Below are 280,948 nucleotides of genomic sequence, written 5' to 3'. Positions count from 1 at the left end.
GTGAGTAAAGTTGCTTTCAGACGGGGGATCTTAGCAATAGTTTTTAACGTGGAGGACTTCTGGTAGAAAATCAAAGGGATGAAAAAATGATGCTGTCGTTTGGTGTTGGTGTTGTATTTTTAGTTTTACTGGGGCAGCTGCTTCAGCAGTTTCCATGGAAACAGGAGTCCCTTCTTTCTTCATGGGGCTGCTGTAGAGATGATGATGATGATGATGATGATGATAATGACTTGTACCACAGCATCTACATGGATGCCTCTCATTTCAACTTTGCCTTCCTCATACATTTCCAAACAAGAACGCTCATGAATCATCAATCTATCACACCCAACATAATCCTCTACTCGAGTCTAGCCTAGTCCAGCCTCGTCTTCCCTAGTCTGCTCCAGTCTGCCCTAGTCTGCTCTGCTCTGGCTGGGAAATGACTGTAATGTGCTGCTTTCTGCTCTTCCAAAGCCAGCAGTTAGTACAACAGGACTTCTTACTAGGACGCCTAAGGAACTGCTTCCTGAGCTAGTCAGCCCTCGGAGGCTATTTTGTGGTTAAGGACTACATGGATCAACTTGACCTGCCAGTGCTTTTGGTCTTGGAACGTTCTCCTGGTGGAGTCATGAACACTGACCCTAACTGAGGCAAGGGAGGCCTGCACTGCTTTGTTGTTGTGGGGTCTTTTGTGACCTCTCAGATCTGAGTCGGGGCTGCGCTCTTGGCGTCTTTCTGGTTGTCCCGCCACTCTGAGCAAGATCTTTATTTTATAAATAGAAAGATACTAGATGGACAGATAGATGGATAGAAAATCCATGAGAAGTTATCATTGTGATGGCGAAAGATTTCCTCCTCCTCCTCCTCCGGCTGCTGTAAATGTGTGTGGGTGATGTTGCCATGGCAACACAAATCCATCATCTGTGTGTTGGTGTGTTGCTGTTACACAATTAAATCATTTATCATCACACTCAAGGACCACTCCCGTTTTACCGTGAGCAGGATACACGCCTTGTACTAAAGTACCACAGTATGTGGTACAAGACTATCATACTATCATAGGCCAGGGTAGTAGTACATACACATGACTTCTACTGGTAGAGAGACGGGGCAGTACGAGCCACACAGCGGCAGAGAGAGCGAGAGATAGAGTTGGATAGAGAGAGCGAGAGAGAGTTGGATAGAGAGAGAGAGAGAGTTGGAGAGAGAGAGAGAGAGAGAGAGAGAGAGAGAGGTGTGGAGGTGTTGGAGTGTTCCTATGAATGTTGGCCAGTGTGTAAGGTGCAGGCATAGAGCATAGCTAATAGAGCATAGCTAATAGAGCATAGCTAATAGAGCATAGCTAATAGAGCATAGCTAATAGAGCATAGCTAATAGAGCATAGAGTGTGTAGTGTGTAGTGTGTGTCGTCATGTAGTGCATCGCCTTCACGGCGGATATTGAGGAAGAGTTTTTGGTGATCTGCCATCGTCCAATCAAAGGCCGGGTAAGTCAATGGTTGATTACTACATCGATTACTACAGTACGTCTGACTGCATACGTGACACATTCATCACGTACATCATGTCTGTCTCCAATGTGCGGCCCAGGGGCCCTGGGTCACCCCCAGCTACATTTGTATTGGCTGGAAGAGCAAACAGTAGAATCCTGAATGCGCTCTATGCAGCACTTCCTACATACGCTAATACGGTACTATGTGTCCTGTACAGCTTCATACCTCAACATTTAGGAATGCTGGTCATGTGGCTGTCATGTGACTGTCAATTGACTATGCCAGGACATGCCCCCCCCAAATAAACCCATGTCACTACTGTAATACTTGGCTAGCCTGTCATATGTTACGCTTCTATTCTTCTTCATATGCTTCCTGCATGGATGTATGAAAGGAAGCTGGTAGAATATGACTAGTACTATGTTTCCTGCATGGACGTACGAAAGGAAGCTGGTAGAATATGACTAGTACTATGTTTCCTGCATGGACGTACGAAAGGAAGCTGGTAGAATATGACTAGTACTATGTTTCCTGCATGGACGTAAGAAAGGAAGCTGGTAGAATATGACTAGTACTATGTTTCCTGCATGGACGTATGAAAGGAAGCTGGTAGAATATGACTAGTACTATGTTTCCTGCATGGACGTACGAAAGGAAGCTGGTAGAATATGACTAGTACTATGTTTCCTGCATGGACGTACGAAAGGAAGCTGGTAGAATATGACTAGTACTATGTTTCCTGCATGGACGTACGAAAGGAAGCTGGTAGAATATGACTAGTACTATGTTTCCTGCATGGACGTACGAAAGGAAGCTGGTAGAATATGACTAGTACTATGTTTCCTGCATGGACGTACGAAAGGAAGCTGGTAGAATATGACTAGTACTATGTTTCCTGCATGGACGTACGAAAGGAAGCTGGTAGAATATGACTAGTACTATGTTTCCTGCATGGACGTAAGAAAGGAAGCTGGTAGAATATGACTAGTACTATGTTTCCTGCATGGACGTACGAAAGGAAGCTGGTAGAATATGACTAGTACTATGTTTCCTGCATGGACGTACGAAAGGAAGCTGGTAGAATATGACTAGTACTATGTTTCCTGCATGGACGTACGAAAGGAAGCTGGTAGAATATGACTAGTACTATGTTTCCTGCAAGGACGTACGAAAGGAAGCTGGTAGAATATGACTAGTACTATGTTTCCTGCATGGACGTACGAAAGGAAGCTGGTAGAATATGACTAGTACTATGTTTCCTGCATGGACGTACGAAAGGAAGCTGGTAGAATATGACTAGTACTATGTTTCCTGCATGGACGTACGAAAGGAAGCTGGTAGAATATGACTAGTACTAGTACGAGTGACGAGTGCTTTCCAGTTCTCAGTGAGCAGTTAATCCATCACAGATCAGATTAAGGAGGGAAAGCAGGGATTAGACACGAGGGAGCAGACAAGGAAGTCTGCTAGGGGTCATGGGTGGGTGGGGGTGGGGGGGTGTCCTGATACACCTTTTTCTCTGCAGTATGATACCGATGCCATACCTGATATCAGCAGGACTCCATCCCTTTATGAGGTATGTAGTATTGGGGAATGTCAGACAAGGCTTCACCAGTCATATTAGTCAACACAAGAATACTCTTCTACAACACGTATGACAAATGAACGTCTTTATGCGTGTGCAGGATCTTTACTATACGTGCCTGATATGTATGTAGTATGTATGTGGGGTATACATACTCTACTTACTGTATCTATACTATACATACCTGTTATGTACAGTATGTGGGGTGTACATTGTGTACTTCCTGTATCTGTATACTGTATGTACGCTGTTTGTGTATGTGAGGTGTACTTTGATGGACGATCCAGTCTAGCGGTGGCTCGGCATCATGTAGTGAGGATCCGGGTTGCCTTTCGCAAGTGTGCGAGTCGGAGTATGACGGATTTAGACGGAGTCTTCCATGGTGTCATTGTCAGCGTAGACCATCAGGAGCTCCATGCTATTTTTAGCAGCAGGGATCAAACCGCCATGGTGTGAACAGGTGGAGAGCAAAGCAGCAGGATGACCTTTCCTTGCCAACTGCCTTTCATTCCTTTTTCATTCCTCCAGGCCACCTAGCTAGCAGCTTCCTAGCCATGCGTCCATATCGGGGCTCCAAAGTCGAGCTACGTGAGGGCTGCTGGAGCTAGCATCTGGGGAGGCTTCAGAGTCACCTCCCATCGAGTCCTACAGGTCCAGTGTAACGCAATCATCATAAACATCATAAAGATGTGGATGAAAATGATGTCAGCTTGTGAAAGGTGATGATGATCCAGCAGGTGCTAAAGTTGCTATTTACTTTGTAGACATTGGTCTCTGTAAGTTTGCCTTGTTACGTCACCACATCCGCTCGATACGGGCTGCACTCTACCTGCTGTACGTGCACACCACCAACATCATCATCATGGACGCGCTTGACAACATGTGTCGTCCTGGGTGATCTGCATTCGCTCTGTCACTACATTAGCTGGCCACACCTGGCCACACCTGGCAACACCTGGCCACACCTGGCAACCAGGTACACACAATCACTGGAGATCATCGCTGTAGAGGAACCTGCCTACCTCAGCCTACATGTCTTCTTCGTGACCTCCTTGTTGGTTTTTCATTAGTTCCGCAGTAACTACTTAACTCATTAGGTCCTCATTAGTTCCTGATCAGGTCCTCATTAACCACTCTCCATGTTACTTCATTAGTTCTGCAGTAACTACTTAACTCATGAGGTCCTGATGAGGTCCTCGGTAACTCCTGTATTTCTGGGTAGAACCAGACCCATTGGCGTCCTTCATTTCTTCTTTGTGTCCAGGATGGAATGGTTATTTCTTCTTCTTGTTCTAGTTTTGGATAGAATTGTTCTAGTTGGGGTTGTTGAATTCAGAAGTTCAGCATGGGGACTGGTTTGTGGGGCGACAGTGTCGGGGGAGCGATGCTAGCAGTATTTACGGGATGGTGATGCTGAGGCGTGTATTCTGTTTGAGATCATTTCCCCCATGAGAGATGTGAACGACACGTATCTTGCAGGTACTACGGTTTGGAAGGCCAGCATGGAAGAAGCCGACCTGCTGAAGGAACGCCTCCAGGCCATCACGGTAAAGTCCTGCTGAGTCAGGTGTATTCTTTGTAGCTCCGCCACCGTGCAGATGAATCCAGCTTCTACTGGGGCACGCTTCAACAGCAGAGTACTGCAATGCAATGATGGAGAGTACAAACACATAGTTCTACATCTCCATCATTGCATCGTCACATTTGCTCAGTGGTACATGTCGAATACAGGAAGTGAAGAACTGTATTAGCAGATGATGGGGCTTCTAGCTCCTCCTGTACGTCCCCCATAAATGAAAGCAAAGCAAACAGTGTCAGGCGGGTCTAGGAAGACCAGCAGACGTAATTAAAGATCCCTCATTTCACCGCCGCTTAGTGCCTCACTGATCCAGGATCTGAGGGCTAATTTCAGGCCGTGTTATCCCACCAACACCGGAAAGCGGTACACACCCTAGAAGTGAAAAACAGGCGCTTTGTTGCTGGATGCTTCCTCCTTGTCAAGGACACGTTTGTCTTTGCTCCACAGGACAAAAGGAGGATCCAGGAGGACATTGCCAAGAAGAGAAGACAGATAGAGGAAGAAAAACTCAAACTGCAGTACATAAAGGTAACCGTTACAAGGCTGAGAAGGCCAGTGTGAATACACCGTAGCGCTACATGCTAACCATGCCAGACCAGAATATGTCTCCATTGACTGCTATTAAACATTATTCGTCCTTAAGGGGTGGAAGCATGCGTTAGTAGGAAGGTGCTTGTCCCTGCCGTCCTTCCATAGAGAGGAAAAACCATATTGAACAGCAGCAGTGAGGTTGATATGGCTTTCATTCACGCCTTAGTACCAATCTCATTCCACATCACAAGCCTAGAGCGCCCTCTGGTGGCTGCCTTCCTGGCGCCATGTCCGTGACTGTGGATGAACATTGAATACATCTTGGCTCACTTACCAATCCTCTAGTGTCAACACACATCAGCACTTCATCTGCTTCCACCGACTTGTGCCGCTTTGGCGACATCTGCTGGACGCAAACATCATCGCAGGCTGCCTGGAATGACACCAACTCCAAGCTTCTTATGTGGCCTCGGAGTTGAGATGAGCAAAAAAACCCATGGTGTACATCATCATACGGACAGGAGCACAGAGCCTTCCTACCAGCGTACTGTATGTCTCCAAAGGTAGTGGCGCTTCCTCCAGGTGTAATGTCCTCTTCCATGTGTGCCCAATGAACAGAAGAAGACCCTCAGGGAGCAATGGCTGATGGATGGTTTGAGCCAGCAGTCAGGGGAGGAGCAGGAGGCCATGAGGCTTCAGGCCCAGGATGAACAGCAACAAAGTGATCATCTGCAGACCAACATCGACAGGTTGGTACGGCCCCGCGTTCATCAACCCAGGCCTTGTCCTCGCCCTCGCCTAAATGGGAACGGAAAATACATTTCATGTGGTGTACACGGAGAAAACAATGTCAAACATTAGAACTCAGGAATGGATGGTGGAGACTTTCCATCCGTCCATCCTTGCCACATGAAATCTTGATCCCCTACTACTGACTCCCTGCTGATCTAGGTTTTAGAATGAGCATAAAGACGGTCGATGGGAGAGGAAGTTGTCAAGAAGCAAAGCGGATAGAATAATGTGTTTTTTGCCTGCTGTTTTATTTTGATAGGATAGAAAAGGAAATTGGGGCCTTAGAAATGGAGGAGCTCAACATCTCAGCCAATGAGGAATTTGTTCTGAAGCGATTGAAAGAAGTGGAGAGGACTGCTGAGGACATCATCAAGGTAGGGTGAAACAACATGTCATTGCTTGCTTTCCTCAATCAAACCTTTCTGCTAAACATCCTAAAGAAAGAAGAAAAGCATATTTAGAATTGGCTTTGGTCAAATTCAACACCAACACGACACGTTTAATGCAGAAAGGCCAGATATGTGATATTAATATCTCACCGTAGCTCACACGACAACAGGCCAATAGGTGATACTCATCAACACCGATTCAGCTACACCATAGCATCACCAGCATACCCGGGAGGCTGAATAGGCGTCTGCTATGTTAAGCTAACACATCAACACCTGTTCATCTGAATAGGCCACATCAACATCAGCACCAAACTCTCAATCTCATTCCAGGCTAGAGTGCCCTCTGGTGGCTGCTATTCCTGGCTGTATGTGGGCCACTATGAATTCATATTTCATGTTGACATGTTGCGTATATACAGTGCATGTGTCATGTTCGACCTGATTATTCTCAACGAGAGTCACTATTTCATGTCTACCTCAAATGTAAGAAAAGGATGTAAATGTGATAAAAGTGGACTAATAAACCATGAAAATATATCATGTATGACATACCTGACCTGAGATGGCAGCAGAATAAAGAAATGTCTGGCCTTGGTGTTTGCCAACAAGAAGCAACCACCATACGTAGTATATGTACATATGTATGCTATATATACCGTATACACGGTATACACGTGTGCTGTATACACGGTATACACGCTATATACTCTATCCACCTGTTATGCTTGAATGGGAGTCACCATCATAAGCCCGTGTTGTAGAGACGGGAAATGCAGTCATCGATGTCAGCAGCATTGAGTCATGGTAACCATGGGAACGTCATGGATTTTAGCAAAGTCAACATTAATATCCCAACTTGTATGAAGGAATATGACTTAGATTTCCATCCCCATGTTTCTTCAACGCAATCTTTGTTTAGCAGCACACGGGAACCTGACGTGCATCATTTGAAACAGGAAGTGCGGCATTACAATCAGGATGTGCATCATAATGTGTGGTGGTATAGTGGGTATAGTGGGTACAGTTGGTATGGTGGATACGGTGGCTATAGTGGGTATGGTGTGTGTGGCGTGTGAAGACTAATTGCTGCACGTTTAGCTTTGTGCTTGCCGTGGGTGTGGCGTTCAGGGAAGGAAGTGAATGTCAAGGCGGCACTGACTCGCTTCCCCACTCAAGATGGTTGATGATGGACTTTTTCTACTAAATTGTGAGATTCCTTTGATATTCAACATCTGTGTCTTTGACATGTAGGCCTTCAGTGCAGAATCCCACCAAGGTAATTATCTTCCCATCCCTCTCCGTAGCTTGTATGCTAATTGATTCATTTAACACGTGTGACATTTCATAAGTCGCCATTTGTAATACAATAACATTTGCTGGATCTAATAGACAGTAAATATTCATTAAATCATCTAATGTTTGTCGTTCATAATTGTTTGGAAGACTAACAGCACGATGGTGCTGATTTATCATATCGTTGATATCGTTGATATCGTTGTCATATTCAGCAGTTCATGTGATTTCTTTTCAGATACAAGCCAAGCTTGTTCCTTAGCGCTCCCAGACGCTCTGTTAGCATCACAGCCTCCAGCACAAAGTCCAAAGCCTGATAGAGCAGCCAAGCTAGGTAACAGCTAACAGTCACGTACAGTGCAACCTTGGCTAGCATCTGGAGCGTATAGATGTGAGTCCTACTCTATTCTTAATCGCAAAACATCCCTGTTAGCATCGCGCTAGCATGGAGCCTGGAAGCGGTGTGCTACTTTACTACGTAAAACGAGTCTCTGCTTTTCTTATTTGTCATGGCCGCAAAGTAAGCCTCCATGGGGCCAAAGGAAGGGTTTGGAATGAAGAAGGTGAGAAAGGCGACCTGGTTGAAGAAATAACTCCCAGCATCTTAGTGCCGCAGTAGTCACCTCCTCCATCAGTAAGAGTAGCCTCAAACCTGGACTAATGTATGCCTGTCATGCCTCGAGTACAGGATAATGGTACAAGTACAGGAGAGGTTTTGTGTGGATATCATTGGAAGACTGGATTTGGTTGGAGATGGACGTTCCGGAATGGATTAACGATGCTGACCAAGGTTCCACTGGACAGTTTTCCGGGGCTTACTACGTCCCTCACCGTGTGTCAGGATACAGGCTTTGCAACTACTGGTACAACTGTAGTAATACTAATCACAGGAATAGTAATATCCAGTAGTCAAGATATCGATCCATGAAGATTAACGCTCGCCTATCATTTTTATCCGGCTGTCCGGGATTAACCACACTTGAGCCTGAAGGCCCCCCCCCCCTCTGCTTTGCATTTCAGCTAGCTTTGCAATGAAGATCAGTGTGGAGCGTGATAGGAGGACGGGGGCATGTCAGGTGGTGTCCACAGCCACCGTCAGCACAGAAGACATCAAGCAGAGGGGATTCAAGGTCTACGACGATGGCCGCAAATCTATATATGCTATCAACCCCGACGGAGGCCAAGTCCAGGCTGACGTTGATGCTCACATGACGAGCGAGCAGGCTGAAGAGCTTCTACGTCAGGCCACAGATGAGAAGGTACCCAGCGAGGTGCAGTACCACCATCCAGTCTACTCGTCTGCAAGACCAAAGACGTGTATCTCCCAAGCTAACCGACAGCATGTGGACCTCAACATCCATGGCAAGACCCTCAATGGCGAGGAAGTGGAACAGTCCAAACCTCGAGAACCTAACCACACAGTTCTTGTCCCAATCCAAGCCAGGTCCCAAGAGAAGCCAAAAGCCTTCCAGCCTGTCAGTGCGGGCATGGATGGGGGTGGACCTTCACCGCTTGAAGGCGATTGTTTGACCGAGAGCTTCCACAACGTTACCTCAGCAAAGCTGGTCAACACCCTGCCGCAGGAAGCCGACTCCACACCGGTCACCATGATCTTCATGGGCTATGAGACCGCCCTGGGTGACCCGGGGGAAGACTTCCAGGCAGAACTGGTCATTGTAGGAAACAGCGATGATGATGATGATGATGATGATGATGGTGAAGACAAAGAGGAGTTGCTCTCCTACCATCCTGAGGGATACAAGAGCAAAGTGTTCCAGCCTGAAGACTGCTTGAAAACGTCCGTCAGCCCAAACCGGAACCCTTCAGGTCTCCACAGGCCGACGTTCAGCTGCAAGTCCCACAAGGAAAACACGGGACCGCCGTGACGGGACGGGTGAGCGGTCGGTCCACAGGCAACACGGAGCCCCTCCCACTTCAACATCATTCACCAGAGGCCACCGCCGACGACCTCCATGATGCATTCACATCTCAGCTCTTCACCGCCTCCGCCTTGCCGTCATCCACCCGGATCGCCTGCTGCCCGGATTATTTGCTTCCCTGTCTTCCAATTCAAAAAAACAATTCCGAGCTTCTTTTCACGGAGGAATGCATGACAGCCAACTCCGGCATTACAATGATTCCGATCAATTTGCATATCCTGGCTTGGTCACATGACCGTCACGTGACCAGCACTCCTCAATGCTTCCTGCACGTCTTCAAGTCAAGTGCAAAGGTTTTCTTTCCACGCTTGATGATGGATGGAGTCTTGTAAGGACCTGAGGAGAGACACACGAAGGCAAACACTGGAGAAATAAAACCAGACAGTGGAACCTCTGTTGTCCTTGGTCGTCCTTCCCAAAGCTCACACCAAAACACCAACTGGAGGAACCGAAGGAAATCATGGAAGACCAATGAATCCGTTTCATGTAGAAAATCCTTCCTGGGATGGATGACATGTTGCTGATGTGGCGCTGATGCTGGGAACTCTGGTTTCCTTCCACAAAGATGGAAAGCTGTCTTTCTATCGGGTTTCTAGTGTTAGCGTCACACATCCTGTCAACATCATTTAGCACGCCGTATCTCCATCCGGGTTTAGCACGCCGTATCTTGGATCCTGTTGTAGCACGCTGTATCTTGATACTGGTTTAGCACGCCGTATCTTGGATCCTGTTGTAGCACACCGTATCTTGATACTGGTTTAGCACGCCGTATCTTGGATCCTGTTGTAGCACGCTGTATCTTGATACTGGTTTAGCACGCCGTATCTTGGATCCTGTTGTAGCACACCGTATCTTGATACTGGTTTAGCACGCCGTATCTCCATCCGGGTTTAGCATGCCGTATCTTGGATCCTGTTGTAGCACACCGTATCTTGATACTGGTTTAGCACGCCGTATCTTGGATCCTGTTGTAGCACGCTGTATCTTGATACTGGTTTAGCACGCCGTATCTTGGATCCTGGTGTAGCATGTCGTATCTTGATACTGGTTTAGCACGCCGTATCTTGGATCCTGGTTTAGCACACCGTGTCTCCATCATGGTTTAGCACGCCGTATCTTGGATCCTGGTGTAGCATGTCGTATCTCGATCATGGTTTAGCACGCCGTATCTCCATCCGGGTTCAGCACGCCGTATCTTGGATCCTGTTGTAGCACGCCGTATCTCGGGATCCTGGTTTAGCACGCCGTGTCTCCATCATGGTTCAGCACGCCGTATCTTGGATCCTGTTGTAGCACACTGTATCTCGATCCTGGTTTAGCACGCCGTGTCTCCATCATGGTTTAGCACGCTGTATCTTGGATCCTGTTGTAGCACACTGTATCTCGATCCTGGTTTAGCACGCCGTGTCTCCATCATGGTTTAGCACGCCGTATCTTGGATCCTGTTGTAGCACACCGTATCTCGATCCTGGTTTAGCACGCCGTGTCTCCATCATGGTTCAGCACGCCGTATCTTGGATCCTGTCGTAGCACGCCATATCTCGGGATCCCTGTTTAGCACGCCAGATCCTGTTTTAGCACGCCATGTCTCCATCCTGGTTTAGCACGCCATATCTTGGGTTCCTATTTTAGCACGCCGCATGTTGGCGCCATATCATTCGGGTCACCAAATGTTTGGTGAGCAGGAAAGCGGTGGTGGTGTTGAGATGAAAAGAGGCATGTGGAATAGGATTTGTGTCATCGTCACTTCCTGGCGTGCATCAATGGAAGCCCCCGTATTGGTTGCCTTCATTTCACCTCCTCCCATCCCCGTCCAATCAGAGACTGCAGGAGCCAGGCAGAAGTGTGAGTTCTGGACCGCTCTTAGAAACAGAGCAGACTCTTGTGCCTTTTCCTGCTGGTCTGATCAGGTAGGCGCATCGCCACACGCACACACTGCAAACTTGATTTTATGCATCAGATGGGGGGAGGGGGGTGCAGATGATGGGATGCGATGGCGTTCCGTGTGGCAGTCTGCACCCGGCAGCATGTGTGATTCCATGTCTGCCGATGCATGCTGTGGAATATTTGCTGTGGAGGTATGATTGTGATCTATACTTGATCCACTTGGGATTTTCTCCCGTTTGTTGATGGATGCCAGATTCATCGGCATTCAACTTGCATGTGCACTTTTATGTTCATTTGGTCTGCACATAATGCTGGTGTGTCCGTGAAGGCACCTCGCCGTCCGGTCGTGAGAGTGAGGACAAACGGACGTGGAAGCGTGCTCGACTTGGAGATACGCTGTAGGAACGCAATCACCTTGCTGACCACGGTGCTTGTATGTTGACCACATGTTGACTCCAAGGCTTCAGATGAGGAATGACATGAGCCAGTTAACACGTATGATCACGTATGATTGCGTGGAGTAGAGGTACATGCAGTCCAACAATGGAGAATACAATCCCTCATTTATTGCTTCCAGACTCCAAGTGAATTTCCATAAAGCAGGATTCCTTCTGAATATTCTTTATGGAATATTTTGGTGGTTAGAACATAGAAAACCAGTTTAGCACCTTCTAAATAACATGATTAGAGCCCTCCAGACATGGAATAACACCCCTATAGTCACCTTTACACTCCTCTTAGCCAGTGTAGAATATAATATAAGAGAATATAAGACATAAATGTTCGACTCATTCCTTGGTCTTATTCCTCTTATTGTACAGAACTTGCTGTGGTAACATGAGCGGCACCTAGTGGCCAGTGTAGAACGCTTCATCGCGTCTTGTTCGTATTTATTTCATGTAGACATCTGTATGCTTGAAGCGCAGGCATGCATCCAGTACTGTCCTGTGCTGCGTTCGGGATATTTCAGAGTGACTGGGAATTGCGACGCGCTTGTGCTTTGCGTGTAGCATGTCTAGCATGAGCATCGGAGCCGCTTTGGACGAAAAGAATGGTGGAGAGTGTTGATGTGATGACTCCTCAGTCGCCGTCCACCGATGAGTTGGCGAGTGGGCGGCGGACCAAGCGGCAGCTGAGAAGTGTCACCGCTCACGGTTGCCATGGCGACCGATCTGTTGCATGCACTTGTCCTTGGAGGTGTTGCATACGCGCACGTGCTCGTGCATGTGCCACTCAAAGCTCCCCATTGGAAACGGTCAAATCTTTGTGGCATATTCAGCTTTTCAAAGCGACGCAACCCAGCATGCTGCATTTGTGTTGCCATGGTAACCGCCACACCACACCCGTATCAATACACACATAGTTGAAGAAAGATGAATCAGACAATCAATGGAAATCAAGCGGCTGATCGATATATGGCCAAGTGCATGGTGCCAGGCAGGACGAGGGTTCACTCTGTGCATTGCTTTCATCACCTCGGCGCTTTGGTCCATAGACAACAAATGGCACCTCCCTCTCGCCTCATCATACACCCCCACACACGCACAAACAAGCGTCCATCTCGTCTTCGTCTGCTGGCGGAGAAATTCATGCATTGAAGGAGCATCTTCACTCTCTTAGCGAAAGGGTGTGGGGGTGTGTGGATGTGGGGGGGTCATTCTACATTGGTTTGGGCTTGGACGCCGGACAAACATGGCGTGCAAATGCTTTGCAACTTAAGCTTGTCGGTCTTCCATGATGGACCATGGGACCAATCCCCGTTGCCACCGTTTTTCATGTCATTTCCTGTCGCCACTGGTCGCTCCCTAGAGGTGAGACAAGTCAGAGCCCAAATTTTAGTCAGAAACCAAAATAGTTTTGGAACATGGGTTCTTGAGACTGTTTGGCGTGTACAGTCATGATGGACGTCTGTGGCAGGAAGTCAGTATCGTTGACTGGACTTCCGAAATCTGAAACGTTTTGCCTGAACTGACACCCATTCACATATTGTGGCGTTTTTGTGCATGTTAAGGCCGTCACCAATGGGAGTGTATCATCATGTGAACATCATAGCGACGCTGCCAGACGTTGCCAGACGTTGCCAGACGTTGCCCTTTCAAGGGGTCTTTGCCTCGCCACGGCTGAGTATTCGGGCCCTGACAACTGGATATTTGTAAATGGTAGTGAATCACCTTCTTTACAAACGCCCACGTTCTCTGTTCTCTTCTTTTCTGCATTATCTCAGAAAGCTACTTCAGAGAAGGAAGAAGCAGATGGACATGAACTAAAAGCTTTCAGCACTTCTGAGAATAACAAGTTGGAATTTGTCACCATGGAAACCAGCGATCCCGCAGAACTGGGAGCGGGGACCGAGGTGGAGGTGGAGGTCCCTGTGACTGATTTACCTGAGAAGGAGATCAGCTTCAACGTGGACATAGAAGAAGGTTGCATGAATACAGACCCGTCTAGTTTCCATGATGAACCAAGTTCTGGCAAATCCTCGACTGACCCGACCAGCGCCACCGGCAGCCCCGAGACCCGTGATGGCAGTGATGAACAGGAAGCCACAGCGTTTGAAGAAGGACACTCGGAGCTCCAAAGGAACGAGTCGATGGCTTCTTCAGTGTCCGATACGCTGTCCAGTGCTGAAAGTGTTTATGAAAATGAAGCTCGGTGTAAGACGCAGGCAACAGCAGAAGAAGAACCCGAGGAGGACTTGGAGCACCTGGAGCCACAGGAACACTCCAACCCAGACGGTCTGCAGGAAACTCAGGAACAACCCGAGGAGGAGCAAGACACTCAGACGGAGCGGTACCCAGATCTACACCTATTCCCGGATGAGGATTATCATCCTAATGATAGCTTCCAGAATTTGGAAGTAGATGCAGAGGGGGACGCTGAAGACCCTGAAATCCTTTGTGAAAGCCCCATCCCGGAGGAATTGATGCTGGTGCAGAACATGAGAGAAGATGTCATGTCCGACGTCTCCAGTGAGTCTTGTCCATGTCCTGACCCCGATGAGGTCACCGACTGTCTGAGGGTTGAAATTGCAGCAGCATCGTCGGATAGTGAGACGGATGAAAAATGGAGAACGATATTTTCCTCCTCTATAAACAAAGAAGATGACGACTCCTACTTGGACAGTCTTCAGCTGAGTGCCCAGGAGCTCTTTGTACAGAAGGTGGAGGTGATTGACTTTGACGAACCAGATGACGACCACTACGAGGAAGTCCAATTTAGCGTTCCACAAGTTGAAGAACTGCTGGAACAACCAGATGCTGCTTCCTTACCCACCCCATCGCAAGACGTGAAATGTATCTCTTTAGGCCCGCAAAGTCTCTTCAAAATCTCCGAAGATGAAAATGAAAATGGGAAAGACGACAGTGGCGCTCAGGGACAACTCTCCCAGACCGCCACGGCGGATCCCAAAAGGAGACTGCCCAAAGACTTCTGCGTGATCCAAGAAACCAAGAGCGTGAACGTCAGCACCGAGCACGTGGACTTCCAACTGGCTCGTCAGCAGTGGCGAGCCATGGAAGAGCAAACCAAGAACAAAGTGTTGGCGCCCGCCACCAAGCAGAGCAGCTTCCATTGCAGCCACAGCTGCATGTACACACCAGTCCGAAACATCCAGAGAACCAATAGAAGATCCCAGGAGCTGGACAACCTGACCCTGGTCGGGGATTATACGCTCACCCAATTCAGCCCGTGCTCCGAAGACTCAGGCTTGGGAGATTCCAGCTACAGATCTCCCAACGAAGACCTGGAAACGCCAGTGGAAAAAGAGATTCGCCTGTCCATGGCAAGAGAGGAGAGTTTCAGGAAGGAGCGGGGTCTGTCCAGGATGGGCAGGTCAGCAGATACTCCATCTGCGGGTATCCCAAGATCCGCCAGCACGCCATTGACCCCGTCGTTTATCATCACCTCCTCGCCCACAAAGGAGCCGGCGAAACATGAAGCATCCCCCACAAATATTGTGGTTCTGGACCCGAGCAGCGAGGTCGGCTCCGGCCCCGGCCCCGGTTGTGCCGAATGGTGCGCTGAGGACGGCGGCTCTAATCTCATCATTTTGGAGACGTCCAACCTGATAATCCGCAGTGCTTCAGAGTTCTCCCTCAACAAAGCCTGTGAGCCCCAGGAAAAAATGTTCACCAGCAACCCCTTTTTCAAGTTACGCTCCAGAAGCACCATGTCTCTGGTGGACGAGGAGATCAGGGTGGTCAAGCAGAGGGAGGAGGAGCTCAGGAAGGAGAGGGCTCATCTCTACACCAAAGGGAGGATGCTGTCTTTGGATTATTCAGGTACTCCGTCGCGTCTGAAAAATGATGGCGACGCCTCGCATTGACCGATGGACCTTTCATTTTCTTAGCTGCTCTGCCGGTCAAATGCAAGTCCTCTCCGTCGTCGCCGATGAAAACCGCCAAGATGGATCGTTCCGCTTTATCCTGCGATCATCGGGTAAGCTCCAAATGCACGTTAAACAGGTTGTGGCGCCCCCCTGTGGGTTTGGAAGAAATGCTGCCTTTATTTCTTTCTTTCGGCTTTTTCTTCATCATTGAATATAGCCAGATCTAAGCTAACACATCAACACCTATTCAGCTAACATTCAGCTACACCGTAGCATCACCAGCATACCCGGGAGGCTGAATAGGCGTCTGCTATGCTAAGCTAACACATCAACACCTACTGCATCTTCCCTACTCAGCAAATATGGCCCATTTCCTGTGTCTTGTGCATGTTGTTGTTTTGCAAAAGAGGCCCAAATGCTTTGTCTTTGTCAGTTTTTAGACGGCTACACGGGCGGAAGACGCAAGAGTGCCATGGCTCTGCGCTGGGAGGCAGGCGAGTTCACTAAAAAGGACTAGGAATGACCAAGAATGCCATGAATGTTCATCGGTGTTAAACGCTGTGCTGCCAATGCTCATCCACGTTTGTGGTGAATATCCAATCAGTGTTTGATTCTTGCTTTCATGTTTGCATCGTCGTTCAAATGTTTGTGGCAGAGAGGGAGGGTGTGCAATGTTTACAAAAAAAGACTTTCACTTTCATATATCCTCTTGCAAAAAGCTGTACTGGCACACGTCAGGCTTTTGCTTTTGTACGTGTCGATGTCGAAAAAGAAGCTGGCAAGATGTGGCGTTGCATTATTGCCCCCCCCCCCCCCCCCCCACACACACACACACGCTGACCCACACAAGGAATCAACTTTTCAGTAAGGAACAAAAGCCAGAGCCTTGCATAGAGCTAAGCTAACAAATAATGCAAATAAGGGGGGTGAAAAATCAAAGAATGTGGGGGGGGGGCAACTTGCTAATTTTGTAAGAGCAAATGTTTTTCTTAAACGCTGGAATAGATTGACTTTGATGTGTTTTTATGATGTGTATTACTTATTTTTCTTTTGTCCTGGTCGCAGTCCAAACATGTCATCATCCCTAAAATATCAAAAGCGTAAGCTATGTACATATGCTAAAGTATATATAAGATATGATAACATATATTTCAAGAAAAAAAACAGCCTGCACGTCAACTTTGTGTTTCGGTGACAATTCTGCTATTAACTTTTTACTACATTACTACTACATTACTACTACATTACTACTACATATTACATTATGCCTTTTTGCTTTTTTCAACTCTTGTTTTCTTGGATTGTATTTTCAGAATAAAGCTTAAGAGACGGATGCTTAAGAGACGGGCCAAATGAATGTTGTTGCTTGGTGTGACTAGGAAGTGGAGTATCATGGATGTTGGCGGGGGCAACTAGGAAGTGGAGTATCATGGATGTCGGCGGGGGCAACTAGGAAGTGGAGTATCGTGGATGTTGGCGGGGGCAACTAGGAAGTGGAGTATCATGGATGTTGGCGGGGGCAACTAGGAAGTGGAGTATCATGGATGTTGGTGGGGGCAACTAGGAAGTGGAGTATCGTGGATGTCGGCGGGGGCAACTAGGAAGTGGAGTATCATGGATGTTGGCGGGGGCAACTAGGAAGTGGAGTATCGTGGATGTTGGCGGGGGCAACTAGGAAGTGGAGTATCATGGATGTTGGCGGGGGCAACTAGGAAGTGGAGTATCGTGGATGTCGGCGGGGGCAACTAGGAAGTGGAGTATCATGGATGTTGGCGGGGGCAACTAGGAAGTGGAGTATCGTGGATGTCGGCGGGGGCAACTAGGAAGTGGAGTATCGTGGATGTCGGCGGGGGCAACTAGGAGTCAGCGGTCTTGTTGTCCTTACTTTATCTTTTGTTACCGCAGAGACTCGGGCTTGGGTCCCGTGACAAAAAGAGCAGCAAAAGCAACATGCATTCAATGTGGAGATGGGGGGGGGGGGGGGGGGGGTATCAAGTGTTGGCCCACAGCCTTAGCACACAAAAGAGAAGTTGTGATGCTAATTATGGGCCTGCAAAGGAAAGCACAGTCGCCTAGTATCGATTGTGAGTCATAGACACGATACACAGGACAAACCTTTTTACAATAATAATAATAATAATAATAATCATACATATTCTTTCTAATGTCTTTTTATCCAAAGATCTCCAAGGGCTACGGGCTACAAAGGGGAACTATAACAGGGCTAAAAACCAAAAGGTTTACAGAACATCTAAGAGGGGACAGAAAACTTTTGAAAACAGTCAGTGGTGCCCCAAATAATACTCTTGTCCTGAGGTATCTCCAATGGTCCAAAGGTACCCCCCCCCCCCGGTCCCGAGGTATCCCCATGGTCCAAAGGTATCCCTGTCTAGGTCTAGTCTGTGCTTCCCTGCTTAGACTGCCTCCCCCGTGAACCATGGATGGATGGATGGATGGATGGATGGATGGATGGATGGATGGATGGATGGAGTTTTTCTACTGTGCCGTTTGCTAAAGCTGACCAAGCACCAACTGTGACTGGAGTCCATCCGTACTGAAAGATAAAGAAAAAGCAAAGTTTGAATGGATGAGATGAGTTCTTGTATATTCCACCTGAAGGACACATGCTGCTTGCATATGTCGTAACATTCTGTGAACGCTAATCTGTCCGTTCTTCTTATTACCCGTGCAAGTGAGACAACAGCAACAATAAAAGTACGATGATGCCTGAAACCGACTTGGTGTCTTTGATGCGCGGCGTACACGATGTGCAGTACGAGTAGAAATATACGCTCGTCTTTCATGTCCTGCTCAGGAGGACTGTCCTCGTCCACAAAGTACAAAAACACAAACAACACGGACTCCCTGCTGACGTGATCCTGGATATGGATTATGGATCCAAAGCGTCCACTTTGGGGGCCTTAGGTTCTCATCTCTGCTATCTGCTGCTGATGGGGTCCTGCTAAATGAGGTAAAATACTCATCATATGTCGTATGCTCCACTGGTGACGAGATGTCAGTCGTGTTCTATATCATGTACAGGAAGTACTTTCATCAGGAACAACTCCCAGTGCTGGCGTATATTTATTTTGCTCCTTATGGTGACTAGATTGGGTAATAGGAATGTAACATTGACTCCAGGGGGCATTTCCTGCCTGGGGTGCTCCAATGAAGTTCTAAAGTGTAGCCTATGAGCACCCGAGGCCGATGGCCCCCCCAGGCTCAGGGCGTGTCATGTGGTATCTACGCAGCAAAGGAAAGCTCTCACCTTTCCTTCTGCCCTCCATTGTCTCCGAGCACACCTGAGCCGCTAAAAGGGCCGTCCTGTTTGGAGGTGGACTTGACAATGGACTACCTTGTGTTCCTGCTGGGGTGTCTGGCCCCCGCGGTCAGCTGCTACCCGTCTGGCCAAGTGGCAGCCAGCTGTGAGAGCCTAGAGCCCCGGCACTCTGGATTGCCCCCGCAAGGTCACCCCGCACCCTTCAGGATCACCGCGCTCCGGAGAAAGCACAACTTGGGAGAGGAGGTCACAGGTGAGAAGATGGCTTCCATTGCATTTGGCACTACGGAATGCCGCGGCGGTTGTTGTCTTCGAGTCTTCATTTCTTTTTTTCTTGCAGTTTTTTCACGCGATGCCCTAAATCCTTTATCCTTTCATCTTCTTCCTCCAGTTGACCTCCAGGCTCCAGGTTCCAACGCCTTCGTGGGCTTCCTGTTGCAAGCGCGGGTGTCGGGGGGGTCGGATCCTGTGGGTTCCTTCCGGCTGACGACAAACGATGCTCAGCTCCTCAACTGCAGCCGCAAACCTGTGGGTTGGGTGGTTCTTCATTTTCTGTCATGCTGGGCTCCCCTTTTTTGAAATAGGCTCCTGTATTCATTCATCTGACAGCCATTTGAGTTGGCTCTGGCATCTCTGGGAACACCTTGGTGGCCTCCCGGTGGGGCTGGAGGAGGTGCCCCCAGGGGGCGCAGCCCCACCATTTGAGGAGCACCACTACATGTATTTTTTCTTTTTCAGAACTCTGCAGTATCCCATACTTCGGCATCTCCAAAGACTTCCATCCAAGTGATATGGACATCAGGATCTTCCCAGGAACCAATTGAGTTCCGGTAAGGAGTCCTCTGTCAGGCAGCAGTACTGCCGAGTGCAGTATGTAGTACCTAGTAGGTGTGTACTCCTGGATAGTCATGCCGTGTCTCTGCAGTGCTGCTTTTGTACGGAATTACTGGACCTTCTGGGTTGATGTCGTCAGTCCAACCCTGACTTTGGCTGAACGGTCTACGTTTTCCAGCACGGCGGCAGAAAGGAGGCCAACAGTCAAATGTCGGTCTCCTCCAGAGAGTGTAAGTTGGAGTAAAACCGGCAATGACCGTCCATCAGTTAGCAGTGATGAATGCATGAGGTGATATCTTCAAAGCACTTGTTAATATCTGAGTATACTTTCAGAGGTTGTGGTATTTCTCTACCATGTTTTGATGTTTCCTTTCAATCCACCATTGAGCTTCTGCAGAGTATTTCCAGTGACGACTGCGGCGTCACCAAGGTGTGTTTCCGGCACCCTTCGCACTGTGACCCTCGGGTCGGCGCCGGCTGCTACTTCATGTCCGCCACCATGTTGTCTGGCCGCCACACGGCCGTCCGATATGAGATGACAGGAACCTCCGATGGATACATCGCCTTTGGCTTCTCGGATGACCTGACGATGGTGAGGTGGGGGGGTCGGGCTCAGCATCACCTTAAACATTCACGTACTGTATATACATGTACTATACAGTACTATACAGTACACCGTGTACTGTATAGAGTACACAGAGATGATGTCAAAGATGGAAAATATTGATGTGGGATGTTTCTCCCAGGGAAATGATGACATTTACGTGTGCGGCAAAGCCAGCGATGGTCTGCTGCGATTGCAACACGCCTTCTCGACGGGACGGGAACGCCCACTAATTCTTCCTCTGGTACGCCACTTTCCTTTTCTCTCTTCCGTGGAAGCCCTCATGAGCCATCTTCTACAGTTCATGTGTGAAAGGCAGTAGGAAGAAGCAGAACCACACATCCGACCCGCTTTCACTTCCTGAAAGCCAAGCCGGCATCGCCGGCATCTCGCTTGCGTGGTTGATGCTTTGGAATCGGGGGCGGAAATGGGGGCAGACGTCTTGGCGAGTCAGAGCAGGATGCTGCCGAGTCTTCCGCGCTTTAGCGACACCGTGACGCCATTAGCGATGCAAGTGGGTGACTCTAACGTGGAACTTGACTCTCCATCAGGGAAACATTTCCGATGTGAGAACGTCCATGCGGGACGGAGTGATCAGCTGCTCCTTCATCTCCTTCAACCCCGTTTCCACGCTGAGGAACACGGCCTTCAACACATCCTACCATCTCATGTTCGCCTACGGACCCAGCAGCAACGGTGAGCAACCTTTCCGTTGATGGCGGGATGGGATGGCGTTGGACCAGCAACCCTTGAGAAGCCGCGGGTTGGCTGGCGGGGGCATGGGATGATTCAGTCCAATGTTGTGCCTGTCGTCCACCAGGACAAATGGGCTTCCACACCAGCACGTTGACCAGCGCCAACAAGGTCCATATCGCCGTACCTCAGATGGTCACCATCGCTGGATGGCCTCACATCATCAAGGCTCACGGTGAGATGTTTCCTCACGCCAGTAGCGGGAGTAGCTCGGGAAAGTAGACGTGGGAATGATGAAAAATCAACTCGCCCACGGAATCCTATTTCAGGAGCACTGATGGTGATGGCCTGGATGAGCTCGGGATGGCTGGGAATGCTGGTGGCCAGGTACCTGAGGGGCGTGGCCAAGGGACATCACGTGCTGGGCAAACAAGTCTGGTTTCTGGTAGGTACCTTCAGTACTGCAGTACTTCCTTCTCATAGAAGAAAGCGTTTTCCCCAAGAAGCACGCATGCTGTTTGTGATTGCGTGATTAGCAACGCGAGGCTCCGACTAGCCAAAAAGGCTAAAGGCTAAAGGCTAAAAAGCTCATGTTTCTCTTCAACCAGAAGAGTCCAGATGGATCCGACTTGGGTCTTCCTGGATGGCGGTGACTCAGAATATTCAGCCAATAGAACGTTTACTTGAGCCTTCCAATGGAATGTGCCCATCTATCTTTACGTTTCGATTCACTTCCTGGGCCAAAGCGTCCGTTTTCTATGCCGCTTATCCTCCCTAGGGGATGCTGGAGCCTATCCCGGCCAGGTCCCAAACTATTACTCAACCAGCTGTTCTACTCACATCAAATACTCTCGCCTCCGTCTGCCGCTTTCACTTCTAAAGGTGATTTCAGGTTTTTTCCCTCCATCAGTGTTGATGGTGTGTGACCTTGACCTTGACCTTGACCCTGACCTTGACATGGTTGCATTCTTTGCAGGTACACGTTGCAGTGATGGCTGTCACAGTCGTATCTACGGCGACTGCCTTCATTCTTCCCTTCATCCACGCCAGGACCTGGTCTGGGGTTAGTGATCAAAACGTGATGAGTCTATGTAGTATGACGTGTATACTGTACGTACTGTACGCTGTTAAGGTACTACAGTTCTAGGTCAGAATGCTTTAACACCACAATACTACATTTGGACTACATTTGTGGGTCCCCTTTAAAGTCTAATCTATGTATTAAGTATTAGAACTCCTGGTGAAGGAAAAAACCGTGAAGGCTGAATGTGTGTGTGTAGTATATGGGAAGTACATGGGAAGTACATGGGAAGTACATGGGAAGTACATATGAAGTACTTGGGAAGTATATATGAAGTACATGGGAAGTATATATGAAGTACATGGGAAGTATATATGAAGTACATGGGAAGTACATGGGAAGTACATGGAAAGTACATGGGAAGTATATATGAAGTACATGGGAAGTATATGTGAAGTACATGGGAAGTATATGTGAAGTACATGGGAAGTATATGTGAAGTACATGGGAAGTATATGTGAAGTATATATGAAGTACATGGGAAGTATATATGAAGTACATGGGAACTATATATGAAGTACATGGGAAGTACATGGGAAGTACATGGGAAGTATATGTGAAGTACATGGGAAGTACATATGAAGTACATGGGAAGTATATATGAAGTACATGGGAAGTACATGGGAAGTACATGGAAAGTACATGGGAAGTATATATGAGGTACATGGGAAGTACATGGGAAGTATATATGAAGTACATGGGAAGTATATATGAAGTACATGGGAAGTATATATGAAGTACATGGGAAGTACATGGGAAGTATATATGAAGTACATGGGAAGTATATATGAAGTACATGGGAAGTATATATGAAGTACATTGGAAGTACATGGGAAGTACATGGGAAGTACATGGGAAGTACATGGGAAGTATATATGAAGTACATGTGAAGTACATGGGAAGTATATATGAAGTACATGGGAAGTATATATGAAGTACATGGGAAGTATATATGAAGTACATGGGAAGTATATATGAAGTACATGGGAAGTATATATGAAGTACATGGGAAGTATATATGAGGTACATGGGAAGTACATGGGAAGTATATATGAAGTACATGGGAAGTATATATGAGGTACATGGGAAGTATATATGAGGTACATGGGAAGTACATGGGAAGTATATATGAAGTACATGGGAAGTATATATGAAGTACATGGGAAGGACATGGGAAGTATATATGAATTACATGGGAAGTATGTATGAGGTACATGGGAAGTACATGGGAAGTACATGGGAAGTATATATGAAGTACATGGGAAGTACATGTGACACGGCCACCAACCATGAAACCACTCCATCATTTGGAACATTTTCTCCAAGAAAACAAGATCTCACACACGCCTGAAAAGGAGAAGGAAGAAGCAGAGTTTATTCATCTCCACCATTGTCCAGATATCTCCTATCCTTTGTAGGGCGTCCATCCTGTGCTGGGCTGCCTGCTCATGGCTTTATGTTTGCTGCAGCTCACGCTGGCTTTGCTACGCTGTGGACCACATCATGCTCTGTAAGTCCAGGTCTTAAAGGACCACATCATGCTCTGTAAGTCCAGGTCTTAAAGGACCCCTCATGCTCTGTAAGTCCAGGTCTTAAAGGACCACATCATGCTCTGTAAGTCCAGGTCTTAAAGGACCCCTCATGCTCTGTAAGTCCAGGTCTTAAAGGACCCCTCATGCTCTGTAAGTCCAGGTCTTAAAGGACCCCTCATGCTCTGTAAGTCCAGGTCTTAAAGGACCCCTCATGCTCTGTAAGTCCAGGTCTTAAAGGACCCCTCATGCTCTGTAAGTCCAGGTCTTAAAGGACCCCTCATGCTCTGTAAGTCCGCTAGCCGGCTCGTGGCGAGGTGCCGCTACACCAGTGACGTAGTTCTCGGACCGTGGATGATGCTCATATGCTTCAGAAAGACATGCTAACGCTAACTGGTGACTACCAGGACCTCCCAGCATGCCTTGAAACATCTCATCTCATGTACGTTGTCATCAGGAAGCAAACGGAGCGCTGACATGTCTCCTTTTCTTGGCAGGAGGTTTCTGTTCAACTGCTGCCACGCTTTGCTTGCAGCGGTGATGAAAGTCCTGGCAGGTAAGTCCTGACGCATCGCTGGTCCACAAACAGGAAGTGGCTTTGTCTATGAAGACTCAAGGAGCACATCTCAAGCCGTCGCTCCTCATGCATGAAAGCTACTAGAAGAAATGGTCATATTTAAAAAATGGCTTTTTCTCTCCGTATTTGCTGATTGACAGTTGCCGCCATATTCACTGGCCTCAAGCTGATTGACAGCACCGAGAGCCAATGGCTGCTCAAGGTGATGGGCGGTCTCCTCGGCTGGGAGCTTCTGTGTTACGTGGTCCTGGACGTCAACCTGAAATGCAAACTTCCCAGATCAGGTAAATCTACAGCCAATCTTTCGTCTTCATGTTTTAGACGTGATGAGCAGAAGTGATGGTCTTTTAGTCATTTCCCGTCTTTGTCTGACCTTCTGGATGGATGGATGACTTTCTACATCATTCACCATCTCACCTCCGTAAACCAGGCAGGGCATTCCTCATAGCATTCCTTCCTGCTTTCCTGCTCCCGATAATAAAGGAATGAGACGCCCACATCCGTAGTAACGTCTGCATTGATTCCGTTTAAGAACCAGAGGAGGAAGTATGGAAGCTTGCACGAGTTCGTTCCTGGGATGTCTGATAGCTGGAGTTCTCCTTCTTGGGTTTCTGTGCTGTGACGTATTTGTCTTTGGATTTCAGATGCTGCAAAGGTGAGACTCCACCGCGATAAGATCCTACATCCATGAAAGGTCACCTTGACTGGCGTATGTCACCACAGATGAAAGCTGATGTTCTGCTGGTGGTCCTGGCCTTCACAGGAGGTCTCGTCTTTGTGCTCGCACTCTTGTGTGGAATCGGGATGTCATGAACGCCTTCAGACACCAAAACTGGCCGAGCGTTGACTCATAAGTTGTTCTGGAATAAAAGTCTCTCACTTGTCTGGTTTCCTGTTTGTTCACCAGCAACGTGGCTTCCAGAAGTATCATCTCACGCCAGTCCCAACATCAAAAGATGAAGCTGGACAGAACATTTCCGCCTTTCTCTGCAGCTATCTTCACACAACCTGGTCACAACCTGGGGAACAACCTGGGGAACAACCTGGTCACAACCTGGGGAACAACCTGGTCACAACCTGGGGAACAACCTGGTCACAACCTGGGGAACAACCTGGTCACAACCTGGTCACAACCTGGGGAACAACCTGGTCACAACCTGGTCACAACCTGGGGAACAACCTGGTCACAACCTGGGGAACAACCTGGGGAACAACCTGGGGAACAACCTGGGGAACAACCTGGGGAACAACCTGGGGAACAACCTGGTCACAACCTGGGGAACAACCTGGTGACAACCTGGTGACAACCTGGTGACAACCTGGGGAACAACCTGGGGAACAACCTGGGGAACAACCTGGTCACAACCTGGTCACAACCTGGTGAACAACCTGGTGAACAACCTGGTGAACAACCTGGTGAACAACCTGGTCACAACCTGGTGACAACTTGGTGACAACCTGGTCACAACCTGGTCACAACCTGGGGAACAACCTGGTCACAACCTGGGGAACAACCTGGGGAACAACCTGGTCACAACCTGGTCACAACCTGGTCACAACCTGGGGAACAACCTGGTGACAACCTGGTGACAACCTGGTCACAACCTGGGGAACAACCTGGGGAACAACCTGGTCACAACGTGGTGACAACCTGGTCACAACCTGGTCACAACCTGAGGAACAACCTGGTGAACAACCTGGTCACAACCTGGTCACAACCTGGGGAACAACCTGGTCACAACCTGGTCACAACCTGGGGAACAACCTGGTCACAACCTGGGGAACAACCTGGTCACAACCTGGGGAACAACCTGGGAACAACCTGGCGAACAACCTGGGAACAACCTGGGGAACAACCTGGGGAACAGCGAGGCAGGAAGGGCCTGCTGAGTGAGGCTCCTCTGGTCCTTTTGGCTGGTTACTGGAGGTTACAGCCCCCGTGCCCTCTTTGCCCCCTTTGCCCCCTTTGCCCCCTTTTGCCCCCCTTGCCCCTTCACACGCCTTGACTTCCTCCTCCCCCACGTCCAGCGCCGTCTTGTGGCGTTTATCCAGCAGCAGCGGTGGAGGCCGAGCCTTGCAAGTCTTGGTTAGCGCGAGTTAGTAGCTTAGTCGGTCGGTCACTGCGGTTGACGGTACGACTACAAAGCAGCCAGACATGATGGGATCACACATAAGGCAACTCTCATAACATCCACTTTGACCTGTTGTCATCAAACATGTTTCCCAGACACACATTGGTAGCACTGGGCCGGCTGTCGTCGGTCACATGACTTTGAAGCCTCTGCTTTGCGCTCTTTGAAATAACAGTTGCTGGACTGAGGCTCCTGTCCAAAGCGGGACCGGGTGATGCTGCTGTAAATTGCTGTGAGCGGCTGCCACTTGTCAAAGTCGCGGCGTACAGCGATGGACGTGAGTATCCCACAGCGGGACATTCTTAGCGCTTTACCTTCCACCACGGACAGATTTGGGTTTTCTTTGACGTCAGGCTGCCGCTGGCTGGACGCCATTGTTGTGTGTATTCATCTATGGCTGTCCTGTTTGTTTTCTTTGGAAGTCTCCCCCATCTCACGGTTTATCCATCGAGGCGAGCCAAGCGCTGTCCTCCATGACCATCAACTCTCAGCCGCTTCCTTCCGAGTCCAACGCCTCGGAGTACTATGCCAACATGTGGAGTTACCCCAGCAACTATTTCCCAGCAGTGCAAGGTAAAGCAGTCGCTTGTTCTGTCCTCATGTCGTATCCAACATGACAGTCGACGGCGTGCCATCGTGGTGACCACTTGGAAGCAAACGGACTCAGACGTTCCGTCTGGCTTTGTTGGCTTACAATTTGGGACGCTTGATGTCTTGGCGGGGGGGTGGACGTTTGCTTTGCCCCACGCTACTTCTCTCAAGTCAAGCAGTGTCTGGGTGACTTTTTCAGGCGGGCCATTCTGCTACCAGAATGAGGGAGCACAGATTGTCCCGATTGCCATGTCGACGACGCCAGCAGGTAGCGCCACTCCATCCGTTTCTCTACTGTCTAAATAGGAGCAGCAGTCCGTCGGGGAAAAATGGCTTGACTCCTTCATGAGTCAAATATTTCCATTTTCCCCTTCGCCTTTTTAACAACATGCAATTTGTGTTTATTTGGATTATTGGATTTGTCTTGATGCTTTCTATCGTCTTCATCTGCTTTGCCTTCCAAACGGCCTCTTGGCACGGATGACCACTGCTTGATCCCGGGGGGCTCTTTTCACTGGAATTCTGTCACAACAAAACAATCATTGGGACCCCAAATGGATGGGGGGGGTTGTACATACTACATGGTGTATTCGTACCGCGTGCTGACATAGTACATAGTACACAGTGTATTGGTAGTGCGTGTTGACATAGTACATAGTGTTACTGGTAGTAGGCCTACCTGGTGTCTAACATGTTCTCTCTGCTGGCTCCCCCAGGTGACATGACGGCCCCCCAGCTCCAATACACCAGCTCCTTTTTCCCAAAGGGTGTGGTACAGGGACACCCCCCCCGGAAACAGTCAGAACGCAGCTTGAAGAAAAACCGGTAAGAGGAAACGTGGTTCTAGTGGGTCTAAAGCGGGTGTGTCTGAATCTGGTCCACTCGGGCTCCTTTTCTTGTTGAGAGATATTTTTAGACCAGGCTGAGAGCCAATCAAACACCAGCTGCAGGCGGCGGCCCCAACGTCCCCGGGCCCGGGGCCCCAGCTGTCCTCAGAACAATCTATTGATTGCAAATGAGTCTTCTGAGCATGTCTGCTGTTGGTCAATCCATGTTTGTCTGTAGGGAAGCTGCACGGGAATACAGGAAAAGGAGAAAGGTCTACGTTCGAGACCTTGAGAAACGAGCGGAACAGCTTGAAAATGAAAACTTGGCCCTCAAGGAGGAACTTAAAAGCTGGAAAATATGCCCAGAGAAAGTCAAGTAGTTTGTCGGGAAGCCCTCAGGATATGAATTTACGTCTTTCTGTGGATCACGATGAAAAAGGCAAAATGCGGCTCAAGCGGGAATTGTCAGCCCCTAACCGACTTACCAAATCTCTCAGATAAGACAATGATGGCGTCTACACGTCGAACGGCAGAGAAGGAGCCACGGCTGAAAGGAAGGAATCTTCATCCTGGAACTTGAATGAGACCACCAAAGCAGCGTCTAACCGCCGATGGCCAACCGCCGATGGCCAACCGCCGATGGCCAACCGCCGATGGCCAACCGCCGATGGCCAACCGCCGATGGCCAACCGCCGATGGCCAACCGCCGATGGCCAACCGCCGATGGCCAACCGCCGATGGCCAACCGCCGCTTTTCCACACATGACATTGGAGCGTCGCTTTGGAGGTCAATCATGCAATTGGTCTTTCTTCACACTGGAACTTGACAAAGTATTGCAGCATAGCATTTATGTCATCAGATGGTCATATTCAAACCCCAGGAACGCCTTCATATTCATATTCATATTCATATTCACATTCCCATTGGATCCAATTCTAGTTGAACTTGTCTTGGAGAGGAATAAAGTATCATTTACCAGGATTACTACGAATAAAACATTCTTGATCCCACTTGACTTTGTCTGAGTCTTTAGTAATGTATAACATTTGAAATATTAGTATAATGTACCCTCATCAAAGTGGCAAGTATGCTAGCACAAAGACTGTAGGACCGCCTGAGACTGCCGCCGCCGCCGCCGCCACCGCCGCCGCTTGTGGACGTCAGTAGGCCGTACAGTTGGCAGAGGAGCGTTGGGTACATAGAAAGTCGCTGGTCATCTCCATGTAACCCCTGACCTCCGTGAGACGGCTTCCTGGTAACAAAGAACAGCAGTTGAGTACATCCACGTGTTGTCCATCCCAGAAGAAGGCCCAGGATGGGGCGTCACGGCCATCACGCCCCAGATTGGACTAACTTTCATCGGTAGGACAGATGACGGATGTTCAGGAGGAAGGATACTTCCACCAGTGGCCAGCCTTACCTTCCATGAGGTTGTACAGGTTGCAGTAGTTGCTCCCGTGGTCTTTCACCACATACCAGCGCTCAGAGATGGACATGGCCTACGGGACAGCCGAAGGACACAAAACGGCACACATTGAATTCTGGCGTGACGGGGGCAGCAAGTATACGCGTGGTATTTCCCAGGTGGGTGTGAGGGGGGGTTACCTACCCAAACACTACAGCAAGTGAAGAAATGGTAGGGGACGAGGCGGAAGTTGATGATGGAGACATCTGTCTTCAAGGGCGTGCTGTGTTTGGCAGATATGAAGTGGACCGTGGCGGACTGCAGCTGCAAGACACCCAAACAGGTACGGGTCACCCCGTCGGCCCTACACCCCTACACCTGCATACGCTGGCACCTGTGTATGTAGTACCTGGCTACACTAGCACCTATGTAGTACCTGGCTACACTAGCATCTATGTATGTAGTACCTGGCTACACTAGCACCGATGTATGTAGTACCTGGCTACACTAGCATCTATGTATGTAGTACCTGGCTACACTAGCATCTATGTATGTAGTACCTGGCTACACTAGCATCTATGTATGTAGTACCTGGCTACACTAGCATCTATGTATGTAGTACCTGGCTACACTAGCATCTATGTATGTAGTACCTGGCTACACTAGCATCTATGTATGTAGTACCTGGCTACACTAGCATCTATGTATGTAGTACCTGGCTACACTAGCATCTATGTATGTAGTACCTGGCTACACTAGCATCTATGTATATAGTACCTGGCTACACTAGCATCTATGTATGTAGTACCTGGCTACACTAGCATCTATGTATGTAGTACCTGGCTACACTAGCATCTATGTATGTAGTACCTGGCTACACTAGCATCTATGTATGTAGTACCTGGCTACACTAGCATCTATGTATGTAGTACCTGGCTACACTAGCATCTATGTATGTAGTACCTGGCTACACTAGCATCTGTGTATGTAGTACCTGGCTACACTAGCATCTATGTATGTAGTACCTGGCTACACTAGCATCTATGTATGTAGTACCTGGCTACACTAGCACCTATGTATGTAGTACCTGGCTACACTAGCACCTATGTATGTAGTACCTGGCTACACTAGCATCTATGTATGTAGTACCTGGCTACACTAGCATCTATGTATGTAGTACCTGGCTACACTAGCATCTATGTATGTAGTACCTGGCTACACTAGCATCTATGTATGTAGTACCTGGCTACACTAGCATCTATGTATGTAGTACCTGGCTACACTAGCATCTATGTATGTAGTACCTGGCTACACTAGCATCTATGTATGTAGTACCTGGCTACACTAGCACCTATGTATGTAGTACCTGGCTACACTAGCATCTATGTATGTAGTACCTGGCTACACTAGCATCTATGTATGTAGTACCTGGCTACACTAGCATCTATGTATGTAGTACCTGGCTACACTAGCATCTATGTATGTAGTACCTGGCTACACTAGCATCTATGTATGTAGTACCTGGCTACACTAGCATCTATGTATGTAGTACCTGGCTACACTAGCATCTATGTATGTAGTACCTGGCTACACTAGCATCTATGTATGTAGTACCTGGCTACACTAGCATCTATGTATGTAGTACCTGGCTACACTAGCATCTATGTATGTAGTACCTGGCTACACTAGCATCTATGTATATAGTACCTGGCTACACTAGCATCTATGTATGTAGTACCTGGCTACACTAGCATCTATGTATGTAGTACCTGGCTACACTAGCATCTATGTATGTAGTACCTGGCTACACTAGCATCTATGTATGTAGTACCTGGCTACACTAGCATCTATGTATGTAGTACCTGGCTACACTAGCATCTGTGTATGTAGTACCTGGCTACACTAGCATCTATGTATGTAGTACCTGGCTACACTAGCATCTATGTATGTAGTACCTGGCTACACTAGCACCTATGTATGTAGTACCTGGCTACACTAGCACCTATGTATGTAGTACCTGGCTACACTAGCATCTATGTATGTAGTACCTGGCTACACTAGCATCTATGTATGTAGTACCTGGCTACACTAGCATCTATGTATGTAGTACCTGGCTACACTAGCATCTATGTATGTAGTACCTGGCTACACTAGCATCTATGTATGTAGTACCTGGCTACACTAGCATCTATGTATGTAGTACCTGGCTACACTAGCATCTATGTATGTAGTACCTGGCTACACTAGCATCTATGTATGTAGTACCTGGCTACACTAGCATCTGTGTATGTAGTACCTGGCTACACTAGCATCTATGTATGTAGTACCTGGCTACACTAGCACCTATGTAGTACCTGGCTACACTAGCACCTATGTAGTACCTGGCTCCACTAGCACCTATGTATGTAGTACCTGGCTACACTAGCATCTATGTATGTAGTACCTGGCTACACTAGCACCTGTGTATGTAGTACCTGGCTACTCTAGCACCTGTGTATGTAGTACCTGGCTACACTAGCACCTATGTAGTACCTGGCTACTATGTAGTACCTGACTACAGTATCAACTATGTAGTACTGTATGTTTCCCCCCACAGGCTAAGTAAGTTATTTTAGTCGGTATAAAAAGCTAATTTTTCACACAAAAAATACAATTTAAATAATATTAATAATATTAATGAATATGGACCATATGTGGGAGCGTGCGGCTCATGTTTGACACTAAAAAGGCATTTAGTCATCGTGGCGTTTCTGATCATAAGCGTGTGATCTCTATGATTGACGTGTCCTTGCAAAGTTCACAGCCAATAGAAAGCGGACCCGCCTCCACGAGTTCAGTTGTCCAATCGGCCAATCAGAATCACTTGGGAGACGTCGGACCTTTTGTGTATGATCGAGAAAGCGTCCTTGTCTGAGGTGGGAATCATTTCCTTGTAACGCCAAACAATGGCTGGACATTCCTTCATTGATATGAAACCCAGTTTTGAAGCAAAGGTAAGACAACATTCATCATCATAAACTCCTTTTTGTGCCGCTGGTGAGAAGCTAAACCGAATTCCGTCCCACCAGGATGTCCGGGAGGTCGGCATCAACACTTAGTCGGCTGTTCAGAAAGAAAGAGTTGTAGATGGGATCATAGAATCCATAGAAACCTTGTAGGAGCAGCGCTGTCCTCCCTGCCTGCAGCCAGACGTGCTTTCCCACTTCTTTATCTGCGAAAGCAGGGATTCATAAACCGCTTGACACGGTATCCCCAAGTACCTGCATGGCATCAAACACACGTCGTTAGTGGACGAGCAATCACCCCACTCGGGTACTCGAACTATTGTTTTTTATTAGTAGCCATTCGCTTACTCAAGTGTTAGCATGTTAGCCATTTGCCTCAGTTCGTATCATCAACACAATTTCATCTTTCATGGATCTCAGATCTCACTTGGACTTGTAGCAAGAAACCTTCCTCTGACTGAAGATAATCCTGCTAAAGGCTGGACTCCTGAAGGAGTCGGCTCTTTTGGCTCGTCTCGCTTCGTATAAAGAGTCGGATCTTTCGGCTCTTTTGGCTCGTCTCGCTTCGTATAAAGAGTCGGATCTTTCGGCTTTTTGGGCTCGTCTCGTTACGTATAAATAGTCGGATTTTCGGCTCTTTGGGCTCGTCTCGCTACGTATAAAGAATCGGATCTTTTCGCTCTTTGGGTCTTTGGGCCTGTCTCACTGCGTAAAAAGAGTTGGATCTTTCGGCTCTTTTGACTCTTCTCACTCGGTATAAAGTTTTGGCTGGTCTGATTAGTCCCCATCTATCATGCAACATCAACAAACTCATCCATCCATTTTCTACTGCTTAACCTTATGAGGATTGCTGGTACGCTGGAGCCTATCCCAGCAGAGTTTGGGCGAGAGAAATATTTAAAGGTGGACACGTGGTCATGTGACACAAGACACATGTTACGGTGAACTGAAGAATTGAAATCGTGAAGTCAATTGAATGAAATTGAATCGAAAAGACACATCCTGGAGATACGGTAAAGTGTGGGAATGACTCCAGCTGTGACACCTCCTCCATTTGCTATCATAAGCATGATGCCACCTATCAAGGTCTAACAAGCACGATGTAGAAAGCCAACCCAGCCTACCATTGGACTTTGCATTGGGCGTGGAGAGGTCCAGCCAGACCAAGGTCCGACACGCCAGCTGCCAAAAACACCATCTTCAGCCAGAGGACACACTTCATGATGCCAACCACAACGTACGGCGAAATACTGTGACAAACCCTAGTCGGGACTGGAATAGGAACCAGGCGGGCATCACAGGAAGATCATGTGCTTTTCTACTGACCACAGGAAATAACATCATTCAATTAACAATTAACATCGTTAGTGGCAACAACAGCTTCACAAGACACTGGCTTTTCATATGCGGTGACAGCTAGCGGTGGCCTTTGCTATTGCTGCTGCACTGTGTGTTAGTCTTATATATAATACTTATATATAAAACACTACTAAGCTACACCAATGTAAGCTGTGCAATGCTGTAGCAAAAGTCCTTCAAATAACACAAACTGCACAAAATACCTACATAGGCCTACCTTGGATATTAGATTAGATTCTATTTTAAAATAGAATTGCATGATAAACATACACAGATGTATAGATGTACATCTATGTACATCATGTCAGAGTGGAGCGTCATTTCCCCTCAGGAGGTGGATCCTGTCTTCATCCCACATGCAAAGGGAGATGGAAGTGGCCGTGGTCGGCGGTGGGAGTATGTCTCCAGATGCCGGGGGGTGGGGGTGGGGGAGGGGGGGTAATGAGGAGTGTCACTGGGCCGACACGAGCACCAAAGGAGCAGGAAGGAGAAGCTCCGCTTTGGCAGCCATGTTAAGAAAGCAAGCTTTTAAAAAGTGTAGGAGTGCAACGTTCAGCATCGATGGCGTTAGCTTCACCATCGGTAAGACGCCGTTTCTCTTGCTCTTCATCATCTCTCGCAGCTCATCTAGGCAAGAACGTGTTATCAACAGTATATGACTGTACTGTACTATACTGTACTATACTGCACTGTACTGTGCTATGTTGTTCTTGTACCGTAGTGTACTGTACTATATAGTACTGTACATACATGCAGACGTTTCTTTCTTACGGGCTGATGGCACTTGTAAAAAGCACTTGTAATGCTGGATGCTGTCTCTATGGAAACCAGGAGTCATGGGAATTGACTGTGTGTGTGTGTAGTTAGGACTGTGAGCTTAGGGAGTGATTGGTACAAATGAAGTGAGCAATCTTGCCTTGGTGGTTTTGGAGCCTGTAAACCCTCTAAATGATTTTAATCCCCATTGTCCGTCCATGTGGACCAGTCACCAAATCAAAGCCAGACCATGTAGGGTGCTAATATTCAGGGTGGCTAGCAAACATAGCAGGGGGGACCTGCTTGTGTGGATGGACTCATCAAGTCCATGTCTCTACCTTCCCTTCTTATGACTAAAAAGGCACCTCAGGGATTTGTGCTTGTAGAGCGGAAGAGTAGTTTTCTGTGAACACATGAATAGATCTGTTGTTGCTGTTGCTTGTCAGGTATTCCAAGGGGGAGCAGACTCAAAGGGGTCGGACTGTGCTGTACTGTACTGTGTGTACTGTGTGTACTGTAAGATGTGACGTGTCCATGAAAATGCATTGATGACTGCCAGGCCAGGGTAGGTTGGTTCTGTTGCGTTTGTTGAAGAGCACGTGAAAGGTTCATCCCTAACGATCAGAGCAGCGTAGTCAAAGGAAGCTCATCATGGTATCTTCTAACTTCATCTTCTTCTTCATTTCAGTTGCCAACGAAACTGGAGACAACAATTTCCACCCACTGGTTCGCTTTGCACGTACGTTATTGGTTTCCCAGCGTGGTGCCAGTCCTAGCAGGGTACTCGTAGGACGAGTCGGGTTAACTGACCTGATTGGACCGAGGCTAGCAGCTTCCTCCAGAACTCATTTCCTGTTCCCATTTCTATGTGTATCCTAGCGGATGAGACATTGAAGTACAGTAGTTTGCATGCAGAAATATGCAGGGAGAAATCACATGGCATCCCTGGTCCAAACCAACATGGAGCTTGACACGTGGACGTACTGTCACTCATTGACGTTAGCATAGCCCCTCAGGCAAACAAAGCTCTCCTTCAAGGATCTCATGCTCAGAATCAAACATCTGATTTCTCCCTGTCCCGGTCTTGCTCATAGCAGGGACCACAAAGACAGCCTTCATGTTGCTAAACCTTCTCCCTGCAGCTGCATGCTGACTTATTGTCTTCTCTTTCCTCATTGGACAGGGTCATGGTCCCAGAATGCACTGTGCACGGCCGATGCGTCCACCACAGACGCACGGGACCAGAAGAGCCTGCTGGGGACGAATCTTAGCAACTTTGAAGAAATCTTAGCAGATGAACTTCCTATTCCTCAAGCACCAGATGCAATGGAAAGAACTGCTATCAGGTCTCGCCCACGTGCACGCACACACACACACGTGCACGCTCACACACAGTAAATGTCAGCCGCTTTCTCGGCCGCTGATCCATGTCAAACTATCTTGTGTACTTTTTGTGGAAAGAAATGTTTGGAGAAACCAAGCACACTGATAACGTCATCTTCTTATTACGCAACATTATGCTGATGGTTTGAGTCCATCAATGAGTCAAGTAGGCCGACACTCAAAAAGTAGTCAGTGTGCAGCTTGGATAACGGTGTCCATGCTGTGTGAGTCCGCACACCATGAACGTCTCAACCTCTGAATCCAGCCTGTGTGGCTAGCTTTATTTTCCAACAGTGCTTTCATCTCCATCTCCATCTCCATCTCCCCGGCATGGACTTGACCAGAACATCAGGTCTCCATGACAACATGGTGGAGGACAGGACCTAGCCTGTTCACTTGGCTCCTCACAGCGTTGCCACAATACGTAGTGAGGGAGGACCCTGTGAGGCTCCCAAGTCACATGGAGGCCCCACCGAGTTCTTTAACCCGGGGCTGCTGCCAGTGGTTGGGGCGTGGAGGGCTGACACGGTGGCCGAGCTGCACACAGACCACTTGACACACTTGACGTGGCAGCCAAGCGGCTGCTGTCCTGGTAGATGGGTGACTTCCAGGGTGTCTTGCAGGTTGCGATGTCTGGTAAAGCAGCTTGAGCGAGGGGGGGCGTCCCTGGTGGACCTGAAGAAAAACCTGGAGAACGCCGCATCGGTCCTTGAAACCTTGTACTTCCAGGAAACCAGGCAGGTTCTTCTCACCAAAAACATTCAATTATTGTTTGTTCCATAAATATCCAGCAGTTTGAGCTAGAGATGAACACACAGGGTGCTCCTCGCCCGAGATGGAAATGTCACTGGGGCCATGCGCTGATTTCCTGTAACCTAACGACAGCATCTGACAGGTGGAGGCCTTCACTAGACTTTCATTACCCAGAAAGTCCAGAAAGTCTTACTAACAGACTGGTAGCGACCCTGGTCAGAAACATGTCAGCACACCGGCAGGTTTTGGTACTGTAGCACCTAGCCAGCACTTTAGCCTTAGCCACTTTAGCGCTCACGTACTTGAACGCTTCCTTGGAGACCGGATGTTCTCAGTGCTCGCTCTCTTCCTTCAGACGTCTGTCGGACCAAGAAGACGAGCTGAGTGAAATTCATTCCGAGACGGTGCCATCGGAGGTCCGGGACTGGCTGGCGTCCACATTTACCCGCCAGAAGCGCCACATGATGCGGCGCTTTGAAGACAAACCTCGCTTCCGCAGCATCGTCTACGCGCTGCAGGCTGGCATCTTCGTGGAAAGGTTTCAAGCTGCCGCTCGCTTCCTCCTCTCGGGGCAGATGCTGGCTGTACCGTGCAGGCCGTTGGTGTCGACGCCCCTCAGGCTGGCTGGCACATGTCAACATAAGCGGCCATACTTCCAATAGGGACGTTCCTGCAGTCAAAATAAGGGATAGCGTATGGATATTGTTGTGATCATGAAAAAACTACTATGTGAAGTACTACTGCTGCTACGATGCGATACTGATACTTACTACTGACTACTCAGACTGTAGCTGCTGTGTGCCTGACTTGTGTTTCTTTGCCAGAATGTACAGGAGAGCCTCCACCATGCCGGACCTCAGCTACCCCCCAGATGTTATCAGTGTACTTAAGGTACAGTATCCTTCTACGCTGCTAATCCCTGACAAAATAGCAGATAGAAACTGAAACCGAGGCAAATGTGACATGCAGGAAACAATGTGAAATAAATGCAAACGAGGAAAGACAAGATTGAACTCAATAGTGTTTACCTTCTGGCTCAAACTGCTGCCACTCACAACTTTCTGTGGCCCCATGGCGGGTTATTTAGTAGGCGAGGGCTATAGAAATGGCGTAGGGTGAAGGATACAGCTCAGGCCAAACAAAGCCGTTTGTCGATGAAAGAATACTGCTGATGTGTTGCAGGATGTGGACACGTGGTCCTTCGATGTGTTTGCACTGAACCATGCCAGCGGAGACCATGCTCTGAAATTCATCTTCTACGAACTTCTCACCAGATATGACTTGATCAACCGCTTCAAGGTATCAACAATCTCAGTAGTATCTTACAGTAGCAGCATCAGCAGTATCAGCATCAGCAGTAGGATTTAGCAGCAGGATGGCGCGTCCTTCATGACACCAGGAGGGAGAAAGTGATTGGGCATTTAAAGTAGTTCAGTCCTCCAGTGCCCATATGAATATGTACTGTATTCATCCGTACGACATTAGACCCTGAGTAGGGTGACGGGGAGGCTGGATGGTGACGTCATTGGGTTCCTATTTATCCTGCCGGTGTCCTGCAGGTCCCTGTCTCGGCGCTGATATCCTTTGCTGAGTCGCTGGAGGTGGGATACAGCAAAAACAAGAACCCATACCACAATTTGACTCATGCCGCTGATGTTACACAGACCATCCACTATCTCGTCCTCAAGACCGGCATGGTGGTGAGTACTGGCTCAGCATTCCGTGGAAGTCACACAGCGGAATGTGTTTGTGAAATGATGTGAACATGAGCGAAGCGTGGAGAAGCTACAGGCCTGTAGCTGACCTGTATGCTGTCCCAGCATCCACCAGCACACCCACAATGAACATGCCGACCGCGTGTGATGGCCGGGCTTGGAGAAGGTGTGATTTCTGTCATGTTTGTGTTTCAGCACTGGCTAACTGAGCTGGAGATATTTTCTATACTTTTTGCAGCAGCTATCCATGACTACGAACATACAGGAACTACCAACAACTTTCATATTCAGACCAGGTAGGTTCCAGGCAGGCTGGGAATCGGGTGCTGGGAATAGTAAGGAGTGAACATTAGCGTGGACGCCATGGGGGGGCGCTCTCGGCTTGTGGCAACTGTATGATAGCCAACAGGCCACACAAACACAACATGTGGCCTCCCAGGCGGGTTGTTGTTCTTCTTCTTCTGTCCAAGAAGAATGTCCAAATAAAAGCATAGTGTAGCGCTAGAGTCCAGGGCCACTTGGGCTCCAGGGGACCTGCAGTACATCCCATATACACAGACACCAGTACACGGTGTGTTGGAGTATTATTCCTGTTGAGCTATGAAGTTGGTTCAGTGCTTCGTATTTATGAACGACTCATTTATGAACAACAACATTAGTCCGCTGACCGCGTCCAGCTGAGCGAGTCTTACCTGGGGTTGATGTCCTCCATCTTTGCCATGTTGCTGATGTGCTTTTCCTGCAGGTCAGACACCGCCATGTTGTACAATGACAGAGCCGTGCTGGAGAATCACCACGTCAGCGCCGCCTACCGCCTGCTGCAGGATAACGATGACATGAACATCCTGGTCCACTTTTCCAAGGACGACTGGAGGTCACCACAAAGAACAGGCTTGCTAATAAATAACAACCATTTGCACTTTTTCATCTCAGTTTTATGGAATTAGGATTTGGATGTTCAGGCTCCTGGCTCCTACTTTTCAAGCTAAATGAGGAGCTCTCCACGGCTTCCTGACCACCAGTGACTGGAAGTGTGACTCTTTCAGGGAATTGCGCAATCTGGTGGTGGAGATGGTGTTGGCGACCGACATGTCTTGCCATTTCCAGCAAATTAAGGCCATGAAGAACGTACTCCAGCAGTCTGAGGAGTAAGTATGGATGAAGTCTCTTCTACTTCCACGCAAACCCTCACCTAAGTAGAGAAGAAGCTTTTGGAAAGCTCACACACGCTGGGATGGTCACATGACGGCCACGCCCAGATGGTTCTTGTGCGTCACTCAGGGACTTGATGAGTTGACGTCCAGCACGAAGCTCTTTAGCACGTCGAGTCTTCTCATGGGGTCAAATACGGTATAGCCACACTTCATTCCTAGTGCCGTCCTTGCTAACATGTGGCGTCGGGAAACTGGGAAAATGTGGGGGCGGAGATGCCGGATTTGCACAATGCTGTCATGGAAAGCATGAAGTGGGGGTCAAACAGGAACCTCCTTGAGGAGACTGATGGTCCTGTCTTTCCAGGATCGACAAGCCAAAGGCTCTATCTCTGCTGCTGCACACGGCTGATATCAGCCACCCTGCCAAGCGCTGGGATCTCCACCACCGCTGGACCACATCCCTCCTGGAGGAGTTCTTCATTCAAGTACTCACATTTGCTTTGCATGAGGCTGCTACTAAAAACAGCACTGGCCTGGGAAGAGTGCTAGAAAGGGACAAGGTCTGCTAGGACTGGATAGTCACACACTTTCAGGTCTCGCACCTAAAAGCCACGCATTGCCACGAGCCAGAGGCCAATAGGCCCAGAGGCCAGAGGTCAGAGGTCAGAGGCCAGTGCTGTGTGTAGGATGAAAGCAACCGGTGAAGCCATACTTCCTGGAGGTCCGGTCCCGTCCTGGTCCGGGTTGTTGCTGTGTGTCCAATCTCTGCTTGCTTTGTTTTTAGGGGGATAAAGAAGCAGACTTGGGTCTTCCTTTCTCTCCTCTGTGTGACCGAAAATCCACCATGGTGGCTCAATCCCAGATTGGTAATTTTTACCCTTGACAAGTACAGACGTTGAATATGGCGAGATATTCTCCAAGACCGAAGCACACGTTGGCGCGTGGAAACGTCTTCCCATCCCTTCTATACGTGACTGGCTGGCAGCCAGTCCAGCTGGGATAGGCTCCAGCGTACCCCCGTCACATCAGCTTCCATCCTTTTCTGCAGGGTTCATCGACTTCATTGTGGAGCCAACATTCTCCGTCCTCAGCGACATGATCGAGGTGATTGTCACACCGCTCAGTGGAGATGGGGCTCACGCGGGATTGGCTGGCGTCAGGCGCTACAGGTGAAGCATTTATTCATTGGTGCTGCTGCTGACCCCGGCTGCCACTTCCTCTTCCTGTTCCATGAGCTGCCGCTTGTGTGTTTTTTGCCACTTGGCTTTTGGGTGATGTTTGATGGTTCCTGGTGGATCTTTGGCATGATGAACATTGGCAAGATAAAAGAGCAACAACCTGGCAAGGTCTGCTAGGCTTCGTGTACCTGGACTCCACACTGAGCACCCTTCCCAAGACGCAGCTCGCCATCCACCGTGCCTCAGTTGTCACCATCCGTTCTGTCAGCAGCACGGCTGGTGCCGATGGACAGTCCTCCAGCGTGAAGACCGTGGGCTCAGACAGCAGCTGTTGTCTCACTGCCGTGGACTTCAGGAGGTTCAAGGTCACGTGGAACCTGGAGATCCACCGCAACAGGGAGACGTGGAAGACGCAGGCAGACACAGGTATTCACCTTCACCTCTCCTCACCTTGATCTGCTGTCAGGACGCTCGGCCTGCTTGATTCGACCTTTTCAAAATAAAAGTTGCAGCCACATCCTAGCGCCTGATATCGCTCGATTTCGCTTGATATCAGGCTGGGCTCTCGCTGCTTTTGGATTTCCTTCCGATGATTGCTTTTCTTCTTTATGTTTTGAGGGTTACATCTTCATCCATGCACGCGCACGCACGCGCACACACGCGCACACACGCACACACACTACGCTAGTACGAATAGGCAGATACTTCAAATGTCATCTCCCTGATCAGATGATGTCTCCACAGATGATCCAGCCCACTGTCTCCCCATACCTTGCTGCCAAGGACCCAGCTACTGCAGCGGGTACTATAGGCTGCCAAGGTCAAAGGTCACAAAGACCCAGCTCAGCGATGCCAGAGCAAAAGCCAGAAGACTGCATAGCATCTCTCTGCGCTATCGAAAGTCTTCTTAGCCGTATGGAAGGTATGTGAAGCCTTCAAATACTCAAATACCAGAGCATGTGAGTACATGAGAATATGAATGGTGTGAATGATGGTGCCACCCTGACAGCTACCCCGCTACTTCTAATACTTATACTTCTAATACTACCACTTTTTTTACCATACTTTTATGGGTGTCCTAGCCTGCTCTACTGTACTCTACTGTATGTTCCTCCTAGATGTAAAAGCATCATCACCTAGTTCAACATGTGCTTGATCTTTCCCAGGTACACTAGGATATATGGTAATACTAGGATACACCGTAATGTCAACCTGTCTACTTCAAACATGATTGACAGCTAGCTTCTACTAGCAGACTTTGTTCATCAGCGCACACAATGCACCTCTGCTGTGTACGCTAAGTGACATATATTGTAAGAAGAGAAGTGCGTCCAATGTCTTCCTGTGATTTCTCCCACGTATATCCACCATCTTGGATAGCACGCCCAGCCTTGGCCATCTCCCCCAACCAATGTCTTCCTGTGATTTCTCCCACGTATATCCACCATCTTGGATAGCACACCCAGCCTTGGCCATCTCCCCCAACCAATGTCTTCCTGTGATTTCTCCCACCTATGTCCACCATCTTGGATAGCACGCCCAGCCTTGGCCATCTCCTCCAACCAATGTCTTCCTGTGATTTCTCCCACCTATATCCACCATCTTGGATAGCACGCCCAGCCTTGGCCATCTCCTCCAACCAATGTCTTCCTGTGATTTCTCCCACGTATATCCACCATCTTGGATAGCACGCCCAGCCTTGGCCATCTCCTCCAACCAATGTCTTCCTGTGATTTCTCCCACCTATGTCCACCATCTTGGATAGCACGCCCAGCCTTGGCCATCTCCTCCAACCAATGTCTTCCTGTGATTTCTCCCACCTATGTCCACCATCTTGGATAGCACGCCCAGCCTTGGCCATCTCCCCCAACCAATGTCTTCCTGTGATTTCTCCCACCTATGTCCACCATCTTGGATAGCACACCCAGCCTTCGCAAGGTCTTCGCTACGTGTCGTGTTGGACTGGATGGATTATTTACAGTCTGTTAAGTCCCTCATCCCTCATCCCTTTCCCTCCACTGTTTGTTTTGTGAGTGGTGTAATGTCCTGCTTTACATGGGTCCACAACACTTCATGAGCTAATGTTGGCTCGCGCCACAAGGGGCCAAGTGAAAGACCAGGAAGGACATGGAAGAGGTTCCCTTGGTTGGCCGAGGGTGGTGGAAAGGGTAAATGTCCTGCATGCCAGAGATGCCGTGAACAAACCAAACATGGTCACGTAGGTGTGGAGTCACGTAGGCTTCAGCACCAGAAGGCGGGATGGCAACTGAGCAGCAACAAAGACCTTCTCTTTCTTTTTCCAGGAAACAAAGCATTCTTTGTCGATTGCAACAACGTCCGTCCACTGGATGAGGGAGGAACTCCAACGTGTGGGATTCATTCCAACATCTGCTCCAAATGATCTCTACTTTCTCAGCGCTCCGACTTTGTCTGCCATTCTGCTGTGTCCCGCCTAAACACATCACCTTGGAGACCGTCCCTCAGGGCCAGTCCTCACCACACGGGACGGAGCGCTGCTGTTCAGTAGCTAACCTTTGCCAAACGGCGATGAGCTGACAAGAAGTGTTGTGTGTCCGTGTGTCATGTTGGGTGCAGACGGCGTGTGATGCTAGCAGGACCATTAAGAGGACTCTGCATTGAAATTTTAAATAAAAACACTATAATCAGTCATCGAAAGGGTAATGAAGGTGTTTTACTCACTGGCATGGACTATTGGGAAGCTGATAGAATGCAACCACTTACTGCATCTTTTTAGGAAACGTGTCTTCATTACGTCATGTTTTGCATGTTCAGCTACAGTATATAAAGTTGGGTTGAAATATTAGCAGTGGTAAATAATTATAAACTCTCCCAGAAAGCGCTAAGTGAGGCTAAAATATGAGCCCGAGACTCCAAATGACACGAAATGAAAAGAACCGAACGGTCTGACTCCTCCTCGGGACGGGAACCGAGCTAAAAGAGCCGATTGTCAGACAAGATCTCTACTTTCCATCATCGTTCGATTCCTGAAGTGGAACCCGATCCCACAGTCAAGTTAGCATCTATGAATCAAATACTGTTATTCTTTATTCAAATTAAAGGGCTAAAAAAATACCATTTACTATTAAAATACTATTATTTGACCGAATGGCGTCCTTACATTGTTACAGCAAACGGAGCGTGTGTTTCTTTGCAGGTCCAAAGAGTAAGAGTCTCCGAGATGCCAAATAGACGATCACGGTCCCAAGCTTTTATTTTAAAGTGCCCTACCGGAAGTATGCGATTTCATCCCCGGTGGCTTGACCAAAGTGCCGAATGAGACAGCAGGCGTCGTTGGCAGCAACTGACAGCGGCGTGTGCGTGTGAAAGTGTGCGTGGGCCAGCGGGATGTCCCAGAAGTGACTTTTCGGATGTTCGATGCCCGGACAGGCTACGTCCTGACGTTCCCGACGGAACCGGTGAGTATCTACCCGTTTTCCTCACGAACAGGCTCCAGTGGTTGTTTGCACGCAGCTGGGAAAGTTCATATAATGGAGGGACTTTACGCTGACAACTAGAAGCCGTTGGTCTTTAATTAGGATTCGATCACACCATCAAGTGTGGAAGGACGAGCCAGGCTACCATTTCATCAACTCAACGTCGACTTGAAAGTTTGCCCGCCTGCAGGGAAGCTCTTAGGGTTCGAGCTTCCACCAACCCGAACGCCATTGAAGAATCCTCCACTTGGAAGTTGCTTGCTTCCTCTTGGAATATCAACATCATTGTCAATATCATTGTCAATATCAATATCATTGTCAATATCAACATCATTGTCAATATCAACATCATTGTCAATATCATTGTCAATATCAATATCATTGTCAATATCAACATCATTGTCAATATCAACATCATTGTCAATATCAACATCATTGTCAATATCATTGTCAATATCAACATCATTGTCAATATCAACATCATTGTCAATATCATTGTCAATATCAACATCATTGTCAATATCATTGTCAATATCAATATCATTGTCAATATCAACATCATTGTCAATATCAACATCATTGTCAATATCAACATCATTGTCAATATCATTGTCAATATCAACATCATTGTCAATATCAACATCATTGTCAATATCATTGTCAATATCAACATCATTGTCAATATCAACATCATTGTCAATATCATTGTCAATATCAACATCATTGTCAATATCATATATTATATATTATATTATTACAATATTCTCCTTCCCTTTGGGTGCATCCATGCCGTTTGCTGTTGGCGCTGGGCTTGTACTTTAGGACGGCTGTTTATTTTTTGGCTGTTGCTGCAATGCTTCAGGTATACCACAAGCTAGTACGGTTGTACTTCATGACGGCTGTTTATTTGTTGGCTGTTGCTGCAATGCTTCAGGTTTACCACAAGCTAGTACGGTTGTACTTTAGGACGGCTGTTTATTTGTTGGCTGTTGCTGCAATGCTTCAGGTATACCACAAGCTAGTACGGTTGTACTTTAGGACGGCTGTTTATTTGTTGGCTGTTGCTGCAATGCTTCAGGTTTACCACAAGCTAGTACGGTTGTACTTCATGACGGCTGTTTATTTGTTGGCTGTTGCTGCAATGCTTCAGGTTTACCACAAGCTAGTACGGTTGTACTTCATGACGGCTGTTTATTTGTTGGCTGTTGCTGCAATGCTTCAGGTATACCACAAGCTAGTACGGTTGTACTTCATGACGGCTGTTTATTTGTTGGCTGTTGCTGCAATGCTTCAGGTATACCACAAGCTAGTACGGTTGTACTTTAGGACGGCTGTTTATTTGTTGGCTGTTGCTGCAATGCTTCAGGTTTACCACAAGCTAGTACGACTACAAGCATCCAGGATGCTAACAATAGCCTCTCAAGTTGGGGGCCACATCATGTGCTTGGGGCGGAGGTTTGAGAGCCCTGGTCTAGTGTGTGTGTGTGAGTGTGTGTGTGCTGCTTTTAAAAAAATTGTATAGAGTATTTTCTTGTGAGGAATGCAAGCAAAGAGAGACACATTGGATGTCCTGAGAAAGTACCAGAAGGGCGTTGTTACATAAGTCTGCAGGCTGTTGCATCATTGTTTGGGGGCCCTGGTCCATAAAGCTGGGTGTCTGGCCCAGACGAGGAGGGAGGCGGGCGGTGAAGCGATTGGAAGCAGATGCTCTGGAGAAGACATGGAGCTCCACCTGCGGTCCAGCGTTTTCCAAACAGCCTTCCAATCTTCCAACCAAGCGCCCCTCTTTTCCTGTCCGCCTTAATCCCCACAAACAGACGCCAATAAAGGCACCCGTGGTTGCCATGGTTAAGGATGACCACCTGGAAGGAAGGCACCCGTGGTTGCCATGGTTAAGGAAGGCACCCGTGGTTGCCATGGTTAAGGATGACCACCTGGAAGGACGGCACCCATGGTTGCCATGGTTAAGGAAGGCACCCGTGGTTGCCATGGTTAAGGATGACCACCTGGAAGGACGGCACCCATGGTTGCCATGGTTAAGGAAGGCACCCGTGGTTGTCGCCTGTCCGTCAGCCTCTTGTGACCAGCACCTGTCACTGGTGTCAGCCCATTGATCCCAGTCTGTATTGATGAAATGGGAACGCAGCGCTGTAAATTTAGCTCAGCCCCCACCTGATGTATCCACAACACATGCCCCCCACTACAAGAGGCTGGGGGATGGAAAGTGGGTGGGGGTAGTCCAAGGTTTCAGAGGTGTGGCTCTCCAAGAAGAAGCTGGAGTGTTTTTGTCCATTGCAGGAATCCGCTAACGGCTAAAAGACACGAACACCTCGGCTCACCAGTACAACTCTTTCCCCAACTCGCAGTCCCAGTTCACCTTTACTGGGTCACCAATTGGCAACGTCAACTATTTCTTGTGTGTACAGTATATACATGTACAGTGTGTACAAATACAGTGTGTACATACATACGTACGTACCAGCAGGCAAAAGAAGGAATGCTGACTATTGTGTGTTGATCTTCTACGTCTACGTCAGCTGCTGACCTGTTGGCTGATTGCTGCCTTGTAGAGGCTGTGGACGCTCATGACAGGGGACTTCTTCCAAGTGGGGGGCCGGGGGTGGGGGTCCAGTTGTCCATTGTGCTGCACCTGCTGTCAGCTTGTCAGAACCCAGACAGAAATAGAAGGCTGCCAAGCGCTGCGACACAAAGCCAACATTCCCCAGCAGGATTCTGTCCATTCGGGTTCCAGTCTGTCACCCGACCAAAGCTGACCCCCCTGGGTCAGCGTTCTAAAGACCGGGTCAAGCCGCTGTGGTTCTTACATCTTGAGTTTGGAGTTCTGTTTTAGAACCTGACCCAAATATACGCCAGTCCTGATTCCTGGACTGCAGCGTGTGGGTGGGCGGTGCTGCACCATGGTCTTCCTCTGCAGCGGCCATCTTGATGATATTTAGGCTTGGCCATGGGACCTCCTCAACTCACACCCTCAACACCCTTCCGGCCTTCAAAATAAGAGCGCTGTGGGCTGTATATTCTGTCTAAAAGCATCTTTGGTGAACGAGTAAAGAAAGCCAAGTAAGAGTTCTAGCTAGCGTTGCGTATTGTTTATATTCCGCAGGCGTGAGGATTGATCTTGAAGCCCTGATTGGAAGTCGGTGATGTTCTTCTTGCTGAAATGGCCTCGGTGTTGTTGAGGGAACATGTTGGGGGGGGGGATCCTAGCAGCCCATACGGTATATCTCCTCCCCTTCTACACGCGATGCTGATGGTGCAGCCTCCTCGGTCCTGCTGTTGAAGCCCCCCTGGAAGAGGACTGGACTTTGTCTTTGGGCTGAGCGTCATTTTTCCTCCCCTTCTTCCCTCCAGCTGAGCACAGGCTCTTGGGCAAGCTGGCTGGTCTTTGTCCAAGCATGTCACGTGGGCGCCAGCTCATTTGCATGCCTGGCTTAATGAGCTTAGCATGCGCTGCTCCGCTTCTCCGTGTTGTTGTTGTGCTCGTTAGTTCGTGGTGAGCAAGAGAACAAACGTCAGGACAGGACCTCCTCTGCTTTGCTGGACCCTCTAGCGGTCTCTCCTCCCTCACTTCAACGCCCACTCGCCCCCCTGCCCCCTTGCCCCCTTGCCCCCCAGTCTCTCTATCGCTGTGTCCCAAAGCTTTGACCAGCCTGCTTTGGCGCTGGATCAGCTCTCACGTGGCTTCCTTTCTCCAGCGGGGACTTTGCTTTATCCCAAAATGCACCAGAAGTCCTGGACTTGCAGTCACCTGACCCATGTCAGGTTCTGCAGCCAAGGTAAGGATTTTGGACTCTGGGGTGCTAAGCTTGAGGTGCGGTTTTGTGAGCTGATGACGGGAGGAGATTGGCATAAAGTGGTTGGGTTGTCCAAGCAGCCGTCCTGCAGAGGGAGGCTCAGGAGATAAAGGACTCTGAAGGGGGCACCGGTCTTTTTAGGAAGTCTGCTATTTCCGGGCTGGGCATTGACCTGCTCTCCAACTTGCAGGGGAATGCAGTACATTATAGTACAGCCCAGTACATGATAGTACAGTACAGCATGCTTGATTTGCTATGGAGTAGTCTGTCACATGCAGCATGGGAGGAGAAGCTTTGCATCGTTTTCACCAAAAACCAGCCTAGTCCGGCCTTGGCTGGGTCCGGTTGTTAGCTTGAAGGCCTAATTGGCTTATTGTTGGTCTTTGTTAAATCTCTGTTTGCAGGGTCGGCCTCACGTTCTTGCTGCTTCCCATCTGCTTCCTAACGCTCCGCCCCATAAGCCTCTACCACCGCTCACACTGGAGCGCTGGCGCTGTGATGGACTCCTTTACCTCCTCCCTTACCTCCTCCTTTACCTCCTCCTTTTTCCTCCTCCCTCTCCAGCCAGGGACAGGATCCAGGGGGGAGTTTGTGGTCTTGCTTGAAGTGGCGGATGCCACCTTGCACCCTGCCAGTGAGAAGGTTGAAAGCACGCCATGGATCCTGTTCAGCTTGCTGGGATGCCAAGCAGCTAAGCTTTCCAGAGTCGACACCCGTGTGGTGGTTTGTTGTACACGACGACCCTTCCTTTACGTCAGATGGCCCAGTCAAGCTCCGGGGGGGTCGTCTGAGATCTTTTATCTTTGGGTCTGGACCGTACCATGTGGATCTAATGGCAAAAGGTCAATGTCAATGTACAGCTTGTACAGTTTGAGAAGCTCCAACCTTAGCATGCTTACCACACTGCGGCGTGACATCACAGACACACTGATGACTTGATGCTTGTCATGGCCGCGTCCTGAGCTCATCCAGCCATCGTCGTCCATGTTGGTTTGCAACGTTGCTGTCCTTCATGTCTTTTTCTAACTCTCTATTTAGTGTCCCAGTTGAGGAAGCGATTCGAAGGTCTGCCCAGGAGCACCAGTGACTGGGAAATGAACAGGTGGGAAGACGGTAGACCTGCTTTCACCGTGGCGACCTCACCGCAACATCCCTCTTGTTATCCCTCTAGAAAGGAGCGCAATGCTCGCCGATTGGAGGGCATCGAGGGGGAGGTGCATCCATCCGTCCTGCCCACCCTGGTGGCCAAGCGACTTTGGGAAGAGGATACACCACCATACACCCGAGCGTCTGATCCCAGTCAACCTTGTGTTGGTGAGGAGTGAGCAAGGCACCAGTCTTTGCTATGCACTTGTTCGCCAACACCTGACTCCTCCCCCTTCACCTCGCTAGGTCCAGTACACAGGTACGGCACAGAGGGATTTGGAAGGCCAGACATGCAGACCATGGCTCCAGAGCAGTCCCAAGCCGCCCATCACACCGGGCACGTCTGCGCTTCATCTTCCACCAAAGCCGCTCCAGAGTTAGAGTCCAAAGCTGAACGCATCGCTCGCTACAAGGCGGAGAGGCGGCGGCAGCTAGCGGAGCGCTACGGCATCACTTTGGACCAGGAGCCAGAGGTGGACCATCCGTCCCGCTACAGTCGTCCTCCGAAGGAGTCGGAGGACTCAGAGAGGCTTAAGAAAGAGAAGCTTGTTGGGGAAGAAGATGGGCACGAAGTCTCTATGGATTCACACGCCCTGACCGACAGCCCGCGCAGGGGGCGGACTGTGCCCCAGCCGGGCCATGACCCCGAAATGGGTCGAACCAGAGCGGCCTCGTTCTCAGAGAGGGAGCGACTCATGAACCTGGAGAATCGACGCAGGCTCACGGCTCACGGCTCGTCCTCTTCCGCCTACATGGACGCCGTGGCGCCTGCCAAGCCGCCGAGCTCACCCAAGCAGAGCAAACGCCCGTCTGTGGCCGCACCGAAACACGCTTCCTCCCCTGGCGACCTCCTCATGGGGCAGCAGGCCCACAACATCCTCAGCAGACACGGGTGATCTTCTTTTCACTTCCTACATCCTACGAGATGACGTTCAACTTCATTCATCCCTCGGATGGATGAAGTTCAGGCTGGTCCAATTCCATACTGTCTGCTTCCGTGTATACTTTTATGAATAGTACTTGGTATACTCTTATCAATGGTACTGGGTGTACTTGTATCAATGGTACTGGGTGTACTTGTATCAATGGAATTTGGTAATATATTAGACTATTAGATTATTAGATTACCGTGATCCAGTGATATCATGATCCAGTGATATCATGATCTAGTGATATCATGATGCAGTGATAGCGATATTAGCCATGATTACCACGATCCAGCGATATCAGCTATGAAACATTGATATCAGATATCCCTGAGATATCCACATGACATCATCATGGTGTCCCCCTCCTGCTTCTACAGTATCGTGTTGTGCTGATATTCTTCTAATCCTTGGATTGATCATAATTATTAGATCTTTAATGTGGAATTCCCGGTTATGAAGGTGGAATGTTTCCAGAGGCGGGTTGCACCTGTCATTTTTCTGACTTGTGTGAAAAGAAACTTCAAATAACTTGACTCCGCCCCCCCCCCAATCTAATCTTGGGCCAAATAGGACATGTGATACCTGCTTCCCCATCAACATAAGGAATGATGATGGCGTCATGCAATGTATGCCTATTGACCACACCTCTTTCTCCCTGAAGAAGCAGAGTTAGGGAGAAGCTTGCGAAGGAAGGAGGACCCCAGAGGCGCTCAGATCTAGGAAGTGCCGCTGAGGCTATGGTGTACCACAGACCGTTTCTTCACTACGCAGATCCAGCAGTTCCTCAGCAGGCCCATCGTCAGCCTCGTGCTCCGCACACGTATGGCAGGCATCCGGGAGGACAGGATGGGGGTGCTTCTCCCAGTTATCTGTCCATGACCTCTGCCGTCGCATCCAGAGCAGAGCAGCTCCCAGATGAAGAAAGCAAGGAGTCGGGCGCTATTGAGACAGAGGGTCTCCTGAGGAGTAGGAAAGCGGTGCTGCCCTCAGAGGTCCGCCGCAGGGAGAGGAGCACGGAGGACCCACACAGAGGAAAAGGAGAAGATGAGATGTCTGCTGAAACAGAAGACCCAGCAAGGAGAAGTCAGAGAGGCGGAAGGCAAACAGCTGAGCCATCCAAACACATCCACAGCCGCCAGCGAGCAGGCCCCGGCGGGCCCAGAGAGACGGACGATGTCGTTGATGTCCACAAAGGCGCGTCTGTCGGCCACATCCGACGCAAAGCGCCACCCAGCCAGTCCGCGTGGGAATCTGGTGATCAAGAAGGCCTCCATGAACACGTTGAAGATCCCCGGCAGCTGAAGAAAAGGAAGGAAGACGTTCCTCGGGACGGCCTCGTGTCTGTGGCCCAGCTCCGACATTCTTACATGGAAAGCACCACCACGCCGCCGAGCACGTGCAAAGCCGAGCTGTAGGTGGAAAATGCTAAGCTAGCCTTGCTGGCGCTCATGCTAGCGCTCGTCGCTTAACAATTAGCCAACGCTGTTGTCATGCCGTACACTCACCAACGCTACCTTTTCTTTCTGGACCAAATATAGTCCACTGCTACATGCTAAATATGCAGTACTAAAGTACTAAATATTTAGTAAATATGCAGTACTCCAACACTAACACGCGTGCAAGGGCTCTGGGCTGCATCCTAGCCTGCTTTTTAACGTCCTAGCCTGCTTTTTAACGTCCTAGCCTGCTTTTTAATGTCCTAGCCTGCTTTTTAACGTCCTAGCCTGCTTTTTAACGTCCTAGCCTGCTTTTTAACGTCCTATACTGCTTTTTAACGTCCTAGCCTGCTTTTTAACGTCCTAGCCTGCTTTTTAACGTCCTAGCCTTCTTTTTAACGTCCTAGCCTGCTTTTTAACGTCCTAGCCTGCTTTTTAACGTCCTAGCCTGCTTTTTAACGTCCTAGCCTGCTTTTTAACGTCCTAGCCTGCTTTTTAACGTCCTAGCCTGCTTTTTAACGTCCTATACTGCTTTTTAACGTCCTAGCCTGCTTTTTAACGTCCTATACTGCTTTTTAACGTCCTAGCCTGCTTTTTAACGTCCTAGCCGGCTTTTTAACGTCCTAGCCTGCTTTTTAACGTCCTAGCCTGCTTTTTAACGTCCTAGCCGGCTTTTTAACGTCCTAGCCTGCTTTTTAACGTCCTAGCCTGCTTTTTAACGTCCTAGCCGGCTTTTTAACGTCCTAGCCTGCTTTTTAACGTCCTATACTGCTTTTTAACGTCCTAGCCTGCTTTTTAACGTCCTAGCCTGCTTTTTAACGTCCTAGCCTGCTTTTTAACGTCCTAGCCTGCTTTTTAACGTCCTAGCCTGCTTTTTAACGTCCTAGCCTGCTTTTTAACCTCCTAGCCTTCTTTTTAACCTCCTAGCCTTCTTTTTAACCTCCTAGCCTTCTTTTTAACCTCCTAGCCTGCTTTTTAACGTCCTAGCCTGCTTTTTAACGTCCTAGCCTGCTTTTTAACGTCCTAGCCTGCTTTTTAACGTCCTAGCCTGCTTTTTAACGTCCTAGCCTGCTTTTTAACGTCCTAGCCTGCTTTTTAACGTCCTAGCCTGCTTTTTAAACGTCCTATACTGCTCCCCGCCTCCCTCCAAATATCCACATCATGGACGCAAGCAGCAGGGTGGGGGGGCTGGATCCACCATTATTAACATATGGGGATTGATAACATCGAGTACGAGAATGCTAACATGTTTCCACAACTCGTCTACTCAGTCCGCTCTGGTCCACGCTGACTGGGATGCCAAACACTCTCTCACGCGGTATAAAGAGGTGCTAACCTGGCCTTAGCAGCATTAGCAAAGCTCAGCAAAGGCCAAAGGTTGTTCTGATGGGACGTGAGGGCTGCGGTGCTGACGTGATCGCAGCAGGAAAGTATGATTTGTTCTTTGTGGAAGTCAATTCACTTCTGTAATGATGCTTCATTCTGCAGCTTATTTTGCTTTACCCAAACCCCAACGCCACGCCACGCCGCTCCGCTCCTCCTCCGCGCACGACCTTCCTAACCAGCCGTCACACCCGCCTTTCCTCTCATCTTCTTGCTGGTAACTCTTTCCCTTTTTGCCCCCCCCCCCCCCCCTTTAGGTCCCGTCTGAGGTCAGCATTCGCTTCCAGTGAAGGTAAGCCAAACCTTTACTACAGGATGGTAGTATTCTACAATGTACATACAGTATCTTGTACAGTATAAAGGATTGATTGATTGGTTGATGCTATAATGAGTTTGGTCCTCATTACCAATCCTTCCTTCCTTCCTTCCCTCCTTCCCTTGTGTCTGCGTAGCTGAGGAGGAAAAGCTGGATGAGCGGGCCAAGCTGAGCGTGGCGGCCAAGCGCTCACTCTTCAGGGTAAGTTTCCAGACGCCCTTAGGCTTAGAGGTTTTGCACCCGCTGCATTCTCATGCTAACTGTTGTCACCATCGTCATTGTCCGTGGCTTAGAACGCTGGAAATCCACATTTGCCTTCTTCTGGAGGACATGCTGGAAAGTTGCCTGCCAACAAGGATTCATGTTGGCATGAGCGTCCCAAGTCTGGGCTCACCTGTATCTTATCTTAGCAGTGACACGGTCCCTGATTGGTTGCTTTGTTGAAGACTATCCTGGGTGCATGCCACCTCTTTTACTCCGATTTTGGATCAACATTTGCTGTAAAGACAAATGAGCTCACTGTTTAGGCACTAAGCTTACAAGCTACATAGTTTGTCACGTCAGAGCTATGAAAGCAGTGGTGTGCAAAGCGTGGCCCAGGGGCCTTTTTTGTCCGTGGCTCTTTTTTTATTCATAATAAAAACACTTGAACCTTTGACAAATGTACCTATCAATATATATACAGTAAGATCCAGTAATATGTACTCACGGAACACCAGATTGCAGTGGTTGATCCCAACATCTCCACGTTCTTATCAATGGTCTTCAACCCAACGTTGTCCTCAGGAGTTGGAGAAAAATATGGTGGGAGCTGCTAAGCCGCGCTCCAGGAACGCTGCAGTGGAGCGCCGGCTAAGACGGACACAAGACCGATCCAGAACTCAACCCGTCACCACTGAGGAGGTGGTCATCGCCGCCACGTGAGTCAGTGTGTGGAAGTGATTGACAAGGTCTTTGTTGATGCAGGTTCTATTCCGCATGTCCACCATTCCCCTGGCCCACATGGTGACCATTCCAATCATTGAGTCGACAAATAAAAAGACCATGGACATGAGAAGTTTGTCTTCTCGGGGACAAAGCATGATATCAAATATATTTCATATACGTAGAAATGAATGAAGTCCGTAAGAGGCAAACTCCAAGCTAAGAGGAGGACCGTGACTTAGTAATACTTCAAAATAATCCTGGTTGGTGTAAATGAATGCTTGGATGCGTTCATGTTTACTGACGGATGACTTGATGGTCCAACGCCACATCCAGGCTGGAATGTGGTGGTGGTGGAGGAAACGTGTCCCTCGTAGAAGAAGTGGCCTTCAGCCAGAAGAAGTCATCTTTCTTTGTCTCTCGGTGTAGCCTGCAAGCGTCATCGCATCACAAGGGCGCCGCACAGGAGCCCCCGGACACCCACATGGAAACGAGAGAGGAGGGCGGGGGCCAAGGGGAGCCCGACCACTGCACGCTCAGCCTGGCCGAGAAGATGGCGCTGTTTGACCGACTGGCTCAGCCCCCGACCGGGGCCACGCGCTCCAGGGGGGGCACACGCCAGCGCAGGAGCAACACCCGCTACCAGACTCAACCCATCACGTTGTGTGACATGGAGCAGGTCGGACACGGACGCCGGCGTGGTTCAGTGCTCATGCTTGTCCTTATCTTTTTAGTCTTTCATTTATTCTTGTCATATATACGTAGTACATTATACGTAGTATTTTTCTACATACAATATTCCATTGGAAGTTATTTCACGTATTCAATGGACTTTTCTGATTGTTGAATGTCTTCCATGGCGTCCGGCTGTGTAGCTGGAAGGTCAACACCTCCCCTCCCCCTCGGCTCGTGTGCCGAGAGAAGGCGACACGGTGTCCGCTGACCACGCAGGAGACGCCCACGTGAGCAGCCCCGACGGCACGACCCGGACCCCCCTGGACGCGGCGGAGCGCCACAGGCAGCCTCATCGCGTGTCGCCACAGGAAGAGGACGCAACAGAGGTGTCGGGGAGGAAGAGGAGGCTGCTGTCTCCCGAGGACGACGGCAGGCGAGCGGAGGATGAGAGCCTGGTGGCGCTGGAAGGGAGGAAGAAGATTTCTCCGAGGCAGGAAGTGCGGCACGCTGCCAGCCCCACGAGCCAAACGTTGAATGGCGGTGAGAAGAATCCACAGTTCTCTTTGCCTTTCTGGCTCCTTGTAAGATTGAATTGGTCCAAGAAGATGTAGCAGGAGGGATCGGCATTGCCATGCTTGGCAGGAAATCAGACCCTCTCGATACTCTTTCAAAACAAAAGCATAGAGAATTGAGGCATGAAATCACGCCGCTCTTCTCAACGAGCAGCGGGTGCCGCTGTGGGCCCCTCCCCCATCTCGAAGCAGTTTTTGGACGTACGGTACATTTGACGTTTTACTTTCCATGTTTTGGTCCTGCCGTGCGTCGTGGCCTGTGATGCACACCTTCTGATGCCGTCAGGTTTTCCACATGGTTACCGGGAGGTGTGGCCCGGGTTTAGCCACGCTGGGGGGGGGGTGGGCATGCCTGCCCAGCTGCTTACTGATTGGACGGCTGTGCTTTTTCTGCTGCAGAGCTGGCCGAGCCCCCCGGGGAGCGGCCCAGGGCGGCATCCGTGTCATCCAAAGGCGTTTACCGGCCGCCACCGGCAGACACGCACTCGGCGTGCGGTGAACTAGCAGGCGACATGTGTGACGCCATGACGGCCAAACACATGTCTGTCAAAGAGAGGTGAGTTTTTTTATCTTATCTTATTGTATCTTATCTTATCTTATCTTAGCACCAACACACCCTGACTTTCTCGTTCTATTTTTGCCTACATTTGGCTTGAGTAGTTTTACGAAAGGATTGGGTTTTTTGTTCGCCCAGAAATTAAATACTTGATGTTCTTTCGTATCTCTGTGTTGGGTTTTGCTTTCTTATGTTTGTTGGTCCCATCCTACCCTAGTCCTACCCTAGTCCTACCCTAGTCCTACCCTAGTCCTACCCTAGTCCTACCCTAGTCCTACCCTAGTCCTACCCTAGTCCTACCCTAGTCCTACCCTAGTCCTACCCTAGTCCTACCCTAGTCCTACCCTAGTCCTACCCTAGTCCTACCCTAGTCCTACCCTAGTCCTACCCTAGTCCTACCCTAGTCCTACCCTAGACACCTTTGGGACGTAACGTGTTCCAAAACCTGAGAAAAAGTATTTGTTTCCTCTCTTGGCGTGTTGTACATGTTTGGGCTTTGTTGAGGAGGATCTGGAGTACATCCATCTGGGATGTAAAATCTGGAGTACATCCATCCGGGATGTAAAATCTGGAGTACATCCATCCGGGATGTAAAATCTGGAGTACATCCATCCGGGATGTAAAATCTGGAGTACATCCATCCGGGATGTAATCTGGAGTACATCCATCCGGGATGTAAAATCTGGAGTACATCCATCCGGGATGTAAAATCTGGAGTACATCCATCCGGGATGTAAAATCTGGAGTACATCCATCCGGGATGTAAAATCTGGAGTACATCCATCCGGGATGTAAAATCTGGAGTACATCCATCCGGGATGTAAAATCTGGAGTACATCCATCCGGGATGTAAAATCTGGAGTACATCCATCCGGGATGTAAAATCTGGAGTACATCCATCCGGGATGTAAAATCTGGAGTACATCCATCCGGGATGTAAAATCTGGAGTACATCCATCTGGGATGTAATCTGGAGTACATCCATCCGGGATGCAATGACTCCTTGAGGGGACTTGAGTGAAACTTGGCGTGGTTCTGTCAGGGTGGCGCTGCTGAAGAAGAGTGGCGAGGAGGACTGGAGGAACCGGATCAATAAGAAGCAGGATGCGGTCAAGGCGGCTGTAGGTGACCCCTACGCTCACCCGTGGGAGGTGGAACAGAGCTTCAACAAAAAGGTAAGCAGCCACAGGTTCCTCCTATGAAATAAGATACCACATTTAAAGAGAAGTGACCTGACATTTTTCCATATGAATGCTGCCATCGTTGCTTTTTAATGAACTTCTGAGATTGTTTTCTTTCTCCCACTTTCAACTTGCTGGGGGGGGGGGGGGTTGATGCCTGCTCCTGTTCTCCAGACAATCACAGAGCCTGGCATGGAGTCGCAGTTGAGGGCTCAGATGTCCATCCAGGAGAGGAAGGAGCACATGGAAGCTCAAGAAGACGCCTGGAGGTCCAAAGGCCAAGGAGCCGCCAACGACTCCACCCAGTTCACCGTGGCTGCACGCATGCTGCAGAAAGGTTAGATGGCGCCGCGGTGTCTCCATTCCACGGATGGACTCTTCCTCGCTGGATTTGGAATTCTCTCTTCTTTTTTGTGTCATGTGTCAGGGTCGGGCTCCCCGTCCGCCCCACGGTCCTCCATGAGGTCCTCCAAACCCAAGAGCAGCAGCCCTGCCGTCTCCAAACCACAAGAAGGTCTGTCTGCCATGTGCCACACTTGGGGGGCGCTGGGGGGCGTTCGGGGGGGGGGGGCACGGGTACGCCTGGATCAGCTGTGCCTTGCTGTGCAGACCTCACCGCCACGCCACATCTCAAGATGGAGTCAGACAGGAAGTTGGATAAGCTGGAGTCGTTCCTCAGCAAGATCAACAGTAAAGGTCAGCCAACTTTGGCACATGTTTGCTCACTTGGGGGGGGGGGGTTCCCAGGGGTCCCAGGGGTCCCAGCCGTAAAGCATGGAGAAGCTGACGTTGTGGTCTAAAAGCTGAATATGGGCACGCCCGCTGCGTTCCACGGCACACGTGAGCTTGCTGCAGGTATGAAATCCCTCAGTACTTTTCCACGTCGCAGCTCCGCCAGACACCAGCGTCACGGTCACGGAGAAGAAGATAAAGGAAGTGATGGCCCTGGAAGATGAGATCTTTTCCAACTTCTACCGCCAAGTGGAGGAGCTGCCGTCCACCACCAGCAAGGTGGCGCTGGTGGACGACTTTGACGCCATCTTTGGGCCACAGCTTCCAAAGTAAGCGACTGCTGGAGGTGTCATGTCATGATCATATCTATCATATCATCACATCATATTTACTTTGACATGCATGCTCATCTTTCAGCATCTCTAAATATTCCACCCTTCTTCTTTGGTGCCTCCTCATGTTTTCTCCTCCTCCTTTGGTGGTCTTTGAACGCACCGTAGTTGTGTGCTGTCACCGTGATGCCATGTGAGGATGGATCATGTTCCATTATTGTTTAGTGATGAGGAGACAGATGTTTCATGGGGGGGGGACTAGACCTGATCTAATAGTTTGAATGGGGGGGACTTGTGGGATCTGGTGCGTGTGTGTCCACGTATGAATCCCCTTCCCGTGTGTCCAAATGAACTCTGGCTTCCCGTAGGTTGACATCGGAGATGGTGCGGCACAAGAGAGCTGTGAGGCCCACACGGAACGTAGCGCCGTCGAAGAACCCACTGAAGACGCTCGCTGCCAGAGAGGACATCCGACATGGATACACGGAACGCCGCCTCAATGTCGGCCTGCTGGAAAGCAGGAGGATGAAAGCGGAAAAAGGTCAGCATTCCTTTATTGGATTGTTCCACCTTTGTTGGATCATACCACCTTTGATGGATCATACCTATATCACCTTTATTGGATCATACCACCTTTGTTGGATCATACCACCTTTGATGGATCATACCATATATCACCTTTATTGGATCATACCACCTTTGTTGGATCATACTGTATATCACCTTTATTAGATCATACCAACTTTATTGGATCATACTGTATATCACCTTTATTGGATCATTCCATATATCACCTTTATTGGCTCATACCACCTTTATTGGATCATACCTTATACCACCTTTATTAAATCATACCACCTTTGTTGGATCATACCACTTTTATTGGATCATACCCTATACCACCTTTATTGGATCATACCACTTTTATTAGTTGTCTCCAGGCTTTTAAATGTCCAGCGTGGAACTTGTGGTATTTTTTTGTGATGCTGGGATAAATGTTTGGCATTGGTAGATGTTTGGTAGATGTTGGTAGATGTTTGGTAGATGTCAGTAGATATTGTTTGACATGAGTGACTTTGGTGCTGCTGGTGTGGAATCGATTCTGCGTGTACTTGAGGGTAACGCTCCAGCCCTGTGCGTTTGAGGTGGGGTAGATTTTGGGCTGGACAAAGGGAAGACAATGACAACATAAAAGTGCTGAAGTTCTTTTGGAGATGCAGATGAAGTTGAGACTGCGCTCTCCTCTGTGGTTGCTCCCCAACGTAGAGGTCCTGGCTGTAGAAACGCTGCTGAGTTTGGGCTGAAGTGGTTTGTGTCTGAGCTAAAACGCTCAGATGTTTTATAACTGGAGAAAATCCAAGCAGCTGCGTTCGAGACCACCGCGCTCCGCCCCCTCTTTCGTCTGACGGACAGCGATGACTCCATTGGCTTGAGTGGGAACGTTTATTTCCTTCTTGCTTCTACCCGACCTGTGCTGTGGAAGGTCGTCGGTGATGAAGCTCGTGCAGGGTATGTCCGCTTTCTACTCCGCTTCTACCCGTTTTCATTTCGCTTGTTCTTTCCACCACAGCCAACAAGAACTGCACCTTATCTGACGCGGCCTTGGCTGGTCTCGCCAGCAGCGAGAACTTTGGCAGCGTCAGCCTACGCAGCGTCGACATCTCTGAGCAGACGTCCAACAGCAGCGCCGTGCCCTACAAGAAAGTCATGCTGCTGCATGTCAAAGGTCAGTGGCTCCGATGGGACCGTCCCTCGATCATCACCAACCTGAGACTCTACCACCCACCTCGTCCACCCACCTCTACCAACCACCCCGACCACTCACCTCTACCAACCACCCCGACCACCCACCTCTACCAACCACCCCGACCACCCACCTCTACCACCCACCTCTACCAACCACCCCGACCACCCACCTCTACCAACCACCCCAACCACCCACCTCTACCAACCACCCCGACCAACCACCCCGACCACTCACCTCTACCATCCACCTCTACCACCACCCCGACCACCCACCTCTACCAACCACCCCGACCACCCACCTCTACCAACCACCCCGACCACCCACCTCTACCAACCACCCCGACCACTCACCTCTACCAACCACCCCGACCACCCACCTCTACCAACCACCCCGACCACCCACCTCTACCACCCACCTCTACCAACCACCCCGACCACCCACCTCTACCAACCACCCCGACCACCCACCTCTACCAACCACCCCGACCAACCACCCCGACCACTCACCTCTACCACCCACCCTGACCATCCACCTCTACCACCACCCCGACCACCCACCTCTACCAACCACCCCGACCACCCACCTCTACCAACCACCCCGACCACCCACCTCTACCAACCACCCCGACCACCCACCTCTACCACCCACCCCGACCACCCACCTCTACCAACCACCCCGACCACCCACCTCTACCAACCACCCCGACCACCCACCTCTACCAACCACCCCGACCACCCACCTCTACCAACCACCCCGACCAACCACCTCTACCAACCACCCCGACCAACCACCTCTACCAACCACCCCGACCAACCACCTCTACCAACCACCCCGACCACCCACCTCTACCAACCACCCCGACCACCCACCTCTACCAACCACCCCGACCACCCACCTCTACCAACCACCCCGACCACCCACCTCTACCAACCACCTCGACCACCCACCTCTACCAACCACCCCTACCACCCACCCCGACCACCCACCTCTACCAACCCACACATGTATACGTCCTTCCACGGCAGCCACGCGATTGCGCTGCGGCGGGCAGGTAGCGCCAGGCCACGTCCCATCACGATGCGTTCATGAGCAGAGGTGGCGTGTGTCGGGGCGGTCATGTGACTGGTCAGGCTGTGCTTGAATGCGTGCGTTCGTTGGCCCTCGGGACGAAGCGCGAGAGAGAAACACGGTGTGTGCTTTGTGTGTCGGACGGCAGGTCGACGGCACATCCAGACCAGGCTAGTGGAGCCCAGAGCGTCGTCCTTGAACAGTGGCGACTGCTTCCTGCTCATCACGCCGCAGCACTGCTTCGTCTGGATGGGAGAGTTTGCCAACGTGATCGAGAAGAACAAGGTGGGACTGGCAGCACCTTGTTGGTGTTGGGTGCACCCAATGTGCGTCCGGTATGGGACACGGCGGGACAGCCCTCCTGAGCACCTGAGGAACCAGGAGTTCTGCAGTCAATCTTTTTATCTTTTTATTATCTTGGTTCTCCTGCTGTCAGGCTTCAGAGTTGGCCAACTTCATCCAGAACAAGAAAGATCTGGGTTGCCGTGCCGACTGCGTGCAGGTCCTTGAAGAGGGCGTTGACCCTCAAAGCCACGCTGCCGAGGAGTTCTGGAAGATCCTGGGAGGCCATGCCACTTACCAGCGTAAGGGAGAGAAGTGTGTGTGTGCGTGTCCAGCAATGAAAGGCTGGTTTTTGTGTGTTTAGCGGCAGGAACGGCGGATGAAGACGAGCTTTACGAGGGTGCCATCATTGAGACCAACTGTGTTTACCGACTGGCGGACAACAAACTGGTGCCAGACGACGACTTTTGGGCCAAGATACCTCGCTGTTGTTTACTGACTGCAAAGGAGGTCAGGCGTCCCGAGTGGGCGAGCGCAGGGCCGCGAGGCGTCATCGTCCCGCTGTGGTGTGTGCAGGTTCTGGTGTTTGATTTTGGGAGCGAGATGTACATCTGGCACGGGAAGGAAGTCACGCTGGCTCAGAGGAAGGTGGCCTTCCAGCTGGCCAAGCACCTGTGGAATGGAACCTTCGACTACACCAACTGTGATATCAACCCCCTGGATCCCGGAGAGTGCAACCCGCTCATTCCCAAGTAGGCAAACTACATGTGGCACATTTGCACATCTAGATAGAGGGTACATTAGGGTGTATACTACATCTAGATATATTGTGTGTGTACATCTATATAGAGGGTACATTAGGGTGTATACTACATCTAGATATATTGTGTGTATACATCTATATAGAGGGTACATTAGGGTGTATACTACATCTAGATATATTGTGTGTATACATCTATATAGAGGGTACATTAGGGCGTATACTACATCTAGATATATTGTGTGTATACATCTATATAGAGGGTACATTAGGGCGTATGCATGTCCAGCACATGGAAGGTACATTAGGGTGTATACTACATCTAGATATATTGTGTGTATACATCTATATAGAAGGTACATTAGGGCGTATGCATGTCCAGCACATGGAGGGTACATTAGGGTGTATACTACATCTAGATATATTGTGTGTATACATCTATATAGAGGGTACATTAGGGCGTATGCGTGTCCAGCACATGGAGGGTACATTAGGGTGTATACTACATCTAGATATATTGTGTGTATACATCTACATAGAGGGTACATTAGGGTGTATACTACATCTAGATATATTGTGTGTATACATCTATATAGAGGGTACATTAGGGTGTATGCATGTCCAGCACATGGAGGGTACATTAGGGTGTATACTACATCTAGATATATTGTGTGTATACATCTACATAGAGGGTACATTAGGGTGTATACTACATCTAGATATATTGTGTGTATACATCTATAGAGAGGGTACATTAGGGTGTATACTACATCTAGATATATTGTGTGTATACATCTACATAGAGGGTACATTAGGGCGTATACTACATCTAGATATATTGTGTGTATACATCTACATAGAGGGTACATTAGGGCGTATACTACATCTAGATATATTGTGTGTATACATCTACATAGAGGGTACATTAGGGCGTATACTACATCTAGATATATTGTGTGTATACATCTATAGAGAGGGTACATTAGGGTGTATACTACATCTAGATATATTGTGTGTATACATCTACATAGCGGGTACATTAGGGTGTATACTACATCTAGATATATTGTGTGTATACATCTATAGAGAGGGTACATTAGGGTGTATACTACATCTAGATATATTGTGTGTACATCTACATAGAGGGTACATTAGGGCGTATACTACATCTAGATATATTGTGTGTATACATCTACATAGAGGGTACATTAGGGTGTATACTACATCTAGATATATTGTGTGTATACATCTACATAGAGGGTACATTAGGGTGTATACTACATCTAGATATATTGTGTGTATACATCTACATAGAGGGTACATTAGGGCGTATGCATGTCCAGCACATGGAGGGTACATTAGGGTGTATACTACATCTAGATATATTGTGTGTATACATCTACATAGAGGGTACATTAGGGCGTATGCATGTCCAGCACATGGAGGGTACATTAGGGTGTATACTACATCTAGATATATTGTGTGTATACATCTACATAGAGGGTACATTAGGGCGTATGCATGTCCAGCACATGGAGGGTACATTAGGGTGTATACTACATCTAGATATATTGTGTGTATACATCTACATAGAGGGTACATTAGGGCGTATGCATGTCCAGCACATGCAGGGTACGTTAGGGTGTATACTACATTTAGATATATTGTGTGTATACATCTACATAGAGGGTACATTAGGGCGTATGCATGTCCAGCACATTGAGGGTACATTAGGGTGTATACTACATCTAGATATATTGTGTGTATACATCTATAGAGAGGGTACATTAGGGTGTATACTACATTTAGATATATTGTGTGTATACATCTACATAGAGGGTACATTAGGGCGTATGCATGTCCAGCACATGGAGGGTACATTAGGGTGTATACTACATCTAGATATATTGTGTGTATACATCTACATAGAGGGTACATTAGGGTGTATACTACATCTAGATATATTGTGTGTATACATCTACATAGAGGGTACATTAGGGTGTATACTACATCTAGATATATTGTGTGTATACATCTACATAGAGGGTACATTAGGGTGTATACTACATCTAGATATATTGTGTGTATACATCTACATAGAGGGTACATTAGGGCGTATACTACATCTAGATATATTGTGTGTATACATCTACATAGAGGGTACATTAGGGCGTATACTACATCTAGATATATTGTGTGTATACATCTACATAGAGGGTACATTAGGGTGTATACTACATCTAGATATATTGTGTGTATACATCTACATAGAGGGTACATTAGGGCGTATACTACATCTAGATATATTGTGTGTATACATCTACATAGAGGGTACATTAGGGCGTCGCGGTGGCAGGACCAGACCAGACCAGGCCATACCAAAAGTCACCCATCAAGGTGGTGTCTTGTAGGAAAGGACGGGGCCGTCCTGACTGGGCGGTGTTTGGCAGACTGAGCCATCACAACGAAACCAGCTTGTTTAAGGAGAAGTTCTTGGACTGGAGCGAATGCAGGAGAACATCCGGGCCCGCCAAGACCAGCAGCAACGCCAAGGTGTGCTGGAGTCCCAGGTGGGGTAAGAGAGACGCGCTCGGCCCACATCTTCATTCCATCCATCCATCCATCCATCCCAGGGGCGTCCCACCTCGGATCAGCCCCGTGCGTACGACGCCGCCCTCATGATGCCCCTCCCCCAGCTGTCCGCCTGCACCGTCGTGGACGGCCTGAACGTGGGTCGGGGGTACGGGCTGGTGGACGGGGAGGACGGGCGGTGCTACGAGGTCCGCACGCTGGTCGTGGAGGTCTGGCACATCCTGGAGTTCGACTACAGCCGCCTACCGCGCCAGAGCGTGGGCCAGTTCCACGAGGGCGACGCCTACGTGGTGAAGTGGAAGTACGCGGTCAGCACCGCAGGTGGGCACCACGCACACGCCGACTTCCTGTCAGGTCTGCCGTGTTTTTCATTCTTCACCTTCCTGCCAGTCGGGAAGCGGCAGAACCCGGATCAGCTCAAGACAGCGGGGCCCGGGAAAGAGAAGTGCTGCTACTTCTTCTGGCAGGGACGCAATTCCACGGTCAGCGAGAAGGGAACGTCGGCGCTCATGACCGTGGAACTGGACGAGGAGCGAGGGGCTCAGGTGACCTTCGGCCCCTTGCGTGGTTGTTCTGTGGAGATGTTCTGCTGACTCGCTGCTCCCGTAGATTCAAGTCCTGCAGGGAAAGGAGCCTCCGTGTTTCCTGCAGTGCTTCCAAGGAGGCATGATCATCCACGCAGGGAAGAGGGAAGAAGACCAGGAGAACTCGCAGAGTAAATTCCCACAAACACTTCATTATCCACTTCATATCCGGATTCAGCCTTCCCGGGTAGACAGCCTTCCCATCCGTGCCTGCAGGCGACTGGCGGCTGTACTGCGTGCGGGGGGAGGCTGAGCCGGAGAGCCACCTGGTGGAGGTGGTGTGCCACTGCAGCAGCCTGCGCTCCAGGGTCTGCTTGGTGCTGCTGAGCGTCGCCCGGGCCCTCATCTACCTGTGGCACGGCTGCAAGGCGCTGGAGCACACACGGAGGGTGGCGCGCGCCGCCGCCAGCTGGATCCAACACCAGTGGGTGCAAGCGGCGGGCGGGAGGGGGCTCGTCACGGCAGTCCGTCACGCCGCTTCTCTTTGCAGTTGTCCTCTAGAAGCAGGTCTTCACAGCAGCAGCAAGGTGAGCGTTCGGGAATGCGATGAGGGAGCAGAGCCTTTGGAATTCTGGGAAGCCCTCGGCAGGAGAGACAGGAAAGCGTACGACTGCATGCTGCAAGGTGGGTGGAACCCCCCCACCCCAAAGCTGTTGGTTTGTGTGACCTGGCAAGATGACGTCATCCTTACCTTCCGACCCTCAGACCCTGGCAAGTTCAACTTCACGCCTCGTCTCTACCAGCTGAGCAGCATTTCAGGGGACTTTGTGGCCGTGGAGTTCCTCTACCCCGCCCGGGACCCCAAGGGGGTCAACCCCATGCCCTTCCTGCAGGAAGACCTGTACTCTGCATCCCAGCCCGGTACACGCTCCATAGCATTCACTCGCATCTTCTACCCACAGTGGGTCAGTTCTACGTGTGTCCCCTTTAAGGCCAGTTCTACGTGTGTCCCCTTTAAGGCCAGTTCTACGTGTGTCCCCTTTAAGGCCAGTTCTACGTGTGTCCCCTTTAAGGCCAGTTCTACGTGTGTCCCCTTTAAGGCCAGTTCTACGTGTGTCCCCTTTAAGGCCAGTTCTATGTGTGCCCCCCCCTTTAAGGCCAGTTCTACGTGTGTCCCCTTTAAGGCCAGTTCTACGTGTGTCCCCCCCTTTAAGGCCAGTTGTACGTGTGTCCCCTTTAAGGCCAGTTCTATGTGTGCCCCCCCCTTTAAGGCCAGTTCTACGTGTGTCCCCTTTAAGGCCTGTTCTACGTGTGTCCCCTTTAAGGCCAGTTCTACGTGTGTCCCCTTTAAGGCCAGTTCTACGTGTGTCCCCTTTAAGGCCAGTTCTACGTGTGCCCCCCCCTTTAAGGCCAGTTCTATGTGTGCCCCCCCCTTTAAGGCCAGTTCTACGTGTGTCCCCCCCTTTAAGGCCAGTTCTACGTGTGTCCCCCCCTTTAAGGCCAGTTCTACGTGTGTCCCTTTAAGGCCAGTTCTACGTGTGTCCCCTTTAAGGCCAGTTCTACGTGTGTCCCCCCCTTTAAGGCCAGTTCTACGTGTGTCCCCCCCTTTAAGGCCAGTTCTACGTGTGTCCCCCCCTTTAAGGCCAGTTCTACGTGTGTCCCCCCCTTTAAGGCCAGTTCTATGTGTGTCCCCCCCTTTAAGGCCAGTTCTACATGTGTCCCTTTAAGGCCAGTTCTACGTGTGTCCCCTTTAAGGCCAGTTCTACGTGTGTCCCCTTTAAGGCCAGTTCTACGTGTGTCCCCTTTAAGGCCAGTTCTACGTGTGTCCCCCCCTTTAAGGCCAGTGCTACGTGTGTCCCCCCCTTTAAGGCCAGTGCTACGTGTGTCCCCTTTAAGGCCAGTTCTACGTGTGTCCCTTTAAGGCCAGTTCTACGTGTGTCCCCTTTAAGGCCAGTTCTACGTGTGTCCCCTTTAAGGCCAGTTCTACGTGTGTCCCCTTTAAGGCCAGTTCTACGTGTGTCCCCTTTAAGGCCAGTTCTACGTGTGTCCCCTTTAAGGCCAGTTGTATGACTTGTGGCCAGGATCTGTTGAGTCCCTTGGGGTGCCACCATGAGCAATACTCCAGTTGTTCTGACACATTTTGGGACTGATGTGACCTGCTGTGGAGAAGGCAGTATCGCCATGTGACCGTATGATCCCGTGTCCAACCCCCGCCCCCCCACAGCATTGTTCCTGGTAGATAACCACCACGAGGTCTACCTGTGGCAGGGCTGGTGGCCTCGGGACAGCGAAGGTACCGGTTCGGCCCGAATACGCTGGGACTTGGACAGGAAGTGTGCCATGGAGACGGTGCTGCAGTACTCTAAAGGTATTCCCCTTCAAATACTACTACTACTACTACTACTACTAATAATAATAATAATAATGTACTGTTGGTGTTGTTTACATTCCACAGAAAAGAATGGAAAAAAGCCCCCAAAGGCGTATCTGATCCACGCCGGGCTGGAGCCGCTCACCTTCACCAACATGTTCCCCAGCTGGGAGCACCGAGAGGACATCGCCAACATCACCGAGGGGGTGTGTATGCACGTGCACACGCACACGCACGTGCACACGCACACACATGCACACAAGTGTACAAAAGAACACATCCAAAGTGCAGCACAGCCCATCAGGCAGCCATTAGCCTTATTGATTTCTCTCTCATTCCATTTGTTGGACACGCTTGTGCTTTTGTAGCCTTTCACCTTCAAGTGGGTGTGTGTGTGTGCACGTGTGTGTGTACGTGTGTGTGTGTGTGTACGTGTGTGTACGTGTGTGCGCGCGTGTCAGGAGGCAGAGGTGTGTAACCAGATCATCCTGGTGGAAGACGTGTTGGCCAGACTGTGTCAGACCACATACCCACTGGATGATCTCCTCGCCCGGCCGCTGCCGGAAGGCGTGGACCCCCTCTGTCTGGAGGTCTACCTGTCGGACCAGGACTTTCAGGTGTGTCTTTTGGCCTGCCTGCTGGCAAACAGCTTTCTTACTGGCTGCTCTGCCTGGAATGACACAGTCTTTGGGGGGAGATGTTATATATAGTACATATAGTAGATCTACATTGGGTATACGTACTACATCTAGTATATGTACATCTACATCTACGTCCAGTAGTTTCCCTGTGTGTATTTTCTGCCGTGCTAGCATGCTGCTACCATCTTAGCTTGTGTGTTGTGTAGGACGCGGGGGCTGAAGGGAAGGTGGGTGGTCGATGATGATGATGATGAAGCATCCCGGGTAACCTTGATCATCTTTGTTAGCACATCGTGTTGGCCACGTCGTCTTAGCGATGCATACGTCTGCACTTGAGTACTTCCAAAGTACTTCCAAAGAATGCAGTACAATCGGTACCAGGTGGTCGGACCCGACACGCCCCAAATGAGGAGTGCAGTGATGGACACGTGGCACCCTCACTAGGCGCCATCTTGGCTAAGGAGGTAAAGTGGGGGGGGGGGGCTGATTAGGCAGATATTGCAAACATCACGAGTTGACATCTCACACCGTGGTGTGTTCAAGGACAGGTGAGATGATTAGAATTCCATCTGACGGGATGTATGGGAAGTCACTTGGAATGCTTTCATCGTTTCCTTCTTTTTGGGTGTTGATGGATGAATCGAGGGGGGGGGGGGATTCACACAGTATACAGATAGAAGTATTCCATATGAGCTCAGGTTTTGCCGCTGCTGTGTGTTCCACAGAAAGGCCTGGAGATGACCAGGGAGGAGTACGAGCGTCTGCCAGCATGGAAGCAAACCAACGTGAAGAAAAGCAAAGGACTTTTCTAGTTTCTTGGATTCAGGACTTGGCTCTCCGAGGATGGAAGCTGTGGCAGATGTTGGTGGTCTGAAGATCCTTTCCAGTCAGCATATACGTATATGCGTACATACGTATATGCGTACATACGTATGTGCGTACATACGTATATGCCTACATACGTATATGCCTACATACGTATATGCATACGTTGTTGCAAAAGGTCACCATGGAAGAGCCGCAGGTTTTGGACGTGATGACCAACACCATGGAGGTGATTTCCACTTTGTGTACAGTTTCTACTCTATATACTTATACACTTTTGGCCTAGACAAATAAACCCGAAAAGAAGTTCCCCTGCTTCTGTTGTCATTTTCAACCATCTGGGAATGTCATCAAGAACGTCAATGGTGCACCTTCACACTGACAACATGATGGTCCACGACTTGGCTGCAGCACAGCATGGAGGACGGGGGACCGTGTGGTCAAACCCTTGGTTGTAGTGACACCTAGTGGCCGCATCAAGTCATCTATTGGGCTTCGGAGAGATGAAGATGAGTAGAATAGGTTAACCGGGGACTGACAACGAAGGACCGGTGTCACGTATAAAAGTGTCCTCCATTTTAGAAAGTGGCTTTTATTGGATCCATAAAGTCAAAATTGTGTCACTTTAGTTTGTGTTTTTGTTTGCGTCGGCATTGGCCCCTCCCTCTGGCAGCATGGTGAAGGTGAAGGTGAAGGTGAAGGTGATGCCAGACAGGCTAACGAGGTGCCAGCAGGAATGCTGCATTTCTCCGTGTGACCACTGGAGGTCAGTATTGTGTAGGTTTGTGGAATTTGGGTGTCTTTTGGTCATGTGATGTTCCGTCTTATTTTCACTCCGTACACCGCAAATAGCTCCCTCTAATGCACGACCCCCACCCCCGGACCACTGAGACTTTGTGGGCGCATGCGCTGACCCTTTGGTCCCAAAAGTTTTTGAAAGTTCCTGGTAGGTTTTTATTTTTCTCAAGCTGCTGCACCGGAAGTCCCCCGTGGACTGCGATGTGTTCCGACCGTTTCTCCCGTTTGCTGGCTGTTGAGTGTTGCAGAGCGACGCTTTCAATCTTCACGCGAGTCCATCCAAACGAGCGTGCAGCGTGCGATGCTGGCGCTCCCGCTCAACGCGAGATAACGCGAGAGGACGTGAGCCACGAGGCCGTGCTCCACATCCACCTTGGCGGCTTCATCATCACAGCCAGCTTAAGAGCCCTGCGGGGCACCGGAGAAGAAACGCTAACAAGTATTCTTCCTCCAAATTAATTTCCCATAAGCCATCTGGGCTGCTTTGAAGTGTCTTTCTCCCACTTTGGACAGGAAGTCTGCAGCTTAGAGCGCTGCCAACCTTAAGACGGAGAAAGGAAAGCGGAGCGCCATTGTGACGCCGCGAGCTAGTGATAATCCAGGCACAAATAGGAAGTGGGAAGACAACATGCGGAATAATATGCGCTAAGCCTGACTTGGACGCTCTTCCCTCCTGACGTGTCCTCCTGGGTGCAGCAGAGGCTTCGCCAGGCGCTAATACCGCCAAAGCGACCAGGCTCCAGCGCGGCGTGCCGCTTTGTGCTCAGCTAACACCGTTATCGCAAACAAAACCTCCCTTTACCGCCAGGACGCATGCTAAAGCGCTTGAAAGCTGCCAAGGGGCGCCGCTTGCCGCTCATGGACAAAACATGCATTTAAATATTCCATCATCCTAATATCACCTTCTCACCACCCGCCACAGCTCTGATATGACCACCCCATGACCGTGGGGGGGGGGGGGGGGCATCCACATGTCATCTCTGCTTAGACGCACCTTGGACAGCGTGACCTCCTTCCGACAAGCCTGGCCTGGCATGAGGTCGGGCCGCAGACTGCAGGACGCGTGCGAGGCGTGAGTCACCGCATGCTTGCTTCTGGCGTGTCCAGGAGAGCTAGCTCTACGCCGACTCACCAATCTAGAACGATACGACAAGACCACAGAAGGGACCTTGGAGTGGGCGTGTCCACGCGTCTCCAACCCAAGTCAGCAGAGGGCAGCTGGGGGTGGAGTCTTTTCTCGGTCCAGGTTTGCCAGAGACCTCCGTGGCCACGGCGGCTGCTCGGAGCGTGTGTCTGAATACAGTGCACCTTGCTGGGCCACAGCAGTAGTAGTAGTACTCGTGCTAGTAGTCGTGTCATGGTATTTCATGATGTATGTACAGTACATATGCGTGTGTACATATAGGGCCGCCCCCTGGAAATGGAAACATGTTGCCCAAATGTCTTTGGTGAAATACCTGCGGGGGAAGCGTGCCTCAATTACCCTCGACTCAGCCGGATTTGACGTGGCGGCTCGGCGGCTCGGAGGGCGCTCGGGTTGGCCTGAGGCGCGTGGAGGACAGTGAGAAAGGCATCCACCTGTGTGAAAGGGGATAAGGAAGCACAGACACAGCACAAATCCTCCTTCCTGCCATTTGGCCTCCAGGCTGGGGGCTAACTCAATTACAGTAGCAACAAAGAGCTCATCTCGCTTCCTCTGGGGGGGTCACCGTGTGTGCATGCATGCGTGTGTGTGTGTGTGTGTGTGTGTGTGTGCATGCATGTGTGTGTGTGTGTGAGGCCATTAGTTCAGGCTCGGCGTGGATTTTGGAGCGCATGTTGTCCAGACAGTGAGAGTTTATGTTTACAAGATAAAAATGAAAGTACTTATGTGAGCCATCCTGCTGTGACTGTGTGTGTGTGTGTGTGTGTGTGTGTGTGTGTGTGTGCGTGTGTGTATGTGCAGCTTGTTTCCATATTGAGTGCACATGTCGTCACGTGTTGCCTGGCCTGTCACTCAACTTGATAAGCTGTCATCTGAAAAGAGTCAGCTGGCAGTTGAAAAAAGCTCCACAGATTGTGTGAAAAAGCAGATGGACAACCTGCTACAAATATGTCACAAGTACATGACAAAAGTTCCCGCTTTTGTTGATGGAAATGCTTTTTCTCCCATCCATGACCTCCGACCGCCGACCGCCATAAACGGCACGCCACAGCATGTTGTTCCATCAATCCATATGAAGTGGCGCTGCAGAGGAAGTGTCTGTTACACCACGTGAAGCAATAGTGACGTGTTGGTGACGTGATGGTGACGTTGTCCAACATGAGTGCTGCTGAAGGCCCGTCGGACACGGGCTGATTTCCATGCAGTCCCAGATGACACCGCTGGGCGTCAGTGTTCCGTTCGTGGCGTCTTTAAGGAGCGAAGAAGTCAGAGTTAGCCTGGGTTAGCCTGGGTTAGCCTGAGTGTTCCGGGAGTTAATGTGGTGGGGGGGGGCAAGCGTGACTCTTGCACTTCTTCTTCAGAAGGTTTCAGTCATAGTTTTGGTTTGGACGTCTAAAAACGTAGAGTATTCAAGGCAGCACTTAGAACCAAGTCGAAAACGGAGCCGATTTCACTTTAGACCGCCCACGAGCTCAACGATTGGCTCTGCTCTGGTGTTGCTGCGGTGTGATTGGCCATCCTTGCTGTCAGTCCATGGGCGCCGGGCAATTGCATACAGGTGTAGTGTTCCTGTTTACCGTTGTTTAACTTGTTTGATATCACATTATAATATACCGAAACATTAATGTGACCCACTATGGCGGTGTGTAAGATGGCTTTTCCGGTTTTCTTTTTGGGCATGTATGCTCATTAAATCAACTTTTCTTACTGCATTTTTTCAGTGAATCCGTGGAAAAGAATGTCGGACAACACCACCGTAGTCGGGCCGTATTGTGTCAAACGGATTACTAAGGTAAGAAGTACAGTACATGATACTAAACGTGTACACGTACACGCTTGGGTGTCTTTTAAACACAGAGGTGGTCGAGTTTAGAGTGCAAATGTTGGCCACTGTACATGCATTGTGTGTTTAAACAGCATGCAGACTGTCGTGGGTGATTGACAGCCAACGGAGGTACCCTCGTTGGCTTGTTCTCGAGCCACTCCAGGATCTTCATGTGCTTGGTCCAATGTTTTGGGTGGCAGTCGCCGAGGAAGAGGCCGCCCTCGTGTGATCTGCAGTCAGCGACTTCCAAGATGATCCCAAATCCAATGAGAGCAGGCTGCAAGGGGAGCCGCGCAAATCCTGTTAAACGGGTCTAATCTAATTTCATCTAATCTAATGTCAATGAGGAATGAGTCACCTCTGAACCCAGAGTGGAGGTGCTGACCCGGAACGTCCATGTGGCTCCTTGGGAAGGATCCAAGCACAAGTCGGGAATTGTGTGCTAGATCCCGTAGCGGAACATCTGTCTCCCGCAGCTCTCCGGGGAACGGCTGTTTGCTTTCACAGTCAACAGATGCAATTGTGCTCATCAGTCTCCTCCGATCACGCTTGGCTGACTAAACATCAATCTGCCGGGACCTTGAACGCATCCTAACGTGCTTTCTCTCTGGGACGGCCTGAAGGCCGAGCCATTAGCATAACGCCGTCGCTGGCGGGATGGAACCTGCAGGAGAAACACCTCAACAGCGTCTTCAGACCAGATGCCTGGATTCATTGATGGCGTACTTTGAAACGTCTTTCTAGCAAGTCAGGAAGGAATATGCTAGTATTTGACACCCCGGTACTACTAGTACTACTAGTACTACTAGTACTACTACTCCGTCATGTTCAGTGACGTGTTGTAGCTGGCAGCAAGATGCCCTTGGGATCCATGCGAGGAAAAGGAGAAGCGGGATGGATCCACGGTTTGAGAAATGGGATCTGCTAGGAAACAGGTGTGCCCTCAAGTTCTTCTGTTCAGGCCTTGAACCTTCATCCAGCACCTGCTACCGTTCCTCAGTGCTGGTGACATGGACCCCCCCCCCACCTCCATGGTGACGCCCTCGTGTGAGGTCCCACGGTCTTCCTAATGTATTTTTTTAAATCACCAAATGTTGTTGTTAGCAGCCTGGTAGCGTGCTAACACAGTACATGGAAACAGGAAGCTATGATGTCATCAGCGGTTGACGCTGTCTCTGCTCCCAACGGTGTGTGTGTGGGGGGTGGGGTGGGGGGGGGGTCTAATGGATCCATGCCCAGAGGAACAGCTGAATGATGTCATACGTCTAAAATGACGCCCTCCAATTCAGGCCCACCCTGACAAGGTTTTGAAGCACCACCCTCTGCACCGGGGGGGGGTAAGTCAGCCTGTCCACTTCCTTGTTATTGATCATGCGCTTCATTGATATGTTGATGATGGTGATGGTGATGAAGACGTTGCATTGGTTGGTGTGTTGAATCCAAGAAGTGCTTCCCCACATCTTTACATCTTTGTGTTTGTAAGCTGAACAGGTAGGGATGGGAATGGGGTGGGAATGGGATAGGAATGGGGTAGGGATTGGGATGCTCTGTAATTGTAAGGGGATGTGGGGTGTGCTAACAAGGGCCTGGTGGATTTCTGGAGGGGGGGTGAGGAGAGGTGCTGTGGAGCAGATGGATGAAAGATGGAGGTGGGTGGTTTCAGGAGCTTCTCGGTTTGCCGGTAAGATGACCTGGGGGGGCGCATGGTGTGCCACTTCCGTGTGTGTGTGTGTGTGTGTGTGCAAATCAATGCTCACGTAAGGAGCGTGTTCCAGCTTCTCCTTCACAACAGAGTCTAAATACGGAAACGGTGATTGGAAATTGTTTAGACAAGCCGAACGCTTCATCCTGAGGCTCCCACATCAAAGCGGAGGAGATGTGAACGTTCCCGTACGGAAGCAAGGCCTTGTTGGCTTTGAGTGGCGCTCCACGGCGGGACAATGTTAAGCAAAACAAAGACAGACCATGGTAGTAGATTTGTACTCCGGATCAGGGGGCTCGTCTCCCATCACCGCATCTCGTGTGACATCAGGAACGTCGGCATTCCTTCTTTCCCTGAAACGCCTCACCTCTTTGTCTTCCTCGTCTTCTCGTCTCTCCAGGGGGCTAGCGTGGATTGCAGAGTATGCATCCTCTGCTTGGTGATGACTTCTCCACTGTCTGGAGGTCCTCCTTCCTGGGATGGAACAGGACACGAGTACACGCAGCACGATGCTCCTCGCCGGCAAAGCTGGACCTCAGCGACCTGGTGTTTGTCCCACCTCGACCTGATGAGAGGCCAAACATCTGGTAAGACAACCTGAAGAGTCCAGTTGCCAATGTCCCGGCGATACAGTCGCCTGAATGAATGATATTCATATTCATATTCATATTCAATGTCCTGACAATTTCTCTGACCTTTCTAATGATTTCTTGTGTGCGTCCTGTGGAACAAAAGGTTGTAGTATCATACCAAATAACACCAGCTTGAAGTCTTTTGGAACTTTGCAAATGTCATTGATGTACAAGTTGAACAGTTTTGGTCCCGGTATTGACCCCTGGGGTACTCCACACGTAATATTTCAACTTGCAGATGCTTATTCTCCTCGCTTTAAGTAGCTTTTGGTCCAGTTCAGAACTAATCCTCTTACTCCGCCCCTTTCTGATGTAGCTATTAGGATGTTTTTTTTAATTAGGATTGATTGCATCAAAGGCTTTTGTCAGATCAATCAATACTTCCTGTGATCTACAGCAGTAGCGATTGATAAACGACTGATGTACGTCAGCCGTTCTACGATGTCGTTGATTACCCTTTTGTTGATGTTTTGGCTTGACGGTTCCTGACAATATGAAGGATTTCCTTTTTTGTTTCCAAGAGTTTTGTGCTGGACAGCAGCCAATAGGAGACCAAACACGCGTACGGAATAATAAGTCGTACAGAGCACTAATAAAAACAGTAAACCAATACATGAATTAAAAAAACCAAAACCAACGCTGAGCGAGCAGACAATGGGGGGGGAGTGGGTGTTAGCTCCAGCATGAAAGCGTGTGCTCCCAAAAAGACACAGGAGGAGGAGAAATGGCGGAATGTTTTTATAGGAACGTGAATAGTGACTTTAATCCATTTAGGTGCATTCCTCCTGGAGAAAAGGTCCCTGAATGTAAAAGCGGTAATAAAGCAAAAGCAAAGCGCCTGCTTTCCCTTAATCCCACACACTCTGGTTTTTATGACTAATCTGACAGATTAACAGCCTTTTATTGCCCGAATATGCCGCCTTCAGCGTCTTTTACCTCTTGGAGAATCCGCTTTAGAAGAGTTGGAAGCGTTTCTGAGAAGACAAATAGGTGGTGTGGGGACTAGGTCAGATGTCCCCTCATGGCACCTTCCTACTTCCAAGTCCAAAGCCAATCCGCTTGGAAGAAAGGAAAACTTTTAAAGCCACGTACTTCAGAAGGGATCACGAGTAGCAAGTAGCCGGGATGACGGGGAAAAGCTGCACAAGTAGGAAAGCTCCTGGTTCGCCAACTTGTTCAGCGTACATCCACACAACTTGGGCTCTTCCATGGCGTCCAGCCGCTGGCGTCCTTCTGTCGCCTGTCGCCGCACGGCCCAAATTCCTGATCACATCCATGGGGTCACACCATGTGACCCATCCCGAAGTTTAGGATTCAACATGAATAAATGGATTCTGGAGTTCCAGCATAGACAAGCTGCTTATGACTTTCTAAATAGGGTTTTAATACGATTACAGCCCTGTAGACATGGACTAGCACCCCTATAGTCACCTTTCCACTCCTATTACTCCTGGCTGGGGGATCCCTGCAGAGACATGACGGCAAGCTAGCCAGATACGTGGGGGGTGGAAGGACAAAAAGGCCACAAATGTACCACTTCCACACCGATGGCATGTCTCTCAGTGTGAAAGGTAATGTAATTTATGAATGAATTGATGTTTCATGTTCAGACATATATTTCCATATCTTTGCTCTAATAATAAGTCGTCGTCCGCCATGAGACGGCCATCCTTTCCTTCTTTGGTTATGATATGGTGGGAGAGTGATATTCCAAGCGAGATACAACAAGGAATGACTGTAATAAGAAAAAGGAGTTTACTGGTTTGGGTGGGCGCAAGGCCCGATATCGTGCCCCCTACATCAGACCTCTCTCCATGGACAGGAAGTCCCGTGACGTTTAGGAGCGGATGGTACAGCTTGTTGCCGTAGCTTTAAGAAAGCCGTAAGAAATACCCGCCGCTGACCTCCAAGTCAAACGTGGCCACACAAGCGTCGCTCTGGTGGGTTTATGCAGGATCAGGATGAAATATGTCTGGTGGATTGAGAAACGGCAAAGTAAAGACTGGAGGCCAACGAGCGTTTGGAGCTGAGACACGATTCTTTCCGCATTTGGTCCAATGAGTTCGGAGAAAGCGGCCAGAAAATCTCCACGCTTGGACCGAGTGGGTGGAGGCGACTTTTGGCCAAACAACTGTGGGAGATGTTCTCCTTTCCCACAAGTCCCGAGGGATTCCTCCTGCGCTGTAGAAGCAGCGCTGATGGACGTCTGTGTTTGGCAGGTGTTCACGCGCTCGCATGGCGCCTACTGTTGCCCGCGGCGGCGAGGCCGTCGGTGCATTCCAACATTAGCGTTCTCATCATCCCACTACTCCGCTATTTGCTGCTCGCTGCCATCCCCTGAGGCTCATCAGTGATGCCCAGCTCCAGGAAGAGGGAGCGCTTGGAATGTTCATGGGGCGGAGGATGGGGCGGAGGATGGAGCGGGTGGTTTTAGAGTGGGTGGAAGCTGCCACTCCGTGAGGTTGATTCAGGGTTGCGAGTAAAACCAAAGTGCAATCATCGCTCATCATGAAAAATGGAAGAGGTTTCATCTTGTGGGAAAACTTCTCTTCAAGCAACGGAGCAGCAATGCATTGTGGGTACTGGCTTCTACTGGGGGGGGGGGGGGGGGGGGCAGGTCAGGCAGAGCCTCCAATGATGCTAACATAACTAAAACTCTCAATATTGGGCTTGAACTGTATTGTACAGGAAATGTATTTTCCATAGGAATCCACCAGGGGCGCCATAAGCGCTCATGAGGTTAAAACGGAAAACAACGATGTCATTGGAGCGTAATAAATCTGGGAATAATGAAGCCCACAATCAGTGGGAATGAAGGACTAACGACATATTGCCATATTCCCTCCAAACGGGCGGGAAGAGAGTTGAGCCTGACCCGTGCATCCGTAGAACAACGGCAGATGCGGAACGGAGTGAGCCTTTTTGTCAGCCATACGGTGTCTTTGTCTGGGTGGGGGGAGGCGGGGCTGCATTCCCACAGGCTGTGAAGTAGTAGACATGATATCAGCCACGCCGACTGTAAGGTACTTTGTATTCCATAGTACTTGCTACCATAATCTCATGTTCGCACCCCCTCGTTTCCAGGCATCCTGCTTGTTGGCGGCTTAGTGGAGAAGACCATCGCCATCACAACATCACGCATGTTTGCCAGCTGCTAGCTTTGGTAGTGCCACGAGATGGGGGCCAAAGGGATGGGGGCCAAAGGGATGGGGACGGTGCATATATCATTTCACCTGGACTCTTACAGGACGGCTTCTTCTGGGGAGAGCTCAAACTCGTCAGGATGGTTCCCTTCATGGGCGTCATGTTCCTCTTCCAGCAGATGGATGCATTCAGACAAGACAACTTGTCCGCATTTGAACAATAACGATATTCCTTTTGATGGCTTCATGTTAAATAGATGATTTGTCATGAATTCATCTGGAACAACATGGAACTCTACTCTTTCTAATCCCTCAAGACGACGACGGGGGGGGGGGGGGGGGGCTTGTATGGATGGAAGATGCAGGTCACCTCTGGCAACGCACCATAGAAGACGGATGGGTGGACGGACTGGGTGGCCTCCGCCAGGCGTTCCGCATGTCGACATAAAACTTGTGGGTCTCGTGTGCTGCCGCCAGGAAGAAGACGGTTTTAAATGAGCGACTTCAGGCGCTCGCCGAAGCTGCGACACGAGTTTCACGTGGCGCAGATGAAAAGGAAGCTGGCATACATTGATGCATATTTCCTTTTAATCAGCGTTAACGCGCACACCTCAGCGTGGCTCTCCAGGGGGACACGACTGATCAAAGCCTTCCCCTCCACACCTCCATCATCCGTGCGAAAGAAGAAGAAGAAGAAGAAGAGATCTTTGTTGGGTCGGAGTCTGTGTGCTTCCTACTAGTGCTAGTTCCTACACCTTGTAGGAGGACTTTTACTTCTGTCAGCAGCAAAGCCCGCCAACACTCGCCGTAGAAAAGCTGGCATGACCGCAGAGAGAAGGTGGAGATTTATGGGCCCATAAAATGTGATCCACCGACCATGGAGAAGATCTGAAGAAGTAGCGGTGCAATGCGATGCTACAAAGACTTCTTGGTGGAACATGATCTCCACTCCTCTCATCCGCTAACACGTGTGACCACTCTGTGGGCACACGCGACGTGCTGCTGAGGTGTGGTACTTCCCCAAGTCCTTCTATGCTACCATGAAAGGCTGAGGAGCAAACGTCTCAATATGAAGACACGGAGCACCATCTCATCCCTGCTACGTCTGTGCTGCTCTCAGGTTTCTCTGCGGTTCCCCTGAGATTAGTCATCTAATGAGCAGCAGGCCCGATCGGGTGAATAATTGATGACGGGAGGCTGGAGAAAGCCATCGATCTGCTGGAAGAAGATTCCTCAAGAGGACGGGCAGCTTGACATCACCGAGGTCCTAAAAACCTCATCCTTGTTCGTGTGAATGCTCCAACCATTCCCACATGAAAAGGCTCTGCTCAGTTCGGACACGGCGTCCTCCCCCCTTTGACCTAATTCTACCTTCACGTAGATCAACGTCCCATAGAAGATGGACGGCAGCTTCCTGGAACTCCTTCATGGTTCTTCATGGAGATGGTGTGGTTGCTCATCAAGTATAAAGACGTTAAGGTAGTAGATGGCGACTGCCTGCAGAAGGATGATGATGTTGCGCAACCAAACGTCACGTCTTCCACGACAGTCCACCTTTTGGACTCGGCGGTGAGAGCCAAAGAAAAAGCCAAGTCAATGACCGTCCAATGAAGGAGCTGGCAGGAGTTCTTTGGCAGATAAACTGTCCTTCTCCATGAGGATCCTTGGTGGGATGCTGCTCCTGGCCTTCCTGTCCAGATGGTCAAGAACTCCCAGTGTTCAGCGAGGCAGACGCCGTTTGGCCTCGGGGAACTCCGACCATCTGTTCCTATCTTGCATCGCGTCTCATCCGACCCCAAAGTCTGCCGTTCCGCTAAAGACTTGGACCTGACGCATACGCCATCTCGCCATCTATGTCTGCTTCCGTCATGCCATTCCTGCTTTCTGTCCCAAAACATCTGCACAGCTGGGAATGTCTGCCAATATTCTCGTTGAGCACATCTGGACTCACGTGGTCTTACAAGATGTTAGGCCTCATCGGGTCATGGTCAAGACTAGATAGGACGGCTCTCAGACATCTCCCACATTCCTTGTATACCTTGGGGGAGGTCTTTGTTGGTCTTTGGCTGATGGCCGCCTGAGCGTGACGAGCTATCAGATCAGAGATGAAGTCCGTCGTGGTGGATCTGCACAAGATCTGCTCAGACCAGCGTGTGATTCTTGTTTACCTGTCCTGGCCCCAACACATCCTGTTCCTGGTGTGTGTGTGTGTGTGTGTGTGTTGGACAATGCTTTAAAGGGAGGGGGGCCTGCTGGTGGAGTCATGTGATCTGCGGGGGATCTGCCAGGATAACAGGATGCTAATGCTGCACTTGGCCTCTGGGGAACGACTGAGTGCTAACCTACATTCACTCATTTGTCTCCTTCATGAGGTTCATCAAACACGCTCTCCGCACACGTACACACGTGTACACACACACACACACACACGCGGCTAATAACCCTCATCAATATGATGGCGCTAGACGCAGCTCACACAACAAGGATGTCCGTGTTTGCTGTTGCGGCAAAGCTAACAAGGTTAGCAAGTCAGAAGCCATCTGAAGGTCTAATTCAGTTACAGCGTCTGGCTCCTAGCACACGCGTGAGTCAGTCCGACAATAGTAAGGGGGGGGGGGGGTGAAAAGTCAACTGTATGGACTTGGGCAGCTGATGAGGAACTTTTTTAGATATAACAAAAATACCATGGAGTACGTCCATCTGCACATATTTCCTAGTATGCCGTCACGTACTGCTACTACTACTGCAGTAGTCGCTCATGAAGAAGTGATGGCTGTTGCTGCCAGACTTTGCTCTATTCTTGGTCCAAACGTATGGAAATACAGGTTCCAGTAGATATGCAGTATTGTGGTCACCAGGCGGCAGTGATGACGTACGCGTGCATCACATGACCTTGACACTGCACCACGGCAACCATGGCATGGCAGGTCCCACATGATGGAGTGGAAAAGGTTCTTCACTCCGTGTGGATGTTTGGAGGTTTTTGGCTTCTTAAGTTGAGAAGAAATTAAGTCGAATAAAGTGGGAATCATCTAAAATTTCTGAGGGACCCTGACCGGGGGGTTCAATTCCTGGTCAGGGCCCATTCAAAGTTTGGTTGTCTAGCTATTTCCTACCTCGCATGTTTACCTGGTGGCTAGCTCGGGTCATAGAAGCAGTGGGTCAGAGTCTCAGGGTCCAATCCCAAGACGGGGCAGATTTGTTATTCGGTCATGTTGCTACGTGATAGCATCATGTATGTTTGCCTGCTAGCTAGACAAGAGACGGTAGTGGTGAACAAAGCATCTCTTTATTGTCACAAACACTCGCCTGTCAGAGTACACAAACATGCAAACACTTTGACTTTTGGATTTCAGTTGAGATATTCCAGAAGGTTTCACGTGCACGCACGTAGCGCCACGCTTGATCTCCAAGACAATCTTTCACCATGAGTTTCGTGTCTTTCTTCTGTTTGCCTTTCGTCCTCGCCACCAAGCAGTAGATTGATCTATGTAAAATATATATGGTTTGACAATATAGCTATGTATACAGTACATCTACAGTATATAGGCCTACTTTTGGTAGGATTTGTCAGGTACATTCATGTGACCCTGCCATTTTTTTTCTTCCTATGAAAGACAAAGTACAACCACGTGGCTCTCAAGCCAGAAAAATACTTTGAACAAATGCAACCAACAAAGCACCACAAGCGTGTTCATCTAGTCAAAAATAGATAGTTCTGGACAACACTACCACGGCATCGACCCCACGGGAGTTCCACCAGGGCGCACGGCAGCTGGCAACGCGTACGAGCAACCGCAGTCCTTTGGGGGAGTGGCTAGGCTGCTTCAACATACGGTACGGTACATGTACTAACGTACTAGGTGTACTAGGTGTACATCACACACACAGAAGGATAATGCACCCCCCCCCACACACACAGAGTCAAATACTTAAAATACTTCACGGCTGCGTCTCAATTGCGTACTTGTACTTAGTGCACTCAATGCTTGCAGTGCTGATGTGCGTAGACGCCGGGGGGGGGGGCTCGAGTGGTTGCAAATCAGCGCCAGGAGGAGAGAAGAAAGAAAATCTTGGCTGAATAGAATACACGCAGTACACACTGATGCAAGTATTTCATTTGAGACACAGACGCAGTATTTTAAAGGCCACAAGGCAGTCACACGGTTAGGTCACATGGTTAGGTCACACGGTTAGGTCACACGGTCAGCTGTGTTGTTGAGTGACACCCTGGAAAGGTGGGGGCATCAAAGCGATATGGACAAGATGGTTGACTTGGATATGAAGTATATGAAGTGGCCGAAGTCAGTCAATTGTAGGATCCAAGTATCCAAAACTCCAGTACAGGAAAGAAGTTGAACTGGTCAAGTACTGGAAGCTCAGTCTTCTTTGTTGGCATATTTATCTTTAAGGTTTTTACTCTACAGATGAAATGAGCAAAAATACACACAGGTGTACATACTGTATGTACGTGTACTGTATAAAGACCTTATTTCAAATATTGCAACTTGATTCTCCTAATATTCTCCTAATATTTTCCTAATATTCTTGGCAGTGTGAGCCAAGCGTCCGTGGATCCTTCCTGGCGTGACGGTGGCGTTCTGCGGGATGGTGGGATCTTTCGAGTGGAGCGCCATCAGAGGTGCCAGGCGTGCGGGCGTGATGCTCGCCCACATGAACCCGAGGCCGGGAGACGCAATGATGCATGCCGCCAGGTATGTTTCCTCGTTTGCATGTACTTGTACTTCATGAAGGGAGACTGTCACGGTGATGGATGGACAGTAGTAGGGGGTGCACGGGGGCGGGGGGGGGGGGGGGGGTGTATATATTTCAGCACGTATCCTCATCACATAGGGTTTACGTTTGAGAAAATGACAGAATTCTTTGGAGCGTGTGTGTTCCACTGTGTACTACTTGCTGTAGCATTGGTACACGTTGGGCTGATGCCATGTGGGACTTGGGGTCTGGGAAATGGACAATAGTAGAATTTTGTACTGTCCCCACTGGAAAAACCCAACGGAAGGATACTGAAGTTAGGACATTCCGCGACAAAGCCAGAAGAGGAGAGGAACGCTGCAGTGGATTCTCCTGAACTCTTTCAAATCCATTTAGCTGGACTTTCCTTCCTTGAGGTTTTTGGCACAAACGTTGACGAGATGAGAGAAAGCAACCTAAAAATCCCTGCGTGGTTGACAGTTAGAGCTCAGTGACTACGGGGGCCACACCCAGTCCTGGACTCCACGGCCGGTCTGAGCACGGGGAAGGTTAATGTGGACTTTGAACAGAGTCCAGATCCCGGTAGGCGTCCCGGTCCTCCAGGTCCTCCAGGCTGGAGTAAGAGCTGAGAGCCATCCACAGCACGTCGGGCCGCTCGCAGCGATGGTGACCCCTCCAGTGGTCCAGGACCTGCTCTTTGGTGTCCAACACCTGGCTGCAAAGCACACAGTTGAAGGCCGAACCTCCTGCAAGCGAGCCCGGGCCTTGCACGCCATCTGACGGCGGGAAGGTGTGGCCGTGCTCCCCTTCACTTCCGCAGCGGCGGAACATGACGTGCCGCTTGAGTTTAGCGAGGGAGAAGAACTCCTCATCGCAGCTGCCGCATTTCAGCAGATGACTCTTCTTCTCGTTGAGCTGCTGCCAGTAGTGGGCGGCACGCTTGACCAGCTCCTTCTCCGCTTGGAAGCCGCCCTGCCGGCTCGCACCCCCTTGAATTCGGACCGGGACCACCTCCCCGTGAACGTACACCAGGTGCATCTTCATGTCGGCAAAAGTGGCGGTGACCACCTGGCAGCGACCGCATTTAATCTGCAGCTCCACAGCTTCGTCATCGTGCCGCTCCTCTGACGTCTCCCACGCGTCCCTGCAGGGGGACACGGCGGTCAGGACGCTCAGATTTGCATCAATCTTCAATTGCATCAATTCCTACTTTGACAAATGATTCACCAATGAAACCCAGCCATTGTTTTGTGTATGTAAAAGTACTTCCTGCCCATTTGAAGATGACTTACATTTACGGCGTACGGGAAAAACATTTCAGTCTCACAACAAAAGCTGAGGTACTGGTCCCCGCCTCATTGGTTCCGCACCCATGAATGCATGGACTATTTTCATAGTTGGAGCATAGAGAAGCGGTTATGACCTTTGAAATGATTAGAGCCCTCTAGACATGAAATAACAGCCCTATAGTCACCTTTCCACTGCCGCCACCCAATGTAGTAGACATAATGAGACATTTAAGGCATGAATAAGTCTCGTGCTCGTGTGTGGTTCCTTAAATATCTACGTATGTGTGGACAGGAAGTGACATTGGGGATTCTGGGCCAGGTTAGGTGGAGCATGAGCACAAAAGTTGGCCTGGTGTGTGTTGCTTGTGACGCCTCGTGGCCAGTTCAAGGTGTTGCATTATCTTTTACTTTTACAACATTTTAATTGGTACCACGCTAGTACCACACTCGTACCACGCCAGTGTGGACTAGCCTTGTCAAAGCTACAGCAGGTGTTCCACTCGAAGAACAATCATCTCACCCCTCAGCAGCCACGTTGTCCTCATGATGGCTGACAGACGGCTCCACCGTGAGGAGGACCTTGTGGACCTCTCGCAGATGACTGAAGTACACGCCCACGTACCCAAAGGCCTTCTCGCAGAACTCGCAGCACAGAGAGCGGCGAGGTCGGGCCTCGGCGTGGTGGAGCTTCATGTGGGTGCTCAGGCTGCCGGAGTGGGCGTACGCTTTGCGACACGCGGGGCAGCCGTACGGTCGGGCGCGGCCGTGGCTCTTCATGTGGCTCTGCAGGTGATGCTTGAACTGGAAGCAGCGGCTGCACGTGGGGCAGCGATGGAGCGACCGACCGGTGAGAAGAACTCTGGGATGGTAGGCTCCCTTCAGGTGGAGGCTGACTGGAGGTTGCTGAGGAGGACAAGCTGGTGTCCGCACGAGCTCAACTTCTTGAGGGTCTGAAGAACGAGCAGGCAAGCTAACGAGCTGGGGTAGCGTCTCCATCACCAAAATCGGCTTGGGTCGAATGCTACGGTACTTCTTTGATATCTCAACTTCTTCTCTGGAACCCGAAACCACATTTGATGGCTTTTCAGGTGCCCTCCTACAGAAGAAGGACAACGACCTCCTCTTCCGCGCCTCATATGCCAGGTTATCTTCTGCTGTCTTTCTCTTCCTTCCTCTCTTCTTCCCTGGCAGCTTCTCCAGTGTTTCCGCCAACGGGGCAAGCAAGCTCTTCATTTGGCGCTGCAGAGTGGAGTTGGGCACCGGGCTGCTCCCCCGGGCCTCAAACGATTTGAGGTTGGTGGATGCAGGAGCTCTGGGGCTCACGGGACCGGCCTGGCCTAATAAGTCCTTCTGGTCTTGGGGCAGGTGGAGCTTGCCTGCCGGAACGAGGGTGGTCTTGACTTTGGAGTAGGGTAGAATGGGCACCTTGCCTTTGGGAGGGGACGGGATGATGTGCACGGCTTTGCTGAAGATGGCCGGAGACACGAGGGCAATGCTGTTTGCCGGAGCCTTGGACTGACACGTCGGTGTTGCAGTCCCACCTTGGTCCCGGGGTTTGTCTGGGGAGACTTTGAGTGGAGTTGCCGGGGGGCCGGGACTTTGAAGAACTGTTGCTGTGGCAGGATGTTCCGCATTATCTGGCACCTGCTCCAACTGAGACCCCGGGGACAGCACAGCGTTGTCAGCTAGCAGGGCCGTGACGGAGATGTGGGAGCGGGCGGCATCTCGGAAAATCATCTCCGACGGCTCCTCCTTTGGCTTCTGAGCGCCCCTGCACTCCTGTTTCTTCCTCTTCATCAGCGACGACATTCCACTCATCACTGCCGCGGCCACCCTGGAGGCGGCTTTCACCCGTGTGGCCGTCGGGGGCGACCTGACCTTGTCTGTCCCAGCTCTCCTCACCGGCTTGTACCTGGGAATGGGCAGCTTGAGATTCCTGTGTTGCGGTGCCTGAGGAGGGACGGAAGGGGGCAGTGCCACCAGGGAGAATGTGCCATCCTGACCGGCTATTTGCATCAGGGCATAGTTCTGGGCAGGCACCACGATGGACTTGGGGCTGGATCCACTGGTGGCTTCGGGAAGGGCGGGGGGAGGCTGGCAGGAAAGGACGGCAGAGGACGGGGAAGGCACGATGACGGAGGCCTTGGGGGCGATGCTACGGAACTGAAGGCTCTTCATTTGCGGGGCTGGGTTGACTCCCGGCTACCAGCTGAAAGATACAACACAACAACGCTGTTAATCGTCACCAGGGACTAACGAGGTACAGAGTATTACCTATATTCATATATTACTATAGTAGCCTGGGCAGCCACCACAGGGCCCTCTCGGCTTGTGACAGCAACAGTGATGTGGGATGAGATCGGGAGTTCGGTGAACTTGCTTAGTGCTTACTTGCTTATGTTGATGTAGCCTAGTCAGCGTTTCAGGTATGAGGCTCAGGTAGGTTGAGGCTATTGTGTCGCTGATTAAGTGTTAAGCACAAAGGGGAATCAACCTCTTGTCCTGACGTGAGACGAGACAACCGCTGCTTTAAAAATAGCTATACTGCCGACTAGCTAGACTCCCATTTATTCATCCTAAACATAACGACGGCTTTGAAACCGAGCGAGGAAGGAGACAAAGATGGACCACTTCCACACTGAATTTTCTGCAGTTTCATGAGCTCGTTGGTTCACCCAAATGAAGCAGCAATGTTTCAGGTCCGTTCATCACATGGGGTATATGTTCCTGTGCTTCCAACCATTGGACCGTCCCCGCGGGTACCACCTATTTCCACCACACGTGTAGGGGGGGGTTCAAAAGCGTAACAGACGGAGGTCACAGATTCCTCTCAAGCTGCCATTAGAAACGCCATCAGGCCTAATCTGCCTGAGGTCAGAGGTCAGGCCAGGATGATGCAGAAAAAGCATTTTTTGTGGAGAAGGCGGAGCACGGAGGGAAAGACGAGACGGATTATCAGGTGGAGCCACAAGGTGAGAGGTGAGGAGCGTATGTTTATGCATGGAAGAGGTCAGGGTTGACCAGGAGGGCAGCGTGTGTGTGTGTGCGTGTGTGTGTGTGTGTGAGAGCGAGAGAGAGCGAGAGAGAGAGCATATAAAAATCCAAAGGGAGCGCATGTCGGAAGGCAGTCCGTGCAGACGAGGCGCCACGAAGGACTTGGCCAGTGGGGTTGGAGTCCCAATGCCAACGGAGGATCTGCCATGAAGGTTGTCAAGGTGCCAGCCTGGTATTGACACGATGAATGGCGCCAAGTTCTTTAGCATCTATTGATGTATTATTACTCCCGTGAGCAGTGAGCCACTACGTGGTGTTACACTCAAATGATTCCCAACACAAACAATGACGCTTCCGCTATGGAAGACCCATTCACTTCCTGGTGTATATCTCATCCACCGATTGGCTCGTTTGGTGTTACGTTTACGTTCATGATGACAAATATCTTCTTTGGTGTCAAACGTGTCGACGCGTGTAGACTGCATACAGAGCTGATGCCGACCATGAAGACGTTTGCTCTGACATGTTACAGAAAAGGCGCTAGTTCCACGCCTGTGTAGCCAGTGCCCTCGTGTTCTGAGAAAAGGTTGTGAGGTTTGTTATCAGGCTGCCGGGGGAGTCATCTGGGGAGCAAAGATAGGCTCTGGAGATGAAGCTGCATGTTCTGCCATGAACTACGCCTCCATGTTTGTGGGAGGGAGGGGTAAAACACAGCGGAGGCCAAACTCCCCCAGGTTTTGGCACAGATGAAAGGCCAGGATCTAGGCTAGATAAGGGGGGGGGATCACAGGGGGTCGGGGCCAGCCGGCTGTGAGGAGTGCAGCGACCATCCTTCCCCATCCTCCAAACAGCGGAACCTTTGCCAAGCAGTCAAACCCCGCTTCTCGTACCATTTGGTTTTTGTCAAACTTGTTGGGTAAAATTGGCTCGTCCACACGGGGAACACTCCACACCCTGGGGTTGGGGGATCAGTTGTATCCAGACGGGAAGGGATGACGATGATGTAAAACTGATCGCCTCCACCCACCTAGATAAAGACCGCATGATTGACTCACTCCATTCATGCCGTTGTTCTATGCTTCTACGGAAGCACAGTGTGAAGCTTTTCTTGAAGTATTTATTGATATGTATTTGTTCTTCACTGTCCCAGGCCTGCTGCCTGAAGGAGAAATCTCCTCACTCCTCCTCCTCGTCAAGTCTCGTGGCACCCCGAGTAAAAAGTGTTTTTCCCTGCAAGAATAGCGAAAAGGACAATTGAAGCCAGGTAAGCGGAGTGTGTGAGTGTGAGGCGACGTGCAAACAAACACAAGCATCTGTCATCCACTGTCACCTGAGCCAATCAATGCAGGGGAGGAATCCATTCCAATTAGGCTCCTGCCGATTTGGCCTGCATGAATTGGATGAAAATAATCGATGGAGAAGCCCCGCTGCTAAGCCACTACGCACGAGAGCCGCCCGTTGAAGGCAGGATGCCGTAAGCCCCCAGTGAACACCCACCCTAACTTGTCTAGCCAAGTAGCGCTCATAAAGAAAACAACATGGCGCACGCATCAATATTCCTTGATAGTAAAAGCATGTGATATCAAGATGGGCATCAAACTGCCACCACTCGCTAAACGCACAAAGTCAAGCAGTCTGTCTGTTTGCTGTAAATGACATCACGAGCACCAACACGATGGGGAGGCATGACTATTCCTCCGGCTGGACATTGAGAGCAGCGAGCGGGAGAGCATGTCTACAAATGTGTGATGATGGTCTCAAATGTCCCCACACCCGATCCCTCCCCAGGCAGCCCCAGCGTCTTAGTCATCCAGACGTTGCAACACTAAACCTTTACCTGACCTTTCCCTTCTGCCGTGACATTTGCACCCACCGCAGTAGGTCAAACGGCACTAAAGAGTGTGCACGAGGATGAAAAAGTACTAAAAGCCCACTAGAGTGCTGTGGAGCCACACGGCAGCACGGAGATGCAAATGCTTCACAGATGGGAATGACCGTCTGTCCCGTGCATCATTCATTGGTGCCGATATGCCAAAAATAGATTTGGCACGACCCCTTTCTCCTGGCTCATACACACACGCCGTCTGTCGGAGAATAAGAACACGTAGCAGGAGGCTCCTTTCCATCAAGAACGACTGGCATCTCCCCGCCCCCTCCCAAAATATGTCGAAGCGGCCACCTGGAACTCCAGCAAACATTCCAGCTCTACTTGCAGACGAGCGCTGCTGACCTCCCATTGAGGTAGCACGAGGAGCATCAAACAAACTGGAGGGTAGCACGAGGAGCATCAAACAAACTGGAATGTAGCATGAGGAGCATCAGACGGACCGGAGGGTAGCACGAGGAGCATCAGACGGACTGGAGGGTAGCACGAGGAGCATCAAACAAACTGGAGTGTAGCACGAGGAGCATCAGACGGACCGGAGGGTAGCACGAGGAGCATCAGACGGACCGGAGGGTAGCACGAGGAGCATCAGAAGGACCGGAGGGTAGCACGAGGAGCATCAGACGGACCGGAGGGTAGCACGAGGAGCATCAGACGGACCAGAGGGTAGCACGAGGAGCATCAGACGGACCGGAGGGTAGCACGAGGAGCATCAGACGGACCGGAGGGTAGCACGAGGAGCATCAGACGGACCGGAGGGTAGCACGAGGAGCATCAGACGGACCGGAGGGTAGCACGAGGAGCATCAGACGGACCGGAGGGTAGCACGAGGAGCATCAGACGGACCGGAGGGTAGCACGAGGAGCATCAGACGGACCGGAGGGTAGCACGAGGAGCATCAGACGGATCCATTTGTTGGTGTGGAATCCATGTTTCAGACACTGAAACACAATCTGAAAGCTGCCAATAGTGAGACAGTGCCAAGCCGTGCCAAGCCGTGCCAAGCCATGCCAAGCCAAAGCCAGGCAAGTCGTACCCCGGGCGTGTCCAAGGGTTCAAACGTGTGCAAAAGGCGTCCATGTTGGCAGGTGAGAAGTTGAGCGTGTTCCTGGTGTCTTGCCAGTGGCAGAGAAGAAATGCTGTGGATTAGCAAGAACGTGGGCGCCAACGATGGCGTTTTAGTGGCTCGGGGCGAAGATGTGCGGCACGGCAGGCACGGCACGAACACACACGGCCCGTGAGGTACGTTCCCGTGCTTTGCTGATGAAAAGGTCCCAGATTAGGACGAGATTGAGGATGACAGTTGCAGGAGAAACCTTCATGTTACAAAGACTTGCGTAAGCTTTTAATCTTGACTTCAATCCACAGCAAACAAAGTACAAAGAGGAAGGCAGAGAGGATCACAACGTATCAGGGATTGCCCACAGGGAAAATTGGAAAAAAGTGATGGGTGGCTAGAAGAGCTATTTTCATAATGAGGTCAGCGTGAGCTGTGGGATTTCTTCCTCCTGGGGAATACGCCTCCACAAGTTCTATCCTGCCGTGTGGGGGCCACCTCAACCCACAGCAGGAAGCCCCCACCGCAGCGTGGTTGCTACGGTGACAGCGACACCGCCCTCCGATTATGGCGGTGCCTCGTTTTTCCATCCGTGTACAGCAGATGGCATCCTCACTCTGCTTCTTAACACGGCCGAGAAGAAGAAGACGTGGCACGAGGGATGGGTGCTGCCGCTACACAGTGGTAGCACTTCCACCCCTGACCATCTTCATACTTGGAACGCGCCTCGATGTGATGACCAATCGTTTTCATTCTTAGCGTATTCATTGTTTATTTCAATGCTTTTGCTGCTCTTGGAGACTCAAGACTTCCTGCTACCCCCCCCAAAAGCAAGCTCAGGTTGCCGTGACGACGCCATCTCCAAGCCGCAATCGCAGGCAGTCCCGTTATAATGTGTTGGTGAGGCGGAGACAGTGTGTGTGTGTGTAAAATTGCTGAAGCATAACTTGATGGCAGCAATGAGGACAAAAAGGTAGCGAGTAAGGAGTCCATGATTCATGCATGGATTAGCGGCATCGGGCGCATGCACACACACAGAGACGCACTCCATTTAAGAAAAGGAGCGCTGCTATAACCAAGAATGTCTCGGCAGGCGGGGGGACAGGCTACCCACTGAGTCATATCCAGCCGTATGAAATAAATAAGGAGCGCTCCTGCGTGTAAATGATTCATTTAACACGCCTCATCCTCTTCCAACAACCTTGTTAGAGTGGAAAGGGGGGGGGGGGGTGAGGTGAGGCAGACACCCTGGCTCATGGGCGACTCAGCAGAACCTGTGATGCATCTCCCAGCTCTTTGGCCATTCAGTCGGGGGGGGGGGTCTAATTCAGGCCGACACCTCCTTTGTTTCAAGCAGGAAGGAGGCATGGCAACACGCATGTGCACGTTGGCATGCACACACTGGAAGGAGAAATGAAGTTTTACTGCATATTCACAAAATATTCCTGCTTTTGGGGCGGGGGGGGGGCACACGTGGCGCTGGAACAAGCAAAAACACAGCAACGCCTCCAAGGAGCCACGACGGAAACAGCGATCTGAAGATACTAAACAGCTCACGTGCACGCCTCCAACCCACCAACCCAGCGTGTGGCCTTCACTCAACGACAAGCAGCTTCAGCGGGGGTGTCCAAAGTGTGGCCCAGGGGCCACTTGCAGCTCGCGGCACCCACGTGGCTAAAATATCTTTTATTGCCAAAATACAGGAAGATAAAGGACACAATGGAATCATTCATTTTCCATAGCGCTTATCCTCACGAGATCCACAATGGAAACATCTGCAGTCATTTTACCAGAAGAAAGTCAAAGTATTAAAACAAAAACGGCCATCCAAAACACAGGTGCAAGCGGGGGATGGGGGGCCACACTTCTCAGAAAGTGGAACACAGTTTTTCCTTAAGCCAAGCCCCGGAACAAACTTTGAGAAGGGGTGGCTTTGGAGAGGAGAGGCTGAGATGAAAAGCCTGCAAGTTCCCGGAGAGCGGACTCGAGCACCCGAGAGGGCGTGAGACGAGTCTGGAGGAGGCTGGTGGGGTCCACGCATGGTGCTGGTCCCTCCAAGGACCAAGCTATCGCAACCACCCAGAGACTCTGCAGCCTGCCCAGCTCACGGCACCATGAAGGAGTCTTGTACGGTCGAAGGGGGAGGAGTCATGTGATGCCAAATGGCCAATAGGAACCCTGGTAATCCTGTCCAGAAGTGAAGGTGAGAAGGCATCTTGTACCAAGCTATTATAGCAGTACGGGCTAGGAAAGAACAGGACTGTTGGCTAACAGCATCATTTGACTCCTGCAGCGATGGCGGCCAGACAAAAAGGAAACGCTGACTGGTTGTCAGCCTCGCATTGGCGGCATCGGTGCTGCGTTTGTTTCATCCAGCAGACTCCGGCATCGGAGGAAGCAAGAGCGGGGCGTCCTAATCACGCCTTGTCAAGCCTCCGTTAAAGCTCACGCAGTTGGCAGCAATTTGGGTTCTTTGATGAGCTAGCGTGGTAGCTAGCAGACGACGTAGCTGACATTTACGGCCTACAATGAAGCAACCGAGCCGTGATGGATCGCCAGCACTCTGCATGAATAATTCACAGCCAATAAATAAGCAGATCTGCACTAATATCATTAAAACGCCTCCGCTCCGACACGCCCCCTTGGCCCTGATAACCATCTGGGCCAGCCCCACCCCCACCCCCATGCTGTGGAATCACATGACTAATCAAGTTCTACAATGTGACGCTTCATTCAGCCGGCCGTCCCGATGGAGCCATCCTGAGGGAGAAAGGGGTTATCTTGCCATTAAAGAATCCATCTTCACCCCCCCCCCCCCCCCCCCAAGAAGCAAGAAGATGACTCCTCCCTTAGCCACACCAGACACACCAGAGGTTGCGAGGAGACATCACTCTTATGACAAGATGGAGTGAAACCTCCTCCTGCCAGACATATGGATTATTATACGCGTATATGGATGTTCGTGTATTTGCTACTTCATTTGGCCAGACACCCCCGTAGTGGGCATGCATGTCCCAAGTAAAGACCGTGCTTCACAACGTTACAGGGGGATGACAATGAACATGAACTGTTGAAATATGAAATATGCATGAAAAGCATATGGGTGACGGCGGCAGCTGACCGCTAGGTAGGCTGACGGCACGGCTCGTCCACACGGGCAGGGATGCAGCGGCCTCATTTGTCTGGTCTGTGGAGAACATTGACAGAAGCATTGATGCCGACATCTTGAACACGAGCTGGGGGGGGGGGGTTTGGCCTCCCCTTCAGTCGCCGGCGAGCTGCGGAGCCTGGAAATGATTAGGCCTGGGAGGGCAATTAGCCCGAGCACGGCTGGGCTAAATATAGCACCGCTTGGCCCAGCTCCGCTCCTGGGTCGCGTCCACGCTGCAGCCTCCACGCACGTTAGCGCAATATGGACGCTTTCATGACCGATGCCAAGGCTGCGCTGACTCAGACCAGGTAACACAAGTCAGCTGACCATCAGGTGGGAAGGAAGCACCAAGGAAACGCTGCCCTCCCCTCCCCTTCCCGACCCATCCCGTCCCTCCAGATCCTCCGTCTCGGCTTTCTTTCATCACACCGTCACCCTTCCTGGACAATTTCTTCTCCAGAATGCCACAGTTGGAAAAGGACGCTTTCCCACAGTCTGGCGGCCACTTAGCAAAGTTCCAAGAAAGAATGCTCCCCGTCTCACAGCCCCCCCTACCCCCCGCCCCTGCAGCCCTCCTATCTCCTGCCCCTGTGAGAAAACCATTGAGATGTGATGCTTCCCAACAGCAGGCTGGCCTCCACACTCACCTGGGAGAGGCAAACCAGAAGGTTAGGAGAGCCTGGGAATGTTTAACATCTAGAAAGCGGTGCGAACACAGCCGCTGCTCTGGGAATTGGACAGGAAATACGGAGCGTAACCCTTCCCTGCCGGAAAGGAAAGCCTACACGTGATTTAGGCTGGGAAGAACCCACAAAAGATCATCCATTTGGACCAATTCAGGATCAAGCATTTCACATCCTGACCTTTTGACCCGCTGCGGTCCTTCCCTTCAACCGCCATGATGATACGGCGCCCTCCTTCTGCTCGCCTGGGACTGACATCACAGCTTGATGGCTACGCTTTTACGCTTTTCCAACATCCTGTAGGAGCTCCTCTCAGCGGGCTCCCTCGCCTCACTGATGGATGGAAAAGGTTTTCATTTGCCTTCAAACCAGAGATATGTTCCTGTACGCCATCCCTGGTCGCCAGCCCAGATCCTCCAGAAACAGGTTGCGTGGAAGATGGAGGAAGTGGGCGTCCTGGCACCCAGAAGAGCAGGCTGAGAGCGAGGGAAGGCCGGGTCCAGCTGAGGCAGCTGCTTGCTATTACTCACCCCCCCCCCACTCCACCCCCCCAGGCAGGAAATGAGCAATCATTTAGCAGTGACAGGTACACGCTGAACCACGGCTATCTCTGCTCTCAAAGCAAGCTAATCATGGATTACACCACTAACCTGAAGCATCTCAGTCAGGCTGCCAAGCTCACTCGCTTCATGTCTTTGTCGGGGGCGGGGGCCACTGGCTATTTTCCCAGCAGGGCCGAAGGTGAAACGTTTCACAGAGGAGCACCTTCTGACATCGGCAGCTTCAGCAGCCTCCACAACTTCCTTGGGCTCGGAGACTGAAAAGATGTTTGGAGATGTTTACATGGGATCGGGTGTGTTGGCGTGCCAGGCGGGTGCAGGGCCGCCCCACCACACCAATAGCAGTGGTGTCCCGGTGGGGCCCTGGCAGCGTGGCCCCAGAGGGTTCTAAAGTCACAGCTTACCATGCTTTCTTCAGCCGTGCCTCTGGTGTTCTCTGCTGCAGCCGAGTGGGGGGGGGGCAGGAAGAGGAGTGTGAGGGAGGGGCCAGGTACTCTGTCGGGGAGCAGCACAGAGAGACGCATGAAGGGGGGACAGAACCTACGTAATAAAACGCTGTGAGGCGTTCAGGTGCACTCGTCATTGTTTTCTATTTTAGCCCACTTTGGATACCCAGGTTCTAGGCTGTGGGTGGGGTCCAGATGTCAAAGCTGAAATCTCATCATGTCCACTGCAACAAAAGGCGCGCTATTAGCCCCCCCCAGGTGACAAAAGTACGACGACAGGAGGAGAAATGTGATCAGACAGGAAGTACCGTATGGTAACATGGACGCTCTTTAACGGAGGCCTACGTAGGCAGCGTACCCGCCTGCTTTTTCCAACGTCCACCCAAACACGAGGTGCTTTTCTGCTTGTGAAAGCTGAGATTTAGGGGCTCCCTGGTGGGCCGCCTTACAGGCCTTAGCGGCTCCAGCTGGATCTGGAGCGCGGCACGGACCCGCTTTCATGCCAAGCCAACTTCCAAGGCCAGTTGGGTTTCAGGAATAGGATGGCCGTAAAAACAGAACGCTAAGAAAAGATACTGGCCAAGTATACGGGCATGTACAGTAATACTTCCACTCATACTGCGCTGCGCTACTCCAGCCCACCGTCATCCCTCCCAGCATCCCTGGCCCCTCCCTCGGAGGTCTGGGAGGACAGGAGGAGCTTATCCTTCCAGACCAGCATGGGACGGGATGAAAAAAGGTGTCTGCCCATCCATCCTGTCTTGGGTGACTTTAGAGGTCATCCAGCTATGATTCAGGTCTACGTATGTTCCAGCTTACAGTACAGCTCCGATAGTCTAGAACTCCATGGAACCCCGAGGACCACCTGAAGCCTGGAGGCGGACTATAAATCTATGCTGACACAGGATAGACCTGACACATGATCAGCTTGTTGTGCGCCAACCAAGGATGGAAATAGAAAGTCCAGCACGCCTCCTGCCACTAACTTGTCTGCATAACTGGACATGGCGGGGGCCGGGGGGGGGGGCATTGTGCTAGTCTACAGTCCGGAGGAGGCAGGCCAACTCCTGCCAGGGAGCACCCTTGCAGGGAAGGTCTGAGTAACGGCGAGGTAACGTGATCCCGGCTGGAAGGGGAGCAACCCTGATGCCTAAATCCTAGCTGTGGGACGGAGATGGGGGACGGGGGGACGGGGAGACGGGGAGGGACAGAAAATGTATTTGCAAGATGGACGTGTAGGCCGGTGAGGCTGGGACATAAAGGGCGGGGTGAGGAAAGGAATGGGGTGAAGTATATTTGGGAAACAACCACACCACGTTGGAACGGGAGAGGTTGGCTTTCGGTGCGTCTCAGACAGCTTTTATTTGCCCCCCCCCCCCACCTTCCAGGGATAACCTACCCATATCCTGTGGCGTCCAGCATAAATAATCCCAATCCAATCCCCATCCCAACGGTACATGCTCGGAATGACAAGAACATCGTACAGTCATGAGCACGCTGCATGAATGCTGTGGAACATTCCTGTGTGCTCATCCCAGCTGTTGCCATGGTTGTACACCTTGCTCAAAGGCACCTGGGAAGCTAGTGAAAGAACCTACTACGCCCTGACCAACTCAAATGTACTGTGTAAGTCACCGGACATTTGCAGCGTCAATAATGTTGTGAAAGATCCCTCCAAGCCAACACAGGAGGACGACACGCCAAAGCTTGCTGATTTGGTTCCATCCTCTGTTGGCTCCAAGGAGGCGCGAGTTTGAAAGCCAAGAGCTTTGAAATGAAGGTTGACCAGACTATTACTCATTCTTCCATCCACCATATGGTCTGCATTCATTATTCAGGCTGGAGATGTGCTTTCCTTGTTCTCCAGCCTTCTGCACATCTTTGGGCGCCACTTAACCACCAGGACTCGCTTTAGGAGACCACCTTCCGCCCTTCGCCCAATTAGCTTGGAGAGTGATGGGCACGCACTCTTCATGCTACCAAACTTGCTAAAGGAGGAGTTTGTCTCCAAATGAAAATTTGATCGACTTTTCTCATGCCACGTCGTGGACGTATTGAAAGTCCTTGTGGGCAACAGGAGTACTTTGCTGAGTAAATACTACTTAGGGTGTACTGCATGACTTCTTCTGCGCAAGCTAGCGGCTGTCATGAATGCCTTGCCAGGGGAGCGATCGCTCTCGTTACTTAACACTTTTTATTACGCACACGCACACAGACGTCCGTGAGCGAGGATGGATTGGTCTGGGTTCTTTGGAGGCCTTTGGAGGCATTCCATTCTATTAGCAAGTGTAGCGGTTAGCATTAGCAACGTGTGAGGAGCGATTGCATTCCAGGGCCACACGAGGAGAAGTGATCCGGCGCTCACCACCCTCCACCAAAACTGAAGCCACATCATGACTGGAACATCAGCCACTTTGACGCTGCTTGATGCTTGACAAGCTTGACAAGGAGAAGGCGGGGATTTAAAAATGGCGGTGAGCAGGCGTGGAACAACAGGAAAGGCCACATACCGGAAATGATGCACTAAAAAAAGCCCACCAATCATAGCTTGTGGTCTTTGTTGCCGTGAGGTTAGTGAGGTGCTGGTCACACAGTGGGGGGGGGGTGCGCTGTGGCATAAGTCAACTTCTCTAAGGTGGTTTCTCCAAGCATGGCGGCGAGCGGCGCCCGAGCAGAAGGGTGAATGTGTTTTGGTAACATGATCACGCTTAAGGCTGAGCGGAAACGCTAGACAAGCATCTAAGTTTCCTTCGCCTGCTTCCACCCGCCTCATCTGGCCGCAGGAGAAACCACAGTGGAACCGCCCGGCAGCCAAAGTCAACATCACAGGCAGCTGCACGCCACGGATTCCGTTTACGCTCCGTGCCGTGTTTACATGCCAAGCCCTCACTCGTGTTCAGGGGATGAGAACTATGACGCCGTTACTCTTCCTTGCAAGCGTGAGCGCTTTGCCGCGCCGAGCGTCATGAAGGAGGCGGTCACGGTCGGGCTGGGACCGCCTCCAAAGAGCTCAGAGCTGCTCCTGGCCTGCAGGAACTCCTCAAACGTGGCAGCTGACCAAGACCCCAAGTCGGCAGGCATCAGGACTTGACAGCTGGACTTATCTAATCCTAAAAAGGAGAAAAGTCCAAACTCCGTCGGCACACAAACCGAGGAGCATGACAAACAACGTGAGGATTCACGCTGAGCTGTCGTTCTCCTAACTCTCCCCGTCCCTCAGAATACTGTCTACCTGGAAAGGAAAGGCCAAGCCCCCGCTGGAATCCACAGCACTGTGAAGGCCATGTCTAGTTCAGGATGTTGTCTCAGCTGAAGGACATGTGGCCGTCATCCACCATCCTTAGATGACAGGCGGCTTTCCAAGCACAGAAGAGAGAAAGATGCACTTTTCCTTTACGATCTCTGACAGCTTCCCAGGAAATAAACAGGAGCTGGAAAGTGCTAGCTTGGCGTGCTCCGTCAACGTGAGACACGCTGACGTGATCCAAGGTGAGCGTTGCCCACCAAGGCTGATCAAGCAGAAAGGTTCCAGTCAGCCATCGATTGGGAAACTGATACAGCAGATGGCTTGTTTCACAAAATAACATGTTCACATTTCTGCCAAAGCGTCTGCTTTTCAGCCCCCCCGGGGGGGGGGGGGGGGGGTCGTGCACACCCAGCCATTCCACAGCTCATGTCAGCACCTTTTGGCTAGCGTCGTAGCGCCGCCGCTCTCATCCACGCTCACATCCTTACAGCCGGGAGAAGGAAACACATCCATTTCAGGATGGGGACTCTAATGGTGGACGGGCTTGGGTGAGGAACGTCAACAATGCACTAGGACGAGCCAACTCAAGACGCAAGACAAGCATTAGCTCTTTGCTAAATACCAGGAGGTCAGGAGGAAGACTCTTGTTGGCTTTATTTTCATATTATGTGTCACCATTTTGATTGTTGATTTATTTATTATGGTTGTGAAAAAGCACCATCCCATCACTATGGTTACCTGACCTTACACATCCCACCTGGAACACAGGAAGTGACTAAATGGGGTCCCTGCTCCTTTTGGACATATGGAACTGTGAATGGAATGATGCCGCGTATTCCATAGGAACTGGATACATGTTCTAATCCAATGAAAGCAATAAAGAATAACTATGTATACAAAATGAATCAAATGTATAACTTTTTTCCCTTCTTATTCGTGTTTGAATCACAATTACATGCCAACTGGAAAGGACCACATATTTGAAAATACTTGAATCATTTGTACAGAAGGTTGGTCTACTAATGTCTATTCTCTATTGTTATACTAGTGTCATTAAATGCAGCTCCCATTGACCACGCCAGATGGGCACCTGAATGCACCAGGACGGCCGAGCAGGTGTCAGAGTTTGATGTCCAACTACCAATGTGGCTTCTAAACGTGAGTAACCTGGTTATTGGTCATTCCTTCAATGCTAGGCGCTGCTTGTAGCGTCATATTGGAGTGTTAGCCGGTCGCTAACTGCTGAGCTACGTTAGCCATGCTGTTGTTAGCATGCTAACAGTGTGTTTGGTGGACTGCTTCCAGCTGAGATGTGTCTCATGTAGTCCAGGGGCTGTTTTGCAGACGATGACAGTCAAAGTCGGCCCCAGAAACAAAGTTGAACTTAACCGAGGTTTAACATGACCCTGAAGGCTGCACGGTGCGTGACTGTTTAGTGGCAGGCCACACAGCTAGGAGACCTGAGTTCGATTCCACCCTGGGCCATCTCCGTGAGGAATTTGCATGTTCTCCCCATGCATGGGCCCCCCCCCATTCCATAAACATGTTAGCTTCATTGCCCCCCCCCCCCCCAAATTGTCCATAGGTATGAATGTGAGTGTGAATGGTTGTTTGTCTATATGTGCCCTGGGATAGGCTGGCCACCAGTCCAGGGTGGACCCCGCCTCTCCCCCAAGACAGCTGGGATAGGCTCCAGCACGCCCGCGACCCTCGTGAGGTTAAGCGGTAGAAAATGAACGAAGGCCACTTCGATGACGTCACATCTTGCAGGTTTGCGAGAGCTTGATGACGCAAGTCTACGTCGCATCGCCGTAGGTTCGCCACAGGCCCGCACTAAACGCACAGACGCTCGGCAACGTTGAGCGACGCGAAGGTTGCGGCGTGTTCATATTCGGGTGGATCTCAAACCGGAAACGAAGGCTCCAGGCAGATACCGAAGCGACGTGTATCGGCTAAACAACATTGCACATTAGCCCAGCTCGGCTCTAAAGCAAGGGGCGCCATTAAAATGTCGCATGATGTCTCACCTGGTGCTCTAGAGAACCGGAGGGTTGCACCGTCACTCTTTTGGCCGCCTCATTTTCCAATAAACTTGCAAAAATCCTCCATTCTCATGTCTGTTTGGCTCCAGCATCATTTTTGGGCCAAACCTTTAACGCGATCATTCGGGGCTTTCCACTGTGGTACAGATATCCGCATTTCAGTATCTTATGATAAAACGGACTCGTTTGCTCTCTATACATCAAAATATAAGTCAGTACATTTTTCATGAAGTCCCCTATGAGCTCACACGGGTCAAGGAGCGATACTTTGGACGCGTCTGTGGTGAAACACACCCATGGGACGAAATGGTACGGCCGATCTACTCTAAGGCTGTTGTCATTCAGCCAATGAGCTGCGGCGTGGGGCTGTCACGTGCTGTTCACGGAAGAGCTCAGGGTTGCATTTACGTGTAATAAACAGACGATGACGTAGTGCAGTATGACATAGCACTGTAACAAGCAGGTTAACGTTCTTTCTACATACAGCACAACGACTACACGCTAACTTGGCAGATATTTACCGACATTCACCGTTCGGGTTCCATTTCAAGCCCTTTATTATGAAAGTGAAACGGTGATATACTGCGATATTACACATGTGTTACATCGTTACATGGAACAATATTCCTCATTTGAAAAGAACTCAACTTGAAATGTTTTTCTGTCACACAATTGCACACAAAATGAAAGGCTGCCATTTTTGATTTTGTAAGCAAGTGTCAATATACTAATAAGTTTGATATAATTCATGAAATAAACAGGCTGCATCCCAGACCAACGTTGCAACTGCTTTCACCTTTTGCTGTAGTGTTGTGTTTGGAATGTGTCACATGTCAATAGGAAGCGGTTGTGGACATTACGTGTTGCTGGCGTGTGCTTCGTATGCGGCGGTCATAAATGGATGATTATTCGGGTGTCAAATGATGGAAGAAATGAATCAGCGCTGCAAATGAAACAATCATCATTAGGTCACCAAACTGCCCATTTTGACTGGGCGTCAACATCTGCTTTTGTCATGCGTGATGATGATAGCTTTATGCAGTAAATATCCGGTATATACGTAACTCCGAAACCCCAACCTGGATGGGGTCCACCCCCCCCCCCTTGTGCAAGTGTTCACACGGCGTTGTTGGCTCAGTCAAGCATGGTGTTGTTAGTTTTGCAGTTGTAGTCACCTGAGGCTAGGCACGTCGTCTCGTGTTAAGCGCCGTCACAGCCTACAGACGATCGTCTGTGACAGGGGCTCTCTGACTGTCGCTTTGTTTAGTGCGTGTGGCTGACAAAACAGCCAGAAAAAATGCATTTATGCAACTTAAGGGGTCTTCTTTCCGACTTTTTCAGATCTACCGTACATCTGCTCTCGTACAAGCAGGCTGTGGAAGGTTGGAGAAGAAAGAGCTCATCTCGATATTGTTCTATTGGCCTTGATGAGAGCCGGATCTGCTGTCTGTAATGCTAACTAATGCTAATGCTAACATGATAGATGTTAGCTAGATGTTTAGTTGTGTCGGAAGAAGCCATGGGTGGTGCACGGTTCCACAGAGCGCTTTGTCCTCCTTGCTGATGGATTAGTGGATCTTTAGCATCAAATCAAGGATTCCTTTAGAATGGTGACCTCCGCCAACATTCACTCGAAGCTTTCAAGCTGTGTTAAATGGCCCGCGGGCTGCACTTTGGACACCACTGATTCTTATCATTTGTCTTAAGTTGTAGTGAAATGGCTTTGGCTGAGCATCTAGCCGCCGTTGTCGTGGTTACGTGTGTATTGATGTCATGTTCAACAAGACGTACGGTACGCCGTGCCAACACTTGGGGGAATCGTCTTCCAGGGTTCCCATGAAGGCTGACGGGAGGAGCGGCGTGGGTGCTTGCCTCATGTTTGATTACGCTGTGACACCGGATGGGGATACCACACCATATATCGCAGTATAATCTTCTCTGATCATACAATTATACAAAGGATACTATACTATGATGCCCCCCCCCCCACCCCCGTAGACGGCAGCGTGTGTCAAAGTTCTGATCCATAGCGATAGCGCTGGCTTTGTTGCTCAGACATTGCGGGTGACGAGCCGGCAAGACTAGCAAGACACGCTAATGCTTATTCATGGTGTCCGCTGGGCCGTGTAGCCTCTTCATTGGATGTTTCCATGAGGTTGCATCCCACGGCGCTAATAAGGAGCTAATGCATTCTGTGCCAATGGCAAAAAGGTACGCTTGAAACCTCCTTCACATGAGCGGCCCCTTCCAAGTCGACAGTGCACACATACATAATTAAGCCAAGCAAAGAAATGAATTTTTCATCCCAAAGCATTTTCATCTCCAAACATCAAAGCAGCTCAATGTCTCTCGTAATGAGCAACGTACGTCACTTTTACTCGCAGGCGTGGGGGCCAGCGCCGTGCCGGGCTCGGCACAGAAAAACAACACAGCGAGCACGCCTGCACCTCACCCTTCGGCGGAACTCAACCCTCAACCCTCCACCATCCAGCAGCTTTCAGTTCACAGGTGGGTGGGATGCACGTTTGCTGGGTGGGGCTGGGGGCGGCTGGGGTCAAATATGACATGTCAATAATTTACACAAAACACAATCTAAGCACCTTTTAGCAAGTCAATCACATTCGCCTGTGGCTGGTCTACAGGAAATAGGCTGATTTCTACCATGGGAACCTACAGGAACCCGTGGGAACCTATGGCTATTCCCATGTCTTTACTAATTAGCAGGACTTTGGTAAATTGGTAAATCCTGGTAATGTTGGTCTAAAATGGCCGTGGTGCTAAAGTGTGAGTAGCGTGTCCCAGCCAGAAGAAGTCTGTTTTGCAGACGGGCAGCACTAGCTTGCGGACGCAAGGCTGGTACAGTGTGTACTTTGTAGGCCTTGGGATTTGTTTGGGGCGGGGCTGTCTCCATCCTTTGTGTCAGAGACTTCCTGTCTTGAGGAAAGCAAATCCACGAGGAAGGCGGAAGTGTTCTGCTAATGCGGCGGCCGCTTGAGGAAAGATAGTTTAGTTGGATTTTCCGTTCTTTCCTGTGAATATTGACATTTACTTCCTCCTCAACAATCTTTGTCATATGTCGGACCATCTCCTCGGCTTGAAGACGTGACATCATTGGTGCTCCTACGTGAACGTGCCAAGGGTGGCTATGCTAGCTGTGTTAGCCCTCCAGTCTAGTCTTTGCGGGTCAGAAGAAGAAGAAATCAGATGTGTGACGTATTACGGTGGAACCTTGCTAACGTGCACGAGTGCCTTCAGCTGCAGAGGATACTTGAGTTGATGTTTGTTTTAAGAGTTTCCCCCGAGGACCCGTGTGCCCCCCCGGGGAGAGATATATGAGCAAATTCTCAGGCCTGCAAGAGGATGTGTTTATTTGCTGCAAGTCAGGTCATTAGATTTGCGGTCGGAGGAGAAGGTCTCATTCTGGCACCGCAGCAGAGGAAGGCTAAATGGATGCTTCTTCTGGTCTGGCTTGCAAAGTAGACCCCACTCATGCACTTAGCAGTTAGCACATGCACTTCCTAGTGCCACGATGTGTGTTTGCGTGGAGGGGGGTGGGGGTGTCGGTGGTCCGTGTGAAGGAGAAGAGGAGAAGCTGGCGTTTCTCCATCTTTGGGCCAGATGAAGCCGTATGAAGCAGTGACGTTATCACGGCGAGGAGCAGAGGAGCAGCTCTTCTGGCGTCCTTTTTGGGACTTTCGCTTCCTCTTTCCTACTCTGGTTTCCTCCGTGGCTTCCTTGGCTGCCTTTCATTCCATCCTACCTTTCCTCTTACCTTGCTGACATCCAGCTGATGCTCTTAGCTGATAGCCCAGATGGTACTACTTTAGTCAGCTTGGATGGACCCCCCGCCCCCCACCCACTCTGCACTATTGCACCTCTGCCGCCATTGGCTGTGTGGCCCCCACAAAGCTGATCCTCTGGTCCAAGTGGGGCAGCATGGAGCTCAACCACTTCTCACATTAATCTCCTAAACGATCCTGCACCTAAGAGGATCAATACTCATTTTCAGGGAGCAGCATGATCCCTTAATGTAGTGGAGGATGGCTGCTTAACCCCCCCCAACCCCCCCTCCTTTCACTTGCCCCTGCAGGAAGAGCACAATGTTTTCATTTCATGACCTGCTTAGTAAAGACCAGGTCTGTATTTTACGTCCCACAAAATAGTCTTAGCTTGCTACCATCCTCAATTCTACATGGAACATTCATATTCATATTCATAAACACAGCCATCCCTCCTTTACAGCAGCTAATTGTTTCCACCCCCCCCCCCCATGACAAGGATTCCATATGAATTCATTGAATGTTTTGCTAGTATAGAAATACATGCTGTAGATAGAAACCCTGATTTTGAAACAAGAGAAAAATACAATTTATTGCAGTCTCTACTCTTCTGCACTCTCTGTGTGTATGCCAGCGGCCCCGCCTCCCCCCACCCTGACTCCTCTAGTTGGTAATTAGTCGGCTTTTATTGATTGGAAAAGTCTGCATGGATGACTTGGAGTTGCAAATGCGGACCAGATGCCGGCCTCTCAGCGCTTTAAAAAGATGAAGTTGCTTCCTGGGACCACTGATCCGCTACCGTGTACGCTCGGGAGCGTGACCGGGATGGAAGCGGCGCTTCATGGTTAGCATGATGGCTTCCCTGCAAGTGTCAAACCGCACCTTCAAAGCTCCCCCAGTTCAAAGTGCGGGAATGATGTTGGCCAGGCAGGACGCCATCCGGTTCTTCTAAAAGCCATGGGCTGGTCTACATTACCAGTAGTGGCACAATTGTTATTCTTTGTTTTCCACGGCTGCTGTCTTCATGTTAGCGCTTCCAAGGAAAATGGGAAAAGATGTGACTTTCCGTTGGAGCAGCAAGCATCTTATTTTCCATGCTCAGCGTGCGGGGAGAGGACTTCTATAGCGGGGACTCCCACCATCCTTCTTTGCTGATGCACACGCACCCCCCCCCCCCCCCCCCCTGCCAGACAGTTAAAGGGACGCTGCAAGTTTGGAGGTGTTGTTTATGCTGAAGCTATTACTCTCTGTCTGGTCAGCCTGTCCTGAGAGCCGACCCACTGCTCCTGAATTATTCACAGCCAAGCGCTGCCGATGGTCTGCAGTCCATGCGGCTGATTGACGACGGAGACGCATCCAAACCCGCGGGCTGCACATTGGACATGACGTCCCGTCAAATATCACGAGCCCTGAACAAACCTGTGGAAATAATCTCTCCATATAACCATATAAATCATATAAATAATCAATCTATTCACCCAGTTGTAGAGGTGTCTGAATACTGACCAAGTACAGCCACCTAGTGGCAAAGTCCCTCATGCTACGTCTTCTTCTTCTCCTCTGGCAGAGCAGGTGTGTATGAGGTTAGGACGCCATCTACTGTACGTACGGCTTGTTACATCCACAGACAGTCGTGTTATAATGAGCAAGGGTGAAAGGCTAGCAGCACATCTCTCGATGGCATTGGTGGTGGGCCGCCATGAGTAACGTACGTACGCTTCCACTGTCAGGGAAGGACTGATGTGGGAAGTATGCTGATGTCTTCCATCCAGGCTGGAAGAGGTTAAATATTGTTGACGTGTGCTAGCTAAAGGATGCGGTCATGAGACACTGATTTAATCCTCCGCGTAAAGAAAGACTCCGCTGTTCTCCTGATGAGCGCTTCCAGCAGATGAGGAGGCCCGAAATGCGAGCACAACACACAAGGCTTAGCACTGCAAGCTAGGCGCAGCGTGACAAACGGTCACATGGTTGAGGTGGATCCTTGCCTTGAAGGTAGGCTGGACCCGACCGCCAAACTCACCCAAATCCTCAGCCAAACATTCCGTAGTACTTGCTCCGCTCTGCGGGGGGCGACAGTGGAGCAGCAGCACCGGAACAAGATGGTCCACATTCCAACAAATATGCTAATGTAGACGCCAACAATCAAAACATACATTTCCATCTTTGACATGCCATGGCTGACACTGAATGGAAACAAGTTTTCTTCCCCACTCCATTGAAACTAAGCTAACTAGTTAGCTTGGTAGCTAGTTATGCTAGCGCTGGCTGTCTGTTATGTCCCTGCAGTTGTCCTGCAGCCTGGACAAAGTGATGTAAACAAAGAATAAAAAAGACTGTAAAAGTGACTATAGGGGTGCTATTTGGTGTACACAAGGCTCTAATAATGCTGGAAGCCATACTTGGACAGTTCCAAACAGGTTTTCTATGCTATACCTACCAAAATGTTCCACTTATTAACAGTGAATCATGTACTTTAAAATTCATGTCTCCTCATCACCACCGTAAAGATGATTGCTTCGTGCGTGTGCGTGTGCGTGTGCGTGCGTGTGCGTGCGTTGCAACGGCGCTGTGGCCGTAAACACATGCTTTATTCACCACTAAGATGCTAAAAGCAACGGGATGTATGCTAAGTGTGCTCGCGTTGTCCAGGCTAGTCAGTTTCATACAGTATCTGATCCTTTGACTGCTGGCCCCCTGGACTAACGACCCCCTCGTTTGTGGTACCAATAGTCGCTTCTTATTCCCCACAAAGGAAGAACATTTCTCATCACGTGAAATCATTTGTCAAGTTGTGGAACTCCAACGCTTGGAACGTCATTTGGACATTCCAAGTGAAATGACGGCGGATGTACCACATGACCAAATACTGTTGATGGATGTGTGATGTACTTTTAGGTGTAGTACGCATGTACTTTGGATTGTTTGCTAATAGCCATGTTTCTTATCTCTGACGATGTACAGTCAGAAGACTGGAATGGAAATATCGGACACCCTATTCACACAAGCCATGCGCCGCCATTTTGGGCCTGGGATGGTCACATGGCTGTCACATGACTAGCACTCCTAAATGTTTCCTTGGGTCACTCGGGGGCGCCATGAGTTCAAGTCAAGTGTAAAGTTGTCTAGGACGCCTTAGAACACTTGAAGAGCGCTTGAACAATGCAAATCAAATGTCATGTTTACCAGAATATTGTAATATTGGAATTGGACCTCCACAGCTGTGTGAGTGTGTGTGAGAAGTCATGCACATCACGTGACACGGATGCTTTATGACGTCGCCATGATCCAAACTTTCATGTTTATCTTTGAAGAAGAGGAAAGGAGGGCAGACATGAAGGAGGTGGCGGACGGACGGCAAGGAAGGTGCGGCACGGCGCCCAGGTAGCACCCGTGCTGTCCTCCCGCCGGAGCGGACGGTGATGTCGTAAAGCGTGATTGTCGTAAACCAGGTGGATAGGGGAGGTGAAGGGGAGGGAGGACATGGAGGACAGGGAGGACAGGGAGGACAGGGAGGGGATGAAAGAGGAGGTGACTCCAGCATTTCGTCTCCACCGAAGGATCATGGCGGATGGCCCCAGGTGTAAGCGCAGAAAGCAGGCGAACCCGAGGAGGAATAACGGTGAGTAAAAGTACTTTTTCCCTCCGGGGGACACCGGAAGGTCCGCTTAGTCCTCGTGTCGTCCGACCCAAAACTTTGCGGTGCTTTTGCGAAGTGGAAGTCCGGGGCTTGCGTGCCGTGTGCTGTGCACCGTTATATTCTACCTGCCTATGGCCAAGCGGCGCTCCGCTCCGCTCCGCTCCGCGCACCGTTATTTCACATTCCCACCCCGCCGTCGCCCCACGCCGCTTTATGTGGCATTCCGCTTTCATTTTGCCACACTTTGACGCTGCTCCGCGCACACGGAGCAAGTTTGGAGGAGATTATGTCGAGTTGGAAGGCTTGTGTGTGTCCGCCGCAGCCGAGACCGTTACTCGCACCTCACCCCCTTCAAAAGCTTGATTTGATGGAACACCTTGGGTCGGCTCTCCTTTGGCCGGACGTCAACACACTTTATACTTTTAGACTTTATACACTTTATACTCCTTCCCTTGACTGCGATCATGTCGGATTCTACCTGCTTCTTATCGATAACGTTTGTTGACGGCTTGTTTATTGATCGGCGAGCGTGGTTGCGCTTGTGTGGACTTTAGTTTGCTTTTCCTTCAAATGTTTTTTTGTGTTTGATGAATGTTACGACATTTACGTGTTGCCTCATCTGAGCTAATCGGCTATGCTAACGTTAACTTTATTGTGTTTGACACAATTTACGCTCATGAAAGAGATCGGCGAAGTGGCGCTTTTGTGGCCGCTTCCTTTCCCTCCGCCGTTGGCCGTGGGACGGCGTTGGAAGTTATCACACGGAAACACGTTGGGAAAAAAAACACCGAATGGCGAAAAAGAGCAGAAAGATGTCAAGGATTGTCTCTTCCGGTGCGCTCTGTTTATGTGAACGACTCGAGGCGAGCGGACCATATAAGGGCAGGGGCTCTCGCTCGCGCTGGGATCCTTGATTGTGCTCATTTGACTCGGCATCGTTTCGATACATGTCTTCGTATGCTACACACGCTTCTTACTCTGTTGCTCTGACGCGGACACGCGTGTTTTTGTTGAATATTTGCTCTTAATACTTTCTGTAACTCTTCCTGCTCTGATTGGAAATGTTGTTTTCCATCACGACTGCGAATGTGCCCCCTGGTGTAGCCCACAGGAAGTGTGCTCATGCAATTCCGGGCATCATCGGTTCCCCACACAGTCAATGTATTTGTGGTGGCTCGCCACAACTCAATTTGGACCGCCACTGAAACATTTGGCATTCTCTTTTTCTTAAACACATTATCATGGGACTGCCAGCGTAGCTTGATGTGCCAACTCCGTACAGTGGATGGCATCGTCCCTAAGCTTTTTAAAGGAAAAGTGCACTTTAAAAAAAAATGTCCATCATCCACAGTCACCTCCAAAAAGCCAAGCCGTACATGATCCACATTGTTATTGTTGTTGTGAATGTTGTTAGGCCCAAGAACTATGTTACTAAGACTCCTAGCCACACCATGGCGGCTAGCTACTAGCTGGCTAGCAACTAGCGGGAGCACACACTGCCAGACAGAATGCCACAGATACATCACAGTCCTTTGGGAAAGCCCGCATGATTGATCCTTAAGGAATAGTATAAGGCAAAGTGTGTTAGAATGCTCTTCATTGGAGATGCTTGTGCGTCCGTGGCGATGATGCAGGACATGAAGATGGCGTTTCTTGGTGGAGGGTGATTGATGTGTGCGTCCGTGGACATAAAGATGGCGTTTCTTGGTGGAGGGTGATTGCTGATGTGTGCGGTGCGGGAGGGAACCAAAGTGTGTTTATCTGCGTCTTTCCGTTGGTCAGTTGTCAGAGCACGGTGTTGTTTTTGCGGCGTGCTTGTCGTGGGGCGTGTTGGCTTGGCTGTTGCGTCTCTGGAGCTTGGGTGTAAATATGTGGACACGCCTTAGATAACGGCGCTGCTGTGGAGGTTTGTGGACCCGCTGTGTACCTGTCCCCTTTCGAAGGTTCCACAGGGTTATTGATACTTCATTGCTCATTTGCATTTGACTGAACGTCCACACTTTAGTCCACAGTTTAGCTGGTGAGCTGTCATGCACACTCAGCACAATGGAGTTCCTGTGAAAAGTTCACTGGTGCAACATGTCAACACTTTTCTATTCTTAGGACACCATGGTATGAGGACCTTCTGCTTTCTTGTAAATCTGCACATTTCCAAAGGCAACCTTGCTTGTACTCGTATAATTAGATAAGTGCTGGAGCCGTGTGCAGCGCTTTATGATGGTCTGGCGTAGCCGGTCGCTCCCTATGATTAGTAGCGGAGATGAAGGGCTGCTTCAATAAGTATACTGTGTATTTTGAGCATGCAGCGCTGCCCCGAAGCCATTAGTGAAATGACCATTGGACTATTTGGCCCTTCTTCTTCTCTGTTTTGTATCTTAGCCCCTCCCTTTCTGCTACATAGCCAAGATGGCCACTGTGGGGGGCGGAGTGTCCCTCGCTGCACACTCAGCATTTGGAGTGTGCAAGAGTGCAACTACTAGCATTGTACTGCATTTTGTCGTACTCCACGTCTCTACTCGAAAGAAGGTTTGCTCAAGGAGCAAGAAACGATTCCACGATGCAACTGGAAGCTCACCACGATTGGACGTGATGATTGGCGTGATGATTTACCTTGCTGTAAGCTTTGGGGTTGGTATGATGGTGCGTTCAGGAACCGTTAAGCAAACTGCAAAATATGAAAATGCTAAGTGAAGCGAGTTTTTTCAACAGTGGTACGTGTATGTTGTAATATTACTCTAGTATATTACGGCTAGTTGGTTCCTGACCTGATCACTTTATTGTTTAACTTGTTAAAAATACCATTATTAGAGACCCGCAGACATGACATAACACCCCTATAGTCACATTTGCACTCCTGTATCACTCTTTGTTTAATGTGCAGGCTTTTTATCACAGCAGGGACTAGCATGGCAAGCTAACTACTTAGCCTCTCTTATTACCCACTTGAATTGGAGGGCAAAGAAAGAAGCCAAAACATTACCACTTCCACACAAACTTGGAGGAAAAGCATGTTACGCTACGACTGACGGAGTACCACGCTACTTGTCAATGTTTTTTGACTGATAATAGTCCGTTGTCAGCCCCCCCCCCCCCAACAAGCATGATGGCGAGGAGCGTAGTCTTTCTAAACCATGAACGCTGAATGATGTGTTGTGTGGGAAAAGGGCCTGCTTTGGGAGCTAAAACCAAGACGTGATGATGCGAGGGACTTTGCGTGTCTGCGGCCGCCGGCGGTGACGTGTGTGACGGAAGCGTGGAGGTTGCATCCACGTGTGCAAGTGGGACGAACGCGGCGTAGCGCACGTGAAGGTAGCGAGTGAGCCATTGAGGCCCAGCCAAGGTGAGCTGCATTCCCCGCTGTAAACAGAGAGGTGCTAACAGACGACAGGTGTTTGCAATTGCTGGTGGACTCGAACGCACCTTTTGTCGCTTCTCCCCAGTGGGGAATAGCTCCCATCCCCGCAATGGTAATTTAACACAGCAATTTGGGAATAAAGGAATGCAGCCGGTATTAACATTCTTGGCAAAAATAAACAAGGCGTCACTCGTGACTCTTTCTCTCGTAAGGGTAACACCCTTGCTTTCTTCCTGCTTTTCTCTGCACTCCTTTTTTCACGCTGATGAATCATCCGTCAAACTCGGGAGATGAGGTGGACGCTTGGCAAAGATCTGCGATGTGGAGCACTTTATGGGCTGGATGACAGCGCACTGAGCGTGCTGGCCGCATGTGGCTTTGCAGCAGAAGACCGGCTAGCAAGCCAAGCCGTGGATGGGTGTGGATTGGCCACCTTGGTGTTTACATTTAAAAGCTTCACCCCTGTTGTGTGAAAACTTGAGAGGCAGAGGAAACGTTTCATTTCTCCCCAGCGCCTTCATTTGAAAGTGGCAAGGAAGGAGAACCCTCCTCCTACCTCGCAGGCATCTGTGGGGGTGAGGACACGGTAGCCAGGGGTGCTGTTGATTGCCCCCTGACCTAGGCACCCAGCGTCCCCGGAGTATGACTTCACCCCCCCACCCCCACCCTCCCCCCGTGCCATTGTGAGCCTCCCAGTGTGTCCAATTGTGTTTGTGTTGAAGTCTGTTCAATGAAAAGGAAAGAGTGGGGAGGAGAGGGAGGGACCGTCGGAGCCCTCGGCCCTTTCTCCTCTCGCTCCTTCCCTCTGTCCATTCTTCCTGACCCCTTGGACTGCGGACCATGCCTTCCTGGCGGCTTGGAAGGTGGGGGATGGACGGAGGCGGCGAGAAGAACAGGTGACAGCTGAAGGCCTTGGCGATGGCAGATGAAACGCTCCACACATGGCATGACCATGTGGAACAACACCTTGGGGGGGGGCAGTCGTAATACATTCCTTTCTATGTTGCTGGGTGATATCAATGCACCCATCACCAATGTACCTGTTACTGCATAGTCACGGTGTCTTTTTACCTCTTTGTATATCTTTAGAAGGCAAAGAGAAGGTGGTGCATGTGGTGCACTTTGCTTTTCCTTTAAGTGTGGCCAGATCTGCATCTTTATGAAAAATATGTGAAGTACTGCATGAGAACTGAAAAGTATTTGCATGCATATGAATATGAAGGATGCACGTTGTCACCCCTGGAAAAGCCGCCCCACGGAGGCGGCCAGCATTAGCCTATAAAAAGGTGCTCTTCCTCCATAAAGGATGCGTTTTAAAGCCAGAGTCAGTTTCAGTAACCCCCTTAACTGTGCTGCTCGGATGTGCTTTATTGTGGTCGGCGTGGTTGAATGTGTAAATGAAGCATTGTGTGTGGAGGCTTTAGTGAGAAAGCCTGAGGAGAAAGAGCCTAGTTACCTTTGCAGTTTGCCTGCTCTACCTCATTCACTTTCAGCGGCAGAAGAAAAGGCCCATTCAGCGGGCCTGGCATGGGGAGGGAGAGGCTTTTTCACACCGAGCTTGTGGGAAACTTCTCCTCCATACTGTGCATGCCATTTGCATATGACCCATTCTTTTCCCTGAAGGTCCCGGCGAGGGAGGAATCCGTGGAACGCTAGCAGAATGCATCCAATCCTTCCCACACGGCCTCCGGCCCTGAAGGAGCCGCATTGTAGCACGCCGCCATGTTTGTCTTGTAGATGGAGCTTCGGTCCGCGTCGCCCTTGTTGTCTATAATTGCTGCTTACCTTTCTAGCCTGCGTACTTTGGCCGCCGCCTTGCTGCTGTTTTTAGCGCCGGGCCCAAGCTTAATACGGCTCAGTCAGCAGGAGTTTCCCTGAATCCGAAACATGAGCCGGGAGGACAATGTGACGGGGAGGGGGCCGCACACATTGGCACCCCCCCAAGTGAGGATGGCGTAGACGTTATCTCTGAAAGGATAGTAATGTCCAGGGTCGGCGGTGGGGGTGCTGGGTTTCACCAGCTGCCAAGGTGCTGGAAGCAATGCACAGAGTGAACCCTCCTCCTGCCTGATACCGTGCACATGGCCCCTGTTGGCCCCCGTTGGCCCCCGTCCTCTTCATTTGCACTTATCGTGTCATTCGTTGGTTCATTATCGGCCCATCGCAGCGTGCACTTACATGACACGGCTTTGGTTCTTTTGGGCGGGTGTATGAACGCTGAAGGCTGGGTGTGACGGGACGACGTAGTGCCGGTTGGAGAACTTGATGCAACTGAGGGTGCAGCGTCGTGTAGTAGAGTATCATGGCATCACAAGGGGACCCACCCAACATCAGCATTGCCGTCCTCCGTCCTCGGCGGCCCTGCTGGCGGTGTCTGCGTAGGTGCCGGGCCTCGCTAGTGTCTGCGGTCCACCCCCTCGGCCCCCATCCCCCTCATGGCTACCACCACCCGTCCATCCGTCCATCCCCTCCCTCCCGCTTGCGGTCCTCAGTGGAGCGGTTAATGAAAAAGAGCGCACGGACACAATGGGCAGAAGGCGGGCCCAAGGAGCTCAACGCCAGCGTGCAAAAAGCTGTGCTATCGCCTCACTTCAGGGCCCCCGACTTGTCAGTTTGTCAACTTTTTTCTGCTTGTGGCCGAGTCCCCTCTCAACGCGGTGGACATGGAATTGGATGACATCAGATGAGAAGTCATCCGTTGCAGCGTATTGTTTTGAACGCAGCCTGGCGGTTGGCTCTCTGCCAGGCCATTATGATGACCGTATTGATTTTCCTCTCCATAGCACACACACCCGATAATGGCCCTCCTGAGGGGGCGCCATTCATATTCACACACTGATTCCAGTCGCCCGGCCCGACTGCCGTGTCCCCGGGGTCACAATGAGTAACAAATGGAGAGCACTCCCGGGTCCCCCCGTGCGCTTGTACACTGAAGCGGGCGGGCGGGCGAGGCCGGCCCTATGACAGCTCAAGCAAAGAAAACCTGAGTCACCCTGTTTGTTAGTCAGAAAGAGGCCGTCTGCCATGCTGACTGTCAGCATGGATAAACATCCACAGCGGATTAATGAGAGGAGAATGGCCGCCTCAAGAGGGAGGGCGTAATGGAGGGAGGCATGGAGCCACGGCATCGCCCCATTTAACCCCCCCAACCGAAGGAGGCTCTTGCTGTATGAAATCCACAAAAGGCCGTCTCATGCTCCCGAAACGACGACAGCGGACTGATTGAGCCATTTCCACCCGCCGGTGTGTTCCTGGCGCCCCCGACGAAGCCCTTGAAACATTAGTTGACTTTTAAAAGGAGATTGACGATGTCAGGACTGCAATCTATATGCGGCGCCGGGGGGGGGGCACGTAATGACATCATAGCAACCCCAAGTGAGCTTGATTGTGTCGTATTGTTTGTTGATTCTTTGAGAAGTCGGCCATCTTGAGAAGGCATATATAGTCAACTGTAGTAACAACTTCCTGCCTCCTGTCTTTGGTGGGGCTGATCCACAAAGCCAGGTCAGCCGTGTTGTTAGACAAGGGTGACGTTACGTGACGTCGCGTTAGGCTAAAAGCTCCGTGCGACCCGTGCGCACGCCATCCTGTCCAAGCGAGAGCCCCACCCTGGAGTGGCGTACACGTACACGTAGCAGGTGGGCTTGGATGGCAGCTATTGTACATCTGTCTTTTTACTCATGCTGACAGCCCCCGCCCCCCAACCCCCTCTCTTGTTACTCTGGCGCCAGCGCCTGCGCCTGCGAGTCAATGAAGCGTGGCCTTTAATTGATTGCATCATGAGTTGTACAACACTATTAATTAGCGCTACAGCGTCACTTGTTTGTTTTGTCCTCCTGTTGCCATCATCAGCGCTCTCATACGTTAGCGCTCTCATACGTTAGCGCTCTCATACGTTAGCGCTCCCATACGTTAGCGCTCTCATACGTTAGCGCTCCCATACGTTAGCGCTCCCATACGTTAGCGCTCTCATACGTTAGCGCTCTCATACGTTAGCGCTCCCATACGTTAGCGCTCCCATACGTTAGCGCTCCGATACGTTAGCGTTCTCATACGTTAGCGCTCTCATACGTTAGCGCTCCCATACGTTGGCGCTCTCATACGTTAGCGCTCTCATACGTTAGCGCTCTCATACGTTAGCGCTCTCATACGTTAGCGCTCTCATACGTTAGCGCTCTCATACGTTAGCGCTCTCATACGTTAGCGCTCTCATACGTTAGCGCTCTCATACGTTGGCGCTCTCATACGTTGGCGCTCTCATACGTTGGCGCTCTCATACGTTAGCGCTCTCATACGTTAGCGCTCTCATACGTTAGCGCTCTCATACGTTAGCGCTCTCATACGTTAGCGCTCTCATACGTTAGCGCTCTCATACGTTAGCGCTCTCATACGGTAGCGCTCATACGTTGGCGCTCTCATACGTTGGCGCTCTCATACGTTGGCGCTCTCATACGTTGGCGCTCTCATACGTTGGCGCTCTCATACGTTAGCGCTCCCATACGTTAGCGCTCTCATACGTTAGCGCTCTCATACGTTAGCGCTCTCATACGTTAGCGCTCTCATACGGTAGCGCTCATACATTGGCGCTCTCATACGTTAGCGCTCTCATACGTTGGTGCTCTCATACGTTGGCGCTCTCATACGTTAGCGCTCTCATACGTTAGCGCTCTCATACGGTAGCGCTCATACATTGGCGCTCTCATACGTTAGCGCTCTCATACGTTGGTGCTCTCATACGTTGGCGCTCTCATACGTTAGCGCTCTCATACGTTAGCGCTCTCATACGTTAGCGCTCTCATACGTTAGCGCGCCCATACGTTAGCGCTCTCATACGTTAGCGCTCTCATACGTTAGCGCTCTCATACGTTAGCGCTCTCATACGTTAGCGCTCTCATTCGTTAGCGCTCTCATACGTTAGCGCTCTCATACGTTAGCGCTCTCATTCGTTAGCGCTCTCATTCGTTAGCGCAGCAACCATGATCTGCTTTCACGCCGTGCCTCCTCCCTCTGGGGCTGCTTGGCTGGTTGGGGGCCTTTTCTTTCCGACCCTCTTGTCTCTTCTTCTCTTCTTCTGTTCTTCTCGTCTCTGGCAGCTGCCTTGGCTGGGATCCTCCAACACCAGCAGGTGCTGCCGGCATGCAGCTCCTCGGCTGTACGGCGCTCGTAAATAACGCCCGACAAAAGTAGCAGAGAGGCAGAGATTGAAAGTTTCCTCTGGCGGCAGGACGGGGTGTGGCTCACCCAGCAAAGATGGCCGTCTCCAGGCAGGCGTCTTGCCCGGTGAACTACCCATGTGACGTCATAGGTTGGAGTCAAAGACCAGGCAGGGTGGGTTCGATGCTGGCTTTGACTCCACTTGGAATTCACTCAGCCATAGTCCACCTCTGGCTGGGACTCTTGACAATTATGCAGCACGGTCGTTAGTTGCTCATCTTCCTCGTCTTCCTCAGTGCTACGCATTCATTACACAGTTACTAGCGAAACATCAGATTGTATTTAGTGGCAGTTTGCTATTTCTTTTCTTCTTCTGCTTTGTAATTCCGTGTATTGATGTTTTGATGGAGGCCCATTTGAAGTGTTTAGCTGACATGTGACAGGATGTGACTGTGGACAGTCATTGATGAATCTGATACGTTTGGGACGTATAGCCCACCAAGACGTCACAGGAAGGCTACAAAGGTCGCCGGCGGAATAGCCGTGGCGGATGAAGCAGCAGTCAGCGCTTTTGATCGCTCACGTCAGCGTCCCACCGTTCCCGGTTCCCGTTCCCAGTCCACACCCACGCTCCCGGGAACAGACCGCCAAAAGCTTATTTCTTCCGCCGCCGTGCCAAATCGTTAGCTTAAAAGAAGGTTGACTGGTTGCCACAGATGGGTCAGGACGGAGGAATTGGGGCCATGTTGACGTCACACACAAACAGCCAAGTTGTTTGTCATGCGAAGGACGGCGAATGTGGCGAATGTGGCCTGCGATCCTCCGCTCATGTGAGCCACGCTGGCCTTCAAGGGAGCGTTTCCTGCAAACGAGATGAAGTCAATGCATCTCTTTAAGCACAAGGCCTCTCAAGCTCTGTTCTTTAATTAGGACGTAAGATGCTCACAACGATGTTAATTATGCCTGAAAGAGAGGTCAGACAAAAAGTACATGCGCACACTTTTATCACCCCCATCGCTAATGAAGCAGCACTCTGAATAAATGAATCCATAAATCTCAAATCCCGAGCCTCTCTTGTCATTGTGTGCTCGTCAAAGCCACAAATGCCAGACACACATCCGGCCTAATCACAAGTTATTGATCAGCCTCTCATGGCGAAGGTTACTCTGTCATTTTGGCTCCCCTGCCTGAACAAAACCAGGAAGTGTGTGGGAGATTACGGCCCAGGATGCAACCCGAAAGCCCTTTATCTCTGTGAAAACAAGAGGCTTCCTGCGGCCTCGCGTGCATCCAGACGACCCCCCCTCCCCCCGCGTGCACCCGGGCCCCAGCACCTGTGCCAGACTATTCTGAGGCTCCTCGTCGGGGGGGGCTGCAAGGAGCGCACCCGGGAAGAAAAGAAATGCTGGGTATGCTTCAGTACCTAAAACCAAAAAGGAACGAAATGAAACCAAAACGGACCAATACCAAGGCGACATCTTCACAGGAAACCTCGTCAAGCCAACGTACACGATCCAATGTACACACAATACCAACACAAAGTCCATTTCATGGGGAAGAATTGGACTTTTACACGGGACAGCAATGCCAATGATTGGATGGAAGTTATTGTTTACAGTGGACTTCCTATCCATCCTGGTGGCATGGAATGGAAAAGAAAAGACATTTCTATGACTTCTGCCATCAAAGCCAACCAACCACAACCTCCTCCACTCCTCTACTTGTTTTTGCTGGAAACATGAGAGCCAAAGCCTAGCTTACAGCGTATTAGCTGGCATAGCTAGCCCGAGTATTAGCGTCCAAAACTCCACAGTATCAACCTGACCGTGTTGGCATGGTGATGATGATTCATAATGATCACATCGATAGTCAGTGTGTCGATATCATGGAAACATAGCGATACATCTGATATTAAAAATAGCTCCAATAATAATAAAAATGCTCCAGTGAGGCCAGATGACCTGTCCGGTGCGGTGAGCAAATCGAGCGCTCCTGTCATAGCTTCCCATGAACAAACATTCCCTTTGGGGCGTTGTACCAAATGCTCTGCCGTAAGGGGAACAAACATGGAGCACACAGAAAACCTTATCAGCCGCGTGAAACATCAGCACCGCAGTTTGAAAAGTGCAAAAGGTTTACCAGACACATCCATGCTGGCACACCACCTGCTCGGGGCCCGTGTCCGAATACAGTGCACCTTGCAGGGCCACAGCAAGTGGTTCCTCCCCCTCTGTATCCTGGTTCTCCGGATAGTACTCATGTGCTCGTAGTAATGTCATGATATTTCATGGTACTCTGATTCTGGTGCTAGTACTAATGTCATGGTATTTCATGGTACTCTGGTTCTTGTGGTAGTACTCATGTGCTCGTAGTAATGTCATGGTATTTCCTGGTACTCTGGTTCTCGTGGTAATACTCATGTGCTAGTACTAATGTCATGGTATTTCATGGTACTCTGCTTCCTGTAGTAGTACTCATGTGCTAGTACTAATGTCATGGTATTTCATGGTACTCTGCTTCCTGTAGTAGTACTCATGTGCTAGTACTAATGTCATGGTATTTCTTTAGGACTAATCCACAAGTTGTAATTTGTTGCAGGCCTCCTTAGCTCCAGGTAACTCCATTTTCTGATCGTCATTTAGGGTCATGGTGGTATGCTGGAGTCTATCCCAGCTGACTTTGGGCGAGAGGCGGGATATCATTCCGGTCTGGAGAAGAAGAAAGTTATCTGAATTGGATAGAAAGATGGATGTCTATTACTAATGGGGCCAATGTCGCCCCTGCCAGGGGCTCCTATCATGACAGGACACATGAAGAAGAACGTGAAAGGGGACGTCGGCCATGTTGGGGGAGAAGATGACGGCCATTAGACGGGGGTGGGTTTGATGTCGAGCAGCAGCACCCCTGGCGACGCAGGAAATATTCCCCAGCAGAATAGCAACGTCAGCCTCGTTACAAAGATGTGTCTGTTAGGACTGATGGCCAACCCTGGAGGTCACGTGACCTTTAAACGGGGGCCACGGAAGGCTGCCGCTGCGGGGTTGCCGTGGCGTCCTCACAGAGCTCGGAGCGTCCGCAGCGTCTGCAGCGTCTGCAGCGTCTGACACTCACGCCTAGAGAAGAAATAGCCTGGCACTCTCGGCCTGTCATGTCAGCGTCATCCTCCCGAGGCTGGCTCAGTGAGTCACGTGACTGGATGGGCCCGGCCGGTCCGGTTTCACTTCTCTTTTCTGTCTTTCCGTTCCGAGCGCAGACCTTCTTTTCCATGAGCAAGCAATGCCACGACACATTTCCTCTTATGGTTCCAGCGCAGTATTTTGTGATCCCTAACCTGATCCATGTAGAACACCCCCACGCTCCACCGAGTCGCTGCTACAGCTGGCCAAGGTGCGCTTGGTCTCGACAGGAGCCTGCCCGGAATTTCAATGACCCCCCGTCCCGTCCCCGCAGCTTATTATGCCATCCCCGCTAACTGGTTCCTATTCACTGCTGTGTCCTGACTTCCCAAAGGGACCTAGACAAACAAGGGCTATTGAGCCACTAAATAGCATGCCCCCCGCCCCCACCCGACTCGGCCCCTCCGTGTTTCAGTGCCAGGCTGCAGCGCATCTATGCTCAGCGCAGACGCCAGCAGCAACGGGCACCGTGCCATGGATTCTTCTGCTCCTCACAGTCTTCTTTTAAAGGGATTAAACGTAGACTTAGCTGAGAAATGGCCGCCGTTAATGTAACACGTGAATGATGGGAAGGCTGGGACACTCCTTCTGGTATGGGCCTTTTCTACTGGGAAAGGCAAAGGCTGCGTGTGTGTGTGTGTGTGTGTGCGTGTGCAAGGCAGAGCTGACTTATCTGTAGGTGTGGTGTGAGTTGCAGGCCCGTTGCAGGCTGACTTCCTGTTGTTACAGTCCCATCGGCAGGATCGGGGGTGGGGGATGCTCCCGTGAGATTACCCCGTGAGAGTCACATGGTTTGGCTCTAATGTAGTTCCAGCCAGGGCTTTTTGCACGTGTGTTTACTTACGAGTGATATTAGCTAGGTGCATGTGGACCCCCCCCCCTTACGAGTGATATTAGCTAGGTGCATGTGGACCCCCCCCCCCTTAGGAGTGATATTAGCTTGGTGGATGTGGACCCCCCCCCTTAGGAGTGATATTAGCTAGGTGCATGTGGACCCCCCCCCCCTTAGGAGTGATATTAGCTAGGTGGATGTGGACCCCCCCCCCCCTTAGGAGTGATATTAGCTAGGTGGATGTGCCCCCCCCCCCCCCCCCCCCAGGAGTGAGGAGTGATTTTAGCTAGGTGGATGTGGACCCCCCCCAGTAGTGATATTAGCTAGGTGGATGTGGACCCCCCCCAGTAGTGATATTATCCAGGTGGATGTGGACCCCCCCCTCCAGGAGTGATTTTAGCCAGGTGGATGTGGACCCCTGCCCTGACAGCGAGGGGCGACGGCGCCACCTGTGGCTTCGTTAAGCACGGGGCTGCGCATGAAGGCATCTCTGTGGATTGCAGGCGGGAGAAGGCTGTTGGTAGGCCAGCCCGCTTCCGTCGTTGACTGGCACGCCGCCGCCCTTCCAACCAAGCGTCTGGGTGATAAATGTGCGAGCGAGGGCGTGGCAGCGATGCAGCGTCTAGACGGTTTGGGAGGCGAGCGGACGGCTCCAACGTGATTGAGATCTTAAGGAATCTGGCCCCGTTAACCCGATCTGCTTCTGTGGACCACGTAAGGCTGAGCGCTTGGGCGTCTCTATGGACGCGACTATGGATGCTCACAATGAATCTTAAGTGCCCCCTCGGAAATAACATTGGAGATGACTGAAGCGGAGGGCAGGGTTTCTATTTGGGTCAGGCTTTATCTGGCCCTCTTCAGAGGAAAGGGCGCAGGCTCAAGGCGGGATTCCGCACAATAATTGTATTGCGCCATGACAGATAACATGGATGTAAAGCTGTTTATTGTTGGCGATGAGTCTATTCAACCCGGCCGCGCTCTTTCCCTCGTCCTCGGGGAGCTTAGCCCCCAGGCTGCGCTGACTGTTTTTATTCAAGCCCGGCTTTAAATGGACCAGATCCTCCGATGGACAAGCAGATTACCCAACTAATAAAACATACATCACAATCACGTGCGGTGGACGCTCCCCCGAGACCCTCGCTGGCTATTAATACACAAATATGGAGGATTACTGTCCGCTTGTCTCCGTGGCGGAGGGGAGGGGGATTAAGGTCCTGGTCCAGACAGATTGGATGTAATGTGTGGAAGACTAAATGATTGGTGTAGTACAAAGCCCTGGTGGATGTCCGGGTCTGATCTCTGCTGTCATAACACCCGGCAATCCTCCTGATCGCTTTCATTCATCATCCTCTGATTTTCATCCGCAGTAATCACCTCATTGGCCCGCGTATTTGTCCCAAGGAGCTCACGGCCCTCGGAAAGCCGCAAAACATCAGGATGCCTGGCACGTCAGGTCCACAGCATTCCCTCCTGATTGACACCGTCGGATATTCAGCTCCGTTGCTTCCGGTGATGCGCTCCACGCGGCAGATAGCGTGCTAGCTCGGCTAGCATGAGTTTGGTGTTTGGATTGTAAATATGTGTAACCTTTGTGTTTGTCTGCTGATTGCATGTTGCGCTGTTGGCCTTGGCGGGGGTGGGGGGGGGGCACCAACAGGAGCCACCACCCTCCATCCACGGCAGGTCCAACGTCACAAGATGTCCTCCAGATAGCGTGAGATGTACAATGCGTCCTTTAGCGCTTTTAACATGCCCACCGCACACGCGGCAGAAGGCAACACCCCCTTGGCTATTTATCCCCAAGGGCGGCCGGCTAAAGGAGAGCGGGCCCCTTCATCATGTCCCTGTCCCACGTCCTCGTTATCAGCCAGGATTAATGAGCTCTCCATTAATGAAAAAACAGGGGAGGATGGAGACGCGGGATGTGTGATAGTGGAAGTTCCTCAGGTGCAATGACATCACCCTCCGAGGTGGATGTGACGGCGTGCCATGCTTGGCGATAACGCCGTGTGTGTGTGTGTGTGTGTGTGTGTGTGTGTGTGTGTGTGTGTGTTATGATTGGTCCAGATCAACCTCTTGGGTCTAATCCGTTATGCCTTTGTGTATCTGTCCTCTTCTTTTGTGTGTGGGGAGGCAGGGGGGAGAGTGAGGGATGGGGAGCGCTTGATGATGATGAGCACGAGGAGGAGGAGGAGGAGGAGGAGGAGGAGAGGGCGGCAGGTGCAATGGACACCCGGTGCAATCACCGGCACTCGGCAAAAACGGTGACAGGAAATCAAGGTTGTCTTGGCAACCTGGCACTATCGATTAAGAGAGGGCCATCTCCGAGCTCCCATCAGAGTCCCGGTGGGAGCCGGGTTGGCGCTCAGGGAAGTAAGAAGATGACGGAGGACAATTAGCCCGCCCGGCTTGGCCGTTTGAGGCCGACGGTCCCGGTCGCCATTAGGACCATGGCGCACAGACCTCCACGTCCACAGCCTGTACTCCCCCACCATCAGCGTCCTGTAGAACCCTGGGCAGCCCCCCCCCCCCCAATACGCCAGCAGCCGGCAGATGCCTTCAGGGTCATTCCAATCAATCCTTTCCATCCTATTGATTGAATATGCCATGACTTGAAAGCTTAACTGGAGCTGGCCTTCTAGCGTTACATCAGCACGCCAACACGCAGGCGCCTACTGAGCATGCTCACTGCTCACCTGGCAAAGGATTGTGGGATGTGTCCAACATTGGAAGCAAATGTAGTGATACTTATCATATCCTCAAATACTTGTTATGGAGTACATCTGGGGTAGGTATGCTGAAATACTTGTTATGGAGTACATCTGGGGTAGCTATGCTGAAATACTTGTTATGGAGTACATCTGGGGTAGATAGTGATAGTACTAGTGGTATTTCCCTCCTGGTATGTGTAAGGTGTGAAGGACTGCGTATGAACGTATACTCCATGACGTATACAAAAACAGCTTTCATCAGCAGCGTGTTGCAGCGCTGTGACAGGATGAGCAGAAGTATTGGGACAGTGACAGGACCGACGCGTGCGGGTCGATATGAAGACGGATGTGTGCGTGGAAAGGTGCTGGTTGTGATCCAGTGGCGTGTGGAGAGGTGATCAATAGGTGCTATTGACGTGTGAGGACGTGTACTTTGGGCCGATGCTGGTGTGTTTTCCACGGGGCTGCTTTCCTGACTCACGAGGTGAAAGGTCGTCCCCTCGGTGTCCTTCATACACACGCAGGTGTCCATCTTGGATGTCCCTCCCCCCCGGTCACGTGAGCGCGGGCGGTTGGCCCCCGACGTGTGAGTCAGGCCATGTTGTCACGCCGTGCCTCACATGGCCGAAGGTGTGACATCACCGCCGTGGCGGCACAATGGCGCTCTTGTTGGCTTCTCGGCGTGTTGCATCATCTCTGAGGACAGGACATGATCAATGTATGCGTCCATCTTTCCCAACAATGGTTGAGTCAGGAGGACATGTCAGCGTATTTTGTACTTTTTGTAGCCTGACTAGCCGATGCCTGCGTGGCGTCCTGAGCAGGACGTGTGAAGGACAGGAGAACATGGAGAATTTATCCTCTGACACGCTGGACGAGTATTTGGAGAGCTGCTGCCATGTGACACTCACGCCCGCCGTGAGAGCACTTATTTTAGACTGATGGATGGAGGTGGAAGAAGGTGTGCGGGGGAGGGGGGGTCCTGTCCTGTCCTGTCCCATCCCGTCCCTCCCACTGCATGCTCATCTTCCCCATTGGAGGCGCGTGGCCAGACCTTCATGATGGTATCCCATAGCAAGGCTGCTCCAGGATGACGTCCAACCTAACGTTAGAAGGGAAACTTCTAGCTAGCTCAGCAGGCACATAACAGCTTCTCAGTAACCACCTCCATGCCAGGACTTTTACTTTGAAGCCCTGGAGCACATACATCAACATACAGAAACATGGCATGGCAATCCGAACTCCAAACTCCTGAAAGGCGCTAGCTATTAGCATGATCCATGTCACCCCATGCCTTTTCACACCTCCAAATAGGAAGTAGATGAAGGAGATGAGGTAGATGAAGGAGATGAGGTAGATGAAGTAGATGAAGTAGATGAGGTAGATGAAGTAGATGAGGTAGATGAGGTAGATGAAGTAGATGAAGTAGATGAGGTAGATGAGGTAGATGAGGTAGATGAGGTAGATGAAGTAAATGAGGTAGATGAAGTAGATGAAGTAGATGAGGTAGATGAAGTAGATGAGGTAGATGAGGTAGATGAGGTAGATGAAGTAGATGAAGTAGATGAGGTAGATGAAGTAGATGAGGTAGATGAGGTAGATGAGGTAGATGAAGTAGATGAGGTAGATGAGGTAGATGAAGTAGATGAAGTAGATGAGGTAGATGAAGTAGATGAAGTAAATGAGGTTGATGAAGTAGATGAAGTAGATGAGGCAGATGAAGTAGATGAGGTAGATGAGGTAGATGAGGTAGATGAGGTAGATGAAGTAGATGAGGTAGATGAAGTAGATGAGGTAGATGAGGTAGATGAGGTAGATGAGGTAGATGAAGTAGATGAGGTAGATGAAGTAGATGAGGTAGATGAGGTAGATGAAGTAGATGAGGTAGATGAGGTAGATGAAGTAGATGAGGTAGATGAAGTAGATGAGGTAGATGAGGTAGATGAGGTAGATGAGGTAGATGAGGTAGATGAAGTAGATGAAGTAGATGAAGTAGATGAAGTAGATGAAGTAGATGAAGTAGATGAGGTAGATGAGGTAGATGAAGTAGATGAAGTAGATGAAGTAAATGAGGTAGATGAAGTAGATGAGGTAGATGAAGTAGATGAGGTAGATGAAGTAGATGAGGTAGATGAAGTAGATGAGGTAGATGAGGTAGATGAGGTAGATGAGGTAGATGAAGTAGATGAGGTAGATGAGGTAGATGAAGTAGATGAAGTAGATGAGGTAGATGAGGTAGATGAGGTAGATGCACGTAAACACTGGCTAGGGATCAGCAAGGGACCGGAGCGGCACATTCAACATCTTACAAATGCTGGTCCTCTTCGAGGACAGAACCAGGACTAGAGTCAGACTAGGGGTATGGTATGGGCAAAACTACTACCATCCCTTCAGAATAAAAGTGCAGACGCTGTGAAAAGCCAGCAACCAGTTGAGACTGTTTCCATTGGAACGTCTTTCATCCTGCACCTCATTTGTGGTCATCTGGCGGCCTTGCTGAGATAGGAGTCCACTTCACACAACACCTTGTTGTCTTTGAGCCTCTCTGGCGCTTACAGCTGTTTATTTAGCTGCCATGTTTACATTCCAGTTCACACAACCTCTCTGGGGGAGGACACGCACACGCACGCACACACACGCGCACACACACACACACACACACACACACACACACACATGAGGCATCTATCCCATAGAGCTTACCAGTACTAAAGCGTATGTATGTCCTCCAGCGCCTGTCCTCTTAGGGCCATAGATGCGCTGGAGCCTACCCCAGCTGACTCTGGGTGAAGGGGCTGCTCTGGACAGTGTAGAATCTCCACTTAAGCTGAATGTTTTTAAGACATGGGAAGTCGAAGACCCCCACGTGAGGCCCACATGCATGATGTACAACCTACCAAGTCCTGATGGCTGGGGACCCTGGACCGACACCAGCCAGGGTGCCGTCTGCATGCCCGTTCAGCCCCACCTTGGTTCCTCGGTTCCTCTGTCTTTTTAAGCGCTTGTGGCTTCAAGTGGCTTCTGTTGTCTTCAAACCAGTTCAGTTGATTCTTGGGGTTACGTGTCTGCATAGCCTGGGTATGATGGTAGTTACCATAGCAACGCAAATGCACTTTTACAGTAACAAAACCACTGCGCTCCCACTAATCCTCCCATCCTGGTTGTGATGTGCTGACGGGACAGTTGAGCACAGGTGCTGCCAGCTGCTTTCCCGAGCCGGCGTATTTGCCGTAGCGGAGGGCAGGTGGCAGCCATTACGACGCCGTCCAAGGCGGCAGGCTGGCAGCTTCAGTCGTCAGCGTGCCAGATTCTGTTCTCGATCACCTCTCAACGCAACGATCGGCATGGCTGTGAATGTCGGCCAGATTCCCGGGACCGCCAGGACGTTCCCAGAGGTGCTGCTTCAGGTCTCCCTGCTTGGAATGCGTGCCCCTTCCTTGGCTTCGTTTCTCATGGCGGCCCAAACAGGAAAGGGCAGTGGAGGTGGGTGGAGCCAGATGCAACGCTAGCAAGTAGCTGTTAAATGGCCACAGCCCGTTTGGATCGCCCATCCTGCTGCAATGAGTAAAATGACACACTTCGTTTGGAAAACCCTGGCCGGGAAATCCTGCCTTCTAGGCTCGCAAAAAACCCGTGCAGAAGTAGGATCTTCTTAACTGTGCATTCATTAGCTGCCATTCTTTACCATTTTTATTCATTAGCTGCCATTCTTTACCATTTTTATTCATTAGCTGCCATTCTTTACCATTTTTATTCATTAGCTGCCATTCTTTACCATTTTTATTCATTAGCTGCCATTCTTTACCATTTTTATTCATTAGCTGCCATTCTTTACCATTTTTATTCATTAGCTGCCATTCTTTACCATTTTTATATCTTTCAAAGGCAGAGGAAAGAGAAAGACGTGTTTATGTCGGACGTTGGCAAAAAGTGCAGGTGTCCTTTAAGATGGTCTAAAGGGGCGTGACCGCTCGCTAAATATAAGTTGACCTGAGCCCTCTTGCTACATCTTATTTCTAGCAGACGAGCCAGGGCCAACGGGTGAGGCTGGCCCAGTAGGGCCGTGCTGTGAGAGCGATGCTAGGACTTGATAGTCGTTTATGGATTCATCATTCATGGTTGGCCAGCCCCTCCATCCATCTTCATCCTCCACCTTCTGCTGATGTCTTGTTGTCGGTCCATGTCGTCGCAGCCGCGCCCCCAGCGCCTTGGCGCCGAGCCCGAGGTGCTAAGCGGCGTCTTAAACTGGTGTCTGAGCCTGCTCTCATCCTTTATTCATCGCCATTAAAGTAGCATGAGGCTTGTTGCTGCCCCCCCCCCCCTACAAAGACAAACGGCCACGGTGTGAGTTTCCCTCACTGCTTTGCTGTGCATGACTAATGATTGACATACGCAGGCTGTCCCGCCCCCGATACCTGCATGCACCTGACGGGACCAAGATGATGCTGACACTCACCCGCTTCTTTCCAGCCACATAGACAGGAAGAAGGCTTGATGATGTGCGATGGCGAACGCCACCTGTGCCGTAATCCAGCTTTGGAGGAGCTCTTTAAAACGAGCAGAGCCATTTAAGAGAGGTGTTGGGGGGGGTCAGGATTTTCCCTTAATCCTCACACTGCTGCCCGCACAGGAGAGTGACGGGGGCAGACGGGCGGTAAACTTGACCGCTGTGACTGTTTAGAGAGGAGGGTCGGGCTGGCGCTGTGCCACGCCAGGCCTGGCGTGGTTCAGCACGGCTTTGGCTTCATGAGACGCACAAGCATCAGGGGGCTTCACGCTCTCCCACCACCCCGCTGTTCCATGGAGAGCCCTCTCATCAATGAACACGTCTAACACACACACACACACACATGTCACATAGCATTGATGTCCGTGGGGGCTGGTTGGCACGGGCCGCTATCAGATATGACAACCTTGGGAGAAAATATCTCATATGCTTTGACGCTTTCACGCTATTCTAATTACAGCTGTAAAACATCTTCTTGGGGAAAAAACATGTAACACGCACACGTGCACACGTGTACATGAGCGGAAGTACACACTGCTACACTACCTCTTCACTCTTGGTCTGCTACTTGTATGGGTACACGGGTACACAGGTACACGTGTGTACGGGTACATGGGTACACGTCTATAGATGAATGGGGACACGTGTATAGGTGGGTGCACGGGTACATGGGTGCATGGGTGCATGGGTACATGGGATACAGATGGCCAGAAGTGACATAATGGAGGTCATGAGCCACTCGTCTTGTGAGAGTCATGTGACTTCTGAACACTGACATCAATTGTTGGTGTGACAGAAAAGAAGGTTAGAAATCCCCCATGGAACATGGAAGTCCCCCTCCTGTTTTAGGATGAGCGTATTGGAAGCTGAAGTCCAGCAGGCTGAGTAATGATGGAGGGAAAGGGGCTGGCATGAATGAAACCTGGAAGGGGGGGGGGGGGCTGGTCAGAGGAACATTGCTTCATCACAAAAATGCTTTGGAAGAAATGTTTTCCCGTTGCAGTAAAAGTGCTGCCATGGCGTGATCTTTGAGCCTGGTATTGTTTGCACTCTTCAGCTAGCATGTCCTTCCTTTTTGGGTGGACCGTCATTGTCTGCTCCAACTATCTTGTTGGGGACCCTGCAAAATGGATTTGTGGGTTTACTCTTGCAACATGTCACGTAAGAAAGGCAGGGCCCAGTTGGCCAACACACCTATGGATGAGTGGATGTTGTGCAATTTGTGTAGTGGCGATATAGCTGGATGGATGGGTGGAAGGACAACTGGGATGGATGGGTGGACGGATACATGGGATGGATGGGTGGACGGATACATGGGATGGATGGGTGGAAGGACAACTGGGATGGATGGGTGGACGGATACATGGGATGGATGGGTGGAAGGACAACTGGGATGGATGGGTGGACGGATACATGGGATGGATGGGTGGAAGGACACATGGGATGGATGGGTGGAAGGACAACTGGGATGGATGGGTGGAAGGACAACTGGGATGGATGGGTGGACGGATACATGGGATGGATGGGTGGAAGGACACATGGGATGGATGGGTGGAAGGACAACTGGGATGGATGGGTGGACGGATACATGGGATGGATGGGTGGACGGATACATGGGATGGATGGGTGGAAGGACAACTGGGATGGATGGGTGGACGGATACATGGGATGGATGGGTGGAAGGACAACTGGGATGGATGGGTGGACGGATACATGGGATGGATGGGTGGAAGGACACATGGGATGGATGGGTGGAAGGACAACTGGGATGGATGGGTGGAAGGACAACTGGGATGGATGGGTGGACGGATACATGGGATGGATGGGTGGAAGGACACATGGGATGGATGGGTGGAAGGACAACTGGGATGGATGGGTGGACGGATACATGGGAATGTGTGTTTTGCTGACAGGACAGCAGCATGAGAGGAATCTTTAGTCATTTGGGGCCAGGCTAGCCGAGGGCGCGAACGGGCCTCATTGGTCCCCTTGGACGTCACAAGACGTCCAAGGGGATGAAGAGCGAGGCCGGCTTCCTCTACGAGTAGAGGCCGTGCCACGCCGTCTCCTCGGGCAGGCGGTGGAAGCGTGGTGTCAGCTCTCTCGACGGCCCCTTCAACTTCCTCCTGCTGCAAAGATAACCCCCCAGCCCCCCCCGGCCCCCAGCCTGGAGGTTTGTCAGCAGAAGTGTTGTTGATGACTGGCTTTGACAGCACAGCCGCTTCATGCGAATGAAGACGACGTGCCGGTACCTCTCCTCTTCTGGAGCACTGCTGCCGATTGTGGAGAAGCGTTATTTCTGTCTTCCTTGTTGGTGTCCAGCACCTGGGAGGAAGCAGATGGAGGTGGTGATTACCGTTCCCTGACCCCAAAATAACTTCCCCTCCGCCCTCGCTGGCCTACGCGCTCTTTGCAGGTCTTCCACGGATCACACACACACACACACACGTTTGTTTGGATTCTAGTAAATAATGTGTCACCATCATAAAACTTTATTCACCTTTGAAAAGCGCCTTTGTGTTGCTATGGTAACCACTATGTGACTCTCGTATGCCTCTCTGAACATTTCTACATCACTAGCTTGAGTTGTAAGAAAGTTAGATGAGTGTAAAAAAAGCTATGAAGGGTACCAAATCCCAGTCCGGTGTGTGTGTGTGTGTGTGTGTGTTGCATGTGTGCTGTCCGTGTACAGGGCAAGCATCAACCAATGGCACGGCGGGGCCTCAGCTTATGAAAGCCGCCGTGTGCAGCATGGCGTACGTTGCCGTGTGGATGTCACGCTGACGTTCGGCCAAGGAGGTGTGCCTCCAGAGCAGCTGCTGCTCGTGGATGATGTGTAGAATGTTCGAGTCCGTGTCAGATGACAGACTTGGCTGGCTTTGTCTTTCCTTTTGCAGCAGGAAGGCCAGATGCGGTGGAATTCCCCATCATGACCCATTTCACCCAGCGCAGCAAAGCGCTCCCGCACGCCCCCCCCCCGCCCGCCTCATCTGGCCCGCAAAGTCCACCCCCACTTCTAAGCGTGACTGATCACGTCAGCAGTGTCAGTCAGGGAAGGTGTCGTGATGGGTGGGGGTGTCCTGGCGGTGGTGTTCCAGGTTGACTGAAGGCATTGCTTGGTGCTCCTGGTGAAAGAGAGAACATCTGGATGTTCCCTGCCTAATTACCGTACGCCACTCATGACATCACATGAGAGCACTGGGCTCCACCCTGTTGGCCGGGGCGTCTTGGAAAACAAACATCTGCATCTGGCCACAAAGGCATGGACTCGGCGATACGGGAGAGCGTGGTGTGATCACATTATCTGAAACCTGATTTGCATTTGTAGGAGTACGAGTCCCAGTATTACATTCTTCTTCCCTCAGCAGCTCCAAAGCAGCATGCCGCTGGGGACTAACCTCTGGTTGCGGGGCCACTATGGTGTACTATGGTGTACTATGGTGTATGGCATACCTGGACTAGCTTCTGGCTGTAGGACCACTATGGCGCTGAAGGTGACAGAAGAGTGTAACATAGTAGAAATAGGTTGCAATGTATTCTCTTGGACGTGTAGTATTTGTTCAGTGTACCTCACCCAAGTGAATAAAGACCCAAGTCAAGTGGCGTAACATAGATCATGGATGCCTCTTGTGGGACAGAGAGAGAGAGATCTGTGCCAATCAATCGCCCCAGTGTGATGGTCAATACGCCCGTCAAATTCCCATGTGGTGGACTAATGGTCTCCCGGGCCGCTGGCTGCCACGTGCACGCCCGCACCGACCAACCGAATCCATACATCGGTCAATACGGCGGCACCTGGACCTGGACCTGCCGTCTGTCTGGTCACTTTCTGCCGTGGCATGAGGCCACGTTGCCCATGCCCACGTGCACGCCCACATGCACGCCGTAACAATAGCAACAATAGGTGCTAATGGTGTTGATGTCGTGGCCACAATAAATGAATTTTTGGGGACATCTGCCCCCCTCCCCCAAATACTGTACAGTTAGTGGCCTTTGCCGGAGCTGAGTGGAGTGTCGGAATGTTGGTAGATGGTTCATCAAGTAAAACATAATGAATAGAATAATATGCCGTGTTTACTGTTGGAATTCTATAGCTGCTCTGGCGGGCGGATGGGGGCGGGGGGTCGGGGGGGTGTCGCTCAGCCCTCCCTGATCACATGGGCGAAGGAGAGAGGTGACAAAAGATCTTTTGTGGGTGCAAGTTGAGGCCATTAACCCTGTGTCTCCAGCATCACATGTCCAACAAGACTCCAGTGTGACAGCTAGCGTTGGCCCGGGGCGGACGCTTTTATTATGCACTGCGTGTGTCAGGGGGTGTCCGGGATGTTTGCCCTCGGGAGTCTTGGGACTGAGTTGACATTGTGTGGTCATCTGTTGTCAAAAATGTTGCAAAGGAGAGGAATTGCTGCAAAAAAGGGAAGAGCTGCACTTTTTTGGCATGCCAGTGTCACAATTAGTGAGGACACGGCCGGTTGTCATCCGTGACGTCAGACATGAACCTACGTCTTTGTCTTTCCTCTGCCTTCGAACGGGAGGAACAGGTGAAAAGCGGCAGTCGTGAATGCACGTCATGGGACACGCCCACTGGACCCACAGCTCCACCTTCCTGTAGAGTAGGATGACATCATCACGTGTTGGCGCGGTTGGAGATGGGATGTGTTCAACAACAGCATCAGTAGCTGACCTTTAGCGTGTGACTCCATATTTCTATTCTTGGTTCCTCACCTGTCCCTCCACCGCAGACTGGTGCTGTGGGATTCTTGAGAAGCATCGGGTGCCGCCCTTCCCAACGCTCCATCTTTACGTGTCTGCTGCTGACATTGTGTGACACGCCCTCCCCGAGGCGCCCATCACTTCAGATGAGCATCGTGGGTGACAGGCCAGCTTTGTCTTTTTAAGCCATTAGCACTTCCTCCTCCCACCCTGCCCCCCGTCCCCCACCCCCACGTTCTGCCCTCATTTTTGTTAGTGTGCGCACATCATTCACCTCCGAACTGACACCTTGATGGCCGAACGCAAGGCCTTCGCCAGCATGACACTGCTTAGTGAGTCCTTCCTAGTCCTTAGTCCTTAGTCCTTAGTCCTTCCTTAGTAAGGTCTGACCCACACTGGCTGGTAAGTCCTTCCTAAAGGTCTGAGCCACACTGGCTGGTAAGTCCTTCCTAAAGGTCTGACCCACACTGGCTGGTAAGTCCTTCCTAAAGGTCTGACCCACACTGGCTAGTGAGTCCTTCCTAAAGGTCTGACCCACACTGGCTGGTAAGTCCTTCCTAAAGGTCTGACCCACACTGGCTAGTGAGTCCTTCCTAAAGGTCTGACCCACACTGGCTGGTGAGTCCTTCCTAAAGGTCTGACCCACACTGGCTGGTGAGTCCTTCCTAAAGGTCTGACCCACACTGGCTAGTGAGTCCTTCCTAAAGGTCTGACCCACACTGGCTAGTGAGTCCTTCCTAAAGGTCTGACCCACACTGGCTAGTGAGTCCTTCCTAAAGGTCTGACCCACACTGGCTGGTAAGTCCTTCCTAAAGGTCTGACCCACACTGGCTGGTAAGTCCTTCCTAAAGGTCTGACCCACACTGGCTAGTGAGTCCTTCCTAAAGGTCTGACCCACACTGGCTAGTGAGTCCTTCCTAAAGGTCTGACCCACACTGGCTAGTAAGTCCTTCCTATAGGTCTCCTTTCCAGGGCTCATGTAGACGTAGGACAAAGGGGGTCCACTTGTATCGCCGCAATGGCCAACGTTGGCCAATAGCGGAGGCGCCAGGAGGTCGGAGCACGTTGCCTCCATCAGATGTTTATGAAGTGCAGACAGGTCCTTATGTACAAAGGAAGGAATCTGTGTCATTTATTTATTAGTGCCAATTAAGATGACATATTTTGAGCGCGGCCCTCGTGGGGACACGGAGTGTTGAGTTTGAATTCCCTGACAGCCGTGACAAACGTGCTTAAGTTGCAGGTAAAAAGTAATGAGATGTTCCAGCTGGAGAGTTATTTGGCAGCGTTAGCCCCCCTCCCTCTTGTAATTCTCCTTGCTCGGCACTCCCCCACAGTGAAGTGTCAGGCCTAATACAGGAAGGAATGTCCAGTCACCTGCTCCTAGAATGCAACAGCCCTGCGCTACAGCAACCTAATATAGACCTGCACCACGGCGGCAGGGTGGATATTTAAACACCACCCCGCCCCCGCCCCCGCCCACGGACACGGCGGAAGGGAGAAAGACGAGGCATCGTTAGCAGCAAAGGTATTTTGGCGGCCTTGGCAGGGCCAATGATGATTGGTTAAGAACGGGACTCGGCAGGTCGGGCGACTACAAAAGGCCGTCGAGCCCTTCCCGAACAATCAGCACCATGCAGATGAAGACATTAGCGTTGCTCTTATCATGGAGGTGCTCCTTGACAGCAGAGATGAGCGACCCGCTGAGGCCAATTAGCTGCTGTGTAAGACCTTGATCTGCATCATTAGAAACACAAGAGCACTCGCCTTTGGACTCCGAGAGCTCTGCTTAACCGCTGGCCGCTAAGTCTTCCTCACAGACTGCTAGGAGTAAGATGGACGGGAAACCTTCTCCATGCTCTACCACGGCGCCACCAGGATGTGAGGAGTTATCAATCCCATAACATACAAAATAATTATGAAAAGGTGGCTGAGCTGAGCAAATCAAGCGCTCCTTTTCTCCTCTGAGCTAAAAGGTAAACAATGTGGCCTGTCCTTGGAGGCCAAGGTGGTCTTCCAGCCAGGAAGTCCATGTATAGATGCACCATATCCAGCAGATCTACCGTCAGGGATGTATGGCCACGTCTCCAGCTGACTTCCCAAAGCCAAACGCTCTACACAAAGTAGAAAACGGCCAAGCATAAAAACCCCAATTCCTTTTATCAAGGCTTGCCTTGACCTTCTGCCCGCGTGGAAGGAAGGCTGTTGTTTTAACAGAATAGCGGCGTTTACCTCGGCGCTGAATGAGGCGCCTCACCTTGAGACCACATGCTAGTGGTTTGGATGGAAGCGCTTTGTTTGACTTCGCTTGGCGTTGGGCTTTTTGTCGTGGTCGGCTTCCCTGAGAAAATAGCATTGTGGACTTGCAAGGGCAGACTTTGTGACGGCAGGGTCTGTACTCTGGGAGAGCGCCTGCCCCCGCCCCTGCCCCCCCTCCCCATACCGAGTGGAAATACACACACAACTTCATCCGTGTTAGCATAAGCTAAGTAGCAGAACATCTAGTACTGCATATCACCACAACAGCCAACGGAAGCCGGCCTTTAGCTTCCCCCAGCGAGGCAGCGCTACACTTGGATGCTTTGAGAAAGGCAAGAAGATCAAAGCTTTCTTCACACGCTTGCTACAGGAAATGATGATGATGATGCTGTGCTGATCACCCGCTCACACGCAGTCCCGGTGTGAGGCCTTCATCAACAAGAAGCACCAGATCTATTTGTGGTCTTGTAAATGTATCTGTGGCGGGCTAAATCTACAATACTTGTGTTGGTCTAAATGTATCTGTGGCGGTCCAAGTCTCCATCAGATGTCAGGGTCCAGGGTATGAACGTGGAGAAGGAGGCTACGCTACCAAGTATCAGAATCTGCACAGCTGTGGCCAAACTGCGGCCCGGTGACCATTTGTGGCCGGTGGATGTTATTTCCAGCGGCCCACGGCATGTTGTAAAAAAGGCAAAAGCAGAAAAATCCAAGTATTTTTGAATAAAAGAAGGCATGGGAAGAAAGCAGGAAGTGGAGGCCTCCAGCAGATGTCAGGGCGCAGGGTCATTTCCTGGCAAAGAAGCTTGAGTCAGGCCAGGCGTTGCTACAAAGCATGAAGAGGATCTTCTCGTGGGTGGTTGGGGGTGGGGGGGGTGCAGGTAATTGGGATATCTGTACTGCAGTCATGTCTGGTGGAGGTTATTTAGCCGCCATTGATCGCGGCGCATTAGCAAAATCAATGGAATGTTTGAGCCCAGGAGTAATGTGTGATCTGCGGCCAGAGGTCACGGACTAGCCACGCACGCCGTGCTTTCACGCTTTCTTCTCCTGAAGGTAAAAGTCGGCGTGGAGGAGCGGGCGGGGCGCGTCGCCTCCTCCACCTGGCCATGAGTCGTCTGTGGCGTGCGTAGGAGCGGTCCTGCTGTCGTGCGTTAGCATGCTAGCGCTAATAAAGGCAGCTGTCCAAACAGCCGGCCTGCTCGGCCAGAAGGGTCTACCAGGCTTTGTTCATGCTAGGTGCGACATTGCTTGTTGGAACACACGCACACGCGCTCGCCTCGCAAGACTGCCAACCATTTGCCGCCCCCGCCCCCGCGCAGGGACACCAAACACCTCCCACCAAAGCTTTCTTCCTCTCACCCCCACCCTGCGTGTTTTTCCACAGTGTAAAACGCTGCTGCTGCTGCTCATTGATTTCCTCTCCTCGGCCTGATAGTTGATCATTTAGCGGTGATGGAGCGAGCGGAGCTGGAATTGCTTACCTGAGTATCTGGTGTCCGGCCACCGATGGTCACTGCCCCACAGCCCGGCATTGGTTCCAAAGTTGGCCAATTTGGAACAGCTGGCCCACTTGGCATATTTGGCCGTGGCGCACCGGAACGAAGAGCGGCAAACACCAGGAGGTTGAAAATACAAGTCAACTTTCTCTTCATGTCACTAACAAGACTGAGCCGCCCGGGGGAGGGGCCGCAGCAGCGCCCCCTGATAACAGCCATGCGTGCTGTCATGTGGGGGGCACCACAGGTCTCTTCTGGTGATTTGTTGCCAGGTGCTTTTAGAAAAAGAGTATCTATTAGTTGGTAAATGTGGCAACCATGACTCTTCCTCCATCACCTGTTTGTTTATAACTTGTAAACATAGCGTAGCTACGTATGTAAGCTAGTAGCATGTATTTGTAGCGCTTCCACACGTTTTTGCAGTCGCACTTTTGGTCCTTTAACATTCATTTGCTACGTTTGGGAATGACGGCGCCGTTAAAGCAGTCGGACTTTTCCCAAACGACATGGTCACACGGTCTTCCTGTCCCCCCCCCCCACAGTGATCGGCTACAACAATGCGGTGGAGGCCGGCACAGACTCGGACGACGAGGACAAGTTGCACATCGTGGAGGAGGAGGGCAGCCTGGCGGACTGCGACAGCACCCCGCCAGACGAAGAGCACCCCGGGGAGCCCTGGGACCGAGGTGAGACCAGCTGCACCGTCGTGGGCTGCGTGATCGCACCATCCTGGCCGCCATCCGCCTGGCAACATGTTAGCCAGTGTGGACGTGTGGAAAGGCGTCCTTGGGTGGGTTCTTCTTTTATGACTCAACCAACTGCTTGTCTTCACTTTTGGATTGGATTCCTTTTGTACTGCTTGTCATGCATGCAGTACACGCAGTACACGCAGTACACGCAGTACACGCTGCAGCTTTCCAAGTGAGACAGGAAGCGTGATAGTAAAGCGAGACAATGCCAGCAGTGAGAGACCTTCAAGCACAGGAAAGTCCAGCACAGAGCAGCTTGACACTGGTGGGCATTGTCACATGCTGTCCACCCGCTTGGGGGTGACGTCAGAGCAGGCTTGCCCCCAAAGGAAGGACAGATGTCCCCCCGCCCCCCAATAACAATGATGAGGGTGTTTGAAGCTTGGTGAAGAGAATAGGAAGATCTAGATTCAAGCAAATGTCCCATGTGAAACTATGGAAGTCTGGAAGTAGAACGTGTTCCGGACTATGCATGTGGACGGAATACGTGAAGCCAGTAATGGCACGGCTTCACGTCGAATGTGGCGGTCCACATGTATCGGTGGCGGGCCGCCAGAAATATGTCTGTCCGGGAACCACAGGCTGACATTTAGCAGGGGGGGGTGTGTTGGACTCTGTGCCAGCGTGCGTGGTAATGGGGTCTCTCTATCTCACGTGCGCCACGTTTCCCTCCGACGCCAACATCAGGCAGCATCTTTTGCTCCGGCTGATGAAATTCCAGGAAAGCTGCCGTCCTTAAAGCAAACATCTCCTCTTCTTTTTTGTTGCTTCAGGATCCTGCTGGTTTTCACTCCTCAGCGCAGCCTTGAAACGTGTCAGCCACCCACTAATCTTCTCCTCGGTGTAACCCAGTTTGCTTCGTTCTCGCGGGGCCGTGGCACTGCTACGTGTTTTTATTTTACAATCCCTGCCGTCTTTTCCCTCGCTGTTGTGAATCATTCCTCTCCATTATATAGCATCACGGCCCCTCGCTAGCTGGCATTACTCATTCCCTCCTTCCACGCTGCTGTGCTGGAGATGCATTCAAGTGCAGCTGGAGATCAGGCTGACTAATTCAGGGGAGGAAAAGGTAGAGCGAGTGTCAGCCATGGAGGGTTCTCTCTTTCGGAGAGCATGATTCCACCTCAGAGAACCACCATGGTGGATCAGAGAGGCTTCTCCACGTTGATGCATGATCATTCATCTAGGCTGACACGGCCATGGCATGGCGTGACGTAGCCATGTCGTCTCATGCAGGCGTTCCTGCATGCGTGATGTCGTGGTGGGACGTAAAGGCGAGCCCCCCCCCCCTCTGCAACAGGAAGGCAACAATCTCCTGAGAGCTGACGAAACAGGCCGGCAACAGGCCAGCCAATGGAGAGCCACGTCCTGGGGCATCATGATGAGTCTTGGATTCATCAGGACGTAGACTGGAGAATCTACATCCAGAACCTAGAATCTAGGTCTAGAACGTAGGATGATACAGGAGGTCCTCTATGACTTGTACTCCACTGGACCTTCTGCCTTCATGTGAGGGAAACGAAGGGAATTGATCCAGCAGCTTGGTGTCATCTAGTCATAGTCCTGTAGGTGGCGACAAGGTGTCATCTAGTCATAGTCCTGTAGGTGGCGACAAGGTGTCATCTAGTCATAGTCCTGTAGGTGGCGACAAGGTGTCATCTAGTCATAGTCCTGTAGGTGGCGACAAGGTGTCATCTAGTCATAGTCCTGTAGGTGGCGACAAGGTGTCATCTAGTCATAGTCCTGTAGGTGGCGACAACACGCCTAGTTAAGTCGTGCGGTGTCGCCTTGTTGCGAGCGAGTCGTGTGAGCGAGTCGTGCGTCGTGGCCAAGTTAAGCGGTGCGGCGTGGCCAAGTTAAGCGGTGCGGCGTGGCCAAGTTAAGTCGTGCGGTGTCGCCTAGTTGCGAGTGAGTCGTGCGAGTGAGTCGTACGAGCGAGTCGTGCGGCGTGGCCAAGTTAAGCGGTGCGGCGTGGCCAAGTTAAGCGGTGCGGCGTGGCCAAGTTAAGCGGTGCGGCGTGGCCAAGTTAAGTCGTGCGGTGTCGCCAAGTTAAGTCGTGCGGTGTCGCCTAGTTGCGAGCGAGTCGTGCGAGCGAGTCGTGCGGCGTGGCCAAGTTAAGTGGTGCGGCGTGGCCAAGTTAAGTCGTGCGCCGTGGCCAAGTTAAGCGGTGCGGCGTGGCCAAGTTAAGTCGTGCGGTCTCGCCTAGTTGCGAGTGAGTCGTGTGAGCGAGTCGTGCGGCGTGGCCAAGTTAAGCGGTGCGGCGTGGCCAAGTTAAGTCGTGCGGCGTGGCCAAGTTAAGTCGTGCGGCGTGGCCAAGTTAAGTCGTGCGGTGTCGCCTAGTTGCGAGTGAGTCGTGCGAGCGAGTCGTGCGCCGTGGCCAAGTTAAGCGGTGCGGCGTGGCCAAGTTAAGCGGTGCGGCGTGGCCAAGTTAAGCGGTGCGGCGTGGCCAAGTTAAGCGGTGCGGCGTGGCCAAGTTAAGTCGTGCGGTCTCGCCTAGTTGCGAGTGAGTCGTGCGAGTGAGTCGTGTGAGCGAGTCGTGCGGCGTGGCCAAGTTAAGCGGTGCGGCGTGGCCAAGTTATGCGGTGCGGCGTGGCCAAGTTAAGTCGTGCGGTGTCGCCTAGTTGCGAGTGAGTCGTGCGAGCGAGTCGTGCGGCGTGGCCAAGTTCAGCGGTACGGCGTGGCCAAGTTCAGCGGTGCGGCGTGGCCAAGTTCAGCGGTGCGGCGTGGCCAAGTTCAGCGGTGCGGCGTGGCCAAGTTAAGCGGTGCGGCGTGGCCAAGTTAAGCGGTGCGGCGTGGCCAAGTTCAGCGGTGCGGCGTGGCCCCTCCAAGCTCCGTGGGCATGAAAAGGCAAGCCAGCATGTTTGTAGTAGATAGTTTTGTGCTGCAGTGCATTTCCATTTCTGTGTCAGCACATAAACGGGCCGCGTCACGTCAGGGGAGGCGGCCTTGATAACGCGGAGCCGCCCCAGCGTGGCCGCCAAGCCCCCCCGGCCTTGCTCCCCGCTCGGCATAGAGGAGCCAAAACAAGAGCTCATCGTACCTTTTCCCCCGCACCCCCTGCTGGGACAGCACTTCACACACAAGCGCAACATTTTGGGAGCCTGGAGGTGTGTGTGTGTGTGGGGGGGGGGGGTGGATTCAGCAGCAACACACAACATCCATGCAGGTTTATCCACTTTCTTTTTTTAGCACAGAAGGTCCATGCGGTGGAGCTGCAGACGTGCAACAAGAACCATGTGGACCAAGATGGAAACCACCAGGGTAGACAGGAGACGAATAAGACATGACATGAAAAATACTACCTTTAAAATGTACATCAACATCTACACTAGCTTTTCTCATGTTGTTGTGTTGTTGGGCTTTTGCAGATGTTGTTCGTGACGTCCATGACTGTCATCATGTCAAGAATAACGAATAAAGAATAATAAGGATAGTTTTTGGAGAGATTAGAGCTGTTGAAGCAGTGCAACTATGCTCACTGACGAAGAAGAAGGAAAACTGTAGTGGAGGTGATGGGATGGGATGGGATGGATGGGATGGGATGGGATGGACTGTACGTACACACTGAGCTTGTGTCTAGTCTTCACTTCCTGGGGGTAATGCCTGGTGGGGGGTGGGAGGTGCCGCGCTCCTAATAACCCGGCAACAAATCAGCGCTGGCTCGTATTGTTCGATGGCTTTGTTGTGGCGCACCATGAGATATGAGAATATGAAATATGAGAAGAAGAAGAAGCAGCAAGAGGAAGTTCTATTGGCGTCTAAGCAGCGTGTGTTTGCTTTCTAGTGAAGGAAGATTGCGCATCAGACGGCGAGGACGATGCCAGCACAGACGCCCTGGTGGAGGAGATGCTTCAGCAAGGCGACACGGCCGTCATTTACCCCGAGGCCCCGGAGGACGAGCTGCAACGCCACGGCACTCCCGACGCCAGCGTTCACGATGAAAACGGTACGCCGCCATCATGCTTTCATACCGCGATGCTCTTTCTTTTATTCTTACGGCGCTTGGGTCCAAGTCCACACGGGCACATCATCGCCCACACTGACCACCTGTACCTGTGACCACGCGGGGGGGGGGTCAGCAACACCTGAACAAATTTGTAAGGTCAGTGCGAGCTGACTCACTGCTACCTGCGAGATAAGGTGTGGATATTCCCAGCCCCAGGCCCTCACCTGTTCCGCAGGGAAACTTAATCCATGACCTGTTAAGTAATGTTTCACCTGTGTGGGAGTTGGACCAGCGCCAGCTTCAACAGGCTGATGGAGATCACTCCTACTTCTCCTGCTCCTACTATCAATGTGGGGGTGTAGTGGGAATGGTAGCGTACGGCACCAGCGCCCGCCAGTGAATGGTGGAAAAATGTCTTTTTCATACGTGGCTGGCTCCGCCCACCCTTCCTACTTGGGATCCGTGTCCACGAGTGTTGGAATGAAAGATTGGGAAGGTGACAAAGTCATCAAGTGGGCGGTGCTTACCCGTTGGCCTGCCAGCGCCATGTCATGACAGACCTGTTGTCCTTGATCGCGTCCAGGAACGCCCGACTCCTTCTCGCAGCTGCTCACCTGTCCCTACTGCGCACGCGGCTACAAGCGCTACAGCTCCCTGAAGGAGCACATCAAGTACCGGCACGAGAAGACGGAGGAGTGCTTCAGCTGCCCCGAGTGCAGCTACACCTTTGCACATCGCGCACAACTGGAGAGACACATGACGGCCCACAAGCCGGGAAGGGATCAGGTAACGCTAACTGCTATCTGCTGACCTTCCCAAGATGAATAAATCTTTGCATCTTTGGTTATGATTAGGATATGTCGTCATGATGTGTTGGATGTTTCTCTGGAATAAGGATAAGGATAATGAATAGAAAGGTCATCCTGAAGGAGATGGGCTCTACGGTCATCCCCAACATGATACATGAACTTTTGCCCTGGATGGATTGATGACATGAATTAGTGGCGGTTGAAAGGTCGTGTAGTAGTGAAAGTTTGTTTCGCCTGCTCCAACAGCGCCACATCACGCAGACGGGAGGCAATCGCAAGTTCAAGTGCACCGAATGCGGCAAAGCCTTTAAGTACAAGCACCATCTGAAGGAGCACCTACGCATCCACAGCGGTGAGTGGACCGACCTCAGTCGCCATGGCAGTGTGTGTGTGTGTGTGTGTGTCTATAATTGGCCATAATTGTGCGTCATGTTTTTAGTGCAGGCTGCACGTGGTTAATGTGCCATAACCGTTCCTCTTAGCATGATGGCCGAGCAATTAAAGACGGGCATTTCCCAACTCCGTCATCACAGCGTCAGCCAAACGCATGAGTTTTTCCGTGGTGGCGCTCGGAGCCTCGCTCGCCGCCTCGCTCGCCGCCTCGCCCGCCGCTTGACACCCACTGACGTTTGCCTTCTCCCGTCTTTGTCCGTGCAGGGGAGAAACCCTACGAGTGCTCCAACTGCAAGAAGCGCTTCTCCCACTCGGGCTCGTACAGCTCGCACATCAGCAGCAAGAAGTGCATCAGTCTCATCTCGGTCAACGGCAGACCGCGTCTGAGCAACAGCAAAGGCCAGGCCCAGGCTCCGCCCCCCATCCTTCCCACCTCGCCGTCCGTCCTCCGCGCCCAAATCCGCGAGAAGCTGGAACACAGCAAGCCGCTGCAGGAGCAGCTGCCCCTCAACCAGATCAAGAGCGAGCCGCCCGACTACGAGTACAAGGCGGCGGTGATGACGTCCCCCGCCGTGGCTGCCGTGAACGGCGGGATGTACAACGGGGGGGCCGGCGCCCCCCTGCAAGGCACCGTGCAGGCCGTGGTCCTGCCCACCGTGGGGCTGATGTCTCCCATCAGCATCAACATCGCCGACCTGCAGAACGCCCTCAAAGTGGCCGTGGACGGAAACGTGATTCGCCAGGTCCTGGAGAGCAACGCCAAAGGCCAGCCGGGTCAGGCCGGCCTGGGGCTAACCACTGGAACCATCCACCCTTCCCAGCAGCAGCTCATCTCGGCCATCAGCTTGCCCATCGTGGGTCAGGATGGGAATGCCAAAATCATCATCAACTACAACTTGGAGCCCAACCAGGGCCAGCTCACAGCCCAAAACCTGAAGAAGGAGTCTGAGCCGTTCTCCGGTCAGCCGAGCACCGAGGCCTTCAAGTGTCAGAAGCTCCCTGAAGATCTGACCTTCAAGGGCGTGAGGGCCGCTGAAATGAAAGAAGAGGATAAAACCACTAAGACTTGTCTCCTATGCGACAGCTGTCCCGCCGGAGACGTGGCGCTGGAGGCGCTCCATGCCCTCAAGCACTGCAAGAAGGAGGCGCTCAGGCTGAATGGAGGCGAGTCTGCCGTCGCTGCCCTGCTGTCAGAGGGGGGCTTTTGCGACCAGCCCAAGAACCTCCTGTCCCTGCTGAAGGCCTACTTTGCCCTCAACGCCGAGCCCACCAAGGACGAGCTGGCCAAGATCTCCGACTCGGTCAGCCTGCCCGTCCACGTGGTCAAAAGGTGGTTTGACAAAATGCAGGAGGGTCAGATATCGCTCGGCGCACCGACGCCTCCTTCAGAGGAAGACGAAGCCTATGATACCGGCCGTGTGGTGTCTCCGGTCCAGGGGAAAGGTCTGAACTCGGCGAGTCCTTCTGCGACTCGTGACAGTCCCACTGAAGCTTCCCCGGCGGAGCTCAACGGCCCCCACGGCGCCCCGGCCTCCCCTTTGCCACTAAGCCTGAAAGGCCTTGAAGACCGGCCCCCTCAGATCCTTGACGCGCCCCTGGACCTGTCGCTGCCAAAGCCCGACAAGGAGGAAACGGAGACCGCGGTTGTCAAAGCCGGCACCCACCCCCCCCTTTTCTCTGTCCGCACCAATCAGGAGGAACCTCTGAACTTAACTTGCACAAAGAAAGACGCATCGCCACTCTCATCCTTGGGCGCCAGCCCTGTTGCACTGTACGCCGGCCCCCCGAGTGCCAACCCCCTCAATATCGTGACCGCTCAGCTCCCCGCCCTGGTGGCCATCGCCGACCAGAGCCGTATGCAATGTCTGAGGGCCCTGACCGCCGCCAACAAGCAGACCATCCTCATCCCTCAGCTGGCGTATACCTACACCACTGGCGCCGGCAGTCCCGCCGGGGCCGACGCCCACGAGACCATCCACCTCAACGGTATCAAGGTCAGTATCACATGGGCCTCCGGGCTGGGTGTGGCTTAATCATCTTTCCGATCTCGGAGGTTGGACGCGCTCTGCTAGCATATTTTAGCAGGTCACACGTTGTTCACCCAAGGAAGGTTCATCCCATTTTCCAGCATGAAGTTTTTCCAGGGAAGTCCAGGTAGACGTGATGATATGTGGTGTCTGTAATGTTGCCTGAGACACACAAGCACCAGACACACAGATACTGGAACACACTCCAAGCTAAAACGTGCTTTCTGTCTGCCCTCATCTAGCTGGAGGTCTTTGAGTCCTCTTTCTGTCTTGTGTTGTGGTCATGTCTACTAAAACACTCCCATGGTCGAGCTGAACTTTCACATTGGAGCACGTCACATGATACAGGCGGCACAGCTGACTATAGGGGTGTTATTTTAAGCCGAGAGGGCTCTAATAAATGTTAAAGATGGTGCATTCAGGTGCATTCACATTCTGCTTTTCCTTTGGTGATGTGTCCCTTTCACGCCATCCCAGGAAGAGAAGCAGGACGCCGGCTCGGAGGGCATGGAGGTCATGGAGGGCACGGAGGAGCACAACGACTCGGACTCGGGCCCTCTGAGGAAGAAGATGAAGAAGACGGAGGGCGGCTTGTACGCCTGCGACCTCTGTGACAAGATCTTCCAGAAGAGCAGCTCGCTGCTCAGACACAAATACGAACACACAGGTACGGGGGGGGGGGGGGGGCAGGGGCACCACAATATACAATATACAATACACAATATCTTTAGGATTTCTAGCTAGGTTTAGCAATATCTTTGTGACTTGAGTCGGCGTGTTCCGTGCATCGCCGGGTCGTGATGGGCCGTGAGCTAATCATGTTGTGTTTTTGCGGACAGGGAAGCGACCACACGAGTGCAGCATCTGCACCAAGGCGTTCAAACACAAGCACCACCTCATCGAACACATGCGCCTCCACTCGGGGGAGAAGCCCTACCAGTGCGACAAGTGCGGGAAACGCTTCTCCCACTCGGGCTCCTACTCGCAGCACATGAACCACCGCTACTCCTACTGCAAGAAGGAGTCTCCCAGCCAAGGGCGGGGCCGAGACAGTCCCGAGGGGGACATCCCGGGCCCGCCGCCGGACTCCCGCCTGGTGGCCTTCCAGGTGGACTCGGACGAGCGAGGGAGCAGCGCGAGGGAGGACGAAGAAAGCGAGGAGTTTGAGGAGGAGTTTGAGGAGGAGGAGGAGGACGGGGCGGTCGACGTGAAGGACATCCAGGTGGTGCAGGTGGGGGAGGAAGACGAGGCGGAGAACACGGGAGACGCGGAGGAGGAAGACGGGAGACGGGAGGAGACGGAGGTGACGGGAGGCGCCGCGGGAGAAAGAAAGACGTGCGAAGACGAGGACGAAGGAGACTAAAGGAGGGGCGGACCCCGACGCGTAGAAACCCAGGTGTGCCTGAAAAACGCTTTTCCGCAGGAAAGGCGTGTGTACAAAGGAGAAGGCGAGGAGGAAGGAAGGAAAGTTTATTTTCTGACTAAAAGGCTTTGTTTTTATCAGTGTTACTAATTTGACCACTCTTGTTTGAACCCGGACGCTGAAGACGCTTTTATTGCCAAGCCACCCAAGCAGTATTGATGAACAAATGATGAACAAATGATGAACAAGTGATGAACAAACCATGAAGAAAAGATGAAGAAATGCACTAGAAGAATCCAACTTTTCTACCCTTCAGTATTGTTCTTCTCTGCTGCGCTGGTGTCGATTGGCAGCCTTAGGAATCAAAACATCGGAGAGATGACGGGTCTTTGCAGCCATTTCCTCTTTGCCTTTGACATTTCAGGACGGATGCTCATTGGCTAGCTTGCTGTTTAGCTGATTAGCATGAGGAAGGAACCAAAATCAGAAAACACTTTTATTCTCTTCTCTCTCAAACTATTTTCTCTACTCGGAATTTGAAACTTTTTACAGTTTTTTCTCGCATTTTACACTTTTATTCATGCAATGTTGCTTTTCTGTGGCAGGAAGAGTTTTATTGTAACAATGGAAGGAAAGTAGTGACATATTTGCTTAGCATGCACGTGCTTGGCCAGGGAAGGTACTTTGGTGGGACCTTACTGGCTGGCGCTTCAACCGATGGAGTCTTCGTTCATGAACAAATCATAAACTCGCACATGCACACGCACGCACACACACCGCAGCGACACATTCAATAGCAAAAAGCATCCAAAATAAAGAGGAAGGCTAGGCGGCACAGCCATCCTTCTTCCGCTTATCTGAGGTCGGGGGTCGCGGGGGAAGCAGCCTAAGCACCTGATCCCGAGGAGTTCTCAGGCCAGGGTCCTGGGTCTTCCCCGAGGCCTCCTACCGAGGCAGCACCCACAAGGCAGATCTACAGGTCCCCGTGGGAGGTGGAAGCAGGAACATGCATGGACCCCAAAAGCTGCACACAAAATGCTTGTGAACTCATGAATGGCCGCTCCAAGGCCGGCATGACCAACTTTACAAAATAAAAGCACCCAACAGAATAGGAATAAAGCAGACCACTTCTAGCGCTCCCGACCCAAGCCTGCGGTCTCCATCGTATCGTCATGACGATGATGATGTGTGGCTCTCATCACAGCTTGACGGTGTGTTCGAGGTCGCTGTGTGGCTTTTCTCCAAAGCGGCCGATAGAGCGAATGGGCATCTTCCACAAATGTCAAAGAATTAGATTTTTATTCTTCTATAGAGGAACCCCCCCCCCTCCCCCCGGCCCCCGCCTTCCGAGCCTTATGCAAAAAAGGAGAGAAAAAGTGCCATTGAATATAGCTGTGCAGCGCTAGCAGCCAGGATCCCAGGTCAGCCAGTCACCAGTAGAATCTAGTAGAGCATATTCTATGCTGGACTTAACGTTGTACGTACGACTCTTGGAAGGTGGTTGTGTTGCTTTTTACACAATCAGTCATGTGTCTTCAGGTAACAACACAACCTGTCAGTGTTATCTTGTATTGCTCTCTTCCTGTGTGTGTGTGCGCGCGCGCGTGTGTGTACTGTATGTTATGCATCAGTTGCAGTATTACCCCCACCCCCCAAAAGAGATGGGTATGTCTGTTAGGTCATCGACAACTTTTCTATTTATGTGTCTTATTTTTTACATTTCTTGATGCTTTATTTATTTCATGGTGTAGTGTACAAGACTGTAGTTTGTATTAATACGATAATATATTTTAGTATGGGGAAAAGATTTTTCTAAACAAAAGCACCCATGCAAGCGTGACAATTAGGAAGCTGTGACTTGTTTGCATCCACCCTCACCTTGCTGGAGTTTCCCGTGTAGGAAGAAGCCACTGAAGCAACCTGATGTCTGCTCATGAAATAACATGTTAAGCATGAATGTGTCGTATTCCAGGTCAGCCCTAACCACCCAAAGACAGGAGGAGAGTCCATTCCTTTTCTTTCCGCGTCCTTGCCAAGACCACGCCCACTTTTATATCTTAACACCGTTAGCTCTTTCTTTGCCTTTTTCTTGTTTTTTTATGCCCCCCCCCCCATCTCACAATAAAAGACACCAAATACCAGCCTCTGCCTTTGTGGTGATGTCACTGCTAGTCTGACCTTTTACGGAAGTGTCACACCGTCTGTGGAAAAAGGTTTTCCCATGGAAATTGTCGCCATCATAAAAATATTGTCAAATGATTCAAAGCCTTTTTAGGTCGACCGGAAAACAAAAGTTGAGGAAAAGCAAATTTGGGAACATTGAAAGGACAAGAGTGAAAACACTTAAGCAGCAAGAGGATGTCGTCCATCAAAGACCTTCCGCCTAGCCTGAAGCTAACGTTAGCCAGCGTTAAGTATATCTGGACATGGAGACCACAATGTATGTTTGTTGTTTGGTGTTACAGAGAAAAGATTCCCACCGCAAACAGTGACACCTTCTCTAAAATAGACCATTTTTGAAGTTAACTCCTGTCTATAAGATGAGAGGAATGAACTTGTAGAAAGGCGCTTTATGAAAGTATGTACATTGACTATTCATTTACAGCAGCCTTGACCCATCCAAGATGGCGGCGACGTTGACGTATCGCAGTAGTGGACAAACCCACTGTACGCCCATAAAGTGACTTCCTGTCGTTTCTGCTTTCACACGTGGTGGCTGGATCTACTTTCTGTTGGCTGAACACCATTTTTAGCGACTTTTCAATCATAAGAGCTCAGATTTATTCAGAGCACAGCCATCCACACGCACACGTTTATGATGTGGAATTATCACTTTTATCACGATAAAATATTTGATGTAGCTTTGTAGTGTTAACGGGTTACGACATAGTTCACCCCGGAACTATTAACGTAGAGTGTGTTTCTACCCGGAGTGGTGCGTCAAGTTGGAAGTTTCTTCCCGCCCAGTTGGCCCTTCGTTCGACGCCCCGCCCCCCCCCGACTCGTAACTCAGGTGTGTACACATATGTTACAAGTTGTATTATTTTGTTCACTTACGACATAAAACGTTGACTCTCACCAAGGAATAGCGTTTTTTGCCGGCCGTGTGAGTTGATGTAAAGTTGATTTAAATTGACTGTCGTTGTTAGGAGGCCACAGAGAATCAGTACCGTGAATGATTTCAGCTTTGTACGCCGGAAGTGCTTCCTGCCCAGGCAATGACGCCCTGCTCAGGCTGTTGCTGTTCTCCAGGTACAGGTAAGCTCATTCAGGACTATTTTATCTTTAGCGGCAGGGATAGATTTTTATAAAATGCAAATAATAATTAGGGCTAAATTGACCAATGTGTAAGTATAAAATAATACCAGCCATGACGTGATGGATGGCGGAACCAAAAAGGAATCCTATTGTAGCGTTGTGTATATTGTGTTGTATTGTTGTGGCAGATGTTGTGTATTGTTGTTCCAAGCTGCACTTCCATGTGTAAGCTGTAGAGGGCAGTCGGGTTCAGTATGCTGGTTGGAGCAAGTGTTTGGAGGAAGTAGGCTAGAATAAGAGATGGAGGAAGTGTCGGCGTGCAGGACAGGAAGTGCTGCTGTTACAATAAGTGGCCAACTGGATACAGCCAGCCTGACCTGTAGTATCATTGCATCATCAACGTGTGACAGGCTGCTCTGTGTCGCTCTGTCCCCGCCCCCGACTGCTGACCACCAGTCACTCATTGGCTGACCGGGCATGCATTGCGTGTCACCAAGAAACGCAGCTTTCTGATTGGATATTTTAAGTGTTCCCCAATAACCCAATTATTCGTGCTGTTCCGAATACCGTATAGGGGTTGGGCTCCATCCCCAGTAGCAACTAAGCGGTGATGATATTATGGGCTGATACGGGCCGGTGGTCCTGGCTGGTCCAGCAACATTTGAAAGCACCACAAGAGGCCATCCCGGCTCCTGCTATTCCAATGCTGAGACCCGAAGATGCAATTCCAAGCCGGTGTTGCTTTCAACGCTTGGGATGGTTTTCTTCCCGGTAGTGTCCCTGTTAGCACTCCAAGGTCAAACCTATTGATCCGGATTTGGTTACCAGTGGGGGTCAAAACCCCCTCCCCCACTCCCAGCCTGTTTGCCAGCATGAATTAGTAATGGAATTGAGCCAAAAAATCTATAGTCTTTGAGAAGTGGAAAATGATACAATAGTGGGTGGTCATATTTGATGGGGGGGGGGCTGCATGTCAGCAGCCAAAAACCACAAGTCAGGCAAGTGGTATTCATTTCCAAATCATTTTACAAATATTTAAGGCTCAACAGGCTGAATAGGCGTCTGCTATGTTAAGCTAACACATCAACACCTATTCAGCTAACATTCAGCTACACCATAGCATCACCAGCATAACTGGGAGGCTGAATAGGCGTCTGCTATGTTAAGCTAACACATCAACACCTTCAGCTAACATTCAGCTACACCATAGCATCACCAGCATAACTGGGAGGCTGAATAGGCGTCTGCTATGTTAAGCTAACACATCAACACCTTCAGCTAACATTCAGCTACACCATAGCATCACCAGCATACCTGGTCTAAGCAGGTTCACCAAACTCCTGATCTCATCACTGCTGTTGTCCCAAGCCTAGAGCGCCCTCTGGTGGCTAGCCATGCTAATGTCCAGTCACGCTTCATGTGGCTAAGAAGGAAGATATGAAAATGGAAAGACTGTAGTGTATGTTATATTTGGAAATATAAGTCAGACCTTTTCTTTCATAAAAGTACGAAAGGAAAGAGAGACGTCACCCCAAAGAGGATCTGGTCATCCAGTCCCGCCCAAAGCCAACATGGCCGTTCATGGTGGCAAAGGTCGGCGTGTGTAGCCTGCCGCTGCGTGTCCAGGATGAGAGCGGTCCGTGGAGATATTGCCGTCTCTTCTGCTGGCCTCAGCATTTCAAAGGAAAATTGAACGGAGGAAATGGAGCACTCTCGCCAATGATGGCGCAGATGAAGGATCGCCGCTGCTGGGACTCTGACACCGAGCCAAGCCCAGGAGAACCGCGCTCCCCGGGGAAATTTACCCAAGAGCCGGGGGGGCTGGGGGGAGGCATCGCAGACACTTGTAGTCATGTTCATTCTAGACATTCACCGTGTACCTCCCAAAGCTATCATGCTACATGCTAGCATGCTACACAAAGCTGTTCCCTTGCTAGACGCTGATGTCAGTGCAGTGGGAACTAAAGTGGGAACTAACTTTCCTTTTCTTTGGCGCACGGTCGCTTGGGAGACGTAACCTAGTGCAACAAGACAACTCGTATTACATAAGTGAGGCTGGTATCCTTCCGCCCAGCATGAGACACGCTCTACATTCTGCTAGCGTATCCTTCCACCAGAGCGCTGGGACCAGTTCCAGTTCTCCCGTGGAAAAGGACCACTTTCATTCATTTATGGGAGTGGAACCTACGACCACCTGTTCTTACAGGACACGCTCTAATGTGGTGTAGTATGTACACGGGGTGTGTGTGTGTTTGTGTGTGTGTGTGTGTGTGTGTGTGCAGGTAGGAGCGGGCCTCCCACACTGCTGGGAAGACTTGGAACAGCTTTCATTCCTGACTGGAATAACAAGGAGCTGAAAAGAATTCAATTAAATAGTCCCCTCTTTGAAAAGCTACCGCCCACCTGCCTGCACACACACACACACACACACACACACACACACATACACACTCCTCCCACCAAAATGCTTGCCATTGCCCCCCCCCACATGATCATTTGTGTGTGAGTTGCCCCTCCCCCTTCCACTCTTCCATCATCGGCTGCAGGTCATGTGATAACCCCACCAAGTGTCCTTACGCTGCTCAGGTCTGCCCCTCCCACCCGGCAGACCCGACACGCGGTGGCGATGTAGCGCATGGCGAGCGTGATGTGAGGATGAGGCGGTGTGTACGCGTAGATTGCTACTTCCTGCTTGATGGTGGAAGCCATGCTGGTCTTCTCCTCGAGTGTGCAGCTTGTGGCAGATGTTGGCGTCGTCTTCTCCAGCCGCCATGTTGTCTTTTAGTGCCAGTGATGGAATGGAGTCATGAGGTGGCCAGCATGTCCACGTCCATCCACGAGTGGAAGCTCTAAGAAGACCCTGAAGAAGTGGGGGCGTGTCCTCCTCGTCTTTCCATGGACACACCAGAGGTCTCCATCAGCACCCCTGACCTTGTCACGGCCAGTCACCCCCCCCCCCCCCCCCCCCCCAGAAGAATGAAGTCAGCAATTTGTTAGCATGAAGATGCTAAGTGTCTTTACTTCTTCTGCCATGAAAGATCTGAGAAGAAGACAGAGAAATGAAAGGAGGGGCTGGCATTGTCGTGTGGAAAACCACAACCAAGAGAAGATGAGAAGGGGGGGGGGGGGGGGATGGAGGGTTGAGGCCATTTGCCCTGCAGGAGGTCATCCTGAGCACACAGGCGGTCTTCCCAGCCTGATGGATTCAGCTCCATGTTGGTGTTCCGGTCGGGATAAGGAAGGAGGAAAGCATCTCCTGGAGACGGCTGATGGCATATTTGATGATGTTCTTCTCCCCTGGTAGACGAGCAGGCCCGCAGCAGAAGGTGGGAGGCGGTTAGCAGGATGCGTGGGTGCCCTCCTGGCTGGCCTCCATCCTCCGTCCTTTTCCTGGCGCTCTGGGGGCAGCAACCAGGGAGAAGGCGGGAGCTGGCGCTGAGACGCCCGGGGAGAGATTAGCGCTGACAGCACAACAAAGAAGAACCGTGCCAGCGGGCCTCCGAGCTCCTTCTGCAAATTCCCACGTAATGTACGCTTTACGGCGCCAAGGAGGATCAACATAATATCATCCACCCACTTTACCGCATCGCGTCCAACAGTCGCATGCGGCCTCATTACCTGCCGTCCTGGCACGCCCCTAATCCCATCAGCTCACGTGGGACACGCCGCAGTCCACCTTCTCCAACCACCGCACCGCCTGCACCCTCATACCCCCTTTCTACTGCTAAGGCTAGCATAAAGGTCAGCATGGGAGGTGGAAACTGGAGTGTCCAAGAAGGAGAATAACGCCAATCATCTAAACGGAAGTCTGATTCCACGTGAAGGACAGGTGTCTCCCCAGCTCCCCCCAAGAGGAAAGGAAGTAGAGGTGACCTTGAAAGGAAGCTTGAAGGCATGGAGCGCTTCATCACCATGCAAAGATGGCAGGATGTGGAATCTTTCATGCGCCGTAATGGCCCCCCCACTCCACTCCTATGTATGTCTTAAATGGACATAGTACATAGTGGTGGTTATGTTTATATACTTATATATACTATATGTCTTAAATGGACATAGTATGTAGTACATAGTACATAGTGGTGGTTATGTTTATATACTTATATATATACCATATGTCTTAAATGGACATAGTATGTAGTACATAGTGGTGGTTATGTTTGTATACTATATATGGACATAGTACATAGTGGTGGTTATGTTTATATACTTATATATACTATATGTCTTAAATGGACATAGTATGTAGTACATAGTACATAGTGGTGGTTATGTTTATATACTATATGTCTTAAATGGACATAGTATGTAGTACATAGTGGTGGTTATGTTTGTATACTATATATGGACATAGTACATAGTGGTGGTTATGTTTATATACTTATATATACTATATGTCTTAAATGGACATAGTATGTAGTACATCGTACATAGTGGTGGTTATGTTTATATACTATATGTCTTAAATGGACATAGTATGTAGTATATAGTACATAGTGGTGGTTATGTCTGTATACTATATATGGACATAGTACATAGTGGTGGTTATGTTTGTATACTATATATGGACATAGTACATAGTGGTGGTTATGTTTGTATACTATATATGGACATAGTACATAGTGGTGGTTATGTTTGTATACTATATATGGACATAGTACATAGTGGTGGTTATGTTTGTATACTATATATGGACATAGTACGTAGTGGTGGTTATGTTTGTATACTATATATGGACATAGTACGTAGTGGTGGTTATGTTTGTATACTATATATGGACATAGTACATAGTGGTGGTTATGTTTGTATACTATATATGGACATAGTACATAGTGGTGGTTATGTTTGTATACTATATATGGACATAGTACATAGTGGTGGTTATGTTTGTATACTATATATGGACATAGTACATAGTGGTGGTTATGTTTGTATACTATATATGGACATAGTACATAGTGGTGGTTATGTTTGTATACTATATATGGACATAGTACATAGTGGTGGTTATGTTTGTATACTATATATGGACATAGTACATAGTGGTGGTTATGTTTGTATACTATATATGGACATAGTACATAGTGGTGGTTATGTTTGTATACTATATATGGACATAGTACATAGTGGTGGTTATGTTTGTATACTATATATGGACATAGTACATAGTGGTGGTTATGTTTGTATACTATATATGGACATAGTACATAGTGGTGGTTATGTTTGTATACTATATATGGACATAGTACATAGTGGTGGTTATGTTTGTATACTATATATGGACATAGTACATAGTGGTGGTTATGTTTGTATACTATATATGGACATAGTACATAGTGGTGGTTATGTTTGTATACTATATATGGACATAGTACATAGTGGTGGTTATGTTTGTATACTATATATGGACATAGTACATAGTGGTGGTTATGTTTGTATACTATATATGGACATAGTACATAGTGGTGGTTATGTTTGTATACTATATATGGACATAGTACATAGTGGTGGTTATGTTTGTATACTATATATGGACATAGTACATAGTGGTGGTTATGTTTGTATACTATATATGGACATAGTACATAGTGGTGGTTATGTTTGTATACTATATATGGACATAGTACATAGTGGTGGTTATGTTTGTATACTATATATGGACATAGTACATAGTGGTGGTTATGTTTGTATACTATATATGGACATAGTACATAGTGGTGGTTATGTTTGTATACTATATATGGACATAGTACATAATAGAGATACCAAGTAAATGATGATGCATTTCCATCCACCCATCCATTTTCTATCCCGCTTAATAGGGTCAGAGGGGTGTGCTGGAGCCTATCCCAGCGGCTGAACTGGTCGATGCTTATCCCTTCATGCCAAATGCACTGAAAGGAATCCTTTTGGTTGAAATATATATATTATCCATATTATGGAAGCAAATCCGAGGTATCCATGCGTGTCGGCCTGTGATGATTAGGAGTAGTGGAACTCTGTCATGTGATCAGCGACAGCTCGCAGGATAATAAACGGAAAGCTAAGTGAAGCTTTCCTTTGCTCAGCACTTTCACCGCCGGGCGCTTCTTAATCAAAGTTGGCACCCTGGCAATTACCTAATTAGACATCAATTAATTGGCAACCTTCAGGTCGGCTGCCGCGTATGACCTGCAGAGTCAGGACTAGACCAGAGATTGATGGGAGGCCAGGCTGCAGAGCGTCTGAAAACCATGAAGAAATATACTAGAGTGCTTTTCATAATTAACAGCTAGCAAAATAATTGATTGAGACAAGGAAGCTTAATCACTGCACTCAATAAGCATCTAGCAGGCCACAGGAGAAGCATTCATCAAAGGCTTTACGCTTGATGGAAGTAGAACAGAAGATACGCGCCTCGCTTCCTGTCATTATGCCGCTGCTTTGATCACGCTCCTATGCCGTACATACGTGCCCAGAGTGAACCCTCTTCCTGCCTGCTTGGAGGCCAGCTAACAATAAAAGCTAACTTTGGTGTTTGCCATTCTCTGACGTCCACAAGAAGCAAAACGTTTGGACGGACTCCACCCGTGGACGATGCTGCAGCGTGTGGAATAAAGCTGCTATTGTGGGAAGACGTGACCGGGAGCTGAGTGGAGGTTCATCGGCGCTGGAAGGACTCCCTGCGGGGCCCCAGAGGTGCTCGGCCCCCCCACAGCGGCCAGCACAGACAAACACGATGTTGGACAAAGAGAGCAGAAGATGCTTGTGTGCAGGTTTTAATTCAGTCCCAACAACAGACATGGGTTTTTCTCCCCTCCGTGGGGGTCAACACATAGGGGTGCGGGGGTGGGGTGACGGGAACACAATGTGAACACTGCTCCAGTTAGACCATCCATGTGCAAAACAAAACAAGACTACAAATACTTCCCACCTGAAGCACCAGGTGGCGTCACAGACACGGAAGACCACCACAGCTGAGAGTCCGGAGCAGCAGCCTTCAGGACCGGAGGATCCCGGAGGATCCCAGAGGATCCCAAAGGATTCAGTGACCGGAAACAAAAACCCTCAAATCCACCAAATGGCAACACGGTTCACGTGAAGATGCAAAAACTCATCTCGGTCGCTTGGAAGCGCCCACGCCGCTCCTTTCCTTCCGGGCTCGCCGGCGACACGCCCACTTCAGCAAAAAAGCAAAAGGTCTGAGGCGGGCCGCCGTCTACCTGCCGAAGATGCTTTCATACTCCAGCAGGATGAGCTCCACTATCTGGTTCTGGTAGACCATGTGGACCGCTATGTTGCCCGTCTCCGTCTCCGGCCGCAGCAGCGTGGGTCCGAACACGATGGCCACGCTTTGGGTGGTCATGCGGTTCGCTTCTCCGTGTTCGATCACCCTGTGGGGACACATGCAAGGCACGTGCGTCACATGTACTGTACACGCGTCACATACTATAAGGCACACGTTACATGAGTATACATTCTTCCTTCATTGGAGATGACATCCCTTTTCCCAACCAATCCAATGTCTCCAACATGATTCCCGTCCAAGTGAGTCCCATGTCCCATGCATGCAAATATGAGAATATGAAATCCAGACTGAAGCAAGAAACAAAGGAAAGCAAAAGGCTCCCTTTCACTCTTGGGCTGCGTCTTCCTCCTGGGGGGGAAAGATGAGCGAGGAAATGGGATTCCTCTTGGCTCACCTGCGCAGGTGTTTGAAGAGGACTTGCATGGTGTCCTGGTTGGCCTTTGGCAACTTCTTGATCAAGTCTTTGATGGAAGTCAATCGCTGCATGTAGTCGCAACATTCTGAGGCAGAGACACCATTGTCAGGCAAACAGCACCACCTTGTGGACGAATGCTGGACTTGGTTTAGTGGTGACCACTAAGGTGTGTTTCTTACAGTCCACACTCGTCCAATACATAGATATCATGCATGATGATCATCTGGCTGCTCATACAGTACTCTATATGGACTGTAGTGTTACTGGAAATGTACTGTAGTAGTAGTGTATGGCTACTATATATGTACTGTAGTGTTACTGGAAATGTACTGTAGTGGCAGTGTATGGCTGCTGTATGAAGGAAGCGTGTACGTAGGCGAGTGGCGTGATGAAGCGACGTACTGATGGCATGAACAAAGTCGTTGAAGGATCCATAAGTGAAGAGCGGTTCAGGAAGTTCCCGGAAGAACATCTTGAGTGCTCCCGTGGTGACGTGGATGTCCTCCCACTTACTGTCCTCCAGCTGCACCTTCTCGTCTGGAGGACACACAAGAAGTATTTCTAGCTGATAGGGATAGTACTGCAGTATTTCTAAGAAGATTAATGTATTCCACATCCTCCAACAGCAACTATGTCAGCATGGAAGCGTCTCTGACAGACGCCCTCTGCTTGACGTGGTCGGAATTGCACCCTGATCAGACCCCATGCCAAAGACAATAGATTAGAATAGATTAGGTTAGCCCCTCCCCAACATGGATGCTAAGTGCATTCCTCACACCCCATTTTCATGTTCAATTCCATAACATGCTGGGAGCCTGGCCCCACATGGAGAGCTAATGAAATATGTACCGTGATTGACAGCAAAGCGCAGCTTCTGAATCACCGCCAGGTTCCCGCTCACTCGGTACAAGCCGTCGATGCTCAGACCTGCACACAGCGTCAATGTACACGCTGGATCATAACATATCATAAACATATACACATCAGCATCAACATACACGCTGGATCATAACATATCATAAACATATACACATCAGCATCAACATACACACTGGATCATAACATATCATAAACATATACACACCAGCATCAACATACACACTGGATCATAACATATCATAAACATATACACATATCAGCATCAACATACACACTGGATCATAACATATCATAAACATATCCACGCTGTCATTTGATCATACTGTGCTATCGCTAGGCAAGCTAATAATGAGGGACGAGGCAGGCAGGTGATGTCCATCCTACCCGTGTTCTCCACGTGTTCGATACATGTTCTGACAAAGGTGGGCACGGACGTGTTCTCCCGTTGGCACAGGCTGCTCAGTCCGCATCCAAAAACCTGATCTGATCACAAAGCAGAGAGAACCTAATTAGCGAGGGCTGTTTGGCGGACACGACGTCGGCGTGGTCTTCCTGCGGCCACCTTTGATGTAGCCTTTGTCTCGCACCGCCTGGTACGTGGGTCGACGGGTCAGAAACTTCTTCAGCTTCATGCGAGTTTTCTTCTGGTCTGACGTGTCCATACTCACGGAGGTCTTCATCACCACTGTAACAAAACAGCAGATGGAGAAGATGGGTGCATGGTTACCGATAATAACATCTCAACCCTGATGTCAGCAGCCCGCACCATGCATGAGACAATAATAGCAGCGGGACGGTGACTATAGGGGTGTTATTTCATGTCTGCAGGGCTCTAATGTTAAAAATCGTACTTAGATGTTCCGTTTATGAATAATGAATCCTAGTTCATGGGAATTGGGTAATGTTCGCCACCATCAAGATGGATGAGGATAGTGCCCACCTCTGTTCTTCTTGGAGTCCCGCTGGTCTTTCTCCTTGTCCTGTTTTTCCGCTCCTGGAGATTCTGGCATGTCCTCCTCCATGGCCTCCTCCCACTCCCACGCCTGGACACACGTACGGTTAGACGCCGACTCAGAGCCACCAGTCCCAGCAAGTCCTCTCACGTGTGCGCTCATGGTCTCAGTCAGGGCCCGGTACCAGTCGCTGATGACGCTGTCAATCTCCGACTGGATCAGCAGCTCCGTCCCCTGGCGCGTCTTCAGCTGAGGAATAAGAGGCCGCAGGTGAGAGGAGCGTGATGCGCGGCTTGGTCCCGACGCCGTCGGTACCTCAATGACGTGCTTCTTGCTGGACTTGTCCTTGGGGGCCCAGTCCACTGACCCACCGCGCAGGTCCACGGTGAACTCTGGCTTGGATTGGGTGCTGCCAAACTTCTGAAAGGCAACGATGCAGAATGAGTGGCAAGGTCGCTCGCAGGTCAAGTCGGAAGAGTGACTACATTAAGTAGTCATTAAGTACATTAAGCCGCCACGGCAATAGGACTTGAGGAATGAGGAAAGGAGAAAGTATTGAACAGGAAGACCGGCGTATGCCGACATCCACACGTACCCAGCTGGTGCTGCCGCCTTGACCTTTGGCGAAGAGGAGGGACGACCCCTGCAAGACCGTCCATGAGGACGCCCAGTTCTTCCTGCGGGTCACACCAAAGTGTCATTTGGAATCAAACATCGTCAGAGAGGCAGAGACCGCCCAACACCCCTCCTGCCACACCCCCCCGCCCGTGCACCCCAGCTTCCTACCTGACTTTCTTGCCATTTTCTGTAATTTTGGTGACATTGAGGACCCCGCACTTCTCTGACGGCTGTGGAGGAACACAGCAGCCAATCACAAGCTGGCAGACACTGATGCTATGGCCAAGTCCCACCAGCAGGGGGCGGCCTTTCTTTTCACATTTTGGACTGCCGTATTCATCTTTAAAAAACAACTTATGGAGTGAAACATGTCAAATGGAAACAAAGGTACCAATTAGTATATTACACTATTACATTCTTTTCAAAACTACACCTTCTTTTTCAGTTCAGTGTATTCATTTTAATACACTTTCAATTACAGTACCTCACCTGGATGTACAGGTGGTATATTACGTGGATGTACAGGCGGTATATTATCTGTCCCTGTCGTGTACGTGTGATGATGTATGAGGGACGTGATGCCATGCTTCCTCTTCACGTATGAAGTTATGGTGGTATGGTATGGATGCTACGTTACTGCTGACACGCAGGATTAACACAGCTGACGTCTAATGTACGATGACGAAGGCCTACATATGATGGTCGACTTTGCCATGCGGATGCTAGGCTAGTGTTAGCATGCACACAGCTCCATGTTTAGCCTCTATGGTTATCGTCATGTGTGCTGACAGGTGGCATGGCATCACGTGTGGACGTCATCCGGAATGACGGCCGGCCAGGGGCCACATGTGCGTTGGCGACACTATGAATGTAGAGGATGTGGTCGGGTGGCGCGGCAGGAGATGAGACTGAAAGAGGATGAGCGGAAAGACGACGGTGATGATGGTGGTGGGGTACTAACAGTTGAGGGGTGCTTAGGAGACGACGGGCAGGAGTCGGAGTCGGGACAGCTGTGCTTGGGGGCCGGAGCACATTCCTAGCGGGAAAAGCAGCACATGATGAGTTCCTACTGTTCCCAAGATGAGCAGAAGTGTGCGGTGGAAGCACAACATGGACTGGCGGAAGAAAATGGTGTGTTAGTCCTGGAAGACGAGGCGGAATAGCCACAGGTGTCCAGTAAGGATGCGTGTTCGCCACGGGAAAAGTGAAAAGCTGGAACATTTAAAAGAACATTTCCTTTGACAACAGGGCATACGATCACCCTCTCTGGATAGGAAGTAAAAGTACACCTGTAAAAGTCTACGGCTGAATAGAAATGCTTTCTAAACATCTGCCACCAGGGGTCGCCAAACACCGGGCCGTTGGAGGGCCAAAGTTTAAGGCTCAATGACAAAAAAAAAACATTTAAAAATGCATTTGGACATAACGTCAAACATCAAATTAGGAAATACGGGCCATACTTTTATTTAAAAAAATCATCTCCAGCCAGAAATGTTCATGTCCTTTGTTGCGAGCAAGGACCATTCAACACACCATTGTGTGCACGCTAACCCCCCCCATGAAGAGCAGGGTGAAGCCTATAACGATGGTCATCAATAGCTGCGGTCGCAAACGTCCTACCTTGTCGTTGTGATCGAGGACGTACGTGCTGTGTCTCCACTTGGTGAGGACGATGGGGTCCGGCTGTTTCCTCTCCAAGCTGCGACTCTTGGGGGCCTCGCCGGAGTGGGGGGAGACGTTGTACTGCGTGGAAAGAGGAGGAGAGCTTCAAAGCTTTTCACTCGGCCGAGCTGAGCCTCCCCTTGAGCCCTACCTCTCCTTTGGCTGTCCACAGCAGCATCAGAGAGACGCCCCTCTCCCAGCCCTCCAGCGCCACACCCGTGAGGGGCCTCTAAACGTGTCTGCCTAGTCGCTAATCACTCAGGGAATGCCATGCGCTCCAAAGCCTCCAGATTAGTCATGTCATGAGCTGTTAATAGTGTCTCCTGTCGGCTTGCCAGGCCCTCACCACTTACATAATCAGGGCTGAAGGGGAGGCCTTCTATTAAAGGTGAGCATCTCAGGTAAATGGCGTGGGAATCCTACCTTTGGTAATTCCCATTCAGACCTGGATCCGTCAGCGTTGTAGTAGTACGGCCGGCCTTGTTCATCCACGTGCTTTATCCACTGAAAACACATGAAATTTACATTCATGCCATTTCTAAGTCAGACTTTTTCATAGTTTGTCTGTCAGTCAGGTGTGCCTTGTGTATCTATGACGTTAGAGTGGGCTGGTTCCTGGTTTTTGGCGACACCTGGTGGTCGCATTAATTCATTGCGTTGAGCTTGTTGTGACGCCATGCTTTGGTTTGGCGGTGAGATGTGTTTGGAAAAGGAAGGTATGATGTTCAACAGCCTATCCCGGATGTTGTTGATAATAACTGGATGGCACCACATCAAAATAAACAAATATATATGCTTTTTCCTTTTCATTGGATTCAATGACATTGGACATAGGATTCAATGTTCATAAATGATAGTTGGGCATTGACAATGGGATTTGAACACTATTATAGCCCTGTAAACACGTAATAACATCCCTATAGTCACCTTGACTCAACTACCACAACACATTGCTCAACTTGAAACAGCTGCCAGCAAGCAGGTTAGTGAGCTAGCGAGCTAACAAGTTATCATGCTAACCAGTTAACATTGATTTGATTTCTTCTAAACATAAGAAGCCAAGAACTTAGCACCTCCACGCAGGATGGAGGAGATCTGATTTTCACTCTATGATGAGACATGCGTGGCTGACTTGGGTGATGTCACGTCAGCTAACGTTGCGATGGCTTCATTACTGCCACCTGGTGGCCATGTCGATATATGACTAATAATAATAATTATTTCCTTTCTGAGGAAAACCAGCGATGTAGTGAGGGAGCAATAATGGATGACCGTATTTGCATTTCATCAAATCCCCTTTTCGCTTTCTGGGGTGTTCCAGTGGTTGGGGGTTCAACGCCAGGAACAGACTGCACGTACTGTACCTTCTCTTGGGTGTATTCCGAGACGTAGAGCGTGTGTCCGTGCTCGTCCAGCTCCTCAGACCAGCCTCTAGGGGGCGAGCCGTACTGGCTGTCGGACTGACTGGAGTGGGTGCTGTGGGTACTGTGGGTGCTGTGGGAGCTGTGGCAGTTTTCTTCTGACGAAAGCAGCTGTTGACACAAGAAGCAAAAGACGCACGTTACGACTACTATTTCCTCTCCATGTACAAGTGGAATGTTCTGCCAGTTCGTGAAGGCCAACCTAGCAGACAAAAGACACCAAATGTTCAGGAACCTTTAGTACCTGGGACTAACGGATACCTGTGGGAACCTAAAAGCCACCTGCCAGCCTCGCCAACTACCAACCCACAGCACCTACCAGGTAGGCCAACAGCCCCACAAAGCCATATGGGCCAGCACTCACCTCGCTCTCCGCTGTGCCTTGACTCTCTCCTCGGAAGCTGCTGGTGCTGGCGGTGTCACGGGTGCGTGGCGGCTTCCACGTGCGCTCCCCCGTGGCCCGGTTGTAGTAGAAATGTCTGCCGCTCAGGTCTTTGTGGGTCTCCCAGTCACCGTGGATGTGGAGAGGAGAGCCGGACGGCACGGGCGGCAGGCTGGACTGGGAGATCTTCAGCTCCTGGAGGTTCGTGTAGACCGGCGAGTCCGAGCTGCCCTGGCCCGTCGGCGATGTCGTCTGGGAACGGAAAGAAGCAGACAGAGGCTCAGATTTGATCTTTACTTCAATAAATAAATAAATGTCAGCCACTTTTAAACTTCAGTGACCATGATCAGACACGACACAAACATCAGAACGTCTGCAAAAATGCTCTCTTTATTCTTGGCAGGCCGCAGATGACCCCCCCGATTTAAGATGCACCATATGGTAGGACCTTGGTAAGTCCGCCTTTCCTGGCAGGTCACTATCTGCTACTTCCTCCAGGTTCATGCTCATTTCACGCTTCCTGGCATTTCATACATGACATGTAAGCTGCTAAAACCACCACACGTTTACTTACAGATGGATGTGACTTTCAAGAACAATCCAATAACCATGAAAGTCTCTTCTCTCATCCCAGTAGTATCCATGTACATCTTAAAAACCATAAGAGCTGTGTTCCAATCACTCGTACACTGACTTGCACCAAATAAGCACATTTGCCAAGATTGCATCACTTGGTCTTTTCCCCGCAGGTCACCTTGTGTCTGCAGATCCTCACAAACACCCCATCCTCATCCTCAGCAGCTCTGCCATAACCTCTGAACGAGCGCTGCATCGTGACGCCGGGTGGGCGAGGGGGGCGGGAAACGGCCGTCGCGTGCAAGATGGACGCAGCGACAGCGCCGGAAGCAAAGAGGAAGAGGCGCTTTCTATCTCTCCAGCAGCAGTGGCCCAACAGGAAGTGGTGGTGAAACATGAAGATCTTCTCTGTAAGATGAGGTAGGTCCGTACGTTGGGTAATGTCTTGTGGCCCAAATGGATGCCCCGCAATTATACTCAATAATCGTCACATGTTGCCCTCACACGGGAGGTCATGGTGGCCATTTAAGGGCGCAGGCTCGGTAGAGCTGGCTGACCGGTGGAGACAGCCAGCCAATGGCAGCGTCAAGAGGGGCTTGAGGATGGGATGCGAGGCCCCTGCCAAGCCGATACAGCAATCCACTTGGCTCCCTCTCTTCCTTTGTCCTACGTGCCCCCGTCCCCCCTTTCCCAATGCATGGTATGGTCATCCAATGTTGGTCATGTTCTTCGGTGTCCCTTTGCCCCCAGACGACACCCCACTGCCTCCTCTTTCTCCCGCTGCTCCAGAAGCCATGATGCTGCTGCTGACAGCCGTGTCGATATGACCCCATTAACCTACATTTCCACCTCAGCGATCATCAGCCACGTCTGCCCCCCCTCCAGCACCACCATGAGGGTGAACATTCTGCTCACGTCAAACCAGGCTGCAGCGTGGACGTCATACGCAGCTCAGGAAGCCGTAGACGAGGCGTGAGAACAAGACGCACACAGTGAGTCGCCGTCTTTGCAGTCAGCCTCGCTAGACAAGGCCGGACCGCCGTGCACAATTGACCTTTGACTCGACCCGACAGCAACAAAATGGCAGCTGAGTTAAAGCAACTTCCCTTGCCAACAGGCAGAGGCTGCTATACTTCTACTATAACACCGATGCATCATGGGTATTACTTTCTGTTAACTTGTTCACTTAGTCACCATGCTATCGCTAGTTAAAATCAAAAAGGAAAACAGCTCATTCCTTGCCTCAAATCTTCTTGGCACTTCCTGCCTGAGATGCATCATGGGTGCTCCACAAAGACGGACTCCCGAGTGTCTGACAAAGATGCGTGTTTCACAGACTCCCGGGTGACTCCAGTAAATCAAATACCCGATTCATTACAGTGAGTGACTCATACGAAGCAGGGTCGGTAAAAGGAAGGGCCCGAGCACTCTCTGTATACTCTCTCTATACTGTAAGCTTGTGGTACCCGGATGCTCGCATCCTGGTACTATACCTTGGACCATCCACGTAGTGCTTGCTGTAAAAACGATTTGTCTGGTTGGTGGCAGGCATTGCAAAGCCTTAGCAGCCTTAGCAGCGCCCCCCCATCCCTGACAGCTGACAGTTAAGCCTCCAGTTAATGACTAATCCTGACCTAATGCCTCCAGCGTGATTGGTTTGAGCCAATTACACAAGGCCGCCTTTCGACGTGCTGATTGGCCGGCTGGTTCCAAGCAGAGATGGAAGTAGTAGAAAAGTAGCCTTTTGGCAACAAGCAAGAGAATATGACAGCAGCAGGTATTTCTCCAGCTTGTCAGCTCGTAGTTTCCCTGTGAGAGGACTTGAAGATGGCCCATAGTCTCCCAGCGTTGGTGCTGGATCAATTCCCAATCAAGTTGCAACTAGAAAGCAAAGAAATCCCTAAAAGCCAGCAGGACGTGAGGGACAGCATCACTGCTACAGTCGGTACAGCTTCTGGATCAGTGGCATGGAAAAACAAACACCATAGAAGACCCTTCTGCTAGCTTGATGTTGATGTTCTCCTCTGATGTCCGATTATTGGGGTTTCCAGTTTGCAATGCTAAGATTAGATTGAGCTCCATCTCTCCCCAATGGCCACCGTTCACACCCTCAATATGGAGGATGACGATGCAAGATGATCCATGAACACATGGACTGGGAGTCACCTTGGAACCTTCAGCCTGGCGTCAGGCTAGAGAAGGAGTTTCCAGGCTGCGTGTTGCACCTATGAGAGGCGCGGGGGCGCAACAAGAAATCATTTGGCAGCAGACGTTGACCTGCATCAATATTGCTTTTGAACGTGGCTTTACCGCTCTCAGTCATGACCACAGGATGAACCCGGAGCCACTTCCTCTCAGGAACATTCATTATGTTGGTAGCCTCAGGTTATTTCAGGCTGTGTTGTTGCGACACAACACTTTCACTACTTTCAGCAAATCCCAGCTGCAAGGGAAGGGACACAACATGGATAGGGATTCTAACAGCAATGCTTTGCTTGGCTGGCATTGTTTGCTTTGTGGTCCCCTATCTTGCTGCCTAACAGTGAAGAGGAGCATCTAGCAAGAGGAGTTCTCTGGCTGTGCTAATGGCTATCACTGCAAAGCACCAGTAGTAACGTCCCTGGGCACGGTCCCAAGACCAAACACCTGGTCTACTTTTTCCTCAGCCAAGCAGCCTAAGCTTGACGAGCATTGGCCGAGCTGGCCGTGGGTCAAGACAGAAATGTTGGCTACTCACGAGGTAGTTGGGGCTCCTCAGGTAGGAAAACATGGTCCAAAACAGCCGGCCCTGCCAGGACTGAGGACATCCAAACAGGTGAGAAAGGACAGACGTGGCTTCTACATCAGCCTCGCGGCATTCAGACACCCGTCCCGGTGATTAAAGGATCTTAAGAGATCTATCCGGCGCTTAAACGGGAGCGCTCTGGCAGAGAGACACAAAGACTTCAGCGTCAGATGGAGGAGTGGTGCGAGTGGAAAAGGACCAGCGTGGATTGCTTGATGGGCTCGGCCATGCTCAAAGCTCCCAAAAAGCCCAAAGTCGGTCACATTTTGTGACCCGCAGTCACCAGGCTAAAGTGAAATGTGAGCTGGAAGACTTAGACTCAAAGCAAAGGATTTCAAACCAAAGCCAAAAGATCAGGTCGGTGACTGACAGCAGATAGCCGACTGCTTCCCCTCAGACGAGGTCTTACTGCTTGGCCGTTCCATCCCAAGTACGGCGTGAGTCCGAGATAAGACCTGGTCCAAGATAAGACCAAGACTCCATGGACTCCCCCATGCAGATCTTGACTAGTCCAATGCTACACGTACAGTACATGTGACAATATGGTTGCTTGTCAATGCACTGCGGTCATTTCTTCATGGAGGACCAACACTACTTAACACATTACTATTTTCTAGTAACAGGTAATCTCATGAAGTACTATTTCAAACGTCACATTGATTTATTACAGACTGCTATGGAAACCTCTGTGATCCACGCTCATAGAGATGGGACCTTCCTGAATGAGTCGAGTGTTTTCAACGGCTCTTTGAAGTGGCCAATAAGAACCAAGACCAGGAGTCGGCAACCTTTACTATCCGCTGTGGCGACCCCGTAAGGAAAAAGCCGAAAGAAAACAAACAAACAAAGTAGTTGAGATGAGAAAAGATGAGCTGATGGAGTACTCTTGCCTAGTATTGGAGATAAACCTACGTGTCAATGATTTTCCGTGCCGCTGTTTTGAAACCATCTCTCATTTATTTTTTAGAAACGTGCAATAGCTCTACGAAAGCATGACTTTGCCTCCATGTTTACCTGGTGACAGAGACCTGAACAGCATCCCGTCTGCTCATCCAGCAAGGACCTCTTCAAGTCGCAGATGGCTGGCGTGATGCCAGCAGCACATGTTGACCCCCCTGAGTCAGGTTGACAACGGAGGGCTTCCATCCAACACGACCAATCAGGTGAAAGCCATGAAAGGTGTTTTGCCTCCACCGGTGTTCTTGTCATTTGATATTTGGAGTCATGCATATGCTAGCAGTCTCTCTTCTCATGTTGCCGATTTCTAATGTTTCATATTCATTCCTCCTCATGCGTGCAGGATGTGACCCACATGGCCGCCACCCTCCTCCCCCACGGCAGCACCCAGAGGTCCTGGAGCTCAGTCGCTCAGTCGCTCAGACGCCGGTGAGTCTTTGGCATAGTTGGACATCCAGTATTCAACGTACATGGATACAACATGGATACATCCATTGGGAAGGCACAACACGGATACATCCATTGGGAAGGCACCAAAACGCATCGTAGTCAAACGTTTACGTCCCACTTTAAGCGTGTTGCGTTCAAAGACCCCACATCCTTCAAGTAGAAGTCACATCCTTTCAGTGGATTTGTGGGGCATGGTTCTGACCTTGGCCGCATGGTGCACAAGTGTTTAGCATGCAGGCGATGGGCATCTCTGAGTGGAGTTTGTATGTTCTCCCCATGCGTGGCTTTTCTCCGCTTTCCAGCAGCTGCGGGTGGAAAGCAACCATTGTGGTGGTCCATGCCAGAGAGAAGGCTTAGTGTCTACACCGTCCATCACGTGTTCACGGCATCAGCAGCCCACCCGCCCACCAGTTATCCAATTAGCGCTCGCTATGTCTGGAGCCAGGACTGAGAACGGAAACCACATTTTGGACATCTATTTCTGTGACAGCCAGAGCATATTTTTACGGCCGTGTAAAGCAAGCGTGGTCTCCAGACTCATCCACAGTGTTGTCATTGTTTGGTGACAGCAGCCGGTGGAAGGTTCCGAGCCTGAAAACAGAGGCTTTGATTGAATGGAACGCTCAGTATAGAGTGTGAAAATAAGTGTGAGTCACGGGTTCACCACCTTACAAAGATACAAACGGCCCATCATCCGTGTGGTGGCACCACAACAAATCTAGAAACATCACTTATACATTGAAGTACTTCATCCCCTAGCAGAACAAAAGCACCCCAAATCTCAACTCATTATGTGGACCCTCTCCACCATCACGGGCAAGACCAAAGAGCTGACATCAGGGCTGTAGACCTGCTTAAGACCCCCAACATGAAGCTTGGTGAGAAAATCCATCACTGGTGGGTGGAGCTGCGTAATGATGTCAAGAGAGTTGGGAGCAAGGTTAGCAAGAGAGGCCCGCGCAACAGACGCCACCGTGACAGCGTCATGAGGCAAGTGCGGCAAAGGCAGCGTGTTGGAGGACAGCTGTGAAAACATCCAGCAGCGCTTGCGTACCCGAGCTCCAGCAGCGAGGTCTTGGTCGTCCCTAACGCCAGATGAACTGGCACGGCATAAGAAAAGGTGCCGGCAGCTACTTCACTATGGATGGGACCAGGCGTGGCGCCCAAGACATCCAGGCACCAGGATGTCGGAGCTTGGTGGCAAGGAGGGCAGCAGGAGGAGGATGGGGGCGCTTTGGGAAGATAAATCACTGCTCCCAATGAAAAGCAGAGCAGTGGGCTCTTCTTACCTTCTCAGCACGTTGCATCGCCAGGCGGGCCCGCAGAGATGCACAGTGGCTGACGGGAGAGGCAGGGACCGACCTACATCCACCAGAGGAGGGAGTGATGCTTCCCCAAATCAATGCTTGATGGACAGCATCATCACAAATAGCAAGGCCAGGATCAAGAAGTCCACGTTAATATGCATATTCCATCCTTTAGAAAGGGAGCGCTATGGTTTGGGAGCAGCCCATACACCGTGTGGAACTGGTTGCTGATAAATCTGTGTGTGTGCACGTGTGTGTGTGCACGTGTGCACGTGTGCGTGCACCAAGGCAAGAATGTCAAGTATGCAGTGAAAAACAAGGCCAGACCTCTTTTTCAGCTGCTCCACTGGCACCAGAGTTGACGGCCACGGACCCACACTGGACATTTTTAACCCGGCTTTCGTGTACATCGTTCACATCATTGACAATCAAAGACTGCTAATCTCTTCTACAACATGTCAGACATCTGGCCCGGGGGGGTCTGTGAAACCACCACAAAGACTAAGTCACTAATGTTAGCCATGGTTACGGAAGGAAGGGTTAGGAAGGTTAGCTTCTGTAGAGTATGTGTGGAGAGCTTCCATTCACCTTCAATCTTCTCCTTGGGAGAAGAACAATAAAGTTCCTCACTATTCATGATCCCATTCACTGCTTCACAATGACTGCAGTCAATTGTTGTACTAGCAGCAGTAGTAATAGTAGTAGCAGTACCAGTACTCGTGGTAGTGGCTGAGCGAGTGCCCGGCCGAGCGCTGGCTCCACCATGGCCAGCACAGAGCGCCATCACATCTTCCACTTGATGACACGCCATTGAGAGAGCAAGTCGACCGTTTGGTCCCTGGCACGTTACCACGGGGGAACAGTGTGCCCATTCATGATGTCACCACGCTTTGCCAGCACACCATTCAAGTCCCACATCCACTTTGTCTTCTGTGGAAACAAGATCCCGATGCTCAGGAGCGCCACGTGAAGCCACTAAATGGCAAGAAAGGACAAATGGGAAGCACACCTGGAGAGCACGGCCACGTCCAGGACATTTATTTAGCTAACAATTCACCTTGCTAGACTGAACATCTTAATACTTGCAGGCAGCAAAGGGAAACACTAAATATCTTTAGTAAGATGATGACATGGGATACACGCCTACTGTCGCCCTATTCCTTAATGGCGTCCCTGGAAATCAGAAACATAAGACCTATTAGTCATAAGACGTCACATTGCGCCATGCAGCTACTTGTTGTTGACTTCCTGTGTTGTATAGCACAGCTAGTTAAAAAGAAAAAGAAAATCATCCTGGATTATTATTTTCAATGTGTTTGTAAACTTGATGGTGTAGCTAGCATATTAGTATATTTAATCTATAGCTTATTTCATGTACATTTCTAGACGGTAATTGTACTTTCTGTATGTTGCAGTTACCACAGCCATAGATGCACGACAAGGAAGCCGCACTGAAGCAAGAAAAGTCAGCCTCACGAGTTGACTTCCTCGGTTGGCTGTCAGGCGTTGGAGAGGCCAGTGTTCTCGTCTAAGTGTAACGCTACTGACACCTGGTGAGCACTGTACAGTACTACACCACAACATACTTCAATGAGTCTTCTGAATGTCTTGTAAGATCATTGTTACATTTATTTGACTTCATTTGGCCATTTCTACATATGCTTCACTTAGAAAAGTGACATAGCTTCAATACGCATATTTTTCACCCAGAATTCAACCATGAATTATTGCTCCAACTTAATCACAGTGGACCGCCACAAGTAAATGGCAGTATGGGTAACCCTGCACTGACCAATTTCTAATCAGGAGGATCATGTGGTGATGAATAACGAGCTGCTCAGCAAATCAAGCGCTCCCTTTTCCTCCAGCCTGTGACATCAACATTAGCCAGTGGTAACTTCCCCTGAGCGCCCTTGGAAACAAGCATCCGCCTTCCCAGGACGACAATTCACGTTCCGGGTGTACCAAATGCTCAGCAAGGAGGGGAACACTAAAAACATCATCAAAAAGTGTCAAATGTTAGCCAAATACCTCCGTGGCGGCACGCCGGCTGCTCAGGGCGTGTGCCCCAGTACAGTGCACCTTGCTGGGCCACCCCCCCCCCCCCCCCCCATATGGCCATACTACTTCTATGCTCCTCCCGGCAGTAGTGACATGTTGGTAGCCATGTCATGATATGTCAGTAGGGCTAACCAACAAATCCTCATTTGTTCCAGTCCTCCTTACCCCCCCCCCCCCCCCAAGTGTGCACATACTCCACCTCCATCTGCATTTCAAACAGTAGACATGATGCTATATTGCTAGCATATCCGCCTTGGGAAGCACAAAGTTAAAAAGGGATGGTGCGGTGTGGTCTCGTGTTTTGGGTGGCTTCACATGGCATTCCCAGTGTTTGACGGGGTGGGGTGACGGGGGCTCCTCCATGTGACCTACTTTCCATTCAAGGCCGGCTGTCTTTGTTGGCGGCACGATGGAGGAGGATTCTGTGCAACAAAGACCCCGCGCTTCAAACAAGCTGACCCCGCCTCCAATACGCCACCCCAAAATTGGGGGGGTTGCCTGCCTCGTTTCCACAAAGACGCAGCACATGAAAGCCCCCCCCCTCGTCTACCAAGTCAAAGAAAGCAGTACCTCACCTGCATGTGTTCTGTTGAGCTGCTGCTGAGCTCATCCCCCGACTCGCCGTCGTTGTGCAGCTTGCCGAGCCCATTTCCTGTCTGCTGACACTGTGGGGGGGTCTTGTTCCGGTCTGGACTCTGGTTGTGGTCGCCCCCGTCTTTGAGCGGAGGCGAGTCGGCTCGCGTGCGTGGCAAAGTGGAGTTGCTGGCGTGGTGATGGTTGTTGTTGTTGTTGTGAAGCAGCACCAGCTCGGCCACCACCTTGCAGTGATGGGGGCTCCCCAAGTTCTGGTTGGCGTCCTTGACCGGAGCCGGCGGCGTGATGCTGTCTGAAGGCGACGGCGTGGAGGAGGGCGAGGAGCGGCCAAAGCTGGACATCTCCGGCTGAGGCCGGTTGATGTTCTCATTAGATGCCCTGCAGATATCCAGGACGGTGGGCTTGGCCCTCAGGGTGGGCTTCTGGGGGGGCATCAGGGCTCGGCGCACCTCCCTGACGTACTGGGCTGGCACGTAGAAGGCCTTGGTGCCCTCCTCCTTCCTCACCTGCCACCAGTCCTCGTTGGTCTTCTTCACCAACATGTAGGACTCCCCCTGCCGGATGCTCACCATTTTGTCCTTGGCCTTGTACTCGTAGTCGTACTCCACCTGGACGTAGACCTGACCCGGGGCTGTGGGGGGTCCATCTCTGTCAGCCATGGCTGCCAGGCAAGCGTCCTTCACTCCGACGTGCGCCGCTCAACCGTCCAGGCCCAGGGGGCTCTTCATGTCCGACCGGGGCGGGCTGGGGGGGGTAAGGCGGAAAAACATCAACAGCTGTGGTATCATAAACGTAAACAAACATAACACAGGAAGCTGCAGAAACATCAATACGCTGATCCTTCAGCAACGTGGATATGCTGCCTTCATGGACCTAAACAAACGTGAGCAGCAAACGGGTGTCCAAACGTTCCCATCAAGGTTTTCCATCGTACGTACAGAAATATCAAAAAATGTAGACGTGCTAACGAGTAGTGTATCTGTACTAGGGTGGCAGGTATGCTGGAGCCAATATATATGATTATATATGACATATTTTATTCCATTCCAAAAACATGCTAGGTTAATTGGCCACTCCAAATTGTCCATAGGTATGAATGTGGGGGGGGTTGTTTGTCTATATGTGCCCTGGGATTGGCTGGCCACCAGTCCAGGGTGGGACAGCTGGGATAGGCTCCAGCACCACCCCAACCCTTGTGAGGATAAGCGGTATAGAAATAGATGGATGGATAATACAGCATCTTGCATATCTGTTTATCATTTATTTTTGAAATCATGGAATATTTTTCCTCATCTTGTAAAAAACTTTTCCTTTCAATATTGTGACTTTATTCTTCTGTTTCAACTTTACTCTTGTAAAATGATTTTCTTCTTGAATTGTATTTTTATGTGCCGTGGGCTGCCCTGGGCCACACTTTGGACACCCCTGCTTTACAAATCCGAATGAACTTTTTCCACTTTTGTCTTTTTTTTATGTTGTAGAACAAAGGAGAAAAGAAGCGCTTGATTTGCTCATGCGAACCCACCTTCTGCGTACCTACGGCACCCCCCAATGAGGGCGGGCGGCTGGTAAGCGATACGGCGGCCTGATAAAGGATCCCCCTGGGTGCAGCACAACCTGACCCGACACAGGGGTTCCCATGACGACAGACACTCTTTGGAGCTGGCATTCCTACATCCTGCATCCCAAATACCGGCCTCATCATTGGCCATGGTGACTCGTGAATGAAAAGACTTGTATTTGAGATGATACCCGTGTCTTCCGTCCACCTGAAGTCCACTCCGGGACCCCCCTGCTGAAGGGCAGCCCCCGGGTTCAGATGCTGCTTCCGCCTGCCCAAAATAGCAGCCAGCAAGGATCCTGCATGAGCAGGAGCTTTTAGCGAGGCGGAAGAAGCTGCCGCTCGCTCTTAGAGGCCCAACCTCCTGCAGCGGCTCAGACTGACAGCCTGGCACCCAGAATAGATCTACGCTGGGGGAGAAACCTCATTCAGCACCAGGAAGAACATGCGGTGTTACGTCATAAGCAGGCCTCCTTTCAAGGAACGCTGCTGAACAATGACCCGCACAGCGTAACCTCTCCTGGACATCAACACGTCTAGACGCAGGTCACTTCCATGGGCCAGGGGACGCAACTGGAGGCTTTTACCTGAAGGCTCCATCCCAGTCTCCAGCCTCCAGCCACGATCACTGAAAAAGTCCTGCATGACGAGTGGTCTTTGTGCTGCTCTATGCGTCTCCACAGTAAAACCCCAACAGGCCAGTACTGACAATGCAAGGATGCAGCCATCGTATGTGTGGAATTCTTTAAAGGGCTAAGAACCGCTTAGGTCCATGTCTTATGTACATGTCTTATGTACATGTCTTATGTACATGTCTTATGTACATGTCAGAACAAAGCTTGGTTTGATTATGAGGGATTAGCAGGGGGGCCAAGGTCTGACCGGATTAAAAGGCTTGAGCGCCTGGGACGATAATTACTAATTCATTGATCATACAAGAAATATAATAAACTATTCTTAAACGACAGAGCCTGCTAGCAGTCTTCATCAGAGTGACGTGACGGCTAAGAAAGACAACAAGACGCCATGAAGGGACAAATGGTGGACCACATGAACTACACAGTCTTTTTTGCACATATTTGGATATGTCATTTTGTTTTTGTATGCAGGTCCACCCTGGCGGGGGGCGTGCTGACCAGATGCAGACGATGTTCTTCAGAAGCAGCAAGAACATGGCCGACTGCAGTGCAGCGTGCAGCCCAGCAACAGGTGAGACCAAGCAAAAGCACCAATCTACGGCAAGTCATAAAGCACGTGTGCCAAGCCATGGTGTGCAAGCCACGGTGTGCTGAGCACCGGTGTGCCAAGCCACGGTGTACCCCGCCCCTCACCCCCAGTCAGCTGGGGTAGCCCCCTGCCTCAGTGTCGTAGAAAATGCCGTGCATTGTAAGAAAATAATGCCGCATCTATACCAGCACCTGTACCTTACTTGGTGTGCAGCAAAATAGCCCCAGGCCGGGACCCCCGGTCCCCAGCCCCCAGCCTTTGTCCCTGTCCTTCCTCCCCTGCATGAGCAGCATCCACTGCACTCCTGCATCACTACATCACTCTGCAGGTCTGTGCTGCACCACCATGCTCCCGTTTCCTCCAAAGGAAGTATCCAAGGTTCATACACGGGGGCTAAGGGACGAGGGAACGTCCGAGGGGGGGCATGGGGCGGGGCGGCAATGCCGCACAAAGGCATTTAATTCATGCCTTTTGGTAACAAAAGCCACCCAGAGGACATTCCTGGATAGTCGGGGGCGGCGAGCGATGGCAGCCGAATAAGGAGCACCCCGAGCGGGCTCGAGCAGCCAAGCACGCCGCGGGAAAATCTCCCAAAACACCGGACGTGTTCCGCCAACGCCGCGCTTTCTACTGTGAGGCGTCCGGCATTTGGAGCCTCAGCACGACCACTATGTGGCCATTCCTAACCGGGTATGACGCCCGGACAAAGCACGGCAGGTTGGCTGATCCACAAAGACGCATTAGGACACACGGACAGCCTTCAATGCAACACAGTAGGCCGCCATGGCGGCACAAAGCTCGAAAAGACAAACACCAACCTTTAAAACTCTTTATGCACCTGAGAGATGTTTCGCCTCCCGACTCAGTATCGGCAGTCTGCAGCTTCCATCGGCATTGTCCTTATGATCCGGAGTGGGCGGGGCGATTCAAACATCGATACATCGATACCGACGTGATGAGATTTGCTATTTTTACCAGTTCGATCCCATCGGTCGCGGGCTGTCCTGGAGCCTATCCCAGCTGACTTGGGCACCCGCCTGAACGAGTAGTTGTCCATGTTTGGTGTTCCTATGAATATTATTGATTGGTGTATTTGTATCATTGTTGACAAATCCCCATTTGTTTGTAAAATAGTTTTTTCTTTGCCTAATATAATTGAGTTGTGTTTTATCGTGATGTTTACCATCAACCAATTTCTAGCAAAATCACTAAACGATTTCAAGTAAAATTTAAGTATTGGTGTCAGTGCTGATATCGGTAATACGGGCTCTGTACTTCGATACCATCGTTAGCAGTATCGCCCAAACCTAATTAAGAATGCATCGTTAGTGGTTTCATGACTTCCGCTTTGCATGTTGGCCGGAACCCGGAAGTGGTGATGCATCTCACTGGCTAGCTTGACTCCTTGTTGAAATTAAGCCGAATATAAAGTCTTTCCACTGAACATACACAGCCAGTATAGTTTTATTCATGGGCTCTTCTACTGCTGCTAATGTTATCTCTATGGTATCTCTATTTATATTTTGGTTTTTTACCGTCTTACGGATTCAGCTTCTTCCAAATGTTGTCAACCTGCCCTCTAGTGGAGGAGTATGTAGTCATTGGGGGTTTTTTCGGGGGGTGTTTATACAGTATATACATTATGTATATTTCTACATAGTATGCTTGAATTGAAACAATACAAACTCATATGTGGAAGACATTGAATGTGTTGTGGTTTTTTGCAGGATTCCTGAGGGCTTCATGACTCCATGACGATGGTGGAGGAGAGGCACGGCTCACCACTGGAGGTAGGCTTCCTGTGCTTTGTTCCATCACACGAGAGAGAGTGGTGTAGAGAGCCCCAGTAGAAATGAACGTTTTATTAGGAATAATTGATGAAGACTACAAAAGAACAGCAGACTATCGTCTTCACACGGTGGTGGGCCACGAGGACACGAGACATTTTGTACAATATAAAACAGCAAGGACGCCGCCTTCATCGTCTTCCTCAGCGTCAGTGTTTGCTCTTCTTGGACTTTTTGTGGGATCTGTGCGGGGATCTGGACTTGGAGCGAGACTTCTTTGCCGACTTCTTGGGCGTCCTGGAGCGTGACCGCCTGGACCGTTTGGGTGTGTGAGGTGATGACGGAGACCTGGGAGGTTGGAAGAAGGTGAGGTTAGCCTCGCCAAGCAAAGCGACGTGGCCGTCTTCCAGTCAGTACCTCTTTGAGGACTTTTTGCTGGCGGAGCGAGGAGAGTCTTTGTGAGACGAACGTGTCGACGTGTCTTTAGAGTACGAGCGCTCTGACCTCTCCGAGCGAGGAGACGATGAGCGTCCTCGTCGGCTGCTGCGTGTCGGGCTGGGGGAGCCGCTGTGACGGCGCTTCCTGTCGAGCGCAGGAGACACATATCTGTCACACAAGACACAAAAGCACGTGAAGGACTGCTGGCGGAAGAAGACCACTACGTCCACATTGACCCACTTGTCTTTTCTGGTGGGCGTGTCTTCCTTCTCCTTCTTCAAGTCTTTTAGGCGAGCCTCGACTTTCTCCTTGTCCTTCTTCTCCCGCTCTTTCTCCCGCTCCAGCTTCTCCTTCTCCTTCTCCTGCGGGATGCCAGCAGCACGTTGAGGAACACTACTTGGGATGAAAGATGCGAATGTGAAGGCCCCGCCTACCTTCTGCAGTAGTTTGTCTCTGTAATGTTCCACTTGCTCCTGAATGCTCTGGCCGGTCTTCTTGGGCCTCTTCCCTGACTCCAGCTCATCCTGGAACTTCATCACCTTAACCTGCATGGTCATGGACAGGCCTGTCTTGTCTTGTCTCAAGTTACCCAAGCACCCGTTCCATCGACCTTCTGTTGCTCACCTCGATCTCCCGTAGCTTGGTCCGCTTCTCTTCGTTCATCTTCAAGTCCATGTCGTCCCTGACCGAATAACCGGGCGTGTCCACCGAGCGGGGGCTCCTCTCGTCGTCGCTGTTGTCCACGTACCTTCAAACGGCAAGCACACGTTACTTAGCAAGGTGTCCCTGATGCATCACCTCTGTCCAAATGACAACGCTACTTTTTCCTTTCTTCAGGCTGCTCAAAGGCTTCCCACTTGGAGGTGGTCACAGCTGAGGAGCAAACAAGGAGGTGTTTATTGAAGTCAGCCCGGTTTGAAGGACGAGAGATGACAAGATGTCTGACCTTGAGATGCCAGCTCGGACTCATCCACAGCTTCCCACTTGGAGGGCGCCACCTTAAACGTGGCCTCCTTGGACTGGTCGACTTTGGACGACAACACATTCAATCACCGTTCACTTCTTCAGCCTCATCATCTTGTCTGCTTCACTCACAGGGAATGCCATCGATGTCCTCCTCCGTCTGCTTGATGGGAACGCCATCCAGGTCGTCCAAGGGTGCCCCGTCGATTGGGGCGCCGTCAATGGCACCCCCGTCGATGGGGACCCCGTCCACATCTTCCAGTGGAGACCCGTCCACGTAGTCACCTATGGGCGCTCCGTCGATGTCCTCTGTTGGCTCCGCCTACGACGCCACAAACATGGCTGTGTTGGGTGCTTCCCGCACGTTGCACGCGCACGATGGCTTACCTCGACCGGCGCCGGAACGGACTCCTTGTCGGCGGCCAAGTTGACGAGACCCAGGAAGATGTTCTGTAGCTTGATGAGGAAAGGGTCGGGATACACGGCCCACTCCTCCCACGCTCGGAAGCACGCCATCACGCGTTGCTGAGGTGAGGAGACCACACAGCTGAATGCCGTCGCCCGCTTGGCCGGGCCACTTTAGTGGTGCTCACCTTAAAGTTCTCGCTCTGAAGGTGACCTTGGATGGTTTTGTAGGTGGCGTTGAGGTCGGAAAAGATCTGACAGAGCTTGTTCTCGAAGCTGCGGACAGGCGAGGACAGAAAGGCTGAGCCGAGTGGCGTGACAACGAGCAGACAGAAGACAGGACGGAACTGACTATTTCCTGTAGTAGGACGCGTTGGCCACTTTGGCAGAGGAGTTGTAGAGCACGTCGGACACCAGATACAGGCGAGCGATCTGAAAGCACAAGAGCCACACGGCCTCAGCAAACCTATCAGCACGTGGTTGTTCCACGCCATCCGGCTGCTTGCCTTCTTGGGCAGAGGAGTCTTGAGGATGGACAGAGATTCTGCCACACATTCCACGATCTCTTCAGCAGCTTCAGCGTGACTGAGACAAAACAACATGGCCTCCGCCACGTCGCCCCTCCTGGGGCTCAAAGCACGCAGCATCTCCTCCAGCTTGTCCCGCTCGCTGCAGGCAAGCACAGCAGCAGAATCAGACAGGAGGGTCACCAGCAACTCCGTACAACTCCACTCTTACTCTTCTTTCAAGCAGCCTTTCTTCAGGGACTCGTCGTCTTCCTCCTCATCATCATCACCGTCGTCATATGGACCATGCAGATACGGATTGAGAGGAGGCGGGCGCCACAGGGATCCATTCTTGAACATTCGAAAGTCGTCCGTTCGCCATTTGACTGGCGCTTCACCCTGCAAATGTCACCTTGGCCAGTTAACACCGAGTAGATGACACAGACCACCCCAACGTACCCTGGACGGCATCTGGGTGCACGCTCTGGAACTAGCCATCATTCATAATCCTTATGGGAGACGGCAATGCGTCTTTCTTTGAAATGTGACTTGTAAAGATAGACAAACGGGTAAAAAGAGGCGGGTGATGGAAGGGTGCCTGTTAACAAGGAGCTTTATATCTTTAGAAGATACAGACCAGAGAAAGAAGTCCCACATAAGGATGGTGGATGATAGGCTAAAATGTTTCCTTTGACTGTGTCCCAGCACTCACCTGCAGGATGGAGTAGAGCTTCCAGCGGTAGTAAACATGTGCTGGACTCTGGTTCTCAAACAGAAACCTTTAAGAAGACCAAAAAGCATCAGCCATGGGCCAGTAAAGCTTGGCGCCAGGCCTTCAGCCAAACCTGCCGAGGCGTGGAGACGTAGCCCACCTGTACATGGGGTTGTTGATCTCTCGGTTCATGATCATGGCTTCAAACATTGGGCCTTCACGCACCACAAACTCGATCATTCGGTGGATGAGAGAGAGCAAATTCCTACAAGAAAGACACAGTTAAAGCAAACACTTCAGATCTAACATGCTCAAGTTGATTTGATCACCAATGCTTTCAACTGTTGCGTCTCCAGACATAAGGACTTCCCCTGGGACAGGAAGTCCACTACATCACCTTCACCCATTCATTGAGGAAATAGAGGATTTTCCCAATTCATCAACAAAGGACATCTTGCCAATTTCCAAGACTAACGGAGGACGCCTCTAAAGCACGGTTACCCAGAATGCAGCCCAGGGGGCCGCTTGCCACCCCATACAGGGTTTGAAATGTGGAATAAATCGGACAGCCCTGCTCCGAGGGATCGGCGAATAATGGATGGACTGTCATCAGAAAGGCAACAGTTAAAAGGGTCACGTGACAAAGCAGCAATGCATGACCCCCCCGCCCCCCAACGTGTAAGCACTATGGCATGATGTCTGTGTGTGACTATGCTGGTTCTGGTGTGGTGCCATGTTGTGGGTGGGTGCATGGCTGTGGCGTGTATTGGAGCTGATCGTACCAATGGCGGGGTACAAGCCCGTATACTTCCCCAATCCATCCCATGACGCCTTTTTGGGGTCCCTCGCTGCCGCAGACAGTTCAACGTGTGCTGCTCACCAAGGCCAGTGTCAAAGGTCGTGGCTAGGCTAATAGTGGCTCGTTTGGCGGGGGCCAGATTGAGTGTGACGCAGGCCAAGCGGGAGGACGGTAGGCGTGAGCAATGGTCTGACGGCGACGCGAGACGTTGAAAGTCAGCGCTAAGCTAACGTGAGGCTACTCTTGTGGCAGTGAGGTGGAATGATGGTCGACAAGTGTGACGTTACTTATGTGATGGAGTCTTCTATCGTACAAGGCGGCCATGATGCTGCGGCCTCGACCATTGCTCACGCACACCGGCCAGCCCGCTGCAGCATGCAGTCATCAGCTGATCAATAAGCTTCATTGTTATTGATATTATTCATCTGATGGGATGCTTTTGTGTTTCTACACCAATTTAGGGAAAAGAGGAAAAAAGCATGTACCTTTCTGTTGGGATAACCACTTTGACTATGGCTTGCGACAGAGTCTGTATATGAAGTCACATCAGATAATAGACATAGAGCGTGAGTATTGTTACAAAGGCAACAGGTGAAATATCAAATATGCAATTGAAAAGTGCAAAAAGACATGACAGCTCTGAGCCCTGACCTATTCAACTGTGACATTCAGTGCAAGGCTACTCTTTACAAAATGCAATAACAGCTATCACTAACGCTAGGTCATGATAAAGGCTAACATTGAACACAACGCAAGGCGGCAATACCTTCTCAAAGTCCTCCTTGTTTTTGGGGAGGGGGAGCAGGGGGGCATTGGGATTCTTTAGCCTCTCGCGGGGCTGTGCGTTGAAGGGGAGGCCTGAGGGAGGCGGTGGGAGGGTGTGCTCCATCATGGAAGGAGGGATGTAGATGGGGTGTGGTGGAATAGGAACACCTTTGCCCCATCCTAGCTTCATCTCAAAGTTCATGATCATCTTTCCTGCAACACAACAACTGTTCAACATATCTGTAGGACGCTAACATTTCCGCCTGAGGAGGAGGAAAATAAATGTAAAGGTACAAAACGGAATTCCAAAAAATTTGAATGGAAAACAAAAAAAAAATCAAAGTGAGCCTCATCTCTGCTGCAGTTTATGATTTCCAAGCTGACAAGCCTACCATTCAGATTTTTCAGGGCTCTCTCCGCATCCCTCCTGTTCATGAAGGCCACAAAGCCACAGTTCCTCTCCCGTGCCCTCTCCTCGTCTGTGCGGGGCCACATGATCTTCACGCTGGCCAGCGGTCCATAGCGTCCAAACTCTTGACACAGCATCTCCTCGTTCATCTGCAGGACCGGTGAGTACATAGGTTATTTGGCATTGCTAATGCGTTTCCCATGCATTCATTTGTGGAGCGAGCTAGTGTTTGAAACATGTGGACCCCATCTCACTGTGTGGCTTGGCACTGCAACTCCGTACAGTAGATGGTATCATGACCACACAGTCAGAGGCACTTCACCGCACCCAAGGAAGGCACTCTTCAATTCGCCAAACACCGGGTAGTGTGTCATGGCCGATGATACAAATTAGACTACGACGCCATGTGGCTCCACCCCCAATGCGAGTATGTGGAAGTTACCTGTGGATTAATGTTTCCTAGGTACAAGTTAGTGGTGGACGGGTCGCCGACATCATGCGAGCCGGGTGCACAGTCATCCAGAACTGCAGACACAAGACAAGAAGACATTTCCAACTGCCGTCGGAGGAGAAAGACGTGTTCTTTGCCAGAAAACACAGCCATTCGTCATTTTGACAGTTAGAGCCACTGGATTTAAAGTCTAAATTACCACTGGACGGACGGTTTCTTCGTGAAGAACCATCCGCTAAAAGAAGCAGAGAGGCAGTGTAAATTTTGTTTCAGGGTTTGGTGGTCAGGAGGTGAATATTGGCGCACTGGTGTGCGTGCGTGCGTGCGTGCGTGCGGCAGGCCGGTTCAGACCACCTTAGTGTAGTGTGTATCGAGCAGCCGGTTTTGGACACTTACACGAACGTCTTCCCTCTGCGCCACCAAGGGGTTCAAAACGACTAACTCTCCCCTTCAGCTTGTGCCTCTCATCCCTCTCCTCCTGGATCCTGGCACCACGGTCACAGGTCAGACACAAAGACACACCAACACAACACTCCGTGTAACGGCAGCGTACTGTTTCAGCTCCTCTTTGAACAGCTCCAAGTTGCTCTTCTTCTTTTCCTTTTCCGTCCCTTTCTTCACAGGCTGCAATGTGAACAAAACACTGAAAACAACGAGCACCGCACACACGTGTTTGCTTTTGTCGCCACCAGCGTACTCACATGTCGCTTGTCCACCGCTAGGAACTGAGGGGGACTTTGCAAGGGCAAAATGCTTTTGCTTTGGGCCTCAAAGCGGGACTTGGGCTTGTACAGCTTTCCTCTCTTCTCATCTGCTGCTGCTTCCTCTGAGGTCCACACAAACGCACGTATTGTGGAAATAAACGTCTCTTCTATTCATCCTATCCCATGCAAATGGTGATCCTATTAACGCTGTCTGTACCTTTTGTGGCATTTGCAATTCCACCACGGACAAAAGCTTTGATTTTTCCCTCCCCGCCACCTTCAAAAGCAGCAAGAAACTCCTCGTAGATTTCTGCTGCTGCACGCTCGTCTTCCTGAGCACAGAAATGATACAAACATTAACTCTTCCCAGGTGCAAGGCATATTTTTATTTGGCATCTACTGACCTTCTTCTTGATCTCATCTTGCTCTTTCTTGCTGAGGGTCCTCTTTGTCACTGACATTTTTCCTATGCTGAACGACTTCAATTTGCTCTCCAGTAGCGCCTGTGGAGGAAATAATATCCTCTTAGAGGCCAAGTTTCATTGTCATTTTTGTTAGGGGGGACGTGTTGACAGCTAGCATGAACTTTACTTGTTACTGCCATAGTACTACCGCATACAACAGGTTAGGGTCACATTTATATCATGCTTAACGTAGAGCTGACAAAGCCCGCCCCCTCCCTATCCATTTTATAGCAACATCTTGGTAAAATGACGAAAGGGCCTACGAACCAGCCCATGCATGCCGCCGTCCCACCGACACTGTTAGGCCGAAATGCTCCGTGGTCCCTCATAACCTTATTATGCAGGTATGATATTCCCAATATACCAGTGACTGTAATGCTTGATCACCAGTGGCAAAACTGGTCTTTCTGGGGCAGAATTTAATATGACTTTAGGAGGAGAGTACTTAGCTGTGCTAAGCTAAAGTAGCAGACAAGCGAAGGTTGGCTAGTTAGCTTGTTAGCATAGTGGCGTACACACTGTAATCTGCATATACTTATCATTTTCACCGCTGTTTGGGCACATTAATACACACACGATTAGCATCACATAAATAAGATGGATCTAATGGAAGCAGAAAGAGTAAATTCACCTTAGCGCTAGCTTTATGAGAGCCTCCAGGCGTTCGGTCCGCCATTTTTTGTGGAACTCAAACACACTCGATTACCGATAAATAGATGAGAGGGGGAAAGAATGCAAGGCAATATGGCTACATAATCAATCACAGAATCCACGATAGTCACTGTTTTTCATCTTTTAATCCTCAAACACAAATGACAACATTATTCAACAACACACTCTCGTATGTTCTTATTCGCCGTTTGAGAAGGTTTGAAAAAACTGGTGACAGTAGCGAACAATTTCCACAAAGAGTACAAATCTAATTTCTGTCGGATAACCCCCTCACACGCTGTACATTAAATGTAAATGCTTAAATGTTTGTTACATCAAATGTATTTAATAACGTCGTAGTCAATATGAAAACAGCTGAGTGGTTATAAATATTGTAGCATATTCCCTCCACCAGGTAGCACCCACGATAAATTACAGTTGGGCTGTTTTCTAAAGTTACACTTAGCATTTTGGCTACATAGGTGCGTCCACACCCGGAAGTACAGCCAAGTACCCGGATGTTATACTCAACACGTAATTGACAAAAAAATAAAAATTAAAAAAGCGCCATTTTGTCGCCATTTTGGCTACCTAGTAAAGGTTGCAGGTTCTTTTTTCAGTTCTACCTTTGTGTGTTTATGCCTTCTTGTTATTGACTAGTTGGTTGTCCAAGGAGGGCCGAGACACCGCTGGTGTTCTCTCCAACCAGTCCGTCCAGCAGGTGATTTAATGAATGAGTTCCTTCCCTCACCCTCAGCTATCATGAACATCACCTGCTTTAGTGACCGGCTGGGAAGAGAACCTGCAGCGTCTCGGCCCTCCATGGGACGCGAAGACAGTTTAAAAAGGAGAAAGAAGTGCATACATATTAAGAGTGTCATTTCCGGTAAGTAATGACAAGATTTGGGACAGCAGCAAGCTGTCTACCAAGGAACCAAGTACACAGTGTACACCGTTTATATTGACATGATTGGCAGCACTGTGTGTGTGTGTGTGTGTGTGTGTGTGTGTCCATCAGTTGGATGCAGTATTCATCATCTAATGTGAAGAAGAGGAGCTCTTCAGCCCAGTGGGTCATTGCTCTTGCATAAACATGACCAATTCTGCTAACACACAATGTTCCCCTCGACCAAGCAGCCCGACTATAAATATAGCTGTCAGGTTATGTCAATCATCTACTGGTCACCAGCCGTGATTGATTGCTAATGAAGGTGGGTCACATTGCAGTAAGTCCTCATGGAGCATCTCTATCTTTCTGCAGGAATCCTCTCAACCCAAAGTTCCTCCCAAGCGTTCCTGGCACCCTGACGTCATCATTGCTGCTCAATCAGGTGAGTCTGAGGGGTGTGGTCGTGTATATTAAGAACATATTTGTGTAAAGTAACCCCTCTATGGCAATAATATCGTCCTCGTTTTCGTCTGACACTTTGGAATGAATGAACGAGAGCTGAGGTTCCGCAAGACAAGCTTGCTGTTCTTTTCTTTGAACACTAGATGGCGCTGTCAGGCTATCAAGGAGCCTTTTAGATGCACACAAAGAAAACAAGTCTCAGTGGTTGTCAGGATCCTCATGGTGGAGTGTTTGTTTCCTTCCCTGACGTTGTGGAGATGTTTCACCACATTTCCACTCGGATAGCTCCAGGCGTGACGTGTATCCATTATCCATGACCTCCACTTCCATGTCATCCTTGTGCTGTCAGCTGTAATGTGGTCCTTCCAGTGTGGGAAGACCATGATCTGGGAGTGGCAGCCTGATGGAAGCTGTTAAAGACGGCGCCTCTTCTTGCCTCCATTCTCCAACTCCCTAGAAAGCCTTCCCCCCCCCCTCCTCTGAGTGGCGGTGGGCGGGGGACGAGGCAGATTTGGACAGGCTGGGTCACGTTGGCATTCTTTGACGTGCAGACACTAGACCCAACCAACCCCGTCGCTTGTTAGCAGGAGTGATTTCAAGTCCTCCTCCCTGGCGGCCGCCTCCATCTCCCCGTCCTTCATGTCGTTACCGTCCCTTCATCACCCTTCAAGATCCAAATCCTGGCCTTCTGTGTCGTCACCATGGCGACAGAGTAACGCAAATAGGCTGAGAGCTTCCCTTCGGGGCTCTGGATGCAGCATTAGACCCAAGGTGTCATACAGCAGTGCATTGTGGGAGAGCGTTCAGTGGCGTTCATTGTCTGCTGCTGGAAGTCTTTGTTTGGAGGGATTCTGGGAACGCATACAATCGGCCCACTCACACACACAGGCCCTTTGTCTCCAGACGGCAGGCGTCCTATCTGCTCTTTCGGCAGGAACTGAGAAGCCTCTTTAGATGAGAGCCCAAATGTCTTGGAAGACAATCTGACGAGTCCAGCTGGTGTCCATTCCACGCCCCGAGAATCTAATGCGGGCCGTGTTGGAGTTCAACTGCAGGATATGCTGAGGGCCAGTAAAAAACAAGGTGCAAGCAAATGGCCCCCGGGTCGCCCTTCGGACAGCCCTGGCCTACAAGCCTTCATCTTGGGCTGACCAGATCGATGGTGCCCGGCAGCAGTGGGTGATGTCACCTTGTGCTCGCGGCCAATTGGACAGCTTGCAGGCCTTTTCAAGGAAGTACTACAATAGCTTTCACAGGAGTACTTCAAACAGGCGTATAAATCCTGCTGTTGCTGATTGTTGCTGTGAGCATGAATATGAGCTCTGACATGACGGGGATGGGCCTCAGGTTGGCGCATACAAATGAGAAACAGGAGGAGGGGAAAAAACAACAGGAAGGAGGGAAATGTAAAACATGTGACGTGCCAAGACTGCCCAAGCATCCGCAGCCCAAAAGAAAAAACTGCTGAGAAGAATATTCCCTCGACCCCCGTCTCTCTCCTAATCAGTTCCCTTAATCAGTGCACCGGCTCGTTTGGCCCGAGAAGGCTTCCATGAGACCCCCGTGGTCCAACGCATGGAGCAACTCTTCACGTTAGCGCGTTGCTGTGGTAACTCGTGAACACTTATCAACTGTAGCACCGGGGCGCCATGGCAACATAGCCTGCCACCTTTCTATGTCCAACTGTCTCTCTGTGCTGCGTGGCATGCGTCGTCTATGTCTAGCTCCATCTCTTCACATCTCCCCTACGTCCATCCATCTCTACATCCATCCATCTCTACATCCATCCATCTCTACATCTACCTATCCACCATCTGTACATCCATCCATCTGTACATCTACCATCTGTACATCCATCCATCTGTACATCCATCCATCTCTACATCTACCTATCCACCATCTCTACATCCATCCATCTGTACATCCATCCATCTGTACATCTACCATCTGTACATCCATCCATCTCTACATCTACCTATCCACCATCTCTACATCCATCCATCTGTACATCTACCATCTGCCAAGCTATCCATCTATATCTATACATCCATGTATTTATTGTCCATCCATCAACCTGTCCATGTCTCTACCCATCCATCCATCCATCCATCCATCCATGCATCCACGGCATTATGTTTTTAGGAATGCCATAGAGGTCCAGACGGGCGTAAGACGGTCAGACATGGGGTATGCCATCCATATGTTTTTGTCCAGCACACAGTGCAGTGTTTGTTCTGGAGAGTCCACGTCCCCGTCACTTGACCGGCCTGTCAGCCTGCCGGTCACCCTGGCCCCCCACACAAAGGCGACCCTTATTAGCCAGCCACGTGGGGTCCTGGCACTGGAATGTTAACAAGCTCCCGGGCGCTGACGTGTCTCCTCCAAAAGCGTCAACCGGGCCCTCGCCGACGTCTTGACATGTTGTCACACCGAGTAGTCCGTTTCCACCACGTGGCTTTCACCTGTCAAACATTTTCACATGCTACCCCCCTCCCCAGTCTTACCCCTGTCCTGTCCTGTCCATGGAAGAGAGACACCTAGTCATTGTTGTTGCAGTGGCCTCCACTCGCTCCCCACCTCTTACCCAATCCCACACCCCTCTTTCATCCTGGGAGGCCTCTTTTCACTCAATTACTTCCATGTGGATAACCCATAAATGAAAAGAAATGAAAAGAAAGTGCCATGTTTTCCCCCAACAGGCTGGAAGAGGGTTCACTCTGTGCATTGCTTCCAGCACCTTTGGCATATTTGTTCCATAGAACAACAGCATGAATGGACTGAGCCCTTTTGTCAGTCATACGGTCTTTGTCTTTGGCATACACACTTGGACTTTTCTAGTAAAGATTTTACTACAGATTTGTACTAGATTTTACTTGATTTTGCTTCTATAACCAAGCCGCCTGCATCCGGCCATTACTAACAAACAGTAAAGTGCTGCTGCAGCATTCGTGCTCAGAGGTTTTTCCTAACATGAGATCCTGGAGTGTTCCTGGGGGGGGGGGTACGCTGTAAACGGCCATCGTTGGCACTTGCATCAAGGATGGTAACATATTGACTCCTGCTGTGAAATCCCAATGCTGGCGGCAAGTGTATTTCCAGCATTAGATGTTGGGTGACGGTGCATCTAAAGAGCAGTCCAAGCGTGTTGGATCGCATCCCGTGTGTGCAGTGGGTGGAAGAGCACGCTGGTGGCCTTTTGCTAACTGAGCCCCTGTCAGGGTGTCTCGTGATCCGGGGCTCTGCCGTGGTTAATCTCGTGCCCCCTTTGGAGCGCTCACGTCGGGATGTATCGTGTCTCCACGGAGGCTCTCTGTCGTCACCCCGGCGGTCTCTCCACCAACGGGAGTCCAAATGAGCGGCGCCGGTGCCGGTGCCGGCACGCTCCATTAAGCGCAGCTGAAGAGTGCTGACAAGGACGTTAGTGGAGCGAGCGCAGTGCAGGTGCACGGCGGCCTGCTAGCTAGAAAGAGTCTGGATTGGCCTTGCTCATGGGCACATTATGACGGCACTGTGTACGTCGAAGCTGAAAGTGGAAGAAGGTGTGCACATCTTTGACTGACTGCTGTCTCGCCTAAAAACATTCACAGATCTTCTATTCCTCATGTTAGCTTTGCTCAGCTTGTCTCTCTTCCACGCGTCCATAAACATGGCGTGCAGGCCATGTGTAAAATCCATGTGTTATCCCCGAGATGTAGGATTAGATGTTGCCCTCATAGCAGAAGACAAGCTAAGCTAGCTTAGCATACTCCACTGGATTGTTTAGCATCTTTCATGTCGAAACTGTAAGACGGGCTGTCCATCACTTAGTCTCCCTCCCAGTTGTGTCCTCTTCTACATGGCCTGACCACCCCAGCATCATCTCCCCAGAGCCCAGGTGGACATCCAGTTCTTGGCCGCACGCTTGTTTCCACAGCTGGAAGCGCTTCAGTGGGCGGTGACCGGGTGGGTTGCTGCGACGCAATGTTTCAATAAGTCATGTGGACATCTGGACCGCTTTCTACATGACATTTCTCTCCTCACACCCCCCCCCCCCTTGTGACTCATAAGCTGGAGAAAAAAACCCAACTCCATAGGTAGGTGTGATATTGGCGTTCCAGCCTCGGAACGCCCAGGGCTGGCTGTTCTTTGAAGCTGAATGATGATGATGGTTCCCATTCTTCATTTGGCTTTCAGGAGTTCTTTTGGAACTCCTCCACAATATCAGCTTTTATTTGCTCAACCTGGTGTAGTGGTGAGCGTTCCAGGTTCCAATCTCCACTTGGTAAGCATCATGGGTATTCGTCAGGAAGGGCATCCGGAATATCAAGTGCTCAAACCAAAATCAGTATGCGGATCAAAAGATCTGCTGTGGGGACTCCGAAATCGCTGGTGCACTGATATCACATGACCTGCTGAGCAGCGTGGTGGTCTTCCTCCTCCCAGTAAGCCCGTCTCTCCCTTCCTTGCAACGCCCCTTCCAGTGAGCGTTTTTCATATCAACCCCCCCTCTACATAGCGGGGGGAGGTTCCTTTATCTAACATGTTGGATCTTCCACACACGGCATTCCCATTGGCTGGGAGGACCCCCTACATCATACTGTCTGTCACCCTCAGGTCCTTGGTGATAAACAAGGCCACACTGTGTGTGTGTGTGTGCGTGTGTGCGTGTGCACAATGCAGAGAAGCGTGTTCCTTCCCTTCCAGTCCCAACCCCAAGCATCAATCGGTGCAAATGCACCTGGTGTTTGATATATGGGGGTGTCGGTCGTCATCAGCTGTCCTCCATTAGCCGTCCTGCTGTCCACTTGTCCAGCGGGAGCATCTATTATTCAGCAGGGGCAGCGTGTGGTCAGCCTGGAAGTGTGGACTTTATCTACATCTGTCCACGTCATCATGTCGTTGGCCAAGGTCGTTTAGAGTTCATCAATCACCTTGTCTGGATGATGGATGGCCACTCCTTTCTTTATCAATAAAGTTGGATGTTCTGGTCACTCTGTGAAATATATTTATCGATTTCGTATTTCTATCATTTACTCCATGTAGGAAATGGACGCCATACCATACTTTCCTTCTGTTATTGTCTACTTACCGCTCTCTTTCTCTCTGTGGGGGGGTATCTATTATTTTGGGATCAAGTCTGAGACTGCTGAAGATGGGAGGAAAGAATATTTGGTGTGAAGCGCTACGCTGCAGCATCTTGACCCACTTTTCCTCTTACGTCATTCCAAGGTTGGGAAAAGGGGAAATAACGATGAGGATAACGAGGATAGGATATGCCGCTTTTGTACTGCATTCAAGATATATTTGAGAACAATTGTTGTTCCGCTGAGCCGTGAGGACGTGGATGTTTGCTGTGGGCCAGCACCACGTCCACCACGCGGCATGATTTTGTGTACTTTTGTGTACCTACTGCCATCCACGACTACTGCCATCCACGACTGCTGCCATCCATGGCTGTGTGACAAACATCTTGAGGCTTTTGAAGTGACCACTTGGTGGTTTGTGATGTGACTCGGTGACAAAGTCATCCATTCCCATAAAGTCCCTTCCTGAGCGCTCAGCTTTGAGCGGGGCCCCCCTGGAGAGATCCAAGCCCTGCACAGCGAGCGTCCTCTGACTTTGAACATGGACCAGCTGCATCCTCTCCACGGCCTTCCAGCTCAACCATCCCCACGTTCTTTTCCACAAGCTTGAAATGGCTCTTAGGAGCACGTGTGCTTGTCTATGAATAGAAGGGGGTGGCGTGGGGTGGGCGGTGGGTGGCCTCGCTCTGCATGAGCAGCAGTCAGAAGGTCTGAGGACATCATGCCTCGTCTGAGTATTTACCACGGCCGTCCTCCCCTCATGTCAGGCCAAGGCCAGTTTCCTCACCGTCAGTGGGCCGTGCATGATGGAGAGCCATATCGGGATGTGCCACCGCCCCACGTGGAACCCATGAAGCATTCCTGCTTGCATCCGTGAGAGGCGAGCTGTTCGCTGTGGGATCTTTGTGGGTTTGTGTGGCACGCCATTGTCATTTAGCAGGCTAGAACAGCTTGGGCGGCTGCTTTGTTCCCACAGATGGGCGGGTGGAAAAGTGCCTCAGATGTCACTGGGTCTCCTTCATGGCCCACTGACCCCGTTCCCCCGCCCCCCACATTTGAAGCCAACACATCCGTAGGATGCTGACTCATACAGTGGACACACGTCCTCATATACGTACGTAGCATGTATGCTGCCCTTCTGCTGGCTTGACGTTGTTGGATCAACATTTGCAATAAAGGTGTCAATATTACTGCTTTGGGTTTTGACCTTCTGGAGAGAATTAATAAGTCAAATAAAAGTTAAAAAAATGAAAGATGGCCGTCGTTGGAGCTTGACAATGATATGCTGACGAAGGGCGCATCTACTTTACGATGAAATGGCTTCTTTGTTCAGTCTGTGGGTCGCGTGGTTTGTTGCATTGTGGGAGAAGCGCACGTGTCTTATTAATAATGCAGCATGGCTGGCCCATGATGGATTGGACTTGGACGCCATCCTTGCTGTTGTTCTTCCTCTCTCCTCTTTGGCTCGCCATGCCCCCCCCCCCCCTTCCTTGCGCGTGGCGCTTTGGCCAAGTCGGGTGGTGCAGCCGCACCCGCCGCTGATTAGGTCTCATCAGGCTTCATTTCAACCCTCAGGCAGGAAGAAGATTGTGATTGGTCCGACTTGGCGTCCACCTGGGCCTCATTTGCATTCTGCTTTTGGGTACTCGGGTTGGAACATTGATGGCGTTGATGACAGCCGCCTCACGTTAGACGGATGCTAGCGCTGATAGATGGCGGCAGCCACGGCAAACGATATGCGGAACTTGATCTCCCCAATGATCTTACTCTTGGCGGCGGCAGACACCAAACGCCATCCCTCAGCTCAGCTATCCTGCGTGTGTGTGTGTGTGTGTGTGTGTGTGTGTGTGTGTGTGTGTAAACGAGTGGTGGCCCTCGTGCACACAGGTCAGTAGGTCTTGGCTGGCAGTGGGTGGATGGTGTGCAGAGAGAGCGGCCATATTGTCAGGTCAGCCTAGGTGAAGACTATCAGGTGGAGATTGGAGGTGTCGTGCTGTAGAGTCCAATAACGACACCCAGAGGCGGAGCCTTAATGGCGGTGGCGTCACTTGGTAGCGTGAAGGGGCGGATGCTAGTATAGCATAGGATAGTGTATGCTAGTATATGCTAGTATAGCATAGGATAGTGTATGCTAGTATAGCATAGGATAGTGTATGCTAGTATATGCTAGTATAGCATAGGATAGTGTATGCTAGTATATGCTAGTATATGCTAGTATAGCATAGGATAGTGTATGCTAGTATATGCTAGTATAGCATAGGATAGTGTATGCTAGTATAGCATAGGATAGTGTATGCTAGTATAGCATAGGATAGTGTATGCTAGTATATGCTAGTATAGCATAGGATAGTGTATGCTAGTATAGCATAGGATAGTGTATGCTAGTATAGCATAGGATAGTGTATGCTAGTATATGCTAGTATAGCATAGGATAGTGTATGCTAGTATAGCATAGGATAGTGTATGCTAGTATATGCTAGTATAGCATAGGATAGTGTATGCTAGTATATGCTAGTATAGGATAGTGTATGCTAGTATATGCTAGTATAGCATAGGATAGTGTATGCTAGTATATGCTAGTATAGCATAGGATAGTGTATGCTAGTGTATGCTAGTATAGCATAGGATAGTGTATGCTAGTGTATGCTAGTATAGCATAGGATAGTGTATGCTAGTGTATGCTAGTATAGCATAGGATAGTGTATGCTAGTGTATGCTAGTATAGCATAGGATAGTGTATGCTAGTATAGCATAGGATAGCGTATGCTAGTGTATGCTAGTATAGCATAGGATAGCGTATGCTAGTGTATGCTAGTATAGCATAGGATAGTGTATGCTAGTGTATGCTAGTATAGCATAGGATAGTGTATGCTAGTGTATGCTAGTATAGCATAGGATAGTGTATGCTAGTGTATGCTAGTATAGCATAGGATAGTGTATGCTAGTGTATGCTAGTATAGCATAGGATAGTGTATGCTAGTGTATGCTAGTATAGCATAGGATAGTGTATGCTAGTGTATGCTAGTATAGCATAGGATAGTGTATGCTAGTATAGCATAGGATAGTGTATGCTAGTATAGCATAGGATAGTGTATGCTAGTATAGCATAGGATAGTGTATGCTAGTATAGCATAGGATAGTGTATGCTAGTATAGCATAGGATAGTGTATGCTAGTGTATGCTAGTATAGCATAGGATAGTGTATGCTAGTATAGCATAGGATAGTGTATGCTAGTATAGCATAGGATAGTGTATGCTAGTATAGCATAGGATAGTGTATGCTAGTATAGCATAGGATAGTGTATGCTAGTATAGCATAGGATAGTGTATGCTAGTATAGCATAGGATAGTGTATGCTAGTATAGCATAGGATAGTGTATGCTAGTGTATGCTAGTATAGCATAGGATAGTGTATGCTAGTGTATGCTAGTATAGCATAGGATAGTGTATGCTAGTGTATGCTAGTATAGCATAGGATAGTGTATGCTAGTGTATGCTAGTATAGCATAGGATAGTGTATGCTAGTGTATGCTAGTATAGCATAGGATAGTGTATGCTAGTATAGCATAGGATAGTGTATGCTAGTGTATGCTAGTATAGCATAGGATAGTGTATGCTAGTGTATGCTAGTATAGCATAGGATAGTGTATGCTAGTGTATGCTAGTATAGCATAGGATAGTGTATGCTAGTGTATGCTAGTATAGCATAGGATAGTGTATGCTAGTGTATGCTAGTATAGCATAGGATAGTGTATGCTAGTGTATGCTAGTATAGCATAGGATAGTGTATGCTAGTATAGCATAGGATAGTGTATGCTAGTGTATGCTAGTATAGCATAGGATAGTGTATGCTAGTATAGCATAGGATAGTGTATGCTAGTATAGCATAGGATAGTGTATGCTAGTATAGCATAGGATAGTGTATGCTAGTGTATGCTAGTATAGCATAGGATAGTGTATGCTAGTATAGCATAGGATAGTGTATGCTAGTATAGCATAGGATAGTGTATGCTAGTATAGCATAGGATAGTGTATGCTAGTATAGCATAGGATAGTGTATGCTAGTATAGCATAGGATAGTGTATGCTAGTATAGCATAGGATAGTGTATGCTAGTATAGCATAGGATAGTGTATGCTAGTGTATGCTAGTATAGCATAGGATAGTGTATACTAGTGTATGCTAGTATAGCATAGGATAGTGTATGCTAGTGTATGCTAGTATAGCATAGGATAGTGTATGCTAGTGTATGCTAGTATAGCATAGGATAGTGTATGCTAGTATAGCATAGGATAGTGTATGCTAGTATAGCATAGGATAGTGTATGCTAGTATAGCATAGGATAGTGTATGCTAGTGTATGCTAGTATAGCATAGGATAGTGTATGCTAGTGTATGCTAGTATAGCATAGGATAGTGTATGCTAGTGTATGCTAGTATAGCATAGGATAGTGTATGCTAGTGTATGCTAGTATAGCATAGGATAGTGTGTGCTAGTGTATGCTAGTATAGCATAGGATAGTGTGTGCTAGTGTATGCTAGTATAGCATAGGATAGTGTATGCTAGTGTATGCTAGTATAGCATAGGATAGTGTATGCTAGTGTATGCTAGTATAGCATAGGATAGTGTATGCTAGTGTATGCTAGTATAGCATAGGATAGTGTGTGCTAGTGTATGCTAGTATAGCATAGGATAGTGTGTGCTAGTGTATGCTAGTATAGCATAGGATAGTGTATGCTAGTGTATGCTAGTATAGCATAGGATAGTGTATGCTAGTGTATGCTAGTATAGCATAGGATAGTGTATGCATAGCAGCTGCAGCGTGTACTGTAGGTACCACACTACAAAAGTAACATGGCGGCACCGACCAAAGTGGACAGAAGCGTGTTGCTTGGTGAAAGTCTATTTTGTACAGAGGTGGGGGTGGGGGTGGGGGGCTGATATACATTCATCCCCTCCAGCGAGGTGCCAAGAAGCTGCTCTCATAATCCTCCCTGCCTAAATAATTCATCACTTGCCCTCAAAATTTCATCAGCACCTCCACAACGGAGAACAATCTCCTCCTCCTCCACCGTGTGGAAGCGAAGGGTGATGAAGATGATGACGAGGATGCCCCCGTTTATTGCGGCGTGTGAGCATCCATCGAGATGTGATGGCGGCAGCCCGCTGCCTGCAGGCTGGCATTTCACACCTACTGTGATTTGTGACACACGAGGGGGGGGGTGCTGCAGTACCACGCTACTAGTACTCAGGAGTGGATGTAGTACACCTGACAGGCGGTCCTCAGGCCGTGAAGCTAAGCTGCTGTTGGCGTGGCGAACGTTTGGGGATGTTGTGCTGTCCCCCTCGGCCCTGGCAGGGTCCCTCAGCAGCCGTTTGATGTGGTCTACCCGGGGCCATGAAGAAGAAATCCAAGCATGGACAAGGATTAGTTCTGGCCCGGATTGACCAACCCTGTCTGGGGGGAGCGTCTTGGCGGTCCATGGCTGCTCTGCTGTCCCACCGAGATGCCCGACGCCAGCCACGTGGCCTCCCATGATGAGGGCCTCAAGTCGGGATGAGGTGTGAAGTCTGGAGTTATTTCTGCTTCTTCTATCTCTGTGTTGACGTCACGCAGCTGAAATGGCGACACACGGGTTGATGTCCTAACGTGGGTCGGTCTTCATCCAGGGAAAATGGCCACACGCTCGGCCAAGGCAGCTCTGCAGACACGACGCTAGCTTATGCTAACTTATGCTAACTTCTCTTCCAGTGCTGCCAATTTTACTTGATAGCAGCTGAAGAGATAAAATCTGGCGGCTGCCATTTTCTTGGCGTGATATGCGGAGGATGAGGCTGGTTTTGACGCATCAGAGGTCAGATGGTCTGATTGCGAAGCTGCTGCGGCAGATCCACGTCGCAGGTTGGCGTACGTCATCGGTGACAGCTGATCTTCCAGGTGATTGGATCCGGTCCACAGCTTGGGCTGGACGCCGCCGCAGATCCGGGTGGCATCCAGCCCTGATTGCATTTTTACTCCAAAAGCCCAAATTCCCGAGAGAGGCGTTCGCTATTCCGCCGCTCTCCTCCTGCTGGGCCTCCTCCGCAATGCCGCACTGCATCGCTAATGCAGGTGAGGCCTCTTCTCGTTAACAATCTCTGGTGTTTGTGGCGCATTGATTGATTAGCAGGCTGTCAGCGGCAGCCGTTTGATTTAGCCTGAAAGCATCCGTCCATTTGGGCCCGGCTGGGGGGCCACGCCCACATCACCAACCATGCCAGCGTTCTCTGCTTTTTCTCTTCTGCTTCTTCTTTATAATATTCGATATAGTCTTCATTTCTCACTGGCATGGAAACAGGAGTTGAGAACATTCAGGGATATCCTATGTCATCCGCGTGTTCTGGCTCCTGATGAAGCAGCCAGTGTTAGTTGGTGCTGCGTCAGTGCTGGGGGGGATAGACCACTTTTTTTGGGGGGGGGCTAGCAGTGTGCTTGCAGTGTAATCTTGTCTTTGTGGAGAGACAGAAAGACAAGATTACATTTTTACATTTCGGGCCACTGAGAGCATCAAAAGCATCCTTTTTGTCTCCAATGCTGCTAGACTGATCATGTGATCAGCTCACCACATGACCACATGAAGACGTCTGGCTGCCTCCTGTTGGACGACCATCTTCTTGTTCTAAGGTGAGAGATCTGGCCAATCTTCTCAACTCCTGTGTCGGGTCAGTGTCCCGGGTGAGGGTCTGCAAGCTGTGGCGCTACCTGATCCCCACTGGAAAGGCAAGCGGTTCTACACACGTACAATACATACATATATGCATACATACGTATATGCATACATACATATATACATACATCCAGTCTGCCTATTTTTCAAGCAAGCCCACTTGGACCATCCATCCATTTTCTATACGTCTTGTCCTGTCTAGGGTGACGGGGGTATGCTGGAGCCTATCCCAGCTGACTTGGGCGAGGGGCAGGGTACACCCTGGACTGGCCCATTGGGACCATCCCTCCAGCTACTTCACGGCAGGTACGGATGATGTGATGTGTTCTTTTACATGTTTGTAGTATTTGTTCATGTACTGTATTGTATGTAGTGTGTACTATATAGTACTATGATGTTTATGTCCACACTAGGCGCATTGAAGAACTTTTTACCTCGCTCGGTCTTGGTGAATAAAGGCTATAGGCTACGCATGCTAGCCAAGTCTTGATAAGAAAAGATAAGTCAGCCGTATATGAAGTATTGATATGAAGTTATTGATCCTTTCTGGTCATCCATTGAAGCGATGTCAGGAACATTTGTCAGAGGAGGAAGTGCGGAACCGACAGCTTTTCCGGTGCGGATGATGTGGTGACGAGCACGACGCCCACAGCTGACTCGTTGCCCCCGCTATCCCTTTCAGGCGGGGGCTGCCACGTCTGGCCTGGGGCTATTTGCTGCCTTCACGGGAAAAAGCAAACATTTCCAGCTTCCTAAAAATACCACAAGTGTTGCTGGAAAGAACCTGAAAAGACCCAAAGCCTCCTCCAGCTTTGCAGCTTTTTTTTTGGGGGGGGGGGGGCAACTGGGAGGCGACGGCTCCACTAGTCACAGACTTCCATCAAAGACAGCAGAATAGATGTTGGCACATGTCTGTGGGGGCCACATGTATGTAACGTGTATATGTATATACATGTGGATATATAGTTGAAATGTGTCATGTCAACCGGTACTTTTGGTTCCCGTTTGGTCTTCCAGCGGGCGTGTCCAAACCTTCTCCAGCTGGGGTTGCACATGGAAACGTTAAGAAATATGGGGGCATTTAGGTTGTTTAGTCAAAAGTGGATATGTATTTAGGACACTGATTATTATTATTATTATTATTATTATTACCATCTACTACATCTTTTGCTCTTTCTTTCCGTTGTCTTTTGGTTGAGTTCATTTCTAGCGTGTGGCGCGGGCCACAAATGGCCCCCAGGCCAAAGTGTAAAAATCAAGAAGCGCGGCGGCTGCTGATAAAGCGCCGGTTGATATGCTTTATAGAAAATAGATTTCAAATCAACTGCCCTTCTTGGGGGGGGTTGTGGGGTCCGGGCGCTGCCCCCCCCATACAATATTGGAATATTTGAACTTGTTAGCATAGCGATAGAAGACTGATCCATTCGATGTGTTTTTTTTCATGTGCGGCCCCCATGGGAACAAGCTGGGACACCCCCCCCAGAAGATGCGATCGGTCAATAATCCATAAACGCTGGTTGTAATAACAAAGCTGTAATGAACATCACACCCCTGCAGAGTCAGAGCAAGTGGACCGAGCTCAGGTCTTCTCCTGCAAAGATCAGCCCGGTGTTAAATGTCACTTAGCGCTCTCTCGGGGTCCAAATCGATACCAAGCCAAAGCGTAGTAAACTCATAGCTTGTTTACTCCATGTTTCCGTCACGTGAGCGAGGGAACACACGCTTACATCAACAATGAGGAGGACGTTGTCCACGCCGGATAAAAAACCATCGACTGATTGTCTCTGACTTGATCTTTCGTTAGCATTAGCATTTCCTTCCGTCCACTGGTTTCACGGTTACAGACAACATGGACACTGAAAAGATCTTTGAGTTGCGACATTCAAAAGGAAGGAGCGAGATGAACGGCGCAGTAGAAAAAGGTGAAGGTGATACATTCCATGTGGCGTGAGGCGCTCCTCCGACGCTAAAGCTTGCAAGATGGAGTCTTTGGTCTTCACAGTTTGGAGTGCGTCAGCAGCGACTTGCTCAGGTCCTTGGCCTCCCCGGCCGTGCGGACCCGCTCGTAGCCCAGCACGGACATGGAATGATGGCAGTAGTCCTCCACCTGCTTGATCTGCTGGATGCTAAGCACCGTCCTCCACGCGCTGGCGGCCTGGGTGGCGTTCCGGGACGAGACGATGAAGGGCTTGGAGGAGGAGCTGGAGCCGCTGGTCATGTTGAGGGCAAACGACTCGATGTCGTGGTTGGCGGTCAGGTTGGCGAAGCGGTAGACGTTGCGCAGGGTCTTGACCGGGTTGTCCACCAGGTCCTCGTAGCGCACCGCCATGTACTTCCCCTTCAGCCACCCGGGCGGGTTCAAGGCCGTCCTCAGAGTCCTGGAGGTGCGGTCGCAGATGACCTCCATGGCGCCGATGGAGTGGTAGTCTGAGCCGTCCTTCTTGTTGGCTTTGTGCCCGGGGTCCACAAAAGGGATCCGGCGGAGTTTGGGGTCTCTGCTGCGGACCACCTGCAGGTTCTCCCGGATGAGGCCGTGACGGGACTTGATCCTGGAGTTGGCCACCGCCCGCGGATCTCGCACCAGATGAATCACCTTCAGATCCAAGGACGGGTCCTCCATGAGGGGCGCCAGCACGTTGACGTCCAGGATGCGCACCCCTTTAATGACCACCGTGTGGTACTTGAGGCACTCGTCCTCCAGCAGTCGGAGGCTTTGGGGCGGACACTTTTTGCACACCTTATCGTCCACCATGCCCACCACCTCCTTCCTGTAGGCCGAGCACAGCGGGAAGGAGCACACCACTTTGTTGAGGGTGGCCCCAAACAGCCCCAGCGAGGTGAAATTCTTGCCCCCGGGGCTGTTGTAGAGCTGAAAGACGGACAGGTCGCAGCGGTACAAGGAGCTCAGCATGTCCCTGGCCGCCCCCTGCAGGGACACGGCGTCCCCCGGGTACAGCTTCTGCCAGATGTGCCACATGGGCTCGTAGAGGAAGAACACCTCCGGGTTTTGGTTGAAAAGCTCCCCGAAGAAGGACGAGCCCGACCTCCAGGTGGTCAGGACGTAGATGAGCTGCCTCTTCTTGGCCAGCGAGGGTCTGTAGAGGAAGCGGAGGTCCGACCTGCCCTGGTAGCTGGCGCTCCTCATCTGGTGGCCGCACGGCTGAGGCTCCTTGGTCCACTTGTAGTTGGCCAGGTTGAGCATGGTGAGCACCAGCAGCAGGAAGTAGGCCATGAAGAGCACCATCCTCTTCCTGCGCAGCACCTTCATCACGATGCCGGGCTGCGCTATGATCTTGGTATGGTTCCTGTAGGTCTTGAGCTTCCTCCCGAAGCCAGCATCCTTCTCCCAGGGCGCCGTCAGCTTGAGAGGTGGATGGTACTGTTTGCCTCTCATCTGTGCGCTCACATGGACGGGTGCAATATGTGGGATGACGGGGGTGATTGGATTATGTAATTGTTGCCGCTTCAAATTCCAGCCCGGGCTGTGCCGTCGGGCGTCTTCATGGCAACGACGGAGGAGAGCGGAGAGCGGTGCAGGGGAGCGACGGGGATGGAGGCTACATCGTTGTCACAGACGCCCATGTTTGTCCTGCCGGAGCGCCCCCGCCGCGGGACGCAGCCCCCCCAAAAATGCGCCGTGCTCGTGCATCCCAGACAGCCAAATAGTCCGCCGGTGTGGCGCGGAGGCTCGGAGCTCGGCTCGGAGCTCGCCCGGGGAAGAATCGCATCTGCGGTAAGCGGCGTTTGCTTTGTTGACGCCTCTTTTCTTCGTCTTCCTCTCCTGGCCGCTCTCTCTAAAACACTAGACACATTCAACGCCAAGCTAAGCGCTCGAGCCGCCCACCGAGCCGCGCTATTGGTCCGCTCGATGACGTCACGCAGCAACCAGCCGCGCTATTGGCCGAGCTCGCTGTCAGTTTCCTGCCCGGCTCGTGACTGCCGAATGCGCTGGAGTGGTTGATGGTTCTTTATGTCTAGGATAGCTTGTCTTCCTTTGAAGCTACTTCGGGCTTTTGGACAATCAAACGTTTCCCTAATGTACCGGAAAGACTAATAGATTGAAGAGTGGTCCCGGAATAGAGCAGACGTCTTTGCTGGTGCTTCTTCTGTGTCTTACGTCGTGGGCTTTTATGGCAAAAGTCAATAATCGATAAGTCCAGATCGATACATTGGACTCCCGAGGTACAATTGGCCCCGTCTAATGAAATCCCAGTTCTGCCTTTATCAAGAGAACCACTGGTGCACCAGTCATTCATATATGGCAAATATTGAAGAACATTACCAGGAGAAATAGCAGTCATCTCTTATTAATCGATTGATGATAATCAACATGGCTCCCCCTGCTGGCGTGAAGGGGAGCAGGAGGCCCCCTTGGTTGAGTGGAATGAAGGTCTTCGGGTCTAAATGTCTTGTCCACGGCCACGCTGTCGTTGTTTAGTGGTGTCGTCTTCTGTGGCAAACATTTGATTCCGTCCTTTAGTGGGAGAAGACATGCAGGATGTCGGGTGTTTACTTGGTGTTTACTGCCCTCTGCTGGTCGCTGGAGGAAGTGCTCCATGTCATGGACAAGCACTGTCCACGCAGGTACGTTCATCGTGGGCGTCCAACCACCGAGCATTGCATGTCGACACGAAGTGGACACAAACACCCCACTGGACACTTTATTAGGAACACCTGCACCTTGCTGTACCGAATGTTGTGGCTGGTTGCCCGCGCTCGACCTCCCCTTTTATGTGCTAAAAAGCTGCAGTGGAGACCAGCAGTTACGTAATGACGAGCTCAAGAAGCAGACATGCGCAGTGGGATCCTCGCCATCATCAGCATCAGGACCGCACAGATCTCCACTGACGGTCGAGTCGTGGTCTTCCTCGAGCGGATCGGCAGCTTTCACGGCAGGTTTCGTCTTCCCCGGGTGAGCGAGCACACCAAATAGATGATCTTTGTCTGACATCGCGACGGTGCCGCCACAAGACAAAAGGCTGCCGTGCGCGGCGGGCTTTCTCCGGTGATGCTGGGATGCACCTCAGTGTTTGGCCCTGCTCGCTCTCCGTCGTCATGGCCGCGCTCTACCAGGGCACCGACGCCTCCTCCCCGGATAAATTCCTGGCCCTGAAGGACGTGAGGGAGGTGAAGGAGGAGACCACCCTGGACGAGAAGCTCTTCCTGCTGGCCTGCGAGAAAGGTGGGTTCTGGTTTCGTGCTGGACTTCACACATCCTTACCACTTCCCCAGTCCATAAAGAGTCGTCTTTCAGGAACCATGTGTGGATGAGTTTGGTGTGGAAGAACGTGTCCACCCTTTGAGGGGACATGTTGGCCTCAGGGGTCCGCCCCCGCTTCTTAGAGGCTGCTTCACAGATTCCTCCATCACCTTCTCTCTTCTTGATGCCATCCGTGGTGCCATCGAGTCCACCGGTTCCTCCTGCAGCAGAACATCCCCGTTCTTCAGCGCTGGGGTGCTCCTCGCACATTGACGTGTTGACTCTTCTCCTTGAGGATCTCTGGCCATGTGGTCCTCACAAGATCTTTGCTTCATTTCAACTTATTTTCAAAATAAGTTCATCTCTGGGACGCGGAGCCCCTCCCCTTCCTGAGCGAGCGGCACCTTCACGATGCCGCCAAGGATGAAGCAGTCGTGTGGAGCTCCACCTTCTCCTGATGTCTTGGGCTCACGTTTGCGGTGTGGCCTTCAACTGCAACTAGCTAGCCAATCAGAAGGTTCCAAAGCTTTTCCCATGCTGATGAAAGGCAGTCCTTGTTAGGAATGGAATATTATAAATATTCCATAAATATTCCTACCATCATCTTGGTCACCATGGCAACATTTAGCTAAGAGAAATCAAGTGCCGTAAAACAGGAGACGTTTAGTCTGCTTCACCTCAGAAAGTGGGGGGGGGGGCAAAGTACGGCTGGCAGTCTGCTCGTATCGGCTTGAAACATCTTCATCTCAGCAAGACAAGCTGGGAGCTTCATGCTTGGATGAGCTTGGTGTGGAAGTCCTTCCTGCAGCTGCGATAATCTGCTGTCCCGATACTTTTGTCACGTTCCTGTGGCTGAGGTATGAGGAGGAGGAGGAGGAGGAGGAGCAGGAGGAGGCTTGCTGAAGAAGTAGGCCACGGTGACCATATAAAGTCCTGTGAGGGAGACGTTCCTGTAAACGTTCCCCCCCGTGTTGTCAGGCGACTACTACATGGTGAAGAAGCTGCTGGACGAGAACCGACACGGCGAGCTCAACGTCAACAGCGTGGACGTGCTGGGCCGAGACGCCATCACCATCGCCATCGAGAACGAGAACCTGGACATCCTGCAGCTCCTGCTGGAGCACGGCTGCCAGGTACAGTGAAGAAAATAAGTATTTGAACACCCTGCTATTTTGCTATTTCTCCCACTTAGAAATCATGGAGGGGTCTGAAATTTTCATCGTAGGTGCATGTCCACTGTGAGAGAGATAAACTAAAAAGAAAAATCCAGAAATCACAATGCATGATTTTTTAACAATTTATTTGTGTGATACAGCTGCAAATAAGTATTTGAACACCTGTGTATCATCTAGAATTCTGACCCTGAAAGACCTGTTAGTCTGCCCATTAGAAGTCCACCTGCACTCCATGTATCATCCTGAATCAGATGCACCTGTTTGAGGTCGTTAGCTGCATAAAGACACCTGTCCACCCCATACAATCAGTAAGACTTTAACTTGTAACATGGCGAAGACCAAAGAGCTGTCCAAAGACACCAGAGACAAAATTGTACACCTCCACAAGGCTGGAAAGGGCTACGGAGCAATTACCAAGCAGCTTGGTGAAAAAAGGTCCACTGTTGGAGCTATCATTAGAAAATGGAAGAAGCTAAACATGACGGTCAATCTCAATCGGAGTGGAGCCCCATGCAAGATATCACCTCGTGGGGTCTCAATGATTCTAAGAAAGGTGAGGAATCAGCCCAGAACTACACGACAGGACTTGGTCAATGACCTGAAAAGAGCTGGGACCACCGTTTCCAAGGTTACTGTAGGTAATACACTAAGACGTCATGATGGGAAATCATGCATGGCACGAAAGGTTCCCCTGCTTAAACCAGCACATGTCAAGGCCCGTCTTAAGTTTGCATATGACCATTTGGATGATACAGAGGAGTCATGGGAGAAAGTTTTATGGTCAGATGAGACCAAAATAGAACTTTTTGGTCATAATTCCAATAAGCGTGTTTGGAGGAAGAAGAATGAAGAGTACAATCCGAAGAACACCATCCCTACTGTGAAGCATGGGGGTGGTAGCATCATGCTTTGGGGGTGTTTTTCTGCACATGGGACAGGACGAGTGCACTGCATTAAAGAGAGGATGACTGGGGCCGTGTATTGTGAGATTTTGGGGAACAACCTCCTTCCCTCTGTCAGAGCATTGAAGATGGGTCGTGGCTGGGTCTTCCAACACGACAACGACCCGAAGCACACAGCCAGGAAAACCAAGGAGTGGCTCCGTAAGAAGCATATCAAGGTTCTAGCATGGCCCAGCCAGTCTCCAGACCTGAACCCAATCGAAAATCTTTGGAGGGAGCTCAAACTCCGTGTTTCTCAGCGACAGCCCAGAAACCTGACTGATCTAGAGAAGATCTGTGTGGAGGAGTGGGCCAAGATCCCTCCTGCAGTGTGTGCAAACCTGGTGAAAAACTACAGGAAACGTTTGACCTCTGTAATAGCAAACAAAGGCTACTGTACCAAATATTAACATTCATTTTCTCAGGTGTTCAAATACTTATTAGCAGCTGTATCACACAAATAAATTGTTAAAAAATCATGCATTGTGATTTCTGGATTTTTCTTTTTAGTTTATCTCTCTCACAGTGGACATGCACCTACGATGAAAATTTCAGACCCCTCCATGATTTCTAAGTGGGAGAAATAGCAAAATAGCAGGGTGTTCAAATACTTATTTTCTTCACTGTAAGGAAGATGCCTTCAGGCCGACTGCTTGCTTGACTTTGCGTTTGCGTGCAGGCCACCGACGCCTTGCTGGTGGCCATCGACTCGGAGGTGGTGGGGGCCGTGGACATCCTCCTCAACCACAGACCCAAGCGCTCGTCCAAGCCCTCCATGGCCGTAGGTCTCCGCTCACGTGCTCACGTCTTCCATGAAAGCGCGTCCTCATGCTCGGCCTCCTCCTCGCAGAAGCTCATGCAGCGCATCCAGAACCCGGAGTACTCCACCACCATGGACGTGGCCCCCGTCATCCTGGCGGCGCACAGGAACAACTACGAGATCCTCACCATGCTCCTCAAGCAGGACATCTCCCTCCCCAGGCCGCACGCCGTCGGCTGCGAGTGCACGCTCTGCAACGCCAAGAACAAGAAGGACAGCCTGCGACATTCCCGGTAGGACATCTGTACATCATCTATTACATCATCTATTACATCATCGATTACATCATCTATACATCATCTATTACATCATCTATACATAAAATCTCATGCTTATGCCCAGGTATGCTTCCCAGCGTCCCATCCGGCCTCACGTGTTCTTCTTCTGCGTTTAGGTTCCGTCTGGACATCTACCGCTGCCTGGCCAGCCCCTCGCTCATCATGCTGACGGAGGAGGACCCCATCCTCAGGGCCTTCGAGCTGAGCACAGACCTGAAGGAGCTGAGCCTGGTGGAGGTGGAGTTCAGGTGCCGCCGCGCGTTTCCCCGCCCCCGTTGTCCGAGCCGGGCCGGCGTCCTAAACGGCGTTCTGGCGTGTGCAGGAACGACTACGAGGAGCTGGCAAAGCAGTGCAAGATGTTCGCCAAGGACCTGCTGGCTCAGGCTCGTAACTCCCGAGAGCTGGAGGTCATCCTCAACCACACGTCCAGCGAGGACCTGGTGGACAAGCGGGGGCTCCTGGAGGAGCGCATGAACCTCAGCCGCCTCAAGCTGGCCATCAAGTACAACCAGAAGGAGGTGAGTCGTGCGCCGAAGGTCCCGCATGATGCAGCAGCAAGGTAGGATGAATCCTCAGCGCTGCCAAAGCTGCCTTGCATGACGGCGAGTCCAGAGATGCTGAGGAGCATCAAAGAGCGTTCCTCGTTGCCTTTCAGTTTGTGGCCCAGTCCAACTGCCAGCAGTTCCTCAACACGGTGTGGTTCGGCGAGACGGCCAGCTACCGGCGCAAGCACACGTGCCTGAAGATCTCCACCGTGCTGAGCGTGGCGGCGCTGTGGCCGCTGCTGTCGGCGTGCTACCTGCTGGTGCCGCGCTCTCGCGTGGGCCAGATCATCCACACGCCCTTCGTCAAGTTCATCATCCACAGCGCCTCCTACTTCACCTTCCTGCTGCTGCTCAACCTCTACTCGCTGGTCTACAACGAGGGCAAGAAGAACACCATGGGCCCCGCGCTGGAGATGATCGATTACCTGCTCATCCTCTGGATCGTAGGTGGGTGGAACGCGGCCCTCGGGGGACTCCCTTTACGTATACACCACGTACGGTAAATACGCCATTTGGTAGTACGGTCGAGTACGTCCTGGTACATCCTGTCATGGTCACCATGTCCTCAGATCTTCACCAGGACGCAAGATCATCAAGTTTGGTCCTCTTTGGCGAGGTTGACCTTTAGAGGTCGTTTAGTTGCCATGATCGTTGTAGAGAATCATCAATAACACACGTGTATTATTTTATATAAACTATAATAGTAGCATACAAATACTACAACTATGATCAATAATACTACTAGAGAATCATAAATAACACTCGTGTATTATTTTATATAAACTATAATAGTAGCATACAAATACTACAACTATGATCAATAATACTACTAGAGAATCATCAATAACATTCACGTGTATTATTTTATATAAACTATAATAGTAGCATACAAATACTACAACTATGATCAATAATACTATAGAGAATCATAAATAACATTCACGTGTATTATTTTATATAAACTATAATAGTAGCATACAAATACTACAACTATGATCAATAATACTATAGAGAATCATAAATAACATTCACGTGTATTATTTTATATAAACTATAATAGTAGCATACAAATACTACAACTATGATCAATAATACTATAGAGAATCATAAATAACATTCACGTGTATTATTTTATATAAACTATAATAGTAGCATACAAATACTACAACTATGATCAATAATACTACTAGAGAATCATAAATAACATTCACGTGTATTATTTCTATAAACTATAATAGTAGCATACAAATACTACAACTATGATCAATAATACTACTAGAGAATCATAAATAACATTCACGTGTATTATTTTATATAAACTATAATAGTAGCATACAAATACTACAACTATGATCAATAATACTACTAGAGAATCATAAATAACATTCACGTGTATTATTTCTATAAACTATAATAGTAGCATACAAATACTACAACTATGATCAATAATACTACTAGAGAATAATAAATAACATTCACGTGTATTATTTTATATAAACTATAATAGTAGCATACAAATACAACAACTATGATCAATAATACTATAGAGAATCATAAATAACATTCACGTGTATTATTTTATATAAACTATAATAGTAGCATACAAATACTACAACTATGATCAATAATACTATAGAGAATCATAAATAACATTCACGTGTATTATTTTATATAAACTATAATAGTAGCATACAAATACTACAACTATGATCAATAATACTACTAGAGAATCATAAATAACATTCACGTGTATTATTTCTATAAACTATAATAGTAGCATACAAATACTACAACTATGATCAATAATACTACTAGAGAATAATAAATAACATTCACGTGTATTATTTTATATAAACTATAATAGTAGCATACAAATACTACAACTATGATCAATAATACTGTAGAGAATCATAAATAACATTCACGTGTATTATTTCTATAAACTATAATAGTAGCATACAATAACAATACTTGTGTATACTTGTGTATACTTGTGTATACTTGTGTATACTTGCGTATACTTGCGTATACTTTGGTACGCTCAGCCCGTGAGCGTTGTGTGTGCTGCAGGAATGGTTTGGTCGGACGTGAAGCGTCTGTGGTACGAAGGTCTGGAGGACTTCCTGGACGAGTCCAGGAACCAGCTGAGCTTCGTGATGAATTCCCTTTACCTGGCGACCTTTGCCCTCAAGATCGTGGCCCACAGCAAGGTACCGGCAGCCTGACCTCGGATGAAGGTGAAGGTGAAGGTGAGCACTGGCCTTTCTTCACGTAGCGTCGATGTGGTCTTTGCAGTTCAAGAACGTGGAGGACACGGAGAGGAAGAACTGGGACGCCTTCCATCCCATCCTGGTGGCCGAAGGCCTGTTTGCCTTCGCCAACGTGCTGAGCTATTTGCGTCTGTTCTTCATGTACACCACCAGCTCCATCCTGGGCCCGCTGCAGGTAGGACACCAGGCCACGGCGCGTGGGAGGAGGACAAAGCTGGGGAAGAACATCTCCACCGAGTGTTACGCAATCCTCATCAACACCTTTCATATGACACCTTTTAGGAAGCCCACGCCGCCGCGCCGACATCTTCTCGTCTTCTCCTCTCTAGCCCGTCTTCGTTCCACGCAGCTCACTGCTTTACTTCATCCATCTGATGGATAACATCCTCGGTTAACATCCGCCCCGGTTAGCCCGCCTTTTGGTTAACATCCTAAGTTCACACAATGCATTGTGGGCCGCGGGCGCCATTTTAGGACCACAGAGTCGTCGAGCGCCACAGCGCCGAACAAACATGAGAAAGGCCACCATGCCGGACCGTGCCGAGACAAGAGAAGCACGCATGTACCGTGAACCTGATGGGAGGGGCTCCGTCATGGCCGCTTCTCTGCTTCCCGCCGAACAGTTGGCATCCATCTTGAAATACTGGCTTGTCCTTCACGCCCAAAATAGCATCTCCTTTTTCATGTTTTCCCTCAGGGAGGCGGGGGGGGGGGCTATGAAGATGGGGGCCATTTTGGCAGACGGCCCTCTGCGTACCGTAAATATAAAACATTATTGCTTGTCAAGGAGATCCAGCCGTGTTCCCCACAGGACTGTGATCTATGTGTGGTGGCCTTCATGCCAAGATATATATAGATATAGATATAGATATATAGATATAGATGTATATCATGTTTATGCATGCCAATAGCGGCAAAGGAGGAGTGGACGGAGGTCCTTGCTGCTGAGATGGAACGGAGGGGGGTTGCCATGTAAGTGGCAGGAAGTACGTGGCAGGAAGTAGAAAAAGCGAGACTAAAAGAAAGAAAATGACAGGAAACCAAAGCCAGGTTGGACGGCGTAGCTTCGGCTGCTAGCTTAGCGTGTTTAGCATTGTTGACTGTGATGAACTCGTCGCCAGATCTCCATGGGTCAGATGCTGCAGGAGTTTGGGAAGTTCTTGGGCCTCTTCCTGCTGGTCCTCTTCTCCTTCACCATCGGACTGACCCAGCTCTACGGAAAGGACCGGAAAGACCCGGAAAAGAACCCGCCCAGCGACTGCCAGGGCATCTTCTGCCAGCAGCAGAGCAACGACGCCTTCCACAGGTGCGTCTGAGGACCGCCGTGATCTTCACCCACGTCTTCACCCACGTCTTTGTCCTCCTCCACAGCTTCATGGGCACCTGCTACGCCCTCTTCTGGTACATCTTCTCGCTGGCCCACGTGGCGCTCTTCGTCACGCGCATCAGCTACACGGAAGAGCTGCGCTCCTTCGTGGGCGCCATGATCATCGGGACCTACAACATCGTGGTGGTGATTGTTCTCACCAAGCTGCTGGTGGCCATGCTGCACAAAAGCTTCAGACAGATCGCCGTAAGTGGACCTTCTCACCTCCTCAACGTTCTTGGCGGCCCACACGGAAGCTGAGTCCCGCTCCTCTTTGGCGGCAGAATCACGAGGACAAGGAGTGGAAGTTCGCCCGAGCCAAGCTGTGGCTGAGCTACTTCGACGACAAGTGCACGCTCCCGCCTCCCTTCAACATCCTGCCCTCCCCCAAGACCGTGTGCTACCTGCTGACCAGCATGAGCAAGTGGATCTGCTCGCACACGTCCAAGGGCCGGGTCAAGAGGCAGAACAGCCTGAAGGTGAGCGCTTCCCGTGCATGCGTGCCACAGATAGATGGCGGTCCTTTGTGGCCTTCTGTCCCCGCAGGAGTGGAAGAACCTCAAGCAGAAGCGGGACGAGAACTACCAGAAGATCATGTGCTGCCTGGTCCACCGCTACCTGACGTCCACGCGCCAGAAGATGCAGAGCACCGACCAGGCCACCGTGGAGAACCTCAACGACCTGCGACAGGACCTCTCCAAGTTCCGCAACGAGATGAGGGACCTGCTGGGCTTCCGCACCTCCAAATATGCCATGTTCTACCCGAGGAGCTGAACCGGCCCCCCTGCCCCCCCCCCCCCCCCCCCCGCTCGCGTCTGCATTTATTCTCTTCTTGGTGACCCCCCCCTTCCGCCCCCCCAGCTTTTCTAAAGATATTCTTTTCAACACTAATATCGTCAATAAATACTTCTGCAAACATTTCAGCATTCTGACCCGTTTATTAGCCACACGGCCAAATAATACCTCATACTCCTGGTAAATACTCCATTAAATACTCTCTTAGCCACACGGCCAAATAATACCTCATACTCCTGGTAAATACTCCATTATATACTCTCTTAGCCACACGGCCAAATAATACCTCATACTCCTGGTAAATACTCCATTAAATACTCTCTTAGCCACACGGCCAAATAATACCTCATACTCCTGGTAAATACTCCATTAAATACTCTCTTAGCCACACGGCCAAATAATACCTCATACTCCTGGTAAATACTCCATTAAATACTCTCTTAGCCACACGGCCAAATAATACCTCATACTCCTGGTAAATACTCCATTAAATACTCTCTTAGCCACACGGCCAAATAATACCTCATACTCCTGGTAAATACTCCATTAAATACTCTCTTAGCCACACGGCCAAATAATACCTCATACTCCTGGTAAATACTCCATTATATACTCTCTTAGCCACACGGCCAAATAATACCTCATACTCCTGGTAAATACTCCATTAAATACTCTCTTAGCCACACGGCCAAATAATACCTCATACTCCTGGTAAATACTCCATTAAATACTCTCTTAGCCACACGGCCAAATAATACCTCATACTCCTGGTAAATACTCCATTAAATACGCTCTTAGCCACACGGCCAAATAATACCTCATACTCCTGGTAAATACTCCGTTAAATACTCTCTTAGCCACACGGCCAAATAATACCTCATACTCCTGGTAAATACTCCATTAAATACTCTCTTAGCCACACGGCCAAATAATACCTCATATGGGTGGTAAATACTCTATGAAATACTCTCTTAGCCACACGGCCAAATAATACCTCATACTCATGGTAAATACTCTATGAAATACTCTCTTAGCCACACGGCCAAATAATACCTCATATGGGTGGTAAATACTCCATGAAATACTCTCTTAGCCACACGGCCAAATAATACCTCATATTGGTGGTAAATACTATATGAAATACTCTCTTAGCCACACGGCCAAATAATACCTCATATTGGTGGTAAATACTCCATGAAATACTCTCTTAGCCACACGGCCAAATAATACCTCATATGGGTGGTAAATACTCCATGAAATACTCTCTTAGCCACACGGCCAAATAATACCTCATATGGGTGGTAAATACTGTGTGTATGACGTGTGATCTTCTCGTTTGGAGCCTGCAGGGAAGAGAGGGAGGTTCGTCACGCCAGCACCAGTTGAGCCCCAAAGTGACGTGACGTCAGACAGAAGATGGAAGGCCAGAAGATGCCAAGATGGAGCGTGACTTACTAGTGAGGCAGGTGGGCACAGAAAGATGTTCCTAATCTAAAGACCGTGGTCCGTGGTCATCTCAGCAGCGTTTGTTCTTCAGGACGCCGAGCACCTTCTGGTTCTTGCTCTTGAAGGCCAGCACCAGGTGCTGGGGGCCCACCGTCCCGCGGCCCTCCTGGTCCACGTGGCCCATGAAGATGTAGTTCAAGCCTGGTGAGGTCACACACAGAGAGCCTGAATACGGCGGACACGTTCAGGTTGGTCGGGGTCGCCCATCATTCACGTCTTCAAACGTCTGCTGCTCTTCTTCTACCACCGCTTCCGCGCTCTGAGTCGGCCCGTCTTTGTGGGAACCATGCGGCACCTCCAAAGGAGGCAAACTCAGAGGGCGGGACAAGCAGGCAACACGTTGGCGCTTTGGCAAAGTGGGAGCGCAGCAGCTTGAGAAAAAGCAAGAAAAGCCGCCGGCCCCGCTTTGAAAAGCCGCCGTGTCTGCTTTGATCGGCCGTGGGCGCTCACCTCGTCTGACCACGGGACACTTCCTACACAGGATCAGGATCTTGGTGCTCATGGTCTTTCCCGCCTGCTGGATGGCCAGGCTGCCTTCCTTGTACACGTTCAAGATGGACACCGTGGCCCACGCGCTGCCTCCTCTCGCCGCCGCCGAGATCACCGTGCCCGTGATCGCTGTTGGACGCACACGCCACGCTCAGTGCACGCAAACATGGACCGTGTTATGTCACGTGTTGGGCTCCGCCAATGTTAAAACGGAACATTTTCAACTCCGGCGTCTATCAGCACCTTAGTGTGTGACGCTTGAGTCACTAAAACTAGGTTGAGTGAGGGAATCCTGAGGGAATCCTGAGGGAATCCTGAGGGAATCCTGTGGGAATCCTGTGGGAATCCCACGGAGCGTAGCAAAGCCCAGCTCGAGGCCCACGCTCGGTCCACTGCCGGAATTCCATCCTGCCTACTTTTGGCCGGGAGGCGGACCTGAGCTGCCCTTGGCTTTCTGCTCCACGCCAGCCAAACGCCAACGCCAGTCATGTGGTCGGCGTCTCAGGGAGGCAAACATCCGAGTGTGAATCGGCGTCATTGATGGGGGAGACGCACAGCGGCGTGACTGTACTTCCAACTTCCTGTCCAACAGCCAGGCTTTGGTGCTCAGGCGTCACATCGCAGCCTCTCAGACGCCTTCAACCAGCAAACCATCCTCTCGTCAGGCAGGAAGAGATGATCTTTGCTGGGATGCCACCATGACCTCTGACCCCCACACTTGGCCCTTCCGTGGCGCTCCTTCATGAATTCATGCCAGCAAATTCTACTTCTTCTTGGCCTAAATGAAGTATTAATGAGCTACCTCAAAGTCATTGTGAATGTAGTACTGTATCCTACATTGGCCACTAGGTGTCGCTAGGGTACCGGACAGGGGCGAGACCCAGCACTCATGGACGTCTTACATGGCGTATGTACTCTGTCCACTGACGTCTTTCATGTCTTATTTTCTCCCATTGTAAATGTAAATGTGAAGGTGACTATAGGGGTGTTATGTCATGTGTTGAGGGCTCTACCAATGTTAAAACAATGTTAAACGGGTTGTTTATGCCTTAACTAGGAGAATGTTAACTAGGGCAGAGATATTTGGACACTCCACACGACACAAACATTGGAGTTGATAGAACTTGAGTCAATAAGACGAAGAAGAATGTCCTCACCAAAGTTGCTGGAGCAGAAGTTGCTCTCCAGCGTTCCCCGTCTTTTGCATTTCTGACGACACAAAGCCATGGAGTACTTGAGAGCTGCACACACACACACACACACACACACACACGCACACACACACACACACACGCACACACACAGCATCAGCATGGAGGCCCACCAGGGCGTCCAGATGCAGGACGGAAGCTGCTACCTACGTATGGGCCTGCTGGTGGGGGGCGGCGTGGTGGTGGGGGGCGGCGTGGTGGTGACGGAGAACTTCTTGGGTCGGAACTTGTAGTGGCCGATGAAGCCGTCCGCCGTCAGGCTGAGGTCGGACAGGAACTGGATGAGCAGCTGGTTGCCCTCAGACAAGACGGGCCTAGACGGGACCAGGCGGGGTGAAACGGGGCGCGTGACGGACATCAGAGCTTGGGGCGGCCAAGCTGTGGCGACCGTCACCTACGCTGGGGGGCTGTCGCCGCAGTATTTCCCGATCTTCTTGGCATCGTTGATTTCGGGCCCGTTAAAAATGGAGACGTGGTCGTAGCGGCAGTAGTTGTCTCTCTCCACGTCGAACTTCTCAAACTTGACTTCGATGATCTGCAGCAGAGGGCGCAAAGTCCATGACCACGCTTTTATTTTCACACGTCGGTTCCTCGGAAAGACCTACCTGGTTCTTCGGTGCCACGATGTGCCACGAGCACGTGACACCAGCCGGGTAGTCCCTGTCAGGCCAGTTGGGGGTTTTGAAGGTCCCAGAAGGTTTGTCCAGCCTGCCCCCGCAGTACTGCTCCCCTGTGGAGCAACGAGTGGCCTTCAGCTTGGCTGCCATCATGCCCGCTCCTCCTCACGTACACGCCAGCGTATAGGGCCCGCCGAGGGCCACATACAGGAAAACTAAGGAAAACTAAAAGCAACGCAGTGGAGGCGAATCTACGCCGCTGGAAGCTAGCTGGAAGCTAGCTTCCAGCTAGCCAGGGATGCTATCCTTGCCGTCCCGTGTTTATGGAGGTTCATTTCCACAAAGTAGATTTCCTTATTCGTAAAATGGGATATTTTAGTTGGCTTTATGACCTTCTAAATGTGGACGCCTGTGGCCTACAATATAAATCCAGCAGTAGAAGCATTGCAACGGTGGCCGCTAGGTGGCAGTGTTTGACGCCAGGCAAGCTGAGTGGAAAGGGAGGGGCCAGCTGATTGACGCAGATGTTCCGCTACGAGGAACCCGCTATTAAAATTCCTCTTGGAGAAGTTGCGCCCCCGCAGAGAGGAAAAGCCTGTCTGGCCGTGTGTCCTCTTGTGGGGGGGGGGGGGGGGGGGGGGCTGCAGAAATGCCAAAGAAATGTCCCATGCAAGCGAGAGGAGATGCTGCTGCTGTCCAAACAGAGCAGCCTGAAGGCCAAATCCTGGTCCTCTTGGCCTCCTGGGGCGGCTCAGCTGGTCTAGCTTGGCTGTGAGTGGACAACTTTGGCACCAGACTGCCGTCTAAGGCTTCCTGGGGAACGCCATTACTGTGATCCACGTCTTATTTACTCTTATTTCATCCACTCAAGCTTTTATCTAGAGCTGCCAGGAAGTACGCTGCCCAGAAAAACCTACAAGGAACTGCTCACGTGCGAGTCCGTAAATTTCCTCTGATTACATCTACTATATCGGGTAATACTAATGGAAAGTTGACTATAGGGGTGTTACTTCATGTCCCGAGGGCTCTAATATTGTGTATTTAGAAGACCATAAACAGGTTTGCTATGCTCTATGAAAATATGAATTTGTGATTATTGGATTATTGGATTATCGGCTGTGACGTTGGACGTGGACTGCAGCGGCCTGGAGGAGTCGGTCCACAGACACGATCGTAAGCCACGCCTACCTCTCTCGTGCGGCTGCGCGGCAGAGAAGACGGACAGGAAACCGCTCCCGGCCGTGTTGGCGTCCGACACCATCTGCAGCGTCATCTTGTTGCCCGTGGAAACCAGCGCCCCCGGCTTGAAGGTGCCACAGAAGCGGCCCAGCCGTTGGCCGTGGGCGTGGCCGCTGTACACGTCCACGTAGTCGTAGCGACACAGGCTGTCGTTCTCCAGGTCCAGGAAGCGGAAGGACAGCACCACCACCTTTCCCTCCGGAACCTGCAGGGGGCGTGGCGCCCACAGTAGCGCTGTTACAACACAGTTGTCCTAACTTCTTCCACGGGGCCACATGTTGAAAACTGAAAGGATTGGGTGGTCCACCGTGACTTTGAAGGCTGAAAAGAGAGTTCTCTTCCAAAACACCAGGGGGCGGCGTCTTCCTGAGATTGAGCTGCTCCAACTCTTGTTGGCTAGCTATTTAGCTTCCTGGACGGTGGTGACAATTGCCATCCGTACAGTACGTTAGAAACGGTCATGAATTAGATTGTCCTGACTGGAAAACAATATTTGAATGCCAGCCTAATTATTACATAACCATCATATTTCTTTCCTGGCTTTCACCATAGCTATGAGAGATGCACTGGCTACTAAGTAACGTGTAGAAATCATAAAAAGGAACTTACTGTGATCCTCCACACACATTTGGTGTTAGGGGGGTAAACTCCCGGGTATCCTTGGCTCCCGATGATCCCCGACTCTCCGGTGAGGTTCCCCCCGCACGTAAAAGACGGTCTAGGAGAGGACAAAGTGTGAAACGTGGCCAAGAAGCTGGGCGTAAAGCCTGCTGTACCTGGGCTGGGACTGCGCACAGACCCCGGTGAGGAGGAAGGCGAGCTGCAGGCCGCATGCACACCAAGCCGTGCACACTCTCCTCATTGTTGGCCGGACTGCTTTGCAAACGTCTGCAGGCGGGGAGAGCAGTCTGCAGGGCATGAATGCAGCGTTTGTTCTTGGAGGAGGGACGCGGCAGCCTGGGAGGGCACAGCCGTTTGCTTGAAAACTGCTCTTGTCACCTTGATGACTGTGATTAAGGAAAATTGCTATTCACAATTTCAAAAAAAAATCCACAGTTGCCTTGAGCACATTCTTTCCGCATTGTGATAAGAGTGCCTATTTTGTTTACTTGAGGATGTTTGTCCCACACCTCTAAAGTCTGATGTTGGGTACATTTGGAAGTGTTTGTACAGTGATGGCGTCCAGACGAGGCTAGCGGCTAACCATTAGCTACTGCTGCCACCTATCACCAGACATCCTTCTCATGTATACGTTTATATTTACACTCTTGGTGTGGTGTCGACTGGGCTCTATGGTTACATACAAAGCTTCAAATGTTTGTACACCAAATATTCTCTCCCGTCTTTTAAAAATATTTTTCTTCATAGTGTCGGTGACATTACTTTGTGCTGCTTTCAAGTCCTACAGTAAAAAAACAACAGTTACACAAAAGTGGACATCATCACATTGATTGTTTACTGTCAAATATAAATTCACTTAGAATTTTCGATCATTCTCTTGACGGGTTTATGTCCACATTTTATTCGGGGCAAAAAGGATCCAAATGAACCTTTAATCTTGAATGTACAACAAGGCGCTCACTTTGTTTCGCTCTGAAAAGCTCTGGCACCCTCTCGTGGTGGCAGTGTGACATTACAACAACACGCTCTTCACTGTAAGCGATAATTACAGTAATTCCGTTTGTAATTATTGTTTAAGAAGAATAATGAGTAGCATTATCTTTAGGACATTCACACACAAGTCAAACGGACTACAAGGACGAGTTCGAAGATGAACTAAATTGGCTTTATAATATGAAGTTATCATATAACTATATAAGTGTCAAACTTGCAAACTCGTGCCATCGAGGGCCGAGACACCCCAGCTTTTCCTTCCGGGGGGGTGGGGGGGGGTCAACAACACCTCTTTCAGTTTGAGGGAAGTGAAAGAGGGATGAAAGCAGCTTCTGGAGAAACGACAGTCAATTGCCAATGTGCTCTGTGACGTCACAGTGACAACTAAAGATAACGTTTGGCTGCATGCAAAGTCAAAGCAGTCAAAGCGGACAGAAGGCTCCAACTCCCTGGGACCAACGAGCAGAGGTGGGCATAATTTCAGTATTATTCCGGTCATCTGAACTCATCTGAATCTGTATTATGTTCATAATCAACATCCGATGGAGAGATAACGGCCCGCTGCTAGCTTTGTGTTATACTGGCTGTGTAAAATGACGGAAACGCCATTTAGTTTGTCGGTTATGTATTTCTCCTGGTTCCTCGGATAGTCAGTCAACCGATTTTGCAAGCGGTGCCTTGAACATCTCCTTCCCACGAGCTTCTATTGGGGAATAGCGAGACGTCCGAGGCGTCATGAAGGCACCTCAATCGCATTCACCTGCTTCCTGTCCCTTCTGCGTTGGCGCGTCAGTCTCACAGGTGTCCCCGATTGTTGTGGTCCGGACGGAACGCTCTAGAAAGAACAATAGGACAACAAGCGGGGCTTTGTGTTCAAGCTCGTTTTGTGCACATTCATGTCGGTCGGAGCTCGGCAGGTGAACCGCGGCATCGGGATCATTCTTGGCCCCGTCCTGCGAAGACCGTTATCTCCGTCTCAGGGACGGTCAGGCTCGGTTCGGGACAAGACGGCTCCGGCAAGTAGCCGCCATTAAAGTGAGTAAGCTTTAAAGCTCAAGGACGTCACAGGAGGGGATTACTGTGTTGCTAACAGGCTAGCTAGGGACGAACCGGCGGAAACACCTCCACTTCCTGTCCAGAGATTTACAAAATCAAAGTCCTGTTAGTTTACTTATCATAGCAGATGTCGTGACTTTGTTGGCAAGCAGGTCCAAGTAGTTGCCGTGTATTGGGAGTTTGGGAATACATTAGGGTGTCTTTAGTGGAAAGGGATCAAAGTGGTCCCTATCTGACCCCCACCTGTCTTCAAACAGCTGACTTGTGTGGGTGCCCGCCTTCTGCCTTCTGCCAGCAGCACCAGCATGGCATCCAGCCACCCGCACCAGTCCAACGTCCTGCTGGAGGAGCTCACCTGCCCCGTGTGCTTGGACGTCTACCACGACCCCCACCTGCTTCCGTGCGGCCACAACTTTTGCAAGACGTGCCTGGATCGGCTGCGGCATGAAGCGGATCGCGGCCGCTTCCGCTGCCCGGAGTGCCGCATCAGCCACCGCTGCAACATCAGCTTCCAGAGGAACTTCAAGCTCGCCAACATCGCTGACGACTTCTGCTCTCGCCGCAGAGCGAGCTCCGCCGCTGCCGACTCAGCAGATCGGATGGTAAAAGCTTCTTTCCCATGCGACTACTGCCTGCCGCCCAGCGCCGCCGCCTCTGGCTCTGCGGGCGACACGCAGCAGGGGGCCGGCGCCTCCGTCATGGCGGTGAGGATGTGCCTCAAGTGTGAGGTGTGCATGTGCCAGGAGCACGTCAAGCCTCACCTGGAGCTGCCGGCGTTTCGAGAGCATCCTCTGACGGAACCCACCAGCGACCTGTGGAAGAGGAAGTGCCGGGACCACGATGAGCTGTACAAGTGCGTGCTGGGATAGCCCCGCCCCCTGCACAGCGCCTGCATCCTCTCATGACTTTGTTTGCCTTCAGGTACTACTGCCTGGACGACAAGGTGTGCGTGTGCAACGCCTGCACCGTGGAAGGACGACACCTGGGCCACACCATGAAGACCCTGAAGAACACCATGAAAGACCTGAAGGTGCGCCACTGCTCTTGTCATGCCCGTGCTCATGTATGGGGGGGGGGGCTTTTGTCTCCATGCTGCATTGTTGCCTTGGGACAAAGCCGCCAGGTGAGCTCTTTCTGTAGGCACACTTCCTGTTTCTTTCTGAAGGGGGCACCCGTGCGCTTCCTGTGCTTCAGCTGGTACGCCCACATGGGCCTGCCAGTGTTTGCCATACATACCCGTTGGCCCCCGCCCATAAACACATTATGACGGGACCGTCTGAGTCCGTACATCAGACGTGTTTCATGCCACGGTGTAGCTAGCACACACTCGGCTAGCGAGCAGTGCACTGGCTTGTGCTCAGCGCCCCGCCTCTCCCCACTGGCACAAAGAGAGAAAATGACCGACAGGAGGGTCAGACCCGCTCGTTCATTCCACTGTACACCCGGAATGGATCCACAAACCCATTCACGGGAGAGACTGGTTGACCTCCTCCTGGTCAGACGTTCCCCAAACACCTCCTGCTGGAGGCGTCCTGACCATATACTCCAGCCGCCACCTCCTCTGGTTCCTCCCAGTGCGGAGGAGCCGCCCTTTTACTCCCGACTTTCTCCTGATGACAGCGCTGCTCGCCTTCTGTCTGAGGGAGAGTCCAGCCCCCCTACAGAGAACCCGCCGTCCGCCATCTTGTCCTTCCCGTCTTCCACTTTACACAATACTATGTTTGGTTGTTGTCGTCGTTTGGCTATGATGACGTGTCACATGACAAGATCCCTCAGGTTGGATGAGCATCTCATCCCTTTTGTTGTTGTCCTTGTTGCAACCGTGCACGTGCACGTGCCTGCCAGCAGGTGGTGCTAGACAAGAAGATGCGTCGGGTCGGGAAGGAGGACAGCCTGGCCAAGCAGAAGCTCCGGGAGCAGAAGCAAAAGGAGAATCAGAACAAGGTGAGGTGGTCTGTGTCACATGACGTCCCCGTCGCCGTGACGACGGAGCATCTGCTCTTTCACCAGAAGTTAATCGAGGACTCCGAGGAGTGCCTGGCCAGGCTGCGTCAGGAGCTGGAGGGCAAAGTGGACGGCTTTGTGGGCCGGCTGCTGGAGTGCTCGCGCAGCCGATGCGAGACCAGCGGTCCCGCCATCCGCAAGAACATCTCCCGCATTTGCCAGGACATGGAGCGCCTCCGTGAGGTGCGCTGCGGCATCGCCGGCCTCCAGCAGGAGAACGACCCCCTCTGCTTCCTCGAGGTGAGCCTCCTTCGAATGTTTGCTCTGCTTTGCCTCGGTTTGGAATAACTGGCGTGCCCCCCCCCCCCCCCCCCCTTCTCCCACCAGGCCTGCAAGACCACAGGAAGACGGTGAGCTCCTCACGGTCCGCCTCCATGAGCAAGAACATCCTTGCTTAGGCATCTGTTCCTCCCTCTAGATGCTCCAGGCTGCTGAGGAAGGACATGTTCTACCCGGAATACGTGGACATGGAGCTGGAGCTCCTGGGCGTCATGATGGAGGAGGAAATGCGCAAGTTTCTCGACGAGGAAATTCCGTGTTACATCGTGGCCGCCATCAACTCCATCTGTAAGCGTCTTCCATCTGAGGTAAAGAAAGCAAAGCAGCCTGGATGACCTGCTCACCCCCCCCCCCCACCACCAACCAGGTCGACTCTCCAACGTGGAAGAGGCGGACCGGCGCAGCCACACCCAGGAAGCCACCAGGGACACTGATGAGGAGGACGATGAGGAGGACGACTATGATGATGTCCTCGACGACAGCAGCGAGGGCGAGATGAGGAGCGAGGAGGAAGAGGAGGAAGAGGAGGATGAAGTGCGTGACCTGAGCGAGCTGGCTGAAGATTTTTACATCCCGGAGGAGGTGGGGGGGGAGGAGGAGGAGGGGGATCAGGAGGAGGAGGACCAGGAGGAGGAGGCAGACCAGGAAGAGGAGGAGGAGGAGGACCAGGAAGAAGTGGAGGAGGAGGAGGAGGAGGAGGACTATGAAGATGATGAGGATGTGGAGGAAAGAAGGGGTTAACTGTAGGAGGGGCCGGTGATGTCCACCAGGAGCTACACACGAAGCTGAATGTAGAATGTTTGCTTCTCCCAAGTTCCTCGTGCCACGGCAAGAAAGTATGGGAAGCGTGGAATGAAACCTAGTATTCCTGTTTCCTGTAGCGTGAAGAAATGGACAGACCTTCAACCGCAGTGTTTCCCAGACGCTCGGCGTTGCCACATTTGGCCTATGCAAATGAGACGATGACGTGACGGCGTGGGACAGACCTTCTCCACTCCCTTAAAGCGTCCGTGCAGGGAGCCCATGAATATCGAACGGGGCGGCGGCTAGCGCTGTGATGCTAACACCAGCTACTGATGGCTCTGCTTTTGTGTTCTGGATTCCCTCCAACGTGTCCAACGGTTCTTTGCACACTTGGATGTTGTTCCAAAGCCACGTTGGGGCAATGTGAGAGTTTGCACTTCAACACTCAGATGCTATGCTAATATGCTGATATTATTTGAATGTAAAAGAATACATTTTGATATGTGATTGCTAATAAAAGATGAAATGTACAGCATGGCCGTCTGGTCATTGGACGTGGTTAGTACTTCCTCTTTAAAAAATCCAATCAAATAAAAACCAGGACTCTTGGTTTCTTTGGCTTTTTCCTGATTGTGGAGTCGACACAGCAGGTCGTTTTTTTTTGTTGATCCACATAGTGATTCCCTTTATTTTATTTTATTTGACCCTTTATTTTATTTTATTTGATTCTATTTATTTTATGAATTGAAGTCCAGAACGGTAACCACTACTTGGCCGGAAAGAGTGTGGTGTTGCATGATCGCCACCAGATGGCAGTAAATGCACACTAAAACGCTAGCCTTCCCGATGCTGTACATCCTGTTTATCCACGCCACTGTCAGTATGGACATATTGCTAGATATACGTATATACTTTATTCACCTCGAAAGAGAGGTTCACAGTGGGCGGAAGGGGTTTTAGTCATTTGGCTAGTGTGAATTCTACGTGGCATCGGCGTTGGTTGTGTTGAGAATAACGTGGATATTATGGGGGTTCAATTAGGTAAATATGTGTTTCTCCATTACGCAAATGTATACTACATGCTATGTTAGTTTCGAAATATAATTTCTAATTATGCTGCCTTCTGAGCCAGCGTTTAGGACACATAACTCGATTTATTTATTCACTCTATTGACATAAAAAAACTCGTCTCGAAAAAAACCTTCCATTAGTATTTTTATTTTTCCATGCAAATAGAGCAGGCAAGTGTAGGCGGAACAGCCATTTTTGGGCAAAGTTTGCACTCGGAGGCGGAGCCTTGGGGGCGGAGAATGGAACGTTGAGAGGGTCGCCTGGCAACGCGAACGTAAACCGACGGTGTGTGTCGTAAAGGGTCTGCGTTGGAACAGCGAGTAAAGAGCTCCATTGTGCTTGAAGACCAGAGCGGACAAGAAGAGCCGAACAAGAACACCTCCTGAGCCCGAAAGACACCGATGATACGCCGACACACATGGACGCCAATGCGACTCGCTAGTGCGGCTGTATTTTGCGGGGCGGACGGCGTGCTCCCGGCGGAAGGAGCCGGAACAGGAAGAGTTAAGACTCGACATCAGAACTGTTTATTTGTGCGGCTAGCAGGCTAGCTGGCTACATGCTCCGGAGCTGCTGTCGTGTCTTTGCTTGATGGAAACCTCCATCTGTGCGTCCTCCTGCAAGCTGCTCTTTTCTCGCCGTTCGTGGTCCTGACCGTCCAGACGCAACTTTGAAGGCATTTGTCCACTTCCAAGAAGAAGCCGAGAGGGCTGGAGAAGTCACACCAGGTTTGTTGCCTTTGCTTGAACTTCCCAAGCGAGCTTCTCGACTCCTTAATGTTCCCGTTGAAGCCCGCAAGTGTCACATTTCTTACTGTGTTCTTTTTTTTGAAACTGGAGCAGATAAGAATGTCTTTTCTTATCAGATGCCCTCATTGGCAACCGAAGCCGCAGCTTTTCACTTCTCATTGCTCAATGTGGTAGATATGGTAGATGTACACATTGCAATACTACACTACTGCAGCTACTACTGGCTGGATGCTATTTGGGATCGGCTCAATGCAAATCTACTGACTGCACTAACCTTTTTGTATTTGCTTTTCCTCCACCCAACCCACAGCAGGCTTCCATTGCTAACTGGATTCACATTGATTTGCCTTGCATTTGCATGATTTGTAACCAATAGTACACATAATAATACACATAATAATGCACATTTGCAGTGATGGCAGATGCATGTTTGCATGCAATGGGAGATGCAGACAAAGCGTGTTGGTCCCCAAACAGTGGGCTTGGCTAAAGAGGTACATTTCAATCAGTGCCCCAGCAGGGTTCTTTAAAAATGCCAAACATAGTTCAATGCCTGTGTATAATAGAATAGTCATTGAAATACTTCAATAATGTTAATGCAATAGTAAGTACGGACATTCACTATTATGAAATAAAACAGCCAACAAATATTCCAGCCAAAGCAGGGAGCGGCGTGTACGCCACTTAGTCGATGTTGGCTAACTACATGCACGTATTCCTGGAGAAACATGGACTAGCGTCACGACATGCTTGTGTTGTCATGCTGATGTTGGTGATGTGGCCGTGTAAGATATGCCTTTATTCGTCCCTCAGTGGGGAAATTTGTGTATGTGGACAATGAGGAAGAATGTGATGGTGCGTTCAGGGGGCTGGGTTTGGTGTTGTGGTTTGCATCCTTACCTAAAAGCAGAACCTTTTGGCTGAAAATGGGCCGTTCCTAGGATTTGCTGTCCCGCTTAGGTTTGAATTCCCATTGAACGTCAGGTTTACCAGATGAATTCCACTCTGTCGCCAGGGGAATGGCAACAACACAAAGACGACTGTCATTTACAAACCTTGGCGGCGGACTAAAGGATTCCATGCGGTTTGTTTTAAACACCCGTCTCATTTTCCATAAATGAGCTTTGAACGTCTGTTTTAAGTCTCCAACAGGTGAGGCCGCGATGCCACAGAGAGCCTCCAAAACGTTTATCCCTCTCCGTTTGAAATAGATCTCAGAATTAGTAATGTTCCTGGGGAGGGGGGGTGTTAATTGGTGGTGATGTTTGAAAAGACCCGTTCCTCCAGGAACGTTAAGCTTTAGTCATCCATGCATTGCTGCCTCCACTGAGGTTTTTTCTGATCAAACATTATTGACCCCCCCCCAGTCGATAACCTTGGCAACTGGAGCCACGGATCGCCGTGACGGTGAGGTTGGGAAAGCGAGAGCCTGGTCTGATCTTCTGTTTGTTCCTGTTCGTGGCAGATGAGATGAAGTTGTACTCGGCGTTCACGCTCTCCGCTCACGTCCTGTCCGTGTGTTTTGATTGTCATATACGGTGCTACTTTGGCATAGGAGGGGCCCAACTAACCGGTACTTTCACATTTTGACATCGCCGATGATTTAGGCATTGACCTGCCAGCTACATTGACGGGCTGTCAATGGGATGACCGTGGCTGAAGTCCAGTGTTGTGCTAGCGTTAGCCATTTAGCATGGAACTACCACAATTGGCACTCAAAGTCATCACATCTTACCTTGATGCATTCCCACATAGTATCAGCATTCGGGAGCTAGTATGAAGTGAAAGACAAAGGGGGGAAATATATCCAAATACAGCCCTCGGCATGGTAGAACGGTGGGTGCTGCGTTCAATGACCACATCATAAATAAACAAATCTTATTCTGAGATGACACAAATAAACAAAACATGTTTGTCAGCGTGAGAGGTCTCACTCGCTCACATTTTGTATTCGCTCAACGTTTGAGTGTTAGTTTAAGCGTTAATAACGACACCCCCAGTACACTGGTAGCATCAGTAAACGATGACCGTTATTGCTGGATGTGCTCCAAATGTTTAAAAGTATCCACACGCAGGTTTTATTAAATAAAGTTTGGGTGGTCAGCAGCAGGTGAGCAGATAGTGCTGGCTCTGTAAATAAGTAGACTAAATCATGAGAAAGCAGATTTATGGTTGATGAATGTTGACGAATAAGACGTGATTTCCTTCCTGGGTCCTCGCAGCCTGCACCTTCAACACTCCCGACGCTCCGGAAACGCTGCTATTGTTCCCACTTCGGGGCTTTAAAGTTCAACATGGCCTGCCGAGCCCTCTTATATCTTAATCTGAATCTGGTTTGACTGGAGGAACAAACGGCGCAGATTATCCCTGGAGGAAATTCCCTTCCTTATCTGGCTTAGCCGTGAAAGCCACGGCTCAATAAGAGCTGAAATGTCGGAATATGACGATGTCACAGCCTTTGTCATTCTCTTTTAAGGCCCAGCTCCTCGTCTGTGCCGCTAATGAGGCATTTTGCGCTTCTTAACATCTGCCCCATCTCCAAAGTTGCATTTTGCATGCGGGACTCATTCCCTATGCATGAGGAGTCGGCCACCCTTTGATTTGCCCCCTTTCCTGTCCTCTCCTTGGTGCTCGCCGCCGTACTTTTGTGGAGTGAGCCTGTTGGAAAAGTTTCTCCCCCCGCTTTGGCTGCGTAGGACGAGCGGTAATTTGGTGCTTATTCCAAACAGTATTGTGGAGCCCGTGGAGCCTGGAGAGCCGAGGCGTCGGTGGGGAGCGACGGCGGTCTCATTTAACACCTTTTCATTGAGCGAAGGAGAACAAGGCCTGAACGCTCACTGCTGCCGAACACACAGCCCTGCCTGGAAGAGAAGGTTTGAAGTCGCCTTCCCCTGTCGGGAAGCTACAGCGCCACGGTGGCACACGGGGAAAGAGCGTGAAAGCGGGAATGAGCAAGCAGCATTCCGGACTGGTCATTACCAGGGAATAACTGGTAATCCACATTATGGATCACCGTTTGCAGCCTTGTTTGGTTTCCCTGCATCATGCCGGTTTCATGTAAAACCAAGTAAGACGGCTGGGTTGTACATCTCTTAGGAAGTATTTCCACCTCTGGTGGTCTCGTTAGCAGAAGCAAAGCGAGCGTGTGCGTGCTATCCTCCAGCGAGGTAATTAGCACGGTCATTGGCGTAATCCAGGTAACGCTCCGTAGGTAATTGAAGTCTAACACTTGTTCTCAGGAGGGAGCGCTACATGTTAGCTTGTTAGCCGCCTGCCCGCTCGTGTCATCGCTCCGCCGTGTCCGCTTGGTACTCCGTTTGCCCTCGGAGGTCGCCGTCTTCCCGCTCGGTTGAGGTTACGTTTCGAAACCCCCCCCCCCAGCCCTCTGCTGATCCCAGTTTAAGCTCCTATCTAGTCCGCCGATCGGGCCGCCACATCGGTGCCCTAACCGCCCGTGTCAGAAGCTAAATGGCTTTTGATTGCATATCTTCCAGCGTGGGGATATTCAAGCTATCCGCTCCCTCGTATCGACATTTTACTGTTGGCTGACTTGTTGTTCTTATTTTCTCTCCTCCAATTCATCTTCCTTTCCCAGTTGAATAAGATTATCTTGGAGAAATAGATTTTTTGGACCCTATCAAATGATTGTGTTGGCTTTTTAGCACAGTCTGAGCGTCCGCTGCTCCTGAGAGGTTATACGCTTTATTGTTCATTTATCACACCGGAGACATTTTGTGGAAGTCAGCGTGATGCAGAACTACTTCTTTTTTATTTTTTAGCTTGCTCAGTGTTTTCAGGCTAAAGAGCGTGAAGGATTTCCTTGTACTTTTCCATCTCTGACACACCTCCAAAGTGGAACACAATGTGGAGGAAGCCGTTATGAAACGTACAGGAAATGGTTTTGCACAATGATGGGACACGTAGGCCGTTGGACTGTGGAGGTTCGACACGGTATCTGATGATGATATCATGCGGCTGTGACGTTAGCATAGCATAGCTAACGTAGAGTCTTCATCCCAAACCTTTCGCAGTCCTTCAGACATGTGACCTGAAGCCATGTACTTCCTTCTCCTGCTCACTTAAGACCTCAGCCAATGTCCGTAAGCCTTCAATGGAAGTACCCGGGAGGCCCCATCACCGTTTTATCAAGCACAGCCAGCCGGGTGCCGTGCACCGTGCACGTGCCGCCGGCCTCATCACATCAGCCTTTGGTCTGCTGGTGCCAGTCGGGGTGTGAAATGGGCCTTAAATTGTATTTGTTATGGTCTTGGATGGTCGTCTTATATTTGACCCTGTTGTTTGTTCATAGAAGGAACACAACGTTGATATGGTTTGATGTCGTCGTATGGTGATACATCCCAAAGATATGCTAAGATGTGCTAATGTCCATGTCACCCTACACGTTTACACATACTTCACACCCGTTTACCACCAACTGACTCTTTGGCGCACCAGTCCAGGCACACTCTTTTTACTTTGACCCTTGGCGCACCCCTGGGGGGGGGGGTTGCCTCCCCCGCAGGTTTTACATCAGTCCAATGCTGATTGCTGATTCTTTGCGATGTAGTCAATGGCGTACGTTAAGGCTGTCCATCTTATTGATATATTTAGGATACATTATAAGGGTTTTACGGCGCGACTAGAAAGGCAGCGGGAGTAAATCTTGTTTCCTCTGTTGAAAAACATGCAGTGCAGCAGTCTGTACTTCCTCTTAATTGGATTCGCTCTATTTTTAGTGATCTTGGCCGAGGTAGGCTCAGGCGGAGGTGGCTACACTTTCTGCTTATCTGACGCCCCACAGCTCTAAAAGTCGCCGCCACCGCCATCGCTCACTTTGCCGCCTCTGCTGCCATTCCACATTTGTGCCGCTCAGCTCCAAGGCCAAACACGAGGAATCCATCAGCACACGCAGACGCACGCCGCTCTAATCTCCCCGCTCGTTAGCCGCGCCCTCCCGAGTCGGCTGTCCTAATAGGCATGTCCTAATGAGCGCTAATTGAAGAGGGCTCATTGGCGAGGCTGGCTTCATTGTCTTTCTTCAAGCATCTTAATGCTCTTTGCTAGGAAGCTGATTGGGAGTCTAACGGGATTTGTTCTCGGACGGACTGTCCCTAATCCCAGATTGTTGTCTTTGTTCCACACGCTCGGTTCTTGACACGCCTGCTTATGTCTGACGAGATACTCATCATTCTTTCTTTTCCTTCGTCTCAGCTCCAAAAAGCCAAAGCAGGGCCACTGTGATGAAAGATGCAACTTTCCTCTTTGCAAAACAAAAGTGGGATTGTTGTGTTGGTAAAGGAAGCCAGGGACGTGTCACTACCCCCGCGTAGGAGGCAGTGCAGCCCTTTTTTACTGTTGGTACTCGGGCAAATGTTTTCCTCTTCATTTGATGGCTGCTACTTTATCCCCCACCAACGCCTTGCTTTTAGTTATTTTCTATTGGTAGTATACATAATGGCTTCCTGGAGAGACCGGCTTTATTGCACTGGCTGTGAACTGTCTCATTTCTCTGCAGAAATGAGAGAAACTCTTGGATGAGCCAATTTGTTGGACAATATCTGCCAAGAAGGTTGTTTCCCTCCAGGTATGATGCCTTCAATAGCCGGCTGTTGGCGGCCGGGAGCAGATTAGCCCAGAAGTCGTTTACTTCATTATGGAGCCACCCGTGATAGTGCCTGCTGCTCGTTGAGGAGAACAATATCTGCTTTCATGTCGCAGGCTACAATTGTCCCAAGAAGTCCTGAGATTAGTCACTTTTTGACAAAGGAGTAGCGATGCAGATCATCTTTTTTCCAACTGATACTGATAACTGTCTGCTTCTCAAGACCGACGTGACCAACCCATAATGTTTATGTACTTTTAAAATTTAGATTTAAGTGTAGTTTATGCACACCTGGTGGTAAGAAGGATGGGAAGAAAGCGTCTTTTTGGTTATTGGCACCATCTTTAATGTTACCAGGTTTATTGGTATGACATCACTCGCATCGGTTCAATAAGTATGGGCCACTCGTGGTAGGAGGCCATTTACTGTGCAGAGTCGGGAGGACAAGCCACATTCACAGACAGTCCCGTTATAATGTGTTTATGAGTGAAGGATTTCTGATATATAAATATATATAGGTTTATGAGTGTCTGTTGGCAGGCCACGCTGCCAAACACGGCTGTGTCGTGATGTCTTGATGGGCTCTGACCAGCGTCTCCGTTTCCGTTTGCTCTTCTCTTCCAGGCTTGCGAGCTGAAGGTGGGCCACCAACAGGAAGCTGGGTTGAACATGACTCACCAGCCACTGCCACCAAGTCGTACCCAGCTTGTGGCTGTGGAGGCCCGGCCGACGCCCCTCGAGGGAGAGGCATTGAGGTCCACTCGCTGACGATCATCTCAATACCTCTCCTCCGCCGGATCTTCGCAGACCATCCCCCCTCCCCCGTCCTCTCCGCACCATGCTGCGCTTCCTTCCTCTCAAACTGGGCCGCCTGTACCGCTGTCTCAAGCTGCTGTTTGTGCTGGGATTGTTTGTCATCTTGCTGATGAACACCCACAACCTGTTTGCCTCATTCCAGAAGAACGAACTCACCGACCGACGCTTCATCAACCTCAACAAGTGTCCCGCCTGCTTCGGCACCAGCTGGTGCCGCAAGTTCATGAACGGTCAGGTGTCCTTTGAAACCTGGGGGCGCCTTCGCTTCCTCGACATCTTCAACGTCAAGAATGTTTACTTCGCTCAGTACGGGGAGCCCCGGGAGGGCACCCGGCGCATCGTACTGAAACGGCTGGGCTCCAACCAGGAGCTGGCCGAGATCGACCAGAAGATCTGCAAGAGGGCCACGGGCAGGCCCCGCTGCGATCTGATCCAGGCCATGTACAAGACCGAGTTCGCAAGGATCAACGGCGATGTTCGCCTCCTCACTCCAGAGGTGGTGGAGGGCTGGTCAGACCTGGTGCACTGCCCCTCTCAGAGGCTGCTGGACCGCGTGGTCCGACGCTACGCCGAGACCAAAGACTCTGGCAGTTTCCTGCTCAAGAACCTCAAGGACACGGAGAGAATGCAGCTGCTCATGACCTTGGCATTCAACCCGGAACCGCTCGTCCTGCAGGTATGGTTGGTTATTGTTGGGTCAAAGAAGGACATGTTCTGTGAAAGTGTCATGCTTCCTGGATGACCTTTGGACAAGGTCACCAGCACAAAGCCAGGCTGGCCTCTAGTCAATTACAGGGTAGGGACGTGCCTTACCATTGGCTGGCGACCAGTCCAGGGTGTACCCCGCCTCTCACTCAAACACCAGTGGGATAGGTTCCAGCATACACGCCACCCTAGTGAGGATTAGCGACATAGAAAATGGACGGATGATTGTCCTCCTGCTTCCACATGTAGATGCAGGAACTGTTGCATCCTCCCGAACTCTTGGCACTGCTAGCAGAGCACCTCCATTCCTCTGCTCAGAAGTTGGTTGGAGGGCTGTGGCCTCCCCAAAGATGAGAGCTTTTTGCTGGCGGCAGTACTGCATATTTAACACTATATGTAGGGCACATTTAAATTATGCAAGAACGCATCTGTAAATGGTCCAAGTTGTTTTTAATTTTAATACATGTCTCTGTCCAGTGGGGCGCCATCCGTGGGAGACGGCCCTTGGAGGGATATCGCCCCTGCCAAGAGTTGTCTAGATCTTTCATTGCTACCTTATAATTAGAAGGTTTTGTGGCTTATTGGGGGTGTTTTGACCCCGACTTGAAATATTCTGCCTTAAACCCGAAGCAGGGCATGTGGGGATGCTCCAATCGATCTGCCACCGATCAGTATCGGACGGTTTCTGTGAAGAAGCATGTGATTGCAGCCTGTAGCGATCCCTTGCGTGCACGTGTGGTGTCCTTGTCGTTGTAGCATGTTGTAGCACGTTGTAGCACGTTGTAGCACGTTGTAGCTTTCATTTAATATGCATTTGAAGACCAGGCTCAACTCAGTGGCGCCCCCTTTCCCAGAAGTGATCAGGGTTGTCTTGCGCAACGATCCGGATCTCTCCACTATCGTCCTGATCTTCAGAGAGGTCACCTGACACAACCCCCCGCTTCCGCCTCCCTCAGTGATTTACAAGCGTCCAATCAATTTCAATTTCAATCTGCCATTGAGCGCGTCTCGTGAGGGGACAAAACAACAATGGTCGCGGCCCGTGTAGACATTCAATAAGTCAGGGTGACCTACAACCCTCGCCCCCTTTTCCTCATCCAGGCAGACGCCTCCAGGCCTTCAGCGGGACAAAAAGCGAGATCAGCTTTTATGTCCAGGAGATGTATGACGCCTGATTAGCCTTGTGTGAGCACTCCTGCTTCCTCTCTCTAGCGCTTCTTCTCCTCTCCGCCATGTTTGTGCCAGCGTATTAATGCATGGTCCGCCAACTCCGGCTGGATAATTCCATCAGCATGGCCTGTTGCCATCACACCCCCGGTCAAAGGCTGTGACTCAGACCCACAAACAGAATGCGGGACGTCACACGCATGCCTCTGCCCTTCATCACGCCTTGCAACCTCTCCTTGTGCGTCGCTCATCTCGCCCGTGAGAAGAAGCAAGCACTTTGGGGTCACGTGCCCTCGCAGGGCCGAGGTAGCAGATGGTTGGCATCGATAACATGCGGCCAATCTGCCAGGAGATTGACAAAGTCTGCTGGTGTGTCAGCTTCACTGGTCAAAAAATGAGAAGATTTGCTGAAAGCCGGACGGAGCCTATGCACAGGGCGTGCAGCAGTAGAGCATAAAGAATTAATGGGCCCTATAGAGATTGAACACGCTGTAGTACAACACCTTGATGTCTGTTTTTTGCCAGAGGTTACAGTCACCGTGTGGAGACGGATTTTGCAGAAGATAAAAGAGCCAGGACAGAATTTAATGAAATCTTCTTCCTACGGCTTCAATTTGCCTCGATGCAATCTTCAGTAAGTTTTGGAGGCCTTCATCCCTGGATAGGATTCTCAGATTGACTATCTTTAGTGTAAGTGATTTCCTGCTGTCATTGTTTAGCGCTGCCTCTCTTTCCTCTGGCTTTATTCACTTGAATAATGCGCCTAACATTTCTACTGTCTGCTCAGTGAGCCAAGCACCGTCTCTCCCTCGCTATCTCTCACAAGGGCTTCTGTTTTTGGTCTTTTGAAGCCACCGGCAGTAAATCGGCCCTGTTTCGCTGTGAGAAAGCAGACCTCCTTTGTCAGTGGGAAACAATCTGCCGTGCTGTTGTGGCTCAGGCCAACAATGCCCTGTTGTTGTGTGTTGTGCTGCGGCACATGAGGCATACACAAACGCAGCCCCCACCCCCCTGTTTTGGCCAGGGGGAGTAAATATTTTTGGAAATGACCGCAGATACAAATCCACATACAAAGGGCCACGTGCTTTGCTTTGCTCTCAGTGCAGCGCCGTACTTTTAGAAATGGGACAGCAAGAGTATGCTTGTGTCGAGGAAGCTGAGATCACGTTCTACCGTCTGCTAGGACCGCCAACCTTCCGCTGTCACCAACGGTTTCCGAAAGGGTGGGCCCAATGAAGATGTTAGCTCATGCTAAATAGATCATAACAAATAGCAACAACGACAGAGAGAGAGGCTGACAAAGTGTAGAACGGAATTATGGGCCTGTTTCACTGTGATGCTTGTCGGGACGATCGGCAATCAATGACTTTCCTGGTTGGCTACTGTTTAACTAGCCCTCTTACACTCACTGCTCGGCACTGTTTAACTAGCCCTCTTACACTCACTGCTCGGCACTGTTTAACTAGCCCTCTTACATGTGTTCTTACATATGTTCCACTGTATCATCGGAAATCTTTGCTCATTGTACTCCTCCCCGGCCTGTTGAGGTGCCCGCCCCCAACATGGGGGTTCACTGAGCATTCCACCGCATTAGTGAAATGCTAAAAATGACTTGCGCCTCTGGAGTGGAGACGCGGGTCTGGGTGAAATGCAGAAATGTGCTACGCCCCAGTGCTCATTGTAATTATCCAAGCAGAGTGTAGCAAACATGCAGGTAGCAGCCTGACCGCCTCGTGCGCCGGTCCAAATGACTTGCCGGGAGCGCCTCATATCGGTTGATGCTAATTCGGCTCAATTCACAGGGTTGCGTGATGGCGGGCCAAATTTCGACATCATTTGGTGTTAAATTGCACCCGAGAGCTGTTCTTGTTTTTGGAGGAAGCGTTTCGCCTCATACCGTGCTGAATTGAAGATGGATCGTAGAGGTCAAATAGGTGTTGAGAGAACGTGGTGCGTATCTGCCACGTTGCTTGGGTGGCAATACAAAGAGAGAACAAACATCCAGCCCAGCTCCTTTTCAGATGGAACATGCCCGGGGATGTATGGATTGAGAAGCGCAGATCAGTCTTCTCTCATCCACCCTCCGCCATAAAACCTCTTCCTATTTGCAGTTAATTTGCCATTCTTGGCGCTTCTCCTCTGGCTAAATGACTCACTGATTCATCAGGTGACGCCCACCTTGATGGCGTACAGTACGTCTGGCCCAATCAGAAATGACTTTCATTTCTGCGGATCTTCTGTTCCACAGCATTAAACCCTGCGAGTTGGCCGCTACCATGTGACTGCGCTCGCACCCTTTTGGTCCTTGGCTCTGCTTTGCTTAGTGAGGCTGAGAATAGGAAGTGACAGGCTGTGGGCTTCACTCAGCCAGCGGCACTCTCATCGCCTCCAGACTCAAATATGGGCCCTTTTCCCTCCCTTTGTGTTGCCACCTTCCCGAGAACCACCTCTTCACTTAACACTCCGTCCTCGGCTGACACGGACGCTAGGCGGTACGCTACGCAGCTCTCGCATAGCGCCATCTGCTTGTCCCGCACATCGTCTGACCAGGATGCTGCCTTGGAGAAGTACGATTAGATGGATGACCTTCTCTCATGTCTGCTAAGATTTTGGAGAGCAGGATCTTCATTGAAATGTCAAAGTAAGCACTGAAAGCTAACTCAAACACTGTTTTCTTGGTTTTTGCCCTTTTGGTTTGTTGTTGAGTTAATGAGGTTCTGCATAATCAATCCCGATCCTCACCTTCGGGAACTAAAGCCTAAGCAAACATTGAGGTTCCTTCAGGCTCACAAGGTGACCCCTGTAGGTGGATTTAGTTGTTTGCAAGAAAGGGGCATTAAGTGACCAGGAAGTATCCATCTACCTTTGCTTTGGTAGTCCATACTTGACAAGAACTGTTGACAGATTGAAAGGAAAAGTGCACTTTTTTGTAAACAATTTGCCCGTCATCCATGATTTTATGTGAGACATCATCTTTTCTGTGCGTTCCAAAGATATAAAAACAGGTAAAAAGAGGCAGGTAATGAATGCAACAAATGGGACCCACCTACACAGGCGGCTATTAAAACCACCCCTAAAAAGCTCCAACAAGGTTTTCTATCCACGCTGTGAGCATGTAGTACCAGGTACATTCATGCTAACATGTCATACATGGAGTATTGTAGTATAACGTCCTTCCTGGGTGCATTGATGTCACCTAGCGACATAGAAAGGAAGGCTACACCTAGCATCCCAAACATAAACACAGCTCCAATATGTAGCGTTACCTTTGGCTAGTGGCGTGAGGCGTTGGGAGCCAGTGTGTTCTCAAGCTAGTCGCTAGCCGGCTATGCTAGCCAGGTGTGCCAGGTGTCACTGCGCCAGTAACGTAGTTCTCGGCTGTTTGCTCTTTAGAACCCACGAAAAGAGAGAGCCTCACATAAGGATTGTCGATGATGGGCGATATTCCCATGTTGAATGTTGATGTAAATGACGAATACAGTCAAAGCCTGATGGACTTTTCCAAGATAATTTCTTCCTTTTGACACGATGACAGACACGGCATGCAGTCCCGGTGTCAGTGTTGAATCCCTTCAGGCCATTTCAGTGGCTGAGGACCACCAGTAAATAGTCTTTAGTGATTTAATACCTTATTTTGTTTCTGGCTCTCGGAGATCGTGACACTTCTTAGCGCTTAAGAGAGAGGTTGTTTACGCCGCTTAACCCTGCTTCCAGTGGGCCAATCCTCCTTTCTTTATTCTTCTCGGCCTTTGTGCACACACTGATCCTGTTAGGAAAGGGAGTGATCTGGGCCCAACTCCCCTCTTTTGGATGCCCTCGCTGGATGGCGTCCCTGCTCGGAGGAGGAGGAGGAGGGAAGGTTTGGGCCTTGTGCTCTTGTCTCTCATTGGAACAAGCCGGTCCGCTTGTGTTACCATAATCCTTTCCCTTTCTCCCACTCTCTACAAACACGCGCATGACAGCTGTGTTTGGTTAGGTGTAAATGCCTGCGGTGGAGCCCCCTCCGATGCATCCTCTGCCCACCCAGCAGCTCCCCTTCCCCCCAGCCCAACCCAAGCCCGTTAACGCCTGCTACCCGCAGCTCGCCGTGTACGTCCACCAGCCTTGTTCCGAGGACGCAGTGCTTCAATGCTGCAGCGTCCAACCCAATTTGGCGCTCCCCCCGGGCCCTTGAACACGACCACAAGCAATATAGATTAGTAGAAGCGTCTCTTTGACAGCCCGTTGCTGTATGTAGAGCAAGAACATGCCTTGTAGCACATCTTCCTGCTCTTGGTTGTTTGCCTCAGAAAGAATGAAGTCAGAGAAAGTATGCAAGATCATAGTGCAGTATTTTTAAATAAGTCTGTTCAGTAGACGTGTAACTGCCGAGGGACCCCGGACCCTCCTTGGAAACGTTTGCTTCATTGAAGCCTTGCATCCAATGGCAGATGGCCGTCTCTGCAGCAAGGTTAGAGCACAGGGGCCGTCACCGCAGCCCCCGCCGCTCATTGGGCCACGGGGTCATTGCAGTGCATCCAACCCTGCAGGCCCAGCTTCACCCTCAGTGGGCGAGGCGCCGCTACCACCCAGACTCGACCAACACCAGCCGCCTTGGACTTTATGCATTCCTGGGCTCCCAATAAAGGGGATTTACGAGGTCTGTGCTGACAGTGGCTCGGGTTCAGGTCAGCACACAGCTATCACTAGAAAGCAGCAGGTCTTAGCTGCCATTCTTCGTTCTTCCCCACTTCACGTTCACGTAGAATCTAGCTAAGCCACCGCGTCTTTCACAGAAACAGAGGTAATACACCTAATGGCCGATGGAATTCAACCATGGTAACATCTCCACGCCAATTTGACTCTGCTGTTCCATTTTATGTGACAGCAAGGGCAAATACCAGCGTTCAAACGCTGACTGACTGAAAGCCCTTTCTAAATAGGAGGAGCCACAAACTAGCATCCATCCAGCCATCCTCTCTGGGGTCAAGGAAGTATGCTAGAGCCTATCCCAGCCGACATTGGGAGAACGGCAGGTACACAAACTAATATGGGAAAGATGTTTGAACGCTGACATTAAGCCTCAGATAATTGATATGCTTTGATAATAATTCTAGTATAATTTGATAATAATTTAGTCGATCATTCATTGGGCCTGATGAGGAAGACTGCAGATGAGGTGAATCTCCATCTAATGTACCTTCCAAACTGTGGTGTGACGCGTGGAACATATGATGTAACAGTGCTTGATAGTCAAATGTACTTGTTTGCTATGTGGTGGTTTTTATGTAACCCCCCCCCCCCCCATGTGAATGCTGCAGGCTCCACACAGGGTGACTTTGCTGTCTGTGAGCAGCGTCCATGGTAATGAAGCCGGCTGAGGCCATTGGAAAGCAAGACACACGCTCCTCCACTCTTTGTCTTTCTACTCTTTGATACTCTGCTCAGCCTGGTGTGCTGACTAGGAATTTGCAGCCTGCAAAACGGCCAACAGAATGCAGGTTTTGAGGATGGAACGCTAATGCTGCTTCCCTACCGAGGCCTGAGTGCTTGCTGTGGGCGGTCCCACTGGATTTCAGACTTAAGTTGCCCCCGTAAAGCCAGAAGGGTCTCAGTGCACACCCTCCATGCACGCAAGGTCAATAGGAGACGTGCGCCCCCTCCTCCTGACTTCAGCAAGGCAGTCCGGAATCACACTCCTGCTCCAAGACCAGGCTCTTTGGGAGACGGAATGAGTGACGGCTGCAAGTTTGTTGTTGTGTCTGACTGAACGCGTCACCACACTTCCTCAACCGTGCCATTTGATCTACGTGACTCCCCCCGAGTCCTGCCCCGACGTGCGTGTCATAAAAAGCTTGTGGTCTGTGGGGGACAGAAAATGTGGAGAATTTAAACCACACCCTCAAGCGCTCCTGTGGCTAGCTACTAATTTCCTCTAAGTAGTTACTGTTGTGAGATGAAGCCTTTTTGGAAGCTTTCATGTATAAATGCGGCTCTGTGCCTCAGCATTTGCTCGCTTGTGTTTGTTTACGTGTGCGTTTGATGGGCCAGTGTTCTTGCAGGCTAGCCAAGGCAATATCTTGGGAGCCGCTGATGTTTACTCGGCCCCTGAATAGAGGTTGTTATCAGTCCCGGTCACGTTGCATTTTCTCATTCATATGCCGGGATACAGTTTCACATAGACACACAAGCACACGCGCCCACAAAGAGCCTCTCACCAAGGCCCGTGCACACGCCCGTGCCCTCCCCCAAGTTGTCCAGTAGAAGGGCACGTCTTTGTCAGCAGATGTCGGGACGCAGGTGTGTGTTCCTGTGCCGCTCGCTCCATTCGTTTCATCCTAGTCTCCGGAGGCGGCCCATTTGTCTGTGGCCCCGTTTCATTTCAGCCCCCCCCCCCCCCCCCCCAACCCTCCAGGAGGACGCCGGCGTGTCTGTTGTATTAAAGGGAGGAGAGCGGAAAGCACACACATCCCGCTCAATGCTGCTCTTGTGCTTGGGCTCCACCTTTTACATGAGATTAGTTGAGATGGACCTGCAAGTCACGGCGAGGTCGCCTACAATGACAACGCTCTACTGTGTGCCCCCCCCACACACCCCCCCTGCAGTATAGTGTATATACAGGACGGCCGTCACAAGATCTTGCAAAAAAGGTGCCAAGATTTCCTGGTGGTCACTTGGCCTGGGAGCAAAGTGAATCTATAATCACAATCAGTGGAAGGAAGTGGATCATCAATATCATATATAAGTCTGTTTTCCTCACCTCTGGCCTCCAAACAGGCAGAGAGAGGGTTCACTCTGGGCATTGCTTCAGCACTGTTCCAATGTGAACAATGTGGAGTGGAGAAGAGTGTAACGTAGTACAAATTATAGTCGTAGATTTGAATAAATTGTCATAAGTTTAGTAGTTTTTCATTGTGCTTTTTGTTTACGCAGTACACAGTGTTCTTATCGAAGTGTACTGACGGTAGTATTCAGTAGGTAGCAGCCAATAGAGTCCACAGACTTCCGCATTAGTGTTCACAGTCAACCGTTTGAGAGACCCGAAGCAGTTAAATGGAAGGACACCAACGGGAATGTCGTTTGTCACGACTGTTAGCGTCGGCTTTCCACAGCAGGCGTTAATGCTTGGGTTTCAATTTGAGAATGAACATTTCCCAAAACGTGTCCAGTCTTTTCCCAGCTCGAAGAGCCCGTCATCCCCTGGCAAGGACGGCGTCTGGCCTTTGAAAAGCCATTCAAGTTGCCGGAACGTGTCATTTGCAGTATTTCAGTCTCAGCGTTTTTTTAGACAGCATTCTCATCTCGGGGAGACAAATGGTCAAATTTACCACCTGTGCGGTCCACGCGCTCTGAAAGAGAACTTCCCACTTGTGGCCAGAGATAGCATAGTAAATGTAATATCAGACCGGGCTTTCCAATTCATTTTGTCACCCCCCCTCATCGCCTCATTGCGGACGTTAATGGCTTCTGCAGTGTAACCGTTTAAAGAGCGCTGAGGGAGAATGATTGGTGGGACACGCGGCGTATTTATCAAGCTCAGCAATAGGAAGGTTGAATCTCAGCTGCCCGCTTTCATGTGCTATTGCTTTTCAGGCGTAAATATAGGCCGCTCATTGAAAATGGCACCCAGATTTGAGTTGTGATGTGCGGTAATTGACGAGGCGCACGGAGAGCCGTCAGCGCGTTGAATGAGCCGCATCTATGTTAAGAACTGCAGATGCGGGCCCGACAGACATGAAGGCCTTCTCATAACAGCCGCTGACAGAAAGTCTGAAAGTAGCCTCGGGGTATTCATCCTCCCGCCCCCCCCTGCCCCCTCCCCCCGGCTGCCGGCGCTCTACTTTTGCACCCGTTCAGGCTGCAACCTGACAACAAAAGAGAGAAATGTGTTTAAGCTGGCTGGTCTGTGGCGCTTCACTCCTTTGGCTGCTGAGCCGGGAAGCCAAGGCGCCGGCTTTCACTTCCTCCATCTTCTTCTCCCTCATTTCCACATTATGCTGCAGGGGCCGGCGGGAGGACGGTGTTTTTACAAAGCCGCTTTAGCCGCTACATCGGACAGGCTAAGTTTTGTCAACAAGGCCGAGAGCTGCTTACATTTCCAGCAACATGAAGCCATCTGAGCTCTTCAATTTGGGTCAAAGGGAAGCGGGCCTAATAGGGATGTACCGGCAAATGATCCAGCTTCCATCTTAATCTTTGCATATCCACTTTGTACATTTAGAAAGCCATTTTAGATATTTAGCCTCATCGCTCTCCTGTAGCATCTCCAAATTGTCTCTTCTCCAGCCGTGACTCCTTTCTCCCATTTCCCCTCACTGTCAATTTGACTGCAGGAAAGTGTGAAGGGAGACTATTCATCCAAAAGTAAGGCTGGAATTTGGACCGAGTCCTTGCCAAGACAGAGGGAGACTGTCCCGGCTAAGTGACAGGCAGCTTGGAGTCCTTTGTGCCTGCCTGTCGTTCGATTGATTGGGATACCTCAGGGAAGTGATTCACCCAAGGCTGCACAGCCTGCAACTTATCCCTGTCCCCCCCCGTGTGGTCCGAGATCTATTTTGGTGGAGCTAACCGGAACGGCATCGTGGCCTGTGGTGTACGTTTACACCACCCAAACCAAGCGGCTATGCTTTACCTGAAGTACATCTATACCATGTATTTCTGTGTGGAATGGTACTTCTTTTAGGCTTGTACTTGTTCCTTCCTCGGGGACGTGTTTGACTTGTTGCATTGTCGTCTTTGGCACAGACTCAAAGCGTGCGTTTTTCCTTCGTTCACTTTGCAAATGATCGAAAGTCGGCCTTAGAGTTGCAGCCTTGAACGTTGCCTCCTGGGGCTTCTGTGAAGCGTTGAACAGCACACGTTAGGTTAACAGTTAGCAGTGGCTAGGTGCCGACACGGTGCGCCGCACTAATTACTTCTCCAGGAAGCACGCTCTCGCCGCCATTCAAGCGACGCTACGCTTTTTCTTTGCCGTATAAACCCGGGCTGGGTCCGATTCTTTCTGCGGCCTGTGTCTAGCTAGCCCTGAGAGTGAATGCGTCCTTTTCAATCATTTGTATTTCATGAAGAATGGAGGGAAGGTTAGTCTTGCATGTGGAAACGCCTCCTTGCACACACAAGCCAGCAAAGCGATGAGCGTGCCACACTGGTAAGGAGTTGTTCACACCTCGCCTGCCGTGACGTGTCTTGTTCCCTGACATTTTACCCTCGTGATTGGGTTTCAAGACTCGGAAACTCGAGTTCTCTTGCACTTCCTGGTTTGTGTGCCTGGCAGCTGCCAGCCAGGTTCTGACTCCTTGTGTGGGATTGGTTGCATAGGAAGTCGAGGCCGGTCGTACATTCCACACCCAGACCACGTACCAGTCATTGGCAGAAACGGGACTTATTGTTGCAGTTGCTTGTGAAACCGAGATGAACTTTCTGAAGACACGAGTGAATGTTAACTGTAAAAGCGGGGTTGTGCTTCTGCGCCAAGGTGCCTTGCAGTCAAAGTGACATAACACTTAAGTTGCTTTCAGCTCCAATCACACTCTCTTCAATTCTCTTTAATCGCCATTGTTCACCGGCGACAGATCAAGCTAACGGGCTAACTCACTGGAGAACACCGCCCCTAGTGTTGCAGCGGAGATTTGCACGAGCCGTCTCAACCTCAACTGTAGCAGGTTTAATACGATGCGGTGGTTGCGAGGCAGAAGCATGAGCCAGGATGAACTCCTGTGTAAATACACCGGAAGCTGGCTTGATATTTGTTCTCAAATGTCACATGAAATTGGAAATGATGTCAATCCAATACTGCAGCCTGTCCCAGCTAAGTTTGGGCGAGGGGCGGGGTATAGCAAACTCATTCGCATTCATACCTATGGACAATTTGGAGCCACCAGGTACGGAGAACACCCAAGCATGCAGGGGGGTTCTATGTGAAGCATTTCTACTAAATCCTTGAGCAAAAGTGTTGTGATGATCCAGGAAGTCATTAGCTGTGCTAACCAGCGCTGACGGCGTGCGAGGGGATTAGGAGCCAAATGCTTCCAGTGCTGCGTTGACAAATGCTCATTTTTATGGCTGCATTTGATGCAATTGCACATGATGCACGCTTGCCAGTTCTTTTCCAGTCTTCTGGCTAAATTGGAGTGAAATTGTGGGGGGCGCCACACCCTGCCGGCGGTTCTTCCTTGTAATTATTTATCACCCTGCTCACCCTGTAATCGGCCATGATGTCTTGTTCGCCTGCCCGAGCTGCATTAACGTCGCTAACCGACATCACGCAGCGTTCGGAACACACCAGGCTTTCCTGAACATTCCGCCTACCGCAAATCGCCTTCTATCTGCTCCACGGAACGTCAGGCGGTTCATATCAGCTGGTTGCTTTAGGGCAGGGGTCGGGAACCTAAACGGTTAAGAGAGCCATGAAAGCCACATATTGTAAAACTTATTTTCATGTTTTTTTTTAATATGGAATGCCACTAAATGTGTCTGACAATTTTAGAATATTATAATCCGTTTTCTATGCTGCTTATCCTCACTAGGGTGGCTGGAGCCTATCCCAGCATAGACCCTGGGCTGCTCGCCAGCCAATGGCAGCGCATATACGGAAGATATCCACTAATAAATACAACACCAGTTACCCTAAAGATTTGATTTGCTGCATGAGTTAACTAATGTTAATGTCAGAGGCCACACGATCCGAGCCTTTGGTTCCCTGCCCGTCTTCTTCTGGCCTTCATGCGCCGTAGCCGAGGCTGGCTTGGTTTCATGCGTTCCTTTGGCAAATTTTCAACTCTTGTGCTTACCCCAACGTAGCAAATGTTACCCAAGGCTTTGGGTTTAATGTCTTGGATGTTTCTGCCTTCTCTGCCAAAGAGAGAAGTGTTTATTTGCACGTGAAACGATGAGAAAGTCCTACGTTAACCCGCTTGGCACGTGTGCTAGCCCCTGCTTCCAGGTCTCCTTGCACAGCCCAGGTCTTTTTCATGTGTGCTTTAACTCCGCTTTGTTTTCTGCTCCGATTTGTCCTTCCCAGAGCTTTCCGTCAGACGAAGGCTGGCCGTTCGCCAAGTACCTGGGAGCGTGTGGGCGCGTGGTGGCTGTCAACTACGTGGGCGAGGAGCTGTGGAGCTACTACAACGCGCCCTGGGAGAAGAGAGTAGACCTGGCGCGGCAGCTGATGGACATCGCCGAGCAGCTGACCAACAACGACTTTGAGTTCGCGCTCTACTTGCTGGACGTCAGCTTCGACAACTTTGCGGTCGGCCCGCGCGACGGAAAGGTCATCGTCGTGGACGCCGAGAACGTTCTGGTGGCAGACAAGCGACTGATCAAGCAGAGTGAGTGGCAGCTCCCCTCATTACCTGAGCACCTTATGGCTGTCTGGTCCTCCAGTTGCCATGGCGATGCTTCCTTCCAGCACACGTGCTACACGGCTTTGGCTACATGTACAATTAACTAGTCACCCTGGGACACCCTGCTGGGAGGCCACGCAGGAGTCCAGCTCGCAGTGCGGCCGTGCTTCCTGTCTTCACCCAAATTCACCGGTCGGGCCGGGCACGGCTATTGGCCGTTTGTGGCCACACCCAAATTTAGCTTGTGGCCTGCCATCGACACATCCTGCTACTTTAAACAAACACCCCCATCTGTCATTGCAGCTGAACCAATTACCCGTCCCTGGTTTTTAGCGGTTCATCGGTTCCAGACCAGACTGCCATGGATGCATTTCTGCTATTTAGGATTCAGCCTTCAGAAATGGAATATGTACATGATATTCATATGAACATTATTTTAACGCTGTAGACATGAAATAACACCCCCATAGTCACCTTTACGCTCCTATCGTTTACGCCACATTGCACCGCTCTTATGCGTCCACGAACTAGCAAGCTAGGCAATTAGCCTCAAATGTATTCCTTCCAAACCTAAGACGCCCAAAGCTTACCACTTCCACACTGAATGGGAGGAGTTTTCACTCTATGACGTGGACATGGCATGGCTGACTTCATGCAGTGTTCAGGTCATGTGACACTGCGTCTCCTTTCTGCTCCTTGCGTCATGAGGCGTTCAGGCTCACTTGGAATTATTTTTAGTCACATACCCTGGGTGACAATCGGTGTACCCCTCTGGGTACACGTGCCACACTTTGGAAGCACCCCCCTCCACTGTCATTGATGCCCCCTAGAAAGCCAGGGCTTGGAGGCTCTAAGACTATCCTCATGGCTCCTCCCCATCAAAGCCGAGATGGTCCAGATAACGAGCCCCCCCCCAATTGTTGAAATAAAGCTCATAACGAGGACGGCGCCATACATCACACGCACGCGTGACAGCTCCCTACCCCTCAGTGCTCCTTCACGGGGGGGGGGGACCACCCAGTCCCTTCTTTTGATTTGTGCCTTTCTACAGAAATCCTATTAAAGTGATGGACCGTTGTGTCGCCAGATGCTGAGGCCCCCCCGCCCCCCCTGACAGATATGAAGTGTTGTCTGCCTTGTGGCTGTGTGATTGTGTTATTTATTCTTTTAGAGATAAACGTGATGCAGTTATCCTGACCACGTCACGTGTGACCCCCCCCCCGTGTGTTTGTGTTAGCCTGTGTAGCAGCTAGCTGTCACAGTGCGTCTTCACTGGCCCTGACAGTCTATGGAACGCTGCTCCTACGCCTGGCGCACGCCACCAGAGCTTGGCGATGCTTCCCCGGGCCGCCGCGCCCACCGTGCTTACGGCCTCTACGCTAAGTGTGCCATAGGACATAGACGCTAGCCTCCCTGAGCTGGAAATCCAATCCCGACAATTAGAGCTCCAGACTGGAAGCCACTCAAGTTGGGATGAATGATGGCTTTAAAGTCGGCCCATTGATTGCAAATCAAACACGCGTGGCTCCTTCCTTAATGCTAACGCAATAATCATGCTAATACACTTAAACTTATAAATATGACATGGGTCATGTCATGGACATGGGTTGGCTTCAAATATGTCAAATATGTCAGCATGTGGCCCTCGCTGGAAAAGGATGTCATTGGTAAATGTAGGCACTGACATCTACTGGCTCCTCCCCTTTATGGCTGCACCGGCGCCATTGTGGTGGCGAGTTTGGGCGCTCATCCCAAGCTAGGAGTCCATTTCCGTCCCTGGGGGGTACAATCCAGCCTAATGTACGGCAGCGACTCGGAGGCAGCCTTTCTTTTCATTCAAGGACCAAAATCTGCTCTTTCCTGCTCGCCTGTGGAAGTGAAGCACGGAGAAGTGGTGACGAGACATTATCATAACCCAAAAGCGGCGATGACGGGACAAGGTGACCCATTTTGCACGTTCCTCATCTTCTCCAATCCATTTCCGCTGAAAATGACGAGTACGTTTATTCACACTCGGCTTTGCAATGTCGGCCCTGCAGGAACGTGATGAGGTCCCACCGGCACATTATTATTATTATTATTATTATTATTAAAATGCAGAGGAAGAACAGAACATCACAGCAGACATGTAAGGAACATGTGTCCAAATAAGAAGAGGAAGAGGAGTAGAAGCTTTGGAGGTTCTAGTAATCCAAATATTGTCACTTCACAGCCAAGATGGTCTTTGTAGTTGGAATATTCGGAGACGCCGAGCACATTGAAACATCAAAATGAGGTTGGTGGGAAGAGAATAAAGTAGAACATATCCAAACATGATTTCTTTCATAGAAACAAAAACAGCAGGAAGAATGCTTAAAAAAGTAGAACTACAAATATCAGCCATCTTGACTAAATGAAAGTGGCAAGGTTGCATCCTCTCATGTTTCACCGTGTGGCCCCCGCTGGAAAACCTTGGGACTTCCTTCCACACTTCCTGTATGGAAATGGAGCCAAGATTTGGTGAAATGATGGGGAAGTAGTGAGGGCGCACGTCTGCCTGCTTTAAGTGTTTGCATGGCCAGCAAGATGTCTGTCAATCAAGTCAGGTGCAGAAAGAGGAAGCACTGTGGCCTCACGTGCACGTGCACGAGTATGAGAGGATGCTGACGGCCCCCACGGCCCCCACGGCTCAGCAGATCTATCTTCATCAAGCCGGCTGATTGATGCTGATGCGTCCCTCCTCCTCCACGCCCGCGCTTTGCTAGCTGGGCAGCGCTTGATGCTTGATTGAGTTGCTGGGACGCGGGGGAGGTGGAAGAGGAGGGGGCTGCAGGGGGGCATTCACTGGAAAGTTTGTCTTTGCATCATCTGGACACCCCCAACCCTTCTGTTCATGTTGTTGCCCCCCCCCCCCCCCCCCCCCCAGCACCGCCCCTTCAGAGAAAAGCACCAGGAAATAAGCTGAGAGTAAGCAAGACTATTTGCTTGATAAATCTGGGGGGTTCAGAGAGGGGGGGGGCTTATTTGTGGCAAATGAAAAGCAAAGATGGCTTGTTTGGCCGCCGGGATGAAATAGTGTTTGTTCCTTGTGGAATCTCCGGCACCCCGTCCTTCCCCGGATTCTTTTGTCCTCTTCCTGGTTGAAAGAGGATCTGAGTGGAGGACGGCATCGAACACAAAGAGCCAAAATGTCAGGCCGATGGCAGTCTCCTTAGACGACAGCTAGCATGCCGTCTGGGACGTTCTGGCTTCTTTTAGAACAACCGTTGATAGCTTCAATAGAGAAGTGGACATTATTCCCGATTTGGGAAATAAAGCTCCATAATTAGGATCCTTCTTGATAGAAAATCCATCCGGTTTGGTGGTGGTGATGTACTGTGTACTATGTACTGTGTACTAATATGTCGTCATGGATTGTGTCATGTTTACATTTGTGTAGAGCCAATGGAGACACTGTACATGTACACTAATACTACAAACACACAACCTGCAACTGGATGTTACCCAGCATGCCTTGTGGTGTAGCTTGTCTAGCATATACAGCAGCCTGTCCCTCTATGGCCACATACCCAAAGATCTAAAGATGCAAAGCAGGGGCCACTTGGACATGATTATGTATTTTATGTATATATGGGCAGTACTGGTCAAAGTAGTAATTGCAGTATTTTGTAAGTATTTCAGTCTTTCAGCCTTCAACTTGTCCCGACTTCGGGAACCCCTGGTACAAGCGTTGCTTTTGCTGGTGGGATAAGTTGGAGGCGTTTTCCTCGTCCACACTGAAGCATTGAGTGTGTATTGGTGTTGGTCGCCATAGCAACGTGTAACGCTCTACCGTGTCCCCCTGCAGACAAGCCGGAGAACTACGACGTTTGGTACGAGAGCCGCTTTGAGGAGTGCGACCGGGAGGCCTGCCTGTCCTTCTCCAAGGACTCGCTGTGCTCCCGGGTCACCGTGGACCACAACTACTACGCCGTGTGCCAGAACCTCCTGTCCCGCTACGCCACGTGGCGGGGCACCACCGGGGGCCTCCTCCACGACCCCCCCGCCCACATAGCCAAAGACGGACAGCTGGAGGCCCTGCTGGACGAGTGCACCAAACCCAAGAAGCGCTACGGCCGCTTCCAGGCCGCCAGGGAACTGCGCGAGTTCCTCACGCGGCTGTCGGCCGACTCCTCCCCCGCCAGGTAATGGACGGGGTCGGCGTTGGCCCGAAGGAACTGCCGGGGTCCTCGTGCACGATGTCATTAGCGCTCCTCCGCACAGGAGCGGGAGGAACCTGCTAAGACCTTGCTGCTGCCCGACCAGTCAGCCGCGAAGATTCTGTCGCGAAACGGGACAGGCAGCGGCCATCTTTACAGGAAGGGGGCGGGCTCTGATGGATACTGACCCCTCACACGTCACCGTGGTTTCATGAAGGCATTGAGTTTAGCGCCCCTCTTTTTGGCTTTTGTTTTTCCTCTTCAGTTCAGGGTGCTTTGCACGGAGGAGTTTTCACCTTTTATTTCCCATGTAGCACGGCGGCAGGGAAGGCAGGGGTGGCACTCGTGCTCCTGGGGGGGGGCAGGTAACTGGGGCGCACGATATGTGGGAGTTCTGACACGACACCCGTAAATCCCATAGCATTACAAATACCTCCCAGAACCCATCATTTCACATGGGTGAGGCGAGGTTACCTGTACTGTGCAGGTGAGCAAATGAAGCGCTCCTTTTCTCTCCTGCCCGTGACGTCAATGGCCAGTCATGAGGGGAAAACCCATGGAGCACACAAAAAACCTTATCAGCCTCCTGAGACCTCAGTTGCAGCACACCAGCCGCTCGGAGCGTGTGCCCCAATACGGCGCACCTTGCTGGGCCACAGCAGGTGGCTCCTCCCCCTGTCCTCTGCCTCTCCTGGTAGCGATGTGCTAGTAGCCATGTTTGGTTAGGACTCATCAGCCAATCCTCATTTCTTCCTGTCCTCCGTAGCGCCAGGTGTGCATGAACGCCACTTCTGTCTACGTTTGAAAAGAGTCGATAGAAAACGCTCATCATGGGCATCAGATACGGGCACCTCTGGTGTTTACGGTGGGCTGCCCCCCCCATCAATCAGTGTTGTTGTGGCAATCACCATCTTCCTCCTTCCTCCTGGTGAGTGAACAGGAAGCAGGGAGAAGAAGGGCGGGCTCGCCGCGATGACGCAGACGTAGCAAACGGGCTCAGGGGAACGTCAAGACGCTGCTGGATGTCATGACTTGATTATCGCCGGATCGATCCCCCGACCTTGAGAGAACATTTTTGGCGTGGCCCGTCCCGTGTAGCACGCTCGGCGCCTCCCGTGAGCCGGCGAGGCTTTGGAAAAGCAATAGTTTGAAAAGGAGGAGGAGCTTGAACTCCGTTCCCCGTTTGTCGTCATCCGTTCCTCTTGGACCCCTCGAAGCGTTTCCACGTGCGTGACCAACTGTCCACTTTTGTACTGTCCTTTCCTTTGGAGTGTCCTATCAGCGTTGTCTGATTCTTCCTGTGCCTTTCATTCGAAAGTTGGATTTGCAACTTTTTAGTGGGTTTAATGATTCCAATAAAAGAAGATCTATATCTATATATATATCTATATATAGACAAATCTACACTTGTGTGTCTCATGACTTGACTCATGACTCTTCTTGTGGAGGAGGGCAGCAGGGATTCAGCCCCCCCCCACCCCCCCATCGATGCTGAGATGCTAGCTAGTGAGCTAACCAGTTAGCTTCAAATGTATTTCTTCTAAACCTACAAAGCCTGAAACTAACCACTTCCACACAGAATGTGAGGACAACTTATTTTCACTGACTTGAGGACTTCATGTGATGTTAGGCTAATGTCAGGTAAGCTAATGTCTCATTACTACCATGAGGTGAGCACAATACTACATAGTATGACGTATTAGTAACAATAGACCCCATACTGCCACCACACAGCGACCATGGACTCTTTCATCCGTAGCTGAAAACCACGATACGGCGAAGGAGCAGTACTCCAACCGCGGCACGGCCAGGAACACAGGTATTTCTTTCCTTCATAACAACATGTCTACTCTAAGCAAGAACATTGGCATTCCTTTTTATGCTCCACGTAAGAACATCGGCCTCCGTGGTCCTCCTTCCCGCGCCTCCTGTTATCCTCGCCATCCTGGTGGTACAGGAGGAGGAGGCCTGCGCCTTTAAGTCACACTGTTTGTTTTTCAGCCGAGGTCCAAATGATACTGATCTGCAGCCTGGCTTCTCCCAGCATGAAAGTCATCCAGCAGGAAATGACTTAGCTTAAATGTGACACCCTCCTTCCTTCCTTCCTTCCTTCCTTCCTTCCCTCCTTCCTGTAATTGCTGCTGGTGGACACGCCCTCTGGTTTGTGGCGAGCTGATGGCGTCACTGCGTGGTGAACGCCATGTAACCCCCACCCCCACCCCGCTTCTGGAAGGCTCCTGGCATGCAGACCCCCCCCCCCCTCCCCCCAGCTTTAAATAAACACTAGGCCATTTCTAGACGCGGCCACGGGGGATTTGAAACATTAAGACTCCGGAGAGGAGAAGGCTCGGAAAAAACCCAAACGTCACGAGACCAAAAGTTTGCTGAGCTGTGGAAAGCAAATAGCTGCTGAAACCTCCTCGTTTAGTCTCCAAGCTGCAGGCTGCAGACCTGGGATGGAACAGCTACGCTATGTACGCTTCATGCCCTCGCACCGCATGTTGGCTCTCCCTGGCACGCTGGCTTTAGCACCTCCTTTGGTTCTCCTCATTGCTGTTACACTACACTAGCACCTCCTTTGGTTCTTCTCATTACTGTTACACTACACTAGCACCTCCTTTGGTTCTCCTCATTACTGTTACACTACACTAGCACCTCCTTTGGTTCTCCTCATTCGTGTTACACTATTGGTATCTACTAGCACCTCCTTTGGTTCTTCTCATTCGTGTTACACTATTGGTATCTACTAGCACCTCCTTTGGTTCTTCTCATTACTGTTACACTTGGTATCTACTAGCACCTCCTTTTGGTTCTCCTCATTCGTGTTATACTATTGGTATCTACTAGCACCTCCTTTGGTTCTCCTCATTAATGTTACACTATTGGTATCTACTAGCACCTCCTTTGGTTCTTCTCATTAGTGTTACACTATTGGTATCTACTAGCACCTCCTTTGGTTCTTCTCATTACTGTTACACTTGGTATCTACTAGCACCTCCTTTTGGTTCTCCTCATTTGTGTTATACTATTGGTATCTACTAGCACCTCCTTTGGTTCTCCTCATTCGTGTTACACTATTGGTATCTACTAGCACCTCCTTTGGTTCTTCTCATTAGTGTTACACTATTGGTATCTACTAGCACCTCCTTTGGTTCTCCTCATTACTGTTACACTACACTAGCACCTCCTTTGGTTCTCCTCATTAGTGTTACACTATTGGTATCTACTAGCACCTCCTTTGGTTCTCCTCATTCGTGTTACACTATTGGTATCTACTAGCACCTCCTTTGGTTCTCCTCATTCATGTTACACTATTGGTATCTACTAGCACCTCCTTTGGTTCTTCTCATTAGTGTTACACTATTGGTATCTACTAGCACCTCCTTTGGTTCTTCTCATTACTGTTACACTTGGTATCTACTAGCACCTCCTTTTGGTTCTCCTCATTCGTGTTATACTATTGGTATCTACCAGCACCTCCTTTGGTTCTCCTCATTAGTGTTACACTATTGGTATCTACTAGCACCTCCTTTGGTTCTTCTCATTACTGTTACACTTGGTATCTACTAGCACCTCCTTTTGGTTCTCCTCATTCGTGTTATACTATTGGTATCTACTAGCACCTCCTTTGGTTCTCCTCATTCGTGTTACACTATTGGTATCTACTAGCACCTCCTTTGGTTCTTCTCATTAGTGTTACACTATTGGTATCTACTAGCACCTCCTTTGGTTCTCCTCATTCGTGTTACACTATTGGTATCTACTAGCACCTCCTTTGGTTCTCCTCATTAGTGTTACACTATTGGTATCTACTAGCACCTCCTTTGGTTCTTCTCATTAGTGTTACACTATTGGTATCTACTAGCACCTCCTTTGGTTCTTCTCATTACTGTTACACTTGGTATCTACTAGCACCTCCTTTTGGTTCTCCTCATTCGTGTTACACTATTGGTATCTACTAGCACCTCCTTTGGTTCTCCTCATTAGTGTTACACTATTGGTATCTACTAGCACCTCCTTTGGTTCTTCTCATTAGTGTTACACTATTGGTATCTACTAGCACCTCCTTTGGTTCTTCTCATTACTGTTACACTTGGTATCTACTAGCACCTCCTTTTGGTTCTCCTCATTCGTGTTATACTATTGGTATCTACTAGCACCTCCTTTTGGTTCTCCTCATTAGTGTTACACTATTGGTATCTACTAGCACCTCCTTTGGTTCTTCTCATTACTGTTACACTTGGTATCTACTAGCACCTCCTTTTGGTTCTCCTCATTCGTGTTATACTATTGGTATCTACTAGCACCTCCTTTGGTTCTCCTCATTAGTGTTACACTATTGGTATCTACTAGCACCTCCTTTTGGTTCTCCTCATTCGTGTTATACTATTGGTATCTACTAGCACCTCCTTTTGGTTCTCCTCATTCGTGTTATACTATTGGTATCTACTAGCACCTCCTTTGGTTCTCCTCATTAGTGTTACACTTGGCATCTACTAGCACCTCCTGATTGTCATGTGCTTCCAGCATCCATGAGGTGGAGGGACTCGAACATGGCACCCATGGAGCTTTGCTGCGAGAGCGGACTTGGGCGCGTGAGGCGTTGCTATGGAAACGCCATCACGGATCCGCACGTGACGACAGGCGTGCAGCAGGCTGGGGAGCGCTGATGTCTCACTCGGGGGGGAGGGGGGCGGGGCTTGGGGCGCCACGGCGGGATGAAAAATGGGCGACAAGAAGAAGCAAAGTTTGTTGGTGAGCTGTAAAGTCTATTTCATGCTCTGGCAGGCCTCGGGCCCACGGAGCCATTTTTAGTCCTGCAGTGACCTACATTTGTTTTTTTAACACTCCAGGGGACGCTACGTTTGGACGCTGTCACTGCGTGTGCGTGTGCGTGTGCGTGTGCCCCCCAGGCTGTTGTTTTTGGGTGCTTTTCCGGGCTTGGCGGAGGCCCCGGAGACCCGATCCAGGGACAGGCAGCCTTCCGCTAAGTCGTGACGAATGCAGACAGGGACGCTGCTAGCCGCCTTCCGGGCAGGCAGCGTGATGATGTCACGCGTGTCCGAGCCCCCTTCCGGTAAGCCGTGGAACACGCTACGCTACAAGTTCCAACTTTGAAGCTCCAACGGGCCTGACGGGCGCTGAGGAGTAAAGTGGAGTTTGTCATTTAGTACCAAATAAGCGAGGCACGTCGGAACCTCGCCTAGCGTCAACATGTTGTTGTTGTTCAGACATGGCGGACAATGACCTGCCAGCAGTGGGGAGATGTTTCCGTTGGAAAAGCATCCCAGCCGGATTCCACAAGCGGGACCTTAACAGCCGAGCCACGGATCGAACCTTCGGGTGACTTCCTGTCCGGAGCTTTTATTTTGTGTGCTGTGCTTCCTGCCGGGTGTGGCATGCAGCGACTTGACCCAAGTGGCTCCGTGAGCAGCTGTTAGCGATTACAATTAGTCAACATCACGAAGGTCGGTTAGCTTGTTCTCCTCAACTACCTGTTGGGTTGTCCTCCTTAGCTTTTTTATCCTCTCTCCCCAAAACACTTATTGACTTATTTACTGGCTGGGGGGGGGGGGTCAAGCTTGGACTGTCCTCATCATATGATTCCATCATATCTTTTTCCAGGCTTTGACTGACTGCCACAACCAGTGCAGGGTGTGGCCCAAAGTCAGCTGGGATAGGCTCCAGCACCCCGCCATGATCATCATCATCACTCGCAGCCTCTTCATGAAGATCATTGATTCCCAAGACTCCATCACGTGGAGAAGTGGCATGAAGTCCACCCTCCATGGTCCATCCTCCATGGTCCATCCTCCATGGTCCATCCTCCATGGTCCATCCTCCATGGTCCGTCCTCCATCGTTCGTCCTCCATGGTCCATCCTCCATGGTCCATCCTCCATCGTTCGTCCTCCATCGTTCGTCCTCCATGGTCCATCCTCCATGGTCCATCCTCCATGGTCCATCCTCCATCGTTCGTCCTCCATGGTCCATCCTCCATCGTTCGTCCTCCATCGTTCGTCCTCCATGGTCCATCCTCCATGGTCCATCCTCCATGGTCCATCCTCCATCGTTCGTCCTCCATCGTTCGTCCTCCATCGTTCGTCCTCCATCGTTCGTCCTCCATGGTCCATCCTCCATGGTCCATCCTCCATGGTCCATCCTCCATCGTTCGTCCTCCATGGTCCATCCTCCATGGTCCATCCTCCATCGTTCGTCCTCCATCGTCCATCCTCCATGGTCCGTCCTCCATCGTCCATCCTCCATCACCCATGGTCCATCCCAGAACGCCCGTCTGACCAAGTAAGTGGCTTGCTCTGGTTTACACGTATCTCATAGACGTATATTCATATCATAGATGTGTATATTCATATCATAGACGTGTATATTCATATCATAGACGTGTATATTCATATCATAGACGTATATTCATATCATAGACGTATATTCATATCATAGACGTGTATATTCATATCATAGACGTGTATATTCATATCATAGACGTGTATATTCATATCATAGATGTATATTCATATCATAGACGTATATTCATATCATAGACGTATATTCATATCATGTCATATCTGTCAAACATCACCGTCACTTTTCCACAAACGTCCTTCAAGGCACTTTCTCATGAGCTTCGCCGAGCTAGCAGGAAGCTAAACATGGCCTCCATCCATATTTAGAGGGGGTGTGCTGGAGCCTATCCCAGCTGACCTGGGGAGAGAGGCGGGGTCCACCCTGTGTAAACAGGAAGTCCAGTAGAGCCCTATGATTTCAAGTTCAATTCCCTCACCTTCAGCAGGTTTCTGCAAGAGCAGGCGCCATTCGATGTCGGCCCGCACGTCTGGGCCTCCTGGTCCCGCAGTCGGGGGGGGGGCTGATAAGGCCTGAGATGATATCCCGGCTCTAATGACTCGGACGCGGCCTGTGCAGCAACGCAGGAAGTCTGAAAGGCCCGAAGGCGCGATAGCAGGTCTTGGCGGGGGCCGCTTGTTAGCGTGATGGGATCAGCCAGGAAGTCTGTGACCTACATCTCCTCGGGACACATCTGCTCCCTGGAATTCCAGGAAACGCACGCGCGTAGCAAACAGGCTTTGTGTCGGCCACCTCAATCAGAGGTTGCCATCTGCGAGCGGGAGGATAATTCCATAATTCCGGGACCAGGAGAGGAGATGATGACGCTGATTTGTGGCGTCTAAATAAGATTGCTTTGTGACAAAGAGGATTAGAACCTTTGAGGAGAAGTAGATTAAACGCCGCTACGCCTACAACCTTCCATCATCATCATCATCACTATACCTCAGCCTGCACTGTGTGTGTGTGTGTGTGTGTGTGTGTGTGGTCATGGTCATGCAATCAATGGTTATAAATAGACGTTTGTCATTGATGGCAAAAAGTATTAATATCATCAATAGATGTGATGACAACGTTTGAATCACAGAAGTGGGAAGATGATGATGAGGAGGATGATGATGATGTCATGCAATCAGTGAGCTCATCACGCCACATCCTGGACGGCGTAGACCGGGGTGTCCTAACTTTTTCCCAAGCGGGGAAGAATGAAAGGAAGGGATTTAGCCATGGATGGATTGATGGTTGGGTGGAGGATGGATGGGTGGAGGATGGATGGATGGGTGGATGATGGATGGTGGATGGAGGGATGGGTGAATGATGGGTGGAGGATGGATGGTGGATGGAGGGATGGGTGAATGATGGGTGGAGGATGGATGGGTGGATGGAGGGATGGGTGAATGATGGGTGGAGGATGGATGGGTGGATGGAGGGATGGGTGAATGATGGGTGGAGGATGGATGGTGGATGGAGGGATGGGTGAATGATGGGTGGAGGATGGATTGATGGGTGGATGATGGATGGATGGGTGGATGGATGGATGGGTGGATGGATGGGTGGATGGATTGATGGATGGGTGGATGATGGGTGGATGATGGATGGGTGGATGGATGGGTGGATGATGGGTGGATGGATGGATGGATGGATGGGTGGATGATGGATGGATGATGGATGGATGGATGGGTGGATGGAGGATGGATGGGTGGATGATGGGTGGATGGATGGATGGGTGGATGATGGATGGATGGGTGGATGATGGATGGGTGGATGATGGATGGATGGGTGGATGTATGGGTGGATGATGGATGGATGGGTGGATGGATGGGTGGATGGATGGATGGATGGATGGGTGGATGATGGATGGATGGATGGGTGGATGATGGATGGATGGGTGGATGATGGATGGATGGTGGATGATGGATGGATGTATGTATAAGTGTGTCTGTTTTATTCAGTAACAAAAAGTCCGTCTTCGGGTGTTTTGCGTCCAGCGAAGTGGAAGCGTTCCAAGTTTGGTGCGTGCATGATTCAGCATCGCTGACCATGGGGTGTCTGCTGTCCCGTCTCCATGCCCCCCCCCCCACCCCCCACGCTGCCAGACAGACGCTTGCTTTGCATTTGGCACAGCAAACTGAAAAGGACGTGATGCTTTTTCTTGTCTGGTCCGGCGATGACGAAAGGGCCGTGTGGGCTCTGATGGACGGGCGGATGGCGGAGGTGGACGCCTTCAAGGGGGAAAAGAGTCCTTTTCATGGACTGGTAGTGTCAACAATGATCATGCATGGCAAGTTGAAGGCGTTCTGACACCTGTGTTGTGTTGTGTAGTGTAGTGTTGTGTTGTGTTGTGTTGTGTGTTGTGTATTGTGTGTAGTGTTGTGTAGAATGCAGCAGTTTGATATGCAAGCAGCGAGTCTTCATCTTATTAGACTTTCAGTGGTTGACATGAGCAGATTGGCAGTGCAGTCAGGAAGTGGTTCTGCTCCACAGCCGATTCAATTGCTGTGTGTGTGTGTGTGTGTGTGTCAAGTAAGGGGTTTAATTTTCCGTGGAGTGTGTATTCTCATACTGATAAGTCCAAATGTAATTGGAGTCGGCTACAAGAGCGTGCGGCTGTCATTTGAGATTTGAGAGTGTTTATTTAGCCGGCGTGAATGCTATCATCGGAGCTTTTCTTCCACGCCACAACAATATCAACCTGACGTGGAAGCTGATAAGAAGGCTGGCACGGAGCAGAGGATGTTCTTCCCTCCTCCAGAGGACCTGGCAGTGCAGCTCGTGGTCACGTGAGCGTGCAGACGAGCAGACGAGATTCCGGCGTGGACGGCTGCCGTCTGCTGCCTCGCCGCAGGATGCCGAGGAGGAGGAGGAGGAGGAGACGATGATGATGGTCTTCTTCTCCATCCTGGCAGGGCTCCTGTGCAGAGATGTGAGAAATGAGGAAGCAACCTCCCACAGAGACAGCAGGAAAGTCACTAAACAAAAGCTGCTAAGTTGTTGTCCAATGAAAGCTGTTTGTAGCACAGTACAATATACTGCGTAGTACTACTCGCTCAAGTACCAGCAGACAATGAATAAAAGTACCACGGAAATATAAAATACCATTGCCAATGGCTGACTCTGTGTCCATGCCGGCGGCCCCGCCTCCACCCACCCAGACAAAGACCGTATGACCAAGGGGCACACCCCATTCATGCCGTTGTTCTATGGAACAGTACCATAGTACCACATAGTACTATACAGGAGGTTGTAGTAAAACTGCAACAATTCCTGACTTGTATCCTTGTGGTGGTCTTGCACACTGGAAGGGACGTTGCAAGGGAGGGAGAGACAGGGGAGGCTCTGGCTTGTGAAGACTTCCATGGATTCAGAGATGAGATCGGGAGCTCGGTGAAAAGCCACGCCCCAAGGACCACCTGGATGGTGTAGTATATGTAGTACAGTATAGTACTACTGTACGTGTATAGTGTGCCAGGCTTTACCAAAATAAGACATCTTCTATCCTGTGTGGGCTGGGGGAGGATGCAGCAACCCCCCCCCCCAAGAAGAGTTTAGCATAAGAAGCTTATTGTGAATATTGACCTCGTATGTGTGCAGGAAGAAGAAGGAGAAAGCTGAGTGATGTTTAATCCAAAAGCGAGACTTTGACTGAGACGTTGACTCTGATCAACTCGCTGAAAGCCAAGCGAGGAAGATACGAGCGTTGCCTTCGTGGAACACCCCCAGCCCCCCTCCCCCCCTGGATGACTTTAGTCTGGAGGACGTGTCTCACCTAAGGATGGTGGATGATGAGCAAATACACTTTTTAAAATGCCTGCTAATGCTGGCTAATGCTCGCTAGCACCACCTAGAGGCCTGGCGTGCAGCGTCAATGGACGGCGTGTAACGGAGTGTTGTTCCGTGTTGGCATCCTTTTCTCAAATGTTATTTGGCAGCACTTGGACGGCTGACATGACTTCAAATAAACGACTTAGCTTTGCTTGTCATCTCAGCAGCAGGCTAAACCTACGCAAAGTTTGCAGGAAACGAGCGTGACAGAGTTTCTAATAAGTGTATTTTTAACGTGCCCACGTGGCGAGACGGGCAGATGTTTGGAATGCCAGCAACAGAGGCTTGAATGGGGCGAGAGATGGAGGGAGGGAAAGAGAGAGAGAGAGAGAGAGAGAGAGTTGCCTGCAGATAAATGCGGGCCTCCGTCACGCTGCTCTAATAGAAGAGGAGGGATGTGATGGCTCATTCTTTTATGTGCCAACAAGTCACAAGAGTTTGTTTTGCATCTTTTAGGAACACGAAGACCACAACTCTTAGTCTTGCTCCGCCATCAGGGGATGGACGCCATTCCTGGTAGCTTCCTGGTACCATTCCTGGTAGCTTGCAGTTCGTGGAGGGAAACGTTTGCTCTTACTGACTCCATCTCAGCAGTCACTCCATCGGGTGAGTCGGTTGCTCCGTCCACTTCGTCCACTTCGTCCACTTCGTCCACTTCGTCCACTTCGTCCACTTCGTCCACTTCGTCCACTTCATCCACTTCGTCCACTTCGTCCACTCCGTCCACTACGTCCACTACGTCCACTACGTCCACTACGTCCACTACGTCCACTACGTCTACTACGTCCGCTCCGTCCACTACGTCCACTACGTCCACTACGTCCACTACGTCCACTCATCACAAAGCCTACATCCCCCTGAGTCAGTGACATGCCAGTCTCCATTGAGCACCCGTGAGTCGGTGAATCTCAGGTGGTTGTGAACACCATGAGTCGTGAATCTCAGGTGGTTGTGAACCCGTGAGTCGGTGAATCTCAGGTGGTTGTGAACACCATGAGTCGGTGAATCTCAGGTTGTGAACCCGTGAGTCGGTGAATCTCAGGTGGTTGTGAACCCGTGAGTCGGTGAATCTCAGGTGGTTGGGAACACCATGAGTCGGTGAATCTCAGGTTGTGAACCTGTGAGTCGGTGAATCTCAGGTGGTTGTGAACCCGTGAGTCGGTGAATCTCAGGTGGTTGTGAACCCGTGAGTCGGTGAATCTCAGGTGGTTGTGAACCCGTGAGTCGGTGAATCTCAGGTGGTTGTGAACACCATGAGTCGGTGAATCTCAGGTTGTGAACCTGTGAGTCGGTGAATCTCAGGTTGTGAACCCGTGAGTCGGTGAATCTCAGGTGGTTGTGAACCCGTGAGTCGGTGAATCTCAGTTGGTTGGGAACACCATGAGTCGGTGAATCTCAGGTTGTGAACCTGTGAGTCGGTGAATCTCAGGTGGTTGTGAACCCGTGAGTCGGTGAATCTCAGGTGGTTGGGAACGCCATGAGTCTGTGAATCTCAGATGGTGGTGAACTTGTGAGTCGGTGAATCTCAGGTGGTTGGGAACACCATGAGTCGGTGAATCTCAGGTTGGGAACACCATGAGTCGGTGAATCTCAGGTGGTGGTGAACCTGTGAGTCGGTGAATCTCAGGTGGTGGTGAACCCGTGAGTCGGTGAATCTCAGGTGGTGGTGAACCTGTGAGTCGGTGAATCTCAGGTGGTTGTGAACACCATGAGTCAGTGAATCTCAGGCGTGAATGCTATCATCGGAGCTTTTCTTCCACGCCACAACAATATCAACCTGACGTGGAAGCTGATAAGAAGGCTGGCATGGAGCAGAGGATGTTCTGTGAATCAGTGCAAGTCAAGTGCAGATCACAGAGTGAGTCGGTCAAAGTGGAGTCTTTGCCGAGCACCGTGAGTCGGTGAATCTCAGGTGGTCGTGAACCCGTGAAACTTGAGTTGTTTTTTGTCTTGCAGCATAAAGTCGGGCCTTAACTTTGGGCCACTAAAAGGTCTCCACATGAGATTGGGAGGAAAAAGTCCCAACGTTCCAAGAAAAAAGTTGTCTATTTGTGACCTTTGCCCCCCGCCATAAACCAAGGCAGAAATAAAAAAAGGCAAAGACTAATTAGGCCCATCTTGCAGACCGTTAGCCAGTCCTAGCCGAAGACGGAGTGGAGTGCAAATAAACGTCTAATGTGTTCTCCAATGACGATGAGCCGTTATCACCTGGCCCAGTCTTAATAGTGGCCACCATTAAAAGACGGCAATAAATTGCCAGGGAAGTCGTACAGCGACGGCGGCGGCCGTATATGAAGCCATTTGACTTCATCAGGCGCGGCGCTTAGGCCGCCTTTTACGACTCTGCGGGGAAACATGCTTCATATTTCCGAGACGTTCTGGCCGGAGAGCGCGCCTCCTTCGCCGGCTTGACGGCGGAGCCTGCCGGGCCTTGGGCGGGTCCAATGCAAACAGGCCTTTTTGCAGAACGCCAAGCGCTTTCATCACATCCATCAGCCTAATTAGCGTGCCGAGGAGCCAAGTAGCGAGCGTGCGTTACAATGTTTGCACTCTTCTAAATACATAAAGAACCATCTGCTGCAGCACTCGGCCAAGCGGCTCTCGCTTACGTTTGTTTGGACTCGAACTTCAAACTCTATTGCTCTCCTACAATAGCCGGGACAACAGAACCCACGCCAACGGAACCCACACCTCCGGCCGCCATCCGACCTCCCTTCATGGGGTCTCCCGAGCATGGGGCCAAAAATGAGTCCAACAGCAGCGGTATCGCACATTCAAAGCTCCATGAGAATAAGAATAGAAGCAGTGAGAACTTTGTGGAGAAAAAGTTTTTTCCAAGACAACGTGTCGGCACGCCGCGGACGTCTTCAGCTCAGGAACGCCAACCAGGCTGGACTCCATCTGGTATCATCTGCTACTTCCTCCAAGTACGGCCGCACTGCCAAGATGGTGAGGGTGGGCTCGGGAAAAAGGAATCAGTGGGATTGTTTGTATGGTGTTAGGAGGAGGTCCTGTGTGGTGAGACAACGTGGACATATGGTCCACACGTCCGCGGAGATGCTTCCAGCACTCGTTTAAAGAAGTGTGACAATTGCAACTTCATTTCAGAAGTCATCGCCGACGTAGAAATGCTCAGGTCTCCTGAGAGTCCAAGTGGCAGGACTCCATCCGGACTGCGTTAGACCACGTGGGCTTCCGGGGCGTGACGTCAGGTCCCAGGACAGGATGACCGCCCTGACCGGCGTGTGTGCCCCCAGGCCGGGTGACCTGGCTAAGCGTCACCTGGGGTGCTGATGTTCTTGGGGTGGCGCTCTCCCACGTTCCCGCACGTTCTCCCGAAGTTCCTCTTTGGTGGCCTGTGGGGAAGCCGAGGCGAGAAGTCTTCTAATGAGTTTCCACGGGCTTCCAGCCTGCTTCTCACTTTCAGTTTGGGATGAAGAGGAACCCGGCTGCATTATTAAGGGCGACGGGGCGGCTTGCCGAGCGCGTCTCTGCCATTCTCTTTGTAGCGCGTCCCGACCCGGCCCCCCCCCACATCGCGGCGCCACGTGTGTCCTCTGTGAAGTGGAAATGTTGCCCCATTAAAAGGCCTCCACGTGGAGATGACGGCTGCACGTACGCTCCTGTAGACACTGCTAAACACCCCACCTCATGGGGACGCACCTGAAGGAGGGAAGAAGAAGATGTAGCGGGAGGGATCAGTGCTGTGTTGCTATATTTAGCCTACACGCTCTTGGTGTAAATGACGCCCTGGCGTAGGCGTGTCCAAAAGGAGGACACCAGGTCGCTGTGACCTAAAACCTGAACCAGGAAGTTAGGAAGCTAGCATGGCAACAGCCGCTCGTCATTTCTTCCTGTTTTTAATTTGCAAACTTTCCCAAGTTGAACTTTAGCAGGAAGCGTTTTGCAGCCGCCATCATCTAATCAGCAATTAGGATCTAATAACGCTCGGGAGCGGCAGCCGCCCGTAAAATAAGAGACCACTTTGTGGCCGTGTTTGCCCACCATAAAGCATCCTAATCAAATGTGCTCCCACAAGAACGCGCCCCCTTCCTCGGTGACGGGAGGAAAATGAAGTGTCCCTTTTGATCGGAGCCGCGGAATACTGAGCGTGGAGAAAATGAAAGAGAGGCCGGCTGTGGACCTGCTGGGGGAATAAAACCATTCCTGCTTTTTATGCTTCATAATGCCACACTTTATTTCTTCTCCAGACACACCCCAGTGCGTGTGTGTGTGTGTGTGTGCACATGCGTGTGTGTGTGTGTGTGTACCGTACACATGGATATACTTGCATACATGCATACTGACTATACATGCAAGGCTGCATTTTATTAATTAAAATACGCTGGAGGGGCCTCACAGCTAGGAGACCCGAGTTCAATTCCACCCTTGGCCATCTCTGGGATAGGCTCCAGCACCCCCGACCCTCGTCAGGATGTGGAGGTGATGCATTGGGGCTCCTTAATTAGTGCAAACATCTGTGCACCTCCTTGCAAATGCACATCTTGATCACACGCCTGCCTCATTGTGAGGTTACCATGACGACCGAGCGCCACTAATAGGATTAAGTGGTTGCAATTGAGCAGGAGAATATCAGCATGTCACGCTTCTTCCTTTTTGATATCTTATTTAAGAACAGCCCCCCCGCCCCCGCCCCCCAGGTGAGGCTGATTGGCTGCCACACAAAGACACGGCGATGATGATGATGATGATGATGATGATGATCACACTGAAAGACAATCACACGCCAGCAGCTGGCTCCACCGAAGCAAGCAGATGTTCCATTCCGGCAACCATGGCGACCTCATCGCCGTGCTTGGTTCCCTTCAGGGCCAATCCACCAGGTCTTTGGACTCCGAAATCAATCCCACGTACGCACAACCACGGCGGTCCAGTTCTTAGCATGTGGGTCACACAGTCAGCAGATCTTGAAGACTCCGCTTGGGCATCTCTTTGTGGGCTTTGGTTCCATCGTCCGGGTACCCCACCTTCTTCCCACTTTTGACTGGCGTCTCCATGGGTACCTCCATGGGTATGAATGTGGCTGTGGGTAGTCGTCCATATGTGCCCTGCCATTGGCTGGCCCCCCGTCCAAAGTGGGCTGGGATAGGCTCCAGCGTACCCCACAGACCCTTCATATTTACCAAAGCGGGCTGGGATAGGCTCCAGCGTACCCCAGAGACCCTTCATATTTACCAAAGCGGGCTGGGATAGGCTCCGGCGTACCCCAGAGACCCTTCATATTTACCAAAGCGGGCTGGGATAGGCTCCAGCGTACCCCAGAGGCCCTTCATATTTACCAAAGCGGGCTGGGATAGGCTCCAGCATACCCCAGACACCCTTCATATTTACCAAAGCGGGCTGGGATAGGCTCCAGCGTACCCAGAGACCCTTCATATTTACCAAAGCGGGCTGGGATAGGCTCCAGCGTACCCCAGAGACCCTTCATATTTACCAAAGCGGGCTGGGATAGGCTCCAGCGTACCCCAGAGACCCTTCATATTTACCAAAGTGAGCTGGGATAGGCTCCAGCGTACCCCAGAGACACTTCATATTTACCAAAGCAAGCTGAGATAGGCTCCAGCGTACCCCGAAGTCCCTTCATATTTACCAAAGTGGGCTGGGATAGGCTCCAGCGTACCCAGAGACCCTTCATATTTACCAAAGTGGGCTGGGATAGGCTCCAGCGTACCCCAGAGACCCTTCATATTTACCAAAGCAGGCTGGGATAGGCTCCAGCGTACCCCACAGACCCTTCATATTTACCAAAGCGGGCTGGGATAGGCTCCAGCGTACCCCACAGACCCTTCATATTTACCAAAGTGAGCTGGGATAGGCTCCGGCGTACCCCGAAGTCCCTTCATATTTACCAAAGCGGGCTGGGATAGGCTCCGGCGTACCCCAGAGACCCTTCATATTTACCAAAGCGGGCTGGGATAGGCTCCAGCGTACCCCAGAGACACTTCATATTTACCAAAGCGGGCTGGGATAGGCTCCAGCGTACCCCAGAGACCCTTCATATTTACCAAAGCAGGCTGGGATAGGCTCCAGCGTACCCCACAGACCCTTCATATTTACCAAAGCGGGCTGGGATAGGCTCCAGCGTACCCCACAGACTCTTCATATTTACCAAAGTGAGCTGGGATAGGCTCCGGCGTACCCCGAAGTCCCTTCATATTTACCAAAGCGGGCTGGGATAGGCTCCGGCGTACCCCAGAGACCCTTCATATTTACCAAAGCGGGCTGGGATAGGCTCCAGCGTACCCCAGAGACACTTCATATTTACCAAAGCGGGCTGGGATAGGCTCCAGCGTACCCCAGAGACCCTTCATATTTACCAAAGCAGGCTGGGATAGGCTCCAGCGTACCCCACAGACCCTTCATATTTACCAAAGCGGGCTGGGATAGGCTCCAGCGTACCCCACAGACCCTTCATATTTACCAAAGTGAGCTGGGATAGGCTCCGGCGTACCCCGAAGTCCCTTCATATTTACCAAAGCGGGCTGGGATAGGCTCCGGCGTACCCCAGAGACCCTTCATATTTACCAAAGCGGGCTGGGATAGGCTCCAGCGTACCCCAGAGACCCTTCATATTTACCAAAGCGGGCTGGGATAGGCTCCAGCGTACCCCAGAGACCCTGGCAGCATTGAACATGAATGAATGATTGCAATCAAATGGAGTCATGGACAAAACGTTCATATTTCCCCAAAATGCTCCAATGTAGGAGCTATTGTGTTTTGCTGGGATTGGTTTGCTATCTCGTTGGGACGTCAGGGCTGGGATGTTCTCTAATGAGGGGGGGGTGGGGGGGGGGCTATGAGGAAGCTCTCCGGTGAAACTTTTTAACAAGACTTATGGGGGTCAAAGTATGGTGGCCTTGTGTTGTCATGAGCAGAGAGCAAATTAACATGTGTGGTGTGTGTGTGTGTGTGTGTGTGTGTGTGTGCATGTGTGTGTGTATGTGTGTGCGCGTGTGTGCACGCGTGGCAGAGCTTTAATTCCTGTCAGTGTGAGACTAAACTGCATGCAAGCTGGTAAGAAAAGCAGAAGGGGAATTAGGCGTGCTTTGACCAGCCTGACAGCTAATTAGCGCTAAAAGCGCTAAAAGCGCAGCGGCAGGCGGAGCGGCCAAACAAAAGCAGTCAGGACAATCAGGCGGCACGACGCTTCCGTGTTTGCATCCCTTTTATTTTTTGGGAAAGATGGAGCCTCACTTTGAAGGCTCAAATATCATCTGAGCTCCGTTTCATTGGCGCCTCCCCAAAATGTACACGAGGGCTCCCAGGCTGCTAGGAGCTTCCACGGAGGCTGTGGTCCAGGATCCATGTTTGATGCCAGGCTCCTCGGCTGCTTCCTGACCCTCCCCATTGGTGGACTCTCGTACTCGCACTCAAAAGGCAGCACACCACCTGGATGTTCTACTAGGAACAGTCCACAGGGGGCAGTGATGGACAATGGCCTTTTATTGGTGCCATCTTGGCACACAGTTGGGATGTTTGGACATGAAGATGATTGACATCAGCGTCAGCAGTGTAGTCCACTCTTACACTGGTCTATAGTGGACTACACTGGTCTATGTTGGTCTATATGGGTCTATGTTGTTCTATGTTGGTCTCTTCTGGTCTATACTGGTCTATGTTGGTTTATATTGGTCTGTATTGGTTTATATTGGTTTATATTGGTCTATATTGGTTTACATTGGTTTATATTGGTCTACATTGGTCTATATTGGTCTATATTGGTTTACATTGGTTTATATTGGTTTACATTGGTTTATATTGGTCTACATTGGTTTACATTGGTTTATATTGGTCTATATTGGTTTACATTGGTTTATATTGGTCTATATTGGTTTACATTGGTTTATATTGGTCTATATTGGTTTACATTGGTTTACATTGGTTTATATTGGTTTACATTGGTTTATATTGGTCTATATTGGTTTACATTGGTTTACATTGGTTTACATTGGTTTACATTGGTTTACATTGGTTTACATTGGTCTATATTGGTTTACATTGGTTTACATTGGTCTATATTGGTTTATATTGGTTTATATTGGTCTATATTGGTTTACATTGGTTTACATTGGTTTATATTGCTTTACATTGGTTTATATTGGTTTACATTGGTTTATATTGGTCTATATCGGTTTAGATGTGTTGAAAAGCCAAAAATGCCTCCATTTCTTCCCTCTTTACCTCCAGGCATCGTTGTGATGCAAATATGGTGATTAATTGCCTCCCTCTCTGCACGTTTCTGACAGAAGCCCCCAAATCGCCGTCCTCGGCTATGTCTGCCACTAACGAGCAGCTCGTAACCCAAAAGCAAAAAGTCAGCCCAGAGACGTCCAGGAAGTCAAAGACATTGGGTATTTGGGCCAGGCGTATGCCAAGGTAGCGTGTCTAAATGACGGTAACGTTTGCTTTTGGTCATCTGCCAATGTTCTCCATTTCTGCTCATTATTTGCTCCCGCTTGTGTCGGTGTGGGCGTGGCTTCGTGACGATGCCCTTGACCCGTCCCCAACGTCAATGGTGTCGTGTAACGCCGAGATCCAAAAGAGGCGCAGGAAACGTGGGTGGATTCTGCACCAACTTGTGAGAAGGCGGAAGCAGCTGTGTTTGCCCACGTTGGCGTCGATGATGTCACATGTCATCGCCCCGTTTGTTTGGCAAACAATAGCTGCTTGGCGACTGATTTAGGACGGCTAAAAAAAGCTCGGCGTTGATCTTTCTTCGGGCGAAGCTTGCAGTTAAGACACTTTGACAGGCGTGAGATTGACGTGGCGTCCCGGGTGACGCCCCCAGCGTCCAAGGAGGTTGGAGTCGAATGACGTCGATGCGAAGCATGAGGACGAGAAGAACGATTGCAGCACAGGAAGTGCGTGGGGCTGATGGGCGTTTGGGTGGGGGGTGGCGGTGGGGGTGGAAAAGGAATGAAAGTAAAAGCTCTTTAGCGTTGGTGTCAGCAGACGGCCAACAGAAGTTTTTTTCTCTTTTCTTCCCACTCAGACGTCATCTTGTCACACGAGGACGTCAGCCATCCGTCAGCGCTGACATTTCGCCGCACGGCTTCCTTCCTAAACGTCTTTTTCCTCGTCAAGTGCTGATGATTCTTTGGATTGCTGCTCCGTGACAACCACCAGTTAGACTCTTCCTAAGCTCCCGTTGTCTTGCTGTTGGGAAGAATTAGCGTCCATCTTGGCTCGAGTATTCCGTACTTTAACCACACGCTGTCCAGGATCTTCATATTTAGCATACTGTTGGCCGTGTATGGCGTCACATGACTGGATGGCAGGAAATGATGTCAAGTTTACAGACATTGCTGTGTCAATAAGACCAATCAATCACATCCACAGCCTGCTGTACAATATACTACGTATGTATTATCAATACTTGCATTGTATACTCGCATTAATACGTAAAATACACGTTCAAGGTTTGAAATGTGCAGGGAAGAGCCACAATTCTATTTGTCAACAGGTATCTTTACTGGAAATATACTGGAAGACAGGTACTATAAATACCATGTACATATATACATACATGTACTCTGTATATAGTGTATGTTGTAAGTATGGGCAGTATACATTTGTACACTGGTATATCTATACGGTATATAACACCTACACAAGTAGAGGTACTATATTGTACATAAGAGTACTTTGTGTACATGTAGTATAGCTAATGTACAGCTAATGTACAGTACAGCTAATGTACAGCTAATGTACAGCTAATGTACAGCATAGCTAATGTACAGTACAGCTAATGTACAGCTAATGTACAGTATAGCTAATGTACAGTACAGCTAATGTACAGCTAATGTACAGCTAATGTACAGTATAGCTAATGTACAGTACAGCTAATGTACAGCTAATGTACTGTACAGCTAATGTACAGCTAATGTACAGTATAGCTAATGTACAGTGTAGCTAATGTACAGCTAATGTACAGTATAGCTAATGTACAGTACAGCGAATGTACAGTATAGCTAATGTACAGCTAATGTACAGCTAATGTACAGTACAGCTAATGTACAGTATAGCTAATGTACAGTATAGCTAATGTACAGCTAATGTACAGTATAGCTAATGTACAGTATAGCTAATGTACAGTACAGCTAATGTACAGTATAGCTAATGTACAGTATAGCTAATGTACAGTACAGCTAACGTACAGCTAATGTACTGTACAGCTAACGTCCAGCCAATAGTGAATCTGTCACTACCGCTACGACTCATATTTGCAGTACTGTGTCGTGTACTTGAAGTACAACAATAAACACATTTTTGTGGCATTCCGCTGCGTTCGCTACTATTTCTGAACATCTCCATTTTCCCACTTTGGTCTTTTCCCTGCGAGGCGTGGCCAAACCACTAAATGCCACGGAGGCCGTCCAGAACACTCAACACGCCAAGGAGGGCCACCACACCCGGGCCCCGGGGTAGAAACCGCCATGCGGCGGTCTGGTATGGGATTGGATGTCACAAAGTCCACACATACCGTACCCAGCGTACCCACCCAAAAGCCGCCCTAAAGAGGCCCATCACCACGCCCTGACGCTGCTCCCCCAATGGTTGTCTCATTCCACGACAAGGTTGCTTTGCCAGAAGGTCGAGCTACTGAAGCAGCCCCCCCTGGGGACATAAACGGGGAGACTCCACCCTCGACATTGAGTAGCCTTTTGGGGTGCAGGTGAAATTCCTTCACCCGGAAAACGAGTCCAGTTGCGGGTGTAGGAACTTTACTGAGAACGCGAGGAGCATTTGAACGCAGCGTGCCCACGCGTCCAATGCCAGCTGACAGGAGCGGCCATGAATCGCGGCCCCAAAGCGGAGTTGGCGCGTTTGCGTTGTGCTAAAGTGATGGCGGAGCTCCTCCTGCCAGTTGCACGGGAACAGGAAGCGAGGGCAGCGTTCCGCCAGCTGGCAGGTGAAAAGAACAATTCAATCCGTAATGAGCTGGAGAGGCAGAGACCAGGTAGAAGCTGCCCAGGCTGCCAGGATGAAAACACGGACCCTGCAGGGCTTCCTCCATATGCCGGCGCGCCACACCGGCGTGCTGTCGGCATCCCGAGGAAATGAAGTTCTGTGACGACTGGCAGGAGTCAATTAACGGCGAGGCCTGGAGGTCAGGCGCAATGAGGAGGCGGGGTTAAGTCTGCTGCGTTGCTAATTAAAAAAAGAAGCGTCTCTCGGCTTCCTCGCCCGTACATGCACACAACGGATTAGCGTGGCTGTTATTGTTGTTATTATGATTATTAGTGCGGCTCTGAAACGCATCGCGTGATTATCCCAACGAAACCACCGGATAACGAATGCGGGACACACAAGCAATCGTCAGCCTCATTTTCCTCGTAAAGATGGAATTTGCCGTCTTTGTGCGTCTCGGCTGATGGTTTTATCTGACGGCGAGCGACGGACAAATGCTGACAAAGACGTTCATACATCTCTTTAGTGCAGATAGCGCCGCTCCTCCGGTTACGCTCATTTGCATATTTTAGTCAAGGACTCAAAGTGGGGGCCAGGATGGCATCCTAAACATGGCGTCCTAATAGCTTGTCTTTGTCTTTGGGGGGTGTCACTGAACAGCCTGAACATCACACTTCATGTTCCTCATACTTGACTGAGTGGAAACATTGAGCGCAGGGGTGGGCAAACTACGGCCCGGGGGCCACATCCGGCCCGCCAAGTGTTTGAATACGGCCCGCCCAATCTTTCCAAAGTATTTCATTTCAACTCAACATACAACCTGGCATCATGGCCTGAGCCTACCTTTTGATGCTTTTATCAATTTTGTTTTTTGACATGGTCTGTTGTTTACAAAGTGCTCCTGAAAAAAGGGACACAAGCACATAATAAGATTATTATAATTAATATTATAACTATTATAATTATTATATTAATGCTAATTATTATATTAATTATATATAATATTATTGTTATATTTGCATATTTTATATAATAATAATATAATAATTATTTTAATTTTATTGTAATTATTATAATATTTTATTATTTTATAAATATTTAAATATAAATATAAAATAATAAATAATAATAGCAGATTGCATGACAATTTTACAGATACAATAATACCAGGTGGACTGTTACGTGTAAAATATATAGTCTGCCCCCCCCCCCCCCGTAAATTTTGTCATATCAATGCGGCCCGCGAGTCAAAAAGTTTGCCCACCCCTGATCTAGTGGCTAAAAGCAAACATTGACTTTTAACCTTAAAGGACCGGGGCACTGATTTTTGGGAATATTGCTAATCATCCACAGTCCTTATGAACACACGTCTTTGTCTTTTCTGTGCCTTCTAAAGACATAGAAACGGCTAACGGCTAACGGCTAACGGCTAACAACGTGCAGAGAACGCCTCCTAATTAAGCCTCCAAAAAGCCACCAGGACTCCGCCTCCATCATGTGACCAGCATATGAAGCACATTGTTATTATTATTCTTATCAACGTTGGTACACCCAACAACTATGTTAGTGGTTCGAGCTAGCGACTAGCGTTAGCGCACACCGGCTCCCAATGCCTCAGGCCTAGCACTAGCCAAAGCTAACGCTATTGGAGCTGTCTTTTGGTTTTGGAGGCTAGCTGTAGCTTTCCTTTCTACGGTGATAATTTATGCGTATATGTGAATTAATAACTTGGATAACGGTGATGGATAAATGTCAGGAATTGTTTAAAAATTAGACAAGAACTTTTGTCTTGTGTTGCCGTCCGGTTCAGGGAGTCGCCATCCGACCCAAAAAGCAGGAGAGCCATTGACGTCAGGGGGATCGGCCTTCTCTCGGGACGCGGTGGATGTCGGAGCGTGTTTGGAAAGGAGGAGGGTAGCAGATGCACGAGCGATGCTGTTTGACAAACATCCTCTACGGGAGGCACCTCGTTCTGCTTTCCCGACCCCCGCCAGCACCCGGAGCGACTGTTTCAAATCCGCCAGAGCCGCTCGCGTTGACATTTTCAGCAGACTTTTCCCGGCGCCATGTAGGCCAAACAGTCTGGGGATTAGAGCGGAGCGGGGATGTCAGCGAGCGTGGGTGGCGCCAGTACGCAGCTGCCATTTCATCTGCGTACTCCCCAGCCATCCGCAGTATGATCACGCATCAAAGCGGCGGCGGCGGCGGCGGCGGCGGCGTCTGACGGAATAATCATGGCGGCAAATCTCACTCCCGTTCAGCGCCGACTTATCGCAGCAGATATTGTTTTAACCTCACGGAATGCTGCTGAAGAATACGCAGCTTTTATTCCTACGCTGGCGGCTCGACACGCGCGTGGTGCCTTCAAGTACACATGAAAACATCTGCTTCATCAAGTACAAACAAAGCCGACTTCCTGCTGTTCAAAGTGTCTGATGGTTGTTTCTTTCTCTTGGATGTGGCGACCTTTCACCTGGAGGTGGAGATGTTGGGATTCTCGAGGTTCTTTGCTCTGACTGGCCTTTCCAAAACATCTGCCATACGCGCAAAGGCTTTGGTCCCTGCTTCTGGTTCTGGTTCTGGTGATGGGGGTCAGGAGGTTGGAGCCCACAGATTGGAGACCGCCGGAGGGGCGATGGCAACGCTGAAGGTCAGACCTCTCCAGGGCCAAATCCTGGTTCCCGTAGCAACACGTGGCTGGTGTTTAACAGCGCCCACTGAAGATATCTCTGTCCCGATTGCCCTGCCTGACCGCCATCTTGGAGCCACACCAAGCCATCCTGGAAGAGCATGGAGCGTCTGGCCAACACGCTTTGGTCCCGCCTTACATGCGTGAAGCCGCCCTTCAGCGGACCCCGCGGCGTGGTGATGGATCACCTGCACGCCAGGACGGATGGAGCCTCCACCTCCTCCCAACCTGCCGCACGTGTTCATCGTCTCAGTGCGCATCGGCATGCACGGCGCTCGTTAGCAGCAGCGTGCATGGCACCCCCGACACGCACCCGCGGGACGGCCCCGCTCCTCTAGCTATTTGTTTCTTCATTTCGGTGCAGCGCGTTGCAGATTGGCTGCGTTGATGTCTCCTCGCAAGGTCACAGCCGGCGTTTGTCCTCTGTCGGAGACAAAGTAGATAATAAGCAGGGCCACGCTTGATGAAAAGGTGAAAATTGCTTTGCCGCATGCGGCGAGAAAAAGAAGCCAAATGCTCTCCGCACTATTTATCGAGGAATAATAGCCAAGCGAGAAGTAACGCTTTCTATCCCGGCGTTTAATCACGCTGTCGCACGCCGTGAAAAGGATGTTCCCCGTCTTATCATCGGAAATGAGAAGTGAGCGGAAGTGAATAGAAGGAGAGCACACGTAGCAAGAACATGACCAGCTTTCCATGATGGAATTAGCTCAGTAGAAGTCCATAGCAACACGTTTCTTCTTTTCCCAACCAACAACGGCTCATGAAAGAAATGAAAACATTTCCCCCAAACGTTGCCTCATGACGTACTCGTCAAGATTAATACGATCCTTGATTGGCGTCTTTGATTTGTTCCTTTGCTTGCTAGCAGCCCAGTTGGCAACCTTCACCAGGTAGAAAGGTTGAAATCGGGGCTTCCTCAGGAGTAGCGACGGCATGTTTAGCTAGCTCTCACAAGACTTAAAGCGGCCTTTGTTGTGTGAGGCGTTCTAACAAAGTTGGAATAGAGAAGATCCCTCGCTCTGCACAAGAGCCACAGCGCCAGAGCTTCTCCCGAGCGTCAAGCTTCAGCCCTGCGGCTTCAACATCAACCCCAGGAAAACGTGACGCAGCCGGTCAGATCGGCATCAAACACAAACAGACTCCTAGTCTTGCTCTTCGGCCCTGCCATGTTTTCCTTTCAGTGGGTTCATGCTCCGGGGGGTTAGGGTTAGGGTTAAAGAGAGAAGCCAACCGCCCCCGGGACGCTTCTCTGAGGAACCATATGCTGGTGTTTACGTAGAACTTACCTAGGTTCTCTCCTTTATGTTTGATGGTGGGAGGTGAATTTGACTTTGACTTTTAAGCTGCGGTGTTGGAGGACTTCTGGTCTTTAGTGGTCAACACCTTCTGACTGCATGGACACCACAACCCTTCCTCGTTGCAAGGAGAAAGAGATCCGCTTGGAAAATTCATTCTTCTCTCCTGGTCTGAAGGACGTCAGCATGAACATGTAATTAGAATCTTTCCAACATTTGAAGGGACCTTCCTCCCTGATTGCTGAAGCTCTACGGCGAGGGGAGATCTTTATCTTTTATTCATGTCTTCTATCTCCTTATTTGGGAGCGTCCTCGCTGCCCTTCACGATCTCTCCAACGTCCAGATGGTTCCAGATGTAAGCCTCTCTCGTCCGCTTCTCTCTTGGCCATTCTTTGTGACGGCCTTCATGCGTCCACTTCCTGTCTCCAATTCATTCCTGCTTCCTGTCTGTTGCATGACATACCAGCCCAAACGGAGGTTTCTTCTAAAGATCGTCAGTGTGTACCATCCCAGGATCCATGGGTTCCCTTCTGGGTCTTTCTCTGCTGGGTGGTCCTGGTGCAGGTCTAATCTGCTCCTGTAAAGCGTTGTCGTGTTTATACGTTGGTGAACTTCAGGAGGATTAACTTTGGTCCAGGAAGAGTTGGTAGAGCTGGAGTGTTGTTGTTCCTCCGTCGTCATGAGCTTTCCCGTGTCAGCCTGGACACGCCACAAACAGGGAATTGGTCCATGTTTCCTGTTGTTGAGAAAGGAAAAGGTACTTGATGTTTCCTTTTCCTCCGCTGTTGTGCGGCCTTGTGGGGATTGGTTGACTGCTAGCAAAGGCTTCAAAGAGGAAGCGCTAAGTTCCTTCTCCCATTGGAACGCCAACGGGCAAAGAGCCAACGGAGGTTGAACGGTGCAACCTATCCGCCATCACAGCCGTGTCACACTTTAAAGACATCAAAGCCGTGACTGACAGCTGCAAGCTTTGCCAGGCGGCGACCGGGGAAGCAGGAAAGCAGAAAAACAAGAGTTGAGTGATGGGAGCGTCTGCTAGAAGGTGCATCTCCGTGATGGAGCTCCGTGGAGACGGGGGCTCCGTTTGCCACACTTGTATGACATTTTACTGTCACACCTTGGTTTTTTTTTCCTGCTCTGCACTCGTGTTACTACTGGGACCGAACCAAAACCATTCCGAGGAAAGAAGTTCTTTCTCCCACTTTTCCTTCCTGTGATGGATCATTTTGTCTGAAATCCCTGGATGCCGCCTCCACGGGAACAACTCTGTGAAAGATCGGTGCAGCATCCGTGGGGAAAGATCAGGCATCATCTTTTGTTCATTTTGCTTTTTAATTTTTTTGTCCTTCTCTGTCAATATTAACAAGCGGCTGCTGCTGGCCTCTTGATTTGTCAAGGAGCCGCCATAAATGATGCAGTCCTTCAAGCTGCCAGAAGCCTCTCAATCATGCATGAGTGGAGGATAAGTGATGGAGGGACTCTCCTCTTCCCTCTCCATTTTAAAGCAGGGGGGAGTGGTGGGGGGGGCGAAGAGAGAGTTCCACTCGGAGGCGGCGAGTCAGAGCTCAAAAGACGTGGTTCTCCGCCGTGAGACGTTTTTAGAGGGCGAGCTGATTCTTTCTGTTTTAGGACGTGTTTGATTAGCCTTAATCTTAACCTTAATCTTAACCTTAGCCTTAACCTTAATCTTAGCCTTAACGTTAACCTTAGCCTTAGCCTTAGCCTTAACCTTAACCTTAACCTTAACCGTAGCCTTAATCTTAGCCTTAACCTTAACCTTAGCCTTAACCTTAACCTTAGCCTTAGCCTTAGCCTTAGCCTTAGCCTTAGCCTTAGCCTTAGCCTTAACCTTAATCTTAGCCTTAACGTTAACCTTAACCTTAACCTTAACCTTAGCCTTAGCCTTAACCTTAACCTTAGCCTTAGCCTTAGCCTTAGCCTTAGCCTTAGCCTTAGCCTTAGCCTTAGCCTTAGCCATAGCCTTAATCTTAGCCTTAACGTTAACCTTAGCCTTAATCTTAACCTTAATCTTAACCTTAATCTTAGCCTTAACCTTAACCTTAGCCTTAGCCTTAGCCTTAGCCTTAGCCTTAACCTTAACCTTAACCTTAACCTTAACCTTAACCTTAGCCGTAGCCTTAATCTTAGCCTTAACGTTAACCTTAGCCTTAGCCTTAGCCTTAGCCTTAGCCTTAATCTTAGCCTTAACGTTAACCTTAGCCTTAACCTTAGCCTTAACCTTAACCTTAACCTTAGCCTTAGCCTTAGCCTTAGCCTTAGCCGTAGCCTTAACCTTAGCCTTAACCTTAACCTTAGCCTTAACCTTAACCTTAGCCTTAACCTTAATCTTAGCCTTAACGTTAACCTTAGCCTTAACCTTAGCCTTAGCCTTAGCCTTAGCCTTAGCCTTAACCTTAACCTTAACCTTAGCCTTAGCCTTAGCCGTAGCCTTAATCTTAGCCTTAACGTTAACCTTAGCCTTAACCTTAACCTTAACCTTAACCTTAACCTTAACCTTAGCCGTAGCCTTAATCTTAGCCTTAGCCTTAGCCTTTACCTTAATCTTAGCCTTAACCTTAGCCTTAACCTTAGCCTTAGCCTTAGCCTTAGCCTTAGCCGTAGCCTTAACCTTAGCCTTAACCTTAACCTTAGCCTTAACCTTAACCTTAGCCTTAACCTTAATCTTAGCCTTAACGTTAACCTTAGCCTTAACCTTAATCTTAGCCTTAACGTTAACCTTAGCCTTAACCTTAGCCTTAGCCTTAACCTTAACCTTAACCTTAACCTTAACCTTAGCCTTAGCCTTAGCCTTAGCCGTAGCCTTAATCTTAGCCTTAACGTTAACCTTAGCCTTAGCCTTAACCTGAACCTTAGCCTTAGCCTTAATCTTAGCCTTAATGTTAACCTTAGCCTTAGCCTTAGCCTTAGCCTTAGCCTTAACCTTTCTCTACAAACGGCGACTTGGCGTTTACTGGACATGAACGTTACGTCTTCTGCGCTTCAGTCAGAGCCAATGGTGTTGACGTGCGATACCACCGTTTCCGACACCACGGTGCCGAACACGGCTTTAGGATCCGCCATCATTCAACAGGAAAACCTTTCAGACAATTTCCATTTGACCGTCCATCTTCCAGCCCTAACACTCAGTATTGACGTTTCGGTACCGGTACCACATCACGAGCAGTAGGGAGACTCATGGAGGACCAGCTGATGGGGCGCTCGTCCTTGGTTGCTAGCACTCATCCATGTATGTTGAATAGAAGAATCATGTGTGTCAATACCGAGTCAAAGCGTTCAGGAAACTCAACATGTGCTCTCAGCGACGACCTTCTGGGTGTCTAGCGATAGTAAAAAAGCCATTTCCTGCTGAGACAGCAGATTATCCTCCATCGCCAGGACCGTACTGCTACAAACACGTCTTGACATTCCAAAATGCCAAACGTGCTTGCTGACGAACGTCCTTCCCAACCAAGCAGAGCCAAAGACGCTCATGTAGGAACAACTGAGGGAACGTTGGCAATCTCCAAGCTAAAGGTCATCCTTTTGTCAGCAGAACTGCTGTTACCTTGGCCCGGGCAATTTCCTGGCCCTCAGTGACCAATCAGAGGAGCCGCCGAGCCCCTCGGCCGTCCCTCATCGACACGAGTCGCTCTTTCCTGTAGACTTGAAGTGGAGCGGGGGGGCTTGTGATATCGACACGTTTGTCATGTTCACCCCACGTTGGAAAATGGCTTCCTTTGAAAGCTCGGCCAGCGGCGACACATGAAGACAAACGGCTGGCTGCACGTTTTTAAGTGGCCCTGTGGGACGTTGACCAACATGGCCGTGATCGTTCCTCCGAAGGGAAGGCTGGCAAGTGGCATGGGGCGTTCAGGTGTGATGCACGTGCACGTGCACGTGCACATGCTCCTGGATGTACTTTGGGATTCTCAGGCCATTGGATGGATTGAAACTGGACTGTTCAGGTTGTCTTAGGAGACATTTACTGTACCTCTCATCTCAGCAGGCTTCATCAGTTCATGCTCAGAGACGAGATAGGACTCACCTCGTCTGATTCAAGCATTTACCCTCCAAGGTAGAGAGAACCCCCCCCCCCCCCCCCCCCAACCACGAATGGTTTCACTCTTTTAGTTTGGTACAAAACGACAATGGTTAAGTTAAGCCTGTGTAGGATCTCCATCATCTAAGTCCAAGTCCTGGAAGTCCCCAAAGGTTGGACTTGTTTATCATCTAAAAGGCTTCACAGAATCCAAGATTTTTTGTTTTGCTAAGATACAGATTCAGATCCGGTAGAGGGAGGCCTCTGCCTGTCCAGGTGGAATCATCCTGGTTAGTCTTCCATTCAGTTCTACCAATGGTCTTGGACGCACCTGAAAGCACCATCCCCTTAGACTGGAACCGTCCGATCTAGTCCCCGAGCATGAACTGATGACGTCTTGTGGGACAACCTGAACAGTCCACTTGCGAAGGATCGGGTGCCCTGAGACCACCGAGACCTGCATGAATAAGACTATAGTCAACATGTCAACTGCTAAGGTTGGTCCAGGTCAGTCTTTACTGCTCCAGGAGCTCCTTGTAAATATGAGAAGATCCTTCCAAGTGCCGATGTTTACCAGTTCCGCTTGTAGTTTTGAGTCAAGGACTCTTTGGAGTTGACCTTTTGTTTGTGTTGGCGTCTGAAGGAGCGAAGGAAACGCAATCCCTTCAATAGGTAACAAGCCCGGAATGTTCCACCAAACCTTTTCCATTTTCCGCCTCATTAAGAAGCGCAGCGGCCCCCGAGGCCCAGATGCCCCCTTTAGGCAGAGGCGGACCCTTTAGCCGGCTTGTTAACGCTGTAACGGCCTCTCTGTCTGATTTAGGATTTGCATAAAGGTCAAACTTTTGAGCTTGTTTGCATGGCCGGACTTGAACGGCTCGTATAGCCGAGGTTTATGATCCGCATGCATCATTTCCAGGGATGGCTGGCTGTAATCAAGCGTAATTGGAAACTACCTTTCTCTTTTGTGGCCTCCTGATAGATCACAAATTAGTGTTGAGCGGCGCAAAGACGGCAGCACCACCGCGCCGCTAAATTAGCATCAACCTTAATGGATGTGTACATCTTTTGTACGGCGCCGCCCGGCTGTGAATGGGAATTCTGCTTCACTTTGACAGCTGCTGTGGGAAACTGGCTAACGCTGGAGAAACGGAGATGATGGTGGACATCCATCATAGATCTTAGTCCTGCTACCGAGTCACGTGATCGCAAGATCTAGTCCTTATGGATGTTGACCACACATCCTGTTGGCCTCGGATAGTTCCACGGTTGGAAGAATTAAAGGGTGGATGGTTCCCTGCCGGAGCAAACGCTGCCTTGCCAGGTTGTTAACGTAAACTAGGGGACGCCATGCTAAACGCGGTTCAGTTCTCGTGACTTAGCGGACACGCTTTACCAGCAAGCGTTGGTTGGATCTAAGACTAAACCAGCAAACGGTCTGACATTAAATGTCAGATCGTTATGTGTCAAAATGAGCTAGTTAGCATTGAGCAAGATGCTAACCACCGCGACCAGAACGTGGTCTTAGAAAAACTGATCTTGGGCCGGTATTTGAATATTTGTCCTTTTATAAAGGTGTTTTTTGTTTTTCCCGAGCTGACAGAAGCACAATAGAGCAGCGTGATGAATAATTCAAGCGGCAAAGCGAAGCCGATAGCAGAAAGAAAAGCCTGCAGACGGGGAATAATGAATGTGAATGTTGTCAGTTAGCTTTAATTTAAAAGGACAGACCTGACCTTTTTTAAAATTAGAATGGTGGAGACCACATTTTCTTATTTCAGAGTCTGGAGGGAAGGTGGCAGATCTCAGGAGATTTGTCTCCAAAGCGTTTCCTTATCACCCGCTGCGTGTTCTTCCATTGTGCAGCAACAGGAAGGAAGACGGCGACTTTGTGCTTTCAAAGTGTCGTGTTTTGCCCGCTTTTGACAGCTCTCTCTGCCGCCTCGCCGCGTTTATCTCCGCTCTGTCAGGCCCGCTAATAACGCGGCAGGTTACACGATGTCTGGACACGGAGCGGGGGCGTGCCGTGGAGCGCCGTGGAGCGAGCGGCAAGGTGCTGTGATGTTTAGTCACGTCGTGCCCGTCTGCGCGGGTGCTAATGTGCTCCGACACGGCCGACCCGGGCCGGGAGGTGTTTGGTTCAATTCTCATCCCCGTGATCAAATGAGAAGGTTTGTTCCAAAATTAGCTTCCCGTGACCCGCCCTCCGTCCAGGTCGGCTCCCGCCTGAACGCTTGTGGTGGTTTTTCTGATGGTCACGAGCGGCTGCCCGCTTTCCTTCCGAGTCACCGCTCCTGACCGCTCCTCCCAAGGCTCGTCCTGCGGTCGCTAGCCTCGCCGCTCGCTCTATTCTGGAGTCCCGTCATTAAATATGCACCGTGACTTTCCCAAGTCCAGGATAAGTTGGATGATGGAACGAAAAGCCTTTCTTGCCGTCCACAGGACGTCCTCGACCTCACGCTCCCATCGGGCGGGGGTTCAGTGTTGGGAAGAGATTGTCTACATAAACTGTACACACCGCATGGTATGGTATGGTATGGTATGGTTGGGTGTGGTATGGTACGGTCTGGTCTGGTATGGTCTGGTCTTATGTGGTCTGGTGTGGTACAACAGAGGTGATGTAATCCTATCTCTCCTCCATGTACTTTACATTGTAATGTACTGTACTGTTTACTGTGTACTGTGTACTGTTGCTGCTAATGAATTAGCACCTTATCCTTTAGCCGCTGATACAATATTTCCTTTTCTCACATGTTGTCCAACCTTAGGAAAAAGAAATGCAAATGTTGGATGAAATAGAATTTAAAATGTACTAAAAGTAAATATGGGAATACATTTTAATAAAGTCTTTGTGTTCAAGAAAATAGGAAGAGCAAAGTGGGGACCTTATATAAAAAGTAATAAGAATAAATGCTAGATTGCATCGATTGTGTTGATTGATTGATTGATAACATATTGCTGATGATCAGTAGACATGTTAGGGTTAATATGGCAGTTTGATTGGTGGTGGGTTTTAGTTGGGTCTTCTTTGCAGGCTTATTAGGACCTTGTCTGACTCTCGAGACCCCCCACTGCTTAGTTACGTCTATTTCTTATGTCCGTGCTCACAGACGCCATCTTCATCCTTGGGGCATGCAGACAATGTTGGTCGCCATTTCACTTTTAATAGCAGTCGCCTGTTGCCTGTTGTAGTCCTGTTGTAGTCCTGTTGTCTTCCTCTTGTAGTCTTGTTGTCCTGTTGTCGTCCTGTTGTCGTCCTGTTGTCGTCCTGTTGTCGTCCTGTTGTCGTCCTGTTGTAGTCCTGTAGTAGTCCTGTAGTAGTCCTGTTGTCTTCCTCTTGTAGTCTTGTAGTCCTGTTGTAGTCCTGTTGTAGTCCTGTTGTAGTCTTGTCGTCCTGTTGTCTTCCTGTTGTCTTCCTGTTGTAGTCCTGTTGTCTTCCTGTTGTAGTCCTGTTGTAGTCCTGTTGTCTTCCTCTTGTAGTCTTGTCATCCTGTTGTAGTCTTGTCATCCTGTTGTCTTCCTGTTGTAGTCCTTTTGTCTTCCTGTTGTAGTCTTGTCGTCCTGTTGTAGTCCTGTTGTGGTCCTGTTGTGGTCCTGTTGTAGTCCTGTTGTAGTCCTGTTGTAGTCTTGTCGTCCTGTTGTCTTCCTGTTGTAGTCCTTTTGTCTTCCTCTTGTAGTCTTGTAGTCCTGTTGTGGTCCTGTTGTGGTCCTGTTGTGGTCCTGTTGTGGTCCTGTTGTAGTCCTGTTGTAGTCTTGTCGTCCTGTTGTCTTCCTGTTGTAGTCCTTTTGTCTTCCTCTTGTAGTCTTGTCGTCCTGTTGTGGTCCTGTTGTGGTCCTGTTGTAGTCCTGTTGTAGTCTTGTCATCCTGTTGTCTTCCTGTTGTAGTCCTTTTGTCTTCCTCTTGTAGTCTTGTCGTCCTGTTGTGGTCCTGTTGTGGTCCTGTTGTAGTCCTGTTGTAGTCCTGTTGTAGTCTTGTCGTCCTGTTGTCTTCCTGTTGTAGTCCTGTTGTCTTCCTCTTGTAGTCTTGTCGTCCTGTTGTAGTCTTGTCGTCCTGTTGTCTTCCTGTTGTAGTCCTGTTGTCTTCCTGTTGTAGTCCTGTTGTCTTCCTCTTGTAGTCTTGTCGTCCTGTTGTAGTCTTGTCGTCCTGTTGTCTTCCTCTTGTAGTTCTGTTGTCGTCCTGTTGTAGTCTTGTCGTCCTGTTGTAGTCTTGTCGTCCTGTTGTAGTCCTGTTGTCGTCCTGTTGTCTTCCTCTTATAGTCTTGTAGTCCTGTTGTAGTCCTGTTGTAGTCCTGTTGTCTTCCTCTTGTAGTCTTGTCGTCCTGTTGTAGTCCTGTAGTAGTCCTGTTGTCGTCCTGTTGTCGTCCTGTTGTAGTCCTGTTGTCTTCCTGTTGTCTTCCTGTTGTAGTCCTGTTGTCTTCCTGTTGTCTTCCTGTTGTAGTCCTGTTATCGTCCTCACAGGGATGAATCCATGCGTCTCCAGTGACTGGTAGAAAAGTACCTTGTTCACGTGGTCCACAGAGGACAAGCAATGGGAATGTTTCTATTTTCCCTCTCCATGCACACCATTAGGTGTTAAAATAAGACAATCAATTCCAGGAATCCATAAAATAGTCTGCGGCACTTTTTGCCTTAAATGGCTTCCCAGCACACGAATGAGTCAAGTGAAGGACGCCCACCTGCCTCACCGCCATCGGCCTCGTCACGCGTTTCCGTTTTAATGAGGACTCACCAAGGCCTGAAGTCTGGATCATGGCGACACGAGGACCAGCTAAGAAATTCCTCTTCTGGAAGTTTCTTTGCTGGAATGCGGCAGCGGTTGCATTCCTTTTCCATTTCCATAATCCCGCTCTCATCGTTGTCTCTACCGCTGAAGTCCACGAGGTGTTGAGGAGTTTGGAGGCGTTTGAGTGTGTAATGGGCGCTAAAGTGGGTGTAGGCGAAGCTTTAATAACGTGTCTTAAAAGGCACATAGAATGTAAGCTCGGATAAAGTGAGTATGACACCTCCATTAATCCTCATGTTGCTGACAGCTGCTGCAAATTAGCGCCCACCAACACCAAAATGGAAAGCTATTTTCATAGCTAATTAAAGACTTATTTATTTATTTTCAGGTTCAAGGCCTCATTTGCTTCTCCAGCACATGGAGAGCACACGCTAACGGCGGGAAGGAAGGTTGATCCCTTGACTTTTTACAGGACTATGCTTCTGCTGGCCTGGGGGGTTTACCCAGGGTGGGGCTTGGTTTACCACGGGTGTGTTTGATCAGTGTCAGGCTCGCATTGGAGCCGTCCATCCATCCAATTCCCCCAACCCATCCATCCATCCATCCAATTCCCCCAACCCATCCATCCATCCATCCATCCAATTCCCCCAACCCATCCATCCATCCATCCAATTCCCCCAACCCATCCATCCATCCATCCAATTCCCCCAACCCATCCATCCATCCATCCATCCATCCAATTCCCCCAACCCATCCATCCATCCATCCAATTCCCCCAACCCATCCATCCATCCATCCATCCAATTCCCCCAACCCATCCATCCATCCAATTCCCCCAACCCATCCATCCATCCATCCATCCAATTCCCCCAACCCATCCATCCATCCATCCAATTCCCCCAACCCATCCATCCATCCATCCAATTCCCCCAACCCATCCATCCATCCATCCAATTCCCCCAACCCATCCATCCATCCAATTCCCCCAACCCATCCATCCATCCATCCATGCAATTCCCCCAACCCATCCATCCATCCATCCATCCAATTCCCCCAACCCATCCATCCATCCATCCATCCAATTCCCCCAACCCATCCATCCATCCATCCATCCATCCAATTCCCCCAACCCATCCATCCATCCATCCATCCAATTCCCCCAACCCATCCATCCATCCATCCATCCAATTCCCCCAACCCATCCATCCATCCATCCATCCATCCATCCAATTCCCCCAACCCATCCATCCATCCAATTCCCCCAACCCATCCATCCATCCATCCATCCAATTCCCCCAACCCATCCATCCATCCATCCATCCAATTCCCCCAACCCATCCATCCATCCATCCATCCATCCAATTCCCCCAACCCATCCATCCATCCATCCATCCATCCAATTCCCCCAACCCATCCATCCATCCATCTGATTCCCCCAACCCATCCATCCATCCATCCATCCATCCAATTCCCCCAACCCATCCATCCATCCAATTCCCCCAACCCATCCATCCATCCAATTCCCCCAACCCATCCATCCATCCATCCATCCAATTCCCCCAACCCATCCATCCATCCATCCAATTCCCCCAACCCATCCATCCATCCATCCAATTCCCCCAA

At 50.3% G+C, this 280,948-nt stretch overlaps 14 protein-coding genes and 2 long non-coding RNA genes across 51 annotated transcripts in view; 10 read left to right on the top strand and 6 right to left on the bottom strand.

Moving 5' to 3' along the window:
- Nucleotides 1-18,658, top strand: part of palmdb (palmdelphin b) — a 20,252-nt gene extending 1,594 nt beyond the window's left edge. For 2 of the 7 annotated variants that reach the window (XM_058060545.2, XM_058060544.2), the window contains exons 2-8: nucleotides 4,539-4,606; nucleotides 5,086-5,166; nucleotides 5,788-5,918; nucleotides 6,221-6,335; nucleotides 13,698-15,753; nucleotides 15,822-15,910; nucleotides 16,234-16,620. In XM_058060545.2, coding sequence (XP_057916528.2) covers nucleotides 4,562-4,606; nucleotides 5,086-5,166; nucleotides 5,788-5,918; nucleotides 6,221-6,335; nucleotides 13,698-15,753; nucleotides 15,822-15,910; nucleotides 16,234-16,317 — 2,601 coding nt within the window. In that variant the 5' untranslated portion in view covers nucleotides 4,539-4,561 and the 3' untranslated portion in view covers nucleotides 16,318-16,620. Of the gene's footprint in view, nucleotides 1-1,254; nucleotides 1,469-2,990; nucleotides 3,051-3,587; nucleotides 3,711-3,823; nucleotides 4,036-4,538; nucleotides 4,607-5,085; nucleotides 5,167-5,787; nucleotides 5,919-6,220; nucleotides 6,336-11,079; nucleotides 11,497-13,697; nucleotides 15,754-15,821; nucleotides 15,911-16,233; nucleotides 16,621-18,615 lie in introns of those variants that run through there. The other 5 variants (XM_078792536.1, XR_013627875.1, XM_058060542.2 and 2 more) reach the window with 5 other exon arrangements.
- Nucleotides 18,659-18,992: 334 nt separating this feature from the next.
- On the top strand, nucleotides 18,993-28,979 carry LOC131109085 (putative ferric-chelate reductase 1). Of its 6 annotated transcripts, XR_013627873.1 has the most exons (16): nucleotides 18,993-19,333; nucleotides 19,472-19,608; nucleotides 19,819-19,910; nucleotides 20,006-20,144; nucleotides 20,303-20,506; nucleotides 20,661-20,762; nucleotides 21,070-21,214; nucleotides 21,339-21,446; nucleotides 21,541-21,656; nucleotides 22,188-22,274; nucleotides 23,711-23,802; nucleotides 24,319-24,377; nucleotides 24,539-24,682; nucleotides 25,043-25,053; nucleotides 27,838-27,946; nucleotides 28,187-28,235. XR_013627873.1 is itself a non-coding variant. In XM_078792534.1 (15 exons), the coding sequence occupies exons 1-15, from the start codon at nucleotides 19,147-19,149 to the stop codon at nucleotides 28,447-28,449; spliced, it is 1,725 nt and encodes a 574-aa protein (XP_078648660.1). In that variant the 5' UTR covers nucleotides 18,993-19,146; the 3' UTR covers nucleotides 28,450-28,979. The 6 variants fall into 6 exon arrangements, 4 of the variants coding, with proteins under 4 accessions (XP_078648660.1, XP_078648659.1, XP_078648658.1 ...); XM_078792534.1 differs by lacking the exons at nucleotides 25,043-25,053; nucleotides 28,187-28,235 and adding an exon at nucleotides 28,446-28,979; XM_078792533.1 differs by lacking the exon at nucleotides 25,043-25,053 and having other exon boundaries at nucleotides 20,312-20,506; nucleotides 28,187-28,977.
- LOC131108958 (uncharacterized) lies at nucleotides 28,421-33,958 on the bottom strand. Of its 2 annotated transcripts, XM_058060431.2 has the most exons (6): nucleotides 33,936-33,958; nucleotides 33,484-33,680; nucleotides 32,506-32,614; nucleotides 29,559-29,678; nucleotides 29,370-29,448; nucleotides 28,421-29,201 (listed from the first exon to the last, which is right to left on the bottom strand). In XM_058060431.2, exons 2-6 carry the CDS (start codon nucleotides 33,579-33,581, stop codon nucleotides 29,110-29,112), a joined length of 498 nt encoding a protein of 165 aa, XP_057916414.2. In that variant the 5' UTR covers nucleotides 33,582-33,680; nucleotides 33,936-33,958; the 3' UTR covers nucleotides 28,421-29,109. The 2 variants fall into 2 exon arrangements, with proteins under 2 accessions (XP_057916414.2, XP_057916415.2); XM_058060432.2 differs by lacking the exons at nucleotides 33,484-33,680; nucleotides 33,936-33,958 and adding an exon at nucleotides 32,708-32,829.
- LOC131108955 (dual specificity calcium/calmodulin-dependent 3',5'-cyclic nucleotide phosphodiesterase 1C-like) lies at nucleotides 32,226-49,026 on the top strand. Of its 7 annotated transcripts, XR_013627872.1 has the most exons (18): nucleotides 34,168-34,300; nucleotides 35,163-35,213; nucleotides 35,658-35,820; nucleotides 36,481-36,594; nucleotides 36,966-37,148; nucleotides 37,435-37,501; nucleotides 37,793-37,909; nucleotides 38,170-38,310; nucleotides 38,521-38,621; nucleotides 39,071-39,199; nucleotides 39,372-39,473; nucleotides 39,844-39,964; nucleotides 40,264-40,345; nucleotides 40,528-40,648; nucleotides 40,926-41,083; nucleotides 41,402-41,579; nucleotides 43,833-44,094; nucleotides 48,963-49,026. XR_013627872.1 is itself a non-coding variant. In XM_078792531.1 (17 exons), exons 3-16 carry the CDS (start codon nucleotides 35,801-35,803, stop codon nucleotides 41,566-41,568), a joined length of 1,623 nt encoding a protein of 540 aa, XP_078648657.1. In that variant the 5' UTR covers nucleotides 32,226-32,347; nucleotides 35,163-35,213; nucleotides 35,658-35,800; the 3' UTR covers nucleotides 41,569-41,579; nucleotides 42,961-43,823. The 7 variants fall into 7 exon arrangements, 6 of the variants coding, with proteins under 6 accessions (XP_078648657.1, XP_078648656.1, XP_078648652.1 ...); XM_078792531.1 differs by lacking the exons at nucleotides 34,168-34,300; nucleotides 43,833-44,094; nucleotides 48,963-49,026 and adding exons at nucleotides 32,226-32,347; nucleotides 42,961-43,823; XM_078792530.1 differs by lacking the exons at nucleotides 43,833-44,094; nucleotides 48,963-49,026 and adding an exon at nucleotides 42,961-43,823 and having other exon boundaries at nucleotides 40,929-41,083.
- Nucleotides 47,749-69,242, top strand: LOC131108951 (supervillin). Its single transcript, XM_078791730.1, is given in 34 exon segments — nucleotides 47,749-47,906; nucleotides 48,005-48,123; nucleotides 48,427-48,766; nucleotides 48,963-49,026; nucleotides 49,096-49,238; nucleotides 49,317-49,962; nucleotides 50,661-51,410; nucleotides 53,076-53,110; nucleotides 53,271-53,335; nucleotides 53,921-54,054; nucleotides 54,488-54,737; nucleotides 54,934-55,273; nucleotides 55,705-55,861; nucleotides 56,904-57,379; nucleotides 57,470-57,556; nucleotides 57,652-57,738; nucleotides 57,932-58,103; nucleotides 58,475-58,647; nucleotides 59,677-59,832; nucleotides 61,070-61,206; nucleotides 61,358-61,505; nucleotides 61,568-61,713; nucleotides 61,780-61,955; nucleotides 64,375-64,516; nucleotides 64,597-64,876; nucleotides 64,946-65,100; nucleotides 65,165-65,270; nucleotides 65,356-65,563; nucleotides 65,630-65,763; nucleotides 65,845-66,000; nucleotides 67,304-67,447; nucleotides 67,535-67,656; nucleotides 67,912-68,067; nucleotides 68,817-69,242. Coding segments are annotated over 34 exon segments (6,549 nt in total). The 5' UTR covers nucleotides 47,749-47,848; the 3' UTR covers nucleotides 68,904-69,242.
- A 13,374-nt stretch (nucleotides 69,243-82,616) lies between these two features.
- LOC131108771 (zinc finger protein 438) lies at nucleotides 82,617-100,533 on the bottom strand. 2 transcript variants are annotated; one of them, XM_058060074.2, is made up of 5 exons: nucleotides 100,216-100,533; nucleotides 94,900-94,990; nucleotides 94,586-94,752; nucleotides 84,686-86,374; nucleotides 82,617-84,020 (listed from the first exon to the last, which is right to left on the bottom strand). In XM_058060074.2, the coding sequence occupies exons 4-5, from the start codon at nucleotides 86,341-86,343 to the stop codon at nucleotides 83,426-83,428; spliced, it is 2,253 nt and encodes a 750-aa protein (XP_057916057.2). In that variant the 5' UTR covers nucleotides 86,344-86,374; nucleotides 94,586-94,752; nucleotides 94,900-94,990; nucleotides 100,216-100,533; the 3' UTR covers nucleotides 82,617-83,425. The 2 variants fall into 2 exon arrangements, with proteins under 2 accessions (XP_057916057.2, XP_057916058.2); XM_058060075.2 differs by lacking the exons at nucleotides 94,586-94,752; nucleotides 94,900-94,990.
- zeb1b (zinc finger E-box binding homeobox 1b) lies at nucleotides 99,241-147,283 on the top strand. Of its 3 annotated transcripts, none has more exons than XM_078792525.1 (8): nucleotides 99,241-99,346; nucleotides 136,398-136,541; nucleotides 140,389-140,550; nucleotides 141,134-141,336; nucleotides 141,606-141,711; nucleotides 142,017-143,746; nucleotides 144,257-144,446; nucleotides 144,619-147,283. In XM_078792525.1, the coding sequence occupies exons 3-8, from the start codon at nucleotides 140,451-140,453 to the stop codon at nucleotides 145,140-145,142; spliced, it is 2,853 nt and encodes a 950-aa protein (XP_078648651.1). In that variant the 5' UTR covers nucleotides 99,241-99,346; nucleotides 136,398-136,541; nucleotides 140,389-140,450; the 3' UTR covers nucleotides 145,143-147,283. The 3 variants fall into 3 exon arrangements, with proteins under 3 accessions (XP_078648651.1, XP_057916039.2, XP_057916038.2); XM_058060055.2 differs by lacking the exon at nucleotides 99,241-99,346 and adding an exon at nucleotides 107,289-107,631; XM_058060056.2 differs by lacking the exons at nucleotides 99,241-99,346; nucleotides 136,398-136,541 and adding an exon at nucleotides 107,285-107,631.
- Nucleotides 147,284-155,139: 7,856 nt separating this feature from the next.
- LOC131108770 (rho GTPase-activating protein 12) lies at nucleotides 155,140-174,474 on the bottom strand. Of its 4 annotated transcripts, none has more exons than XM_058060069.2 (18): nucleotides 174,352-174,474; nucleotides 170,727-171,489; nucleotides 161,998-162,267; nucleotides 161,577-161,744; nucleotides 160,636-160,716; nucleotides 160,171-160,293; nucleotides 159,512-159,586; nucleotides 158,719-158,780; nucleotides 158,528-158,609; nucleotides 158,248-158,352; nucleotides 158,083-158,181; nucleotides 157,920-158,022; nucleotides 157,542-157,664; nucleotides 157,364-157,462; nucleotides 156,950-157,027; nucleotides 156,503-156,637; nucleotides 156,080-156,185; nucleotides 155,140-155,770 (listed from the first exon to the last, which is right to left on the bottom strand). In XM_058060069.2, the coding sequence occupies exons 2-18, from the start codon at nucleotides 171,402-171,404 to the stop codon at nucleotides 155,596-155,598; spliced, it is 2,562 nt and encodes an 853-aa protein (XP_057916052.2). In that variant the 5' UTR covers nucleotides 171,405-171,489; nucleotides 174,352-174,474; the 3' UTR covers nucleotides 155,140-155,595. The 4 variants fall into 4 exon arrangements, with proteins under 4 accessions (XP_057916052.2, XP_057916053.2, XP_057916054.2 ...); XM_058060070.2 differs by having other exon boundaries at nucleotides 158,248-158,349; XM_058060071.2 differs by lacking the exon at nucleotides 159,512-159,586.
- On the top strand, nucleotides 173,042-176,350 carry LOC144899587 (uncharacterized). Its single transcript, XR_013627871.1, has 3 exons — nucleotides 173,042-173,347; nucleotides 173,416-173,515; nucleotides 175,261-176,350. It is a non-coding gene; the product is annotated as an uncharacterized LOC144899587 (long non-coding RNA).
- On the bottom strand, nucleotides 175,376-182,722 carry u2surp (U2 snRNP-associated SURP domain containing). 4 transcript variants are annotated; one of them, XM_058060059.2, is made up of 26 exons: nucleotides 182,568-182,722; nucleotides 181,877-181,975; nucleotides 181,690-181,804; nucleotides 181,470-181,594; nucleotides 181,322-181,392; nucleotides 181,165-181,253; nucleotides 180,968-181,003; nucleotides 180,760-180,842; nucleotides 180,301-180,466; nucleotides 179,910-180,121; nucleotides 179,629-179,672; nucleotides 178,505-178,609; nucleotides 178,345-178,411; nucleotides 177,865-178,031; nucleotides 177,633-177,795; nucleotides 177,479-177,558; nucleotides 177,315-177,402; nucleotides 177,109-177,246; nucleotides 176,854-177,043; nucleotides 176,705-176,785; nucleotides 176,580-176,631; nucleotides 176,383-176,506; nucleotides 176,193-176,303; nucleotides 175,999-176,120; nucleotides 175,738-175,902; nucleotides 175,376-175,668 (listed from the first exon to the last, which is right to left on the bottom strand). In XM_058060059.2, the coding sequence occupies exons 1-26, from the start codon at nucleotides 182,610-182,612 to the stop codon at nucleotides 175,530-175,532; spliced, it is 2,877 nt and encodes a 958-aa protein (XP_057916042.2). In that variant the 5' UTR covers nucleotides 182,613-182,722; the 3' UTR covers nucleotides 175,376-175,529. The 4 variants fall into 4 exon arrangements, with proteins under 4 accessions (XP_057916042.2, XP_057916041.2, XP_057916043.2 ...); XM_058060058.2 differs by having other exon boundaries at nucleotides 175,738-175,926; nucleotides 182,568-182,721; XM_058060060.2 differs by lacking the exon at nucleotides 180,968-181,003 and having other exon boundaries at nucleotides 175,738-175,926; nucleotides 182,568-182,721.
- On the top strand, nucleotides 179,969-195,755 carry LOC144899586 (uncharacterized). Its single transcript, XR_013627870.1, has 3 exons — nucleotides 179,969-182,280; nucleotides 183,849-183,918; nucleotides 195,582-195,755. It is a non-coding gene; the product is annotated as an uncharacterized LOC144899586 (long non-coding RNA).
- A 19-nt stretch (nucleotides 195,756-195,774) lies between these two features.
- Nucleotides 195,775-209,130, top strand: trpc1 (transient receptor potential cation channel, subfamily C, member 1). 2 transcript variants are annotated; one of them, XM_078792520.1, is made up of 13 exons: nucleotides 195,775-196,013; nucleotides 201,886-202,040; nucleotides 203,703-203,804; nucleotides 203,874-204,076; nucleotides 204,238-204,369; nucleotides 204,444-204,639; nucleotides 204,777-205,113; nucleotides 206,737-206,876; nucleotides 206,962-207,111; nucleotides 208,058-208,242; nucleotides 208,308-208,509; nucleotides 208,587-208,781; nucleotides 208,849-209,130. In XM_078792520.1, exons 1-13 carry the CDS (start codon nucleotides 195,812-195,814, stop codon nucleotides 209,074-209,076), a joined length of 2,427 nt encoding a protein of 808 aa, XP_078648646.1. In that variant the 5' UTR covers nucleotides 195,775-195,811; the 3' UTR covers nucleotides 209,077-209,130. The 2 variants fall into 2 exon arrangements, with proteins under 2 accessions (XP_078648646.1, XP_057916051.1); XM_058060068.2 differs by lacking the exon at nucleotides 195,775-196,013 and adding an exon at nucleotides 200,218-200,889 and having other exon boundaries at nucleotides 208,849-209,129.
- chst2b (carbohydrate (N-acetylglucosamine-6-O) sulfotransferase 2b) lies at nucleotides 196,555-199,552 on the bottom strand. Its single transcript, XM_058060082.2, has one exon. It carries the CDS (start codon nucleotides 199,099-199,101, stop codon nucleotides 197,704-197,706), a length of 1,398 nt encoding a protein of 465 aa, XP_057916065.1. The 5' UTR covers nucleotides 199,102-199,552; the 3' UTR covers nucleotides 196,555-197,703.
- A 109-nt stretch (nucleotides 209,131-209,239) lies between the features above and the next one.
- pcolce2b (procollagen C-endopeptidase enhancer 2b) lies at nucleotides 209,240-216,895 on the bottom strand. 6 transcript variants are annotated; one of them, XR_013627869.1, is made up of 13 exons: nucleotides 216,534-216,892; nucleotides 214,936-215,116; nucleotides 214,769-214,877; nucleotides 214,109-214,364; nucleotides 212,909-213,033; nucleotides 212,702-212,838; nucleotides 212,454-212,617; nucleotides 212,250-212,333; nucleotides 211,054-211,221; nucleotides 210,553-210,744; nucleotides 210,269-210,440; nucleotides 209,974-210,032; nucleotides 209,240-209,914 (listed from the first exon to the last, which is right to left on the bottom strand). XR_013627869.1 is itself a non-coding variant. In XM_078792523.1 (10 exons), exons 2-10 carry the CDS (start codon nucleotides 215,076-215,078, stop codon nucleotides 210,614-210,616), a joined length of 1,317 nt encoding a protein of 438 aa, XP_078648649.1. In that variant the 5' UTR covers nucleotides 215,079-215,116; nucleotides 216,534-216,894; the 3' UTR covers nucleotides 209,240-210,613. The 6 variants fall into 6 exon arrangements, 2 of the variants coding, with proteins under 2 accessions (XP_078648649.1, XP_078648650.1); XR_013627867.1 differs by having other exon boundaries at nucleotides 209,240-210,091; nucleotides 210,151-210,440; XR_013627868.1 differs by having other exon boundaries at nucleotides 209,240-210,032.
- On the top strand, nucleotides 216,452-220,386 carry LOC131108772 (putative E3 ubiquitin-protein ligase MID2). 2 transcript variants are annotated; one of them, XM_078792521.1, is made up of 8 exons: nucleotides 216,452-216,808; nucleotides 217,087-217,682; nucleotides 217,751-217,859; nucleotides 218,678-218,773; nucleotides 218,843-219,073; nucleotides 219,161-219,183; nucleotides 219,252-219,400; nucleotides 219,480-220,386. In XM_078792521.1, the coding sequence occupies exons 2-8, from the start codon at nucleotides 217,135-217,137 to the stop codon at nucleotides 219,851-219,853; spliced, it is 1,530 nt and encodes a 509-aa protein (XP_078648647.1). In that variant the 5' UTR covers nucleotides 216,452-216,808; nucleotides 217,087-217,134; the 3' UTR covers nucleotides 219,854-220,386. The 2 variants fall into 2 exon arrangements, with proteins under 2 accessions (XP_078648647.1, XP_057916061.2); XM_058060078.2 differs by having other exon boundaries at nucleotides 216,474-216,808; nucleotides 218,840-219,073.
- A 788-nt stretch (nucleotides 220,387-221,174) lies between these two features.
- On the top strand, nucleotides 221,175-246,866 carry dipk2ab (divergent protein kinase domain 2Ab). Of its 2 annotated transcripts, none has more exons than XM_058060223.2 (4): nucleotides 221,175-221,603; nucleotides 227,903-228,770; nucleotides 240,966-241,269; nucleotides 245,111-246,866. In XM_058060223.2, the coding sequence occupies exons 2-4, from the start codon at nucleotides 228,117-228,119 to the stop codon at nucleotides 245,449-245,451; spliced, it is 1,299 nt and encodes a 432-aa protein (XP_057916206.2). In that variant the 5' UTR covers nucleotides 221,175-221,603; nucleotides 227,903-228,116; the 3' UTR covers nucleotides 245,452-246,866. The 2 variants fall into 2 exon arrangements, with proteins under 2 accessions (XP_057916206.2, XP_078648644.1); XM_078792518.1 differs by having other exon boundaries at nucleotides 221,175-221,655.
- Nucleotides 246,867-280,948: the final 34,082 nt, after the last annotated feature.

The sequence above is a fragment of the Doryrhamphus excisus genome, linkage group LG7 (assembly GCF_037039965.1).
Source record: "Doryrhamphus excisus strain RoL-2023G ecotype Guam linkage group LG7, RoL_Dexc_Guam_v1.1, whole genome shotgun sequence".
NCBI lineage: Eukaryota > Metazoa > Chordata > Actinopteri > Syngnathiformes > Syngnathidae > Doryrhamphus > Doryrhamphus excisus.
This window is presented reverse-complemented; position numbering and strand designations above follow the sequence as displayed.

Bases quoted from the DNA above. Each gene is read 5' to 3' on its own strand.
- trpc1 (XM_078792520.1), top strand. From the start codon at position 195,812: ATGCATACATACATATATACATACATCCAGTCTGCCTATTTTTCAAGC. The intron at 196,014-201,885 runs GTACGGATGATG...CCGTGTTGTCAG, and splicing joins CTCCAGCTACTTCACGGCAG to GCGACTACTACATGGTGAAG. The intron at 204,640-204,776 runs GTGAGTCGTGCG...GTTGCCTTTCAG, and splicing joins TCAAGTACAACCAGAAGGAG to TTTGTGGCCCAGTCCAACTG.
- dipk2ab (XM_058060223.2), top strand. From the start codon at position 228,117: ATGCTGCGCTTCCTTCCTCTCAAACTGGGCCGCCTGTACCGCTGTCTC. The intron at 228,771-240,965 runs GTATGGTTGGTT...TGTCCTTCCCAG, and splicing joins CGGAACCGCTCGTCCTGCAG to AGCTTTCCGTCAGACGAAGG. The intron at 241,270-245,110 runs GTGAGTGGCAGC...GTCCCCCTGCAG, and splicing joins CAAGCGACTGATCAAGCAGA to ACAAGCCGGAGAACTACGAC.
- LOC131108771 (XM_058060074.2), bottom strand. From the start codon at position 86,343: ATGAAGAGCCTTCAGTTCCGTAGCATCGCCCCCAAGGCCTCCGTCATC. The intron at 84,021-84,685 runs GTGAGATGATTG...GTCCCCCTGCAG, and splicing joins GACAACGTGGCTGCTGAGGG to GGACGCGTGGGAGACGTCAG.
- LOC131108958 (XM_058060431.2), bottom strand. From the start codon at position 33,581: ATGAAGTGTGTCCTCTGGCTGAAGATGGTGTTTTTGGCAGCTGGCGTG. The intron at 29,449-29,558 runs GTAGGTAACCCC...GCTGTCCCGTAG, and splicing joins TCACTTGCTGTAGTGTTTGG to GCCATGTCCATCTCTGAGCG. The intron at 29,202-29,369 runs GTAAGGCTGGCC...CTTTGTTACCAG, and splicing joins CCTGTACAACCTCATGGAAG to GAAGCCGTCTCACGGAGGTC.
- u2surp (XM_058060058.2), bottom strand. From the start codon at position 182,612: ATGGCGGACCGAACGCCTGGAGGCTCTCATAAAGCTAGCGCTAAG. The intron at 177,044-177,108 runs GTAAGCCATCGT...GTGGCGTCGTAG, and splicing joins CCGTTCCGGCGCCGGTCGAG to GCGGAGCCAACAGAGGACAT. The intron at 176,121-176,192 runs GTAGGCGGGGCC...GGCATCCCGCAG, and splicing joins GAGACAAACTACTGCAGAAG to GAGAAGGAGAAGGAGAAGCT.
- LOC131109085 (XM_078792532.1), top strand. From the start codon at position 19,147: ATGGACTACCTTGTGTTCCTGCTGGGGTGTCTGGCCCCCGCGGTCAGC. The intron at 20,145-20,302 runs GTAAGTTGGAGT...TCCACCATTGAG, and splicing joins GTCGGTCTCCTCCAGAGAGT to CTTCTGCAGAGTATTTCCAG. The intron at 24,378-24,538 runs GTAAGTCCTGAC...GCTGATTGACAG, and splicing joins GGTGATGAAAGTCCTGGCAG to TTGCCGCCATATTCACTGGC.
- pcolce2b (XM_078792523.1), bottom strand. From the start codon at position 215,078: ATGCCCTGCAGACTGCTCTCCCCGCCTGCAGACGTTTGCAAAGCAGTC. The intron at 212,839-212,908 runs GTAGGTCTTTCC...CCTCTGCTGCAG, and splicing joins TCGTGGCACCGAAGAACCAG to ATCATCGAAGTCAAGTTTGA. The intron at 212,618-212,701 runs GTAGGTGACGGT...GGTCCCGTCTAG, and splicing joins TGCGGCGACAGCCCCCCAGC to GCCCGTCTTGTCTGAGGGCA.
- chst2b (XM_058060082.2), bottom strand. From the start codon at position 199,101: ATGAGAGGCAAACAGTACCATCCACCTCTCAAGCTGACGGCGCCCTGG.
- zeb1b (XM_058060055.2), top strand. From the start codon at position 107,493: ATGGAGGACAGGGAGGACAGGGAGGACAGGGAGGGGATGAAAGAGGAG. The intron at 141,712-142,016 runs GTGAGTGGACCG...TTGTCCGTGCAG, and splicing joins GCACCTACGCATCCACAGCG to GGGAGAAACCCTACGAGTGC. The intron at 144,447-144,618 runs GTACGGGGGGGG...TTTTGCGGACAG, and splicing joins ACACAAATACGAACACACAG to GGAAGCGACCACACGAGTGC.
- LOC131108770 (XM_058060069.2), bottom strand. From the start codon at position 171,404: ATGGCTGACAGAGATGGACCCCCCACAGCCCCGGGTCAGGTCTACGTC. The intron at 158,781-159,511 runs GTTAGTACCCCA...GTTCCTCCACAG, and splicing joins CTCCTAAGCACCCCTCAACT to CCGTCAGAGAAGTGCGGGGT. The intron at 156,638-156,949 runs GTACATATTTCA...TGTGTCCTCCAG, and splicing joins GCGCTTTGCTGTCAATCACG to ACGAGAAGGTGCAGCTGGAG.
- LOC131108772 (XM_058060078.2), top strand. From the start codon at position 217,135: ATGGCATCCAGCCACCCGCACCAGTCCAACGTCCTGCTGGAGGAGCTC. The intron at 217,683-217,750 runs GTGCGTGCTGGG...GTTTGCCTTCAG, and splicing joins GACCACGATGAGCTGTACAA to GTACTACTGCCTGGACGACA. The intron at 219,074-219,160 runs GTGAGCCTCCTT...TTCTCCCACCAG, and splicing joins ACCCCCTCTGCTTCCTCGAG to GCCTGCAAGACCACAGGAAG.
- LOC131108955 (XM_078792526.1), top strand. From the start codon at position 34,228: ATGTTAAGAAAGCAAGCTTTTAAAAAGTGTAGGAGTGCAACGTTCAGC. The intron at 36,595-36,965 runs GCAGGTTCTTCT...CTCTTCCTTCAG, and splicing joins TTGTACTTCCAGGAAACCAG to ACGTCTGTCGGACCAAGAAG. The intron at 40,346-40,527 runs GTAATTTTTACC...CCTTTTCTGCAG, and splicing joins GGTGGCTCAATCCCAGATTG to GGTTCATCGACTTCATTGTG.